The sequence below is a fragment of the Notolepis coatsorum genome (assembly GCF_963971535.1).
Source record: "Notolepis coatsorum genome assembly, chromosome: 10".
Lineage (NCBI taxonomy): Eukaryota > Metazoa > Chordata > Actinopteri > Aulopiformes > Paralepididae > Notolepis > Notolepis coatsorum.
Genome location: NC_140174.1, coordinates 110,075,821 through 110,340,009, shown reverse-complemented (window position 1 = coordinate 110,340,009; position 264,189 = coordinate 110,075,821). Strand labels below are relative to the sequence as shown.

At 45.4% G+C, this 264,189-nt stretch overlaps 2 protein-coding genes across 5 annotated transcripts; one reads left to right on the top strand and one right to left on the bottom strand.

Annotated features, from left to right (window-relative positions):
* Positions 1 to 68,887: 68,887 nt before the first annotated feature.
* cnot6l (CCR4-NOT transcription complex, subunit 6-like) lies at positions 68,888 to 146,624 on the bottom strand (the record flags this gene model as incomplete). Of its 4 annotated transcripts, none has more annotated exons than XM_084322349.1 (12): positions 146,499 to 146,624; positions 124,790 to 124,911; positions 112,115 to 112,301; positions 109,182 to 109,267; positions 108,560 to 108,649; positions 105,293 to 105,361; positions 92,410 to 92,567; positions 90,607 to 90,761; positions 88,790 to 88,941; positions 81,468 to 81,665; positions 72,140 to 72,342; positions 68,888 to 69,109 (listed from the first exon to the last, which is right to left on the bottom strand). In XM_084322349.1, exons 2-12 carry the CDS (start codon positions 124,899 to 124,901, stop codon positions 68,888 to 68,890), a joined length of 1,632 nt encoding a protein of 543 aa, XP_084178475.1. In that variant the 5' UTR covers positions 124,902 to 124,911; positions 146,499 to 146,624. The 4 variants fall into 4 exon arrangements, with proteins under 4 accessions (XP_084178475.1, XP_084178477.1, XP_084178476.1 ...); XM_084322351.1 differs by lacking the exon at positions 146,499 to 146,624 and adding an exon at positions 139,191 to 139,284; XM_084322350.1 differs by lacking the exon at positions 146,499 to 146,624 and adding an exon at positions 139,097 to 139,275.
* A 3,940-nt stretch (positions 146,625 to 150,564) lies between these two features.
* On the top strand, positions 150,565 to 196,089 carry mrpl1 (mitochondrial ribosomal protein L1). The gene is made up of 9 exons (XM_084323351.1): positions 150,565 to 150,681; positions 157,211 to 157,322; positions 162,053 to 162,314; positions 178,356 to 178,439; positions 181,524 to 181,595; positions 182,500 to 182,611; positions 188,007 to 188,107; positions 192,091 to 192,178; positions 195,923 to 196,089. The coding sequence occupies exons 1-9, from the start codon at positions 150,651 to 150,653 to the stop codon at positions 196,033 to 196,035; spliced, it is 975 nt and encodes a 324-aa protein (XP_084179477.1). The 5' UTR covers positions 150,565 to 150,650; the 3' UTR covers positions 196,036 to 196,089.
* Positions 196,090 to 264,189: the final 68,100 nt, after the last annotated feature.

Here is a 264,189-nt window from a genome sequence, read left to right as displayed (position 1 = left end):
TGCTGGCTAGCTAACTTAGCTACTAACGTGATATACAAAATATGTACAACGACACAATGATTTACATTATTACAAATAGGGTAACGTGGTTGTGGCTTTTACAAATAGTGGTTAGCTTTAGAGATAAATGGCTATGATCACGGAGCACTAGTGTTAGGTGAAATAGATACTAGATCCTCGGCTAGTAGTAACAAGAAGGCTTTGCTTCTGCCACTACCTGCCTGTGATTCTCAGAGCCCCTGCTGCCCTGTACATGCTGTGACGTCATCATTAAGATGACACGCGCACGTTATGAACCATGGATTAAAATATCCACGTGCGTGGTGGTTGTGGTTGTGCGGACAAAATGTTTGATAAAAACGCTAAAACTGGGTCAATTTCGATACTTTTTTTCCCCTCTTCATGAAAGTCACCGTTGGCCTAGTCACATTGTTTATTGAACAAAAATACAACATGCAAGTGGGCCTTTAAAACAGGCAGTCCAAAAAAATTTGAAGTCCTCCTTTAAGGAAAGTCCTAACGTCCCCCTTTAACTCAATCAGCACCAGAGGGCGCTGTGTACTGTGTGGTAAGAAGGCCAGCGCTTTAAAGTATAGGAATAGGTGGCCGTGTTTGCAGGGCTCAAACTATATTATATATCATAGCTATGGATATAATACTATTGCCCATTTGACATCGAGTATCTATCGTTCAATTTATGAAAAAATATATAGTTTTAGAGTAATCCTGTCTAATCCCAGAAAACGACGCTATGCAGAAATACGTGCATTTCACTAAAAACGTGCCGTTTCTCACCTGTATACGCTACTATTTCGAAATCAACACTATATTATCGGTATTATGTTTCATCATGAATGCATGAAAGGGTGGGGGGGGGGGGGTTGTTTTTCTATGCTTTGATCGTCACCACCAGCGGGATACGTTACACACACACATTACACACATACGCTCGGATCACAGTGAAGGAATTCTTGGATCAACGCAAGATTGATACCATATAGCCCTTACCTTGACTAGGATGTACTACAAAAATAATATTCCAATTACCTGATCGCCATTCCAAGTATTGATGTAGATCGTGTTGCCAACATAATCCACCAAAGAACATGAACCGGGAGTGCTTGATTTTCCTCAATCCATGCGTTATAAACGCTTGTCCTGCCCCACAAGGAAAACTCCGCCCAGACACTTTAGATCGACGCACAGCCCGAGACAGAGAGTTTTAAAGGATGTGCAATACCGGACGCAAGGCGGCGGTATTGGATGTTTGCGATCTCAGACTCATTCCCAATGATAACACAGGCTCCCTCGATGGATTATGAATGGTAATATCGAACAAAAGAAATAACGATAGAAAACCCGACTTTTCTCGGGTTTGGCGCTCAAGGTGTCCAATGAGTTAAGGTCCAACGAAAAACAAAACAGAGTCCAGTAAATACTTAATGTTCTGGTAGTCCAATAACTCTAATCAGTCAGGCTTCAGGACTGGTCACAGAAACGGCCCTCATTGCGGTCACAGAAGCACTTCACTTAAACTAAACCTAAGCAAAACAGAATTGCTTCACCTGCCGGCCAAATCTCCCCCCCTGACGACCTTACCATCACAGTCGAGAATGTAGCTGTGGCCGCGTCCCCGACCACCAAGAACCTTGGTGTTGTCCTCGACGACCAGTTGAACTTCTCCGCTCACATCGCAGCGACAACCAGAACCTGCAGATTCCTCCTGATCAACGTCAGAAGGATCCGACCCTTCCTGACAAAAGAAGCCACCCAACTCCTCGTCATCTCCCGCCTCGACTACTGCAATGCACTGCTTGCTGGCCTCCCGGCCACTGCCACCAAGCCTCTTCAACTCATTCAGAACGCAGCGGCCCGCCTGATCTCAAACCTACCGAAGTCAGCCCATGTCACCCCACTTCTTAGGGACCTGCACTGGCTCCCCATTGCCACACGAATCCGCTTCAAGGCCCTCGTCCTGGCATATCGTGCGGCGAAGGGAACGGCTCCTGCCTACCTGCGGTCAATGGTCTCTAACTACACACCCTCAAGACCCCTACGCCTACGCTCTGCATCTTCTGGCCGCCTCAGAGCTACTCCTATCCAAGCTCCAGGGGGGTCATCAAAGAGAAGACGCCTATTCTCGGTCCTTTCCCCACAATGGTGGAACGAACTTCCCACCACAGCTAGGACAGCCGAAACCTGTGCAATCTTTCGCCGTCGACTAAAGACACACTTCTTCAATCAATATCTGAAATGAAAAAATAAGAAAATAATAATAATCTAACCCTAACCCTAACTAATCTTACTGTCATGCACTTGTCCTAATATACTAACCTACACTGTAGCACTCAACACTTTGATGAACATTGTTACTCAGCTGATAGAGTTGTACCCCTCCTGTCTATTGAAGACATCTGTAAGGTTTTTTTTCAAAAAGATTTATTGTTTTATATTTCTAATCAAGTACTCAAAACCATCATTTTCCAGCTTCAAGATTTCAGGCTGTTATGGCCTGGCTCCGCCCATAAGCACTTTGAGTGACAGTCAGTCCACACAGTCTGCGACTGGTAGACAGAGAGAGAGAGAGAGAGAGAGAGAGAGAGAGAGAGAGAGAGAGAGAGAGAGAGAGAGAGAGGGTGGGAGAGAGAGAGAGCGAGGGGGTGGGAGAGAGAGAGAGAGAGAGAGAGAGAGAGAGAGAGAGAGAGAGAGAGAGAGAGAGAGAGAGAGAGAGAGAGAGAGAAAAAGACAGGCCGTTATTGACAAGGCCCCCTCTCTCCCTCCCTCCCTCTCTCTTCCTTTCTCTCCCTCTCGGTGATGAGAGTCTGCGCGGCAGCTTGTGGGGGAGGGGGGGCCTCCCTTCCTCCCTCCCTATTCCCTTTTTTCTTTCTTTCAATCTCCCGTTTGCGGGTGTGTGGCGCGCGGCAGGTCCCCCCCCCCCCCCCAAGTGCTCTCTATCTCTCTCTCTCTCTCTCTCTCCCCATGCAGAGTATGAGGAAGTGGCTGGTTTCCACTCGCTGTGTGTAGTCAGTCTAGGTAGAATGTGGGCGGCATTAGCTACACAGGAAAATTCGCAGAGTCAAATTTACTCAAATTGAGTAAAATTTTACTCCCAAAAAGACAGTATTGGCTCCGACTCCAGATAGAGTGAAAATGACTCTTGTCACAGAGTTAAATCTTCAGAGTTATTTCTACTCCATTTAGTGTTAACATTTAACTCTACAAAATACCAACTTACTCCATTTAGCATAAAGTAAAAACAACTCTAACATCTATAGAGTTATTTTTCACTCAATATAGAGATATTTTAAGTTATATTTCACTCAATATAGAGTGGTATTTTAATCAATATAGAGTTATATTTTCACTCAATAGAGTTATATTTCACTCAATATAGAGATATTTTAAGTTATATTTCACTCAATATAGAGATACTTAAAGTTATATTTCACTCAATATAGAGTGGTATTTTAATCAATATAGAGTTGTAATTCCCTCAATATGGAGTTGTAGTTCACTCAATATAGAATAGATTTCACTCGATATAGAATATCATATTTCACTCAATATAGAGTGGTATTTTAATCAATATAGAGTTGTAATTCCCTCAATATGGAGTTGTAGTTCACTCAATATAGAATAGATTTCACTCGATATAGAATATCATATTTCACTCAATATAGAGTGGTATTTTAATCAATATAGAGTTGTAATTCCCTCAATATGGAGTTGTAGTTCACTCAATATAGAATAGATTTCACTCAATATAGAATATCATATTTCACTCAATATAGAATTAAATAATAATTTACTCTGGAATAATACATTTAAAATAAACGGGGGCAAAGCAGGCATATCCTTTGGGATGCAAACAGTTTTACAACAGCGTGTGAGAATCATGACTTCAAGGGGCAATCGATAGAAAAAAAAATTAATAAAATAAGATTCATCAATATAAGCTTGTGCAATCTTTGTTTTCAGTTGCCAAGAAATTTGAAATTCCTAGTACCTTGGACTTAAAGGTCTATGATGACTTAAAAGACTGAAGTCGACAAGGAGGCGTTTCAGTTGGGATGCAAACAGTTTTACAACAGCGTGTGAGAATCATGACTTCAAGGGGCGATCGATAGAAAGAAAAAAAGGTCATTAATAAAATAAGATTCATCAATAAGCTTGTGCAATCTTTGTTTTCAGTTGCCAAGAAATTTGAAATTCCTAGTACCTTGGACTTAAAGGTCTATGATGACTTAAAACACTGAAGTCGACAAGGAGGCGTTTCAGTTAAAGAAACCAGACATGGGTGTGTTGGAGATTTGTTCACCCCAAGTTGCTTATTAACATGGAGCCTAGCCTCATCCAAAATGTCACACAGGTACTGTATATGTTTGTACTTTGAAATGATCTTTGTTTCTATACGCCCAATGTAATGTAACATAGTAAAAAAAAAAAAAAAACACGTCTGAGGAAGAACTTGCTTGGTGTGGATCCTTCCTAATCTTTTTACATTACACTTGTCACAAACATTCCTCTCTTGCTAATCACACTTGGTATATGTCTACGTGATTGTTAGATTCAGTGAGCCCCTCTGCAAACAACTCCATTATATACAAAAATCACCATGACTTCAAGGCTTCATGGGGAGAGTAATCGATAGAAAAAAGGTCATAAATAAAAGACAATTACATTTTGGCCTCTGTAAAGTGACAGCAGCATCTGCACCCTTTTAAAAAGGGATAGCTCACCCAAAAAAAGAAATCTACCAATTACACACCCCATGAATCCTTGAATTCATGGAGATTTGTTTGTTTGTCGCATTCCTGAGCCAATAATTCAAGCCAGTCATCAAATTATTGGCTCAGGAATGCAACAAAAAGAAATCACCATGACTTCAATTAAGGCTTCATGGGGAGAGTAATCGATCAATTACATTTTGGCCTCTGTAAAGTGACAGCAGCATCTGTACACCCTTTTAAAAAGGGATAGCTCACCCAAAAAAAGAAATCTACCAATTACACACCCCATGAATCCTTGAATTCATGGAGATTTGTTTGTTTGTCGCATTCCTGAGCCAATAATTCAAGCCAGTCATCAAATTATTGGCTCAGGAATGCAACAAAAAGAAATCACCATGACTTCAATTAAGGCTTCATGGGGAGAGTAATCGATCAATTACATTTTGGCCTCTATATAAAGTGACAGCAGCATCTGTTCACCCCAAAGAAATAAAAGAAAACTAATAGTGTTCATCCCCAGTGCAATAGTTCAAGAGCTTAGTGATTTTCTCTTTTCCTTTTTTAAATCACAGGAAACAGTATGGAACAATAAATGAGCTTGAATCGTCATCACTGTATGACATCTGTATATCGAATGCTTTGTAAAACAAAAGCTCTTTGACATCAACTACATGATGTCCATCTGTAGTACACACAACTTTACTAGAGACACGGTTTGTAGTGCAAATGTAAACAACAGTAACCTCTCATCTTTAAGAACAACACGGTGGATTTTGTGAAAAACTGGAACCTCACTAAGAACTTTAAGGCAAACAACTAAACCTGGACGATACATATTTCCATGGTGTTTGGCCCATCTAACATTTAACACCTTAGTGTCACTTGGTACCTGAAGAGTCTCCGCTATCTCACAGCCTCTGTCCATCACATTTAATGCTACCATTTTACTTGGACCAAGCACCAGTCTGTTGGGATCAAATGTCTGCCAATTGTATGCTACTTGACTTTGGTGTTTCTTTGCCAACATTTTAGTTATATTTTTGAAGCTTTTTAGTTGTTTTTTAAAGAAATTATGCTTCGCTTCATAGCGCATGCACCAGACATGCAAAAGTGGTCCAATTTTACGAATACATGTAGGATAGTGCACCATAAAATGATGCTTTGGTAGTAGCCTCCTGTTGGGAAACAAATGCTTGAATAACCTGTGGTGCTCTGCAATCAAGTGTTTTAAATAAATAGTAATGCCAGTTGATAACCTGGGAGAAAATACAATATCTGCTATTTGAAGCAACAGCAGAAGCAAATACCAGTGTTGATCATTTGGACAAACCAAGTCTCCAAAGATAAGTGGTAGATTGCGAAGTAAACACCAAGATTGGATTGCATTTAACCCCAAGTCATTTGAGGTCTCTACTAACTTCAATGCAGGTGGCTTGTTGTTTTGTTCCAGGTAACCATAGTTAAAGCTCTTAATTCTCAAGTCTATTTCCTTTGATGTTGTGTAGTTTTTAATCAAGTGTAGTATTAGCAGTTTCATTTCATATTGTGCCACGCCCTCCAAGATATCATGCATAATATCGACAGAGAAATTGTCACATGTATTGAAGTACTGCAAGGAATTTAGAATGCAAGAACGTTTAACTCCCATCACATAGGGAAGACCAATAGTAGTCTCCATTGTGTGGCAGTGTTCTGCATGAAGTGCTCGAGTTCGCATAACTATCTTGGGTGAATCTTCTTTGAATTCCGTCTGAAAGTCCTCTTTCTCAGCAAGACAAAAGCGGCAACAATATCTGGCACTGAATGATTCTACGAAACCAAACAAACCGTGAATACCAAGGTTGTCACCTGTAACTTGGACAATAGTTCCATACACTGGCTGATCATACAATGGGACCTTAATTCCATCCTTCTCCAGTATTTTAATATCTTCCACAAGTGGAGCAAGTATTTTAGAAAAGCCATGTGTTTTAATGTCTTGGGCATGGAATAAAGCGACCAAATGAATATTAAGCAGAATTGAGTTGTACTTTGGAGAAAAATTACGCAAGGTGAAATAGATTGCTCCTAATTTATGTATTCCCTTTTTACTCCCCAACGGATTCGCGCATTCAAAATCATCATAGAAAAGCTGCACCTGAATTGCATGCTTCTGTTTTGAAAATAGAGGATGACTCTTGAAATACTCTCCATCACACAAGTCATTAAGAAGATCTTCTCTTAAACTGGAATCACTCTGCATCATCTCTTTTATATTAGGGTGTTTGTAAATAAAGTCTAATGTTTTCAAAATTGGGATATAAACACATTTATCAGTAACAACAGCCTGATCATAAGTTCCAGTAGTCCGATTGCGCAGGGTATCAAATCTTGTACCAAGGACATATTCAACTGGGTCTACCCTTCCCCACTTCTCTGTAAAATATTGCCTTCTCTTAGTTTCAGAATTTAAGATACAAAAGGGATTTTCAATTTCTTCATAACACTGATCAATTTTACACTCAACCTCACTTTTGATAGGTTCCTGTAAAGATAGACACTGCTTCACATATTGTTTTGCTTGATTATGGATATCATCAACAATCACTTCCATTGAAGTTACCAAAGAGTTGATTATTGTTTCACCTACACCTGCCACTTTAAGTTCAGCTACTGTTGCAGCACAGCTGTCTACAAGACTATTATTAAGAAGGACTGGAAGGACTGGGTCAGAAGGGGCACTGCCTGATGGAAAGTCATCAACATAACTTTCAGCTAAATGTTCAGCTGTAGAGCGGCCTTCACCAGGATCATCACATGGTTGATGACGTGCTTTAAGATGCTTTCGAAACCCAGAAAAAGTGCAAAAGACATGTAAACAACTAGGCTGACCACATTTAAGACGAAGTGTCCTTCCTGAACAAAGTCCGTGGATCAACCTTAAGTGCCTCATCAGTGAATTGGCATTTGCCTGAGAGTTTTTGCAAATGAAACACAACATCTTATCAAAAACACTGGAGCATCAGAGGCCTCAAGATAAAATATCTTCTCAGTATCAAAAGTCTGTGCAGCATCAGAGGCCTCAAGATAAAATATCTTCTCAGTATCAAAAGTCTGTGCAGCATCAGAGGCCCGAGATAAAAATCCTCTCAGTATAAAAATAAATCAGTGCAGCATCCGAGCCCTCATCTCTTTAACCCTGGGGTTGACATTAGTGGTAGCAGCATCGATCTTGTAAATGGCGGTTTGCAAGAAGTTGTACATATTGGCCAGATCCCGGTTGTATGAGGTACCAAAGACAAAATGAGCTTTGAAAAGCTCATCAAAAGAAGACAGCAGATCCAATGGCGCCTGCTCAAGAGGCTCAAACGGGGCCTCCGACAACCGGCCCAGGACCAGTTGGAGGTCCCACTCGGAGACGGAGAACATTCCACAGGCTTGAGACGGCGAGCACCAAGCAGGAATGTTCCAGGAGAGGGTGGCTAAACAATGTTCTGCCCCCACACTCGACCATACGCTACTCCCCAGCGTAAGCCGCGGTAGAGGACGGAGCGCGCGTACCGGATAGCGTTAACCACAGAATAGTCAAGACGCATCCCCACCAGATTCACACTGTCAGCAGCCAAGCCTAGAGGCTGCCCTAGAACAGGAGGCAGAACAGAGTTTGCGTGCCTGAGAGAGGGCCCGCGGTGACCACGGAACAGGCCACGGCGGGGCCACCAAGAGCTGAATCAGGGCCGGGGACCACACAGCTGAGCCCCGGCCCGGCACGACCAGGACCAAGTCTTGCGCTCCCGACGTACCCGCCCCAACAGCTGAGCTATCAGGTGTAAGGGGGGAATGCGTACAGAATCCTGGACGGCCACGGAATCGGTCCCAGACCTGCCAGACTATGTCTGGACGTAGTCCCCACTCGTCAGGGTGAGGACCACCCGCGACATCACACCTGCACCCACATTCTCCCTGCCGGGGATGTGGAGAGCCCTCAGGCAGCGCAGATGGAGAACACCCATAGCCAGAGCCCGACCGCCACCCGGTGCAGACGGGGGAGCGCACTCCTCCCTGTCTGACAATATACGACGCTGACGTCGTGTTGTCCGTCCTGACCAAAACATGCTTGCCCACCACGAGGTGGCCGAGCCATTTGAGGACCAGAAGGACAGCCTTCAATTCCAACACATTGAATGGAGCGCAGACCGGGCAGCATGGTCTTGCCAGCTGCCCCCTACTGCGTTGGCCCGACACGTTCCCCCCCCATCACATGAGGGAGGCGTCGGTGAAGACCGTGACGTGTGACAGCCTGCTTCCCACGGGGACCCCGCTGGTGAGGGCACCAGGCCCTCCCCAGAGGACGAGGTCCCCCAGTACTGACATTTACATTTACATTTAGTCATTTAGCTGACGCTTTTATCCAAAGCAACTTACAAGTTCTGTATGACAAGTCATCAGGAAGGGTACAACTCTATCAGCTGAGTAACAATGTTCATCAAAGTGTTGCGTGTTACAGTGTAGGTTAGTTTATTAGGACAAGTGCATAACAGTAAGGTTAGTTAGGGTTAGATTTCTTTATTTCTTTATTTAATTTTTTATTTTTTATTATTATTTCAGATAATGGTTGAAGAAGTGCGTCTTTAGTCGACGGCGAAAGATTGGACGGGATTCGGCTGTCCTAACTGGGGTGGGTAGTTCATTCCACCATTGTGGGGCAAGGACTGAGAATAGGCGGCTTCTCTTTGATGACCCTCCCGGAGCTTGGATAGGAGTAGGTCTGAGGCGGCCAGAAGATGCAGAGCGTAGGGGTCTTGAGGGTGTGTAGTTAGAGACCATTGACCGGAGGTAGGCGGGAGCGGTTCCCTTTGCCGCACGGTATGCTTTTGTCAGGAAGGGGCGGATCCTTCTGACGTTGCTTAGGAGGAATCTGCAGGTTCTGGTTGTCGCTGCGATGTGAGCAGAGAAGTTCAACTGGTCGTCGAGGACAACACCAAGGTTCTTGGCGGTCGGGGACGCGGTCACAGCTGCATTCTCGACTGTGATGGAGAGGTCGGTCAGGGGGGAGAATTTGGCCGGCAGGTGGAGCAATTCTGTTTTTCTTAGGTTCAGTTTGAGGTGGTTGGTCGTAGGGCTGGGCGATATGACGATATTATACGATACACTTTTTAAACGTATCGTGGATATCGTGATGTTTTGCCCTCGCGTTAGAGGCCGCCGCGGCTGAGATGAGACTTACAAGCGCAGTGCTAAATGCTTTCCTCTCCCTCTCGCCTCTCCCTCTCGCAGAAAAAAAAAGTCAGTCACACACACACACTTGCCCAAATTACGTCATCTACACGCACATACACGCACGCAAGCGCACACACCTAGCCAGAGACAGAGAGGCGGTGGTTCGGTGCTAGGGATGCCCCCTGAAACCCAGGAGTAAGCTCCGACGTTAACGGTACTGCTATCGGTAAGTTAGTCTATGAGCGGATTAGCTATGGAGCTAACAGAGTGTACCATCCATCTGCGACGCAACAGTGGCAGCAACAGTGGACACGGAGTAATGTTAACGTTATGTCGAGTTCATACTACACTACACATATGAACTCGACATAACGTTAACGTTACTCCGTTTCCATGAAGTGTTTAATTAGCAGCAATCTGTTGTTGAAAATGTAACGTTAACCGGAAAACCGGAAATGGAATGAGAGGACAGGAAGCCATCATGAAGTCGGCTTCTGGCCCTTGTAGTCATATATATTGTAGTCTTTTAGTCTTATTAACTAAAAGATTTTAACAAAATAAAAAGCAGCAGCACTATTGGATAACTGAGTCATGTTTGCTATGTATTTCTTTCTTTAGGGGAGTAGGACATTTGTTTCAGTTTTAGCATGATGTTTTATAGATGGCTAGGTTAAACACAGGTTTTTGTTTTTAAGAGGGGGGGTTTGATTTGATTGAAGTTTATTTCAAGTATGCAACACAACAAACAAACATCAAGTACAGATATAGCCTTAAGCCGTTCAAATAATAAATGTATACATACATGTAAATAAATAAATAGTTACAATATGTAATCTAATCATCTAAATCTAATCTAATATATAATATAAAAAAACGAAAGGCTAAAATGCTAAATATATAATCTAAGAATCCAATAATCTAAATCTAATATATAATATAAAAATGCTAAATGCATGAGTCTTTTGTCTTTAATGTTCGCTTGCAAACTCAAATACTGTCTTGATAAGCCTCATAATGAATTGTTTGGGGAAAAAAGGAAAAACATCGTGATGTGTATCGTGTATCGCCGAAAGGTCAGAAAATATCATGATATCATATTTAGGCCATATCGCCCAGCCCTAGTTGGTCGTCATCCAGGCGGAGATGTCGGACAGACAGGCCGAGATCCGCTCAGAGACGTGGATATCTGAGGGAGGGAAGGAGAGGAAGAGTTGAGTATCATCGGCATAACAATGATGTGAGAAGCCATGAGATGTGATAATGTTACCCAGTGATTTAGTGTAGAGGGAGAAGAGAAGGGGTCCTAGGACCAAGCCCTGGGGGACCCCCGTCCGCAGGGGGCGGGTGGCCGACAGAGTCCCTCTCCATGACACTTGGTAGGAGCGGTCATTGAGGTATGATGTCAGCCATGTCAGCGCAGATCCAGCCACTCCCATTCCTGCGAGGGCCGCGAGGAGGATCTGATGGTTGACTGTGTCGAAGGCTGCAGATAGATCTAGGACAGGGGTCGGGAACCTATGGCTCGCGAGCCATATATGGCTCTTCTGGTGACAGCATATGGCTCCCAGAAATGTTTGAGTAAAAAAAAAAAAAAAAAAAAAAATTGTAATACTTGTGATATTTCTTAATAATACTGTGTCATTTTAAAGTAAACAGAAATTAGTTTTGAAGATACAGCTAATAGTATCTGTAGCTGAAGATATAGCGAGCAGAGCTGGCGAGCGAACACAAGTGGACAGAAATTAAAAATCTTCAACCTGAAGACCAGCTGATTCTTAAAACTTGGAACGAGCTTCCTGTGACATACCACACAATGCAGCGTGAGTATTGCCGTATTGACCATGTTTGGCTCTACATATGCATGTGGGCAGTCATTCTCGCATATGAGGAACATTAAGACCAACCTACGCTCACGTTTAACTGATGGAAGCCTCAACATGAAGCTCAATCTCACCATGTATGAACCAGATTACAAGGCCATCAGCAAAACCATGCAGCACCAGAAGTCGCATTAAAAGTAAGACATATTTAATTTATTATATGTTAAAAATACTATATGGCTCTCAATGAAATATATTTAGAAATATTTGGCTTTTATGGCTCTCCCAGTCAAAAAGGTTCCTGACCCCTGATCTAGGAGAATCAGGACAGAGGAGAGGCCTTTCGCTTTTGCTAAGTGAAGTGCCTCTGTGACCGCAATGAGGGCCGTTTCTGTGGAGTGGCCAGTCCGGAAGCCAGACTGATTAGGGTCTAGGAGGTCATTCTGTAAGAGATAAGCAGTAAGTTGGTTGGATACAGCACGTTCAAGTGTTTTAGAAAGGAAGGAGAGAAGAGAGACGGGACGATAGTTGCCTATGACGGTGGGGTTCAGGGTTTTTTATTTTTATGAGGGGCGTGACTCTGGCTTGTTTTAGGGAGGTGGGGACCACCCCCGAGTTGAGTGAGGAGTTGATGGTTGCAGTTAGGAATGGGAGGATGTCGCTGGATTTGCCTGTTCGAATCCAGCTCACAGCTCCGGCTTTGTCACCAGCTTGGCTGGCCGTTCACACTAATACAATTGGCAGTATTAGAGGGTGGGAAAAGCTGGCGGGGGGGGTCCGGGTCGTTGTAAACAGCGACTCCTACAGTTCGGTCGGGGCGCCTGCTCAGCGCGGATAGGATCTAAGGGGGGTAGTGTGATCCTTCCACACGTTACACCCTCTCAGTGAGAGTCCGCGCTGCCAGGTGAAAAGAAGCGGTTGATTGGCTAGACGTGTGTCGGAGGAAGCACGTGATAGCCTCCACTCTCCCAGACCGACTGTAGGGGGTAAGTGCGCAGCGACCAGGAAGGGGATTGGGAATTGGCATAACGAAAATCGGAGGAAAAAGGAGGGGGAAAAAGATCAATAAAAAAAAGGGGGAATGGGAGGATATCCGGTGCTATGGTCTGGAGGAATAGGGAGGGTAGCTGGTCTAGCTGGCATGTAGTCGGACGGTTCGACGTTACCAGTGTCAGGGTCTCGGCTTCTGTAATGGGAGAGAAAGATGACAGAGTGAAGGATGAGGTTCTCGATTCAGTGTTTGGAATGGGTGGGGGTTGGGAGAAGGAGCTGCGGATGTTCTCCACTTTTTCCTCAAAGAAGATCTCAAAGTCTTCGGCAGAAAAAGATGAGGGAGGAGGGGGTAGGGGGGGGAGTGAGGAGGGAGGACATGGTAGCATGCAGTTTGGAAGATTCTTGGCAGAGGCCTCGATCCTATGGTGAAAGAAAGAAGCTTTGGCATTAGTAATGGTTTTGGAGAATGTTAACAAGAGGTTGTGATATGTGTCGATGTCAGCAGTGAGGCGTGACTTTCTATACTTCCTCTCAGCCGCTCTCAGGACCTGTCTTTGTTCTCTCACTTCATCCGTCAGCCATGGACTGGGTGGGGAACGGCGGGCAGGTTTCTCAACGAGGGGACAGAGCTTGTCGAAGGAGGTTGCAAGGGCTGAGAGGAGGGTGGAGGTTGCCATCTCTGTGGGGAGAAGGTGTCACTCAAAGGTAGAGTGGATATTATGTCAGAGGAGAGGGTGGAGGGGGATAGGGAGGGCAGGTTGCGTCTGAGTGAGATGGTTTGAGTTGGGGTGAAGACCTTTCGGTTAAGCATGAGAGTTAGTGAGAAGGATATGAAGGAATGGTCAGATACATGTAGGGGAGTTACCGTGGTGTTAATGATGCTGGAGTTACGGGAAAATATGAGATCCAAGGAGTTGTCTGCTTTGTGGGTGGGAGGCATGGCAGTGGGAGTCAGGTCAAATTGTTGTAGGAGGGAGACCACTGGGACCGACTGAGATGAGTCAGGCAGGTTGAAGTCGCCCAATAGAAGGAGAGGGGTACCATCTTCCGGTAAGGAGCTTAGAAGCATGTCCAGCTCATCTGTGAAGTGATCGAGCGGACCTGGAGGGCGATAGAGTGTAACAATGGTGAGATTGAAAGGATTAGAGACAGATGATGCATGATATTCGAGGGAGGAGAGTGACAGTTCTGGGAGTGGTGTTAAGTTTGTAGCCCATGATGTCATGAGGCCAGTGCCCCCACCCCGTCTGGAGGGTCGAGGTGTGTGAGTGAAGTTATAGTTTGTAGATAATGCTGCAGGTGTTGATGAGTTATTGGGGGTTATCCAGGTCTCAGTTAGAGCCAGGAGCTGCAGATTTTGACTATGGGCGTAGGCAGTAATGAAGTCAGCTTTCTTGACTGCTGATTGACAATTCCATAAGCCTCCCCGTACTGTGACAGGTGTATTAGTGGCTGTAGGAGGGTAGGAGAGATTAGCCGGGTTGCTAGCAAACTACCGTGGATGGGTTGAATCTGTTCTGGAGGAGCAGATTGTGGATATAGGTATGAGGCACATTGTGATTCCAGGAGGGCTGAGGTTCTGCTTTTAAGCAGGGACAGGGCTCTGATATCACACTCAGTACACAAGTGCTGTTTTTAAGCAGGAATCAGCCTTTAATGGGGCACTTAACAACAAAAACAAAATGGCCGCTTTAAACACACCCCTTAACACATTCCCTGCCACTGGTTATATCCATCAATATAACCAGTCTGCCACCACTCTAAGCCTATGGAGATGTTCACCTTCTTTGCAGGGCTATAACTTTTTAAATTGTATTGCTAAATTGACATTACTATGGCCCATTCAACATCGATTATCTATCGTTCAGGATGTAGGAACGCTATACTTTTTCATTCATAGATTCATACAAAAATACCTTCTAGAAGTATGTTTTTATCGTTTTCTGCAGTAATTCATAGAACGTGAGTTATAGGCATAAACGCATATATAGATTATCAATTGCCGTTTATTCCCGATACACGCTATATTAAAAACGGTATGATCCTATACGTTATGCGTCATCATGCACGGATGAAAGGGGGGGGGGTCGTTTTATAATTCCGTGATCGTCAGTAAATGCTTTATGTAGTATGGGTGATATATTGATCAGATCGGTTTGCAGTGAAATGCATAAACAATTGGGCTGAAAATAGCGTCAGTGTCCTCTTACCGTGCGTCAATGAGACTGGCGGTGATAGATCCCAGGTATAGGACGTCGATCGCCTAGGTCCATTTCCGGTTTGTATGTCGCAATAAACGCAGAAATCATATAGATTATTAAGTTTATAAAGTGATCGATATGTACTATAGTGTCTGTCGGGAGCCTTGCAACAATATCTGACGGCTGGATGAATTTAATCGACGCACAGCAGCCATATCCTGTTTACCAGTGTAACTCACCCGACCATCCACCAGGCGGCAGTATTGAGCCGTCGTTGTATTGAGCCGTAGGGTCCAGCTGCAGCGCCGGAGGTGTATATATGAATTATGAATGCCATGGCGAAATCTTTTTATATTGATCTCAATATCAGCGTGGTCTAGCGGTCAAAGCATGGCGGGCAATAACGTTTTAAAGCGTTTCCGGCTGTGGATGTGTTAATCAAGTCAGCTGGTCAGTCAGCAGTCAAGTCTCAGTTTTAAAGATTTTACTAAATTACTTAAAATGTCTTACCCTGATGTAGTATAATGTCTCTCAGTGAATGTGCTGTCCTTCCACAACAGCTTGTCCACATGTCTCTCACCGGGTCCATTTCAATACTGGGGAAAAAAACCCACCTCTGTATCCTCCTCATGAAGAGGAGGCCAAGAGGGACCACAGCAGCAGGCGCATCCCAGACAGCGCCATAACCGTCCTTCCAGTCTACAGCAAAACCCAGGCTGGTGAGACACCACCTGCCTGGTATGAGACCTGGCGATCTACCCTGACCGGCCAAGGACCAGAACGTTATCCAGGGTAGAATACAATTCGTAACCCCCGACGACGCAGAGGCCCCAGCGCGGTCTCCACGCACTTGGTTAAGATGCGGGGAGCCAGAGAGTAGCCGAACGGCAGCCTCTGGTACCCGTATGCTAAGCCCTGCAAAGGAAGTGTAGGTAAGCCCTAGGATGGAAGATCGGGATGCGAATACGCATCCTACAGGTCTATGGAGGTGAACCAGTCCCCCACCTGACAGCGTCTAACAGGTGGGAGACGGTCAACATTCTGAACCTTCCATGGGACAGGTCCAGTATGGGTCTTCTGGCCGTGGGAGGCACTAACGTGATACCCGGCCTGGCGAGGGCGGGGCTGGGGGAACTCGCGCTGCGACCCCCTGGGCCTCGAGTTCCCCCGCTGACAACCTTCGTCGTTGACAGACACAACACCAGGCTCACCAAACACAGACGCAGAACGTGTGGCGTGGGAGCCGCTTGACAGCACAGCATTCTCACGGACAGACCCAGGCCTAGCCAGCAACTGGGTGTCAGCCCCTGTCCCCATGAGAAGCGAAACGTGGGGCCGCTTGTGCTTCACTGAAGGCACGTGGCCCGCAGCCAAAGGGAACAAATCAGAGCCCGTATCCCGCTGGTGTTGGGGGGGGGAGTGACCGGAGAGCGAGCTAGACACAGCTAGACGGCGACGGTTTTTTAGGGCGTGCTCATCTAATGTAGCCGATCCCTCGGCCGCCAAGGCTGTCGGCCTTGTGATCACCTGTTGTCTTTGTGTCCAGGGTACCTCAGGCGGGGGAAACATGGCCGCTGGTCAGGGACCTCGCCACAGCCGCTGGCGAGGCCGCGCCCCCTCACCTCTGGCTGCGCGGTGTGAGGCGGCGTGGGGCCTAGGGCTGGCCCTAAGGCCCCACCACCCGACATCATTTTTGACAGACAAAACAGCAATCTGAACAATGTTGCCAGTCGCTGCTAATTCTATACCGCGGCGGTATAGGCTTTAACAGCCCACCAGCCACCTGCCGGGCCGACTCGCCTCATGGCGTCGGCCGGGCGGAACACCGTTCCACCATGTCAGAGGCAAAGGACTGATGCCACCTGCTTCACAAGCACGGAACACCAGTGGTGGCTGCAGACCAAAGTCTACTACTAGTGAAGCACTGCCTCATTAGTAGGCATGCAGCAACCTCCACTGTGGTGTGCACCCATGAAGGGGTAAAAGAATAAATGAACGAAAACTCCACTAACACACTGCAGAATGGGCTAGCCCATACACACAATTGTTAACACTTTCCGTGCCCAAGCTCGGTGCCCCGGAACCTCCTTGAATGCCGCCACCCACTTCAATGTTAGCGTTAAAAACACCTAATCTATGTTTTAAATGATGGCTATGTGTCTAATCTCCCCGTCGCTTATCAATGACTTGTTTGTCGAAACGGATAGTTTTTTTATCGGTTCATTTTCCTTTTATAGCATTTACTAGAATATTCTAGAATACACAAAAACGTTGACATTTTTTGGCCTATTTATGAATCGTTTTCAAATAAACGCTAGATTATCGATAGTATATGTGTACGTATGCACGCTATAGAGGCGATCTGAAAAATCGATTATCTTATTTCCTCATCAGCGATCACAGCCAAACAGCCACATCACACATAGGGCAAACGCTGAAATCTCTGTGAAAACAGGTCTGATTATCCTAAGACTGGTAAAATAGATTCCTTACCTGAGATCAGATGTTATCCAAAAAGATTATTCCAATTCCTGATCGCCATTCCAAATATCGATCACGCGTATTGATTGATTATTGGCTGCTGTAAATATATATTCCAGGCTGATTTCCGTCCCGCGATCAGATCCCTCTTGAGCAGACTGCTCGCCAGCACAAGGAGCCAGTTGGCTCCACCTCTACAGATCTACAGATCCCAGGTCAGTCTAAGCGACTGACCTGCAGTTACACAGGGATAGACGATAGGGGCCGCTTTTTTCCAATCTGAGCTCCTGTAGGGGCTGGTGTACCAACGGGAGACTCGGTTGATGAAATATGAATTCAGATCGCTAATAAAAACTGAAAGGGGGATGCAGACCAGAGAAAAACACCAGTCCTGTCCAAACAATTCATAGATTCACAAAAAACACACCAGCCCTGAGCCTCAGCCCATCCACCCATGTAAATGGTAAACAAGCCCCTGTTAAACCCCCAACATTAGACACCGATTGACCGTCAGCATGAATGGTTAAGAGGAGGGAAGACCTTTTAGTAAAGACATCCCTCAGCGGGGAACAAGGAACGGCGTCCTAGCATTGTAGCATTAGCATTGGCCGCGCGCTCTAGGATAGCTGGGAAAACACCCAAAACAGAGTCATGACGACCATGTTTTCCCAAATATCCTGCCCCTCGCACCAACACATCACTCAGCTGTCTCACGAGACAACGAGCAGTATCACTCATGCTTGTATCAATGTCTGTTAGCGCAGGCCCTACCCGTGCGCGACGTAGCTCGACTGCTAACCGTCCCGCGATGTCTCTCGATCCGCTGTCACGAGATGAGGAACCCCAGGACAGGCCCGATGCGCTGTTAGGATGTGCCGAGAAGATTCCAGGGGCTGGTGAACCTCCGGCGAAAACCCAACATTGTGTAATTTAATTGTGCGTTTCATAACAACTAGTTCACGGAGTGCACTGCAACGTCCGTGTTGGAAACAAAAAAGAGGAAGGTAGAGTGTGACCATGTCCGGCGTCATATAGAAGGACGCGGGCGTGGCCTGGTCATGTGCATGTGAGTGCAATTGTTTGTTCGTGAGCACAGTAGGTGCTAGGAGATAAGAGATATCTCATAATGGCAAAGAGCGAGACACGATTGGCCAGTATGATAATATAACCTCACATATTAAATATTATCATGAATAGAGCCATAAACATGTAGATGTAACCTCAGTGAATCTCAAATATTAAATATTATCACGAAGAGAGCCATAAACATGTAGGAGTAACCTCAAATATAAAATATTATCATAAAGAGAGCCATAAACATGTACTGTAGGTGTAACCTCAGTGAATCTCAAATATTAAAGATTATCACGAAGAGAGCCATAAACATGTAGGAGTAACCTCAGTGAATCTCAAATATAAAATATTATCATGAATAGAGCCATAAACATGTAGATGTAACCTCAGTGAATCTTAAATATTAAATATTATCACGAAGAGAGCCATAAACATGTAGGAGTAACCTCAAATATTAAAGATTATTACGAAGAGAGCCATAAACATGTAGGAGTAACCTCAAATATTATCATAAAGAGAGCCATAAACATGTAGGTGTAACCTCAGTGAATCTCAAATATTAAAGATTATTACGAAGAGAGCCATAAACATGTACTGTAGGTGTAACCTCAGTGAATCTCAAATATTAAAGATTATCACGAAGAGAGCCATAAACATGTAGGAGTAACCTCAGTGAATCTCAAATATAAAATATTATCATGAATAGAGCCATAAACATGTAGATGTAACCTCAGTGAATCTTAAATATTAAATATTATCACGAAGAGAGCCATAAACATGTAGGAGTAACCTCAAATATTAAAGATTATTACGAAGAGAGCCATAAACATGTAGGAGTAACCTCAAATATTATCATAAAGAGAGCCATAAACATGTAGGTGTAACCTCAGTGAATCTCAAATATTAAAGATTATCACGAAGAGAGCCATAAACATGTAGGTGTTGTTTCAGTAGGTTACTTTATTGTAAACTTCGGTAATACATCTTCTGTTGTCCTTGTCTAGGTCCAGACGGGGAAGTGAGAGCTCACACATCTCCTACCCCCAATACAGGTAAGTCACGAACACGATGAAGCGCTGAACTATGGAGGTAGAGTTCTATCAAAAATAATCAAACGCAAAAGTATAATCCACAATCGTAAAAACTATCAACACACACACGCCTCTCAATTTGTGTTTCGTAAATAATAAGGAATTAGAAAAGGTAACCACTGCGCTCAGACAGGTGCGTAGTCCAAAAATAGTAAGTCACAAAAAATGGGTAGGGACCTCACTCAAGGAATATCGTTTATTTTATTTTAATACACACAATTTAATATGCACAAAACGTTTTTGACCGTCCGGCCTTCATCAGTGTGTAATGAATAGTTGCAACAAACAAGCCTTAACTAGGTGGAAACAATCAATAATTAGCAACAGGCTAGCTTGACATCATGACAGGTGGAAATAATCAGTAATTAGTACAGGCTAGATTGACAGGTAGATTTTTCATCACAGTGACCATGAATGCGTAATGGCTATACGCATGAAAAAATATACACATATATTACAATATAACATTTAAAAGTCTGTATGGAAATCAATTGTAGCACATTGGGGGTATCAGGTTGTTTAGACCGTTCATAAATCAGTGCACTAGTCATTGAGTGTTTATACAGTAGACAGGTTAGTATAGGCTAAGACTCCACCTACAGGAATGGAGCCAAATTAAACTCTTCGTTCATACCAGATGGAAACATCGATTGGAGCCGATGAATCCATACACATTCCCGCTGCAACAGGAGTTGTTCATGGTTGCCACCCCTTCTATTATAAGATATACCATCTCTAAATACACTTGAGGTCACTGATTTTATGATCCATTTCGTTAAAATGTCATGCCACGGGAGAATTAATGTCGGCCCGCTTTATATTGCTTCCGTGTTCGTTCAATCTGATTTTTTATTTGCGGGATGTCTGTCCGATATAGTATTTAAAATGTTTTACACTGGCAGAATAATAAATACACTGTGTGGAATTACGTTATTAGAGATCTGATCTTGTAATTCTTCCCAGAGTCGTGGAATGTGTTTGTTTTGACCATGTGGCTACAAGATATGCATGCTCTACATGGGAAGCTTACATAAATAAAAGGCGCTGGCCTTGAATACGAGTCCGCTCTAATGAGGCGGTCCTTCAGGTTAGTAGCCCTTTTATGCATGAAGCGGTATTGGAAGCGGTCATTTAAGGTTCTATCTGATGATAATGTAGGTAATTATCACTTCATATATAGGTTCACGTTCAATTCATGATACTTACAAAAGATGACACGGAGCTGAGTTCAATTCACAAGAAGGTCTGCGCAGGAGTGTTTTATTTATCACATGGATCAAGCCATTTGACAATACTCTGATTTCATTCGTCACAAGACAACCTTTTTATACATACACTTGTGTGTGTGTCTGCCTGTGTGTGTGTGTGTGTGTGTGTGTGTGTGTGTGTGTGTGTGTGTGTGTGTGTGTGTGTGTGTGTATCCAATATGAGTGTGTGCGTGTGTGTGTGCGTTTATCTTCTAATGGCCTTGTTTTCGCCAACTAGGTACATTCCTTTTTTTTTGATCCACTTTTTCTCCCATTTTTCCATATTTTCTCCCATCCCAATTTCGTATCATCCAATTTCAACCCTCCCCTGTCACGAACGCTGTTTCTTGCCTCCCACAAGCCGGCTGCAATGTGGACTAAGTCATACATAGCACAAGTCCCCTCCGGTACTTGAGGTAACAGCAGTCGCATCTTTTCACCTGCGCAGCTCGATCTCTCAGTGTCGAGGAGTAACGCGTGGGAGGCTCACGCTGCCCCCGACACTTCCTGATTCCACTGCGCAGGCGCACCAACCGACCTGTAGGAGTCGCTTGTTCACAACGTTCGATCCCCACCCTTCAGTTTTCCCTCCCCGTAATACGGCCAATGTGTATTACTGCGGACGACCAGCCAAACTGAAAAACAATGTGGAGAGCTGGATTCGAACACGCGAATCCTAGCGTCTCCACACTGGTGGCGAGTGCCTTGCCCACTACACCACCTAGCCGCCCATCCCAACTAGGTACATTCCTATCTGTTTTTCCCAATTTCTCAATCTGGCTATATTTCGTACTGCGTATGCTGTTTCACCATTCTGGTGGTCAGCACTCAGCAGGGACACTAGGCAGAGTTCACAGACGTTTTATTTCCCAATCTCTGATGTTATTCAGTTGACAAATGTGTTGCAATGTCTTAACCCTGTATGGCAATAACCTGACATGGCACGACACTTAAGATACAGACCAACTTTCTCCTACAATAGAATGAGCCAGTGTTTCAAGACTGTGGACTTAATAACGGAACTAAATGGATCATAAGTAAGGACATAATTGATGGTGCCTGGTGTCTCTGAACTAGGGCTGACCCCTATTAATCGATTAGTCGACTAATCAGTCAAAAGGAGCCGTAGTCGACTGGCCAACCTCTTAGTCGAATATAATAAAAAAAAGAAATATATATATATATATATATATATATATATATATATATATTAATATTTTTATTTTATTTTTATTTTTATATCATTCTTTCCAAAAGAAAAGAGGCCTAGAAGCGTGGCTAACGCTAATGGCACGCATACCAGAGGCTAACTGCCTACGAAAACAGGCACAGAGGCACTGAAAGAGGATTTCACCCATCTAATGAACACACTAGACTAGACAAATATCAAGATGTATCCATCAGTGGACCAATTGCATGCTTTTGCAGAGCACAAGAAGCCTTCAGTCGACTCCTTCAGACATTAAGCACCCCCCACAGCCCAAATGGAATGATAAAAAAGTTTAAAAATAAAAAATAAATATATATATTATACTTAAAAAAAAATTAAGTCGACCAATAGTCGACTAACGGCAAATTTAGACTAATCCTAGTCGACCATCCAAATCCTTAGTCGGGGACAGCCCTACTCTGAACGCAGCCCTGTGGGGAGCCAGTACTGATGGACTTGGGATCGGAGATGTTGATTCCCAACTTCACCCGCTGTGACCCGTTAGTCAGGAAGTCCGTAATCCACCTGCAGGTAGAGTCCGGCACCTGCAGCAGGGACATCTGATGCTCCAGGATGTGCTTGAAGGCCGAGCTGAAGTCCACCAACAGAATCCTGGCGTAGGTCCCTGCAGTGTCCATAGGGTTGAAGGTGCTTTTGGGTCTGAACACTGAGATCTGGTATGACATTGGATTCAGAATTAGCAAAAAAGCCTTTCAGTTTAACATTTCTGAAAAAACTGAACATTTCTTTTTTTGATTGTAAACGAATCAATTAAGGGTGTTGGAACAAACGGCAGTCCCTTGGTCAGTACCTGTTTCTCAGTGTCAGTGAGAACGTGAGCAGAGAGGTTGTCAGGTGATGGTGTCACCACCTGCGTTGGCCCCAATTCCTCCCTCTCCCTCTTCCTACCCCTCTTGGCGCGCCGGGTGTGGCCCACAGGTCGTTTGGGTCTTCCTGTTCTCTGTCACAGTCTGACCAGTCACTGGGTGGATGGTTTTTGGTGGGGGCGGAGGGCGTGGTCCGCGCGTAAAGCCACGGGTAGACGCGGTCTTCTGAATTTGGAGAGTTTAATCTCCAGCAGTATATGATATCCTGCTTGTATTTGGTGATCTGGGCCCCGATGTCTTGGATAAGGGCTTTGTAGTCAGCTGTGCTGCAGGCGACCTTGGTCTCCTCAAGCTGCGTATTAAAATTGTGCGCCCCAGAACTTCTGGGCCAGAAGAGAGAGGGGATTAACAGGACGCACAAAATGATGATTTATATTTGAGATATTACACGTTATTGTGCATTTTAAACACACACATACTTAGAATTAATAATTATTATTTATTTTTAAAATGTTTATTATATTTTTTGCGGTCGAAATCTACTATCATAGAAAAATCCAAACCACTTCTTCTTTCTTCTTCTTTCCACCAGCTGGGACAGCGATTACATTGAGGAAAGCAAGGACAACACTACATGGCTGACGGAGTTTCTCCAGAGGTAGGTTCAAATGCAAAAAGACATCCTTTATGCAGGAAAACAGTGTTTGCGATGTAGTGTCTGGCGCATTGTAAAACCCCCAAAACTGGCTCTTCTGGGCGAGATTCTTGTCAGTGTAGTACAAATGGCAGGAAAACTGCTCCTTGGCTGTGATGTCGGTTGTTCCGTCGGCTGTTCACCCATAGTATGAAGCGCTTGCTTGAAGCCCCTGCCGCTATTTTGCGCTGGACAGCGTGAGCGAACCGTTCCAAAATTTCATTTTGGATTCCGTCTGTCATCCTGTTATCTCGTCTCAGCAGCCATTGACGGGCAGCAGGCAAGACATATGTGCGTTCCAGCATCAGCTGCCACAACACACCCCGTCCGTCACGGTGCTCCAGGCCTCGCATTGATTGATTGATTGATTGCAGAATGGGTACAATACAGTACAGCTCAATACACACAATATTGTTAAGGGGATGCAGACCAGAGAAAGACTTTCGTCTTGTTTACATCAGGGTCCCCCATTTTCAATTCATCATAACATCAAGTCAAGTCAGTTTTATTTATATAGCACATTTACAAATGACTAACAGCCAAACCAAAGTGCTTTACAACATGATAAAAAAAAACACATACAATGAATGCAATAAAATACACTAAAATTACAAAAAGGTAGAGTACAGTACATATAAGAAAGCAAGGGCAAAGTGCAATAAAAAAGAGACAGGAAAATTGGATAAAAAAGTGCAGAGTGACAGCGGACGTCATGTATAAATGCTGGGCTAGCTCTGGTCAAAGGCCAGGGAGAAGAGGTGTGTTTTGAGCAAGGATTTAAAAGCCTCTAGGCCAGACCTGGGCCAGACCTGGGCATTGTACGGCATTGCCAGGATGATTCTGACCGGCCCGCGAAAGTTATTTTTATTTTTTTACTTTTTTATTTTCATGTCAACGTTCACACGTACAATATACGCTTACCTAGGATTTGACTTGATTCAACAACAAAGCAGTCGGGGCAAGCCGAAAACGGTCGAAAGTGTGGTTATTTGAAGTTTGGACTTCTTTTTTCACAACTGAGGTAGGTAGATTACATTTTTAGAGACTAAAGTACAGAAAAAAGGTACCGTTGGGTACCGGTATCGATTCACAGGTACCGGTACCGTATCGGTTCAAATGTGAACGGTACCCATCCCTACTGAACACACAACTGCAGGGCAAGGGCATTTTTGCTCATGAAATGCATAGCCATGTGAAAGCCTTCATGACAAAGTTGCAATTAATTTCAAGGCAACTAGGCAGCAACAATCTCAAACACATGAAAACACTGAAAGAAGTCAAACCATCAGCTGATCACCGGCACAGGTACTCATCCATGTTGGGAGCACTGCATGATGAATTTTCAAGGCGTTCAAGATTTCAAAAAGGTTGAGGATGAAATGCAGCTGGTTTCCTCTCCCTTTACCTGCAGTGTTGATAGTGCACCCACTGATGTTCAGCTTGAACTCATTGACCTGCAGTCTGATTCACTACTGAAAGAGCACTTTAAGTCAGCATCACTGCTAGAGTTCTACTCTGCTCTCAAGGAGGAGAACTTTCCAAACATGGGGAGACATGCTCAGAAGATGTTGGTTCTCTTTGGATCCACCTACATATGTGAACAGACATTCTCAGTCATGACGTTTACCAAGTCCAGGTACAGATCCTCTCTCACTGATGAACATCTGGCAGCTGTGCTTCGCATCTCCACCTCAGACATGCAACCTGACTTTGATGAACTTGTTAAAGCTCAACAGAGACTGGATTTATCACACTGAATGAAAAAAAAAATAGCTGAAGAACACTAAAATGTGGAAATATAACAAGTGAAATGGGACACTTGATATTTTTTTTTCTTTTTTTTGCACAATTCTGAAAAATATAGGCATGTAGAGTAAAAAAAGGCTACTGGGACACTTTTCATGTCTTGTTTATTTTGGCTATAAGATGATGTGATGTCTTTAGAAAGCTAAGAAAATCCTTGTTTCAATAGTATATGAAACTCAAAATAATAACTTTATTTGTATAGCACTTTTTCATACATGCCCTTTGTTATTAACACTTTGAGTGCCACTCACGAGATTTCTCTGGTTTTTTTATAGGTGGTTGCTAGCCACTCACGAGATTTCTCTGATTTTTTTTTTTTTTTTTTTTTTGCGATCTGAAAAATTATTGCATCACCCGAGCCTACCCGAGTATAGCCGAGGGGCGCCGGCGATCACTGTGGAAAAAAGCGCCCCCTGTCGTCTCCCAGATGACATAAGTGATTTTGGAATGGACTCAATGAAAATGAATGGGGAAAAAAATCTGGTACTCCACATTTTCCAGTTCACTGATCCAGCCGGGGTTACCAGAGTTCATTCTGGAGCCTCAGAGCCCCGCGGATCATGGAGTTCTACTGTATCGCGTTGGATCCATACACGTATCGATTTTTTCGAATGGTGATCAGGAATTGGAATATACCAGTTGGATACCATCTGATGTCAGGTAAGGACTCTATGTTATCAGTGGTAGGATAATCAGAGTAAGTTTGATGAAGTTATAAGCTGTTTTGTGAAATGTCTTCTTTCGGTTTCACTGTAAAACTCCGTGAGGAAATCAACGGAACGATTATCAGTGCGCGGCCGTAATGTGCTTGCGTGCACGTATAATATTGATCATCTAGCGTTTATTTGAAAACGATTCATAAAAAGGCAGATGAATATCAACGTTGTGGAATATTCCACTAAAAGACGATTTTCATAAAATGCTCCAGAATGAGCTGTTTTTTATATCAAAACGGGGGCTTTTCTAACTGCTCTGAAATGGAAACGACGCGATAAAAAAACAATCTGCCTTCACAGCACTGACTGGAAAATAGTATTTGATAATGCGATGGGCAGATTAGACACATAGCCATAATTTAAAACATAGATTAGGCGATATTAACGTTAACATTGGCGCCGATGGTGGCATTCAAGCGGTAAAACGGAAAACCAGGCGTGGCGCTGAAAGTGTTAATGTTTCACATTTTGTTTATCATTTTGGAAATAAATTCTATTTGAATAAATGATATTTTTGAAAGCTAACCTCACCTTTTAATTGCCAAATAATAACATACACTCTTACCAGGGGTCAAAACAATGCCATTTACTGCTTTTTATATAGAAATAAAATGTATATTATGCATAATTGAGTTTGGAATTTTGGCCCGGCCCTCCAACATATTTTCAGTTGCTCATTCGGCCCCCCGGGAAAAATAATTGCCCACCCCTGCTCTAGGCTCTGGGCAGATCTTATGTGGGGGAGGCTGTTCCAGAGCCGGGGGGCAGCAGCAGCTCTATCTCCCCTGGTTTTAAGCCTGGTCCTGGGCTCCTCCAGCAGCAGCTGGTCAGCAGACCTTAGGGCTCTGGATGGGGTGAGGTGATGTAGGAGCTCAGCTAAGTACAGTGGAACCAGCCCGTGTAGTGCTTTAAAAACAGTCAGTAAAAGTTTCAAATCAATACGGAAACAGACGGGGAGCCAGTGGAGAGAAGCCAGAACTGGTGTGATGTGGTCACGTTTCCTGGTACCGAAAAGCAGACGGGCAGCCGCATTTTGTACCAGTTGCAGGCGACGGAGCAGCAACTGGTCAATGCCGACATACAACGCATTGCAGTAATCCAGCCGGGTCGAGATAAAGGCATGGATCACCCTCTCCAGATCCTTCTGGGAGAGGTATGGTTTGGTCTTGGCCAGGAGTCTGAGGTGGAAAAAGCTAGTTTTAACCACCGAACTAACCTGCTTATCAAATAAAAAATTTAGTAATTAAAGATTACTCCAAGGTTTCTGACAGGAGCGGATGTTTGAGCCCAGAGGGCCTAGGGCATTGGCAGTAGGGTCAGGCGAATCATTACTAAATAAAATTATCTCTGTTTTGCGCTCATTTAAGTTGAGAAAGTTTGCACTCATCCATAGTTTAATGTCAGCCAGGCAATCTAACAGTGGTTGTAATGTAACCTTGCCTTTTGCTTGTAGGGGTAAATAGATCTGCACATCGTCGGCAAAGCAATGGAAGGACATGTTGTGCTTTGCAATGATTGAGCCTAAGGGCAACATATATAATAAAAAAAGGATGGGGCCCAGTATCGACCCCTGGGGCACCCCACAGGTAAGAGGGGCAGCTGAAGAGAAGAATTCTCCAAGCTGGACTGAGAAGCTCCGGCCAGTCAGGTAGGACTTAAACCAGCTTAGGACGACGCCTGTGATGCCAACATATTTTTCCAGGCGCGACAGTAGGACAGTGTGGTCTATAGTGTCGAAGGCGGCTGTGAGGTCTAAAAGCACGAGAATGGCAGGATTTCCAGAATTGGCAGCTAAAATGAGATCATTTTGAACTCTCAGGAGGGCTGTTTCAGTGCTATGGCGCGGTTTAAAGCCAGACTGAAACTTTTCATGGATTTTATATACATCTAAAAACAGTTGTAACTGGAGGTAAACTGCTCGCTCCAGGGCCCTCATTTATCAACAATTCTTAGAAAGTATTCTATTTGCGTACTTAAGCACAGAATTTAGAATGTGTGTACGCACAGAAATATTGGGATTTATCAACCGTGCGTACACGGGTCCTACGCTCCTCCGTGTTGATAAATGCCATTAAGTTCTACGCTCCACGCTCGTGCACGATTTTAAGTATTTGCATATAGCACCGCCCGTAATTAACCATATACGGTAATGGAACACCCCCATGAAATGTGGAAAAATGGACTAAGCCGAGCGAAGCGCGTTATGGAGAAATACGTGACAGGCTAACAGACATGTACACGTACGGTGATGTCGGATATGATATCTATTAACTTAAAGACCATATTAACTAATAAAGACCGTGCTGGAATATGACTGCCTTTTTCCGTTTTGTTCGATTAATACCCAGGGATTAAAGTTCTCCTCAATTTTATTCCAAATCGCGACAGATTTTCCGTAAATTTTCTACCTGCTGTATATGATTTGTAGAGGCATACAATCTATTTTGATGTCGGTATTGGGTAGCCTATATAAACAATAATACGAGAGCATATACAAGAACAATGAATCTCACTGCCATGTATGATGTAGCCTATACGCCATGTATAGCCTGCCTATATGTGATCAATAACTTGAACTTGAATTCCATCATGTCTGTGTGCGGGTCTGCGGGAGCAATGTAAATAAGAACGTGCACTGAAAAGTTACAGTATGTAGTTGGTTGATTATTTGTATGACAGTCAGTAAACCCTTGCAAAAAGTATCCGTTTTATTTAATGAATTGAAAACATGCAGCATGCCTTTCCTCCCGGCAGCAACGACATGAATCAGGCAAATGCGCATCACTGAGTGGAATCCCTTTCTATTCACATAACTGCATTTGTGATGGAGCTTTGACAGCTACATGGGTGGTACAGTAACAGTCTATTGCTCGATCCATCTACAATATCACGATGGACCGTGCCATGCAGCCTATGTATAGCCTGCCTATGTGATCAATAAAAACGCGAACTTGAATCCCATCATCATATTTATATGTTGTGTCTGTCCACTATGTTTGTTACTTTGTTATTTCCCCCCCCTATCTATGTAAAGCGACCTTGGGTCTCTTGAAAGGCGCTATATAAAATTAAGCTATTATTGTTATTATTATTATTATTATTATTATTATTATTATTATTATTATTATTATTATTATTATTATTATTATTATTATTATTATTATTATTATTATTATTATTATTATCACGTCTGTGCGTGGAGCTCAAAAATCAAAAAAATACTGTCTTTTAGTCTCAGTGACGTTTCAACGGAGGTAATCTATTCTAACCAACAAATTGAAGTAGAAAGCATTTCGTTGTGGCCAATCTTATTTGGAAACATGACACACAAAATAATAGTATTTAGCTTTTTATTTGAAACAGGTGGAGGTGGGTGTTCGTCTGCCCCCCCCGTGCCAAACAAGCAGGCCAACCTCTTGTTCGCGTGTGAGCCTGTTATAATTACACTATTGTCGCTATTTTACAATGAACTATAATGAATTACGGGTCATACAGAAGTTGAACACGCCAGTGTTGAAACTAATGCACGGAAGCTTATTTCCGCGTTGCAGACTGCAATAATAATATTCTACCACCGGGCGCCAGGTACGCACGGTCGGAGCTGTGCGTAGATATACGCACAAAGTCAAGCACACGTTCAAATTGAAAAGAAACTATCGTACGCACGGGTTACGCACATATCTGTGCGTACGCAACGTTGATAAATGAGGGCCCACAGGAAGGGTACATAGGAGTAACTGTACATAGGAGGTGGTGGGGTTGGGTACATTTACATTTAGCTGACGCTTTTATCCAAAGCGACTTACAAGTTCTGTACGACAAGTCATCAGGAAGGGCACAACTCTGAGTAACAATGTTCATCAAAGTGTTGAGTGCTACAGTGTAGGGTAGGCAGGGTGGGGGGGGGGTGGGTAACTGTACATTAACTGTAACTGTACATTGGATTATCGACGAAACCTTACTTGGCCCAAGAAGAGGGTCTCGTGTATTATTGGGTTTAAGAGGACATTTATTGTACATTGGAGGGGGTTGCATCGGTAGCCCCTCACGGGCTAAGAACTTCACAGACAGAAAGGCCAGCTCCAAAACAGTCTCTGCAGTCTTTTGGTCTTTGGCAACAGCTTGTGTCCATCGGCAGGGACTCCGAGTGGACTATATTTTGTTGTTGCTTGGCTTTGGGGTCAAAGAAAGAAATTATATATAATTTTTTGAGAATTCTTTTTTAATTTCTTAATTCTTTTTAGACACAAGTAGTACCCATTACTGTGAGGGCTGTGGGTGTGTGTGTGGGTCATGAGCAGATAATAGGGACTCTTAAAGTTATACGTCAAACGAATAACCACAAAACTGCTTACACAGCCGTTTTAGGAGAAGGGGGAAAATAAACAACACAAAACAACCTTTACAGGTGAAAGCCTCAAAGTGAGTATTTAAGAAAATAAGTAAAGTCCAAAAAAAACAGGACGACACTCATTAAAGGGGTATTGTAGAAAGAATAAATAAGCCACAAAGGCAACTCATAAAACCAGAGTTTATATTGAAAACATAAAACAATAAACCTCCACCAAGGGAGTTTATGTGCAACGGACAGTTCCAAAAGAACAAAAGAAAACACTACCATAAAGGACTCAGCCTCTATAAAGTAAAGTGTAAACTAAGCCAGTAGCCGAAAACAAGATGGCTACAAAAGAAGGCTAAATGCTGAATAGGGCAGCACTACACTTAAACATAATGAGCCTGACCAAACGTGTAGCCAGCACAAGGAAATGAAAAAGCAGTTGACACTGCGATCTCCTAACTTAAATAGACTCCACATGGCCATAGGCACAGCTGCACTGCATCAGGTGCAATCAAGCCCACACACCTGCCGACCCATGAGGCAATTAACCACAGGGAACAGGGATTGACAGCTATCCCTCACAGAGAGGTGAAATAAAGCAAAAATAGACAGCTGTCCCTCACAGAAAGGTGAAATAAGGCAAAAACCATGACAGGACCCCCCCCTCTAGGGGGCGGCTCCAGACGAACCCTCTGAGACACGTCTCCGAAACTCCCGAACAAGCTCAGGGTCCAAGATGTCCCTGGCCGGAACCCACGTGCGCTCCTCTGGCCCATAACCCTGCCAGTCCACCAGGTACTGTATACCCCTACCAACCCGCCTACTGGACAGGATACGCCGTACAGTATACACAGGTTGGCCATCAACGAATCGAGGGGGAGGTGGAGGTCTCTCTGCAGGAACCAACCTGCTCCTCCGAACCGGCTTAAGGCGGGATACGTGAAATGTAGGGTGTACCCTCATCGACGAGGGTAACCGAAGATGCATCGTGACTGGGTTTATCTTGCGAACAATAGTGAAAGGGCCCACAAAACGGGGAGCGAGTTTGCGCGACTCCCCCCGTAATGGAATGTCGCGTGTGGAAAGACACACCTGTTGGCCCACACGGTAGGAAGGCGCAGGGCGATGGTGTACATCCGCCGACCGCTTGTGCCGGGCCGCAGCACGCACAAGAGCCGAACGCACCCTCTTCCATGTTGTCCGAGACCGACGGATAAACGCCTCGCCAGATGGCACTCCCCCGTCCCTCTCCTGTTCAGGAAACAGTGGAGGCTGATACCCAAACTGAACCTCAAATGGGGAGAGACCAGTGGATGCATTGCACAATGAAGTATGTGCATATTCTGCCCATGCCAGTTGGTGACTCCAAGTGGTCGGATTGGAGGAGGCCAAGCAACGAAGCGTACTCTCCATAGATTGGTTGGTGCGCTCTGTTTGCCCATTGCTCTCTGGGTGGAACCCTGATGACAGGCTAACCGTCGCACCCAGTATAGCACAGAATGCCTTCCAAAACCGAGCAGTAAACTGGAGTCCACGGTCCGACACCACGTCCTGGCAGATGCCATGAATTCGGAAGACATGGTCAACCACCAGTTGAGCAGTCTCCTAAGCAGATGGCAGCTTGACCAGCGGAATGAAGTGAGCTGCTTTGGAGAACCTATCCACCACCACCATGATGACGCTGTGACCATCAGAAGGAGGCAGACCAGTCACAAAATCCATGGCGATGTGGCTCCACGGACGACTAGGAATGGGCAAAGGATGAAGCAGCCCTGGTGGTGACTGTTTAGAAACTTTGTTCCGTGCACAAACGGGGCAGGCTGCCACAAATTCCCGAATGTCCTTCATCATACCAGGCCACCAGAACCTTCTGGCCAAGAAGTCACGAGTTCTGTGCACTCCGGGATGTCCTGTCAGCCGAGAGGAGTGGCCCCACTTCAACATCCGAGAACGAATGCTGTTTGGTACAAATAACGAGTTTCTCCTCTGAGCACCCTGGATATATTCCAAATTTGTATGGTCTGTCCAGACTGTGAATGGGTGTTCAGCTCCCTCTAGCCAATGGCGCCACTCCTCCAATGCCAACTTGACCGCCAACAGCTCTCTGTCCCCAACATCATAGTTTCTTTCAGCCGGCGAGAGCCCACGTGAATAGTACGCACATGGGTGTACCTTACCATCGGACTATGAGCGTTGAGACAGAATAGCTCCGACTCCAAGCTCAGAAGCATCCACCTCGACGATAAATGGCAGGGATGTGTTAGGAGTAATGAGGATAGGCTCAAAACTGAACCTTCTCCTAAGCTCAATGAACGCTGCCTCAGCCTTGGGAGTCCACTGGAAATGGGAAGGTGCTGTCTTCCTGGTGAGTGCAGTGATAGGTGCTACCACTGAACTGAAATTACGAATAAAACGACGGTAGAAGTTTGCAAATCCTAGGAATCGTTACACCTGCTTGACCGAGACGGGTGTAGGCCAGTCTGTCACTGCTGACACCTTCTTGGGGTCCATTTGAATCCTCCCCTCAGATACAATGAATCCCAGAAAGGACACAGAGCGGACATGGAAGGCACACTTCTCAGCCTTCACAAACAACCGTGCATCCGAAAGGCACCTCAAGACCTGCCTGACATGTTTGACATGGTCAGAAATGGACTTGGAGAATATCAGAATGTCATCTTAGTAGACGAAAACAAACTTTTCCACGCCTGAAAAACTGAAGGGGCATTAGTAAGACCAAATGGCATCACCAGGTATTCGTAGTGACCATTATGAGTGGTGAATGCGGTCTTCCACTCATCCCCTTGGCGTATGTGCACCAGATTGTAGGCATTGCAGAGATCAAGTTTGGTAAAAATGGATGCCCCCTGGAGGCGTTCGAACGCCGAGTTCATCAGGGGAAGGGGATACCGTTTTTTTTACTGTAATGCTATTCAGACCTCTGTAGTCGATGCAGGGTCTCAGTCCTCCATCCTTTTTTCCCACAAAAAATAATCCAGCACCCGCAGGTGAAGTGGCAGGTCTAATAAAACCGGTAGCCACAGCCTCCTTGATGTAGGTGTTCATAGCTGCGCTTTCGGGATTCACGACGTGAGCGACTGGAGGTAGGCCAAGATATGTGCACAGCTATAGCTTCTAATGATTATGTTATTTGTTGTTTGATATCAGAGTTGAGGACCACTCATTGATATAGGTATTTGAGTGGCTAAATCAGACCATTATTAATAAAAGAAAAGGGTGATATTCCCACATCTCTATCAAAATAACACAGACTTTAGTCCAGTTAACCATGTCATGAATCACGTATGTAAATATTTCTATTTTAAACTGTTATGCCAACCACGGATTTGAATTGATTTTCATTCATTAATCCGGTAAACCAACAAATCACAGTGGCCAAAATTGTCATTATTTTAATTGTTTTCTATTCATTCATTATCTGATAACCGATGGATTACAGCGATCCCATTCTTTTACCATGTCTATTCACTTTTCAATATTTTACTTGTTCCAAATAATCCTGGTATATTATATATTTATCTCACCCACATTATGAAGAGAAAAACGGACTAACTGTGGAATAATATATTGATTCCCCAACTCTCATGTAAAGACACCCCCCTGCCCTCCCCTTTGTCCCCTATCCTGTGTCCCCCCCCCACCATTTGACCTATCAAATGGGACCACCTCCCCCCCCTTTTAACTATATAGGGCTCCTCCCGACAGCATTCCTGATCTCTGCCTGGGTGATTTCAGCTGACCACCTGAGGCGAGAGCCTCAGCCATTCTCTCTAACTACTATGTATATTTCTATCTGTCTGGTTAATAAACCTTGTTATTAACTGAACCTCGGTTGACTGAGAACATTCTTCAGGATATCCACAATATCCCACACTATCATCATCATCATCATCACCACCCACGCTATGCATAAAATATATAGGTCCGCAGAGAGGCACGCTGAGGAGGCCGTGCAAACTGCAATGGAATATGGGCATCTCTCTCTCTTTACCTAATATTTTGATTCTATCCTGACTTTTTTTCAGTTGGAAGGGCAGTCTATATGCGTAAAAAAAAAAAAAAAATCTTCAAAAGGGCACTTTTTTTACGAGGCTCAAAAAGGCAGGTGCTCAAGCACCCCTTGGGCTCTATGTGTGCACGTGCCTGCTCTGCTACTACAGTAGCTAACCTAAACGGAGCCTTCTGGATAGGAGGAAGTGCGCAACAATGTATAATGTCCGTGTGGAACCAATGTGCCAACAACCTTTCCGTGGGTGAAGCATAGTTGAGCATAGAACTTTTAATGATACTAATACTAATCTATACAATCACCTGTTGTTGAATAAATACCATTACTTTCTAGTTATTACTAAAAAAAACAGTATATATAAAACAGTAGCTGTAAAAAATAAAAACTTTTTTTTTATAATTTATATAATATTTTTATTAACTAAAAATAGACAAAAATGTCATCCGTTTTCGTCGACAAAATCTAGACTAAAACAAAAAAGACAAAATTTAGACAAAAACTGACTAAGACTAAAATGCTCAGACATTTAGTTGAATAAAACTGACTAAACGAAAAATAAATGAAGATGACTAAATATGATGAAAACGAAAAAGGAGCACTTGACACATGACTAAGACTAAAACTAAGATGAAAATAGCTGCCAAAATTAACACTGGTCAGCAGTGCCTCCGGCTTGGCCGGTCGTCGTACTGACTCAATTGGCAGAGTCAGCGGGAGGGAAGCCAGTGGGTGGTAATCTGGTCGTTGTAAACAGCGACTCCTACAGGTCGGTCAGGGTGCCTGCACAGCGAGGGAGGGAAATGGTGAAAGGTAGTGTGACCTCCCACACGTTACACTTCACCAATGAGAGTCCTCGCTGCCAGGTGAAAAGAGGCTGCTGGCTGTCTCCTATGTATCGGAGGAAGCATGTGATAGACTTCAGGGCTCCCTAGACCGACCAGTGGGGGGCACATGCGCGCAACGACCAGGAAGGGGAGGAGAATTGGCATAACGACAAAAATTGGGATGGGAGGAAAATACAGAAAATAGGAGGAGAAAAAAGTGGATAAAAAAGATTTATAATAATTACTAATTTTAAGTATGTTTGTGTTTAAAATGCACAATAACGTTAATATATCAAATATAAATCATTGTTTTGTGCGTGATTCACGTCACTCTCTCCTGATAGACATCTACCTCCAAACCTGAGCGCTAGACTTAAAGCTCGCTGAGTGGGCGTCACTACAGCCAATGTATCGTCGCAGCCAATGTAAATGGATCAAGCAAATAAATTTAGGGTCTTCAAATATGATGTCTTGGGCGCGGTTTCTCTAGCGCTCAAAGCAAGCTCAGTGCGCCACTGTGTCACTCGTCAGTCGTCAGACAGAAAATAATTGCCGCTTGGTGGAGGAGCCAGGAGTATTTTCATTTCAGATTCAGTGAGTTAGCTTACTCTCGTTTAGCTGGTTCGGTAATAAGAAGTGTATTCTCAGGAGTCGGAGAGATCATCACGAGATACTGTACATTCAGACAGTGTTGGATCTAACAAATGGATTTATATGGACACTTTTTATCATGGAAAGCCCGGACGACAAAACAAGTGAGTCTAACTGTACTGTTATATTATTGTATAGCTTACGCTCTGCTCGTAGTGGAACCTTATCCCTTTCAATCTAATTCTGAAAAAAGATTCTCCACATGTACACACCCATCCGCCTGGCCACACCCACATCCGCTCCTCTACATAAGTGGGGACGTGGCCATACTAACAGCTCCTTCCCTATTTTCACCACCGACAAGTGTCTGTATACACCACTTGAGTTTAGTGCCGAAATAGTTGTTGGAAAGGAGCTACGTGGACATTTTATCTTATTTTTCTCTCTCTCGCCAATTTACGAGAAAAGCTAAGACATAATGTTTGCACCTTCGGAGGGTTTGGACGCTCATAACGTCACCCTTCACCAGCGCTTCTCCATTGCCGCGTCCTCCGTGCGTCGTGGGGTGTCTCTGACTCCGCAGTCATGGCAGTCGGATACGCCCGGGCAGCGCCCGGTGGTGAATTTGCCTCTCCGAGGGGCCGTTGAGCCTCCATCTCCCGTGAGATGGCCTGGTTCCGTCCCTGGTTCCCCCGCCAGTGGACAGTCGGCCGAGGCCGACAGCTCCTCTGGTGGCTGGGGATTTGCGACAGACTCTTCGCCTCTGCTCGCTCTCGTCGTAGGGCGGCGAGCTGCAGGGGCGAACGGCCAGGCTTTGAGGTTGTGCTGGAGCCGGACGAGAGTTCTCTTGCCTCGTCTCCATTTCCGATGGAGACTGAGGATCATATGGAGGGGGCGAGAGCTCTCTTGTTCGATGCCCCAGTGGAGACGTATCATTCTCCCCCTCGGGGTGTGGCAGGGAGTGTTGTGTCTCCTTGGGATCCCTTGTTCTCCGGTGTTGGGTTAGAACCTCCGACCCTGAGACAAGATGCCCAGCTATCTGTCGCGTCGGATGGTGGCGCCCGACATGGCAGCCTCCCGTACATGAGGGACGCGAGTGACATGGAGGGAGGTACGCAAGGGGAGTTGCTTGCCTTGTTCCCCGAGCTCATGGCGGCCGCCGCAGCCGCTAATGGCGTGGCGTTGCCGCAGCCTCTGCCTGCACCTGTTCCTGATGACATGATAGGTCATCTCTGGCAACGTCGTCCTGTGAGAGAGGCGGGCGTTGTCTGCCCATTCTTCCCATCAATGGAGGCCTACAATGGAGTTCCCTGGTCCCACGCCATATTTGGGCAGGTGGGTCACGGAATTCCCCCCGCCATAGAATACGTCACTGGACGCGTTTCTATTGGTCGTGTGGACCGCTGTGGCTCCATGTTGTGGACCGCTGTTATTGTCAAGATTGAGTTATGCAGTGCGTGGAAACTTTGTTTTCTGCTCTGCGCTCTGTTGCATATGTGTTGAGCTTTTGGTCACATAGCTCAATGTTACATATATCTTTTCAATTATTACTCACGTGGGAGGTCTCTCTGGGGGTTCCCTGTCTCCTATCTTTTATACAGAGCAGGGTTGACAGGGGTGTTTTCCCTCAGACGCGTCATGTGGGACCCATCTGTGTCTTGGCCAGCTTCCTGCCGCTCGTCCCAGGCGGCTTGGAGGGAACGTTATCTGGGTTCTTGTTAGAATTACCATTGATGTGTTTTGGGTCTCGACGTGTACATAGTGCTGGCCCTGGGTGCTTCTGTGTGGAACCACGCATGGGCTGGCGCGCCTTGGTTGCTCATCATGGAAACAACGTTTTTTATGGAGCAACTAGGATGGAGATTTATCTCTTCCAAGCGCCAGTGTACTAGGTTAGTCTCGACGAATTCTCGTTCATCTCTGGGGGGAGATGACGGAATAGATCAAAGCATTGGCGGAGGGGTCTCACGCCCATGGGGTGGGCCACTGGGAGCGGTGCATTCATGTTCTGACCGTCTTGGTAGCGCCCTCTGTGATGTTTTAGATCGACACACGTACCTACCCCCCTCTTAGGACTGGTTCTGGTCGCGCCGGACCAGGTCAGTTAACCCGTTGTCCGCCGGGGCGCAGATCTGCTGTTCTGGTACCCTGAAGGACTTTGTGCTTTTTCGGGGGGGAAATGCCGGGTTGGCCCGGGCGTCGCAGGGTTTGATGTTATGGAGGTGTGTTCGTGGTTGTGTCACTGCGTGTTATCCTTCACTGTTGCTTGGTCCATGTTGTGTTGTACCTTGCACTGTGCTAAGGAGCCTGGTCCTTCTCCATTCTTTTTCGCCCCTCTCTTCCCCTGCTTGGCGGGGCTGGGAGGGGGCTGTCGAGGTGGTTCTATTGTACCTCTCTGGCATCCCTGTGTACGTCCCGGTCCCGGTCTGGATTCGTTCTCGTCGACCTGTTGGCCTGGGTTAACCCCTTCTTGAAAACTGAAACACTTGTACTGCTGTATAGCCGGTGTATACGCGCAGTTGTGTTTCGGAGTTTTTTCTTGGGGGGGTTAAGGGAACAACCGCCTCCTGTTAAACTAAACATATGGAGGTGGTTGGTTCCCCGGTGTGTTGATAGAGTCAACTCTCGGGTTAGGCCGGGCTGCGTGAATATTAAAGGCAACCAACTTGTGTTCAGCTTTTCGTTCAGCGTTTCTCTGATTGGCCACGTGACCGCCCTAGCACACGCCCTTATCCGCTGAGAGACGCGGCAGACAGTGAGCTGGGATCATTTGGTGGTCGAACCAGTTCAGACAGAGGTGTTTATTTATATCAATAAACATATCTACTAGAAACACTGGTGTTCTGTTGTGTGACTGTACTAAACTCTTCCACCACATGACCGACATTTGACATACAGTACACCTCCTATCTATGTTGGGATTATGTTTGGTCATGACAAAACAATAAAAATCGCTACTGTTAGTAACGCTGCCACCACCCACTTCAATGACAGAGCTCTCATATTTGCGAATGCATAAACTATATCTTAAATTATGGCGATGTGTCTAATATGGCTGTCGCGAAGTCATTGATAAGCGACAGCCATATTAGACACATAGCCATAATTTAAGATATAGTTTATGCATTCGCAAAATATGAGAGCGCTGTCATTGAAGGACTTCTACAACGGAGCACGGCCGCTGCTGCTGCTGGAGCTGGACCGAGTCAAGCCGCGGGCGGCGCACGGAAGCCGAGGACAAACCACCGCGTCGCCCCGCAGGCGCTTCAGCAGCCTCCACGGGCGAAATAACATATAACGTTACAGCGTACAGTTCCACACTGATGTACAGTGACACCCAGCAGAGTTTCTAGTTACAGTAGTGACGCGTGAATCGATAGTCCTAACAGTGTTTATTATTAAGAGTCAGATAGTCCGCACAGTGTTTATAGTCCTATAACAGTGTTTATTAGTAAGAGTCAGATAGTCCTAACAGTGTTTATTATTAAGAGTCAGATAGTCCTAACAGTGTTTATTATTAAGAGTCCTAACAGTGTTTATTATTAATTAACGTCATAAACCAACTACCAGATTTATTTTGCACCAGGGAACTTGAAGGTTCCTGCGCTTGTGCTCGCGGCAAAAGGGGGCGGGCTAGCGGTGTTCTGTTGTGTGACTGTACTAAACTCTTCCACCACATGACCGACATTTGACATACAGTACACCTCCTATCTATGTTGGGATTATGTTTGGTCATGACAAAACAATAAAAATCGCTACTGTTAGTAACGCTGCCACCACCCACTTCAATGACAGAGCTCTCATATTTGCGAATGCATAAACTATATCTTAAATTATGGCGATGTGTCTAATATGGCTGTCGCGAAGTCATTGATAAGCGACAGCCATATTAGACACATAGCCATAATTTAAGATATAGTTTATGCATTCGCAAAATATGAGAGCGCTGTCATTGAAGGACTTCTACAACGGAGCACGGCCGCTGCTGCTGCTGGAGCTGGACCGAGTCAAGCCGCGGGCGGCGCACGGAAGCCGGGGACAAACCACTGCGTCGCCCCGCTGGCGCTTCAGCAGCCTCCACGGGCGAAATAACATATAACGTTACAGCGTACAGTTCCACACTGATGTACAGTGACACCCAGCAGAGTTTCTAGTTACAGTAGTGACGCGTGAATCGATAGTCCTAACAGTGTTTATTATTAAGAGTCAGATAGTCCGCACAGTGTTTATAGTCCTATAACAGTGTTTATTAGTAAGAGTCAGATAGTCCTAACAGTGTTTATTATTAAGAGTCAGATAGTCCTAACAGTGTTTATTATTAAGAGTCCTAACAGTGTTTATTATTAATTAACGTCATAAACCAACTACCAGATTTATTTTGCACCAGGGAACTTGAAGGTTCCTGCGCTTGTGCTCGCGGCAAAAGGGGGCGGGCTAGCGGCGTGGGGTCGTGGCCAATCAGAGAAAAGCTGAACACAAGTTGGTTGCCTTTAATATTCACGCGGCCGGGCTTGACCCCGTCTGCCTGCGAGTGTGCCCCCGCACTTTTTATGACGTCTGCCAATCATGTCAGCCTTCTCTGCCTCGGCCTCTCTAGGGGGTCGGGTTTTTTTGTGGAGGCTGCGACATGGTGCACAGCATACCGAACGCCCCTACTGCTGTTCTCAGTAGACCCCTTAGGCGCCTGTCTAGTCCGCAGTGCTCCGGGCACAGGTCGAGTTATGCTTTTGACCTGTTGCCAGGATTGAGGGATCAACCTCTTTGGGGGTTGTCTCCCCGGTGTGCTGCCTGTCCCCACAGTGTTGTGGGGGTGTAGCCTCTGTGAAGTGCTTCGGGCGGCGTGCTGTAGGGGGGAAGGGCCTGCTCTTGGATTGGGCCCTGTCCGATACGCTGGCGATGTGGGGGGTGGTGTCACTAGTGACCATCTGGTGGGGTCTCGATGTTGCGGCATCGTTGGCCTCACCAGGCCCCCTTTTCCGGGGGGTCCTGACCCTCAGGCTGTTCCTGGGGCTGGGTCCTCCTTCGCGCTCCATTGCTACGGCCTTGCCACAGGGTTGGGTTCTTGACCTTGACCCGTGATGTTAGGGACTATAACAGGTTTTTTTCCCCTTCCCGTTCGTTCCCTAGTGGTATGTGGGATGCGCGCCTGTGTAGTCGCGGGTTCTTCTGTGTGAAGGTAAGTCCCACGATCTGCTCACCCTGTGCGTTTGAGTTGCTAAACCCTCTTCGCACAGTCGGATCCGATTCCCTCCCGTCCCCCTCTAGGGGGGTCCGGGGGCTCGGGTCCTCCCCGGCTCTGATGGTTGTGGGGGGCCTCAGCGGGTACATTTGTCGAGCTTACGCTCTGCTCAGCTCCTGTGTTCCACTACGAGCAGAGCGTAAGCTATATGATAATATAACATACGGTTATCCTATAACCATAGTTATACGAGTATAGCGAGCGCTCTGCTCGGACTCACTGAGGACCCCGTGGTCTTCGCCTTTGGTGGTGAAAGACTTCGGAAGGAGCTGTTAGTATGGCCACGTCCCCACTTATGTAGAGGAGTGGATGGGTGTGTACTAGTGGTCTGCAAGGGCCTTGAAATAAAGCCTGAGCCCTGCCCGAGCCCGTGAACTTCAGGCCCTGCCCGAAAATAAGCCCGACTGTAAATAATATTTTAAGCCCTAGCCCGCGTGAAAACCCGAAAAAATTATTATTATTATTAAAATAAAAAATAAAATTGTATTTGTTTTAAATATTCGAAACACTGTTTTATATGAACGTAATAAATAAACAAAACTAAGAAGCATTTACATAGCCTGTTTCGGTCTTATTAGAATGCCGTCTCTCCCAGTGCTCGCTTATAGACTGACTCACACATCAGCCTCGTAAAATGTATTGAAGGCTATAGAATCTTCTTTGACACACACACACACACGACACACAATAGCCTACTCAGAAATCAGATTTCGAGCAGAGCAACATTATGAAAAGCACAACAAAACAGGTAGCGCGACCCAGCAAATAATAAACATCACTCACCACGACGTCAGCAACGAGTTGAACACCGTTAACAAAACTTTGCCAACCAGCTACATACATCCCAAGAACAAATTAAAACGTTCGCCAACTGGCTATATTCCAACACAACCAATCGAGTTGAACTTATCCCCTGAGTTCTCCCTGCGCGCTGCAAATTACATCCAAATGTTTCTCTGGCGCAAAAGAGAAAACGAATCTTAAAAACGAAGGTTATCCTATATAACCCTAGTTATATGAAAAAAAAGAAAAAAAAAAAAAAAAAAAAACGGCGGTGCCCGGGCCCGGCCGAGCCCGAATTATTTATTTAAAAAAAAAAACTACCCAGCCCGAACCCGCCGGGCCGGGCCCCGTCGGGCCTGGGCAAGGTTGCAGTGCACTAGTGTGTACATGTGGAGAAATTTTATTCAGAATTAGATTGAAAGGGATAAGGTTCCACTACGAGCAGAGCGCTCGCTATACTCATATAACTATGGTTATAGGATAACCGTATGTTCTGTAGTTACTGAAACTGATTGAATATGGCAAGATTCAAGAGGTTTATTTGTCACATACATACACAAGGCATACAGACAGTGAAATGAGGGTGGGCTGGCTGCGATCCATCTCTCTCTCTCTCACACACACACAACGCAGTACACACGTTCCGAGACTCGCGCCAGGTTATGACTTGTCATAAGTGAATTGTATAGAAAAAAAACTCACCAAAATGTACTATTGCTTAACTGATTTAAGAAAAAAATCTACGAAGCACCGGCCGCCACTGACCCTTATGTAAACAAGACAAAAGTATTTGTCTGGTCTTCATCCTCTTAGCAGTTGTTTGTATTGAGCTGTACTGTATTGGACCCATTCTGCATTCTGTTAATAAAGTTTTCAATCAATCAATGTACAGATCAGACCATGAGATACTGTGTTGTAGGTCTGCGTTTACTTACTCTGCACCTATTTAAACCTGGCGCAGATGTCGTCATGCTGCCAGATCGTAGCTTAGTATTATCCAGTCAGTCATAGTTCTTTGCTCTTTTCTAGTTAGTCGTATTTCCGTATTCCTTGTCTCGTGTCTTACCTGTTCTGTCTCTCCTTTTCCCAGTCTCTCGTCTGGCTCCCCGTGCTGTCGCTACTCGTGGATCCCTTGCCTGACTTCTGCCTGCCTGACGACTCTCCTTGCCTACACCCCGGACCGTATGAGGAACTCGCTACCGTGTATAATAATAATAATAATAATAACTTTATTTGTGTAGCACTTTTCCTACAGAAATTGCAGTTCAAAGTGCTTCACAGCAGTAAAAAATACAGGCATAAGCGAGCATAAAAAAGATACGAGAGGTAGCAAGGTAAGGTAAATCACAGTTTTTCACATTAGGATCTAGCATCCCAATAGGCCTCTCGGTTTACGGTTTCATTCAGTAATACAAATAATAAAATAGAATAGACAGAGTAAAAAAGTGCGGTTTGATTCAGTTTAAGAATAGGATAAAAATTATAAAATAGAACGGACAGTAAAAAGTGTGATAAAATAGTTCAATAAAAATATAACAACAGAGCAATGCATCGCTCTTAATACTTTGAGAGTCTTTACAAAGTTCTAACATACAACAGAGCAGTGCATAAAGACTGTTTTAAAGGCATCTGGGAAAATACCAGTTCTAAGTGAAGTGTAGATGATATCTAGCACAGGGCTTGAAACACTATTAATTAACACTTTGAGTGCCAGCGACGTGTATTGTCGTCTTATCATGCTGTTGAGTGCAGACGACGCAATTTTATTTATTTTTTTATTATTGCACTTTTATTAGGCTTTGCTGAAAAATTATTGCTGCATTGAGTGCATCTTGCATTGCAAGATGGTGGCGCGGCATAGGCGCCTGCCTTATTGACATTTTCTTTGCTGGAGCTTCCACCAGGAAGTGTATTGGCACATTCGTTCTGATTGGTTGAAATTGCCTTCATGTTTGCCACCTACTGCCACCTACTGCTTTGGCAGTGTACTACATCAGTGTGCTCGGCTGACAAAAACGGAAAAAAAACGAAAGTGTGACTCGAGGCGCATGACGTCGCGGCGATACGTATAAGAAAACAATACGAAATGATACGAAAGGTGTAACCTCAGCCTAAGGTAAGGAGTCTATGTTACCAGTTTTAGGATAATCAGAGCTGTATTCACTGAGATATCAGCATGTGCTGTGTGTGTGTGTGTGTGATGTTGAGGAAATGAGAGAATAGATTTTTCAGCCCGCTTCTATAGCGTGCATAAGTACACATATACTATCGATAATCTAGCGTTTATTTGAAAACTATTCATAAATAGGCCGACAAATGACAACGTGTCTAGTGTATTCGAGAATATTCCAATAAATGCCGTTTATGGGGGAATCTTTCTATTTTCCGGAAATTTTCGAGAGAACGATAGCTTTTCGAAATGCTATAAAAAGGATATGAACCGATTAAAAAAACAATCCGTTTCGACAATGTTGACTGCAAACAAGTCATTGATAAGCGACGGGCAGATTAGACACATAATTTAAAACATAGATTATGCGTTTTTAACGCTATCATTGAAGTGGATGCTGGCACTCAACAGGGTTTTCAATGTTAAATGGCCGGCACTGATCTAGTTGCTGTAGGTACAGGATCAATGTCTGAGGTGAGGAGTTATATTCTGAGACAGTTTTGCAGAGCTCATCTTATGTGATGCATGTGAATCTTCTCATAGTTACATTGCACGGTTTGCTGTAATCAGCTTTATTTCCATCATGAGTAATGCTGGCCCTGATCAAGGTTATTTTGTTGTTAAAGAATAGTGCAAGTTCTTCACATTTAACCGTTGATGACTGAGGAGGTGTAGGGGCAGTGTTGAGTAGTAGATTAAGGCTGCGGTTACACTAGGCCCGGTTTTCATTTCAGTTTTCATTTTCAGTTTCGCTTTTCAGAACGCTACGTAATGGCAGGCAAGTTCTATATCATACTAGCTTTCGCTCAGCGTCATCTGCACTAACCTCACTTTGTGCATTGCACTGAATAAAAATTCACAATGTACCTTTACATACCAACATTCGTCTGGCCACACCCCTATCCGCTACCTTCATAAGCAGGTGTGTGGCCACACATTCGCCTCCTTCCTCACTTTCACCACAAGGAAGTGCCTGTTATATACATCACTTGACGAGGTTGTTTAAGCTGAAGAAAGTTGAGTTACGTGTTTACATTTTTTCTTGCTTTTTTCTTTCTCTCATACTTTTACAAAGAAAAAAGCTAAGTCATAATGTTTACCTCGGAGGGTCGCGCTAGCAACGTTACCCTTCACCAGCGGTTCTCCATTTCCTCCTCTGTCGTGCGTCTTGGAGCGGGGTTGAGGCCACTTTCGTGGTCGGCATCCGCGCCCGGTAGGCGTCCGATAGGTAGTTTGCCTCTCCAAGGAGCTGGTGCACCAGCGCCGTCTCCTGTGAGATGGCCTGGTTCCGGCTCTGGTTCCTTTGCCGCCGGAGAGTCGTCCGCTGTTGGGCGGCCGGCTCCTCTGGTGGCGGAGGATTTGAGAGCCAAACTTTTTGCGTCTGCTCGCTCCCATCGTAAGATGGTGGCTTGTAGACGCGAACGGCCTGGTTTTGGTGAGTTGCTGGAGCCGGATGAGGATGCGTCTGATTCTCCATGGCCGATGGAAACAGAGGACTACATGGTAGAGGCAGACGGGTTCTTATTTGACGCCCCGGTGGAGACATGTCCGCCGCCCTGTCCAGTTTACACTGGAGGGGGGTGATAGGTCTCCTTGGGGTCCCTCGTACGCGGATGTTGGGTTAGAACCTCCGACTCGGCGGCGGGATGCCCTGCTATCAGCCACATCAGAATGTGGCTCTGTAACCAGTAGTCTGCTGCATGTGAGGGACGCAAGCTCGGTGGGGGAAAGTATGCAGGGGGAACTGCATGCTTTGTTCCCCGAGCTCATGGCGGCGGCGGCAGTCGCAAACGGCGTGCCGCTGCCGCAGCCACTGCCTGTTCCTGTCCCTGATGATCTCATAGGTCATCTATGGCAACGTCGTCCTGTGAGAGAGACGGGCGTTGTCTGCCCATTTATCCCCTCGATGGAGGCCTACGTCCGTCAGGGACAGGTGGTCTCCCACATCACGGGCCTCACCCCCGCCTAAGTGCGAGTCACGAGGGTGGTGGGTTTGGTAGATGGTATGAAGGAGGGGGTGCCTCGGCTTGATAGGCCGATGGCAGATCTCCTTTGTCCTTAGGTGGTGTGGGAGCCGTTACGGAAGCCGGTTCCCCAAGGGAAATCGGCGAGGCGGTTGGCTTACTGGAGTGACCAGTCATTCATCTCCGCGACTCAATCTCTGGCTGCCACATCTAACATCGCGCAGCTGGCGAGATTCATGTCCGGGATAATGACGTGCGGTGCGGAGCTGACCGAGTTGCAACGTGATCAGCTCGACCAGTCGGCAGGAGCCATCCTGCATCTGATCCAGCTGCAGGCCGTCGCCGCTGGGAAAGTATGCGCCCTGGCCACTCTAGCCCAGCGCCACCTTTGGTTGGAGCAGGCGCGTGTGCCGGAAAGGAAGAGGACTCCACTTCTGACGGCACCCCTCTCCGATGCTGGGCTCTTCGGGTCGGCGTTGCAGCTGATGACCTCAACCTGCAGGGAAATGCAGGAGGAGCGTTCCGTGCTCCAGCCTCATTTCCCCCCGCCCGATGTCGCCGGTGGAGTCAGACGGAAGGCTCGTCGTCGAGGTTCCGCCGCCGTAGCCGCCGCTGCTACCACCGCCACTGCTGGACCTTCAGCGAAGAAGGCCAGGAGGAGAGAGGGCGCCTCGGCCACTGCAGCCGGCCCATCCACGCTCGGAGGTGACGGTAGGGATCGTCGTGACCAGCCTCCAGTCCTTTACCGTCCCTCCGGGGCTCCCCGGGGTGGCAAGTCTCGAGCGGCTCGTGGCAGGCGTCGCTAAAATGACTTTTTCCCTCTGTGGTCCCCCATGTTCCCTTCCCGGACCATCATATGATTTTGTTAAAAATAAAGGGTCCCTCCTGGGAGGGAATATTTTTTGTTACAAACTGTGTGTTTATTCACTACATATGATTGGGATACGATGTGTGAACCTTTCTCTAGTGTGGGTTTGATAGAAGGACTAGACTTTTAGTCTTGTTGGTCGCTACATTTCATGTTAGAGCTTAAGCAAGGCCTGCAGCTTACACTCGGTTGAAAAGGGTTTTTTCTGCCTCGACCTGAAGATTAGGTTCTTCACATAAAGGTAGAGGTTAGTTGTGTGCTCTATTGCTTAAACAGTGATATTGAGCCGCAACACTGTTGTGTTGGTCTGCAGTAATGCTCGTGTGTGTAAAGGTACCGCGGTTCAGGCCGCTCTCTCTCTCTATCAGATTTTCTGTGTCTTGCAACATAAACACGGGTGTCGGGTTCACACATATATAACTTTGGCCTTGTTATAAACCCTGTTCACAGACTTGTCTGTGGCTAGCACGCATTGAATTAGCTTTGCGCTGTTCATTAGCATACTGGCTACTTAAGGTATCATATGGCTATTGTTGTTGTCGTATTCAAGGGTTGGGCTTGCGAGGGGGTACCGGATAAACAAACCCCTCCTTCCCTCTTCTGAAGGTAGTTTTTTTTTTACTCTCTTTTTCATTCGGTCCGGCAAGCTGTTAGGCAGCTTGGCACGGGGGGGGGGAAGGGTTTCCCTGACTCTGCACCTATCACGGGCAGTTGAGTCATGGGTTTCCCCCCGTCATAGAATACGTCACTGGGCACGTTTCTATTGGACGACGGCTTCCGTGAGTTTTTTCAGACCTGTGTGTGGGTCTGTCATTGTCAAGTTGTCGGGGCAGAGCGTAGGAACTTAGTGTTCTGCTACACTCGATATGTGTAACTTGAGTCTGTTGGTCACATGGCTCAATGTTACCGTGACTTTTCAATTCATGGCTCACGTGGGAAGTCTCTCTGAGGATTCCCGTCTCCTCTCTGTGGTGAGGGTGGCGGGATGTAAAAATGAAAAAGAATTTAACCTCAGCCGCGTCACGTGGGATTCATGTCAGTCTGTGTTTCTTTCTTTTTTAATAAAAAGAGGAAAGAACATGAAGCACGACGGCTCCTTGTCGTTCTCCCAGGCGACTTGGAGGACCAATGTCTGGTGTCTTGTTAGACTATCCATTGATGTGTTTGGGTCTCGACGCATACATAGTGCTGGCTCTGGGTGTTTCTGATAAGAATCACGCATAAGGCTGGTACGCCTTGGTTGCTCATTATTAAAGGGGAACTATTTTACTATTTCTTTCACTATTTGGGCACTTTTACACAATTCCTGTGAGTCTATGGAACACCTCTGTAATATATATATTTTTTTTTATTCATTGTTTTGTATTTCTAATCAAGTCCTCAAAAACAGCATTTTTCTACCTCAAGATCTCGAGCCGTTTTGAGCCTGGGCTTCTAAACCACTGCGCCACGGCCCCGCCGCCTGAACATTAACATGCAGCGGTGTCTTTCTGACATCACATATCGCGCACATTTTCAAATGACTCAGTTCAGTGAGGGTGAATATTGTGAGAGGAGAATTGGAAGAATGCGCCAATATGAGAATTTTGAGACATAGATCATATTAATATAAGTTCACATAGCTAGGAAACAATGCTAAACACTCAAAAAGGCCATTTATAAGATAGTTCCCCTTTAAAACAGCGTTTTTATAGGGCAACTGTGATGGAGGTTTTCTCTTCCGAGCGCCTGTTACTAGGTCTCGACGAATTCTCGTTCATATCTGGGGGATGTTAACGGAATAGATCAAAACATAGGTAGAGGGGTCTCACGCCCTTGGGGTGGGCCACTGAGCGCGGTACGAATGGGACCGTCTGGGTGGCGCCCTCTTTTCATGTTTTAGATCGACACGCGTACCTACCCCCTCTCTTGGAGTGGGGATGTCGGCGTGATTAGGGCACGGGACTGGTTCTGGTCACGCCGGTCCAGGTCAGTTAACCCGTTGTCCGCCGGGGACGCAGATCTGCTGTTCTGGTACCCTGAGGGACTTGTGCTTTTTTCGGGGGGGAAAATGCCGGGTCGGCCCGGGTGTCACAGGGTTGGGCGTTATGGAGACCCTTTGTTGAGTACATGTTGTACCCTGCGTTATCATAAAGGGGCTGGTTTTCCATTCTTTTCTCTCCTCTCTTACGCATGGCGAAGAGGGGGCTGTTGGGGTGGTCTTATGGACCTCCTCTGGCATCTCTGTGTGCTTCCTGGGCCGCCGGGCCCGGTCCGAAGTTGTGTTTCGTCGACCCGTAGGCCTGGGATAACCCCGTTTTGAAAACTGAAACACTTGTACTGCGGTATAGCCAGTGTATGCCCGCAGGTGTGTTTTGGAGTTTTTTCTTGAGGGGTTATAGGAACAACCACCACATGTGGTACCAAGAGGGTGGTTGATTCCCTGGTGTGTTGGAGCGGAGTCAACTCCCGGGTTACCTGGTTGAGTGTGCCCCTGCACGTTCATGACGTCTGCCAATCGTGTCGGCCTTCTCTGCCTCGGCCCCTCTGGAGAGTCAGGGTTTTTTGGTGGAGGCTTTGTCATGGTGTACAACAATGCCAGCATACACCCCTTCCGCCGGGGGTGCTGTTTTCAGTTGACCCCTTTGGCGACTGTCTCGTCCGCAGTGCTCCAGGCTCGGGTCAAATGCCTGCTGCCTGGATTGAGGGATCGACCCCTTCTGGTGGTCGTCTCCCCGGTGCGCTGCCTGCTCCCGCTGTGGTGTAGCCTCTTGAGTGCTTCGAGTTACAGCCATGCTGACTGCCTGAGTGTGCCAGGGTCAGTGTGCCAGGCGGCGTGCTAGTGGGGGGAAGGGCCCGCTCTTGGAGGGGCCCTGTCCGAATACGCTGGCGATGTGGGGGGCGGTGTCACTAGTGACCGCCTGGTGAGGTCTTGATGCTGTGGCGTCGTTGACCTCTCCGGGCCCCCTTTTTCCGGGGGATCCAGTCCCCTCAGTGGGTCTGGGTCTTCCTTCGCGCTCCGCTGCTACGGCCTTGCCACGGGGTTGAGTTTGCTCTCGACCCCGTGATTTTGGGGGCGGTAACGAGGTTTGTTCCTTCCGTTCGTTCCCTGGTGGCATGCGGGTTGTGCGTGTGCGTAGTCGTGGGTCAAGCCACGGTCTGCTCACCCTGTGCGTTGAGTTGCTCGAGTTTCTCTTCGCACGGTCGGATCCGTCTCCCTCCCGTCCTCCAATAGGAAGGGTATCCTCCATTAGGGAGGGTCGGGGGGGCTCGGTCCTCCCCGGTTCTGATGGTTGTGGGGGGCCTCAGTGGGGTTCATTTGTCGAGCTTCAAGCTCCCGCTCAGCTCCCGTAGTGCAGATGACGCTGAGCGGAAGCTAGTATGATATAGAACGTTAGGTTATGAATATAACCGTAGTTCTATGAATACTAGTGACGCTCAGCGTCTGGACGCCACTGCGCCTTTGATCTCGCCTTGTGGTGAAAGATTGGGAAGGAGGCGAGTGTGTGGCCACCCACCTGCTTATGAAGGTAGCGGATGGGGTGTGGCCAGACGAATGTTGGTATGTAAAGGTACATTGTGAATTTTTATTCAGTGCAATGCACAAAGTGAGGTTAGTGCAGATGACGCTGAGCATCACTAGTATTCATAGAACTACGGTTATATTCATAACCTAACGTTAGACATCGTTTTGCCACCTGAGCACAGTGATGTATATACATGTAGTACAATGCCAAAGCAGTAGGTGGCGATGTAGTTCAAACATGAAGGCCATTTTCAACCAATCAGAAAAGTTGAATGTGCCAATACACTTCCTGCTAAAAATCAACAAACAACAAAGTATTATACAAAGACCCATCGGCCATGATTACAACAGGTACATTCATCTCCAAAATCTTTCCGGTATCACGCTCAGCCAGACAGGGTTGCCCTCTTAGTCCCGGACTATTCGATCTATCATTAGAGCCTTTAGCACAATATATAAGACAATCCCAATCCATAGAACCAATCGTAATCAAGGGCACACAACATAAAATTAGTCTATATGCGGACGACGTAATATTGTTCATGCAAAGCCCCAACACCACATTGCCTCATCTACTCAAGTTGATAGAGAACTTTGGTGATTTATCGGGATTTAAAATAAATTGGCCGAAGTCGGCTTTCCTTCCACTTAACACCCATGCAAAAAAAGATACAACCCTCCCAGGTGAGATACCTATGGTAAAACATTTTAGATGCTTGTGTGGAAATATTTCCCACCATAAGACAAACGGTGAAGCACAATTACACAAAAATACAGAACAAAATCAAAGACGACCTGGACAGGTGGGCAAAACTTAAAAACTCAGTACAGGCAAGGGTATCAATAGTTAAGATGGATGTACTACCTAGAATCAACTTCATCAGTTCAATGCTACCGTTACCCCCTCCAGAGGGTTACTGGAAAAGATTACACTCCTCCACATACAAATTTATTTGGAATAACAAACCACCTCGCATAAAAAGATCCACCGCACAGAGAAATAAAGCAGACGCTGGCATGGCAGTTCCAGATTTTTTACAATATTTTAAGGCATACACATTAAGACCATTGACAATATGGTTTGATCCCCAGGCATTGGTATCCTGGAGAAAATTGGAAGAAAACATAGTAGCCCCACATAGACTGAAGGACTTAGCACACACTAAACTACCAATCAAGCACTGTGAGCGGAAATTTGGCCCCATAATTACCCATGCAATCCGGATATGGCGAGAAACACAAAAAAAATATCCTAACCCTCAAAAATGGCATAATCACACTCCCTTATTCAATAACAATGCACTCTTAATTGAAAAACGTCCTATAAGATTCCCTATATGGGAAGAGCAAGGCATACACTCATTAGGGGATATTTTTAATAACCAAGGTTTTTGTAGTTATGGAGAAATATGCACAAAGTTTAACCTCACCGAGTCCACATGGCTTTTTTACATACAGTTACGCCTATGTTTGAAGACTCACAGTGTTCCATTACACATACCAGTTGAACACCACAGATACCACAAATTCTTCTATGAAAGAGAAACATCGAGAGGTTTTGTATCAGGTTTTTATTATCAATTACTAACGTCCTCGTATGAAACCCTCCAACTAGACTCTGTCTGGAGGAGGGATATACCAGACCTGGAAAGTGACTTTGATTGGCAAGAAGCATGGGCAAATGTCCGTCTTACATCAAGGAACCCGGACCATCAACAAATCAATCTTAACTATATTCACAGGACATACTTGACTCCTATAAGACTGAACAGAATGGGTCTTAAACAAGACTCAAAATGCTCCCAATGTACAAATGGAGACGAAGGGACATTTATGCACATGTATTGGGACTGCCCACCAGTTAAGGCATTCTGGAAAGATGTGACCCATCAATTATCAAAACTCGTATCTTGGAATATACCAGTACACCCCTCTGTATTACTATTGAATGATGTTTTTGAGTTTGCAGTAAATCCACAGCTAAAGAGATTGGTTTTATCGGGTATCACAGTAGCTAAAAAACTGATCGCATCACGCTGGTTTCAACCAGAAAAAATTTGCCGGAAGGTTTGGTTTCTTACATATCTCGATGTGATTTATCAAGAAATATCTACAGCAAGAATTCTGGGTCTCAACTAATCCAAAATGTCAATGTGGTTAGAAGTGGTGGAGAGAATAAAAGCTAGCTTATAATGGTAGTGTCTGGTTAGGAGTGAGGGATAATGGAGGTACTATCCAAGGAGGGGTCCGGGAGGGGGGGGTTCGAGCTGGAGCATATGTGTGTAGGGTTTTAGAAAATAGGTATTAGGGGTATATCCTGTATAAGGCATTGGTATAATTGGTAATTTCGTTGGATATATACTGTATACGGTAAAATATTATTATAGACTTTTGTTTGTTTTCTGTTTCTGTACTTGCATGTCATTTTAGCCACCTTGATTGTTAGTTTCATTATGCATTGTGTGTTGAGTACTGACTTTTAATAATTTTTGTTTTGCAATAATAAAAAAAAAAAAAAAAAAAAAATCAACAATCCACCATCTTTAAATGCCTCGCGTGAGCCATTTAGCCAATGTAGCATTTATTTTTCAGCAAAGAAAGTGCAATAAAAGTGCAATAAACAAAACGGATACATTCACTGTGTGTTCTGCCTCCTTTTGTTGATGAAACAAAACCAACTTCAACACAATTTACCACCAAGAGCGGATAGTTTAGTCTCACAAAAAGATCTCTGATGTTGTTAGCTACATGCTAATGTGAATGGCATTCTCCATACATATAGTTAGCATCGAGGCTATTAACGTAGTAACTTTAACGCTGTTAGAAATGGATGAAAACTTTATTTAACAGATTGCAGAATGGGTACAATACAATACGGCTCAATACACACAATTGTTAAGGGTATGCAGACTGTTGTAGTTTTGGACTGGGCTCCTTATAACAATAACTTGACAACACATGGTAGCCGCAGCTACTTGGGACAGCTCTGCTGTAAACACTGGAAATAACCGTGCGGGTCTCTACTGCGCATGGGCATTGGGCAGAACAGCTCCGTATCCGGCTTGCGCAGATTACATGGCACCATTGTCGGCGAGTGTCGGCGACTTTCCAAAACGAAAACACCTTTTCAGCGTTCCAGCTAGGGGAACACGTTTTCCTGCCAAAACTGTGTTTCTTTTTAACTTGGACATGCAAACGTAATCATTCAGCAACAAAAACAAAAACAAAAACCCCAGTGTAACCATGGCCTAATAGTGGAAAAAAGTATTCTGAAGTTTCCAGCGTTTTCTGTAATGATTTTTAGAGAAGTAGTATTTCCTTGCTAAGCGGATGGTTTTGTTATAGGCAGTTTGTAACTGAGGGGTTACAAAACCCTGACTGTATTAAAGATTGTGATAGATTAAACCACTGCTAGTTATGTACTTTATTTACTGGCCAGACAGTACATCAAATATAGATGGTGAACACCCACAAGAACACGGCATTGACAAAGAAATAGTATTTGAGGGTAATTTATTATTATTAGGCAACATTAGGTTACAGAATGAGAATTAGGGTTGCGCTTGTATGGCGAAGAATATACGTAAAGTCAGTCAATAGCATGAGTCACTAAGAATAGCAGGAATCCTACGATGGGTCTAAGTTGACACCACCTGTCGTATAGTAGCAACTATATAGGGCAACACTGGTACCACCTGGAGACAATGGGTTCCCTCCGGGGGTGTAAGGCCTGGAGGGTAGAGGAATGTTCGGGTACTCCGTCTGATTCAATGAGGAATAAAGAGACTCCAGGTACAGGAGTCGGTCCTTGTAAACTCCCTTGATCAGCAGCAAAGCAATAATTGTAATCCAAATGCTCGATAGCATTGATGACAGCTAGCCAGCCTCCGTCCACGAGGCCAGCCCGAGTTGTAATCCTCACGAGGTTGAATCCCAAACGATAGTGGAAATCAACGATGCTCTTCTCCGGGTACCACGTTCCAAATCAATATAATCCAACCAGTAATGGTTCTGCAATCGCCGACGCCGATTCTCCTGTATACATGTCCAACGGTTCTCCGCCTAGGACTCCTCGGGTGTGGGCGACGTATTTAGGCCACACACCCTGGCTAAGTACACTAGCTAAAGACACAACGAACCGCTGGGTAATGCTACACACGAACGAACTGTGGCCGCACGATATACAATAAATGAACGACTATTTACTTCACATTAGATTAGGTCGAACTCGACGTTACTGCATTAAACTCTGACACTTTACTATTCTATTCGCACGTGGTTCTCAATGCTCTGTTAGACGCAAGGTTGCTCACTTCACTGCACGTTGACTCGTGGTGAAGGTGGGGTAAGGTACTGAACGAGGCTGAACTACTGGTGTGCGCACCTTGCGCTGTATTTATACTTAAGTGAATATCTAGTCCCAAACCGCAGTCTTTGTCTGGTATCAATACGCTGACTCCGGGCATGTCCTGACATGCCTGAACTTGTCTTTGAACCTGCCGTTGGGGGCCTGCGCGCTGGCGCCTGGGGGCGCTGTCCAATAAGGAGAGCGAATATTACTCTGGTTTGAACGCAGGTAAAGGGATATTCCGTGTATATATATAAATAATATACAAAGTATATCAAACAATAAAGGTAGATTCTCAGTTTAATCTGGCCCTTCACAACACAGTTAAAGCATCTTTGTATATCACAGCAGATAGTGGTTTTTGTTTTCCTCCATTTTCGTTCAGCTGCACGACATTTCCTTTTTTCTTTGTTGACCGCATTATAGTTCAACCAGGGGGAGGCTCTGGTTGAGAAGAAAGTGTAGTAGCTATATTTTTTATGTTGAAAAGTAGGGATGTCCCGGTCGCATTTTTTTGCTCCCGATCCGATCCCGATCATGTGATTTTGAGTATCTGCCGATACCGCTTTTTCCCAATCCGATCTTTCAGCAATGCAAAAAGAAATGAAAGAAATGCAATCAAGTTGACCCTTAAGTTTTTTTTTTTTATTTAACAGTATCCAACTATCCATTATATCCAACATGGATATGGCTTTTTTAATAACGTTTTCAATCAATCAATCAATACACACGAAACTAGACTGATTCAATTACCATGTTAAAGTTGGGGCGAAGTTCCTCCTTTTGTTAAGAAGACCAAGAACACTTAAAAACTTGATTATCAAAAGGAGCTATTGTCATTATTCTAGGTGGATTAGCCGATTCCTCTACTAGGTCCGGGGGTTGAGAAAATGTTTAAATACCGAACTGTCCCGACATTAAGACACACACTACGGGACCGAGCTGTGTGCCAGAGATTTTCATATCCTGTGAAACTGCTGTATTTTGCCGCTGATGCTCTGCTGAAATAAATCAACTGAGAACATGAAGCCATTGACTTTCAACCCGTATTCAAGTGTCTACTTTCTTGCCTGTGAATCAGTCATCTGCCTTCATCGTTTACAAAGTCACAGACATTCTGTGACGACAATATCAATCTGCATAAAAAACATTGTTAAAAAAGCTAGATACAATTCAATATCAGGCTGTGGTGCGATCAGAACAACCCCAGTGTCTGCATTGCAAGTGGAAGTAAATTAAGCACCTTTGGAGATCAGAAGAAGTCAAATAGCGTTAACGTACTGGGCAAACCTAAAGGGCCATAAGGGGAGTCACCCCACTCAAAAAGTATTACTCACGGGCGGCCGGGTAGCCCAGCAGACTAAGCGTCTGTCTACCACCACAGAGACAGTGGGATCGAATCCAGCTGTGGTGCTTCCGGGTTGGCCGACCGTCCATACGAACACAATTGGCAGTGTTAGCGGGTGGGAAACCCGGCGAGGGTGGGTCCTGGTCGTTGTAAACAGCGACTCCTATAGTTCGGTCGGGGCGCCTGCACAGCGATTGATTGATTGATTGATTTAAAACTTTATTAACAGATTGCAGAATGGGTACAATACAGTACAGCTCAATACACACAATTGTTAAGGGGATGCAGACCAGAGAAAGACTTTCGTCTTGTTTACATCAGGGTCCCCCATTTTCAATTCATCAGGATATGAGGGATCTCGAGGGAAGGATCTCGGAGAGGTAGTGTGACCTTCCACACGTTACACTCTCCCAGTGAGAGTCCGCGCTGCCAGGTGAAAAGAAGCGGTGGGCTGGGTACACATGTGTCGGAGGAAGCATGCGATAGTCTCTGCCCTCCCAGACCGACGGTAGGGGGTAGAGTGCGCAACAACCAGGAAGGGGATTGGGAATTGGCATAACGACTAACATTGGGAGGGGAGAAAAACGGAAAAAGAAGGGGGGAAAAGATAATAATAAAAAAGAAAAGAAAAAGAAAAATAAAGTATTACTCACATGTCAAGAAAAAGAAGAAACAGTTCAAGAGCATCGGGTGGACAATAGGAAATGCAAGTAGTGAGATAGGGATAGGGGAGATGGTGATAAGCCTGACGGTACCATTGTCTGTTGTTCCACCATGGTTGTTTCAGGAGGTAGAGGTGGATTTACATTTACTGGAAAGAAGGAGGAAGAGAGGTGAGGAAATGTTAGATAAATACGAAGTCAATAGTTATATAGAAGGAAAGTATGGAGAACATCTTAAAGTATACACAGACACCTCAAAAACAACCAGTAACAGAGTGGGGGTTGCATTTATAAGCCCAGAAATTAATATCATCATCATCAATTGGGTGGAAACAATCAAGCCAAACAAGGTGTTAATAGCGGCAGATTCATTCATTAGTATAAAACATACACAGTCAGAAACAAGACAGGACATTACTTTGGAAATAGCACAGGCGATTTTTAGGGCGAGGAGAGTAGGAAGAGATGTGGGGTTCATTTGGGTGCCAGCAGATAATAGGGGTGGAGGGGAACGAACTGGCGCATAAGTTCGCAAAGGAAGCAGCAAATAAAACAGAAATAAATATAGATGTGAGTTACACATCAGAGGACAGTAGGGAAAATGAGAGATGTGGGCAGAGGTAAGAGGGAAGAAGGTAAATTTAAATGTAAGGTATATCAAGATTGAGATTTGGACACACTGGGCTAAATAGCACACTTACGATCATGGGCAAACATGAGACTGGTATGTGCGAGTACTGTAACAGGCAGGAAACAGTGGAGCATGTACTGATGGATTGATGGATACCAACAGGAGAGACAGATCCTCAAAGACAGGTTGGAGAGAGACCACATCAAGCTGGAGGTGAGAGAATTATTAAGACTGAGCTCAGGGAATGTGGGATACGGGGCAATATATATATACAGTATATATATATTTTTAATAGGACAGGTTTGAGTGGAAGGATATAGAGTAGTCACTAGTCTTTAGTATGTTCATAACCCATCTAGATCCACTCCATTTCAGAAGGTGGCGGTAATGCACCAAAACGTTTGTGCCAACCGCCAATAAAAATTAGAAGAAGAAGACTATCCTGCCCTCAGTGTGTACACAAATCAACAGGTAGTGAACAAGAGTAAAGGAGATCCAGAAGCTGGAGCAAAGTTGATTGTCTTTACTGTTGTCTGTTCTCCAAGTACTATTTTGTAAAACTGAAATACACAAAAAATAATATGCATCACACAATTGTTGTCAATGACAATTGACAGTCTCCTGATCATTCTAACTTTGAATTGAACACCCGTATTGAAAGTCACGTGTGATTTGTGTCGCACTGATGGAAATAAAGACCACATTGACAAACGACAATTTTATTGCCTTCAGTGAAGGGGCAGTGAGGGGGGGGGGGGGGGGGGGGGTTGTAGCCGGGGATGCTGATGATCATGAATGGTTTTAACGGATGCACATCATTTATATCACAAAACGTTTCTCTTCAGGATCACAACAAAGACAGCAGCGCCACCTCCGCCCAGTGTGACGCCATCAGGGAGGTCAAACTGTTTTCTGCCGTCATCAATTTTTTATTTATTTTTTTAAATATATTGAATATTCCACCTCTGTGAGATGGTCTACAATATAAAAAAATATAAACGTCCGTTTTTAGTGGCAAAATAAATAAACAATAATTTTGTTACCGCAACTTTCTTTAATCACTTGACCCGCTATGATCCATTATTTATAATCGATCATGGACGGCGCACCCATCACCTTTTGGTCAAAAACTCAAAAAGTCCCAAATGGAAAGAATAATCCGATTACACACAGTTGTAGTCGAGACTAGGGGAAACATTTGGATGCAAAAACCTTGTTGTTGGCTCCTATTTAAGGAAAACACATATGCCATTTTGACAGGCATTTCTCCAACCGACAAAACGCCATTGTGTGGCACAGGGGTCGGCTACAGTTTGAGTGGTTGTTTGTTCTACCAGTTGAACGTAGCGTCTGGGACTTTGGCTTTTTGTGAGGGAAGTGGCCCCAAAACGGAATGGTGTTCTGAATAACATTGTGGGCGGAGCTCCCTTTTGATGACATTAAACTGTGTTCTGAATAACATTGTGGGCGGAGCTCCCTTTTGATGACATTAAACTGTGTTCTGAATAACATTGTGGGCGGAGCTCCCTTTTGATGACATTAAACTGTGTTCTGAATAACATTGTGGGCGGAGCTCCCTTTTGATGACATTAAACTGTGTTCTGAATAACATTGTGGGCGGAGCTTCCATCTAATTACATTCAACTGTGTTCTGAATAACATTGTGGGCGGAGCTTCCATTAAACTGTGTTCTGAATAACATTGTGGGCGGAGCTTCCATCTAATTACATTCAACTGTGTTCTGAATAACATTGTGGGCGGAGCTTCCATTAAACTGTGTTCTGAATAACATTGTGGGCGTGGCTTCCATCTGATTACATTAAACTGTGTTCTGAATAACATTGTGGGCGGAGCTTCCATCTGATTACATTAAACTGTGTTCTGAATATCATTGTGGGCGGAGCTCCCATCTGATTACATTAAACTGTGTTCTGAATATCATTGTGGGCGGAGCTCCCGTCTGATGACATTACAGCAGAACTTTGACCTCCCTGAGTTCTGTGTCCATGACGATGAACGTGGCACGTTCTATCACCTCCAGTCAGAGTGGTCAATTTGAATGACTTTCTCATCAAAATGTTGATTTTGGGACTGGTTTAGGTTCTTGTCCTATTTTACTAAAACAGTATCTTGTCTCATTGATATAGTCAGAATATACATATTGCACTCTATAATATCCATATTCCAGTGTGTTTACCTGTGTCATTTTGATGAGAGCATGGCTAGCATAGTTTGGTGAAGCTAGCTGGCTAGAGAAACACCAGACGCCGTTAGAGAGCGGTTACTCTCCTCTTTCCAACAGCGTCTTCAGGGTCAATGTGACTGAAAGCGATAGAACAAGCCACAAAGGTACAAGTATTCATACTAAGGCTGTCCCCGAAGCCTGTTTTTGGGATTCGAACTTCGTCGGGGTTTTTCCGAACGGACGTTCGAACCTTCGTTTTTAATTCTAAAAAAAACAATGTCTAAAAAGAAAATTCTAAATAATTCATTTTTTTTTATAAATATCCTCAAACAAAATCCTCAATTTGAATAAAGTGATTAATCTGATTAAATTAGTCTTAATTTTTTTTATTAAATCAACTTTATTTAATGAATATAACTCAAGTTTTTTTAATACTATAATATTAGTGTTGTGGTGACTCACTTATCACGCACAATTGGTGCAGACATTCACTGGACTTGAGGAGCGGAGTGAGTGCTCCTTTAAGCCTGGGGATTCTGGGAACGGGGTGTGTATTTGGTAACCTATATTATGTCACTATTATGGCTGCTGTCACTTTCGAGTAGTAACGTTAACGTCTCTGCACTCTGTTGGATGTATGTAATTTATGTTGGGAAGTAAAAGGAAAGACTCGACTACCGTCTCCCGTTTCATCCTTTCTTGCGTTCCCACAGTGTAGCCTAATCTTTATCTGCAACTGTGAAGAAAAACCCCATTGGTTTAAACAGAATGAATAGACACAAAAAAAAAATTTTTAATTCGAATGCCAACGTAGCGAACGAAGGTTCGAACGTTCGGGCTCAGCCCTAATTCATACATGTCCCTTGGCTTCCGTAAGCCTGCCCTGTTAGTCGAGGTGTCTGTCAACCCGTCGGGCTCCTTACAGAGACAGGTGCCCTCATTTAAAAATCTCTCGAGAAATAATAAAGGGTTACCACTCATTTGGGGGAAAAAAATCATTTTCCAGGACTTTTTTTTTTACAATCCAGGACAACACTTGCTCACAGTCATATAATTTACAGGTAGACCTAGTATTGACACATTTAACCCCATTATTCCTCCTTTTTTAATGATTCAGGGTTCATGGTGAAGTGTCTCAGGTCCATTACAGTTGACTGCTACACCATCACTGCTACCTGTACAACAAGGTCCTCTCGTCATTAGCAACGAGCCCTCGTAAATGACGTATGTAGTTCAATAGGAAAGTAGCACTGTGCTGTATGTTACCTTAAAGGAAAACTCCAACATTTTGGGAAATTAGCTTATTTAACATCTTCCCTGGAGTTAGACAAGAAGATACATACCTTTTTTGTCTCTGTGCGTGCATTTAGCTTAGGGAACAGTCGCTCCGTTAGCATAGCTTAGCTTCATCACTGGAAGTGAGGCGGGCCGGAGCCTGACGTTCCCTTACAGTGTAGTTTGATTGATTGATTGAAAAGTTTATTAACAGATTGCAGAATACACTCCAAATACAACTCCAAAACGTTCATGTAAACATGTTGTGACCTGTGTATTCACCACGTGGAGAAATAAAAAATAATTTAATTAGACAATTACGTTTTATAAGCAAATATACTCTGAACTATTTTTTGCCCAACCACTCCTCTCTGAGCGCAGCCAGTGATTTCAACGTGTCGTCGTGATTGTTGACATTCTCATTCATTCAAAGGATCCGAACCGATTGAAGTTTATGGATACCATGACTTGAAATCCTCTTACCTTGACGATTAAAAGCCTCCCCAATTTATAAAACAGTAATCCAATGGCTGGTATTGTTATACCGGACTCCAGGATGAGGGGAACCCTGTAATAGTCTGAATGTCCAGGTTCTCCAGGACGAGGAGAACCCTGTTGGGGCTGCTGGTGGTTGTGGGCCTGTGCCCAGTTTAACTGAAAACTACTAGAGTTTGATCACCTCTCTCTGAAACAGTAGAGACTGGAGAGAAGTCAACACAGGGAAACAGTCCAGTAGAAACAGTAGAGACAGGAGAGAAGTCAACACAGGGAAACAGTCCAGTAGAAACAGTAGAGACAGGAGAGAAGTCAACACAGGGAAACAGTAGAGAATTCAACACAGGGAAACAGTCCAGTAGAAACAGTAGAGACTGGAGAGAAGTCAACACAGGGAAACAGTAGAGACAGTAGAGAAGTCAACACAGGGAAACAGTCCAGTAGAGACAGTAGAGAATTCAACACAGGGAAACAGTCCAGTAGAAACAGTAGAGACTGGAGAGAAGTCAACACAGGGAAACAGTCCAGTAGAGACAGGAGAGAAGTCAACACAGGGAAACAGTCCAGTAGAAACAGTAGAGACTGGAGAGAAGACAACACAGGGAAACAGTCCAGTAGAGACAGGAGAGAAGTCAACACAGGGAAACAGTCCAGTAGAAACAGTAGAGACAGGAGAGAAGTCAACACAGGGAAACAGTCCAGTAGAAACAGTAGAGACAGGAGAGAAGACAACACAGGGAAACAGTCCAGTAGACAGGAGAGAAGTCAACACAGGGAAACAGTCCAGTAGAGACAGGAGAGAAGACAACACAGGGAAACAGTCCAGTAGAGACAGGAGAGAAGACAACACAGGGAAACAGTCCAGTAGAGACAGGAGAGAAGACAACACAGGGAAACAGTCCAGTAGAGACAGGAGAGAAGACAACACAGGGAAACAGTCCAGTAGAGACAGGAGAGAAGACAACACAGGGAAACAGTCCAGTAGAGACAGGAGAGAAGACAACACAGGGAAACAGTCCAGTAGAGACAGGAGAGAAGACAACACAGGGAAACAGTCCAGTAGAGACAGGAGAGAAGACAACACAGGGACAGTCCAGTAGAGACAGGAGAGAAGACAACACAGGGAAACAGTCCAGTAGAGACAGGAGAGAAGACAACACAGGGAAACAGTCCAGTAGAGACAGGAGAGAAGACAACACAGGGAAACAGTCCAGTAGAGACAGGAGAGAAGACAACACAGGGAAACAGTCCAGTAGAGACAGGAGAGAAGACAACACAGGGAAACAGTCCAGTAGAGACAGGAGAGAAGACAACACAGGGAAACAGTCCAGTAGAGACAGTAGAGACGTTGTTGCTATTGATGTGGATTTGAACGACTCTTTGATAGAAAAACATGGCATAATTGCAACAGAGGAACATTTGAGTGAGGAAGAGAGAGAGAGAGAGAGAGAGAGAGAGAGAGAGAGAGAGAGAGAGAGAGAGAGAGAGAGAGAGAGAGAGAGAGAGAGAGAGAGAGGAGGGGAGAGAGAGAGAGAGAGAGAGAGCGAGAGAGAGAGAGAGAGAGAGAGAGAGAGAGAGAGAGAGAGAGAGAGAGAAGAGGGGAGAGGATGGATGGATGGATGAGGCCGCTGGGTTAACTCTTTCAGTCCTGGTCTCGTGGGCAGTGCTGCTGTTGGAGAAATTGTACAAACTAGGCACGTTGTCCATAGAAAGGTATGCGAGGTGTGTGTTCTCTACAAAAACTAAGTATGCGAGGTGTGTGTTCTCTACAAAAACAAAGGTCAAAAGACTCCAGAGATCACGAGTGGATGTGTCTCTTGAAGGAATCGTCTGGGACGTTCGATGTGATGGGGATGCACTGACTGACTGACTGACTGATTTACTGGGGAGGCCTGAAGGGGGAGGGGCTTTGAGGGTTGTAAATCCCTTAGCGGGAAAAGATCAAAGAGGGTGAGACGGTCAGGAGGAAGGGACAGAGCGGGGAAAGATCAAAGAGGGTGAGATGGTCAGGAGGAAGGGACAGAGGGGGGGGGGGGGGGAGGAAGAAGAAAGATCGTCTCAGCGCCGCATAGAACTTTGAGAGAAATAAAAGCCATAAACACGGTTTCCTTTTAAATCGAGAACATTTATCACTTTTCTTCTTCAAAAGCTGTAATACTGTAGTGTACAATATGTCAACTGCATTTCAGTTTAAGAGACAGAAAAATGCCCATTGTGTAAAAACAAAGTGCGATGGAGCCGCTGGTTTCTCATCGATGACGGGGGGTTCAGAGGGCGGTGTGGCAGTGACCAAACACAAACAACGCACAACTTTGAACCAGAGCCACCCCCGTCTCGTAGGAGAATGATACACCCCCCCCCCCCCCCACCCGAGACAATTAAAGTTTCCCTCTATGTACAATTGACCCACAAATACCCCCCTTTTGACGTGGATGCTGCGGAGTGAAGTATGGGCCTTCAGATGCTCACGAAAGGCTTTAGGTTGTTAGCGCCGCCCGTTAGCAGTGGTGGAAAGTAACTATTAAATATTTTTTACTCAAGTACTTAAGTATAATTTTTAGGTACTTTACGCGAGTATTTAAATTTTAGGGAACTTTATACTTTTAACTCCACTAGATTTCAAAGGAAATATTGTACTTTTTACTCCACTACATTCATCTGAACCCATCAGCTACTAGTTACTTTGAAGATTTTTTATTTATTTTTTTGGCGTTTTTTTTTCGCTTTATTGCTACTGGGCAGTCCAGTAGAGAGAGACAGAGGAGGAATGGGAGACAGAGTGGGGGGAAGACATTCGGCAAATAACGACGGGTTCGGGAGTCGAACCCGGGTCGGCCGTGTCGCGGCTGAGCGAGCTATGTGGTTCGCCACTGGGGCGCCCAGCTACTAGTTACTTTGAAGAAAAAGACGCTGCATAGAAAACACGGCAAGAATTGATGAAGATCCAGTTGAAGCCTGCAAACTCCAGAGTTGTTGAGTGTAAATCAGAGCAGCAGAACTGGACCACACACCACTTTAACCTTTAGAGGTCAATGGATCAAGGCTTGAACGATCCCAAGCACCGGAATACACAACAGTCATGTAGTATGCATACTTTTACTTTGGGTACTTAAGTAAATTTTTTTTTTTTTTTTATCCACTTTTTCTCCCATTTTCTATATTTTCTCCCATCCCAATTTCGTATCGTCCAATTCAACCCTCCCCTGTCACGGACACTGTTTCTTGCCTCCCACAAGCCGGCTGCAATGTGGACTAAGTCATACATAGCACAAGTCCCCTCCGGTACTTGAGGTAACAGCAGTCGCATCTTTTCACCTGCGCAGCTCGATCTCTCAGTGGCGAGGAGTAACGCGTGGGAGGCTCACGCTGCCCCCGACACTTCCTGATTCTACTGCGCAGGCGCACCAACCGACCTGTAGGAGTCGCTGTCCACAACGCCCGATCCCCACCCATCAGTTTCCCACCCCCTAATACGGCCAATGTGTATTAGTACGGACGACCAGCTAAACTGAAAGCAAATGTGGAGCGCTGGGCTCGAACTGACGAGCCCAGCGTCTCCAGCATTTCGTGGCGAGCGCCTTGCCCACTACGCCACGTAGCCGCCTGGTACTTAAGTACATTCAATAGCAAATACTTCTGTACTTTTACTTAATTAAGTAGAATTTGAATGGAGGACTTTTTCATTTATCTGGGTATTTCTACTTTTACTTAAGTAAAGGAACTGTGTACTTCCTCCACCACTGCCCGTTAGCATCGAAATGTGCAAATGAGCCAAGCCAGTTAACAAGTGACAACAGTGTTAACTGCAGCTTTAAAGCTAAGTGATTATTATTAACTGCAGCTTTAAAGTTAAGTGAGAAGTGTTAACGGCAGCGTTAAAGTCAAGTGAAAATTGTTAACTGCAGCTTTAAAGTTAAGTGACAACAGTGTTAAATGCAGCTTTAAAGCTAAGTGACAATTGTTAATTGCAGCTTTAAAGCTAATTGACAAGTGTTAACTGCAGCTTTAAAAGCTAATTGACAACAGTGTTAACTGCAGATTTAAAGCTAAGTGATAATTGTTAACTGCAGCTTTAAAGCTAAGTAACAAGTGTTAACTGCAGCTTTAAAGCCAAGTGATAATTGTGAACTGCAGCTTTAAAGCTAAGTGTACGGCAGCCCTATGTAGCACAAAGTATGGCTTTGTTTTCACATACTCAACATAGCAACGCTAAGTTAGACCTCTCTCAGGGAGACTGGGTTAACTCCACTACCCCAGTACCCACGAGGCACTGCAGCAGAAAGTAACTTTGTGCCAGATATGTTCAACATTACGACTATATGTGTGACATACGTACAAATATGTTCAACACTACGACTGTATGTGTGACATACGTACAGATATGTTCAACACTACGACTGTATGTGTAACATACGTACAGATATGTTCAACACTACGACTGTATGTGTAACATACGTACAGATATGTTCAACACTACGACTGTATGTGTGACATACGTACAGATATGTTCAACACTACGACTGTATGTGTAACATACGTACAGATATGTTCAACACTACGACTGTATGTGTGACATACGTACAGATATGTTCAACACTACGACTGTATGTGTGACATACGTACATAATAGACAAGTCGTGTCGACTGAGCTGTGCTTACAAAGGGTTTCCAAAGCAACAGCTTCCCGATTTGGTATTTTGCTCTTTAGGAAGTGGTCGTTCGGAGAGAGGTGCTTCCGAATGCATAGAACAGCCCTGAATCACAACTATACATTAACACTTTGGTTGCCAACAACGAGATTTCTCATCCTAACTGGCCATGCGTTGTGTGCCAATAACGAGTTTTCTCGTTATTTAATCGTTATATCTTTTATTAGCGATATCCATTCATTTTTCATCCATCCATCCAGCCTGACGTTATCATTGGGAATGGCTTTGAGCTTGAAAAGGGCAAATAACGCCCCCTATCGTCTCCCGGATGGTATTGCACATCATTGGATTGGAGTCGATGGGACTTGCATCAGGAAAAATAACTCCGGTCCACATTTTACTTCTGGGGCATGCAACCTGATACTATTGCATTCATTGAGGGGACTGGAAGCAGCGTGGATTATGTGTTTCGGAGTATAACGTTGGATCAATAAACACGATCGATATTTGGAATGGCGATCAGGAATTGGATTCATCTTTTTGCAGAACATCTGATCTGAGGTAAGGACTGTATGTTACCAGTTTTGGGTTAATCAGAGTTTTTTTTCACAGCATTCACAACGTGTGTGTGTGTGGCGTTAGGCGCGGCACGAATAAATGATTTTCAGCCCGCTTTTGTATCGTGCATAAGAACACAAATACTCTCGATAATCTAGCGTTTATTTGAAAACGATTCATAAATCAGCCGGAAAATGACAACGTGTTTTGTGTATTCCAGTAAATGGCTATTACTGCGGACTCTTTTTTTCTTTCTAGAAATCTCCAAAACTATACTCGTATTCAAAACGGTATAAAACGGAAATGTACTGATGAAAAAACGATCCGTTTTGTACATGTTGACTGCAAGCAAGTCATTGATAAGCGACGGGTGTATTAGACCCATAGCCATAATTTAAGATATAGTTTAATCGCTCGCAAATGTGCTCGTCCTCCCATTGATTAAAGTGCTGGCATACAAGCAATAATTCGTCATATCCGGCCGGCACACAATGTGTTAAGGGCCATCGCATTTTAGTCAGGACTAAACTCTTTAGTCACATAGAACACATAAATATATACTAGAGGTCTGACCAGAAGCCACTCTATGGCGAGCCTTTGGGAATTACATTCGGCTCCGGGATCAGGAATCACCTGCATGATTCTCCTCAGATAGAACGCTCTCTCTCTCTCGTCTTATCGACTGAAATCAATAAATATTACATCACATTCACGGGCATAATGTGATTCTGTCATTTTGGGAAGACTCTTTGGCCAATCAGGCGCTGGGAGGGACCGTTACATTTCTTTTAGAACGGTAAAGGGGTTAAAAAGCGCTGCTTTAAAAGCTACAGACCAAAGCGTACAATTAGTGTTAGCCCGGGTTTTGGCAAAAAGAAATTATGAAAATAAAAGTATCTTAAAAGGTGCTATAGATGACATTCAGCCACTAGATGGTGCTATAGATACCATTCAGCCACTAGATGTCGCACTAGAGCACCAGCATGTCATGTATCCAATCAGGTGCATTCCACATGGGAAAATGGGAAGTAGGGAGGGGATACATGCACGCAACATGTAAACAGCAACATTCATTTTGGACCCGCAAATTTTTTTTAAATGATAAATGAATTGAATAATAATTATTTGGGGGGAAAAACAATACCTTTATTCCACACCTTTCTAAAATCTCTGTGGATGTATTTTCCCCCCCATTAGTCTACATAACAATTTGATCTATAGCACCTTTAATTTTTTTTTTAAATCAACTCATTGATTAGGGGGAGTAACAACTGATTGATTAACAACTCATTGATTAGGGGGAGTAACAACTGATTGATTAGGGGGAGTAACGTGGTAAGAGTAATATTTTGGAGTCTAAGCTCAAGAGTGTGCACTCTAATTACTAATGTAATAAAATGTAATAACTAATTACTCTTGAGGGTGATATTAGACAATGCAGCCGCTCACTGGTTTGATAACGCTGCAGTGTAGACAATTCATTAGTCGCATTCCTTCAAAACAAAAACATGAATATTGATCGTCGGCCAGGACGTTAAAAAGAGACACCTTGACATTTTTTTTATTGTAGCGTCATCAACGACCGAGGCGTTGTCATAGCAACACGGCGTCAACGCCAGCAGGTTTGGGACCGGACCGGTCGAATAATAGGCAACCTCCGTTGAGAGCGTTGCATATTTGACAATCCCGTCCCGTCCTGTATATTTTAGTGTTAAACATTATGTTAGCATGTCTCCCTCACATGAGAACATAATGCCAATTCCACCCCCCACCCCTCTCTTCTTCTTTCTTTTTAATAAATATAAAATAAAAAATAAAAAGTGTAGGTCTAGTGTTATGGATCAAAATGTGACGGAGGTCTAGCTGTCTAGAAGAAGATGTCCCGATTGTCTCTAAGGCAGAAAGAAACACTTAAACCAAATTAATCCCAACCCTTAACCCTTTCACTGCCACACGACAGAAGGTTAACCCTTTATTACTAATGATGGAGCATCGCCGTCGGTTGTGTGATAGTAAAGGGCTAACCTTCTGTATTGTCACAGTGAAAGGGTTAACCGGCTGTCGTGTGGCAGTGAAAGGGTTAACACTTTGGTATGAAGCCTCTCAAGTGAAGAGAACAGAAACACAACAACAGCTGCACGGAAAACAGAGATCAAAGGAGCAAACAAGAGCAGATACTTCACTCCTTCCGGGGGGGTCGGGGGTTAAAATGTGATCTTCGTCGACTGTACAGGGTCCACAGGACAGTCGGGGGGGGGGGGGGGGGAGGGGATAGGGGCGTGTCTTGGGACAGAGTATTTAGAGGTGGGGGGGGGGGGGGGGGGAGGGGCTGCACTACCTGTGGACTGACAGGTGCAGCCCGTTGAGGGGGGCGAGGGAGGGGGGAGGGGGGGGGTGCAGCTCCAGCTGGGCGAGCAGGGAGAAGTGGTCGGAGGGGATGTGGGGGTGGGGGCAGCCCCTGACGCTGTGGTCCCTCAGCCACTCGCTCTCCAGGGGTCCCAAGAGACCCAGCACGCTCATGTGGGTCTTAGAGAAGAAGATGTAGTCTATCACGCCCTGAGAGAGAGGGAGGGGGGAGACAGAGAGAGGAGGGGGGGAGAGAGAGAGGGGGAGGGGGGGGAGAGAGGGGGGGGGGAGAGAGGGGGGGGAGAGAGAGAGGGAGAGGGGGGAAGAGAGAGGGAGAGGGGGGGAGAGAGAGGAGGGGAGGAGAGAGGGGGGGGAGACAGAGAGTGGGGGGGGGGAGAGAGAGGGAGAGGGGGGGAGAGAGAGAGAGGGGGGGAGAGAGGGGGGGAGAGAGAGAGGGAGAGGGGGGGGAGACAGAGAGTGGGGGGGGAAGAGAGAGGGAGAGGGGGGGAGAGAGAGAGGGGGGGAGAGAGGGGGGGAGAGAGAGAGGGGGGGGAGACAGAGAGGGGGGAGAGACGGGGGGAGACAGAGAGAGGGGGGGGAAGAGAGAGGGAGGGGGGGGAGAGAGAGAGGGGGGGGGAGAGAGAGAGGGGGGGAGACAGAGAGTGGGGGGGGAGAGAGAGAGGGGCGGAGAGAGAGGGGGGAGAGACAGAGAGTGGGGGGGGAAGAGAGAGGGAGAGGGGGGGAGATAGGGGGGGGGGAGAGAGGGGGGGGAGAGAGAGAGGGGGGGGAGACAGAGAGTGGGGGGGAGAGAGAGAGGGGCGGAGAGAGAGGGGGGAGAGACAGAGAGTGGGGGGGGAGAGAGAGGGAGAGGGGGGGAGAGACAGAGAGAGAGGGGGAGAGAGAGACAGAGAGAGAGTGAGAGACAGAGAGGGGGAGAGAGAGACAGAGAGGGAGAGAGACAGAAAGAGAGAAGGGGGGAACAAAGAGAGAGTGAGAGACAGGGGGAGGGAGAGAGACAGAGAGAGAGAGGGGGGGAGACAGAGAGAGGGGGGAGTCAGAGAGAGAGAGGGAGAGAGACGGAGAGGGGGGAGAGACAGAGGGGGAGGGGGGTAGAGAGAGAGCGGGAGAGAGACAGAGACGGGGGGAGAGAGAGACCGAGAGAGAGATGGGGGGAACGAGGAGAGAGTGAGAGACAGGGGGAGGGAGAGAGACAGACATACAGAGGGAGAGAGAGTGAGGGAGAGAGGGAGAGAGGAGGGGTGGATAGTGGTTAGGTTCCTCCTAGTCAGGTTTATCTTATCGTTGTAAATCAGAGGCATTTACTCTACATGTGGCGACAGAATACTAGAACCAGACTAGAACCAGAGTAGAACCAGACTAGAACCAGACTAGAACCAGAGTAGAACCTGACCCATACTGGGATTTCAGGACCAGTGCTGATATCAATATATTGGCCCATTTAACAGATTTAGCAAGATTTAACAAATACTGGAGGCAGGATGTATTATAGGTTATTATATATATTACTTATAAAGAACCTTTATTATAGGTTATTGTATATATTACTTATAAACAACTTTTATTATAGGTTACATATATATTACTTATAAACAACCTTTATTATAAGTTATAATATATAACTTATAAACAACCTTTATTAGGGCGGCTAGGTGGTGTAATGGGCAAGGCGCTCGCCACCAATGCAAGAGACGCTGGGTTCGAGCCCAACTCTCCACATTGCTATCAGCTTGGCTGGTCGTTCATACTAACACAATTGGCAGTGTTAGGGGCGGGAAAGCTGATGGGTGGGTCCTGGTCGTTGTAAACAGCGACTCCTACAGTTCGGTCGGGGTGCCTGCTCAGCGAGGATAGGATCTAAGGGGGGTAGTGTGATCCTTCCACACGTTACACCCTCTCAGTGAGAGTCCGCGCTGCCAGGTGAAAAGAAGCGGTTGATTGGCTAGACGTGTGTCGGAGGAAGCACGTGATAGCCTCCACTCTCCCAGACCGACTGTGGGGGGTAAGTGCGCAGCGACCAGGAAGGGGATTGGGAATTGGCATAACGACTAACATTGGGATGGGAGAAAAACGGAGGAAAAAGGAGGGGGGAAAAATATCAATAAAAAAAAAAAATTATAATAATAAACCACCTTTATTATAGGTTATAATATATATTACTTATAGACAACCTTTATTATAAATTACATATTATATATATTACTTATAAACAACCTTTATTATAGGTTAGGTTATAATATATATGACTTATAAACACAGGGATTAAAGCAAAAAAATATCTCCTGACTGAACTTTTTTCAGGCCAAGTCTATTCTTATTTTAACCTCCACTGTATTTTTGTAATAGCGTTAGCGTTTTAAGGGAGCCTACTTGTAGAGCCTACCGTCCTGACTGTGACTATAGACCCTACTGTTGTGGTTGTTGTGCCAGGCAGGGAGGCTGTGTGCTGGAGAGCGTGAATGCAAGTCTTGTGGCTAGCTTCTGATTGATGGCGAGCTAGCACCCTTTTCCCATTACGTTGAACCATGAACTAAAAGGCTTGTTGTTATCATACAAACAAGGGACTAAACACGTTTAGCAATTATGCCACAACAATGTGGAACGCCCTACCCACAGCCGTAAACATTTTTGAATCCTCAGTGTTTCCCACAGGATTTAGTGAGACTGTGGTGGTGGGTGAACCTCTGCCCCTCCAGAGGGGTCCGGGGGCACGCCCCCTCGGATTCTTTTTACGTTTTAAAGTTAAATGCATCAATCTGGTGCACTTTGAGAGCAAAATTAAGAGGCTAGATCTATGATGATCTTTGTGCTCAAAACACTAAATCGACTAGACACTAGAGCAGACATTTTAGCCATCAAAGAAATTAAGCAAAAGTGGTTGCCTGTGTTGAACTAGTTTATTTTTTAGAAGAAAAAAAAATAGACTGGATTACTATTACGACTACTACCAGTGCCAATACTACTGAAACATCCCTATTGGCAAACTTTATATATATAAAAAAAAATTAAAAAGTAATAATAAAAAAAAACTAAAAAATTAAATCGCGGCAGTGGCCAATCAGATTCGCAAAACGCGAATGCGGAAGCATGAACCGGTTGGTATTCGAATAGACGCAACCTGGCTAAACTGGCATATTTACAGTCAAATTTAATATGCACCGTCTCTGTATTTTAAACCAATAAATACAAATACAAAAGACACCGGGCTCTGAGGGGACGTACTTTGAAGTCGTAGGTGTAGTTGGTGTAAGGCATCAGGTTGTTCTCGTAGGCGCTCCTCAGCTGGAAGTTGTGTGTGATGCTGCCTCCAGACGGACCGTTCTTGCCGTTGCAGCTGAAGTTGGACAGACATTCGTTGTAGCGAAGCTCCTTGAAGTCCTTGTGGTTTTCAGCCACGCCACCGCTGCTCAGGTACTCCACCACACCTGGAGAGAAGACCAGACCAGATAAGGTACTCCACCACAAGACCAGATCAGATAAGGTACTCCACCACAAGACCAGACCAGACCAGATAAGGTACTCCACCACAAGACCAGATCAGATAAGGTACTCCACCACAAGACCAGACCAGATCAGATAAGGTACTCCACCACAAGACCAGATCAGACCAGATAAGGTACTCCACCACAAGACCAGACCAGATCAGATAAGGTACTCCACCATAAGACCAGACCAGATCAGATAAGGTACTCCACCATAAGACCAGACCAGACCAGATAAGGTACTCCACCACAAGACCAGACCAGACCAGATAAGGTACTCCACCATAAGACCAGACCAGACCAGATAAGGTACTTCATCACAAGACCAGACCAGATCAGATAGGGTACTCCACCATAAGACCAGACCAGATCAGATAAGGTACTCCACCATAAGACCAGACCAGACCAGATAAGGTACTCCACCATAAGACCAGACCAGACAAGATAAGGTACTCCACCACAAGACCAGACCAGACCAGATAAGGTACTCCACCACAAGACCAGACCAGACCAGATAAGGTACTCCACCACAAGACCAGACCAGACAAGATAAGGTACTCCACCACAAGACCAGACCAGACCAGATAAGGTACTCCACCACAAGACCAGACCAGACCAGATAAGGTACTCCACCACAAGACCAGACCGGACCAGATAAGGTACTCCACCACAAGACCAGACCAGACCAGATAAGGTACTCCACCACAAGACCAGACCAGACCAGATAAGGTACTCCACCACAAGACCAGACCAGACCAGATAAGGTATTCCACCACAAGACCAGACCGGACCAGATAAGGTACTCCACCACAAGACCAGACCAGACGAGATAAGGTACTCCACCACAAGACCAGACCAGATAAGGTACTCCACCACAAGACCAGACCAGACGAGATAAGGTACTCCAACACAAGACCAGACCAGACCAGATAAGGTACTCCACCACAAGACCAGACCGGACCAGATAAGGTACTCCACCACAAGACCAGACCGGACCAGATAAGGTACTCCACCACAAGACCAGACCAGACCAGGTACTCCACCATAAGACCAGACCAGACCAGATAAGGTACTCCACCACAAGACCAGACCAGACCAGATAAGGTACACAAGACCAGATAAGGTACTCCACCACAAGACCAGACCAGACCAGATAAGGTACTCCACCACAAGACCAGACCGGACCAGATAAGGTACTCCACCACAAGACCAGACCAGATAAGGTACTCCACCACAAGACCAGACCAGATAAGGTACTCCACCACAAGACCAGACCAGATAAGGTACTCCACCACAAGACCGGACCAGATAAGGTACTCCACCACAAGACCAGACCAGATAAGGTACTCCACCACAGATCAGATAATGTTCAGATAAGGTACTCCACCACAAGACCAGACCAGATAAGGTACTCCACCACAGATCAGATAATGTTCAGATAAGGTACTCCACCACAAGACCAGACCAGATAAGGTACTCCACCACAAGACCAGACCAGATAAGGTACTCCACCACAAGACCAGACCAGATAAGGTACTCCACCACAAGACCAGACCAGATAAGGTACTCCACCACAAGACCGGACCAGATAAGGTACTCCACCACAAGACCAGACCAGATAAGGTACTCCACCACAGATCAGATAATGTTCAGATAAGGTACTCCACCACAAGACCAGACCAGACCAGATAAGGTACTCCACCACAAGACCACACTGTATATGCTCACACACTAACAGACACTTTAGCATGAACACACACACACACATGCTGCACATGCTCACACTCAACGGTCACTTTACACAATGAAAAGGTCACTTAAAAAAATTTATAAAAAAGAACAGGAGTGGTTCTTGTATAGTAAACAGATGGATATAGCAAGTTAGCATAAGGACACATAGTATAATTGTAGATTGTATAGTATAGCATTGTATAGTAGTGTACATAAGACCCAGTGCCTCATCCATAGCTAACATTGTATTGCACTATCGCAGGACCTTAGCATGTCTTACCATGCTTTTTGTAAATCTTATGTACATTATACCTGTTATGTCTTATTCTTATTACTTGTATTATTGCACAAATGTCTTATTCTCATTCCTATTCTTATTACTTGTATTATTGCACAATCGCTGCGGGCATGACCCCCCGCATTTCACTGTATGCCGTGACAAATAAAAAAGTCTCGACTCTCTCTCGACTCTCTCTTGACCAGACCAGATCAGATAAGGTACTCCACCACAGATCAGATAATGTTCAGATTTTATGTTTTTAAATGTGAAACGTTTGAAGCTAAATTATCTTTGTCTAAGAAGGAGGCCTACAGAGAGGTTCTACAGAGAGGTCCTACAGAGAGGTCCTACAGAGAGGTCCTACAGAGAGGTCCTACAGAGAGGTCCTACAGAGAGGTCCTAGAGAGAGGTCCTACAGAGAGGTCCTACGGAGAGGTCCTGCTGAGAGGTCCTACAGAGAGGTCCTACAGAGAGGTCCTAGAGAGAGGTCCTACAGAGAGGTCCTACGGAGGTCCTACAGAGAGGTTCTACAGAGAGGTCCTACAGAGAGGTCCTACAGAGAGGTCCTACAGAGAGGTCCTACAGAGAGGTCCTACAGAGAGGTCTTACAGAGAGGTCCTAGAGAGAGGTCCTACAGAGAGGTCCTACAGAGAGGTCCTACAGAGAGGTCCTACAGAGAGGTCCTACTGAGAGGTCCTACAGAGAGGTCCTACAGAGAGGTCCTACAGAGAGGTCCTACAGAGAGGTCCTACGGAGAGGTCCTACAGAGAGGTTCTACAGAGAGGTCCTACAGAGAGGTCCTACAGAGAGGTCCTAGAGAGAGGTCCTACAGAGAGGTCCTACAGAGAGGTCCTAGAGAGGTCCTACAGAGAGGTCCTACAGAGAGGTCCTACAGAGAGGTCCTACAGAGAGGTCCTACAGAGAGGTCCTAGAGAGAGGTCCTACAGAGAGGTCCTAGAGAGAGGTCCTACAGAGAGGTCCTACAGAGAGGTCCTACAGAGAGGTCCTAGAGAGAGGTCCTACAGAGAGGTCCTACAGAGAGGTCCTAGAGAGAGGTCCTACAGAGAGGTCCTAGAGAGAGGTCCTAGAGAGAGGTCCTAGAGAGAGGTCCTACAGAGAGGTTCTACAGAGAGGTCCTACAGAGAGGTCCTACAGAGAGGTCCTAGAGAGAGGTCCTACAGAGAGGTCCTACTGAGAGGTCCTACAGAGAGGTCCTACAGAGAGGTCCTACAGAGAGGTCCTACTGAGAGGTCCTACAGAGAGGTCCTACAGAGAGGTCCTACTGAGAGGTCCTACAGAGAGGTCCTACAGAGAGGTCCTACAGAGAGGTCCTACAGAGAGGTCCTACGGAGAGGTCCTACAGAGAGGTCCTATGGAGAGGTCCTACTGAGAGGTCCTACAGAGAGGTCCTACAGAGAGGTCCTACGGAGAGGTCCTACAGAGAGGTCCTATGGAGAGGTCCTACTGAGAGGTCCTACAGAGAGGTCCTACAGAGAGGTCCTACAGAGAGGTCCTACAGAGAGGTCCTACTGAGAGGTCCTACAGAGAGGTCCTAGAGAGAGGTCCTACAGAGAGGTCCTACAGAGAGGTCCTAGAGAGAGGTCCTACAGAGAGGTCCTAGAGAGAGGTCCTACAGAGAGGTCCTACAGAGAGGTCCTAGAGAGAGGTCCTACAGAGAGGTCCTACAGAGAGGTTCTACAGAGAGGTCCTACAGAGAGGTCCTACAGAGAGGTCCTACAGAGAGGTCCTAGAGAGAGGTCCTACAGAGAGGTCCTAGAGAGAGGTCCTACAGAGAGGTCCTACAGAGAGGTCCTACAGAGAGGTCCTAGAGAGAGGTCCTAGAGAGAGGTCCTACAGAGAGGTCCTACAGAGAGGTCCTAGAGAGAGGTCCTAGAGAGAGGTCCTAGAGAGGTCCTACAGAGAGGTCCTAGAGAGAGGTCCTAGAGAGAGGTCCTACAGAGAGGTCCTACAGAGAGGTCCTACAGAGAGGTCCTACAGAGAGGTCCTACTGAGAGGTCCTACAGAGAGGTCCTACAGAGAGGTCCTACTGAGAGGTCCTACAGAGAGGTCCTACAGAGAGGTCCTACAGAGAGGTCCTACAGAGAGGTCCTACAGAGAGGTCCTACAGAGAGGTCCTACAGAGAGGTCCTACAGAGAGGTCCTACAGAGAGGTCCTAGAGAGAGGTCCTAGAGAGAGGTCCTACAGAGAGGTCCTACAGAGAGGTCCTACAGAGAGGTCCTACAGAGAGGTCCTAGAGAGAGGTCCTACAGAGAGGTCCTACAGAGAGGTCCTAGAGAGGTCCTACAGAGAGGTCCTACAGAGAGGTCCTAGAGAGAGGTCCTAGAGAGAGGTCCTACAGAGAGGTCCTACAGAGAGGTCCTACAGAGAGGTCCTACAGAGAGGTCCTACAGAGAGGTCCTACAGAGGTCCTAGAGAGAGGTCCTACAGAGAGGTCCTAGAGAGAGGTCCTACAGAGAGGTCCTAGAGAGAGGTCCTACAGAGAGGTTCTACAGAGAGGTCCTACAGAGAGGTCCTACTGAGAGGTCCTACAGAGAGGTCCTACAGAGAGGTCCTACTGAGAGGTCCTACAGAGAGGTCCTACAGAGAGGTCCTAGAGAGAGGTCCTACAGAGAGGTCCTACAGAGAGGTCCTACAGAGAGGTCCTACAGAGAGGTCCTAGAGAGAGGTCCTACAGAGAGGTCCTACTGAGAGGTCCTACAGAGAGGTCCTACAGAGAGGTCCTAGAGAGAGGTCCTACAGAGAGGTCCTACAGAGAGGTCCTAGAGAGAGGTCCTAGAGAGAGGTCCTACAGAGAGGTCCTACTGAGAGGTCCTACTGAGAGGTCCTACAGAGAGGTCCTACAGAGAGGTCCTACAGAGAGGTCCTAGAGAGGTCCTACAGAGAGGTCCTAGAGAGAGGTCCTAGAGAGAGGTCCTACAGAGAGGTCCTACAGAGAGGTCCTACAGAGAGGTCCTACAGAGAGGTCCTACAGAGAGGTCCTACAGAGAGGTCCTAGAGAGAGGTCCTACAGAGAGGTCCTAGAGAGAGGTCCTAGAGAGAGGTCCTAGAGAGGTCCTACAGAGAGGTCCTACAGAGAGGTCCTACAGAGAGGTCCTAGAGAGAGGTCCTACAGAGAGGTCCTACAGAGGTCCTACAGAGAGGTCCTACAGAGAGGTCCTACAGAGAGGTCCTACAGAGAGGTCCTAGAGAGAGGTCCTACAGAGAGGTCCTAGAGAGAGGTCCTAGAGAGGTCCTACAGAGAGGTCCTAGAGAGAGGTCCTAGAGAGGTCCTACAGAGAGGTCCTACAGAGAGGTCCTACAGAGAGGTCCTACAGAGAGGTCCTACGGAGAGGTCCTAGAGAGAGGTCCTACAGAGAGGTCCTACGGAGAGGTCCTAGAGAGAGGTCCTACAGAGAGGTCCTAGAGAGAGGTCCTACAGAGAGGTCCTACAGGGAGGGAGGTCCTACAGAGAGGTCCTACAGAGAGGTCCTACAGAGAGGTCGTACAGAGAGGTCCTACAGAGAGGTCCTACAGAGAGGTCCTAGAGAGAGGTCCTACAGAGAGGTCCTACAGAGAGGTCCTACTGAGAGGTCCTACAGAGAGGTCCTACTGAGAGGTCCTACAGAGAGGTCCTACAGAGAGGTCCTACAGAGAGGTCCTACAGAGAGGTCCTACAGAGAGGTCCTACAGAGAGGTCCTACTGAGAGGTCCTACAGAGAGGTCCTACAGAGAGGTCCTACAGAGAGGTCCTACAGAGGTCCTAGAGAGAGGTCCTAGAGAGAGGTCCTACAGAGAGGTCCTAGAGAGAGGTCCTACAGAGAGGTCCTACTGAGAGGTCCTACAGAGAGGTCCTACAGAGAGGTCCTAGAGAGAGGTCCTACAGAGAGGTCCTACAGAGAGGTCCTACAGAGAGGTCCTACAGAGGTCCTACAGAGGTCCTACAGAGAGGTTCTACAGAGAGGTTCTACAGAGAGGTCCTACAGAGAGGTCCTACAGAGAGGTTCTACAGAGAGGTCCTACAGAGAGGTCCTACAGAGAGGTCCTACAGAGAGGTTCTACAGAGAGGTCCTACAGAGAGGTCCTACTGAGAGGTCCTACAGAGAGGTCCTAGAGAGAGGTCCTACAGAGAGGTCCTACAGAGAGGTCCTACAGAGAGGTCCTACAGAGAGGTCCTACAGAGAGGTCCTACGGAGAGGTCCTACGGAGAGGTCCTACGGAGAGGTCCTACAGAGAGGTCCTAGAGAGAGGTCCTACAGAGAGGTCCTACAGAGAGGTCCTACAGAGAGGTCCTACAGAGAGGTCCTACGGAGAGGTCCTACAGAGAGGTCCTACAGAGAGGTCCTACGGAGAGGTCCTACGGAGAGGTCCTACAGAGAGGTCCTACAGAGAGGTCCTACAGAGAGGTCCTACAGAGAGGTCCTACAGAGAGGTCCTACAGAGAGGTCCTACAGAGAGGTCCTACAGAGAGGTCCTACAGAGAGGTCCTACAGAGAGGTCCTACAGAGAGGTCCTACAGAGAGGTCCTACAGAGAGGTCCTAGAGAGAGGTCCTACAGAGAGGTCCTAGAGAGAGGTCCTACAGAGAGGTCCTAGAGAGAGGTCCTACAGAGAGGTCCTAGAGAGAGGTCCTACAGAGAGGTCCTACAGAGAGGTCCTACAGAGAGGTCCTACAGAGAGGTCCTACAGAGAGGTCCTACAGAGAGGTTCTACAGAGAGGTCCTACAGAGAGGTCCTACGGAGAGGTCCTACAGAGAGGTCCTACAGAGAGGTCCTACAGAGAGGTCCTACAGAGAGGTCCTACAGAGAGGTCCTAGAGAGAGGTCCTACAGAGAGGTCCTACAGAGAGGTCCTACAGAGAGGTCCTACAGAGAGGTCCTACAGAGAGGTCCTAGAGAGAGGTCCTAGAGAGAGGTCCTACAGAGAGGTCCTACAGAGAGGTCCTAGAGAGAGGTCCTAGAGAGAGGTCCTACAGAGAGGTCCTACAGAGAGGTCCTAGAGAGAGGTCCTACAGAGAGGTCCTACAGAGAGGTCCTACAGAGAGGTCCTACAGAGAGGTCCTACAGAGAGGTCCTAGAGAGAGGTCCTACAGAGAGGTCCTACAGAGAGGTCCTACAGAGAGGTCCTAGAGAGAGGTCCTAGAGAGAGGTCCTACAGAGAGGTCCTACAGAGAGGTCCTAGAGAGAGGTCCTAGAGAGAGGTCCTACAGAGAGGTCCTACAGAGAGGTCCTAGAGAGAGGTCCTACAGAGAGGTCCTACAGAGAGGTCCTACAGAGAGGTCCTAGAGAGAGGTCCTACAGAGAGGTCCTACAGAGAGGTCCTACAGAGAGGTCCTACAGAGAGGTCCTACAGAGAGGTCCTAGAGAGAGGTCCTAGAGAGAGGTCCTACAGAGAGGTCCTACAAAGAGGTCCTAGAGAGAGGTCCTACAGAGAGGTCCTACAGAGAGGTCCTACAAAGAGGTCCTAGAGAGAGGTCCTACAGAGAGGTCCTACAGAGAGGTCCTACAGAGAGGTCCTACAGAGAGGTCCTAGAGAGAGGTCCTACAGAGAGGTCCTACAGAGAGGTCCTACAGAGAGGTCCTACAAAGAGGTCCTACAGAGAGGTCCTACAGAGAGGTCCTAGAGAGAGGTCCTACAGAGAGGTCCTACAGAGAGGTCCTAGAGAGAGGTCCTAGAGAGAGGTCCTACAGAGAGGTCCTACAGAGAGGTCCTACAGAGAGGTCCTAGAGAGAGGTCCTACAGAGAGGTCCTACAGAGAGGTCCTACAGAGAGGTCCTAGAGAGAGGTCCTAGAGAGAGGTCCTACAGAGAGGTCCTAGAGAGAGGTCCTAGAGAGAGGTCCTACAGAGAGGTCCTACAGAGAGGTCCTAGAGAGAGGTCCTACAGAGAGGTCCTACAGAGAGGTCCTAGAGAGAGGTCCTACAGAGAGGTCCTACAAAGAGGTCCTAGAGAGAGGTCCTACAGAGAGGTCCTACAGAGAGGTCCTACAGAGAGGTCCTAGAGAGGTCCTACAGAGAGGTCCTACAGAGAGGTCCTAGAGAGAGGTCCTAGAGAGAGGTCCTACAGAGAGGTCCTACAGAGAGGTCCTAGAGAGAGGTCCTAGAGAGAGGTCCTACAGAGAGGTCCTACAGAGAGGTCCTACAGAGAGGTCCTACAGAGAGGTCCTACAGAGAGGTCCTACAGAGAGGTCCTACAGAGAGGTCCTACAGAGAGGTCCTACAGAGAGGTCCTACGGAGAGGTCCTACGGAGAGGTCCTATGGAGAGGTCCTACGGAGAGGTCCTACAGAGAGGTCCTACAGAGAGGTCCTACAGAGAGGTCCTAGAGAGAGGTCCTACAGAGAGGTCCTACAGAGAGGTCCTACAGAGAGGTCCTAGAGAGAGGTCCTAGAGAGAGGTCCTACAGAGAGGTCCTACAGAGAGGTCCTACAGAGAGGTCCTACAGAGAGGTCCTACAAAGAGGTCCTACAGAGAGGTCCTACAGAGAGGTCCTACAGAGAGGTCCTACAGAGAGGTCCTACAGAGAGGTCCTACAGAGAGGTCCTAGAGAGAGGTCCTACAGAGAGGTCCTATGGAGAGGTCCTACAGAGAGGTCCTAGAGAGAGGTCCTATGGAGAGGTCCTACAGAGAGGTCCTACAGAGAGGTCCTACAGAGAGGTCCTACGGAGAGGTCCTACAGAGAGGTCCTACAGAGAGGTCCTACAGAGAGGTCCTACAGAGAGGTCCTACAGAGAGGTCCTATGGAGAGGTCCTATGGAGAGGTCCTATGGAGAGGTCCTATGGAGAGGTCCTAGAGAGAGGTCCTACAGAGAGGTCCTACAGAGAGGTCCTACAGAGAGGTCCTACAGAGAGGTCCTACGGAGAGGTCCTACAGAGAGGTCCTATGGAGAGGTCCTAGAGAGGTCCTACAGAGAGGTCCTAGAGAGGTCCTATGGAGAGGTCCTACAGAGAGGTCCTATGGAGAGGTCCTACAGAGAGGTCCTACAGAGAGGTCCTACAGAGAGGTCCTACAGAGAGGTCCTATGGAGAGGTCCTATGGAGAGGTCCTACAGAGAGGTCCTACCGGAGTCAGGCAGTGAGTTGAGGTCGGCACACAGGACGATGGGGATGGTCGCGGAGCCTGAAGCCCTCTCAGCGATGCTCTTCAGCTCCGACAGGAACATCATGGTCTGGATGAGCTTGACGTCAGAGTACTCAGGGTCCCAGTGCATGTGGGCGTTGGCCACCAGGAGGAGCTGTCTGTCCGGAAGAGGCTTGATGCCTGAGGAGAAGAAGACCAGGTTAGGGTACCTAGTGTATACTGTACCTAGTGCAGGGGTTCTCAAACTTTTTCATACCGTGACCCCATTTTATTTAGGAATTTTTTTGGGGACCCCACATCGCGTAATTTCAATGCGGAATTAAGGAATATCAAAATAAAAGCACACGTTGTTGAACTTGATCATGCATATTTATTAGAAAATGTAATTACAGCACTATGTTATCAATACACATTTATAAAATTAGGCATATTTAGCCAGGATATGTTGCCAGAACATAAAAAAAAATATATTTTTATTTTTTACTTGCCAATACTGTCACCTACCCACGACCCCAATTTGGGTCGCGACCCGTAGTTTGAGAACCACTGACCTAGTGTATACTGTACCTGGTGTATACTGTACCTGGTGTATACTGCACCTTGTGTATACTGTACCTAGTGTATACTGCACCTAGTGTATACTGCACCTAGTGTATACTGCACCTAGTGTATACTGCACCTTGTGTATACTGCACCTAGTGTATACTGCACCTGGTGTATACTGCACCTAGTGTATACTGTACCTAGTGTATACTGTACCTTGTGTATACTGCACCTAGTGTATACTGCACCTTGTGTATACTGCACCCAGGCACGTTGGAAGGGGGGGTGCGACAGTATTTATATATTTGTATATTATATACTGTAACTGTATAACTGTAACACTGTATATTATAAGTTTATCCTGCTCAAAGCACTTCACCATTTTAATATTGTGTGTATTGAGCCGTACTGTATTGTAGCCATTCTCCAATCTGTTAAATAAAGTTTTCATTCATTCATTACACTACTGTACGTACACAATCATACGTGTAAAACCGACAAGATTGCAGCAGAGTAGATTTTCGAGTGATGACAGACTGTCACAGACTGATTGAATGACAGGTGAAACAACTAATTGTATTCACCTCCCGTCTCCCACCCTTCCCACGCGCCACGAACCACTGAGCTACTGTGATACAGTGCTTGCGCAGTCAGTAGATTTTAGCTAGTAGTCAGACTTTGCTAGCGCAGAATGTCTCACTCGCAGAAAAGAAAAATATCAATTTCTTTTCGAAACGTCCTGCCGGTCCCAGTGACGGTCCCACTAAATCTGATAAACGTCAGAGAGAGACAGAGACGTCAGGTATTGAAGAGTTAACTGAGTCTGTTCCCCTATACCCCCCCTCAGGCGCCAGAGGCTTCCACTGAGGGGTGATGCAAATAGGGATGGGGTGTTATGGCAGCTGATGATGGAAAGAGTGCGCACAGAGTCTGATCCCGAGTTGAAGAATTGGCTCCAAAAGAGAGACAACTGGATGTCCAACAACATCCAAAACGAAATCTTACAGCTGTTTGCCCATGATATTCAGCGACAAATTAGAGGCAAAGCATCCAAAAGCCCATTCTTTGGCTTGAGCGCTGACGGAACCACTGATGTCACTGGAAAAGAACAATTCTCGTGTAATATACAGTTCGCCGATGACAACTTGGAAGCTCAGAACTTCTTTTGGGGTTTTTACAATGCCCGGCCCAGACACAACAGCCGAGACGCTGTTTTTGTGTATAAAAGACATTCTTTTACGCCTCGACCTGCCCATGGAGAGGCTGATAGGATACTGTTTTGACGGGGCCAGCAACATGTCTGGGGGGTACAGGCTAGACTAAAGGAAATGTGTCCCGACTGTTTTTCTCCACTGCGCAAAAAAAAATCTCAAAGGTTCCAACGTGCCTGACTGCACCTAGTGTATACTGCACCTGGTGTATACTGCACCTTGTGTATACTGCACCTAGTGTATACTGCACCTAGTGTATACTGCACCTTGTGTATACTGCACCTTGTGTATACTGCACCTAGTGTATACTGCACCTTGTGTATACTGTACCTAGTGTATACTGCACCTAGTGTATACTGCACCTTGTGTATACTGCACCTTGTGTATACTGCACCTAGTGTATACTGCACCTAGTGTATACTGCACCTTGTGTATACTGCACCTTGTGTATACTGCACCTTGTGTATACTGCACCTAGTGTATACTGCACCTTGTGTATACTGCACCTAGTGTATACTGCACCTTGTGTATACTGCACCTAGTGTATACTGCACCTTGTGTATACTGCACCTTGTATATACTGCACCTAGTGTATACTGCACCTTGTGTATACTGCACCTAGTGTATACTGCACATAGTGTATACTGCACCTTGTATATACTGCACCTTGTGTATACTGCACCTTGTGTATACTGCACCTAGTGTATACTGCACCTTGTGTATACTGCACCTAGTGTATACTGCACCTAGTGTATACTGCACCTGGTGTATACTGCACCTTGTGTATACTGCACCTTGTGTATACTGCACCTTGTGTATACTGCACCTAGTGTATACTGCACCTAGTGTATACTGCACCTGGTGTATACTGCACCTTGTGTATACTGCACCTTGTGTATACTGCACCTGGTGTATACTGCACCTAGTGTATACTGCACCTGGTGTATACTGCACCTTGTGTATACTGCACCTTGTGTATACTGCACCTGGTGTATACTGCACCTAGTGTATACTGCACCTGGTGTATACTGCACCTTGTATATACTGCACCTTGTGTATACTGCACCTAGTGTATACTGCACCTTGTGTATACTGCACCTGGTGTATACTGCACCTAGTGTATACTGCACCTAGTGTATACTGCACATAGTGTATACTGCACCTTGTATATACTGCACCTTGTGTATACTGCACCTTGTGTATACTGCACCTAGTGTATACTGCACCTTGTGTATACTGTACCTAGTGTATATTGCACCTTCTGTATACTGCCCCTTGTGTATACTGCACCTGGTGTATACTGCACCTAGTGTATACTGCACATAGTGTATACTGCACCTTGTATATACTGCACCTTGTGTATACTGCACCTTGTGTATACTGCACCTGGTGTATACTGCACCTAGTGTATACTGCACCTGGTGTATACTGCACCTAGTGTATACTGCACCTGGTGTATACTGCACCTAGTGTATACTGCACCTAGTGTATACTGCACCTGGTGTATACTGCACCTAGTGTATACTGCACCTGGTGTATACTGCACCTGGTGTATACTGCACCTGGTGTATACTGCACCTGGTGTATACTGCACCTAGTGTATACTGCACCTTGTGTATAATGTACCTAGTGTATACCGTTTACTTTTACTCATAGTATATATATATTCAGATTATTTAACGCCTATATAATATAACAGATGAGGAATTTGTTTACCTTTGTTTACACTAGTTTATTTTTCTCATATTTCTATATTCAGAGTTAATGATATTGTTTACACCATTTATTTTTCTCATATTTCTATATTCAGAGTTAATGATATTGTTTACACCATTTATTTTTCTCATATTTCTATATTCAGAGTTAATGATACTGTTTACACCATTTATTTTTCTCATATTTCTATATTCAGAGTTAATGATACTGTTTACACCATTTATTTTTCTCATATTTCTATATTCAGAGTTAATGATATTGTTTACACTGTTACTCGGCAGCATCTTGTTGGAAATCACTGCAATAACGTGAGAATCCTTCAAACGGGTGGGGTTCCCTTTACTCTGTAGGCCAGTGGTGCCCAACCAGTCGACCTCGATCGACAGGTAGATCGCGCACTGGTTTCAAGTAGACCGTGAGATTATTTAGGTAGGTGACAGACAGCGCATTGGCAAAGAAATTTGAATAAAAAAGATCAGCGAAAATCCGCGAGCCCCACTCAGATGGAGTTTTCCACCTGGTGGCCGCTGTGTGTATTTGCCACGTCTCGCCCCGTCATCAACGGAGGCACAGTATTCCAACACACATCATACATCCTGCGCAGGTATAATCACTGAGGCCACGTCTGGTCTTTTGTGAGTCAGAGGAGCGCAAAGTGCCGTGACAGCCGTGCGCAGGTATATCGTCTGGTCTCTTGAGTCAATGTGTACTCAGATATTTGTGATCGACACCGTCTCGTAACTAAAGCACTTCCAGGGGGGGGGGGGGCGGGGGGGCTTTCCAGGCCAAGCATATAAAGCTGATGATAAAGTTGATTCATTTAACCTGGACACTCGCCATGGATAGGTCTGTTGTCAGAAGCGGCGCGTCACATGCGTGTGTTCCAAAGGCAGGCAAGAGAAAGGCAGAATTTAGTAGTAGCGATACCAGAACTACTATGAAACGGAGTAAAAGAAGTTATGATCCTAAATACTTGGCATATAGATTTACTTGGACTGGCCAAGAAGATGACCCGAGACCACAGTGCGTTTTGTGTTACGAGATCCTTTCTAACGAGAGCTTTAAACCAAGTAAATGACAGCGGCACTTGGAAACTAAGCATCCTGAATTTAAAACTGTGATTTGAAGCCCATCATCTGTAGCCACATAGAAGGGCTCATTGATCAATTTTGGAATTATTTCCCCAAATGAAAGAGCACGGACAATTTGAACAACTGGATCCAAGATCCGTTCATTGCACATGGCGCTCGCAACAGGCCTCCCTCTGTCTGAGCAGGAGGCGTTGATCGATCTTTCGTGTGACGAGCTACTGAAAGTCAAGTTCACTGGACAGGCCCTCGCAAAGTACTGGATATCAGTCCGGAACGACTACCCAGTGCTGTGTAATGCTGCGCTGAGAAAGCTTGTCCCGTTTGCATCAACATACCTCTGTGAAGCGGGATTCTCGGCTCTGACATTTATAAAAAAATAAATGCAGATCTCGCCTCAGAGTAGAAGCGGATCTGCGCCTCTTTCTCAGCCCAACGCAGCCACATATCATGGAACTATGTTCAAATGTACAAGCACACCCTTCCCATTAAGTCTCGTTTTTGTTTATTCTTGAAAAGCGCATGTGAACGCATAAAAAATGGCTAAATATGCCTTGATCGTTTTATAAATGTGTATACAGAAACAATTCCGTTTGATAATATTCATTCATTTCATTAATAACATTCTTGTCATTCCATATGCCATATAATATTTTCTGTCATGTGCATATTGAATGGGTATTATTAATCTACTATTACTACTAATACTAGCCGAGAGTAGGTCAAATTTGGGCTGGTAGCTCTCGGCTAGGTGGCAAATTAAAAAGTAGATCTTGGTTCAAAAAAGGTTGGGCACCCCTGCGTAGGCTAATGGCCTAAGGAGGAGGAGGATGATGAGCGGGACCTGCTGCCACCTACTGGCAGGAACTGGTACAGATGAAGACCTTCTTTTAAAAGCCTCAGGGCTCTCTGATCAATACGCTGTCGGTTCAATCAATCAAAATGAAAACGTCAACACAAATATCAAATTACATCTTTTGACAACAGAGGTGGGAGGTTGGCCCCTTCAGACCAAGCTGGGCCCCGGAAACCATTTTACACTAACAGAGTGCCCCTCACCTAGTGGTGGGGGAAAATATCGATACAGTATAGCAGCGTTTCCCAAACATAGGGTCGCAACCTAAAATGGGTCGCGGACCCGTTTTTATTGGGTCGCCAATTAAAAATAAATAAATACAAATTTGAAAAAAAAAGAAAAATTGTATAAAAAACCTGTAGATGTGTTGATTCAGTTTGGCACCACATACTTATGTGAATCTGGGTTTTCTACTCTAGCATACATGAAAAAAAAATACAGAAACAGACTAAATGCTCAGCATGACCTCAGAATACAACTTTCAAAAACCAAGCCCAGAATACAAAACTTCAACCAGCCACATATCTCTCATTAGATTTCATTGTGCCATAGATGAAATATTATACCCCTTTTAGCATGATGTCAGGTCAGTAGAATTTTTAAATAAGTCAGTACAAATTAATCAGAATGTTGCTCAATGTTGGGGTTTAAGGTTGAGGGATGGAGGGAGGGGGTAAGAAATGGAGAGTTGAAAAAGGGGTGAGAAATAGAAAGGAGAGTAGAACATGTTTGTTCATTTAAAAGTGTTACAAAATTGTATGTACATGTTATGAGGTGGTGAGCAATGTAACATTACACTCTGATTATTGCTGTGATGTACATTTATTATTAAATAAATACATTTCATATACATTTGAAATTCATGATTTGTTGTGTTCTATCAGTAGTTTATAAATGTATGTTATGGCAATTCATGATGTATTTTTGTAAGTTTGGGTCCCGGGGAAACACCAAATTTCTCTTTTGGGTCTCAAGCTGAAAAAGTTTGGGAACCCCTGCAGTATAGTATCGCGATACTTTGCGTGATGATACTGTATCGATACAAGGACGCCAAGTATTGATATTTTATTATTAATATTAGGGATGCTCGATATTGGCTTTTTTACCGATACCGATATTGTCAAACTCTTAATTTCCGATACCGATATCAACCGATACCAATATATGCAGGGTTCCCCCCCCCCAAAATGGAATAATTTCAGGTAATTAACATTACATATCTCTTGTTGTGGAATTAACACAACATTATGCATACTTTTGACAATAAATAAAATCAGAATTAGTTCTTACTTGCTTGCCTGGGCAAATAAAGGTTATATAAATGTAAAAAAAAAAATAATAATAATAATTTTTTTGAAAACGGATACCGATATTTTCCGATATCACATTTTAATGCCGATATCGGCCGATAATATCGGTAGGCCGATAATATCGGACATCCCTAATTAATATATATATATTTTTTTTTTGTATAAGGAAGTTGCATTGTTCATTTCAATACCTGTAATAGTACAGTAGTCCACCCACACACACACGTGTGCATTCAGTTAAGTTGGAATATGACTGTAATACAAACAGTTCAGTTTGTCAGGTACATGCAACACAGATTACAGTGTTGACATCTGTCTGCTTGAGAAAATCCCACTTGCTGCAATAAAAATGATTGAAGTGAGATGAACACTTTATTTTATTAGATAAAACACGTTGACAACGTTTTACTTTGCAGTTGAAAAAATGTAATAAATCGCAATATTAATATCGCAATACTCAGCATGTCACAATATATTTTGAATCGCAATACTATCGTATTGTGACTTAAGTATTGTGATAATATCGTATGGTGAGGCCTCTGGTGATTCCCACCCCTACCCTCACCCCTGTTGACCTCACCCCCAGAGAACAGCTCCCTGTTGACCTCCAGCAGAACGGCCACCCCGATGTTGTCTTTGGTCATCACCCTGTTCAGCATGACCTCGGACCCCTCAGAGTTAGCCATGGCCACCTGGTTGAACTCCACTGTGTGTTTCTGGACAAGAGTAAACCTGGAGGAGGGGGGTATATATATATATAGAGAGAGAGAGAGAGAGCGAGAGAGAGAGAGAGAGAGAGAGAGAGAGAGAGAGAGAGAGAGAGAGAGAGAGAGATTTTTAAACACAACTTTATTTTCTCACTCAGCAATCAACAATACATCAGAATGTATACTTCAAAACACAGAACAGCAAATCAAATCAAGAAAAATAAGACAAACTTCACATCAGAACAAAGCCAAAAACCAACTCCAACTCCTCCACAACTGTACACAACACCCACTTGTAACACCATATCATCTCAAACTCTGCTACATTGCTGGTCAACTTGTAAAAATGAAAATCCGTTCGTAACCTTGCCTTTACCATACCTCTAAACAAAATAGTGGTATCTACCAGCACTGAATCCTCAATCTTTTTCCTCCTACTTAGATAAATGGCCATTTTTGCCTGACCCAGCAGGAAGTTGAAGAGCGGAGTGAGTGAGAGAGAGAGAGAGAGAGAGAAAGTGGTGTGAAGCAGGCGTGAAGCAGGTGTGAAGCAGGTGTGAAGCAGGCGTGTGACATGTGTGAAGCAGGCATGAAACAGGTGTGAAGCAGGCGTGTGACATGTGTGAAGCAGGCGTGTGACATGTGTGAAGCAGGTGTGAAGCAGGCATGAAACAGGTGTGAAGCAGGCGTGTGACATGTGTGAAGCAGGCGTGAAGCAGGTGTGAAGCAGGCGTGTGACATGTGTGAAGCAGGCGTGAAGCAGGTGTGAAGCAGGCGTGTGACATGTGTGAAGCAGGTGTGAAGCAGGCGTGTGACAGGTGTGAAGCAGGTGTGAAGCAGGCGTGAAGCAGGTGTGTGACAGGTGTGAAGCAGGCGTGTGACATGTGTGAAGCAGGCGTGTGACATGTGTGAAGCAGGCGTGTGACATGTGTGAAGCAGGCGTGTGACATGTGTGAAGCAGGCGTGAAGCAGGTGTGAAGCAGGTGTGAAGCAGGCGTGAAGCAGGCGTGTGACAGGTGTGAAGCAGGTGTGAAGCAGGCGTGAAGCAGGCGTGTGACAGGTGTGAAGCAGGTGTGAAGCAGGCGTGAAGCAGGCGTGTGTCAGGTGTGAAGCAGGTGTGAAGCAGGCGTGAAGCAGGTGTGAAGCAGGTGTGAAGCAGGCGTGAAGCAGGTGTGAAGCAGGCGTGTGACAGGTGTGAAGCAGGTGTGAAGCAGGCGTGAAGCAGGCGTGAAGCAGGTGTGTGGCAGGCGTGAAGCAGGCGTGAAGCAGGCGTGAAGCAGGTGTGAAGCAGGCGTGAAGCAGGTGTGAAGCAGGCGTGAAGCAGGTGTGAAGCAGGTGTGAAGCAGGCGTGTGACAGGTGTGAAGCAGGCGTGTGACAGGTGTGAAGCAGGCGTGTGGCAGGCGTGTGGCAGGTGTGAAGCAGGCGTGTGGCAGGCGTGCGACAGGTGTGAAGCAGGCGTGAAGCAGGCGTGTGGCAGGCGTGCGACAGGTGTGAAGCAGGCGTGAGGCAGGTGTGAAGCAGGCGTGCGACAGGTGTGAAGCAGGCGTGTGGCAGGCGTGTGGCAGGCGTGCGACACGTGTGAAGCAGGCGTGTGACAGGTGTGAAGCAGGCGTGCGACAGGTGTGAAGCAGGCGTGCGACAGGTGTGAAGCAGGCGTGTGGTGTAAACGTAGTCTTTGAACAGACTCACTTGTCCGTCTTGAAGAACACGGCGCAGCCGTCCACGTGTCTCCTCTCCGGCTCAGACACCAGTTTGGCTCGAGACTTTGGACAGAAGTAGCCGTCGTACCCTCTGTCCTTCAGCGTGTCCAGGAAGAGGGCGTAGTACTGCTCCGTCTCCACCTCCTGAACAACAACAACAGTTCAACACACTGCTCCGTCTCCACCTCCTGAACAACAACAACAACAACAACAGTTCAACACACTGCTCCGTCTCCACCTCCTGAACAACAACAACAGTTCAACACACTGCTCCGTCTCCACCTCCTGAACAACAACAACAACAACAACAACAGTTCAACACACTGCTCCGTCTCCACCTCCTGAACAACAACAACAACAACAACAACAGTTCAACACACTGCTCCGTCTCCACCTCCTGAACAACAACAACAACAACAGTTCAACACACTGCTCCGTCTCCACCTCCTGAACAACAACAACAACAACAACAACAGTTCAACACACTGCTCCGTCTCCACCTCCTGAACAACAACAACAGTTCAACACACTGCTCTGTCTCCACCTCCTGAACAACAACAACAACAACAACAACAACAACAACAGTTCAACACACTGCTCCGTCTCCACCTCCTGAACAACAACAACAACAACAACAGTTCAACACACTGCTCTGTCTCCACCTCCTGAACAACAACAACAACAACAACAACAACAACAACAGTTCAACACACTGCTCCGTCTCCACCTCCTGAACAACAACAACAACAACAACAGTTCAACACACTGCTCCGTCTCCACCTCCTGAACAACAACAACAACAACAACAGTTCAACACACTGCTCCGTCTCCACCTCCTGAACAACAACAACAACAACAACAACAACAGTTCAACACACTGCTCCGTCTCCACCTCCTGAACAACAACAACAACAACAACAACAACAACAACAACAGTTCAACACACTGCTCCGTCTCCACCTCCTGAACAACAACAACAACAACAGTTCAACACACTGCTCCGTCTCCACCTCCTGAACAACAACAACAACAACAACAACAGTTCAACACACTGCTCCGTCTACACCTCCTGAACAACAACAACAACAACAACAACAACAACAACAGTTCAACACACTGCTCCGTCTCCACCTCCTGAACAACAACAACAACAACAACAACAGTTCAACACACTGCTCCGTCTCCACCTCCTGAACAACAACAACAACAACAAAAACAACAGTTCAACACACTGCTCCGTCTCCACCTCCTGAACAACAACAACAACAACAACAACAACAACAACAACAACAACAGTTCAACACACTGCTCCGTCTCCACCTCCTGAACAACAACAACAACAACAACTACAACTCCCTGCAGTCTGATGATGACACACAGACTGATGATGTCACACAGACAGGTCTACCTGCAGACTGATGATGATGTCACACAGACTGATGATGTCACACAGACTGATGATGTCACACAGACAGGTCTACCTGCAGACTGATGATGATGTCACACAGACTGATGATGTCACACAGACAGGTCTACCTGCAGACTGATGATGATGTCACACAGTCTGATGATGTCACACAGACAGGTCTACCTGCAGACTGATGATGATGTCACACAGACTGATGATGTCACACAGACTGATGATGTCACACAGACAGGTCTACCTGCAGACTGATGATGATGTCACACAGACTGATGATGTCACACAGACTGATGATGTCACACAGACAGGTCTACCTGCAGACTGATGATGATGTCACACAGACTGATGATGTCACACAGACAGGTCTACCTGTAGACTGATGATGTCAGCGTCACAGCTGGTGATCTCCTCCATGATGCCCTTCTTCCTGTACTCCCAGTTGAGCGCCCAGGACGGGCAGTAGCCGTACAGCTGCCGCGTGGCGTACTTATCACAAAGCACGTTGTAGCACATGACCGTGAACACAGCTGGAGAGAGGAGGAGAGGAGGTGGAGAGAGGATAGGAGGGGGGAGGAGGAGAGGAGGGGGAGAGGAGAGAGGAGGAGAGGGGAGGGGGAGAGGGGAGGAGAGGGGAGGAGGAGAGAGGAGGGCGAGGAGGAGAGGAGGAGAGGAGGAGAGGAGAGGGGGAGGAGAGAGGAGGAGAAAAGGGGAGAGGAGAGGGGGGGAGGAGGAGAGGGGGGAGGAGAGGAGAGGAGGAGAGGGGAGAGAGGAGGGAGAGGAGAGGAGAGGGGGGAGGAGGAGAGGGGGGAGGAGAGGGGAGAGAGGGGGGGGAGGAGGAGAGAGGAGAGGAGGGGGAGGAGAGGAGAGGAGGAGAGGGGAGAAAGGAGGGCAAGGAGAGAGGAGAGGAGGAGGGATGAGGAGAAGATGAGAGGAGGAGAGGATGAGAGGGGAGGAGAGGGGAGGAGAGGAGGGGGAGGAGGGAGGAGAGGAGAGAGAAGGAGAGGGGAGAGGAGTAGTATATTAACAGCTGGGAGAACAGAAAAGAAAGACTGGAGATGTTACATTTGCCATGTTGTTTCACTAAGTTCGATTTTCGATTAGTATTGGAATAGTTCCCACAGTGACTATCGAATAGTAATTTTGTGAGTTTTGCCCGCCTCTAGTAAATATGTCATCTTCACTAAGCCAACAAGTAATAATAATAATAATAATAATAATAATAATAATAATAATAATAATAATAATAATAATAAACGTTATTTGTATAGCACCTTTCATACAAGAATTAAGAATTGCAGCCCAAATTGCTTCACAGCAGTAATGTAGACACAAAATAGACATAGGAATAGAATGAGCAGAGAATTTATATTAATTAAAAAAAAAATGGAATAGATTTCTGTCATTAAAATACTGGTATATGAGGGGAAAAAAGACAACATCATCGATTATGATGGATTTCTGACATTAAAATCTATAAAGCACTATTAGCAGGTTTGACACAGTTCTCCTACAGTACCAGAGTTCTCCTACCTACAGTACCTGAGTTATCCTACAGTAACTGCGTTCTCCTACAGTACCTCCTACAGTACCTGAGTTCTCCTACAGTACCCGAGTTCTCCTACAGTACCAGAGTCCTCCTACAGTACCCGAGTTCTTCTACAGTACCCGAGTTATCCTACAGTACCTGAGTTATCCTACAGTACCTGAGTTCTCCTACAGTACCTGAGTTCTCCTACAGTACCCGAGTTCTCCTACAGTAACGGAGTTCTCCTACAGTACCCGAGTTCTCCTACAGTACCTCCTACAGTACCTGAGTTCTCCTACAGTACCTGAGTTATTCTACAGTACCCGAGTTCTCCTACAGTACCTGAGTTCTCCTACAGTACCTGAGTTCTCCTACAGTACCAGAGTCCTCCTACAGTACCTTAGTTCTCCTACAGTACCCGAGTTCTCCTACAGTACCTGAGTTCTCCTACAGTACCTGAGTTCTCCTACAGTACCCGAGTTCTCCTACAGTACCCGAGTTCTCCTACAGTACCTCCTACAGTACCCGAGTTCTCCTACAGTACCCGAGTTCTCCTACAGTACCGAGTTCTCCTACAGTACCCGAGTTCTCCTACAGTACCTGAGTTCTCCTACAGTACCAGAGTTCTCCTACAGTACCAGAGTTCTCCTACAGTACCTGAGTTCTCCTACAGTACCTGAGTTATTCTACAGTACCAGAGTTCTCCTACCTACAGTAACGGAGTTCTCCTACAGTACCTGAGTTCTCCTACAGTACCCGAGTTCTCCTACAGTACTCGAGTTCTCCTACAGTACCTGAGTTCTCCTACAGTACCTGAGTTCTCCTACAGTACAGGGCTCTACGCTAACCTTTTTCCCAAGGAGCACATGTGCTCCTAAATGAAAAAATTTAGGAGCACAAAGAAATTTAGGAGCACCCGAAAATATTTAGGAGCACAGTGAAAATATTTCAAGTAACAGAGTTTTTGTTTTTTTCAAAAATAAATGTATATTTGTACTGTGCGTGCATGTGTGTAAATTAGCTCTTGCTACAACCCTGCATGTTTACATTTTGTATTTTGTACTTGATGTTCATTAACACTGTAATCGGCGGAAACGCCGAAACTCGTCATTGCCCGCCATGCTCATTCTGCCGAAGACGCCGTAACACGTCTTTGATATCAATATTTCAAAAATCTGTGATCGAAATCATATTTCTCCTCCGGGGACCTGAGATATACTGCTGAGCTCCACTCAACTCTCTAACGGTTCAAGAGCGCCATCTGCTGGCCGATCGGCAGATCGCCCAACAGGAAGTCATGTGGATGAAGTGGTGCTCATCCATATTTCGTCCGGGCACTCGCTATCATTAGCAGGACTCCATCTTGACACAGTGAACACCGATCGGTGCAAATAACTCGACAAACAACATGATTTGGACGTATATACTATTATACAACCTGGAGATGGATCGGGTATTTCGACATCCCATAATAGGAATATCTCTGCTCCACGCTCATCGCCCAACGGCGCGAGGAAGATACGGTAAGATCCAGCGTTATTTTCCAACGTGTTCTTTACTAACTGCTCTGATGATCATATCACCCACACTAGATGAATGATATAACGTTGCCCACGGAATTATAAATGACCCCCCGCCCATCCGGTCAACATCAGATGATACGTAGTAACTTCTAGAACCACGTCCAGTTGAAATTTTTTATCTCGCGCCGATTGCTATCAAACTGTATTTCATCATCAATATAATGCATTTGGAGCTATAAATCACGTTCTGGAGAAAGCTGCAGAAAACGATAAAAACATACTTTAGACCGTATTTTAGTATGAATATGTGAATGAAAAAGTATAACGTTGCTACACCCTGAACAATAGATATAGGACATTGAATGGGCCATAATAATGTCAATTTAGCAATACAATTTAAAAAGTTATAGCCCTGCAAAGAAGGGGAACTTCTCCATAGACAAATAGAGATGGCGAGGGATGGTAAATTATGAATTTAACCATGGCGATCAAAGTGTTAACATGTGCTGTCCCTATCAAATAAACTATCAAATCAAACTACTGCTACAAAAGGTTCAGTCACTTAACTTTAGCTTTTGCCCCTTTTATGCATACAATGCTTATGTTTTGGCTGTGTTGGTCTTCTAGAAAAATAATCCTTTCAGGGTTGCCTATTGAAATACTGTACACCTCCAGTACAGAAACATTGTTTGAGTTTGCGTGTCAGGTAGACCATTGATTGACAGTCGAGTCTGCCAATTACATCACACCGCTTGCACTCCGGCGCTGCAGCTGGACCCATAGCCCACCTCTGCTGTTGATAACGCTAGCCAAGTTATTATACAAACAGATACACAGTGGGCCAGTGACTTTGGTGTAGGGGTGTAACAATGCATCGATCCTAAGGGGGAAATTCAACTGCATCGATTTGAAAATGTTAGAATAGATTATCGCAATTGTAATGTGTACACGTTATGTTATTGTCATGTCCGTTACAGCCAACACACAGACATACGCTACTGCATCAACGTTATGATTAACAAAGCAAGGCATTTGTTTTGTTGCATTAACGTTATATTACTATTGCTATCGATAAATCTAGGTGTTCTAAAATCTATTGCTATTGGTAAGAGAGAGACTATAATAAGTTAGTGTCTCGGAAAACGAGAGCCCTGATCGCAATGGCGGAGTTTCAGGAAGTAAACAAGCAAAATGAGAGCTTCCGATTGGTCATTTGCTTTATTTCCCATGAAACCAGTCACTTCACTCTACTGTGATTGGACCGTTGGCTTGAGTGCAATGTGGGACTTGTAGTTTTTTAACGATTCTCAGTGGAGAAATAAAAAGTACGACTTAGGCTGTCATCAGCAGTTCGCACATCGTGCGCGTAATTGGTTTTTGAGGTTCGCACACAGATATTTTTAGTGGCATATGCGAGCAATATGGTCGCACTGTAGAGCACTGCAGTACCCGAGTTCTCCTACAGTAACCGAGTTCTTCTACAGTACCGAGTTCTTCTACAGTACCTGAGTTCTCCTACAGTACCCGAGTTCTCCTACAGTACCTGAGTTCTCCTGCAGTACCCGAGTTCTTCTACAGTACCGAGTTCTTCTACAGTACCTGAGTTCTCCTACAGTACCTGAGTTCTTCTACAGTACCTGAGTTCTCCTACAGTACCCGAGTTCTCCTACAGTACCCGAGTTCTCCTACAGTACCTGAGTTCTCCTACAGTACCAGAGTTATCCTACAGTACCAGAGTTCTCCTACAGTACCAGAGTTCTCCTACAGTACCTGAGTTATCCTACAGTACCCGAGTTATCCTACAGTACCCGAGTTCTCCTACAGTACCAGAGTTCTCCTGCAGTACCAGAGTTCTCCTACAGTACCAGAGTTCTCCTACAGTACCCGAGTTCTCCTACAGTACCTGAGTTCTTCTACAGTACCCGAGTTCTCCTACAGTACCTGAGTTATCCTACAGTACCCGAGTTCTCCTACAGTACCTGAGTTCTTCTACAGTACCCGAGTTCTCCTACAGTACCTGAGTTATTCTACAGTACCTGAGTTCTCCTACAGTACCTGAGTTCTTCTACAGTACCCGAGTTCTCCTACAGTACCTGAGTTCTCCTACAGTACCTGAGTTCTTCTACAGTACCTGAGTTCTTCTACAGTACCCGAGTTCTCCTACAGTACCTGAGTTCTCCTACAGTACCTGAGTTCTTCTACAGTACCTGAGTTCTTCTACAGTACCTGAGTTCTCCTACAGTACCTGAGTTCTTCTACAGTACCTGAGTTCTTCTACAGTACCTGAGTTCTCCTACAGTACCCGAGTTCTCCTACAGTACCCGAGTTCTCCTACAGTACCCGAGTTCTCCTACAGTACCTGAGTTCTTCTACAGTACCTGAGTTCTTCTACAGTACCCGAGTTCTCCTACAGTACCTGAGTTCTTCTACAGTACCCGAGTTCTCCTACAGTACCTGAGTTCTCCTACAGTACCTGAGTTCTTCTACAGTACCTGAGTTCTTCTACAGTACCTGAGTTCTCCTACAGTACCTGAGTTATTCTACAGTACCTGAGTTCTTCTACAGTACCTGAGTTCTCCTACAGTACCTGAGTTCTCCTACAGTACCTGAGTTATTCTACAGTACCCGAGTTCTCCTACAGTACCAGAGTTCTCCTACCTACAGTACCTGAGTTCTCCTACAGTACCTGAGTTCTTCTACAGTACCCGAGTTCTCCTACAGTACCTGAGTTCTTCTACAGTACCCGAATTCTCCTACAGTACCGGAGTTTCGATTAGTATTGGAAAAGTTCCCACAGTGACTATCGAATAGTAATTTTTTTTGTTTTGCCCGCCTCTAGTAAATAAAAAGAAATTGTAATAGATTTCTGTCATTAAAATACTGGTATATGAGGGGAAAAAGACAACATCATCGATTATGATGGATTTCTGACATTAAAATCTATAAAGCACTATTAGCAGGTTTGACACAGTTCTCCTACAGTACCTGAGTTATCCTACAGTAACTGCGTTCTCCTACAGTACCTCCTAGAGTACCCGAGTTCTCCTACAGTACCCGAGTCCTCCTACAGTACCTGAGTTCTCCTACAGTACCTGAGTTCTCCTACAGTACCAGAGTCCTCCTACAGTACCTGAGTTCTCCTACAGTACCAGAGTTCTCCTACAGTACCCGAGTTCTCCTACAGTACCCGAGTCCTCCTACAGTACCCGAGTTCTCCTACAGTACCCGAGTTCTCCTACAGTACCCGAGTTCTCCTACAGTACCCGAGTCCTCCTACAGTACCCGAGTTATCCTACAGTACCTGAGTTCTCCTACAGTACCCGACTACTCCTACAGTACCTGAGTTCTTCTACAGTACCCGAGTTCTCCTACAGTACCTGAGTTCTCCTACAGTACCTGAGTTCTCCTACAGTACCCGAGTTCTCCTACAGTACCTGAGTTCTCCTACAGTACCTGAGTTCTCCTACAGTACCTGAGTTCTCCTACAGTACCCGAGTTATCCTACAGTACCTGAGTTCTCCTACAGTACCCGAGTTCTCCTACAGTACCTGAGTTCTCCTACAGTACCTGAGTTCTCCTACAGTACCTGAGTTCTCCTACAGTACCTGAGTTCTCCTACAGTAACTGAGTTCTCCTACAGTACCCAAGTTCTCCTACAGTACCCAAGTTCTCCTACAGTACCCGAGTTCTCCTACAGTACCCCGGTTCTCCTACAGTACCTGAGTTCTCCTACAGTACCTGAGTTCTCCTACAGTACCTGAGTTCTCCTACAGTACCCGAGTTCTCCTACAGTACCCCGGTTCTCCTACAGTACCTGAGTTCTCCTACAGTACCCGAGTTCTCCTACAGTACCCCGGTTCTCCTACAGTACCTGAGTTCTCCTACAGTACCTGAGTTCTCCTACAGTACCCGAGTTCTCCTACAGTACCCGAGTTCTCCTACAGTACCTGAGTTCTCCTACAGTACCTGAGTTCTCCTACAGTACCTGAGTTCTCCTACAGTACCTGAGTTCTCCTACAGTACCTGAGTTCTTCTACAGTACCCGAGTTCTCCTACAGTACCCGAGTTCTCCTACAGTACCTGAGTTCTCCTACAGTACCCGAGTTCTCCTACAGTACCTGAGTTCTTCTACAGTACCTGAGTTCTCCTACAGTACCTGAGTTCTCCTACAGTACCTGAGTTCTTCTACAGTAACTGAGTTCTCCTACAGTACCCGAGTTCTCCTACAGTACCTGAGTTCTTCTACAGTACCTGAGTTATCCTACAGTACCTGAGTTCTCCTACAGTACCTGAGTTATTCTACAGTACCTGAGTTCTCCTACAGTACCCGAGTTCTCCTACAGTACCCGAGTTCTTCTACAGTACCTGAGTTCTCCTACAGTACCTGAGTTCTCCTACAGTACCTGAGTTCTCCTACAGTACCCGAGTTATCCTACAGTACCCGAGTTCTCCTACAGTACCTGAGTTCTCCTACAGTACCTGAGTTCTCCTACAGTACCCGAGTTCTCCTACAGTACCCGAGTTATCCTACAGTACCTGAGTTCTCCTACAGTACCCGAGTCCTCCTACAGTACCCGAGTTATCCTACAGTACCTGAGTTCTCCTACAGTACCTGAGTTATCCTACAGTACCTGAGTTCTCCTACAGTACCCGAGTTCTCCTACCTACAGTAACGGAGTTCTCCTACAGTACTCGAGTTCTCCTACAGTACCTCCTACAGTACCTGAGTTCTCCTACAGTACCCGAGTTATCCTACAGTACCTGAGTTCTCCTACAGTACCTGAGTTCTTCTACAGTACCCGAATTCTCCTACAGTACCTGAGTTCTTCTACAGTACCCGAGTTCTCCTACAGTACCCGAGTTCTCCTACAGTACCTGAGTTATTCTACAGTACCTGAGTTCTCCTACAGTACCTGAGTTCTTCTACAGTACCTGAGTTCTCCTACAGTACCTGAGTTCTTCTACAGTACCCGAGTCCTCCTAGAGTACCTGAGTTATTCTACAGTACCCGAGTTCTCCTACAGTACCTGAGTTCTCCTACAGTACCTGAGTTCTTCTACAGTACCTGAGTTCTTCTACAGTACCCGAGTTCTCCTACAGTACCCGAGTTCTCCTACAGTACCTGAGTTCTTCTACAGTACCTGAGTTCTCCTACAGTACCTGAGTTCTCCTACAGTACCCGAGTTCTCCTACAGTACCAGAGTTCTCCTACCTACAGTACCTGAGTTCTCCTACAGTACCTGAGTTCTTCTACAGTACCCGAGTTCTCCTACAGTACCTGAGTTCTTCTACAGTACCCGAATTCTCCTACAGTACCGGAGTTTCGATTAGTATTGGAAAAGTTCCCACAGTGACTATCGAATAGTAATTTTTTTTGTTTTGCCCGCCTCTAGTAAATAAAAAGAAATTGTAATAGATTTCTGTCATTAAAATACTGGTATATGAGGGGAAAAAGACAACATCATCGATTATGATGGATTTCTGACATTAAAATCTATAAAGCACTATTAGCAGGTTTGACACAGTTCTCCTACAGTACCTGAGTTATCCTACAGTAACTGCGTTCTCCTACAGTACCTCCTAGAGTACCCGAGTTCTCCTACAGTACCTGAGTTATTCTACAGTACCTGAGTTCTCCTACAGTACCTGAGTTCTTCTACAGTACCCGAGTCCTCCTAGAGTACCTGAGTTATTCTACAGTACCCGAGTTCTCCTACAGTACCTGAGTTCTCCTACAGTACCTGAGTTCTTCTACAGTACCTGAGTTCTTCTACAGTACCCGAGTTCTCCTACAGTACCCGAGTTCTCCTACAGTACCTGAGTTCTTCTACAGTACCTGAGTTCTCCTACAGTACCTGAGTTCTCCTACAGTACCCGAGTTCTCCTACAGTACCAGAGTTCTCCTACCTACAGTACCTGAGTTCTCCTACAGTACCTGAGTTCTTCTACAGTACCCGAGTTCTCCTACAGTACCTGAGTTCTTCTACAGTACCCGAATTCTCCTACAGTACCGGAGTTTCGATTAGTATTGGAAAAGTTCCCACAGTGACTATCGAATAGTAATTTTTTTTGTTTTGCCCGCCTCTAGTAAATAAAAAGAAATTGTAATAGATTTCTGTCATTAAAATACTGGTATATGAGGGGAAAAAGACAACATCATCGATTATGATGGATTTCTGACATTAAAATCTATAAAGCACTATTAGCAGGTTTGACACAGTTCTCCTACAGTACCTGAGTTATCCTACAGTAACTGCGTTCTCCTACAGTACCTCCTAGAGTACCCGAGTTCTCCTACAGTACCCGAGTCCTCCTACAGTACCTGAGTTCTCCTACAGTACCTGAGTTCTCCTACAGTACCAGAGTCCTCCTACAGTACCTGAGTTCTCCTACAGTACCAGAGTTCTCCTACAGTACCAGAGTTCTCCTACAGTACCCGAGTTCTCCTACAGTACCCGAGTCCTCCTACAGTACCCGAGTTCTCCTACAGTACCCGAGTTCTCCTACAGTACCCGAGTTCTCCTACAGTACCCGAGTCCTCCTACAGTACCCGAGTTATCCTACAGTACCTGAGTTCTCCTACAGTACCCGACTACTCCTACAGTACCTGAGTTCTTCTACAGTACCCGAGTTCTCCTACAGTACCTGAGTTCTTCTACAGTACCTGAGTTCTCCTACAGTACCCGAGTTCTCCTACAGTACCTGAGTTCTCCTACAGTACCCGAGTTATCCTACAGTACCTGAGTTCTCCTACAGTACCCGAGTTCTCCTACAGTACCTGAGTTCTCCTACAGTACCTGAGTTCTCCTACAGTAACTGAGTTCTCCTACAGTACCCAAGTTCTCCTACAGTACCCAAGTTCTCCTACAGTACCCGAGTTCTCCTACAGTACCCCGGTTCTCCTACAGTACCTGAGTTCTCCTACAGTACCTGAGTTCTCCTACAGTACCTGAGTTCTCCTACAGTACCCGAGTTCTCCTACAGTACCCCGGTTCTCCTACAGTACCTGAGTTCTCCTACAGTACCCGAGTTCTCCTACAGTACCCCGGTTCTCCTACAGTACCTGAGTTCTCCTACAGTACCTGAGTTCTCCTACAGTACCCGAGTTCTCCTACAGTACCCGAGTTCTCCTACAGTACCTGAGTTCTCCTACAGTACCTGAGTTCTCCTACAGTACCTGAGTTCTCCTACAGTACCTGAGTTCTCCTACAGTACCTGAGTTCTTCTACAGTACCCGAGTTCTCCTACAGTACCCGAGTTCTCCTACAGTACCTGAGTTCTCCTACAGTACCCGAGTTCTCCTACAGTACCCGAGTTCTTCTACAGTACCTGAGTTCTCCTACAGTACCTGAGTTCTCCTACAGTACCTGAGTTCTTCTACAGTAACTGAGTTCTCCTACAGTACCCGAGTTCTCCTACAGTACCTGAGTTCTTCTACAGTACCTGAGTTATCCTACAGTACCTGAGTTCTCCTACAGTACCTGAGTTATTCTACAGTACCTGAGTTCTCCTACAGTACCCGAGTTCTCCTACAGTACCCGAGTTCTTCTACAGTACCTGAGTTCTCCTACAGTACCTGAGTTCTCCTACAGTACCTGAGTTCTCCTACAGTACCCGAGTTATCCTACAGTACCCGAGTTCTCCTACAGTACCTGAGTTCTCCTACAGTACCTGAGTTCTCCTACAGTACCCGAGTTCTCCTACAGTACCTGAGTTATCCTACAGTACCTGAGTTCTCCTACAGTACCCGAGTCCTCCTACAGTACCCGAGTTATCCTACAGTACCTGAGTTCTCCTACAGTACCTGAGTTATCCTACAGTACCTGAGTTCTCCTACAGTACCCGAGTTCTCCTACAGTACCCGAGTTCTCCTACAGTACCCGAGTTCTCCTACCTACAGTAACGGAGTTCTCCTACAGTACTCGAGTTCTCCTACAGTACCTCCTACAGTACCTGAGTTCTCCTACAGTAACCGAGTTATCCTACAGTACCTGAGTTCTCCTACAGTACCTGAGTTCTTCTACAGTACCTGAGTTCTCCTACAGTACCTGAGTTCTTCTACAGTACCGGAGTTCTCCTACAGTACCCGAGTTCTCCTACAGTACCTGAGTTCTTCTACAGTACCTGAGTTCTCCTACAGTACCTGAGTTCTCCTACAGTACCTGAGTTCTTCTACAGTACCGGAGTTCTCCTACAGTACCCGAGTTCTCCTACAGTACCTGAGTTCTTCTACAGTACCTGAGTTCTCCTACAGTACCTGAGTTCTCCTACAGTACCTGAGTTCTTCTACAGTACCCGAGTCCTCCTAGAGTACCTGAGTTATTCTACAGTACCCGAGTTCTCCTACAGTACCCGAGTTCTCCTACAGTACCTGAGTTCTTCTACAGTACCTGAGTTCTTCTACAGTACCCGAGTTCTCCTACAGTACCCGAGTTCTCCTACAGTACCTGAGTTCTTCTACAGTACCTGAGTTCTCCTACAGTACCTGAGTTCTCCTACAGTACCTGAGTTCTCCTACAGTACCTGAGTTCTTCTACAGTACCTGAGTTCTCCTACAGTACCCGAGTTCTCCTACAGTACCCGAGTTCTCCTACAGTACCCGAGTTCTCCTACAGTACCTGAGTTCTTCTACAGTACCCGAGTTCTCCTACAGTACCCAAGTTCTTCTACAGTACCTGAGTTCTTCTACAGTACCCGAGTTCTCCTACAGTACCCAAGTTCTTCTACAGTACCTGAGTTCTCCTACAGTACCTGAGTTCTCCTACAGTACCTGAGTTCTCCTACAGTACCCAAGTTCTCCTACAGTACCTGAGTTCTTCTACAGTACCTGAGTTCTTCTACAGTACCTGAGTTCTCCTACAGTACCTGAGTTATTCTACAGTACCTGAGTTCTTCTACAGTACCTGAGTTCTCCTACAGTACCTGAGTTCTCCTACAGTACCTGAGTTATTCTACAGTACCTGAGTTCTCCTACAGTAACTGAGTTCTCCTACAGTAACTGAGTTCTCCTACAGTACCCAAGTTCTCCTACAGTACCTGAGTTCTTCTACAGTACCTGAGTTCTCCTACAGTACCTGAGTTCTCCTACAGTACCTGAGTTCTCCTACAGTACCTGAGTTCTTCTACAGTACCTGAGTTCTCCTACAGTACCCGAGTTCTCCTACAGTACCTGAGTTCTTCTACAGTACCTTGAGTTCTCCTACAGTACCTGAGTTCTCCTACAGTACCTGAGTTCTCCTACAGTACCTGAGTTCTCCTACAGTACCCGAGTTCTCCTACAGTACCCGAGTTCTCCTACAGTACCTGAGTTCTCCTACAGTACCCGAGTTCTCCTACAGTACCCGAGTTCTTCTACAGTACCTGAGTTCTCCTACAGTACCTGAGTTCTCCTACAGTACCTGAGTTATCCTACAGTACCCGAGTTATCCTACAGTACCTGAGTTCTCCTACAGTACCCGAGTCCTCCTACAGTACCTGAGTTCTCCTACAGTACCTGAGTTCTCCTACAGTACCCGAGTTCTCCTACAGTACCAGATTTCTCCTACCTACAGTAACGGAGTTCTCCTACAGTACCAGAGTTCTCCTACAGTACCTGAGTTCTCCTACAGTACCTGAGTTCTCCTACAGTACCCGAGTTCTCCTACAGTACCTGAGTTCTTCTACAGTACCCGAGTTCTCCTACAGTACCTGAGTTCTCCTACAGTAACAGAGTTCTCCTACAGTACCTGAGTTCTCCTACAGTACCTGAGTTCTTCTACAGTACCTGAGTTCTTCTACAGTACCCGAGTTCTCCTACAGTACCTGAGTTCTCCTACAGTACCTGAGTTATCCTACAGTACCTGAGTTATCCTACAGTACCCGGGTTCTCCTACAGTACCTCCTACAGTACCCGAGTTCTCCTACAGTACCTGAGTTCTCCTACAGTACCCGGGTTCTCCTACAGTTCTCCTACAATACCCAAGTTCTCCTACAGTACCCGAGTTCTCCTACAGTACCCGAGTTCTCCTACAGTACCTGAGTTCTCCTACAGTACCTGAGTTCTCCTACAGTACCTGAGTTCTCCGACAGTAACTGAGTTCTCCTACAGTAACTGAGTTCTCCTACAGTAACTGAGTTCTCCTACAGTACCTGAGTTCTCCGACAGTAACTGAGTTCTCCTACAGTACCTGAGTTCTCCTACAGTAACTGAGTTCTCCTACAGTACCTGAGGGGATCATTGGGTCTCGTTCCTTCAAGGTGACCCAGGGTCGCTGGGGTAGCTGTTCTGGGTGCACTAAACACAGAGGAGAGGGAGGACAGAACCACTTTAGTGTCAGCCTTTTGTTCTGGGGCAAAGACACCGTGGGACAATAATAGCCCTACATATACATACATATATAATATAATAATAAACTGTATTTGTAGAGCAGCTTTCATACAAGAATTGAAGCTCAAAGTGCTTCACAGCAGTAACAAAAGACGGGCATAAAGAATGAGCACAACATTGGCAGATCAAGAGCTGCATAAAGTGCAGACAGAATAAGTATAAAAAAACGAGCATAAAATAGACAGCAGCTAAATAGACACGGTCAAGGTAAGGCATAGAACATTAAATCACATCGTTTTTCATATTAGGATCTAACATCTTAACACTTTGGATGCCACTGGTGAACATGGTAAAACATGGTTGAATGCCAGCACCCACTTCAATGATAGCGTTGTGAACGCATAATATATGTCTTAAATTATGGCTGTGTGTCTAATCTGGCCGTCGCTTATCAATGACTTGTTTGCAGTCAACATTTTCTAAGCGGATTTTTATTTTTTATTTAATCGGTTAATTTCCGTTTTATAGCATTTTGAAAAGCCCTCGTTTTCTTGAATGTTTCAGGAAAATATAAAGATTCCGTGATAAACGGCATTTACTGGAATATTCTGGAATACACAAAAAACGGTTGTAATTTTTCAGCCTATTTATGAATAGTTTTCAAATAAACGCTAGATTATCGATAGTATGTGTGTACTTATGCACGCTAGAGAAGCGAGCTGAAAAATCTATTCTCTCATTTCCTGATCAGTGTGTACACACACAGGGCAAACTGATATCTCTGTGAAAACGGATCAGATTATCCTAAGACTGGTAAAATAGATTCCTTACCGCAGATCAGATGTTCTCCAAAAAGATTATTCCAATTCCTGATCGCCATTCTAAATATCGATCGCGTTTATTGATTCAGCGCTGGGTACTGTAAATATGTATTCCACGCTGTTTTCCGGCTCGGCAATCACTTCGATGGCTTGCCGGAAAAGTAAAATGAGGAAACTGGATTTACCCCCCCATCAGTCTAATCCAATGGGGTGCAGTTACACAGGGAGAGACGATAGGGGGCGGTATTTTCCCAATAGAGCTCAGAGAGAGGTTGCTGCACTAGCGTGAGGCTAGATTGATGAAATATGAATTCAAATCGCTAATTAAAAAAAAGACAAACAAACGCTATATAGCGTTGCTGGCATTCAACGGTCGGCATGAACTAACGACATATAGCGTCGCTGGCACTCAGTGTTAATAGGCCTCTTTGTTTGGTTTGATTCTATGGCAATTTTAAAATAGACTGTAATAAAAGAGTAAAATGGTGCATTGGTTCTAGGCAGAGGTAGGGTAAAGCGACTACTTGAAGCATGTCTGGTATTATGGTCATGTCTATCATTAATACTACAATGCTGTACATACATCTGATTAGCACTATTACTCAGTAGTACTAATTTATATATTTTATACCCAGTTTAATCACATGTACATTGTATATTGCTGTTGCACTTTACTGTTACATTTGCACTCTGGTTGGATGCCAAACTTCTTTTGGTTGTACTGTACATGTGCTGTATGATGACAATACATTTTAATTAGGGATGTCCGATATTATCAGCCTACCGATATTGGCATTAAAATGTAATATCGGAAATTATTGGTATCGGTTTTCAAAAATAAATTTATATATATATATATATATTTCTTTACATTTCTTTAACCTTTATTTACCCAGGCAAGCAAGTAAGAACAAATTCTTATTTTATTTATTGTCAAAAGTATGCATAATGTTGTGTTAATTCCATGACAAGAGATATGTAATGTTAATTACCTGAAATTATTCCGTTTTTGGGGGGGGGGGGGGGACCCCGCATATATCGGTATCGGTTGATATCGGTATCGGAAATTAAGAGTTGGACAATAGCGGTACATCGGATATCGGTAAGAAAGCCAATATCGAACATCTCTAATTTTAATCTAATCTAAGCGGTGGTTAATACGAGCACCACAGAGCAGGCCCTGTGGCGAGGCACCATTGACCCGCTGGTGACCCTAAGCGGTGGTTAATACGAGCACCACAGAGCAGGCCCTGTGGCGAGGCACCATTGACTAGGGCTGGGCGATAAAACGATAATTATCGCAATATATTTTAATAATCGATATCGATTGATAATAAAAAAGAAATAAAATAAATGTCTGTGTGTGACCTGCAACAGGGCAGTTTTAAAACCGAGACAGTGGACAGACTTGTCTTTCTTGCCTGCAACTTAAAGTAATGGCTTTGCTTGTCCAAATGACAATACTGACCAAATTGAGATTTATTTTTCTCTTGTCCATTTATTGTTTGCTTTCTAATTTAAAATATTTTAAATACAGTTTGAAACCATCTGTACACAGTAGGCTATGTGTGCTAGCAGAGCTAGTCTCCAGTCGCGAGTCACGGTGCACATGTGCAGTGGTTTGTCCACCAAAAAAGTGCCAAAAGATAGAAAAGAAACTAGCAGAGCCAGAACTATTCAACTCCTCTGGAGCCACAGCCAGCAGAGAAGCTTGTTTACTTTCGTTTTCAAACCAGCTGAAGCCTGAGAACTGGAGTGTGAGGGGCTGTAACACTAAAGATGGCGGCAACGACAAAGAATTGCTGCAAAATAAACATACATCTGTTGTTTAAAAAAATTATAATAAAAAATGTAATACTTATAACAATATCGATAATTATAGATATCGAGTGATATGGTATCGTTATCGATATCGTGATATCATTTTTGGCCATATCGCCCAGCCCTACCATTGACCCGCTGGTGACCCTAAGCGGTGGTTAATACGAGCACCACAGAGCAGGCCCTGTGGCGAGGCACCATTGACCCGCTGGTGACCCTAAGCGGTGGTTAATACGAGCACCACAGAGCAGGCCCTGTGGCGAGGCACCATTGACCTGCTGGTGACCCTAAGCGGTGGTTAATACGAGCACCACAGAGCAGGCCCTGTGGCGAGGCACCATTGACCCGCTGGTGACCCTAAGCGGTGGTTAATACGAGCACCACAGAGCAGGCCCTGTGGCGAGGCACCATTGACCCACTGGTGACCCTAAGCGGTGGTTAATACGAGCACCACAGAGCAGGCCCTGTGGCGAGGCACCATTGACCTGCTGGTGACCCTAAGCGAGGCAGCGGCACCATTGACCTGCTAGATTGTCGAGCATGTAGTTCAGAAGCTTCCTGGTTCCGTCCGGCTCCTGGTACAGGTTGAGAATGTCCTGCGACAGAGGGTTGCCTGCCACACAAGAAACAAACAGTCAATATATACCTCAATATATACCTCTGCAACACATATCATAAAACTTATTTTTTTATTAAAGTTTTATTTTAATTTATATAATTTGTTCGTGCTTCACATAAATGAAACAACGAGTCTAGACATTTACATTTAAAGTCCATTTTAAGAAGCCATTAGGGGTGTAACTATGCGACCTCAACGATTAAATTCGATTACGATTCTTCAGGCAACGATTCAATGCATCATGAAATCTCTTCATTTGACCACGATTCGATTCGATTTGATTCATTTTCTATCAGTTAATTCCCCAAAAAGTTTTGAATACACAAATGTGGCTGGGGGAACTGATTCACTCAGCATGAATGGGTGAATTTTATTTTAATTATAATCGATTCTAACATTTTCAAATCGATGCAGTTGAATAGTCACATTGATGCATCATTACACCCCTAGAAGCCATATTAAAGAGCATGCTGGTAACAACAGGGGCCGTACTGTACAACACCAAGGAGAGGGAAGCCACACCCACCTTTGAGCCCAAGGGTTTGTAACTGAAACAGTCTTCCAAGTTCATAAGGCAGAACTCGTAAAAGATTGTTGTTTAAAAGCAGTTCCCTGGGGGGAAAGAGTTGAGTGTTAGTAGCTGAACCAGCATTTATACAGTAGAGTTCTACAATCTAATACCTCAGCTAGGTTCTTCAGACGGGATACAGTGTTTATATGTACAGTAGAGTTCTACAATCTAATAGTTATGGTGGTGGTGGTAGTCAGTAGTCATGGTGGTGGTAGTAGTCAGTAGTCATGGTGGTGGTAGTAGTCATGGTGGTGGTGGTAGTCATGGTGGTGTCACTAGTCATGGTGGTGGTAGTAGTCATGGTGGTGGTACTAGTCATGGTGGTGGTACTAGTCATGGTGGTGTCACTAGTCATGGTGGTGGTAGTAGTCATGGTGGTGGTACTAGTCATGGTGGTGTCACTAGTCATGGTGGTGGTAGTAGTCATGGTGGTGGTGGTAGTCATGGTGGTGGTAGTCATGGTGGTGGTAGTAGTCATGGTGGTGGTAGTAGTCATGGTGGTGGTAGTAGTCATGGTGGTGGTACTAGTCATGGTGGTGGTACTAGTCATGGTGGTGTCACTAGTCATGGTGGTGGTAGTAGTCATGGTGGTGGTACTAGTCATGGTGGTGGTACTAGTCATGGTGGTGGTGGTAGTCATGGTGGTGGTAGTAGTCATGGTGGTGGTAGTAGTCATGGTGGTGGTAGTAGTCATGGTGGTGGTAGTAGTCATGGTGGTGGTAGTAGTCATGGTGGTGGTAGTAGTCATGGTGGTGGTAGTAGTCATGGTGGTGGTAGTAGTCATGGTGGTGGTGGTAGTCATGGTGGTGGTAGTAGTCATGGTGGTGGTAGTAGTCATGGTGGTGGTACTAGTCATGGTGGTGGTAGTAGTCATGGTGGTGGTGGTAGTCATGGTGGTGGTAGTAGTCATGGTGGTGGTAGTAGTCAGTAGTCATGGTGGTGGTAGTAGTCATGGTGGTGGTGGTAGTCATGGTGGTGTTAAATTAACTTCTACTGCAGCCTTTACGGTAATCTGTGAAGAGGAGAATGGGCGCGGTTGTTGTGCGTCACTTGTTTTGGAATGCACTGAGGTTGTGGCCACTACACTGTGGAGAGCGTGAAATAAACTTGAGTGTAAAGAAAACTGTCGTCTTATTTGCAAGCTAACAGTAGTTATGGTGGTGGTAGTCATGGTGGTGGTAGTAGTCATGGTGGTGGTAGTAGTCATGGTGGTGGTGATAGTCATGGTGGTGGTAGTAGTCATGGTGGTGGTAGTAGTCATGGTGGTGGTAGTAGTCATGGTGGTGGTAGTAGTCATGGTGGTGGTAGTAGTCATGGTGGTGGTGGTAGTAGTCATGGTGGTGGTGGTAGTAGTCATGGTGGTGGTGATAGTCATGGTGGTGGTAGTAGTCACGGTGGTGGTAGTAGTCATGGTGGTGGCACTAGTCATGGTGGTGGTAGTAGTCATGGTGGTAGTAGTAGTCATGGTGGTGGTGGTAGTAGTCATGGTGGTGGTGGTAGTAGTCATGGTGGTGGTAGTAGTCATGGTGGTGGTGGTGGTAGTAGTCATGGTGGTGGTAGTAGTCATGGTGGTGGTGATAGTCATGGTGGTGGTAGTAGTCATGGTGGTGGTAGTAGTCATGGTGGTGGTGATAGTCATGGTGGTGGTAGTAGTCATGGTGGTGGTAGTAGTCACGGTGGTGGTAGTAGTCATGGTGGTGGCACTAGTCATGGTGGTGGTAGTAGTCATGGTGGTAGTAGTAGTCATGGTGGTGGTGGTAGTAGTCATGGTGGTGGTGGTAGTAGTCATGGTGGTGGTACTAGTCATGGTGGTGGTAGTAGTCATGGTGGTGTCACTAGTCATGGTGGTGGTAGTAGTCATGGTGGTGGTGATAGTCATGGTGGTGGTAGTAGTCATGGTGGTGGTAGTAGTCATGATGGTGGTAGTAGTCATGGTGGTGGTAGTAGTCATGGTGGTGGTAGTAGTCATGGTGGTGGTGGTAGTAGTCATGGTGGTGGTGGTAGTAGTCATGGTGGTGGTGATAGTCATGGTGGTGGTAGTAGTCATGGTGGTGGTAGTAGTCACGGTGGTGGTAGTAGTCATGGTGGTGGTAGTAGTCATGGTGGTGGTAGTAGTCACAGTGGTGGTAGTAGTCATGGTGGTGGCACTAGTCATGGTGGTGGTAGTAGTCATGGTGGTAGTAGTAGTCATGGTGGTGGTGGTAGTAGTCATGGTGGTGGTAGTAGTCATGGTGGTGGTGGTAGTCATGGTGGTGGTGGTAGTAGTCATGGTGGTAGTAGTAGTCATGGTGGTGGTGGTGGTAGTAGTCATGGTGGTGGTGGTAGTAGTAGTCATGGTGGTGGTAGTAGTCATGGTGGTGGTAGTAGTCATGGTGGTGGTGATAGTCATGGTGGTGGTAGTAGTCATGGTGGTGGTAGTAGTCACGGTGGTGGTAGTAGTCATGGTGGTGGCACTAGTCATGGTGGTGGTAGTAGTCATGGTGGTGGTAGTAGTCATGGTGGTGGCACTAGTCATGGTGGTGGCACTAGTCATGGTGGTGATAGTAGTCATGGTGGTGGTAGTCATGGTGGTGATAGTAGTCATGGTGGTAGTAGTCATGGTGGTGATAGTAGTCATGGTGGTAGTAGTCATGGTGGTGGTAGTAGTCATGGTGGTGGTACTAGTCACGGTGGTGGTAGTAGTCATGGTGGTGGTACTAGTCATGGTGGTGGTAGTAGTCATGGTGGTGGTAGCCATGGTGGTGGTAGTAGTCATGGTGGTGGCACTAGTCATGGTGGTGGTAGTAGTCATGGTGGTGGCACTAGTCATGGTGGTGGTACTAGTCACGGTGGTGGTAGTAGTCATGGTGGTGGTACTAGTCACGGTGGCAGCAGGCAGCGTGGTGTACCTGAGAGAGACCATGTTGCCCAGCTCGGCAGGCAGGCTGCGCAGCTTGTTGGAGGACAGGTTCAGGTAGACCAGGTGGGGCAGCCTGGAGATGTCTGGGGGGATGCGGCTCAGGTTGTTGTCGTTGATGTGCAGAGCCGTCAGGTGGCTGAGTGTCCACAACGCACTGCTTAGACTCCTGACACGACCTGGAGTGAAAAAACACACCAGTTGTTTTCTTCTGAATGTATACTTCATATACTTTAGTATACTTTTTATCTATTCAGAAAGTATAAGTATACTTAAGTGTGGTTAAATATATAAAAATTATACTTTTGATGTATTTTGGTACCAAAATAGTACACTTTTAATAATTGGTAAACATCTTTATATATATATATATATACTTTTTTTAAGTATACTTAGATTACACTTACAGCATATTAATCACTATCACACTAAACACCTGATTTGAATTAGTACATGCAAGCACATTATAAGTGCCAAAAATACATTGAAAGTACACTTTCAGAAAAGTACATATAAATATGCTATTAACACACTTAATATACAGAAAATATACTTTTAGTTATGAGAGTCTATGATTGCTTGCTGAAAATAGTGTTACATAAATACTAGGGCTGTCTTAAATACTTCGAAGCTTCGTTCGATGGGTATGGGATTCGAATATGAAAATAAAATTTGATTATTAACACTTTGAATGCCCAAAACGACATAACACGTGTTATCAGCCCGCCCCCTGAATGCCCACTACGACAATTAACGTGTTATTTTTTTATTAGCGATCTGAATTCATATTTCATCAACGGAGTCTCCCGTTGGTAAACCAGCCCCATCAGGAGCTCAGATGTGAAAAAACCGCCCCTATCGTCTCCCAGATGGTAATGCACCCTTTTGGAATGGACTCAATGAAAATGGATGAGAAAAGAAAAATCCGGAATCCACATTTTACTTCTCAGTCATGTAACCCGAGTCGATTGCAGTCATTCTGGTCCCTCAGAACAGCGTGGAATATGTGTTTCGAGCACCCAGCTTTGGATCAATAAAAACGATAGATTTTTGGAATGGCGATCAGGAATTGGAATGATCTTTTTGGAGAACATCTGATCTGAGGTAAGGAATCTATTTTACAAGTATTGGGATAATCAGAGTTGTATTCGCTGAGCTCTCAGCATTCGCCCTATGTGTGATGTGGCTGTTTGTGCGCGATGGCTTTGAGGAAATCAGAATAGATTTTTCAGATCGCCTATATTGATTGATTGAAAACTTTATTAACAGATTGCAGAATGGGTACAATACAGTACAGCTCAATACACACAATTGTTAAGGGTATGCAGACCAGAGAAAGACTTTCGTCTTGTTTACATCAGGGTCCCCCATTTTCAATTCATCAGGACATATATGACATACATGACATACAGATAGACAGTACTGCTACATCTATACATTTATGACATACCAGATTTGCAAATACAGTACTGTTTGTGATACAAAAAGAGTCCAGAAAAGGGAGTATATACATTTGACGTAAAAACTGTACATTGGAGGAGGTTGGGGTTGGGTGGGGGAGGTTGGGTAGGAGGGGTTGGGGGGGGGAAACACTGTACAACTGTACAAGCAAAACTGTACATTGGAATATTGACAACCATACTAGGTAATTTACTGTACATTGGAGGGGGTTGGGGGGGGGGGGGGGAAACACTGTACAAACAAGCAAAACTGTACATTGGAATATTGACAAAACCATACTAGGTAATTTACTGTACATTGGAGGGGGTTGGGTTAGGACATTTACAGGGGCCAGTTTCGAATTGCAGTCTCCCGTAGGTGTTCTTTGAGAGTGGTTTTGAAAGTGGGTAGTGATTTACATTCCTTTACAGCTGTGGGTAGGGCGTTCCACATTGATGTGGCATAATTGCGAAACGTGTTTAGTCCCTTGTTTGAGCCGAATCTGGGTTTAACATGATTTGTGGAGCTCCCTCTGGTGTTGTGATCGTGGTATTCACTGACCTTTGGGAAGTATTTTGACATGTACATGGGTACCTTGGTCGTGTAGTGTATCTTGTAGACTAGGCCCATTGCAAGTTGCTGTACTCTGTCGTAGGGATGCCCCGATCACGTTTTTTGCCACCGATACCGATCACCGATCGTCGTGAGCCATATCGGCCGATACCGATCCGATACCGATCGTTTTTGATTAAAAGAATTTTTTTTTTTTTTTATAAAATATATATATTATATAATTAGACTTGTACTTGTATTATCTGCGAGACATCGCCACCACGCAACAAGCTCCACTGTCTGTGTGTACTCTAGTAGCCTCCAGCTACAGCCAGGATTCTCCGGAGCTGCAGCTGGACCTATACTCGAGTAGCCTCGAGCTACGGCCAGGATTCTCCGGCGCTGCACCTGGACCCTATTGGTATAACGTTACTTAACTGTGCTCAGCAAGCCCTCAGCTCGAATACGCATCGAATCAGTGTTATAAGACATTGATATCAGGAGCTATCTGTAGCTACTGCTAGCCGGATATATAAGGTTAATACAACGCCTCAGTGAATTATTTAGTTCAATGGGACATTTCGTTTTAACTAACTTGCGCTAACGTGAGCTAACAGCTAACAGCTAACAGGTATCATACCTACCTACTATACTTGCTGGAGCGTTTGTTGATGTCAGGAGCTATCGGTAGCTGGCCGGCTAGATACCGTTCGGTTAGACAATGCCTCATCATGTATTAAACTAAAAGTAATAGTTGACTGGGTCATTTTGTAATGGTAGCTAAGCTAACGTTATCTCAGGGAGACGCCGACACGCCGTCCTCCCGTGTCTCACTAGACTAGACCCGTGTTTACATGCGTACGGGAGGGGCTGGACTAGAGAGCAGACGCCGCACCACCCGGTGTCTGAGACAGAACTCAGCGACAGCGAGTGAGATCGGGTTTGACGATCTGTGAAAATAAAACATTATCACCGATCACCGATCGCATATTTATACTGATTATCGGCCGATAGCGATCGGTGGCCGATCGATCGGGGCATCCCTACTCTGTCGTCTACTCTAAGCCATCCTAGGTTGTCAAAGTGGGCAGGGGTGAGGTGGGTTCTAGGAGTAAGGTCAAGCAGTAGTCTGACCAGTTTGTTTTGAGATGTTTGTAATTTTGTTTTTAGTGCCTTTGAGGTGCTTTGGTACCATGAGGTGCAAGCATAGTCGTAGTACCCTTGAATGAGTGCTCCTGCCAGAGTCTTCAGGGTATTCTTGTTTACCAGAGAGGAGATCCGGTACAAGAATCGAGTTCGTTGGTTGACTTTTTTTATTACATTGGATGCCATTTTGTCACAGGAAATATTAGTCTCTAGGATGGAACCCAGGTAGGTAATTTCATCTTTCCTTGTGACAATATTGTCACCCACTGTAACTGAGAAGCCGTCGGTCTTGCTGAGTTTGTTATTTGAACCGAAGAGAATGGACTCTGTTTTGCCCATGTGTAATGATAGTTTGTTATCAGCGAGCCATATGCAGATTTTGCCTAGTTCCGAGCTGAGGTTTTTTTCAACCTGTAACTTGTTCTTGTCCGAGACCAGCAGGGCTGAGTCGTCCGCAAACAGGAACAAGTTGCAGTCACAAGCTGACGACATGTCATTTGCATAAATTAGGAACAGTAGCGGTCCTAGTATGCTTCCTTGTGGAACACCACAGCTCACTGTGAGGGTGGGGGATAGGGTGCATACGTGCATAGCGTGCATACGTACACATATACTATCGATAATCTAGCGTTTATTTGAAAACGATTCATAAATAGGCCGAAAAATTACAACGTTTTTGTGTATTCTAGAATATTCCAGTACAGGGCGTTTATTATGGAATCTTTTTATTTTCCTTGAAAACAAGGGCTTTTCAAAATGCTATAAAATGGAAATGAACCGATAAAAAAACAATCCGCTTCGACAATGTTGACTGGAAAATGAGTCATTGATAAAAGTTGAACAAAGTGCTGTACAAGTCCCACAACATAAAAAAATATATATATAAAAAAAAAGTATTAATTCTTTTTAATATTTTTTTTATTTTTCGAAGCTTCGAATTAAAATCGAATCTCGGCCCCGAAGCTTTGAATTCCAAAAGAAAATCGAAGGTCAGCCCTAATAAATACTCTCCCCCTCTCTATAAATGCAGTGTGGATGTGCATGCGTGTACATAATGTGCACGTGTGTAACTCGGTTCATCTTACAATTGACCTACTTCACTGCATGCTTGGAAGGTCGAGCAGGATATCACCTCTTGTTGTGGCTTCTGTCATGAATGTGTTTAAAGAACACTCCCCTCGTATGTATATATTATTTACTGTTAAGATCTGTTCAACAGTACTGTATATTTGCATATCTTGTATGTCACAAATGTAACAGTACTGTATATCTGTATGTCATAAATGTCATGATTAGATTAGATTAGATGATTAGATTAGATTCTTATATCTGTATATCTGTATGTTGTGTATGTCATAAATGTCATTATGAATTGAAAATGGGGGACCCTGATGTAAACAAGACGAAAATCTTTCTCTGGTCTGCATCCCCTTAACTCTTTCAGTGCCACGCCTGGTTTTCCGTTTTACCGCTTGAATGCCACCATCGGCGCCAATGTTAACGTTAATATCGCCTAATCTATTTTTTAAATTATGGCTATGTGTCTAATCTGCCCATCGCATTATCAAAGACTATTTTCCAGTCAATGCTGTGAAGGCAGATTGTTTTTTTATCGCATCGTTTCCGTTTCAGAGCAGTTAGAAAAGCCCCCGTTTTGATATAAAAAACAGCTCATTCTGGAGCATTCTATGAAAATCGTCTTTTAGTGGAATATTCCACAACGTTGATATTCGTCGGCCTTTTTATGAATCGTTTTCAAATAAACGCTAGATGATCAATATTATACGTGCACGCAAGCACATTACGGCCGCGCACTGATAATCGCTCCGTTGATTTCCTCACAGACTTTTACAGTGAAACCGAAAGAAGACATTTCACAAAACAGCTTATAACTTCATCAAACTTACTCCGATTATCCTACCACTGATAACATAGAGTCCTTACCTGACATCAGATGGTATCCAACTGGTATATTCCAATTCCTGATCACCATTCGAAAAAATCGATACGTGTATGGATCCAACGCGACACTGTAGATCTCCATGATCCGCGGGGTTCTGAGGCTCCAGAATGAACTGTGGTAACCCCGGCTGGATCAGTGAACTGGAAAATGTGGAGTACCGGATTTTTTTCCCCATTCATTTTCATTGAGTCCATTCGAAAATCACTTATGTCATCTGGGAGACGACAGGGGCCGCTTTTTTCCACAGTGATCACCGGCGCAGCTCGGCTATACTCGGGTAGGCTCGGGTGATGCAATAATTTTTCAGATCGCAAAAAAATAATAATAATAATAATTCCGAGAAATCTCGTGAGTGGCACGCAACCACCTATAAAAAAACCAGAGAAATCTCGTGAGTGGCACTGAAAGAGTTAACCTATGCCGTCTGTCCACGTATATATACGTGTTACGAAAAAGAGCGATGTGGACCAGAGCCACGAGTATATACGTGACGAGTTGTTATTGTTTTATTCCATATTTATAGCGCTTCTTAGGTACCCGATCCACTACCAGCATCTTTTCAGATATTTGATTTTCGAAACATGCAGTACCGGCCAAACCCTCTTAGGGGCGCCATCGCTCCACTGCAGTATCAATGTGAATTTAAAAAAAACAAAAAAGTACAATTCTGTGGGCGGATCATAGTTCCTTGATCCCAGCCGAACATCCTCCATCTTGGATCAGTTTGGCGAGCGTTTTTTTCAGCGTGGAATAATGGGATTTATGATTAGCCAATGTGCATATCGATCTACCAGAATCCGATGAGTGGTGAGGAAATGCTGCCGGCGATCACATGGCCTGACGGTAGGATAATATTACCCCAAATTACAGCTGGATTGGACATTGTTTTATAACGTAACGTGATTGGTCGATGAAAATGCTATATTGAACGCACACTGTATTGCGGATCAATAATAGTAATCGGCGTTCCCCGCCGCCCCCATTTCATCCATAGATGCTCTGTAATAGTCCGGATGCTACGCAGTTTGTTTTATTTCATTCGTATATATACAGCAGAAATGGCGTTTGATATAACGGCGCCAACGTTTAGCCTATTATCTAGCTCCCGGGAAAAAAGACGAGACGAAAAGTGGGATAAACCTTATATTCACGACGCTATAAAATGACAAACAACCGATGGATTTTTATTTTCTTTAAACCATTATGAAGGCACGGTTTATGCACTCAAGTGACAATGAGAATGGACAGTTCTGTATCGTTAGTGGCTTAGCTTGGCATCGCCTTCTGCACTATCTCGCGTACGTGCACGCGTACTGAATAAACCACAAATGTACCTCTAATACCAGTATTAGTCTGACCACACCCCTCATCAGCTTACCTTCATAAGCAGGTGTGTGGTCACCTGCTCTCCTCCTTCTCGCTTTCACCACAAGGAAGAGGTGCCTCGGTAGATCCCCACACTTGACACCATGATGGAAGAAATTGGATTAGGAACAGCTTGGGAAACAAGGATACGTTGACATCATATCTTTATTTTCTCTCTCACTATTTTCGAGAAAATACGGTGATATTGTCTTCGTACTGGAGTGTCTAGAAGATGATGATCATTCTACAAACCCTCCACCGGTTTTCGTATTGGGAGCACGCTGCTGCATGCTTCTCAACTGCAGTTCCTTGCTGTGTTTGTTGGGGTGAAACCTGTCAGGCCACAGCTGAACTGTCGGACATGCCGCTGTTGTGAGGAGCGGTGCGTTCCAGGTTGGGTGAGTAGTGTTTGCTGGCGGGCTCCACTTGTCTGTTAGTGCTATGGGGGCTACTAGACAAAGTTTATGGAAACCGGCCCCAGGCTAGGGTCCTTTGTTTAGCCGTCTAGGCGACAGAAGGCCTTGGTCTGGCGACCATTATAGTTTTAACTAGTGGGCCGCGACCATTGACACTGGTGATCCCTGTGTGTTCTGGACGAGTGGATTCTCTCTGTCACCGTGTTAAGACCCCATCTTTCATATCCAAATGAGAGTATTCCTTCACGAGGGGATATGTGCATGTAATGTGCGATAGCGGCAGATTCATGTTCAAAGTCAGCTATACAGGCCAGTTGGTACTGTGCTGATTCCGCCGGACGTGTTAATGTCACCGTTGTGAAGCGGTGTTGACGTCTTGTTTTCTCTTTTCTCTTAAAAAGTGAGGAGGGTTCAGAACGGCGGCCTGTCTGGGTGAGTGTTATGTCATTGTTTACATGTTCATAGCTTACGGTTAGCCGGTCGGTGGCCTGGCGCGGGGTAGCTTGGCTTCTCGCGCGCCGCCGGGAGCTCGCTCCTGATCGCGTGCGTCGTAGATCGGCGTCTCGCGAGCGGAAGCGATAGCACCCGAACGGTTGGAGCAGCCGTTAGCTTGATGCTATTCTGTTGAACGTGCTTTGATTTTTAACATGTTTTACACTCTTGACCACGACGTCATCCTTGACAGGGGATGTTCGTCAACCCTGCCTGAGCCTAGACGGGGATTGCGTCAACAAAGAGGGCTGTGTTCTACGGAGGCTTGTGACTGCACTTCGCTGATCTGCGTTCCGGGCAGGTACGGGGTTGGCCAGACCCTCATAACACGTCTTCTGGTTTTACCTTGCTAAATGTATTGTGAATGACGGTGTTTTTTCCCAAAACGTGTGTTGTTGCAATGCATTTGAGATACGTTGCGGGTTGTGTGTGAGCTGTTTTTGTCACTGGCAGTAGCTTCTCCGTGCAGGTCGTGATGTATTGATCTGGTTGTTGTGTGAGAAACATCATGGTGTTTATGTGTACCGTGTACTCACTACTAAGGCAACTAACCTATGAAGCTATGCTTGGTGACGAGTGAGTAAAAGAATGTTCTTTCTCAGACTGTAATGACAATGGACAGTGAGTTCACACATTAACAGGTTTTCCTGTTTTAACTGGCCGTATTGAGGGTAAAATAGGAGGATTGTGTTTTCCCCCCCCCGGTTCCCTGGGGACTTTATCACCTCCTATCAGACATGTTGTGCATTAATTGTGTCTTTTGTGTGGTAGGGATACGATGTAACTCTCAGCTTGATTGCTGAGGTTGTGCTAAATCTGCTGGAGAAACTTATTTCCTAAAGGGAAATTGGTTTGGTTGCTGTCATGTGTGCTTTGCAAGGCCTGTGGTCGATACTAATCAAGAATGATGTATTCTCTCATTGTGATGATGATGGGTTGTGTGTGTCATGTGACCTACAACTGGGTTGTACTGGCCACAGAAGCACATGTGTATGTTGGACCGGGGTTCTTAGAGCCCTCTCTATTCTGTGTTTTTCCTTAGTAAAAATCAGATAGCAGGTTAGCTCGTGCGCTGTGTGGAGCTGTGAAACGCTTCATAGAGCTGACTATGACTGTGTCATATTCTCTTTTTGTCGTTACGTCGTATCATGGGTGTGGGGTCGTAAAGGGGTGAACTGGTAACCTTTCCTCTCCCCATTGTTCTGTCGGTCAGGGGTACACCCCCTGTCCTTCAAGGTTCCCGTCACGTGGCGGTTCGGCACGTTACGGGGGGGGGGGGGGGGGGGGGAGGGAGTTCCTGGTCCCACGGCCTGGTATATTGGGCGTGTGCACCGCAGGAATTCCCCCGCCATAGAGTACGTCACCGTGCGCGTCTCTGTTGGTAGGACTTCCGTGTGCTGTTCAGGTCCATGTGATGGATCTGTTTTCAGGGGGGGTGGTCAGGGCTCCTCCTCACCAAACGCCTACTCAGGCCTTCTGTGAGTTCGGACTCCTTCTTCCATGTGATCCATGTGAGGAAGCCTCCATCAGAGTACAGAGCCTTCCTCCTCAGATTGTCAAAGTGAGTGGACCCTCTAGAAGGGTCCTTTTCTATTGTATGTATATTCGATTCAATTCGTTTATTGAGTGTGTATGGGTTCGGTGCCTCTTCCCCGGAGGCCCTAAAACCAGTTTTTTACATGGCTCAAGGTGCAATATATTCTTTTCAATCTGTACAGCTCGCGTGGGAAGTCTCTCTGGGGATCCCCGTCTCTTTCCTATGGGAGGGTGGTGGGATGTAAAAATGTGAACATTTTTTACCCCGGCTGTGTAGACTGGGATACATACTGTTGATGCTTCCTTCTTTCTATTCCAGAAGTGTTGGAGTTAGGGAGTGTCACACCCCTCTTGTCGTTCCCCTGGGCGCCTTGGGGATTCAATGACAGGTCTAAATAGCCTGTTCATTGATGGGGGTGTGTCCCGACGCACGTATAGTGCTAGCTCGCTGTAAACAGGCGATTGACTGGCACGCCTTAGTTGCTTGTGGTTGAAACAGCGTTTTTATAAAGCAACTGAGATGGGGGTTTTTCCTCTTCCGGCGACCACATCCCATGACCTGGGTGGGTTGTCGACGGATCCTCGTTCATGTCTGGGGGATGATGACGGGATGGATCTGAACATATGTAGTGGGGTCTCACGCCCTTGGGGTGGGCCACCAGGCGCGGTTCGTCCCGACGTCTGGGTGGCGCCTTCTTTTCATGTTAAGATCAACACGCATATCTGCCCTTCTCCTGGAGTAGGCATGTCGGCGTGGTTAGGGCACGGGACTGGTTCTGGTCACGCTGGTCCAGATCAGTTGAACCCGTTGTCCGCCGGGGATGCAGATCTGCTGTTCTGGTACCCTGAGGGACTTGGGCTTTTTTCAGGGGGAAAAATGCCAGGTCGGTCTGGGTGTCACAGGGTTAAGCGCTATGGAGACCCTGGTTGGGTATGTTTTTACTCAGCACTGTCGTCATGGCTTACAGCCATGCCATTCTGTACGCGCTCGATCTCGTCGGATCTCGGCCGCTACACAGGTTGGTCCTGGTTAGTACTTGGTTGGGAGACCGCCGGGGAATACCAGGTACGGTGTGCTTAGGGGCTGGTTCTCCATTGTTTTTCGCTCCTCTCTCACGCATGGCGAAGAGGGGCCTGTGGGGGTGGTTTTTTGACCTCCTCTGGTGACCCTGTGCTTCCCGTACCGCCAGGCCCGGTCCGAAGTGATGTTTGCGACCCGTAGGCCTGGGTTAACCCTTTTTGGAAACTGAAACGCTTGTACTGCGGTATAGCCGGTGTATACCCGCAGGTGTGTTTTGGAGTTTTTTCTTGAGGGGTTATAGGAACAACCACCGCATTGGGTAACACCGAGGTGGTTGATTCCCTGGTGTGTTGGAGCAGTGTCAACTCCCGGGTTCACCGGTTGAGGGTGCCCCTGCATGTTCATGACGTCTGCCAATCGTGTCAGCCTTCTCTGCCTCGACCCCTCTGGGTGGGGGTTGTTAAATGGAGGCTTGGTCATGCAACACCGCCAGCTTACGCTCCTTCCGCCGGGGCGGCTGTGTTCAGCTGTCCCCTCTGGCGCCTGTCTCGTCCGCAGTCTCCAGGCTAGGGTTAACAGCCTGTTGCCTGGTTTTTCCCCGGTGCGCTGCCTGCTTCCGTTGGTTAACCTTTTTTGTGTGCTTACGGCCATGCTGACTGCCTATTCTGCAGGGTCAGTGTGCCAGGCGGTGTACTATTGGGGGGACGGGGCCCGCTCGGCTTACTGGCCTGGTTGGTTCCGCCTGGGAATACCAGGTGCAGTAACTGAGGGGCCTTTGTCCGAATACGCTGGCGATGTGGGGGGCGGGGCACTACGTGCCCACCTGGTGGGGTCTTGATGCTGGCATCATGGACTTCTCCGGGCCCCCATTCCAGGGAGTCCAGTCCTTTTGGTGGGTCTGGGTCTTCCTTCGTGCTCCGCTGCTACGGCCTTGCCACGGGGTTGGGTTTGCCCTTGACCCCGTGATTCTGGGGGCAGTAACGAGGTTGTTCCTCCGTTCGTTCCCGGGTGGCATGCGGGTTGTGCGTGTGTGTAGTCGTGGGTCAAGCCACGGTCTGCTCACCCTGTGCGTTGAGTTGCTTGAGTGCCTCTTCGCACGGTCGGGTCCGTCGCCCTCCCGTGACGTCCCTAATAGGGGGGCTACCCTCCATTAGGGGGGGTCGGGGGGGCTCGGCCCTCCCTGTTCTGATGGTTTTGGGGGGCTGTCAGCGGGGTGTATTTGTCAGCCAAGTGGCTCCGCTTGGCCTCCCTTGTGCAGAAGGCGATGCCAAGCTAAGCCACTAACGATACAGAACGTTAGGTTATGACTATAACCAAGTTCTGTTAGTTAGGGGCGATGCTTGGCATCGGACGCCGCTGCAGCCCTTGTCCTCACCTTGTGGTGAAAGCTTGGGAAGGAGGAGAGCAGGTGACCACACACCTGCTTATGAAGGTAAGCTGATGAGGGGTGTGGTCAGACTAATACTGGTATTAGAGGTACATTTGTGGTTTATTCAGTACGCGTGCACGTACGCGAGATAGTGCAGAAGGCGATGCCAAGCATCGCCCCTAACTAACAGAACTTGGTTATAGTCATAACCTAACGATAGCAATACTATAAATGATATATAAAGCTCTTTGAAAGTACATCGGTTTGTTTACTTTCTGCTGTCCTCCGAGGCTTAAATCCGCGGGCCGCGCCGGTCGTCATAGTGTTAACAATTGTGTGTATTGAGCCGTACTGTATTGTACCCATTCTGCAACCTGTTAATAACATTTTTCAATCAATCAATCAATTGTTGTGGCTTATGTCATGAATGGGTTTAAAGAACCTCCGTTCTATTGGTTGGTTTTAATAAATCCAGACATTTAAACAAAAGACAAAGATCCCTATGTCCACAGATACGGTCAGGGACATTTTAATGCCACCCCAGAAGAGGACAGACATCACCACTAGCCCTAGAGACTGGCAGGTCTAATGCCACCTAGAGGAGGACAGACATCACCACTAGTCCTAGAGACCAGCAGGTCTAATGCCACCTAGAGGAGGACAGACATCACCACAAGCCCTAGAGACTGGCAGGTCTAATGCCACCTAGAGGAGGACAGACATCACCACTAGCCCTAGAGACCAGCAGGTCTAATGCCACCTAGAGGAGGACAGACATCACCACTAGCCCTAGAGACTGGCAGGTCTAATGCCACCTAGAGGAGGACAGACATCACCACTAGCCCTAGAGACTGGCAGGTCTAATGCCACCTAGAGGAGGACAGACATCACCACTAGCCCTAGAGACTGGCAGGTCTAATGCCACCTAGAGGAGGACAGACATCACCACTAGTCCTAGAGACCAGCAGGTTTAATGCCACCTAGAGGACAGACATCACCACTAGTCCTAGAGACAGGCAGGTTTAATGAGGACAGACATCACCACTAGCCCTAGAGACCAGCAGGTTTAATGCCACCTAGAGGACAGACATCACCACTAGTCCTAGAGACCAGCAGGTTTAATGAGGAGGACAGACATCACCACTAGCCCTAGAGACAGGCAGGGTTGGATGTGAGCGGCAGGGTTAAGTGTGAGGCAGGGTTGGATGTAATAAATATATTTGTAAAACTTTTTTCCCCTGCACTACCTTGTCCCAGAATGCCGTGGGGGAACCCCGTTTGGGCTAAACTGACCAACTGACCCGATATCTCTAGCTCTGCCCAGTGAGACTCCTTCCCATTGGCTGCCTCCTAACTGACCAACTGACCTGATATCTCCAGCTCTGCCCAGTAAGACTTCTTCCCATTGGCTGCCTCCTCGGCTGACATGATGGTATACAATCTGCGGGGATCTGGAGGATCATATTTTTCCTTTGGCATACCTGGTAATCTGGAAAAGAGAGAGAGAGAGTGAGAGTGAGAGTGAGAGTGAGAGAGAGAGAGTTAGTTTGGAGAGTCAAAGGAGATGACCTTTAATGGCCATTAAATCATTGATCATCATCCATAGAAACACTACTATCACCGACATCCAAGAAGGGGTATTCCCCCTTGAACAACCCTTCTAAGGTTTCTCTCCTCCACATTGCCTGTGGTGCTTCCCCCCACCCCACCCCCTATTGCTAGGTTTTTTGTGAGTTTTTCCTTACCTTCGCTGGGAGTGTTACATTTATTTATTTTACATTTATTTATTTTACATGTATTTTGGATTTCATGGTGGGTTTTTTGTTCTTGATTTATTGTGATGTTTCTTCTCGACTTGTTTAAAGAAGACTTGTCTGGCGCATGGGGACATTAACGACGGGTTATGTATATAACCCAGTTCTATGAGTTATGGTGCGCTCAGCACCTGTCTGCATATATCTCGCTTCAGCGTATATACACTGAATAAAAAATTCCACCATGTACCTTTACATGCCAGCATTCATCTGGCCACACCCCCATCCGCTTACCTACATAAGCAGGGGTGGGGCCACACACTCATCTCCTTCCCAACAAATTTCACCACAATGGAAAATCAAGGGCCGCAGCGGCGTCCAGGTGCTGAGCGCACCATAACTCATAGAACTGGGTTATATACATAACCCTTCGTTCTATGTCGTTATGGCTTGCTCAGCACCTGTCTGCATTACAGGGGCTGAGCGGGAGCCATAGCCCGACAAATGTACCCCGCTGAGGCCCCCCACAACCATCAGACCGGGGAGGACCGAGCCCCCCCGACCCTCCCTAATGGAGGATACCCCCCCTATTGGAGGTTCACGGGAGGGCGACGGATCCGACCGTGCGAAGAGGCACTCAAGCAACTCAACGCACAGGGTGAGCAGACCGTGGCTTGACCCCACGACTACACACACGCACAACCCGCATGCCACCCGGGAACGAACGGAAGGAACAACCTCGTTACTGCCCCCAAAAATCACGGGGTCAAGAGCAAACCCAACCCCGTGGCAAGGCCGTAGCAGCGGAGCGCGAAGGAAGACCCAGACCCACTGAAGGGACTGGATCCCCTGAAAAAGGGGGCCCGGAGAGGTCAATGACGCCAGGCATCAAGACCCAATTTACATTTACTCATTTAGCTGACGCTTTTATCCAAAGCGACTTACAAGTTCTGTACGACAAGACAGCAAGAAGGGTACAACTCTATCAGCTGAGTAACAATGTTCATCAAGTGTTGCGTGTTACAGTGTAGGTTAGTTTATTAGGACAAGTGCATGACAGTAAGGTTAGTCAGGGTTAGATTTTTTTTTTCTTTTTTTTATCATTTCAGATAATGGTTGAAGAAGTGAGTCTTTAGTCGACGGCGAAAGATTGGACGGGATTCGGCTGTCCTAACTGGGATGGGTAGTTCATTCCACCATTGTGGGGCAAGGACTGAGAATAGGCGGCTTCTCTTTGATGACCCTCCGGGAGCTTGGATAGGAGTAGGTCTGAGGCGGCCAGAAGATGCAGAGCGTAGGGGTCTTGAGGGTGTGTAGTTAGAGACCATTGACCGGAGGTAGGCGGGAGCGGTTCCCTTTGCCGCACGGTATCCTAGGTCGAGGGCCTTGAAGCGGATACGTGCAGCAATGGGGAGCCAGTGCAGGTCCCTAAGAAGTGGGGTGACATGGGCCGACTTCGGTAGGTTTGAGATCAGGCGGGCCGCTGCGTTTTGAATGAGTTGAAGAGGCTTGGTGGCAGTGGCCGGGAGGCCAGCTAGCAGTGCGTTGCAGTAGTCGAGGCGGGAGATGACTGTTGATTGGACGAGGAGTTGGGTGGCTTCTTTTGTCAGGAAGGGACGTATCCTTCTGACGTTGCTCAGGAGGAATCTGCAGGTTCTGGTTGTCGCTGCGATGTGAGCAGAGAAGTTCAACTGGTCGTCGAGGACAACACCAAGGTTCTTGGCGGTCGGGGACGCGGTCACAGCTGCATTCTCGACTGTGATGGAGAGGTCGGCCAGGGGGGAGGATTTGGCCGGCAGGTGGAGCAATTCTGTTTTGCTTAGGTTCAGTTTGAGGTGGTTGGTCGTCATCCAGACGGAGATGTCGGACAGACAGGCCGAGATCCGCTCAGAGGTGGCCACTTAGTGACACCGCCCCCCACATCGCCAGCGTATTCGGATAAGGCCCCTCCAAGAGCGGGCCCTTTCCCCCCAATAGCACACCGCCTGGCACACTGACCCTGCAGAACAGGCAGTCAGCATGGCCGTAAGCACTCAAAAAGGTTAACCAACGGAAGCAGGCAGCACACCGGGGAAACCAGGCAACAGGCTGTAACCTGAGCCTGGAGCACTGCGGACGAGACAGGCGCCAAAGGAGTCAGCTGAAAACAGCCCCCCCGGCGGAAGGGGCGTATGCTGGCGTTGTTGCATGACAAAGCCTCCATTAAAAAAAAATCACCCAGAGGGGTCGAGGCAGAGAAGGCTGACATGATTGGCAGACGTCATGAACGTGCAGGGGCACACTCAACCGGGTAACCCGGGAGTTGACTCTGCTCCAACATACCAGGGAATCAACTACCCTCTCTGTACAGACGGTGGTTGTTCCTATAACCCCTCAAGAAAAAACTCCAAAACACACCTGCGGGCATACACTGGCTATACCGCAGTACAAGTGTTTCAGTTTTCAAAAAAGGGTTATCCCAGGCCTACGGTATCAACGAAACTTTACTTCGGACTGGGCCCGGCGGCACGGGAAGCACAGGGTTACCAGAGGAGGTCCAAGACCACCCCAACAGCCCCCTCTTCGCCACGCGTGAGAGAGGAGCGAAAAGAATGGAGAACCAGCCCTAAGCACACCGCACTTGGTATTCTCAGGCGGTCTCCCAACCAAGTACTAACCAGGACCGAACCTGCGTAGCGTCCGAGATCGGACAAGATCGGGCGTGTACAGGTTGGCATGGCCGTAAGCCATTACGATAGTGCAGAGTACAATATGTACCCAACAAAGGATCTCCATAGCGCCTAACCCTGTGACACCCGGACCGACCCGGCATTTTTCCCCCCGAAAAAAGCACAGGTCCCTCAGGGTACCAGAACAGCAGATCTGCATCCCCGGTGGACAACGGGTTAACTGACCTGGACCAGCGCGACCAGACCAGTCCTGTGTCCTAACCACGCCGACATGCCCACTCCAAAAGAGGGGGTAGGTATGCGTGTCGATCTAAAACATGAAAAGAGGGCGCCACCCAGACGGTCCCATTTGGACCGTGCTCAGTGGCCCACCCCAAGGGCGTGAGACCCCTCTACCTATGTTCAGATCTATTCCGTTAACATCCCCCAGATATGAACGAGAATTCATCGAGACAACCTAGTAAACTGGCGCTCGGAAGAGACAAAGCTCCATCCCAGTTGCCCTATAAAAACGCTGTTTTAACAAGCAACCAAGGCGCACTTAGCCCCTGTGTGATTCTTTAACAGAAACACACCGAGCCAGCACTATGTATGCGTCGAGACCCAAATGCGTCACTACCCTCCCACCTCTTGCAGAGACAAGTCGCATTTCTTTCCTCTCTCCCAAGGCCTTCAAGGCCGTTCCTACCGCCGCCTCTACTGCTCCATGGAGCCCGACGCTGCTATGCCCTGCTTCGTGCCGGTGGCCGGACTATACTCAAATCAACTCTGAATGGATCTAATCAGTGGATTGCATATTTTATTATATTATATTTATATTATAAGAAGCAGAATAAGGCTAACCCTCTCTGCCTATTGGGACATCATAATCGGGTTACCATTGAATTGAATTGAAATACTTTATTTTGACACAAATCGTATGACAAAAAAACATTTTAAAAGACAAGACAATAACAGTGTCAATAACGCAGGTCAAAAATGGATAAAACACAATAAAGCCAAGGCTTGTTTCCATTGTGGTCCATACATGGAACATAAAAAGGCACAGAAACACAAATGGACATGTACACTGACAGGACACATTCTATTTTTTTTTTTATAAAAACACCTAACCTGACAACTCATACAGTTAACTAATGTTAAAAGAAAATCCGCAAACCCTTAAAAGCAACTCATGATAAAAGAAATAAAAGCCAAGTTATTATAAAAGAGATAAAAAAAACATTTTAAGACCAATTTGAGTTGCTGCTGAGCCATGTTTTTAGGGCGGATTTAAATCCGAGAGGGGAGTTCAGGAGTTTTATAAATGTTGGCAGTGCATTCCACATTACCGTAGCAGAGTAAAAAAATGCATCTTTCCCCATGCATGTCCTGACTCTCGGCGGGACCAGGTCCGTGGGGCTTCCTCTTGTGGCGTGTTTGTGGACATCTCCTACTAGGGCTGGGCAATATGGAAAAAAATCATATCGCGATAACGATATGATAATTTTATTTTTCGATATCGATAATTATCGAATTGTTATAAGTATAAAAAAAATTAATTTTTTTTTTCTTTTTAACAACAGATGTATGTTTATTTTGCAGCAATTCTTTGTCATTGCCGCCATCTTTAGTGTTACATCCCCTCACACTCCAGTTCTCAGGCTGCAGCTGGTTTAAAAGCTAAAGTAAACCGGCTTCTCTGCTGGCTGTGGCTCCAGGGGAGTTGAACAGTTCTGGCTCTGCTAGTTTATTTTCGATCTTTTGGCGCTTTTTTGGTGGACAAACCACCGCACATGTGCACCGTGACTCGTGACTGGAGTCTAGTTCTGCTAGCACACATAGCCTACTGTGTACAGACGGTTTCAAAATGTATTTTAAATTAGAAAGCAAACAAAATAAATGGACAAGAGAAAAAGAAATCTGAATTTGGTCAGTATTGTCATTTGGACAAGCAAAGCCATTACTTTAAGTTGCAGGCAAGAAAGACAAGTCTGTCCACTGTCTCTGGTTTTAAAACTGCCCTGTTGCAGGTCAAAAAAAAAAAAAAAAAAAAAAAAAAAATCGATATTTTTTTTATTTCGATATTCGATATCGATTATTAAAATATATCGCGATATTTATCGTTATCGTTATATCGCCCAGCCCTATCTCCTACTTTATTAAAATAATTTACTAGGTACTTGAAGACGTGGTCATTTTTGGATTATCGAAGCTTTTGGACTGCAATAAGAAGATTTTGGATCTGTTTACCGCGCACAGGATCTACCAAAATGAACTGATAAGACACTTGGACACTTGGACTAATAATGCATTCAGTCATTTGGACGGAGTTGTTAAAACTCACTCCACTCAAATCAATAGAGTTATATTCCACTCTATTCAAATCAAATTTAAAGGGATGTGGCTGGGATAAATTGTGCCAGTCAGTCAGCCAAAACAAATTCCTGGACCAAGGTCGAACCGAGAGCATTGAGAACATTGTTCCTCCAAGTCGCCTGGGAGAACGACACGGAGCCGTCGTGCTTCATGTACCTTCCTCTTTTTATTCAAAAAAGAAAGAAACACAGACTGACATGAATCCCACGTGATGCAGCTGAGGGTAAAAACTGTTTACATTTTTACATCCCACCATCCTCGCCATAGGGAGGAGACGGAAATCCCCAGAGAGACTTCCCACGCGAGCTGTATAGATTGAAAAGAATATATTGCAACATTGAGCTATGTAAAATTTGGGTTAGGGCTCTCCGAGGAGGAGGCACTGAACCAATACACACTCAATAATCGAATTGAATCGAATACACACACAATAGAGCAGGACTCCTTTTTGAAGTTCTACTCACCTTGACAATCTGAGGAGGAGGCTCTGAACTCTGAGGAGGCTCCCTCACAGGGAAGGAGAGTCCTAACTCACAGAAGGCCCGAGGAGGAGCTTCGTGAGGAGGAGCTCTGACAACTCCCTGAAACAGATCCATCACATGGACCTGAACAACTCACGGAAGTCTTACCAACAGAGACGCGCACAGTGACGTACTCTATGGCGGGGGAATTTCTGCGGTGCACACGCCCAATCTTCCAGGGCGTGGGACCAGGAAACTCCCTCCCCCCCCCCTCTTACCCTGTAACGTGCCGAACAGCAACATGACAGGAACCCCTGCCCATCAAAAAAGGGGAGGAAAGGATTACCAGTTCACCCCTTTACGACCCCACACCCATGATACGATGTAATGACAAAAAAGAGCATGACACACTTGACACAGTCATAGTCAGCTACATGAAGTGTCTAACAGCTTCACACAGCTCATGTGCTAACCTGCTATCTGATTTTTACTAAGGAAAAAACACAGAATAGAGAGGGCCCCTTTAAGAGCCCCGGTACCAGACTTACACATGTGCTTCTGTGGCCAACCTAACCCAGTTGTAGATCACAAGACACACACAACCCTTTATCACAACAAAAAAATGGCAAATACACTCTTGCTACAGAGGAACGCCGTTTTTCATAACGAGAGAATACAGAATCCTCGATTATGTATCGGCCACAGGCCTTGCTAAGCACACAAGATAAGCGACCAAACAATCTTTTCTTTAGGAAAATATAGTTTCTCAAGCGGTTAGCACAACCCCAGCAATTAAGCTAAGGGTTACATCGTATCCCCACAAACACAGTGACACAATATATTGTAAACAACATGTCTGAAAGGAGGGTGGGGAAGCCCCAGGGAAACCGGGGGGGGGATCACCCCTCCTACCTTACCCTTGATATGGCCAAATTGAACAGGTAACCCTGTTAATATGTGAACACACTGTTCATTGTCATTACAGGCTGAGAAAAGAATTCATTCTTCACTCATATGTCACTAAGCATAGCTTTATAGGTTAATTAACCCCCTTAGTTGTGAGTTCACAGTACATGAACACACATATGTTCTCAACATAACTAACCAGATAATTTTTACACATGTAAAACAACAACCCGATTTATATGGAGAGAGAAGCTATACCAGTGACAAGACAATTCACACACAACACGCGTCGTATCCTCAATGTATTGCAGCAACACCCGTTTTGGAAAACATCGTTATTACAAAACATTTAGAAGGGAAGGAAGAAAAAGTGTTTAAGGTCCGGTCGGGACCTCCCTACCCTGAGCGCAGGCCAAGCGAACTGCAATCTGGCTAACGGGGCACCGACGTTGAACACAGCATCCCTGTGTTGACGACGAGGGCAGCGTCGCTGCGCCACCCAGCCGCTACGGTTCTCCATGTTGACGCAGTCCTCGCTGGCCGGGCTCCCGGTAGGTTCGACTAACATCCTCTGTCAAAGATGACGTCGTAGTCAGAGTGTTTAAGGCATGTTATAGTCACAGAAAACGTTCAACAGTGTAGCATTAAGCTAACAGCCGTCCGGCTGATAGCAACAAGCTAACGTATACCAGCCTGGTAAACACAGCGAGCTAACGCCACAGCTAACAGCTGCGCAGCTAACAGCTGACTGGCTAACACAGTAGTCTACAAACTAGCACGCAAGCTAAGCAGCTATCACTTGAACTGTATACAATGACATAACAAGCCACACTTCAGACAGGCCGCTGTCCCAATCCCTCCCCTAACAGGGAAAAGAAAAAGAAATGTCAGAACACAGTTGTCAACGGTGATCCAGACATACAGCGTGGCCCTTTGAGCATGGAACTTCCGATAAAGAAGATCCTATGCCCACATTTCCTCGTTAGGGTATACTTTCATTTGTATATGAAAGATGGGGCCTGCACGGAACAGAGAAGCATCCGCTCTAGAATCCTGGGATCACCAGGACCTAGCTCTGCCCACTAGATTAGCCATCATGGGCGTCAGACCAAGATCCTCCGACCGCCGTTTAAGCCGAGCAGAGGACCCTAGCCTGGAGTCGGCGTTTCGTAAATTGTTAGCTAACCCCCACAGCATCAACAACAACCAGAGCTTGCAAGCAAAACAGTACGTACCCAACCTGGAAACAACCGCTTCTCACAACAGTCGTGCGTCCTACAGTCCAGCTGTGTTGCTGGAGGGTAAACCCATCCAGCCGCATCAAGGAGGATTGTAGTTGGGAAGCATGTCAGCGGCGTGAGCTCCTAATACGAAAAAACCGCTGAAGGTCGGAATGATCCAGACACTCCAGTAACGAAGACAATATCGCCGTATTTTCTCGAAAATAGTGAGAGAGAAAATAAAGATATGATGTCAACGTATCTCCTTGTTCTTCTGTTTTCCTTTCCTCAGACTAAATATTTTTCTTCACGTCAAGTGGGCATGTGAGCAGCACTTAGCTTGTGATGAAATTTAAGAAGGAGATGAGTGTGTGGCCCCAACCCTGCTTATGTAGGTAAGCAGATGGGGGTGTGGCCAGATGAATGCTGGCATGTAAAGGTACATGGTGGAATTTTTTTATTCAGTGTATACGCTGAAGCGAGATATATGCAGACAGGTGCTGAGCAAGCCATAACGACATAGAACTTGTGATTGCGGGCTTTACAAATAAATTTGATTTGATTAATGATCTATGCTTGAACTCATTCTACTTGCATGAGTACCACGAGCGTACCACCCGAGCGTACCACGGGTATTGCACTACCCCCCCTGCAGGTTCTATACAACAAGAGGTGCAAATCCAGAGCCTGCAGGATAATGAAAGACCCTCACCACCCCAATAACAGCCTGTTTCAGCTGCTGAGGTCAGGCAGACGCCTGCGAACCCCAGCTACTAGGACAGAGCGGCTTAGGCTCAGCTTCTTCCCCCAGGCCATCAGAGCCATGAACAATGAACATTGAGTGCTCAGAACATTGAACTGTCCACACACAGCACACATGAACACACACACGACACGCACACTGTGCACACTCACACACGAGCAGCCACTTAACACTTTAACATGAGCGGGCACACACTCATGTCGCACACACGCACACTTATGGCCAAAGGAAAGGACACTTTAAATTAGAATAACAGAAACAGTGTATTGCACTACCAAAGCTAACTAGCATGTCCCACATGCTCTGTAAATAACTATGTACAGATACCGAGATGTCACTCCATGTTACCTGCTACCTGTTACTGCACAATGTTGTTTCCTTCTTTTGATTCTATTATATGTACCACTGTATTGCACATCGTTGCGGGCAAGACCACCCGCATTTCATTGTATACCTGTATGCCGTGACAATTAAAACTCTTGACTTGACTTGAACTTGCCAGATTATTAAAGATTAATTATAGATTTTTATACTATAGTATACTTTACTGTATTTGTATAGTTGTATAGTTGTGTATAATCATGTAACACCTTTTTGTAGCTCTCATCTCTTGTATGGGTCTGCTAGCTGCTGTCATGGGACAACTGGTTTCTCTTTGGGGATCAATGAGGTATCCAACCTGCCAGCTTCTAACAAGAGTTGAGGATCTTCAGTCTAGCAGCTTCTAACAAGAGTTGAGGATCTTCAGTCTAGCAGCTTCTAACCAGAGTTGAGGCACTTCAGTCAAGCAGCTTCTAACCAGAGCTGAGGCACTTCAGTCTAGCAGCTTCTAACCAGAGTTGAGGCACTTCAGTCTAGCAGCTTCTAACCAAAGTTGAGGAACTTCAGTCTAGCAGCTTCTAACCAGAGCTGAGGAACTTCAGTCAAGCAGCTTCTAACCAGAGCTGAGGAACTTCAGTCTAGCAGCTTCTAACCAGAGTTGAGGAACTTCAGTCTAGCAGCTTCTAACCAGAGCTGAGGAACTTCAGTCTAGCAATGTCTAGCAATGTATTAAAGAAATCTCAAGATTGTTCCACCAAGGTTATGTTTATACATATGTTAGGGTTATGTTTATACTAAGGCTGTCAACTTTATCGCGTTATTAACGCAAAATTATTTTAACGGCACAATATTTTTTGACGCAAGATTAACGGGCAGTTTTTGTTTTTTTAAACATTTATTTACCTATGGTAGGTACGATACTCTCATTGATACTATGTTTGTTTCTGACTCAAAATGTGTGTGTGTTAGAGAGAGAGAGAGAGAGAGAGAGAGAGAGAGAGAGAGAGAGAGAACGAGAGAACGAGAGAGAGAGAGAGAGGTGTGCCCTTCCTGATGACTTGTCGTCAGGGAACTAAATTAACTTTTTCTACCAGCCAGGCAGATTTTTTACCAGCCAAAAATTTGAAATAGCTTTTTAGTATATCGCCATGTGTTATTATTATTACTATATACAGGGCTCTACGCTAACCTTTTCCCCAGGGAGCACATGTGCTCCTAAATAAAATAAAAATTAGGAGCACACAAAGAAATTTAGGAGCACAGCACAGTGAACATTTTTCAAGTAACAGAGTTTATTAACAAACTATTTATTACATGCATATTATACTGTGCGTGTGCATACTAAGGGTCAACATCTGTGCAATAGCACATATCACCAAAATCACACATTGGCCCATGCTTACTAGACACAAAGGATATCGGTTGTCAAGCTGCTTTTGTATGTTGTACTGTTGTCACAATACCAACATTTTGACTTTGATACAGATCGGAAAGGTAATGGAATATATTATTAGATGACAGAACATGGAAAATTCTTTATACAATTATTTAATTCATTATAATTTAAACGCTATTGAATAATAGTTAATCAATACAATTATTATTTTACAGCTACTGAGCTATATACTATAGCTACTGTCCATCAATATCTTCCTTTTTAATGAAATGGGTTCAGGAGAGAGATGGAGAGAGGGAGAGGGAGAGAGAGAGAGACACACACACAGAGAGAGATAGACGGAGAGAGACAGATTCTCAGCCCTCCCTTCCCTCACTATGCCTCTGAGCGTCCCCAGTGATTAGCGTTAGCAGTAGTTAGTGTTAGCACTGGCAGGTTAGCTTAGTTGGAGTACTCAGTTAGCAGATAATATTACGGTAGTTATTGTTTTTTAGCGTGACGTGGGTATAACTGGCGAGGATGCAAAGCATGTTAGACAATTGGAACTGCTGCTTGCGGAGTTTTCGTTGCACATAGAAGCAGCGTGGCTCGAGATGAGAATAAATTTGGAAAAACTTCGAGTGCGTGCCTGGACATTGTTTCCCTATTTTTATGTATGATATTAGAGGTTACAGCACCCAGTGTCAAGTCTAGTGAGGTGAGCGCGTTCTACTACTTTTTTCATCCGTCTCTATTATGAAATGACAATTGCGCAGTTGTTGACACGCCCACTACGCAAGACTATTACTCGCACACTGTGCTCCTAAATGATTTTTCCGGTTCGCACAAATCTATTTTTAGAGGCAAATGCGAGTGAAATGCTCACACTGTATAGCCCTGATATAATACTCTAATATGTCTCCCAATTATTTTACATGACAGAGTGGCTGAGTAGCGTAGTAGTGTAATTTACCAGCCAAAGAGGAAATCTACATGCCATTGGCATTTGGCGGGTGCTTATTTTGTTCCCTGCTTGTCGTACAGAACTTGTAAGTCGCTTTGGATAAAAGCGTCAGCTAAAATGACTAAATGTAAATGTAGCAGCTTCTAACCAAAGCAGAGGAACTTCAGTCTAGCAGCTTCTAACCAGAGTTGAGGAACTTCAGTCAAGCAGCTTCTAACCAAAGCTGAGGAACTTCAGTCTAGCAGCTTCTAACCAAAGCTGAGGAACTTCAGTCTAGCAGCTTCTAACCAGAGCTGAGGCACTTCAGTCTAGCAGCTTCTAACCAGAGCTGAGGCACTTCAGTCTAGCAGCTTCTAACCAGAGCTGAGGAACTTCAGTCTAGCAGCTTCTAACCAAAGCTGAGGAACTTCAGTCTAGCAGCTTCTAACCAGAGCTGAGGAACTTCAGTCTAGCAGCTTCTAACCAGAGCTGAGGAACTTCAGTCTAGCAGCTTCTAACCAAAGCTGAGGAACTTCAGTCTAGCAGCTTCTAACCAGAGCTGAGGCACTTCAGTCTAGCAGCTTCTAACCAGAGCTGAGGCACTTCAGTCTAGCAGCTTCTAACCAGAGCTGAGGAACTTCAGTCTAGCAGCTTCTAACCAAAGCTGAGGAACTTCAGTCTAGCAGCTTCTAACCAGAGCTGAGGAACTTCAGTCAAGCAGCTTCTAACCAAAGCTGAGGAACTTCAGTCTAGCAGCTTCTAACCAGAGCTGAGGCACTTCAGTCTAGCAGCTTCTAACCAGAGCTGAGGCACTTCAGTCTAGCAGCTTCTAACCAGAGCTGAGGAACTTCAGTCTAGCAGCTTCTAACCAGAGCTGAGGCACTTCAGTCTAGCAGCTTCTAACCAAAGCTGAGGAACTTCAGTCTAGAAGCTTCTAACCAGAGCTGAGGCACTTCAGTCTAGCAGCTTCTAACCAGAGCTGAGGAACTTCAGTCTAGCAGCTTCTAACCAGAGCTGAGGCACTTCAGTCTAGCAGCTTCTAACCAGAGCTGAGGAACTTCAGTCTAGCAGCTTCTAACCAGAGCTGAGGCACTTCAGTCTAGCAGCTTCTAACCAAAGCTGAGGAACTTCTGACATTATGAAAAATGTGCTCACCGCCTTCTCCAAAGTCAAGACAAGAATATAGATACTAATCTCCTCTCTGTGCGTTCATGGGAAATGGCTGCCTTTATATATAGCGCTTTTATCCAAAGCGATTTACAATTTGTTACTCACATTTTACCCATTCACTCACACTCACACACAGACGGCGGAGGCAACCATGCAAGATGCCAACCTGCTCATCGGGAGCAATTAGGGGTTAAGTATATCTTGCTCAAGGACACATCGACACTCTGCCCAGGAGGAGCGGGAATCGAACCGGGAACCTGTGGATTGCCAGACGACTGCTCTACCTCTCGAAGCCACTGTCGCCCCCAAGTTCAGTAGAAAGCTCAGTAGAAAGCTAATCCGGCTGCAAGCTAGCCTAGCTTTGCACAAATGAATGGAAGTGGATACGGACCAGCTAGCCTAGCTGTTGGCCCAAAACACCTCTCCCAGATTCTCGAGTTAGGCTAGTGGTCCGTATCTGCAAAACAGTGTTGCAGAGAGCGGAAGGGGAGGAGAATTCTGACTTTAATAGTCGAACCAATGGCCAAATTCTGAATTAGCCTTTAAATAAGAGGGCTTACAGGGTTAATACATGGGCTTACAGGGTATATATATAATGACAAGAGGAATTCAGCTCTGCTCTTTCCTATTCAGACCAGACCTGGCTGGACTCTTGACAGAACAGCAGGTCTTGTGACAACTCCATCAGCGCTCACAGCAGCACTGGAGTAAACAGTGCCTCACGTGATCCCACCTCGAAAACTGATCTAAGCAGAAAGATTATTTCAAATTCTAGAAAACAGCTAGGCTCTTCAAGGTGCCAATATTATCGCCTGCCTGTCCCAGAGAGAGCAAAAGAACGGTTTGAGAAAAGCCGATATGACACACACCAATAAAAGAGTCAAATATATCAACTGTACAATAAAGTCTTCATTAAGAAGAACATGTTCAGCACTCGTTCACATGCAGAGCTCATTCATTACGAAGAGCTTATGGGCTAAGCCTACAACAAGAGCACGTTACCCAGCTGTCAAGGAGCCTCGTGCAGGAGCTATATGCTGTAGGACTGTGAAGAAATATGCATGCAAAAATATGCCCCCCCCCCTAGCTTTCATGTTACTGGCTTATGCAATGCATATTTGAATGACGTGCAGGACATTTTATTATTATTTTTAATAAATAATGACAGTATTCGTCATGCCGTCTGTCCGGTGGGGTAGTAAGGTTAGCAGGGGGTAAATTTGGAGCAGCACTTCAGTTACATAACGTGTTTATCTAACACCAAGCGATCACAAGGAGGTGGAACTGACAGAACTATAAGGTTAGAAACGAGGCTAGTAACTAACTTATCTGTTCTCACTTTCAACTGGGAATTGGGTGTAAAGTAAACTGCACGCTTTTTATTTGATATGCAAATGTACACACACACAAATGGGGGACCCTGATGTAAACAAGACGAACGTCTTTCTCTGGTCTGCATCCCCTTAACAATTGTGTGTATTGAGCCGTACTGTACTGTACCCATTCTGCAATCTGTTAAATAAAGTTTTCAATCAATCAATCAAACAAACAACAAAACATGGTTGCTAACCCATTTCTAAACGTTAGTGTTTTTGAACACTGACTATTTCGTGTTACAATGTTATTATTACCTAAAGAAAAATCCAATCCAAAGACATTATGCTGTCAAACGTGACAACAACCACGTGTTGGGCCTTTTTATTAGATATTTTATTTAAAGTCGTGTCGGCCCACCTCCTCCTCCTCCTCGCCAGCTGTCACAGCTTCTCAACGAGAGGTGAACTACTCATGTCCATAGAAACACAACGCGACGACGACATGCAATCACCGTGTCTATAGGTTGCCTTGAATGCTGCTGGAAAAGAAACGACAAATAAAAAGCATTATTGTCGTCAAAGTGTTCGCGGTGTGGCCGATTGTTCAGCCGGTCAGTGGAGCAGAGAGAAGCAGAGAGAAGCATGGGACTCGAGTGATCTGCAGCCCGGCGGCGGCTCTGACGTCCGAGCGCCGCCCTCTCTCTCCAGTTCCACGCATGCTACGTTCCGTGTCTGGTCGGGAGTGTGGGAAGTTGCAGGGGGGGGGGCGTCATCTTACATTTTAAACATCAGTTTGCACGTAGTCCAATTTTTGGAATGCAGCGAATCCTATGCTGAGGAAATCTCCATCTCTGCTTATTTTTAAAGCAAACTACAAAAAATATGCTCATATCCAAAAGTAGTAGATAGATAGGTATGCATTTGGTTATGTGGGTGGGTAGGTTTGTAGGCAGGTGGGTGGGTGGTTATTAGGGATGCTCGATATTGGCTTTTTTACAGATACCGATATTGTCCAACTCTTAATTTCCGATACCGATATCAACCGATACCGATATATGCAGGGCCCCCCCCCCCAAAAAAACGGAATAATTTCAGGTAATTAACATTACATATCTCTTGTTGTGGAATTAACACAACATTAAGCATACTTTTGACAATAAATAAAATCTGAATTTGTTCTTACTTGCTTGCCTGGGTAAATAAAGGTTATAGAAATAAAAGACCGATACCGATATTTTCCGATATCACATTTGAATGCCAATATCGGCCGATAATATTGGTAGGTCGATAATATCGGACATCCCTAGTGGTTATGTATTATTATTATGTACGCAGTAGGGCTGCAACGATTAGTCGACATAATCGATGATGTTGATCATAACTTTTTTTTTTTTTTTATATATATATATATATATATATTTTTTTTTTTTGCACTACCTATCTTTGTGAAAGTGGCTTCTCAGCTCTGGTCCAGCTGAAGACAAAGCAGAGGAACAGATTGGACATTGAGCATGACCTCAGAGTTGCTTTGTCTACCATCACCCCAGACTTTGAGACTCTTGTCAGGACCAAACAACATCCCCAGGTATCCCATTAGTTCCCTGGGATGTTAAGAAGTCTGCTAAGAAGGATATATTATTTATTATTATTATTATTTTATTTCATTGTGTTTTTAGCCCTAGTTGCACTTTTGTTGCAACCCCAGTTATCCCATTAGTTCCCCCAAACTTACTGTCGGTCTGTTATGTTAAGCTAAGAAGTCTGCTAAGAGCCCGGAAAAGGAGACAGGAAGCACAGATGGAGGGTGTGACAGAAATAATCGTTAGATTAGTCGACTAATCGAAAAAATAAGACAGATTAGTCGACTACCAAAATAATCGTTAGTTGCAGCCCTAGTACGCAGTATACAGTATATGCATGCAGGGCACGAAATTAGAGCCTGTCCTTCAGTTATTGGTGTAAAGTTGTGGAATTCTCCCCATAGCGAGCTTAAAGGAAGTTAGTTTAGGTTCGTGTTAACGTTAGATAATGTACAAAATAAACGTTTTCCGCTGCTATAAACGTTGCACTTTTATTTTGACAACCCCAGAAAGGAAGTCATTATATATGCTTTACCATCCTGATCTGTGTTAGCTCCGGTTAGCTCAGAGCATCCGGTATAACAATACCAGCCATTGGATTACTGTTTTCTAAATTGGGGAGGCTTTTAATCGTCAAGGTAAGAGGATTTCAAGTCATGGTATCCATAAACTTCAATCGGTTCGGATCCTTTGAATGAATGAGAATGTCAACAATCACGACGACACGTTGAAATCACTGGCTGTGCTCAGAGAGGAGTGGTTAGGCAAAAAATAGTTCTGAGTATATTTGCTTATAAAACGTAATTGTCTAATTCAATTATTTTTTATTTCTCCACATGGTGAATACACAGGTCACAACATGTTTACATGAACGTTTTGGAGTTGTATTTGGAGTGTATTCTGCAATCTGTTAATAAACTTTTCAATCAATCAATCAAACTATACACTGTTATGCTAACGGAGCGACTGTTCCCTAAGCCTAATGCATGCACAGAGACAAAAAAGGTATGTATCTTCTTGTCTAACTCCAGGGAAGATGTTAAATAAGCTAATTTTCCAAAATGTTGGAGTTTTCCTTTAAGGGATGTAATAGTGTTTGTCAATTCAAAAAGAATTATAAAAAAAAATATTTAGTGTGGGCGGCTAGGTGGTGTAGTGGGCAAGGCACTCGCCACCAGTGTGGAGACGCTAGGATTCGCGTGTTCGAATCCAGCTCTCCACATTGTTTTCAGTTTAGCTGGTCGTCCGCAGTAATACACATTGGCCGTATTACGGGGAGGGAAAACTGAAGGGTGGGGATCGGGCGTTGTGAACAAGCGACTCCTACAAGTCGGTTGGTGCGCCTGCGCAGTAGAATCAGGAAGTGTCGGGGGCAGCGTGAGCCTCCCACGCGTTACTCCTCGACACTGAGAGATCGAGCTGCGCAGGTGAAAAGATGCGACTGCTGTTACCTCAAGTACCGGAGGGGACTTGTGCTATGTATGACTTAGTCCACATTGCAGCCGGCTTGTGGGAGGCAAGAAACAGCGTTCGTGACAGGGGAGGGTTGAATTGGATGATACGAAAATTGGGATGGGAGAAAATATAGAAAAATGGGAGAAAAAGTGGATCAAAAATAAATAAATAAATATTTAGTCAGTATGAAAGTCAAATGTGATCTGAATAGTGAGATCTTTTTTATTTTTATTATTATTATTATTATTTAATTTGTTCTTGTTTTATCTGTGGATTGTTTGTTTCTTTGTATATGGTATAAATTATTATTTTGTGTAAATTAGGTTGTACACCGACCATCAAGTAATACTTGTTTAGTTTAGGAATAAGGGGCAGGTAACTATAAGAATTATTCTTCTTCCTGCTCCTTTTGCCCATAGTATGGTATTTATGATTTTGTATGAAAACTCTACGATTGTATTGCTTCCATGTGGCAAATAAAACTCTGAATCTTTCGACCTACAACGGCGGGGTAAATAATGGATTATCTCGCAAAACTTTTTTTTTTCTTATAATTTGTCTCTCGCGTGAACTACAACCCCCAAAGACTGTTTACAACGACATATATAACTTAAAATGTATATCAAGTTCAAGTTTGTTTATTAGTTGTCATACAGAAGTACAGAATACTTTTATATAAAATGCTTCTTTCTGTTTTGCTCCAGAGATTGTGTTAGATAAAAATAGATAAGTATAAAAAGTATAGTAAGTATAAAATAGAAGTCAAGTACGTAGACAAAAGTGTTCAATATATACATATATACAATGTACAATGCAGAGTAGAAAAGTAACTGAGTTACAATACAATATACTATAGTAACTATACAGTACAATGCAGAAATGGGATGAGGTACAATTTAGGTACAATTTACAGTAAGGTGTAATGAGGTATGGGGTTGTAGTGCAAATTCTTTGCCAATAAATATAAAGTGTGTTTAGGTGTTCTAAAGTGGGTAAAGTGGGTGCTGCAGTGAGTTGTTTGTTTAAAGTGAGTGTGTGCGTGTGGACAGGGAGCGAAATTAACTTTTTGACTCACCGGCCAGTGGCGGGTAGATGGGAAGAGTCTACCCGCCAAGCATATTTCTTACCTGCCAAAATGTTTTTGATTAAAAAAATATATATATTTTATATACATTTTTTTTTTAAATAAAATATATATTATATAATCATACTTGTAGTTGTATTATCTGCGAGACATCGCCACCACGCAATAAGTCAAAATGCTTGCTATCTGCAAACAGCTCCACTGTCTGTGTGTATACTTGAGTAGCCTCCAGCTCCAGCAAGGATTCTCCGGCCCTGCAGCTAGACCCTATATTCAGCTAGACCCTACATTCAGCATGCAAGGATTCTCCGGCGATGCAGCTGGACCCTATTTATAACGTTACGGTTATTTTGTCAAATCACATTCAACATGCCCTCAGCTAGAATACGCATTCAATCAATGTTATAAGACATTGATTTACTTCTAATTTTACTATGTTATTTTATTTCATACTTATCTTGTCTTGCACAGTCTCTGGAGCGCAACAGTAAGAAGCATTTTGTATAAAAGTATTCTGTACTTCTGTATGACAACTATTAAAGAAACTTGAAACTTGAACTTGGAGCTATCTGTAGCTACTGCTAGCCCGGTAGATAACGTTAAGACAATTTAGTTTACTGGGACAGATCGATCTAACGTGAGCTAGCTAACGCGAGCTAACGGGGGAACGGAGGTATTATGCACTCGAGTCGACTATTGCTGGAGCATTTGTTGATATCAGCAGCTATCAGTAGCTAGCCAGCTAGATACCGTTAGACAATGCCTCGTCATGTATTAAACTAAAAGTGAATAGTTGACGGTAGCTCATGGAGGTCCGCTCTTCTAGAGCAGACTGCCTGTGTTGACATGAGCACTGCGAGCAGAAGCCCTTAGCCAATAGTATCCCGCTGCAGGGCTGGGCGGATATGACTCGTTGCCACGTTTTTTTCAAAATAAGAGTATCATACGAACCTAATTCTTGCTAACTGCCGGAGCCATCGATATTATGACTGGAGATGCGCTTGGGGCGGAAATGAGACCCGCACAGATTTTCAAAATAAGAGTATCGTTATGAACTTGATTGATTACACGCCACACGGCGGGCAGCCCTCTAAGTGTCAAGCGCCAAAGGTAAAAACTGACCACCCCTGGCGGGCGGCGGGCTTTAGTTTCGGTCCCTGCGTGTGGATGTGTGTGCTGTGAGTGCATTTGATGGTTGTTTACGATTGTTCATTGTTCAATCATTGATCATTGAGCAATGAATATATGTACTCTTGGAAGACAGCGAATAACGCTAACGTTTATTATATGATGTGGAAATGACGATGAGGCTTGAAGAATTGGCGGGTTGTGGAATAGAATCATAACCCGAGTTCGCGACTTAGGAAAAACCCGAGTTTGCGCCATTTAATTTACATTTAGTAAATCTAGTTAGTACATCTAGATTTAGTAAAAAAAAATTAACCTTTATTTACCTGAGGGTAGGTTCTCTGAGCACGGATGCTCTTTTTCAGCAACGCCCTGCTTCACATTCACACAGTTCCATTCACACCTAGGAGCTGCCCAGTACAACCACAGTCTGACACCTGGGAGCTGCCCAGTACAACCACTGTCTGACACCTACAACCACAGTCCGACACCTGGGAGCTGCCCAGCACAGTCTGCCACCGTTGGCCACTGAGCAACTCCACTGGAGCAGTTGGGGGTTAAGTGCCTTGCTCAAGGGCACTTCAGCGGTTGGTGTTCCTGGCGGTCCCGGGCATCGAACCGGCGACCTTCTGGTCACAAACCCGCGACCTTCCGGTCACAAACCCGCTTCTCTAACCTTTAGGCCACCGCTGCCCTGTACATCTAGTAGGAGGAAGTCAGAATTTCCGAGCTCCTGGTTCTAAACGAACGTAACATCACTCTGCGTCTGGGACGCGTCTATACTTTTACCAACCCAGTTCCGCATTCTGCGATCTGATTGGCCACTGACGTTTCTGGTCATGTGACATGTGCGCCAATCGTGTGACGCCTGTTTCTGCACCTATTTCCGCGTCGAACAGCCTGCAAACTACCTAACGCCTAGTTTATCACTGGTTAAGCTTAGGCGACTCTTTCGAAGTTGGTTAAGGTTAGAGTTTGGAATCAGGGCTGGTGTTCTATCGCCCTGCTCTAAGACAAACTCTAACCTTAACCAACTTCGAAAGAGTGCCTAAGCTTAACCGGTGATAGAAACAGGCGTCACACGATTGGCGCAGATGTCACATGACCAGAAACGTCAGTGCCCAATCAGATCGCAGAACGCAACTGGGTTGGTAAAAGTAATGACGCGTCTGGGACCTTGGGGGGGGGGCCGGGGGGGGAGACCATAGGTTGAAGAAGCAGGTGGGCTTAATGAACACGGCGCGAGACACTCCCGCTCTTAACCCTTTCACTGCCACACTACAGCAGGTTAGAGCGGGAGTGTCTCACGCACAGGTCGGGTAACCGTCGGTAAGTAGTGTGATAGAAGACCACCGCAACACTACCGGTATTTTGAGCTCACGGGAGTGGGGGGGGGGAATGGAGTTAATGTTGATTAGTTGTGTTGATTAAAGTAGTTGTTGTAGCTACGGCTCTAATTCTCGAAGACACTCTGATGTCACGAGACCGCCGCCATCTTGGTATAGGGGGGCCATACGGATTTCTAGTATCAAATGCATGTGTTGAGGTCCGTTTTTATTACATGTTTTATCACATTCTTGTTCATTTCATAACATTTTCATACGATTTGTTGTGAAAATATTGAGGCCAACATGGCATTTCACTATTTCTAAAGCCTTTCTGGTGATTCTAAGGAGAGATATGATTCAAAGCTCCCCCTGATTGACTTGACATAATGTCCATACAAAACACATACAGATTACAGACATGGCCATCTCTCAAATACCCAAATTGAAGCTGCTATGTTACGATTTGTACTAATAACAAAACAAACACAGAAATCCAAATCGCAAGTTTTATACCATCACGAGGAAAAAGTGGCTGGCGGCTAACATTCGGCTAACTAGCTCTGGTGTTGTGGTCGTGGTAGCTACATGCTAAGCTAACGTTAATCACATCATATTGAACCGATAGGAGTTTATCTTATCTAATCTTACGTGGTGGTACCACGTGTGCCACTACCCGATCAAACATCCACGTAAGATTAGATAAGATAAGCTCCTATCGGTTCGATATGATGTAATTAACGTTAGCTTAGCATGTAGCTACCATGACCACAACAGCAGAGCGAGTTAGCCGAAAGTTAGCCACAGCCACTTTTCCCTCCGTGATGGTATAAAACTTGCGATTTGGATTTCTGTTTTTGTCATTAGTACAACACGTAACACAGAAGCTCTTTGGCATTGTGAAGGACTGAAGAAAATTCCGCTTGATTGTCTTTAATTTGCCGCTTTAACCATCCGTTTCTGCACTAAATGAACCGTACACAATGTACCAGGCGGAGCAGTTTCCCCCCACGCTGCAGTTGCCTAGCAACAACAGGCAGGAAGTTGACTTCGAGAATCAACATTAATTCATTCATTGACCCCCCCCCCCCCTTCACGAGCTCCATGTAACGCGGAAGTGCAGTGCTCTAGTAAAGGGTTAACCGGCTGTCGTGTGTGTGCCAGTGAAAGCCAGGGTTAACACTAGGAGGCTGACGTGCCGTGACAACAATACAACAACATCGACATGATGACGGTTATTATTATTACCTGCATCATCCGGGGAGAGGAGAGAGGAGTCAACAACGGCGACATTAATAAGAGAGACATACAGACAGACAGAGGAGGAGCTCTGTGTCTGGGCAGCAGCGTCCACCAGACCAGAGTAGGGTATATCTGCAGAGCCACCGAGCCCAACGTCTGGGCGGGGCTTCGTGGCGTGGACGGGCTTGAGGCGGGGCTTCGTGGCATGGACAAGTCTTTGTTGGAGTGCGCATGTGTGTCTGGCTGTCTAACTGCGTGTCTGTCTGCATGCCGAATAAAGACTTCTCAAAGTCCAGTTATTATACTGATATCGAATAATTAATTCTGCCCCCTCCCTCCCTCAGGCGTGTTGCACAGGGCATAGATCCTAGACCCTGGACTGAGACGATGATTTGCAGGTGAAAAGCTAATACAGTCATTACTATTATCCCCCATGATTTCTGCCATCATTGTTATGTTGTAAGATAACATATGTATAAAGCCCCCATTTATTTTCTTCATGGGCATTAATAACTTTTATTTCATTTCTAGCACATGTTCATTCTATGACAAACAAATGGAATTGACTGTGGGATTTTTATGCTTATGGTAAGATTGTTTCATATTGGTATACATTGGTTTTACCCTTGAATATATATATATTAAGTCTTCTATTGAAGACGCAGAACATTACATATAACTGCATGCTGGATGCACCACGTTTTAGTGGAGTTAGGAAATTAAAAGCTCTCTTCCCCCACCCCTTTTTTCAGTACACCCTTTGCATTGTCGCCAACACCCGGTTCCAGTTCACAGAGGTCTGTGTTTCCAACCAAAGTAAAGGGCCTATGTAACACATATTGCACAACTTGCAAGCAGAGATACTTGTGATTGCAATTACTTAAAATACCAGTTCATATCATTCTCATGACATCATGCCATTGCCTACCAATATAGCTCAATTGTACAACTCATTGGCCATTAATGATAATCCCATGTTATTGTTTGACATGTCTGTGACCAGACGCCTCCCTGCTGCTGAGCCGTTTAGGAGAAACACCACCAGACAGGAGGAAGAACAACAAACATGGCTTCCGCTCATGCTGCTGCCGGGCTATGCCGCGTTCACGTTACGTGGGAAGAAGCGGAAGAACCAGCTTCCGACTGGAAAAAACCATTCACGTCAGCCTGAATGAATGAATGAATGAATGAAAACTTTATTTAACAGATTGCAGAATGGGTACAATACAGTACGGCTCAATACATACAATTGTTAAGGGGATGCAGACCTGAGAAAGACGTTTGTCTTGTTTCCATCAGGGTCCCCCATTTTCAATTCATATAGACATTTATGACATACACAACATACATGACATTTATGGCATAGGGACATATAGGTATTTAGTACTGATACATTTGTGACATAGGCGGTATTCAAATATACAGTACTGTTACCCCTAGATCCTGACAGAGTATATACATATGATGGGGAGGGGACTGTACATTAGGAGGGGGTGGGTGGGTGGGAGGGAAATATACATACGGCGGGGAGGGAATATATACATGCGGTGGGGAGGAGACTGTCTATTAGGAGGTGGTGGGGGTTTTGGGCATTTACGGTGGCCAGTTTCGAATTGCAGCCTCCCGTAGGTGCTCTTTAAGAGCGGTTTTGAATGTGGGCAGGGATTCACATTCCTTTACAGCTTTGGGTAGGGCGTTCCACATTGTTGTGGCATAATTGCGAAACGTGTTTAGTCCCTTGTTTGAGCCGAATCTGGGTTTAACATGATTTGTGAGCTTCCTCTGGTGTAGTGGTTGTCCTAGTGGTAATTCCTACTAGGACATATGGTATTTTTTTATAGACCCCGATATCTCCCACTTCGCATCACGAATTGCGGAAGTATGGATGTGGGCGTTTCATCGAGTCAACGAGTGAAGGCTTCCTAGTTGTAGCCATAGATATCTGCAACCATATATATCTATGTCTGCAACGAGATGTCCTCTGGTTATTCCGCTTCTTCCCACGTAACGTGAATGCGGCATAAGCGTGACTAGTTCCATTGTGACTCAGTAGGTCGGAAATTCCGACTTCCTACTAGGAATTTTTTTTTCCAAGTTCAAGTTTCTTTATTAGTTGTCATACAGAAATACAGAATACTTTTGCATGAAATGCTTCTTTCTGTTTAGCTCCTGAGAGTGTGCTAGATAAAATAACAATATAGTATAAAATAGTATAATATAAGTATAAAATAGAAAGTCAAGTACGTAAACAAGTGTAAACAAAACAAAAAAATTCAATATACAGTATATGTACAGTCTATACTTCTGTACAGTCTATACAGTACAGTGTAGAATGGTGAGGTATAGCTTAGCTTGTGGTGCCACCAATTCGGGAGTTCCTAGTTCTGCAAACTCGGGTATGATTTCTCACCCCTCCCCAGTTCAAAGCCTTAGCGACTCACATGGCCACTCACAACATGAATGTTGTTATTGGGTGTTTTTAAGAGTACTTGTGTTATTAGTTTAACTTATTCAATCATTATAAATTGAAAATGGGGGACCCTGATGTAAACAAGACGAAAGTCTTTCTCTGGTCTGCATCCCCTTAACAATTGTGTGTATTGAGCTGTACTGTATTGTACCCATTCTACAATCTGTTAATAAAGTTTTCAATCAATCAATCAAGCTATATGTCGTTGTAAACTGTCTTTGTGAGTTGTAGTTAATGTGAGACAAATTGTAAGAAGAAACGGACTAAAATGTTTAGCATGAGTGTAACGGAGGTACCGCATGTCTATCCACAGTCACGAGGGACTTGTATATTAGTGAAGTGGCTGTGGACGTTAAGCGGTACTGCAAGTAAAGTCACTCCCAAGAGGCATCCAGACCCAGTACTTAGAAGTACCTCTTGGTACAGTGTTCTGTGATACCACCCGCGGCGCGGGAGACCGGGGTTCAACTCCCACTCAGGGCGATCCCTTAACAGGGGTCGAATCGAAACATCGCGAAACAGAGCGAGATCACACCGGTCACACGAGCATCCGTGTTTTGTTTCCCGACTCGAGCTCGAACGCACGTAGGTCTCAGGTGCCGCGTTTCCCCACTAAATGACAATAACACTATGTAACAACCATCAAATACACTCACAGCACACACATCCACACACACTCACTTTAAACAAACAACTGCAGCACCCACTTTAGACACTTTAGACACTTAACACACTTTATATTTATTGGTAAAGATTTTGCACTACAACTCGTCTCATACCCAGGGGTGCAGTCGTAATATGGGCGGAGGCCAAACGGTATCCTATTATTATGCAAAGTCTAGGCACTTATCACCTAGACTTTGCATAATAATAGTATGTGCGCACTTCGAAGCCCAAACACCGTTTGACCGCGGTTGCCCAGCACTGCACCACTGCTCATACCTCATCACACCTTACTGTAAATTGTACCTCATCCCATTTCTGTATTGTACTGTAACTCAGTTACTTTTCTACTCTGCATTGTATATTGTATGTATATATTGAACACTTTTGTCTATGTCCTTGACTTCTTAGCACTGAAGTGCAAGGCTCCAGCGCCAGAACCTGTACCCTCCACAAGCCAGTCTGCCTTCAACTTGCTGTTTCGTGCACAGCAACGTGATTTGCCTCCGCTGAGAACTGAACAAAATAAAAAAGACGAGTTACATGCTTACACCGTTTGACCGCGGTTGCCCAGCACTGCACCACTGCTCATACCTCATCACACCTTACTGTAAATTGTACCTCATCCCATTTCTGTATTGTACTGTAACTCAGTTACTTTTCTACTCTGCATTGTATATTGTATGTATATATTGAACACTTTTATCTATGTCCTTGACTTCTATTTTATACTTATTATACTTATTTTATACTTATCTATTTTTATCTAGCACAACCTCTGGAGCAAAACAGAAAGAATCATTTTATATAAAAGTATTCTGTACTTTTGTATGACAACTAATAAAGAAACTTGAAACCCTTCCAACTTCCCACTTCCGAGCATAAATGAACGTAGCATCCTACCGTCGCCACCTCACGCATAGATATATATATCTATGACCTCACGTGCACCTTACATGAGAGGGAACTAATACTCCCCCGTCCTTGTTTCCTCACGGACCTGCACAAGTGTCCGGTTTCCAAACATGGCATCCGGCACGAGGAGTGTTTTGAAAGGTCAGTCAGTTCCTAATGTTATTGTCAATTTAATAGTATTAAACAAACGGTGCGTTTATATGCGTGTCAGACACCGGCGTGTTGTTATGTCTCTCTGTAATGAAACACGGCGAACGCGAGAGGCTAACTGGCTAACTTTTATTTAGCCAGTTGTTTAGAACGAGCAGCATCTTGGTCTTACAAACATCAATGAATCAACAACACATTATTTCCCCAAGCACAGAAACAAGCCTGTCTAAAACATTTGAAGCTAAGTAGTTGGTACATGCTACTAGTGTCATATTTTGTCACAGATAATACAAGTGATACATAGTACATACTTGTAGTCTCTCTCAGCCTCTGTCTTTCTCTATATCTCACTGTCCTTTTCTCTCCCCCTCTTTCTCTCCACCCCCTCTCTCTGTCTGTCTCTCTTTCTCTCTCCGGCTGTCTGTCTCTCTTTCTCTGGCTGTCTGTCTCTTTCTCTCTCTGGCTGTCTGTCTGTCTCTCTCTCGATGTGTCTCTTTCTCTGTCTGTCTCTCTTTCTCTCTCTGGCTGTCTGTCTCTTTTTCTGGCTCTGGTTAGTCAGGTCTCTGGTTAGTCTGGTCTCTGGTTATCCCCTTTCGTGACTTTCGGTTTGCAAGCCTGGGGATTTTGTGACCGCAGTCACTTATTTTCGCATCCCGATCACCCAGGAAAAAAACAACCAAGCGTGATCGCGGGGCTCGGAGTGTGTCAAAAACATATCGGATCTGAATTTCAAAGATACCCAGCGTACAATATGGGTTTAACACAGCTTCACGATGGGGTCTGGAAGCTCGGAGTTGCTAATAAACATTTTAAATCATTTTCATAAAACGAGTGTACTCACAGAGCGAACCTTGGCAAAATGGCTGGTGCGTCCAGCGATCACTGCGCTCCCTATCGGTCCCTGTTGGTCATTACAACAATACACAGGAGACGCGCTCAGCAGATTCTACCCTGTAATGGCCTATAGGTAATGACCAACAGGGACCGATAGGGAGCGCAGTGATTGCTGGCGCACCAGGCATGCGACAAAAGAAGTTGCAGAAGGAGAAGACGCCATCTTGCTGCCAGAGTTAGCTGTGAGTACCACTTGTGTTTCCTAACAATGTTTTAAACTGTTTATTAGCAACTCCGAGCTTCCAGACCCCATCGTGAAGCTGTGTTAAACCCATATTGTACGCTGGGTATCTTTGAAATTCAGATCTGATATGTTTTTGACACACTCCGAGCCCCGCGATCACGCTTGGTTGTTTTTTTCCTGGGTGATCGGGATGCGAAAATAAGTGACTGCGGTCACAAAAGCCCCAGGCTTGCAAACCGAAAGTCACGAAAGGGGCTAGTCTCTGGTTAGTCTGGTCTCTGGTTAGTCTGGTCTCTACTTAGTCTGGTCTCTACTTAGTCTGATCTCTGGTTAGTCTGATCTCTGGTTTGTCAGGTCTCTGGTTAGTCAGGTCTCTGGTTAGTCAGGTCCCTGTTTAGTCGGGTCTCTAGTTAGTCAGGTCTCTGGTTAGTCAGGTCTCTGGTTAGTCTGGTGGGATCATCCCTATGTTCCCCGGGTCCTATGTTCCCCGCTTTGATTGATTAATAGATTGAACATTTTATAAATTTTTATTATTTTATTAATTATTAATGTCCGCCTTGTTTCGAACGGTTAAGCTCTAGGCCCTCGTTCGAACTGGTTACGGTTGAGTTTGGAATCAGGGCTGGTGGTCTAAAATTTTCTATCAATCAATCAAAGCGGGGAACATAGAACCTGGGGAACATAGGACCCGGGGAACATAGACATGCTCCCAGTCTGGTCTCTGGTTAGTCTGGTCTCTGGTTAGTACCCAGCGTTCCATTAGGCGGTTTCACACACACACGGCAGGGTTTGAAAGCTCGGCGTTGCTAATAAACATTTAAAATCATTTTTATGAACTGGTCAACCTAGGGCTTGGCGATTAATCGATATTATCGATTAATTCGAATTAATGATTTAGGACGATTAAAAAAAACGATTTTCCAAAAAAAAAAAAATTATGATGTCACCTTTTATTTTACAAAAAGTGATGTTTGGTGAAAGTTAGATTTGCACTTTATTAATCTTAATAGGGAAATTCATTCTTGTTTGATGATCAATAGGCACCTTTTATTTGTTAAGTGAAGTTTGGTGAAAAAGCAAGTTATTGCACTATTAATCCCAATAGGGACATTCATCTTTGTTTGATCAAGTGTAACCTTTTATATTATATATATATATATATTATTATATATATATTTTTTTAAGTGAATATTGGTGAAAGTTAGGTTTGCACTTCCAATCCCAATAGGGACATTCATCTTGGTTTGATAATTTTTGTGTCAAATAAAAACAAAGGTTATTTGAATGATTTCCTTGGCGTTTCTAGTAGGGATGCCCCGATCACGTTTTTTGCCACCGATCGTCTTGAGCCATATCGGCCGATATCGATCCGATATCGATCGTTTTTGGTTTTATAAAAAAATATATATATATAATTTTTTTTATATAAAATATATATATTATATAATCATACTTGTAGTAGTTGTATTATCTGCGAGACATCGCCACCACGCAACAAGTCAAAATGCTCGCTATCTGCAAACAGCTCCACTGTCTGTGTGTATACTTGAGTAGCCTCCAGCTCCAGCCAGGATTCTCCGGCGCTGCAGCTGGACCCTATACTCTGGTCAAATCATATTCAGCATGCCCTCATGCGATGGAAGCCAGGGGCTCGAATACGCATCGAATCAATGTTATAAGACATTGATATCAGGAGCTATCTGTAGCTACTGCTAGCCGGCTAGATAACGTTAAGACAACGCCTCAGTGAACTATTTAGTTTACTGGGATATTTCGTAGTGAGCTAACGTGAGCTAACGTGAGCTAACGGAGGTATCATACACTACTAGACTATTGCTGGAGCATTTGTTGATATCAGGAGCTATCAGTAGCTAGCCGGCTAGATAGCGTTTGACAATGCCTCATGTATTAAACTAAAAGTGAATAGTTGACTGGGTCATTTTGTAACGGTAGCTAACGTTAGCTCACAGAGGTCCCACTAGACTAGACTAGACCCGTGTTTACACGGGTGCGGGAGGGGCAGGAGGAGGCGGAGCAGTACGCTGCAGCTCTGTGCCTGAGAGAGTCAGCGAGTGAGATCTCCGCTAAGAATTGGATCATGTTTTTCGATCGGTTTTCACGATCGGCGAAAATAAAGCATTATCGGAATTCACCAATCTCATATTTATACTGAATATCGGCCGATACCGATCGCTGGCCGATCGATCGGGGCATCCCTAGTTTCTAGTTTTCAAGAGAAAAAAATCGATTAAAATCGAATTTAAAAAAAAATAATCAGGGATTTTATTTTTAGGCCATATCGCCCAGTCCTAGTCAACACTGCTCAAAACGGCTGTATTTCCGTATTTGGCTGCCTGGTGCGCCATCACAGCGCATGCGCATCATGCACCCAACGCCGGAAATACAGCCGTTTTGAGCAGTGTTGACCAGTTTATAAAAATGATTTAAAATGTTTATTAGTAACGCCGCGCTTTCAAACCCTGCTGTGTGTGTGTGAGAAACCCTAATGGAACGCTGGGTACCTTTGAAATTTATATTTTGGACCCACCGCTAGCTTTTAAACAGTGCTTGGTGGTGCAAATGAACCTGGCTACTACGGAGCCATAAGTGACTGCGTATTCGAGCCCCTGGCTTGCATCGCAGTCACGAAAGGGGCTAGTCTCTGGTTAGTCTGGTCTCTGGTTAGTCTGGTCTCTGGTTAGTCAGGTCTCTGGTTAGTCAGGTCTCTGGTTAGTCAGGTCTCTGGTTAGTCTGGTCTCTGGTTAGTCTGGTTAGTCAGGTCTCTGGTTAGTCTGGTCTCTGGTTAGTCTGGTCTCTGGTTAGTCAGGTCTCTAGTTAGGCCTAACAAAAATAATGGTTGGTTTCCGGTTGCCGACCGACCCTGCAGATTTATGTGCGACCCAATTTATTTTATGAGAGTTTCTATTGGCGGAAAAAAATATGCAGAATTTCGCAGAACACCGGCGCCGTGTTAAGCTTATTTCAATTCAAGTACTTAGCACTGAAGTGCAAGGCTCCAGCGCCAGAACCTGTACCCTCCACAAGCCAGTCTGCCTTCAACTTGCTGTTTCGTGCACAGCAACGTATACATTTGCCTCCGCTGAGAACTGAACAAAATAAAAAAGACGAGTTACATGCTTACATAGATATAGAACACTAGATAGCCCGCGCTGCCGGCCAATGGAGAGCGACGTCGTCGTAGGGCGGCCATCTTGCTCCAGGCAGCTCAGCTACTGATAACCCTCACTCAAGGCTGACTGGAGCAAGATGGCGGCGGTTCAGCGACGCTGGTGACTCCGCCTTAAGCTATCTAGTGTTCTATATATCTATGCATGCTTACACGTGTATTCCACGACAACAAACTAACTTCCGGTGCCACCCCCTATCTCTCCCGGGCGGAAACACACCCCCAGCTAACAGTGACACACACAACGGCAGAACATTATTACAGTACGTTTCATTTTCATGCAAGCACTGAATTTGAGATAATATTTTTTAAGTTTGTATTGGAGCTGGCAAGAAGCACGTTGTGGCCAGACCATATGGGAAGCAAAACTGAGCAGTTTCAATGACTGCATTTGGGCTTTCATGCCTGGCAGTGGGCACTGTTTAACATTGAAGACTTCACTTTAAATAAATGTTCTGTTTTAAAAGGAGTTGTCCATGTCTTCAATACTATAAAAGCAACAATATATGGATATTAAACATCCTGGCAGAGTACATGCACCTGTGGTGTAAAAAAATAAATAAAAAATCCTTAGGAAAGAATAAAAAAAAAAAAAAATCCCTACCTACCCATGGCCAAACTGACAACCAACAGGAAACCACCAATATTTTTTATTATGCCTTAGTCTGGTCTCTGGTTAGTCAGGTCTCTGGTTAGTCAGATCTCTAGTTAGTCAGATCTCTAGTTAGTCTGGTCTCTTGTTAGTCTGGTCTCTGGTTAGTCAGGTCTCTGGTTAGTCAGGTCTCTGGTTAGTCAGGTCTCTGGTTAGTCTGGTCTCTGGTTAGTCTGGTCTCTGGTTAGTCAGGTCTCTGGTTAGTCAGGTCTCTAGTTAGTCTGGTCTCTGGTTAGTCTGGTCTCTGGTTAGTCAGGTCTCTGGTTAGTCAGGTCTCTGGTTAGTCAGGTCTCTGGTTAGTCAGGTCTCTGGTTAGACAGGTCTCTGGTTAGTCTGGTCTCTGGTTAGTCAGGTCTCTGGTTAGTCAGGTCTCTAGTTAGTCTGGTCTCTGGTTAGTCTGGTCTCTGGTTAGTCAGGTCTCTGGTTAGTCAGGTCTCTGGTTAGTCTGGTCTCTGGTTAGTCTGGTCTCTGGTTAGTCTGGTCTCTGGTTAGTCTGGTCTCTGCCAGTAGTCAGGTCTCTGGTTAGTCTGGTCTCTGGTTAGTCTGGTCTCTGCCAGTAGTCAGGTCTCTGGTTAGTCTGGTCTCTGGTTAGTCTGGTCTCTGCCAGTAGTCAGGTCTCTGGTTAGTCTGGTCTCTGGTTAGTCAGGTCTCTGGTTAGTCAGGTCTCTGGTTAGTCAGGTCTCTAGTTAGTCTGGTCTCTGGTTAGTCTGGTCTCTGGTTAGTCAGGTCTCTGGTTAGTCAGGTCTCTGGTTAGTCTGGTCTCTGGTTAGTCTGGTCTCTGGTTAGTCTGGTCTCTGGTTAGTCTGGTCTCTGCCAGTAGTCAGGTCTCTGGTTAGTCTGGTCTCTGGTTAGTCTGGTCTCTGCCAGTAGTCAGGTCTCTGGTTAGTCAGGTCTCTGGTTAGTCTGGTCTCTGGTTAGTCTGGTCTCTGGTTAGTCTGGTCTCTGGTTAGTCTGGTCTCTGGTTAGTCTGGTCTCTGCCAGTAGTCAGGTCTCTGGTTAGTCTGGTCTCTGGTTAGTCTGGTCTCTGGTTAGTCTGGTCTCTGGTTAGTCTGGTCTCTGCCAGTAGTCAGGTCTCTGGTTAGTCTGGTCTCTGGTTAGTCTGGTCTCTGCCAGTAGTCAGGTCTCTGGTTAGTCTGGTCTCTGGTTAGTCTGGTCTCTGCCAGTAGTCAGGTCTCTGGTTAGTCTGGTCTCTGGTTAGTCTGGTCTCTGGTTAGTCAGGTCTCTGGTTAGTCAGGTCTCTGGTTAGTCAGGTCTCTAGTTAGTCTGGTCTCTGGTTAGTCTGGTCTCTGGTTAGTCTGGTCTCTGCCAGTAGTCAGGTCTCTGGTTAGTCTGGTCTCTGGTTAGTCTGGTCTCTGCCAGTAGTCAGGTCTCTGGTTAGTCTGGTCTCTGGTTAGTCTGGTCTCTGGTTAGTCAGGTCTCTGGTTAGTCAGGTCTCTGGTTAGTCAGGTCTCTAGTTAGTCTGGTCTCTGGTTAGTCTGGTCTCTGGTTAGTCAGGTCTCTGGTTAGTCTGGTCTCTACTAGCACAATAGCACACTAGACTATGTCCTAGCTGAAGATGTTATCTAGTCGCCTAACATGTTCTAATCACGTCTTTCCTCTCTAGTCCTGGCAGGATGCAGCAGGCAGCTGCTGAGTGCCGGAGAGACCAGCTACACGCGTGTCTCTCTGGTCGACCTGAGGCATCACCCCCCCGCCAGGACCTTCGCAGCAGTCAAGTGAGTTTAGCATCATGTACATACGCAATAGACAGTAGAGTCAGACTACATACATTTAGTACTATGTACATACGCAATATGTGACTACAGCCTCTTGCCTAGTCTCGCACGGCAGATATCGCGTTCACGTTACCACACACGCATACACACCTGTCCAGCTCATTATAATGCGAGGGCCGTGTGCAAAATTAGATTAAAATGTATGGTCAATCACACAGCACACTATATACCTGCTATAGTGGAATATACTGTATTCATATACCATATGTATACCATCTTGTTGCATGCTCCTGCCCACCGCAGCGCGCACGCACACACAACACACACACACACACTGCTGAATAATTCTGTTTTGCATCAATATATATATTAAGGCTGTCAAAGTTAACGCGGTATTAATGCATGTAAATTGAGTTATGTTTTGCTTTTGTTTAGTTATTATTTTGTTTGAGTTGTGTTTTGATTTAGTTTAGTTATTTATTTTGTTTGTATTCATTTACATGTTCGAAATAAAGATTTCAAATCAAATCAAGTGTGTGTGAGAGAGAGAGGGGGGGGGGTGATTACTCAGCCCTTGTGTGGGTGAATGTAACATGTTCCTAACGTTTTCTTTTCCCCTATTATTTCATGCACACTTTATTCATTGTTTTAAATTATTATTTTCTTTTAAGTTAATTTGTGCATCACTCTGTTTTGAATTTGATGCAAATTTGCAATGCATGAGGGTCATCCCTTTGTGTTAAATGGCTGCACAAAGCAAGCATTTGTTGACTCATGTTGATAAGAGTATTAAAACTTGGAACTTGAAAAAGATCCGTTTAAGGTAGATAAAAATTTATAAAAAATGCGATTAATTTGCGATTAATCGCGAGTTAACTATGGACAATCATGTGATTAATCGCGATTAAATATTTTAATCGATTGACAGCACTAATATATATATATATATACTGTATATTGAGGCAAAACAGAATTATTCAGCAGACGCTTTATCATGTAATATGTGTGCAACGAGATATAACCATATTATAATTTCGAGAACGCACTGATGATGTTTGACCAGCTAATTATCATTTGTATTTTATGTGGGGGGTATAATGAGAACAGATAGAAAATGAAATACTATAAGTCACTCACTCATTCACACAAATTGATGTGAATCAAGTCTTCATTTATTATTATTATCATCTGGAGTCGCAAATCGCTTTCACGCTGTAGCGCGCGACGCGTATGTGTGTGTGCAGGATACAGTATCAGCTCAGCTGCTGTATCGTTAATGAACTATAGATTTATATGGAATTTAAGAAACTTAGACGAAAATATAGTAGCACCACATAGACTGCAGGACATAGTATACACCATATTATCAATTAAGCAATGCGAATTGAAATTTGGCCCTCTTATTACACATGTGATTAGGATATGGCGTGAAACACACAAAAAAAAATCTAACCAACATAAATGGCATAGCCATACTCCCCTATTCAATAACAATGCACTCCTTATTGGAAAACGACCTATCAGATACCCCAAATGGGAAAAGCAGGGCATACATACATTGGGAGATGTTTTCAACAAACGGGGTTTTTGTAGCTATCAAGATATACGTAACAAATTTTACCTCACCAGTTCCACATATTATTTCTACGCACAGCTATTGGAATGTTTGAAGGCTCATGGAGTCCCATTAAAGATACCAATTGAGCACCACAGATATCACAAATTCTTCTATGAAAGAGAGACATCAAGAGGCTTCGTATCTGATTTTTATCATCACTTCCTAACGTCTTCGTATGGAATCCTTCCCCTAGACTCAGTCTGGAGGAGGGATATACCAGACTTGGAAATAGATTTTGATTGGCAAGAAGTCTGGGCAAACGTTCGAATTGCGTCACGCAACCCGGATCATCAACAAATTAATCTTAATTATATTTATAGGACATACCTGACTCCTATAAGATTAAACAGAATGGGACTTAAACAAGACTCCCTATGTTCCTTATGTACAAATGGGGATGAGGGTACATTTATGCACATGTATTGGGATTGCCCACCGGTTAAGATATTCTGGGAAGAAGTGACCCTGCAATTATCAGAATTTTTATTTCTGAACATACCTGTACACCCCTCTGTATTGCTGTTGAATGATGTTTCTCAGTTAGCAGCCCCTATACAGCTAAAGAGACTAGTTTTATCCGGTCTCACAGCTGCTAAAAAGCTGATAGCATCACGATGGATTCAACCGGATAAAATGTGCTGGAAGGTATGGGTTCTTACCTATCTCGATGTGATTTATCTAGAGATATCTACAGCAAGAATTTTAGGTGTCAGTGAAACCAACATTGCAATCTGGTTAGAAGTGGTGGAGAGAATAAAGGCTAGCATATGAATTGTAGTTCCTGGTTAGAAACTAATGAAAATGGATGGATTATCCAAGTGGGGGTCCTGGGGGGGAGAGCGAGCAAGAGCATATGTATGTATTGTATTGGATAGCAAGTATTAGATAGATATCTCGTAAACTACATTTATATTGATTAAAATGGAATGTATAGTCCTGTGATTTACTTTGGATATAACTGTTAGTGCTTGAGTGTCTAATTTTATGTTATGTTTAAAAAATAATAATAAAAAAAAAAAAACAAAAAAAAAATATTTATATGGAATTCGTTAATCTATCTAGTGATTGGGTTAACTGAGAGCCAGACGGCTTAGAGAAGTACTGTACATAGAGCGGTAATGCTCAGATTGCTCATTGAGTCATGACTAAATGCAAAACGTAATTGTCATATTTATTATCATTATAATTATTTAATTCCGATGATAGAAACAGTCCGTCTGTAGAATCGACTTGAAGAAGCAATCACCAGCTATTTGTTCAGGGGGGTTGATATATTGTTATTTTGATATAAACTCCATTGCAGAGATGGTTATTAAGACAGCATTCACGAGGAATGTGTAAAGTGTTCAATTGTGAATGTCAGTACTCTGATAAAAATAATTTGGTGTCTGTCTGACAGTTCATGAAGTTTATCATGATGATAACGTTATTTGAAGAAGCTCTTGGTACCCAAACTCCTGTATCCAATAATAATAATAATAAATCTATCTGATAGACGGGTAGACGGGACCCGTACTGTATTGTACCCATTCTGCAATCGGTTAATAAAGTTTTCAATCAATCAATCAAACGTCTCATAACTTCCTCTTGTGGGCGGTGACAACTTTTCTGAGCCAATGGGCGCTTTGCACAACGATAGAAAGTCGTTTCCCATCATGCATTTGCGTCGAGCAGTCACTGGAGAGGTACTGTGGCGCGTGGCTCGCTCCGCGGCTCGCCTAGTCAGATTTCCAGAGCAAGTCGGACAACATTCTAACCGTCATGCAACGCGCTTGGCAAGGCTGTAGTAAGAACTGCGCAGATCTGCGTCCGCCTCGCCAATCTCAAACACGCCTAGTGTCTCAGGAGGTAGAGCTGGTCATCTGGTAATCAGAAGGTTAGGGTTAGACAGTGGCTCAGGAGGTAGAGCAGGTCGTCTGGTAATCAGAAGGTTAGGGTTAGACAGTGTCTCAGGAGGTAGAGCTGGTCATCTGGTAATCAGAAGGTTAGGGTTAGACAGTGTCTCAGGAGGTAGAGCTGGTCATCTGGTAATCAGAAGGTTAGGGTTAGACAGTGGCTCAGGAGGTAGAGCAGGTCGTCTGGTAATCAGAAGGTTAGGGTTAGACAGTGTCTCAGGAGGTAAAGCGGTCATCTGGTAATCAGAAGGTTAGGGTTAGATAGTAGCTCAGGAGGTAGAGCAGGTCGTCTGGTAATCAGAAGGTTAGGGTTAGACAGTGTCTCAGGAGGTAGTCGGTAGAGCTGGTCGTCTGGTAATCAGAAGGCTCCTGGTAAGAGGCCTGTCTGTTGTATAACAATGATGTTGTTGTTGTTATTATTTATTATTGTTTATTTAAAAATACGTATGAGAAAAAATGAACAGTGTAAACAATATCATTAACTCTGAATATAAAAATATGAGAAAAGCAAACAAGACGTGGTCTCGGACTGGTGGGGGCCCCTGATTCGAGGTCTTGGTGAGTCGGAGTGTTAAAGAGGCATGATGCTCTGGCTCGCTGGGGCGCCGGATTTGGGATCCTCACGGGGTGGGGACCTTGGTTGTCGATACTGGAGATGACTGGTGCTCAGGTAATCTCGCCTTATGGTACATACATGTGGGTATGTATGTGTATATATATATGTATATATATGTATGTGTGTGTATATATATATATTATTAATTTATATATTTAATTTATACATGACTATTTTACTTTTCATTATTCTGATTTATGGTCTTGTCATTGTCGTTATTATTATTATTATTATTATTATTATTATTATTATTATTATTATTATTATTATTATTATTATTATTATTATTATTATTATTATTATTATTATTACTGTTATTGTCCTGTGATGTCTTGTTTATTAGTATTGTTATTGTGTTGTCTTGTTTCATGTTGAAAAGGGAACATAAAGAAACTGTATAAAAGAAAAAAAGGCTCCTGGTTGGAATCCGGCTCCTCAGTAGTACTCTTTAATATATTTTATACCCAGTTTAATCACCTGTACATATATTACTGTTGCCCAACCTCTTTTGGTTGTACTGTGCTTGTGCTGCATGGAGACAACACATTAGAATGTGACCTAAAAGAGGTGTTGAAGACCTGGCCTTCTCCTCTGGTGACAGGACGCAGAAGAAGCCGGGCAAGAAGAGCGAGAAGGAGAAGGTGGTGAAGGAGAAGAAGGTGGCGGTTGAGGGTCAGGGGTCGGGTCGGAGGCCGGCGCCGGCCCCGGTGGACGACGTCTACGTCCTCAAGCACTACCCGCGGCAGGTGCACGACGCCCCCGCGGCCGTGGCGCTGCTCAAGGGCTTCCAGCTGCTGGACTTCAGCCCCCGGGACCAGCCCGTCTACATCGACCTGAGGCTGGACATGAAACTGGAGAAGAAGGTGAGACAATCCTCAACACGGTTACATATACATGATGCATGAATAAATAAATAAATAAATAAAGATTGTAATTAAGAAATGCATGTTTATTCCAATACATGATATTTGGAACGGCATACCAAATAAGTAGGGGTGTAACGATTCGACCTCACAACGATTCGATTTCTTATCGATTACGATTCTTCAGGCAACGATTCAATGCATCATGAAATCTCTTCATTTGACCACGATTCGATTAGATACATTTTTGATACATTTTCGATACATTTTCTATCAGTTAATTCCCCAAAAAAAATTTAATACACAAATGTGGCTGGGGGAACTGATTCACTCAGCATGAATGGACTATAGGTCAATAAAAACAATACACAATAAAAAATTAAAAAAAATCGATTATAATCGATTCTAACATATTCAAATCGATGCATCGAATCGAACACATTAGAATCGATGCATTTCAATTAATCTATGCATCGTTTTACACCCCTACAAATAAGTATACTCGCATATACGGGCTGACCCCTATTAGTCGAATAGTCGACTAATCGATCGAAAGGAGCCGTAGTCGACTGCCAACCTCTTAGTCGAATGCAAAAAATATATATATATATATTATAATTTTGTATTATTATTATAATTTTTTCAATTGATCAGAAGCGTGGCTAACGCTAATGGCACGCATACCAGAGGCTAACTGCCTAAGAAAACAGGCACAGAGGCACTGAAAGAGGATTTCACCCGTCTAACGAACACACTAGACTAGACAAATATCAAGATGTATCCATCAGTGGACCAATTGCATGCTTTTGCAGAGAACAAGAAGCCTTCAGTCGACTCCTTCAGACATTAACACATTGTGCGCCATAAACGGCGTAAGTTATTGCCCGCCATGCGTTGAACGCCAACAACGGCGTAAATCGTTTTTGGGATCAATATTTCATTTTTTCGCCATGGCATTCATAATTCATCCAGCCTCCCTCTGGACTGCAGTGGCACCCTGTCTGAGATTGCAACGCCTCAATACCGCCGCCTGGTGGATGGTCGGGCGAGTTACACTCACGCCAAAACCGGAAGTGGCGATCGGTGCATCAAGGAAATCCCTCCGGCAGTCATATCTTGTTACGTGGGTCCAGACAAACACTCGAGTGCATTTGGATCGCTTTCGAAACGCAATAATCGATATGATTTCGGCGTTTATTGCGCCATACAAACCGGAAATGGATCTAGGAGATCGGCGTCAAATAATTGGGATATTTTTCCTCCAGTCTCATCGGCGAACGGTAAGAGGAATATAACGTTATTTTAAGCCCGATTGTTTATTCATTTCACTGCAAACCATCTGCTCAACATATCAACCCAGACTAAATAAAGCCGTTACTGACGATCAAGGAATTATACACGACATCCCCCCCCCCTTTCCTTCACGCATGATGAAGCATAATGTATACCGATCATATACATTAAACAATTTTAATATAGCGTGTATAGGAAAGAAACGCTAATCGATAATCTATCTTGCCGTCAGGGCCTATAACTAGCGTTTTTGGAATTACAGCAGAAAAGCTTAAAAACACCTACCGTAATTCCTCTAATAGTAACCGGGTCTCAATTACAAGCCGGGTCTCTATTAATGGCCGGGTGCGCTCTTGAGATAAGCAATTATAAGCCGGCAGTCCCTCAAACCAGGCTACACTAGCATAATCAAATCAAATCAAATTCCAAAGGCCAGGCGCTCCAGTGAGGGTACAGCTCGACTGGTGGATGCAATGGAGCACAAGCTGGATGCCACATTCCCGCTGTGGTCTCCAAATGCAGAGGAGCTGATCCGCGATCCAGAAGACATTGCTTTCCTGGCCAGCATGAAGTGCGACAGAGTGGCCACATTTGGAGCATTTGATGCCAAGCTGCAATCCAAGTTGAAGCGGCGACAGGATCGTGAAGCAACGCAGCAGGCATGCCTTACCAAGGAGCAGCAGGAGATGACTGCGAGGTCCAGCATGGCGGTGTTGGAAAGCGAAAGTGATGAAGACGGCAATGCAGATGAAACAGCTGCTCCACCCGCTGAGAACACACCCACACGTGAGCGTAAGAAGACTGGCACCACAGCCTTCATTCCATCAAACATTCTCAGCCGGCCGAGTCTTGTGTCACTGGCTACACGGTTGAAGATCACACCAATGCAGCAGGCTGCCTTCATGCGTGGCCTGATCAAGGAATCCGGTGGCAATTCTGCAAAGGTCTCCACATCCTATGCAACAGCAGACAGCGCGCCGCCACGTGCTGCAGGCCATCAGTGAGGACCAGCATGGACAGTGGACACCACCTCCCATGTGCACCTTGCACTGGGACAGCAAGTTGACGCCAATGCTCAACAATGTGCGCCAGTAGGAGCGTCTGACAGTGGTGATCGGAGACGCAGAGCGGCTCAAACTGCTCGGTGTGCCAGCATATATGAAGGGGACTGACGATGGCATGCGGAACGATCATTGCCCGGCTGACATGCAAGCTGCTGCAGGACTGGTGCTGCACCGATCAGGTTGTCAACATGACATTTGACACCACCGCGTCAAACACTGGCCATCTCACGGCAGCCTGCATTGCCATCCAGCTCTCACTGGGTCGACCACTGCTCTGGTCCAGGTGCCGGCACCACATCGTCAAGGTGCTCCTCAGCCACATCTTAACTGACCTCAAGGTGGAGACATCACGCTCGCCAGAGGTTACATTGTTTACACGTCTGCGGGACAACTGGAACCTGTTGCCACACAAGGACAGCGGCCCTACATTCCTGGCGATGCCGATCCACCGTTCCTGGGCAAGTTGCATGATGAACTAATTGTGTGCGCTGCAGGAGTGCTCCACTACAAGCGAGACGACGACTATCGCAAGTTCGTGCAGCTATGTCTTGTGTATCTGAGTGCAGACAGTGCAGAGCACACTCTAGTTAACTTCCAACGACCGGGAGCACTGCACAAGGCGCAGTGGATGGCCAAGCTGCTCTACACTCTCAAGCTGGCCTTGATGGAGCAGCACATTGCCTTGCTTTCTCAGGGGACCGTCACTACGCAGCAGCAGGTGCTGAAGATTCTGGCGTTTGCCAACTTCATCACGCACATCTACGCAACGTGGTGATTGACCTGGGACACGGCTGTAGATGCAGCATGGAATGACCTTACACTCTACCACCACCTGTACGCATAGAAGTCTGTTGACGAGGGCATCGCAGCATCAGCGATTAAGGCACTGGAGAGGCACCTATGGTACCTGTCACATGGGCGAGATGCTGCCCCTGGCACTCTTCAGCACCAAGGTGCCAGTTGGCGAGCGGCGCGCACTTGCAGATGCTATATTGGAGCACAAGCCGGCTGATATATCCATGCAAGCCCCACAGCTCCGCTTTGGCACTGGCTTCGGCAAGCCAAAGTTTCCAACCCTCTCGCTGACCACCCGCTTGGCTGACCTCGCCAACCCAGACTGGCATGCACCTGCTGCACATCGATCCCGCGTTTCTTTCACTGGATGTAGAGGATTGGCTACCAGTACAGCATTTCAGATGGGTGCAGTGAATGACTGTGCCGAGCGTGGCGTCAAACTGACGTCAGACTTTGTGGCACCAGCCAGGAGCGAGGAGCACCTGCAGAATGTGCTACAGGCAGTTGAGCATGACCGCTCAACACAGCCAAGGTCTAGGACTCTATGATGCTTGAGACATGTTTGAAAGACTATTTCAATGTTGTTACTTGTTATCAAACATTTTGTTCTTAAATGTTAATAAATGTTGTTCTCAAACAATTTCTTGCCGTTTTTGAAATTGCCTTGTCATGTTATCTAGTAAAAACGCCCAAAAAGGCCCATTTTCATATTTTTCACATGCTGTGTGCTACCTCTAAATCTCGAATCTTTCCCAAACTTTGCACAAATAATTTGTATGTGTCCGAACAAAATGCAACCCCAGACAGATTGATATGTTGAGATTACATTTTTGCATTGCAATTTGATGCACCCTACCCTGGGTTCACTAATATATACCTAACCCCTGGTTCTCACTAATATATACCTAACCCCTGGGTTCACTAATATACCTAACCCCTGGGTTCACTAATATATACCTAACCTAATATATACCTAACCCCTGGGTTCACTAATATATACCTAACCACTGACACTGTTATATGTGACTGTCCTGTATGTATTTATGTATTTATTTTGGGGATTGGGAGATGGGAGGGGGGGGGGGGGCATTTCATGTTGATGTCCCAGTGCTTTTAACAAACTGTACCGCAAACAATTACCACCAAACTTCATTGTGTGGCATTAAAGTATCTTGTTGTACTACTCTACTACAACTTTTCCTCTGGTCAACGTCTCTGAGCAGAATGAATCTATGAAACATGGTGTCCATCTCGAAGCAGAATGAATCAGGAGCTCTCTATGAAACATGGTGTCCATCTCTGAGCAGAATGAATCAGGAGCTCTCTATTAAACATGGTGTCCATCTCTGAGCAGAATGAATCAGGAGCTCTCTATGAAACATGGTGTCCATCTCTGAGCAGAATGAATCATGAGCTCTCTATGTGTGGTGGCCGCTTGTCGCTCCCCAGTGAATCGACAAGCGTCCACGATGCACCCGCAATTAATTATCTTACTCGGTCCCAAAGTTGTGATGTTGAATGAATTAAATGTCCAAAGTTGCTCCTCTTACGGTTTACAGGGTTTATTGTTGTCCAAAGGTAAATGATAGTGAATGAAGGGTTTAAACAGAACAGTTGTCAATTGCTCCCCAAGGTCAGATCCAACAGTGAAACGGGTAGAAAATTGTATCCTCATCACAGGTGCACAAAGATTGCAGTGATCACCTTGGCTATTTATAGGAGTGGGCTGTAATGGGTGGTGAGCCCTCTAGTGTCCAAACATAAATAAGACAGTCTAAACAGTGCATAGTTCTAATATATAATATAATATATAGATAATAATAATAATAATAATAATAATAATAATAATAATCTATAACAAGAACACTCATTTGGCCTTTACACCGGCCCCTAATTGTGCCTACACAATTACAAAACAAATAACATGGTCGGGTGAGTGTTCATTATAGCTTGCAATCCTCAATAATAATCAATTTCAAATCATAGTTCTAAACACGAAGAAGCTTGACTGGGGCTCTGGTTTTCGCTTGTTGTCCCTGTGCATGGGAAGAACAAATTAATTAGTAATTCAAATAACAGTCAAGGTAACTCAATGATAATATTCAAAGTGTTTTTTTTGTTTTTGTTTTAACAAACGGAGCCATATAGCTCTGATAGGCTTATAGCCAATGTCCACTGGTCGTGACTCTCCATCGGGGTCGTCAGGACTTTCTGCGGTAAGTCGGTCGGGAGGTTTCAGCCATTCTTCCCCAGGTTTCATTTACGCCGTCGTCTTTTGTAGTTTCTCCTCTTGGAAACTGGCATATTCAAAAGTGTTTGGCCATCACCGGCCCCGGTAACACCATGGGCTTCCATGGGCTTCACTTGATAAGCTTGTTTCTTCACAGCGTTGAACAGCTGCACCACCCCCTTGGTAGCAATTCTCTCTAGATTTCGTTCCATCCCTCTGTCTTTGACCAGGTCAGGTTTGTCTCTACACATCATCTCCCAGGTCCGCTTCTTGTCAACCTGTTTCTTTTTCTCCTTCAGCTTGTCCAGCTGTTTGTTCTTCAGTAGGATGGAGGGTTTACTCTCTGGGGTCTTCTTTCCCAGGATCTTAGCCATGGCTTCTGCCCATCCAGCGTTTTGGTTCCCCTCCTCTCCTCAGTCTTCATCCTCTGCCTCTGCCCCATCATCAGCTTCCTTGTCTTCTCCATCATCTGATGCTAGGTTGCTGCTTCCGCTTGTTTGGTGTAGATCAGTGTGAGACTGAGGGGCTTGAGTATGAGAGGTTGTTGGCAGCACATGCCGGCTTCGACCAGCAGGGGCAGCACATCTTGTTTTAGCAGTATGGCTTGGCCACTGGTCCACCTCTTCTACTCCATCGTCTTCCTTTTCTTTATCACTGTCCTCCTCGCTGTCTTCATCACTGTCCTCTTCCTCACTGTCCTTCTCCTCATCATGTTGCCTATGCAGTTTGTTTTCGTCTCTGCTGCGTCCTCCTCATCATTGACGTCATCGACGCCGTCCTCATCTTCCTCATCGACGTCATCGACGCCGTCCTCCTCACCACCATCATCATCGTCTAGTTCATTCTGAGGAACAATCCACTCCTTGGAGGGAACGTGAGGCGCGCCCGCTTTGTCGTCCTCTTCTTCCTCATCATCGACGTCATCATCGACGCCGTCTTCTTCCTCACTATTGTCATCTGGTTCATTCGGAGGAAGTCTCTGGGTAGGACTCAGCAGGTCACCCTCCACCGTCCACTCGCCGGAGGGGACATAAATGGGGGTCGACTCGTCCTCATCATCATCGCTGTCCTTTCCTCTGGACTCTGACCATGGCTTGCAAAGTTCAAGGGATGCTTTATGTATTTTGTGCTCGCACACCTTGGAGCTGAAATCAACACCGTGATTAGTAAAAACATCATCAGCACCATTGTTGTGATATTCATTGGCCGGTTCAATGACTCTTATCGACGATGCTTGCTTGGCTGCTTGCTTGGCTTGTCTGTTTTCCAATTCCAATGTTTCATATTTCAAATACCTTTGTTGTTTCTCAAGCTCTTGTTTTTTCTTTGAATTGGCAAGGGCAGTCTCATATTCCAAATGTCTTTGTTGTTTCTCAAGCTCTTGCTTTTTATTTAAATTGGCAAGGGCAGTCTCATATTCCAAATCTCTTTGTTGTTTCTCAAGCTCTTGCTCTTTATTGAAATTGGCAAGGCGTACCATTAAGCCTGCCTTAAGCCTGCCTTTTCAGCTTTAGCCTTTTTTTTTTTTTTTTTTTTTTTTGCACAAATCTCTCCAATATTCAAAACATCTCTTTCCACATCATCATATGCAATTTCCAGGATTTGCCTTTTTCTTTTTTGTAAGAACATACAAAACATGTAAAGGACTCATACAAATACATTAACAACTGACATGGAAAATAAAAAAATACTTACGAAAAAAGAAACATACTATACTATACATTATGCGTATGCATCCCTGATATATATACTTTGCATGTAGACCGAACTACCTTCGAGCAGGTATGTGCTGCATCCTCTATCGGGATGCCACCCTTCTCCATATTGCATGTGAGAGAAAGCGCCCCAGACATATGCAGTTGTGCATGATAACATCCATGCACGCATGTCTCCAACACATGTATGTGGGTACGTGTATCACGTAAGCATGTGTACATGCCTCATATGTGTGTGTGTGCATCTTCCTGGTATGTGACTGTACTCCTATCTCTTGTGTGTGTCTCGTATCCATGTGTGCCTCTGCCCCCTATGTGAGTGTATATCTCAAACGTGTATATATATGTGCGTCTCAGCTACGTATGTGTGTGTCTCCTATATACATGTGTATCCCCCATATGTGTCAGTGAAAGCCTATACTTCAACTATGTGTATATGTAGGTGTGTGTATGCCTATTTCCTATAAGTGAGTATGTGCATGTATGTGTGCCCCTGACGTGTATAACTTATCCTTGTGTATATGAGTGTGTGTAAACCTATTATGTACACATATGTGTATCCTAGATACTTGTATGCGGCTATACCTGCGCACATGTGAGTGTGATAGAGACAGTGACCGTTCCATAGATACACCATCCGGACATAAAATACATGTACATACATATACAATACATTATAAAGCACAAGTACCATCAGATCAGATCCCCTTTTTTTTCATATTCATCCTTGATAACATTGTAATCCCACCTTAATCATTTGTCCCCAGACCGTTCAGTCAGGTGTAGAAAACTGTCCCATACCTCAGCGAAAATATCCTCTCTCCCTGCGACTCTATACGTCACCCTTTCATATGATGCTGTCCGGAACATTAGTTCCATCCATTCTTTAAAAGTAATATCAACAGGTGATTTCCAATGTCGTAGTGCAATTCTACATCCTGATATCATGGCCATTCTATACCACATTCCCCGGTATTTAGGCAGTTTAATCCCTTTCGGTACTATACCCAAAACACATGCCATTGGGGCGTTATTTATCTTCACATTCAGAACCTTACTTAGGAATATCACAATTTGATCCCACATTTTCCGGACCTTCTCACATTCGTACAGCATGTGCAGTAAAGTGCCTGTCTCCTTCTCACATCTCCAGCAGATGTCACTGTCCCTTAATTTCAGTCTGGCCAGTTTACTAGGCGTCCAATAGCTTCTGTTCAACACTTTGTAAAAAATAAGTTGTGATTGCGCCTCCCTAGAGAATTTACCCCATTTGGACACCAGTTTCTCCCACATTTCCTCAGTAATATCCTCAGCTTTAGCCTTTCTAATCATAGAGGCTATTTTACTACCTCCATGACTGGTTGGCCTCATCTTGGCTTCAGACATGTTATTTATTCTTTTTATTTATCCTTTGTAGTTTGAATGTTGCATTCACTTGGTGTGACGTCAGAGCCTTCAAAAGTGAGTTTCCTTTCCTTTCTGCTTAGTATATTATGCAGTAATGTAGTATAGCTTTAGTTTTGCCACACATCTACAATGTCCAAGAGAACAATTTAGTTTCCACACGTTCAGTGACGACACTAATTACGATGGCTCCACTTCTAAACGATACGGCACACAGTCAGTTCCATATCCACAATATCGCAACTCAATTAGGTTGCCATTGTGCCGACGTTATTTCGTTTCCACACGTCAAGAGTGACTTTAATTGCAATACCTCAATGCTCCGTTCCGTAGTCCACTGCTGTATCGGAATTAAATCGGTCCATTGCGCCATTTAGTTTCCACACGTCCAGACATCATTAATTGCGATGGTTCTACTTAATTCTAATACGGCACATAGTCCGTTCCATAATCCATTCCACAGTATCTCAATTCAATTAGTCTGACGCTGTCTAGTTTTTCCACACGTCGAGAGTGACTGACAACATTAATTGCAATGGTTCCAAATAATACGGCGTCCAAATACGTTCCGTAATCCACAGCATCACAATTAATCAATTTGTCAGTCTACGTTATAATACTCAACAGCGTTCGCACGGAAGCACAACAAGTAGCAATGTGTCACGAGTCACGTTTCATTCATAAATACAGCAGCGTCCAAACAATTTTATCTTCACAGAAGGCTGGTTCAGCTCTTCACGCTACTATCAATTCCTTTATCCAGGTCTTCAACAACAGAGGTGTTATTCATAAATCTTCTTACCTCTGGAGTCTTTTTGGTGAGGGAGCTTGTCCTACTTTATACTCACACATGTCCTTCTTTCGTGAGGAGTTTTCCAGCTTTGTACTCACTCAGCACACGTCCTTCTTCCATGAGGCAATTTTCTACTTTGTGGTGGCCGCTTGTCGCTCCCCAGTGAATCGACAAGCGTCCACGATGCACCCGCAATTAATTATCTTACTCAGTCCCAAAGTTGTGATGTTGAATGAATTGAATGTCCAAAGTTGCTCCTCTTACGGTTTACAGGGTTTATTGTTGTCCAAAGGTAAATGATAGTGAATGAAGGGTTTAAACAGAACAGTTGTCAATTGCTCCCCAAGGTCAGATCCAACAGTGAAACAGGTAGAAAATTGTATCCTCATCACAGGTGCACAAAGATTGCAGTGATCACCTTGGCTATTTATAGGAGTGGGCTGTAATGGGTGGTGAGCCCTCTAGTGTCCAAACATAAATAAGACAGTCTAAACAGTGCATAGTTCTAATATATAATATAATATATAGATAATAATAATACTAATAATAATAATAATCTATAACAAGAACACTCATTTGGCCTTTACACTATGAAACATGGTGTCCATCTCTGAGCAGAATTAATCAGGAGCTCTCTATGAAACATGGTGTCCATCTCTGAGCAGAATGAATCTGGAGCTCTGTATGAAACATGGTGTCCATCTCTGAGCAGAATTAATCTGGAGCTCTCTATGAAACATGGTGTCCATGTTTGTCCATGTCCAGTCATCAAAGATGATGACTATCTATGGCAATAATGAGCCATGGTTTAATAAAGAGGTTAAAAGTCTCTGGGTTAAGAAGAATCAGGCTTTCAAAAGTGGAGATGCAGATCTCTATAAAATTGCCAGGTATGAATTTGAACGAAGTGTGAAAACAGCTAAGGCTAAGTACAGAGACAGTCTTGAGGACAAATTGAACGCTGGGGATGCAAAAGGGGTTTGGCAGGGTCTACATATGATTACTGGGTACAAGAATAAACAGTCAGCTCAGAATGGGGATCCCCTTCTCCCTGACAAGCTCAATGAATTTTATTGCAGATTTGATGTGCACTCAGGTGATCAACCCAGGGTAGCTGATAGAATGGGTCCTGTAACCCCCCCCCCCTTTGTAGTCGAGGAACACCAAGTCAGAGCCTTACTCCGCAAACAAAATGTTAGGAAGGCCGCAGGGCCAGACAATGTGTCTACTTTTACCCTGAAAAATGGTGCTGACCAACTCGCTACTGTTTTTACAGATCTTTTTAATTGGTTTCTCAGCACACTTAAAGTCCCGGCATGCTATAAATCTGCCATAGTCATACCTGTGCCCAAGAAATCTAGCGCTGCTTGTCTGAATGATTACAGGCCCGTCGCTCTGACCTCTGTCATTATGAAGGTGTTTGAGCGGCTTGTCTGTGATCATTTATCTAGTATTGTTAAATTAGACATGTATCAGTTTGCTTATCAGCCCAACAGGTCTGTAGGGGATGCTGTATCTATGTGTTTACACACCATCCTGCAGCACCTGGAGGCCTCTGCCATGTACGAATTTTGTTTATTGATTTTAGTTCAGCGTTTAACACGATTGTGCCTTTTAAATTATTTGAAAAACTTAAATTGCTCGGAATTGATGAGTCTCTGTGCTATTTTATTCTAGATTTTCTCTCAGACAGAGAACAAGTGGTTAAAGTAGGTAATTTGTTCTCTAGATCCAGGACCTTGAACACCGGGGCCCCCCAGGGCTGTGTTCTCTCTCTTCTGCTCTACTGTCTATACACTAATGACTGTGCCTCCCACTCTGATTCTGTCCGATTTTTTAAATATGCGGATGACACAACAGTAGTGGGACTAATTAAGAACGGGGATGAATCGGCCTATAGAGCTGAAGTCGATAGCTTTGCTGTATGGTGCAAGGAGAACGACCTGCTTTTGAACATCTCTAAGACAAAGGAAATTATAGTCGACTTCCGGCGCGGGGAGGCAGTCCACCCTCCTCTGTACCTGGATTGTGGACTATCTGACGGGAAGACCACAGTACGTGCGTCTACGGAGCTGTGTGTCAGACAGACTGGTCAGCAACACCGGGGCCCCGCAGGGGACAGTCCTCTCTCCCTTCCTCTTCACTGTCTACACCAACGACTTCCACTATCGGTCAGAGTCCTGCCACCTTCAGAAGTTTTCTGATGACTCTGCGATAGTGGGATGTATAAAGGACGGTGACGAGAGGGAATACCGGGAACTGGTAGTGGACTTTGTCACATGGTGCGATAAAAACCACCTGCAGCTAAATGTGGCGAAGACCAAGGAACTGGTTGTGGAGCTGGGGAGGAGGAGGAGTGCACCTGTGACCCCCGTTTCCATCAGGGGAGTTGATGTGGACATGGTGGAGGTGTACAAATACCTCGGTGTGCACATCGACAACAAACTGAACGGGTCAAAACATGCAGAAGCACTGTACAAGAAGGGCCAGAGCCGACTCTACTTCCTCAGAAGGCTGAGATCCTTCAATGTCTGTACAAGGATGTTGAGGATGTTCTATGAGTCGGTGGTGGCGGGCGCCTTCTTGTACGCTGTGACCTGCTGGGGCAGCGGACTGAGAGCAGTGGACACAACCAGGCTGGATAAGCTGGTCAGGAAGGCCAGCAGCGTGGTTGGGGTGGAGCTGGACTCTCTAGCGAGGGTGGCGGAGAGGAGGAGCCTTGCTAAGCTCCAGGCCATCAGGGAAAACCCCACCCACCCACTATACACAGACTTGGCTGACAGGAGGAGCATGTTCAGTGCTCACACTACCCAAATGCAGCACTGAACGGCACAGGAAGTCCTTCATTCCAACAGCCATCAGACTATATAATGCATCACTGTGCCTCACTGCATCACTGAGCACAGAGCGGCAGCTCATTAGTGGCAGGAGGACGCGACTAGCGGCCTCCAGGCTCCACAACAGAGGGCAGCGACGGCTGCCAGACATAGATCTAGGTCTTATTGAAACCCAAGGAGGACAATACACTACCTAAAGCATACTGCACCTTGTGACACTGTAAATACTGGAATATACTGGAATATATATTTCATTTAGTTAGATTTAAATTATAATTATATTGACCAAATTGTTTACCCCATGCTCAGTATGCTCAGTATATTCTTACTGTATTTATTTCTGTATATTTTATTTCATTTCATTTTATCCTATTTTATTTTACTCTACTCTTATCCTAGGCAACTTGATTTGATTTGTGTTATCATTCTAAATTGTGACCTGTCCTGTCTAAATGTTTAAATGTGAGCGATTTGCAGTGTCTAATTTCCCACGGGATAATAAAAGTATTTCTATTCTATTCTATTCTATTCTATTCTATACATAAACGGCCAGCAGGTGGAGAGGGTGAACCATTTCAAATTCCTCGGCATCACCATATGTGATAATTTAAAATGGGAAGTTAACACCAGCCTCATAATTAGCAAAGCCCACCAGAGGCTCCACTCCCTGCGCCAGCTTAAAAAGTTTGGTGTGTCCAGGGAGGCGATGCTCAGTTTTTATAGAGCCACTGTAGAGAGTGTCCTTACCTTCTCAATGACTGTGTGGTACGGAAACACCACCGTCCATGATAGGGGACATTTAGAACGAGCTGTACGCACAGCGTCAAAAATCATCGGCTGTGAGCTCCCCTCTGTGGCCTCCATTTATGCCACACAAATCAGGCGGAAAGGGGAAAAGGTGATCAGGGACCCTTCTCACCCTGCTTACGACCTCTTTAAACCCCCTTCCCTCTGGCAGAAGACTCAAGTCTCAGGTGCAGGACATCCCGTTTTAAAAACAGTACATATCCCGAGGCTGTCCGTCACCTGAACTCGAGTACAAATGTACAGGCACTTTGCACAACAAGGGCTAGCACCAGCCAACATGCACTTTAAGGCAATATGCACTTTAAACTGGAACACTGAGCAATTTATTTTAGGTACTGTAGCATTTTTTCTTTTTAATTGTTTGTGTAAAACTCTTTATTGTGGGGATTGTACTCTTGTGTTTTTATATTGTATTCTTGTGTTTTTATATTGTACTCTTGTGTTTTTATATTGTATTCTTGTGTTTTTATATTGTATGTTTTTAACATTGTCTGTACTGTACGTGGCACCAAGACAAATCCCAATCAACAGTGTTGAAATGGCAATAAAGTTTCTATCTATCATCTCTGAGCAGAATGAATCGGGAGCTCTCTATGAAACATGGTGTCCATCTCTGAGCAGAATGAATCGGGAGCTCTCTATGAAACATGGTGTCCATCTCTGAGCAGAATGAATCGGGAGCTCTCTATGAAACATGGTGTCCATCTCTGAGCAGAATGAATCGGGAGCTCTCTATGAAACATGGTGTCCATCTCTGAGCAGAATGAATCTTGAGCTCTCTATGAAACATGGTGTCCATCTCTGAGCAGAATGAATCTTGAGCTCTCTATGAAACATGGTGTCCATCTCTGAGCAGAATGAATCTTGAGCTCTCTATGAAACATGGTGTCCATCTCTGAGCAGAATGAATCGGGAGCTCTCTATGAAACATGGTGTCCATCTCTGAGCAGAATGAATCGGGAGCTCTCTATGAAACATGGTGTCCATCTCTGAGCAGAATGAATCGGGAGCTCTATGAAACATGGTGTCCATCTCTGAGCAGAATGAATCGGGAGCTCTCTATGAAACATGGTGTCCATCTCTGAGCAGAATGAATCGGGAGCTCTCTATGAAACATGGTGTCCATCTCTGAGCAGAATGAATCGGGAGCTCTATGAAACATGGTGTCCATCTCTGAGCAGAATGAATCGGGAGCTCTCTATGAAACATGGTGTCCATCTCTGAGCAGAATGAATCGGGAGCTCTATGAAACATGGTGTCCATCTCTGAGCAGAATGAATCGGGAGCTCTCTATGAAACATGGTGTCCATCTCTGAGCAGAATGAATCGGGAGCTCTATGAAACATGGTGTCCATCTCTGAGCAAAATGAATCGGGAGCTCTCTATGAAACATGGTGTCCATCTCTGAGCAGAATGAATCGGGAGCTCTCTATGAAACATCACCATATTTCATAGAATGAATCGGGACTCAGAAATCATTAGCCATGTGTGCAGATTCACACTCGACACACTCACCCACCTCCGCGCTCTTATCTGTGGGAGTGTCTTAAATGTAATAATCAGAATTCTAGGCCTAAAAAGGTCTTTAATATGGTCTTAAAAGAAAAGCGACTAACATTCATTAGTCTTTTACTATTATCAAATAAAATGTATTTGTACAACACACCTTAATGTCCCCATGGGCCGTACACGTCTTCTTTAAACAAGAAGTCAAGAAGAAACATCACAATAATTCAAGAACAAAACAAGGACACCATAAGGTCCAAAAGAAATTAAATGAATGCAAAATAAATAAATGCAAATAAATAAATAATTATGTACTTTGCTACTAAGTAATCGACCATGCCTAGTATATTTCTACCTACTATGCTAATATGTCTCTACTACTATGTACTCAAGGCTGTAGCACTCAAGTTCAACACTGTTTGAACAATCTTACTGACCCTTAGCTGCCAGAGTCGTACCCTTCCTGCTGACTTGTTGTACACAACTTGTAAGTCACTTTGGATAAAAGCATTCAGCTAAATGACTAAATGTATTGGATTAGGAAGTTACTTCTATGTTGCAGTAACTAAGATCTTATATCATATCTGGTTTAAATTAGGGGTGGGGGGAAATATCGATACGTAGTAGTATCGCGATACTTTGCGTATCGATAATTAATTATTTAAAAAGAAATTGTATAAGGAAGTTGCATTGTTCATTTCAATACCTGTAATAGTACAGTAGTCCACACACACGCATACATGTGCATTCAGTTAAGTTGGAATATGACTGTAATACAAACAGTTCAGTTTGTCAGGTACATGCAACACAGATTACAGTGTTTACATCTGTCTGCTTGAGAAAATACCATGTTCTGCAATAAAAATGATTGAAGTGAGATGAACAGACTGAAAACTTTATTTTATTAGATAAAACATGTTGACAAAGTTTTACTTTGCAGTTGAAAAAAGGTAATAAATCGCAATATTAATATCGCAATACTCAGCATATCACAATATATTTAGTATCACAATACTATCGTATCGTGACTCAAGTATCGTGATCCCTCTGGTGATTCCCACCCCTAGTTTAAATGTGTTTGTCGGGAATGTCTGGGCTGCAAAGTAAGCAGCATGGTAACAGCCCAAAAGTTATTTAAAAAATTTCTTAAGTAGGGATGCACAGATCCGACTTTCAGTCCCGATACCGATACCTGTGCTTTAGGTATCGGCCGATACCGAGTACCGATCCGATACCCATTGTTCAATTAATAAACTGTATGCCTCACTGTGTGGAAGAGACTTTGATCATTCTTTTGTGCAAGGCAACATCAGGCTTGACTTAAAACATTACTTTCCTAACTTAGTGAAACAAAATGTAACAAATGAACACGTAAATGTACTGAATTGTTATTTATTATTAAAATGAAATAACTTTAAAAAAAAAATATATATATATATATATAATTTAAAATTGTCTCCGATACCCGATCTAGCTATTTTAGTCATATCTGGGCCGATATCCGATATCAATATCGGATCGGTGCATCCCTAATCTTAAGGTCTTAAATGTAACTTGTTGAAACCGTGTTATTGATGAGTGGTCTCTGTTCCCTCAGAAAAAGGTTGATGCCTTCGTGTCCACGCTGGTCCTGCCCCACCCGCTGAGGAGGGAGCCCAACAGAGTCGTGGTTTTCACAGAGGTAACCGTCCCCGCCATCACACCCACCTCTGTGTTGTCATCGTCCCCGCCATCACACCCACCTCTGTGTTGTCATCGTCCCCGCCATCACACCCACCTCTGTGTTGTCACTGTCCCCTCCATCACCATAGGCACGCGGGGGCATTTTCATAGGCACAGGGGGCAGCATTAAAAAAAATAAAAATAATTTTTTTTTTTTTTTTTTTTTTTTATATAAATATTATAGTGAAATATTTTGCTCTGTTGTCGCATTTATTTTGTTGAAATCCTCCCACAGGTTCTTTTTACTACCACATTATTTAATTGAGACCCTTTATTTGTTTATTATTTCAATTTAGCTGGAAATACATTGCTACATCATTCAGTAACATTTGCAGAGCCTTATAACAAAAACATTATTCAAGTTCAAGTTCTTTAATAGTTGTCATACAGAAGTACAGAATACTTTCATACAAAATGCTTCTTACTGTTACGCTCCAGAGACTGTGCTAGACAAGATAGTATCAAATAACATAATATAGCATGTAATTTAGAAGAAGAAAAATGAGGTCACAGTGTTCGGTATTATTATGGTCACCATTGTGACCAGTGGGCTTAATCAACAAATTGTATTATTTATTTTTCTATTTCATTGAACATTGCACATGTTAAAAGCAATTTTTTTACTCAAAATGTGAGTATTACCAAGTCAACTTGTGTTCTTAAAACAATGACAATAAACATAGTTTTATTAGGTTGAAATAATGTGGTTGTGTACTTATTTTTCTGTTAACTTATTATGGATTGAAAACTGAAAACCTTAATACACAGTAACTGAACTCAATATTTTTAAGTTCTGGTAACTTATATTTACAGTGTAGTCTTGCGATCAATCAAAACTTATTTACACGATATACCTCACATTCACCCTCCATTCACATCCTGGTGTTCTCCATTAGGCATGTAGGTGGAGCTATGAAAGCACACGTACAGTACACACACCGATGGTGTGTGATGTGTCCAAAAATGAATGGGCAAATGTGAGTGAAATGGTCGCACTGTATGCAGCTGTTTGTCTGCATTGTTTCCCTCCCCCCCCCCAACTCAGATTTAGGGTTGACACAACCATCATAATAATATTGTTAATAATAACAATAACAATAAAGATCAAAGACCTGATTATGAGAAAAAAAATTACGATGCATGGAATATTGTTGAGGCACACTAGTTACAACTATATTTCAAACAGGCACTCCATGTCAAAAAGGTTGCTGACCCCTGAACTAGACTATTAAAAAAAAATTATTAAAAAAAATAATATATATATATATATATTTTTTTATCATTTAATTTGGGCTGTGGGGGTGCTTAATGTAAAAGACTGACCTGAGGAAAAGGCTGCAGGGAGAAAGCACTGCAGTCTAGTCGATTTTGTGTTTTGAGCACAAAGTTCATCATAGATCTAGCCTCTTTATTTTGCTCTCAAAGTGCACCAGATTGATGCATTTAACTTTAAAATGTATGCCCCCGGACCCCCCTAGAGGCACAGCACCGCTGCTGAATTTTTTTTCAGGGGAAACACTGCACACTCATTGGCTACAACCCTGTATAATAATTCTCAAGATTGCAGGCGGCTGGGTGGCGCAGTGGTCTAAGCGCTCGTCACCAACTCAAGAGACACCGGTATCGAATCCGGCTGTCAGCGTTGCCTCCGGCTTGGCCGGCCGTCATACTGGCTCAATTGGCAGAGTCAGCGGGAGGGAAGCCGGTGGGTGGTAATCTGGTGGTTGTAAACGGCGACTCCTACAGGAGGAGGAAGAGATGGTGAGGGTAGTGTGAGCCTCCCACACCAGGGTTTCCGTTAGAAAATATTGTTGCCGGTCTCCGTGTCCTGGAAGATTTCAATCTCCCGGACAAATGTGAGAAATTCCGGTCAGTTTATTGAGCTTAAAAACAATTGATAGGCAGGCTATATAATGACATCCTCAAGGCATGTAGATTTATAATATTTTAACTTAAAACTAGGCTACTTTTGCGTATACAGTCATTATATTCCAAATAAAATAAGTCCCTCGAGACTCCGTGCTGCTGCTGACTTGAAATCAAATAGGTGTCTGGGCAGTCGGCCCGACATTAAACAACAGTCTGTTATAATCACATTTTTATGAGCTAACGAATTCCGTTATATTGGACATTTGTATTAATTATATCAAGCGAAGAACTGAGAAATTTGGCAGAGAGAGACGGCAACATTATCGTGGGGTTCACTGAAACGTTCAACGAAGCGATAAACTAATCCCAATAGTATGCAACTGCAGAGCCAGCGGCGCTTTCAGGTCCGGTCTGGGGACCGCTCAGCAGCGCCACCCACCCAGTGGTTGAATTGCCAATGGCTGAATTGGAGTATTGCACTGTGCGGGCACAACTGTGAGCTCTGCAGTTGCATGCTTCTCGCTAATCCAGCATCAGCTCCTGCCCCGCCATTCTCATCAGCAAACCACAGGTCACGCTGCAAACTTGCTGTGCGCGTGATATGATATAGGAACACACATCGTTGTCATTATTAGACCTGCTTGGTGAAGCAACAATGAAACAAATGTAACTATTTTAATACAATTCAAATTGTGCTTAGAGGGAATTATTTTCACAGGACATTATGACCGGAGATATTTAAATATGTCGGACTTCAACAGATTTCCCCGGTAAAAAAAACGGTAATTACCGGACAACGGAAACCCTGTCCCACACGTTACACCTCACCAATGAGAGTCCGCACTGGCAGGTGAAAAGAAGTGGCTGGCTGACTCCGCATTTATCGGAGGGGACGGGACATGATAGTATCTATCAACCAGTGGGGGGGGGGGGGGGCACATGCGAGCAACGACCAGGAAGGGGAGGGGGGAATTGGCACGACTAAATTGGGATGGGAGAAAAACACATAAAAACAGGAGAGAGAAAAAGTGGATAAAAAAAAATATATATTCTCAAGATCGCCAAATGATTGACGGAGCTAGAGCCTCGGGAGTCGGGGGTGGGGGGGGGGGGGGGGGGTAGGTAATCTGACTCTGATCAAGGCCTGAATCTGTGATGTTGTGTCGGTCCTCAGAATCCTGATCAGGCTCAATTGGCCCAAGAGAACGGAGCAGCGCTCACTGGAGGAAGTGATCTGGTACAGAGGGTGAGAACACACACACATACACACGCACACACACACGCACACGCACACACACACACACACGCACACACATATAGAGACACATACACACACACACACACAGATAGGGGTGTAACGATGCATCGATTCTAATGTGACTATTCAACTGCATCGATTTGAAAATGTTAGAATCGATTATAATCGAAATGAATCAAAATTATTATTATTATTTTTTTTTAAATTGTATTCACCTATAGTCCATTCATGCTGAGTGAATCAGTTCCCCCACCCACATTTGTGTATTCAACATTCGAATCGAATCGAATCGTGGTCAAATGAAGAGATTTCATGATGCATTGAATCGTTGCCTGAAGAATCGTAATCGAATTGAATCATTGTGAGGTCGCATCGTTACACCCCTACACACTGATATAGAGACACACACACAGATATAGAGACACACATACACACACAGAGATGGACATAGACACATACAGTAGATGGACATAGACACACACACATATGGACATAGACGCACACACAGATGGACATAGACACACACACACAGATGGACATACACACACACACACACAGATGGACATAGACACACACACACACATTTTCATCTCTGTTTCACCATGTCATCTCTGTCTAAACTAGGAATGTCTGACCACTAAGTGTGTCTGACTCTTAACCACCAAAACCTGCACGGACTACAACGTATACCTTGTGTACTGTTTACTTTTACTCTTACCCGTAATATATATTCTAATTCTTTATTGTGTATTTATTGTAACGTCTAATATAACCGATGGGGCATACAGACCCTCATATGCACCTTTGATCACACTGTGTCCATGATTCATTGCAACGGCATTATGATGGCAAACCTGTTAATCCCGTCATGTCTTGTACACGTCTGCATCAGATCCTAGACGGTGAAATCGACGCAGACTTCTACATCGCCGACCCCGACATGCTTCCTAAGCTGCTGCCTCTGAAGAACAAACTGCGCAAGAAGTTTCCCAAGAGCAAGAGAGGTAACTGTCACATAGTTACATAAACCTGAAGGTTTCCCAAGAGAGGTAACTGTCACATAGTTACATAAACCTGAAGGTTTCCCAAGAGAGGTAACTGTCACATAGTTACATAAACCATACGGTTATCCTATAACCATAGTTATGAGTATAGCGAGCGCTCTGCTCTATTGGAACATATCCCATATCCAGTCTAATACTGAATACATTTCTTAACATGTACACACCCATCCGCCTGGCCACACCCCCATCTGCTCCTCTACATAAGCGGGGGTGTGGCCATACTAACAGCTCCTTCCCAAGTCTTTCACCACCGAAGGTGAAGACCACGGGGTCCTCAGTGAGTCAGAGCAGAGCGCTCGCTATACTCATATAACTATGGTTATAGGATAACCGTATGTTATATTATCATATAGCTTACGCTCTGCTCTATTGGAACACAGGAGTTGAGCAGAGCGGAAGCTCGACAAATGTACCCGCTGAGGACCCGAGCCCCCGGACCCCCCTAGAGGGGGACGGGAGGGAATCTGATCCGACTGTGAGAAGAGGGTTTAGTAACTCAACGCACAGGGTGAGCAGATCGTGGGACTTACCTTCACACAGAAGGACCCGCGACTACTCCAGGCGCGCATCCCACATGCCACTAGGGAACGAACAGGAAGGGGGAAAAAAACATTACAGCCCCTAACATCACAGGGTCAAAGGTCAAGAACCCAACCCTGTGGCAAGGCCGTAGCAGCGGAATGCGAAGGAGAACCCAGCCCCAGGAACAGCCTGAGGGTCAGGACCCCCCGGAAAAAAGGGGGCCTGGTGAGGCCAACGATGCCGCAGCATCGAGACCCCACCAGACGGTCACTAGTGACACCACCCCCCACATCGCCAGCGTATCGGACAGGGCCCAATCCAAGAGCAGGCCCTTCCCCCCTACAGCACGCCGCCCTGAAGCACTTCACAGAGGCTACACCCCCACAACACTGTGGGGCCAGTCGGCGCACAGCAGAGACAACCCCCAAAGAGGTTGATCCCTCAATCCTGGCAACAGGTCAAAAGCATAACTCGACCTGTGCCCGGAGCACTGCGGACTAGACAGGCGCCTAAGGGTCGACCTGTGCCCGGAGCACTGCGGACTAGACAGGCGCCTAAGGGGTCTACTGAGAACAGCAGTAGGGGCGTTCGGTATGCTGTGCACCATGTCGTAGCCTCCACAAAAACCGACCCCCTAGACAGGCCGAGGCAGAGAAGGCTGACATGATTGGCAGACGTCATGAAAGGTGCGGGGGCACACTCGCAGGCAGACGGGGTCAAGCCCAGCCTAACCCGAGAGTCGACTCCGCTATCAACACACCGGGGAACCAACCACCCCCCTATGTTTAGTTTAACAGGAGGCGGTTGTTCCCTTAACCCACCAAGAAAAACCTAGAAACAGAGTGTTTCAGTTTTCAAAAGGGTTAACCCAGGCCAACAGGTCGACGGAAATGAGTCCGGACCTGGGCCTGGCGGACCGGGACCTACACAGGGATGCCTAGAGGGGTTGACAGCAACCACCTCGACACCCCCCTCCCATACCTGCCCAGCAGGGGGAGGGAGGAGTGACACAATGGAGAAGGACCAGGCCCCCTAACACAGCGCAAGGTACAACACAGTATGAACCAAGCACGTCACGGTCATGGGCAAGCCGTAGTGGCATACACATGACACACATATCCACGACATCAACCCCTGCGAAGCCCGGACCGACCCGGCATTTTCCCCCCGGAAAAGCACAAAGTCCTTCGGGGTACCAGAACAGCAGATCTGCGCCCCGGCGGACAACAGGTTAACTGACTTGGTCCGGCGTGACCAGAACCAGTCCCGCGCCCTAGTCACGCCGCCATCCCCAGTCCTAAGAGGGGGGTAGGTACGCGTGTCGATCTAAAACATCACAGAGGGCGCCACCAAGATGGACAGAACGTGAATGCGCTGCTTCTGGCGGCCCACCTCATGGGTGTGAGACGTGTGTAATGATCTACTCCGTCATCTCCCCCCGGAGATGTACGCGAGTCATCGAGACTGGCGCTCGGTAGAGATAAAAAATCTCCTTCCTAGACGCCCGCATAAAAAAACGCTGTTTCTATGAATTGGGCAACCAGGGCGTGCCGGCCCAAAACAGTGGTTCCACATAGGAAGCACCCAGGGCCAGCGCTATATGCACGTCAAGAACCCGAAACACATCAATGGTGAATTCTAACAAGAAAACACCAGACGACGTCCCCTCCATGCTGTCTGGGACGAGCAGCAGGAAGCCGGTCAATAAGACACAGACACAGGCCTTATATGACGCGACTGAGGGCAACCCCGTCAATTCCGCTCCTCACATAAGAGGGGAAGACAGAAGTTCCCCCAGAGAGACCTCCACGTGAGTACAATTGAAAAAGATACATGTAATAATAATTGGGCCAAGTGACCAACAGCCCAATACACACTGTAATAGAGAGCAGAGCAGAAAGCTAACAGTTTTCGAATGCAACGCATCATCCAACTTTGACAAAGACAGCGGTCTGCAGCACAGAGCCTGTAACCTCACGGACGTCTCCTGGCCAATAGGAACGCACCCAGTGACGTATCCCATGGCCGGGGGGAAAAAACCTGTGACCCACCCATCCTAACAGGGAGTGGAACCAGGGAACCCCCCCCCCTTTCCCCTCCCTGTGACGCGCTGCCCCTCAGCCGACAGGGAAAAACTGACAGGCAGGAGGTCCCACCTCCCGGCCAATCAGTAAAGGGGGGGGGGGGGGGGATTTTATCAGCCCACCCCTCATGACCCCTCACCCCTGATACGATGCAATGACAAAGCAGAGCCATGACACCAGTCATAGCGTGCTACATGAAGCGCATTTATACCTGTTTAAGGTAACAGCCTCACATTCTGCACACCAGCCACAGACGATAACCTCGCCTGTGCAAAACTGGTTTTATATATGGCTTCAGGCTCATGTGCGAACCTGCCACCTGAATTATTACACCGTTACCCTAAAGGAAGGAAGAAAAAAAAACAGACCAAGAGAGGGGCCAAGGACCCTGGTACAAGAGCTTACACATGTAACTTCTGTAGGCCAACACCTAACCCAGTTGTGGATCTTAAACGTGAATACGATACACACAACCCTCCATCACAACAAAAAAGGGCAAAAGTACACTCTCACTACTGTAAGAGGAAACGCCGTTTTTCATGATGAGAGAAGACATAAGTCCTCGATTAAGTACTGGTCACAGGCCTTGCTAAGTCCACATGACAGCGACCAAACAATTTTCAGAAAAAATTGCCTCTCTCTAAGCAAGAGCACAACCCCAGCAGAAGCTGAGGGATTTACACTGTATCCCCAAAAATATAGTGAATCAACACACATTTTGTAAACAAAATCATATTGGAGGGGGGGGGGGGCCAGGGGCAAACCTTGGAATAATTTCACCCACCCCTCACCACCTTACCCCTGATACGACGCCAAATGTGTAGAGTAAGCTTTACATCATGCACGCCAGCACAGCCGAAGACCTTGTTTGAACAGGCACAGCCCTGCTTATGTGTGAAAAAAACTTGTTATTGCCACTTGTTATTGTCATCATTACCCTCAAGTAAGAATAACAAGCTGAGAGAGGGACTCATCCCTCGATCACATGCCACTATGCACAGTATTGTAGGGTAACCCAGCCAGTTGTGGGCTCAGCCACGTTGTCTAAATGTTACATGAACACACACAACTTCTCATCATACAACAAAAACCCAGTTCATTTTTACTCACGTAAATAAACAACGCTGTTCCTAGGTAGAGAGAAAGGCACAAGCCTTGGCCAACGCTACCCAAGCTATACAAAGCGACCAAGACAATTCACACACAGCACACGTCGTATCTCCAAATGTAGGGAAGTAACATATGTTTTGTAGACAAAGACATCGTTATTAACAAAACATTCGGGAGGGGAAGGAAGGAAGAGTGGGGTAATGTCCAATGGACATCTTACCTGCACCAAGGAACGCAGGGCGAAAGGCCGCAACACAGGTTGGTCTCCACGTTGACGAACGGCCTTTCGCTGGCGGAGCAAAAAGAAGCTATGGCGAGACGCACCCCTCCTGCAGCCGGTCATGGTGCAGGCCCGACTACATCTTCTGTCAAAGATGATGTCGTAGTCAGAGTGCCAGGGCCTGCTATTCTCACGGCTACACCAATGGTCGTAGCACAAGCTAACAGCTAACTCTAGGCTAACTGATAGCATCAAGTTAACGTTCCCAGCCGAGCGAAGCCGGTAACTAACGTCGTAGCTAACAGCTAACTGGCTATCGCTAGCCACTAGCTCACGCAGAAGCAAGCTAAGCGGCTACCACTGAAAACTGCACAACGTGAGAAAAGCAATACAGGCCAACACTTCAGACAGACGCTGTCTTTTCCTCTTCTCATCCGAAGAAAAGAAGGGAAAAAAGGCAACACACGTCCCACTTCAGAACGGTGTTTACCAGACACAGCGGTGCCGGCAACAAGTCCCTCGCGGACTATAGCCGACTTGAGCATGGAGATATTCTCATAATGAACACCAAGCTCACCTCCCTCGCACCGGGTGCTTTTCATCTTGAAAATCGGGGCCAGCACGGAGACAGTGGGTATCCGTTTGTCCAGAGACCCGGGGAATTGAACCGCAGATTCGGTCCCAGGAAAACAAAGCTCTTACTTGAGGAGGAGCTAATGTTAACGTGGGCATCAAACCAGAACCCCCTCCACGCCGCTAAGTGGCAGCGAAAAAGGATCCCAGCCTGGAGCTGGCCTTCGTAAGCTGTGTAGCCGTTCCCCCCACAACCGACACACCTGGCGCCCGCGTCGCAAAAACATCACCCGCCCCAGAGAGGCCGTCAGCCCTCACACGGCCGAGCGCCTCCCGAGCAAAGTGTCCAGCTGCAGAGCCGGAGGTAATGCCGGCGGGGACGCGACGCGAGCCCCTAATACGAAGTGCCGGTGGAAGTCAGAATGATCATCATCTTCTAGACACTCCGGTGGCGAAGACATTATCGCTGTATTTCCTCGAAAATAGTGAGAGAGAAAACAAAGATATAATGTCAACGCAGCTCCTTCTCTCCAACGTAGCTCCTTTCCAACTATTTCAACACAACAATATATACGTATTCCAAATAATTACTGGTCATGGTTATTTTTAGTCTTGCCATTTTAAAGACCTTTTTTGACATTGAAATTCGAATTCGAACTCGTCTACAATTCTGCAACGAATATCGAATTAAATTTTTTTGTTAAAGTGACAGCCCTAGTTCACACACACACACACAACCATGATGGTGACATCTCAGGTTTTATCTTGTTCACACACAACCAAGGCTTCAGGACTAATCACACTCTCTCCCCTTCCCTCGTCTCAGGGTCGGTCGGTAAAGATGTTCTTAAGATGCTGGAGCTGTTCAGGATGGGCCACGAGTACATGGTGGAGAGCGACTGTTACGTCCGGACACAGATAGGCACGGTAGGTTAGGGTTTTAAAGGCTGCAGACTAGATGTGCACAGTAGGTTAGGGTTTAGGCTGCAGACTAGATAGGCACAGTAGGTTAGGGTTTAAAGGCTGTAGACTAGATAGGCACAGTAGGTTAGGGTTTAAAGGCTGTAGACTAGATAGGCACGGTAGGTTATGGTTTAAAGGCTGTAGACTAGATAGACACAGTAGGTTAGGGTTTAAAGGCTGTAGACTAGATAGGCACAGTAGGTTAGGGTTTAAAGGTTGTAGACTAGATAGACACGGTAGGTTATGGTTTAAAGGTTGTAGACTAGATAGACACGGTAGGTTATGGTTTAAAGGTTGTAGACTAGATAGGCACAGTAGGTTAGGGTTTAAAGGTTGTATACTAGATAGGCACGGTAGGTTATGGTTTAAAGGTTGTAGACTAGATAGGCACGGTAGGTTATGGTTTAAAGGCTGTAGACTAGATAGGCACGGTAGGTTATGGTTTAAAGGTTGTAGACTAGATAGACACGGTAGGTTATGGTTTAAAGGTTGTAGACTAGATAGGCACAGTAGGTTAGGGTTTAAAGGTTGTATACTAGATAGGCACGGTAGGTTATGGTTTAAAGGTTGTAGACTAGATAGGCACGGTAGGTTATGGTTTAAAGGCTGTAGACTAGATAGGCACGGTAGGTTATGGTTTAAAGGTTGTAGACTAGATAGACACGGTAGGTTATGGTTTAAAGGTTGTAGACTAGATAGGCACAGTAGGTTATGGTTTAAAGGTTGTAGACTAGATAGACACGGTAGGTTAGGGTTTAAAGGCCGTAGACTAGATAGGCACGGTAGGTTATGGTTTAAAGGCTGTAGACTAGATAGGCACGGTAGGTTATGGTTTAAAGGTTGTAGACTAGATAGACACGGTAGGTTATGGTTTAAAGGTTGTAGACTAGATAGGCACAGTAGGTTATGGTTTAAAGGTTGTAGACTAGATAGACACGGTAGGTTAGGGTTTAAAGGTTGTAGACTAGATAGGCACGGTAGGTTAGGGTTTAAAGGCTGTATACTAGATAGGCACAGTAGGTTATGGTTTAAAGGTTGTAGACTAGATAGACACGGTAGGTTAGGGTTTAAAGGTTGTAGACTAGATAGGCACGGTAGGTTAGGGTTTAAAGGTTGTAGACTAGATAGGCACGGTAGGTTATGGTTTAAAGGCTGTAGACTAGATAGGCACGGTAGGTTATGGTTTAAAGGTTGTAGACTAGATAGACACGGTAGGTTATGGTTTAAAGGTTGTAGACTAGATAGACACAGTAGGTTATGGTTTAAAGGTTGTAGACTAGATAGGCACGGTAGGTTAGGGTTTAAAGGTTGTAGACTAGATAGACACGGTAGGTTATGGTTTAAAGGTTGTAGACTAGATAGGCACAGTAGGTTATGGTTTAAAGGTTGTAGACTAGATAGGCACAGTAGGTTATGGTTTAAAGGTTGTAGACTAGATAGACACGGTAGGTTAGGGTTTAAAGGCCGTAGACTAGATAGGCACGGTAGGTTATGGTTTAAAGGCTGTAGACTAGATAGGCACGGTAGGTTATGGTTTAAAGGTTGTAGACTAGATAGACACGGTAGGTTATGGTTTAAAGGTTGTAGACTAGATAGGCACAGTAGGTTATGGTTTAAAGGTTGTAGACTAGATAGACACAGTAGGTTATGGTTTAAAGGTTGTAGACTAGATACTAGGCACGGTAGGTTAGGGTTTAAAGGTTGTAGACTAGATAGACACGGTAGGTTAGGGTTTAAAGGTTGTAGACTAGATAGGCACGGTAGGTTAGGGTTTAAAGGTTGTAGACTAGATAGACACGGTAGGTTAGGGTTTAAAGGTTGTAGACTAGATAGGCACGGTAGGTTAGGGTTTAAAGGTTGTAGACTAGATAGACACGGTAGGTTAGGGTTTAAAGGTTGTAGACTAGATAGACACAGTAGGTTAGGGTTTAAAGGCTGTAGACTAGATAGACACGGTAGGTTAGGGTTTAAAGGTTGTAGACTAGATAGGCACGGTAGGTTATGGTTTAAAGGTTGTAGACTAGATAGACACGGTAGGTTAGGGTTTAAAGGCTGTAGACTAGATAGACACGGTAGGTTAGGGTTTAAAGGTTGTAGACTAGATAGGCACAGTAGGTTAGGGTTTAAAGTAGGGATGTCCGATATTATCGGCCGATATCGGCAGTAAAATGTGATATCGGAAAATATCGGTATCGGTTTAAAAAAACAAAAAAACAATAACAATATTTGTTATATATATATCCAGTGAAATTATTAGTTACCTGAATTTATTCAGTTTTTCGGACGGGGAAACCCTGCATATATCGGTATCGGTTGATATCGGTTGATATCGTTATCGGAAATTAAGAGTTGGACAATATCGGAATATCGGTATCGGTAAAAAAGCCAATATCGAGCATCCCTAGTTTAAAGGTTGTAGACTAGATAGGCACGGTAGGTTAAGGTTTCATCTCGGCGGCTACGTGGTGCAGTGGGCAAGGCGCTCACCACGAATACTGGAGGCTGGGCTCAAACAGATCATCTCCCTGTTCGAGCCCAGCGCTCCACATTGCTTTCAGTTTAGCTGGTCGTCCGCACTAATACACATTGGCAGTATTAGGGGGAGGGAAACTGATGGGTGGGGATCGGGCGTTGTGGACAGCGACTCCTACAGGTCGGTTGGTGCGCCTGCGCAGTAGAATCAGGAAGTGACGGGGCGGGGCTCCTCCAAAGCCCAGACCCCCGACACTGAAAGATCGAGCCACGCAGGTGGAAAGATGCGACTGCTGTTACCTCGAGTATCGGAGGGGACTCGTGCTATGTATGACTTAGTCCACATTGCAGCCGGCTTGTGGGAGGCAAGAAACGGCGTTCGAGACAGGGGAGGGTTGAATTGGACGATACGAAAATTGGGATGGGAGAAGAATAGAAAATGGGAGAAAAAGTGGATAAAAAAAATAGTCATCTCATCTCCACCCTCTATTTTACCACACCTCCCATTTATTCTTACCCTATATATATATATATATATATATATATATATATATATATATATATATATATATTTATATATATTTATTTATTCTTACTTTATATATATATCCACATCTTTCTGTACATACCTGCATATAATCCTTTTTACATACAATTTCCCTCTGGATCAATAAAATACTTCTATACTATATCTATATCTATCTGTAGATACTATATCTATATGTGTACATATGTAGATACTATATCTTATATCTCTACCTACATAGCTGTAGATACTATATCTATATTATCTACATATCCCTTACCTTCTCTTACTAGTTACGCTGCTGGTCAGTAAGACTTACTAACATAGTGTCTTCATACCTATATCACTGTACATATTAATACTACAACTCTGTACATATATCTGATTAGCACTATTACTCAGTAGTACTACTTCATATATTTTACACCCAGTTTAATCACCTGTACATTGTATATTACTGTTGCACTTTACTGTTACATGTGTACTCTGGTTAGATGCCAAACTTCTTTTTGTTGTACTGTACTTGTGCTGTTTAATGATGACAATGAATTTGAATGTAATCTAATGTATTTGTGTTGCAATTAGGGATGTTCGATATTATCGACCTACCGATATTATCGGCCGATATTGGCATTAAAATGTAATATCGGAAATTATCGGTTTCGTATTTTTTTTACATTTATTTAACCTGGCAAGCAAGTAAGAACAAATTCTTATTTTATTTATTGTCAAAAGTATGCATAATGTTGTGTTAATTCCACGACAAGAGATATGTAATGTTAATTACCTGAAATGATTCCGTTTTTGGGGGGGAAACCCCGCATATATCGGTATCTGAAATTAAGAGTTGGACAATATCGGTATATCGGTAAAAAGCCAATATCGAACATCCCTAGTTAAAATACACACAGAAGATGTGGTTTTTCTGAACACTGTTGTGTCTCCTCAGCTCGACATGCCCCAGGAGCACCTCCTGGCCAACCTGCAGGCCCTGGTGCTGGACACCTGCTCCCACCGGCCGGCCAGCTTCTCTGGAGGTACGGAGCTCAGGGCTGTCTGACTGTCCGTCTGTGTCCGTTTTGTGGTTAGTTGAACTAGGCCTGGGCAATTAATCGAAAGAAAATCGCGATCTCGATTCATAGACCTATGCAATCTCATTTCTAAATGATGACGATTTTCTTTTTATAAAAGAAATTAAATATATATATAAATTATTTTTCTTTTTTTAACTTTTTACTTTACTTTTTTAAATGACGATTCTGACTTGAGTTATTTTGTATGTTACAAGATACTTTTAAGTTTAATTCAAGCATTTTTATATGTTATGTTTAAGTTTAAGTCAAGCACTTTGATATGTTATGTTGTCTGTTTAACACATTGACAGCCACGGGTATTAGACGGCCCCACTCTATAAGGCCAGCATATCATAATAAGGTTTCATTGTGCGTGAGGCTGTTTGTAGAGCTAAATCTATACTTTATATTATTGCTATCTGTCCATTCTCTGTCAATTGACACTATAAACCGTCCCTTCAAAATGGCTTAAAGAAATAATTTTTTCATCAATACGTTCCCATTTTATAGCGTCTTGAATATAAGCGTTATATGGGATTGGTTTGGTATATTTCCTGCAAAACGAGATACAGGCTGCTAAGCTAATAACGTTAAATCGAATGGCGTTTCGGCCCTACAGAAGCTAGAGCTAAAAATCAAAATGCATATGATCGATATCATGTTCCACCATGAATGCATGAAAGGGGGGGGGGCGGGGGACGTCGTTTCTGATTATTGATTACCAATAACGCCGTTAGCCTCAGTAGCCATATTTGCTGATCGCCTGGTTGGGTATGATAACAACAAGGCCTGATCAGCGTGTAATTTACGTGAAAAAGATCTTACCTGTTTTGTTTTGTTTTATTGTGGACACCAAAGTGAGACTACTCTTCCTGGTGTACCTGTGGCCGGTTGGACTGCAAAAAGGATTTCCCAGTTATCGATCGCCATCTGGTAGATCCATATGTCCATTGGCTGATGCTATATTCCTTTACTGCACACTGAATTCAGCTCCCAAAACGTATTCCATGCTACATGTTGCACGCATAGATTCAGCCTAACAGGAAAGTCCATTCAAGATCCAAAAAAATAAAACACCGTTCTGCCACAGGGAACACTGCATTATCGAGACCGCGCCGCTACGAGGATCTATCTGGCCGGTAATGCACTTTTCCGAATTCCAAGAGTAGGGTAAATCTGCAGTGCCGCTCGGTGACATTGAGTAGGTTATTAAAATGGAATAAAAGCCAAAACAACCTTGCCACGGACATGTCCGTGGTTGGGCTGGTTGGCCCTCAACCGTTGGATCCGAAACACGGACATGTCCGTGGTTGGCCTGGAATGTGTTAAGAAAGAGTGCAATAAATGATTTTATTGAAAAAATAAGAATTGTGTGAGAGAATCGTGATCTCAATTCTTAGAGAGAAAAATCGTGATTCACGTTTGAGCAAGAATCGCCCAGCCCTAATTTGAACTATTCTCCACTTGCACAATGTGGGGCCGTCATATCCGGTTACATCTCTAGCCCCGCAGACTTCTTCCGGTCCCATCACAATACATTTGAGTTTTAATTTTTTTTATAGGGATTTACATCACAACTGCAAATACATGGGTTGACCAAAACATAAAAAATTTAGTTTTATGGTTCTTCAGTACAAGGGTTCAATTAGTGTTCTCTTGTATTCCATTTATTTGTTTATTTTTTCGCCTGCGTTCTATGCAATGTAGTTCTATGCAGTGTAGCAGCTGTTTTAAGTGCCAACATGTGTAATTGTGAGGGCACCCCCAGGTCTTCAGCCCCCTTTGACCCAGTGCCAGCGAACTCTATGTGGCCCACAGAATCCTCCTACAGGGCCCAGGAGTACCAGGGGCCTCAATTTAATTAAATCTCTGCAAAAAGTCTTTACTTTGAGTTGAGTTAATTATTTTGAGTATCTGGAATACTTGGTTCAAACTTTTAATTGGCTGTTTTAAACCCTGTCTAACCCTTCGTGTAACTGAGGGGTTACAAAACCCTGACTGTATTAAAGATTGTGATAGATTAAACCACTGCTAGTTATGTACTTTAATTACTGGCCAGACAGTACATCAAATATAGATGGTGAACACTCACAAGAACACGGCATTGACACAGAAATACTATTGGAGGGTAATTTATTATTATTAAGCAACGTTAGGTTACAGAATGAGAATTAGGGTCGCGCTTGTATGGCGAAGAATATACGTAAAGTCAGTCAAGAGCATAAGTCACTAAGAATAGCAGGAATCCTACGATGGGTCTAAGCTGACGCCACCTGTTGTATAGTAGCAATTATATAGGGCAACACTGGTACCAACTGGAGACAATGGGTTCCCTCCGGGGGTGTAAGGCCTGGAGGGTAGAGGAATGTTCGGGTACTCTGTCTGAGTCAACGAGGAATAAAGAGACTCCAGGTACAGGAGTCGGTGCTTGTAAACTCCCTTGATCAGCAGCAAAAGCAATAGTTGTAATCCAAAATGCTCGACAGCATTGATGACAGCTAGCCAGCCCCGTCCACGAGGCAGGCCCGAGTGGTAATCCTCACGAGGTTAAATCCCAAACGATAGTGGAAATCAACGATGCTCTTCTCCGGTAGTCACGTCCCAAATCAATATAATCCAACCAGGAATGGTTCTGCAATCGCCGGCGCCGATTCTCCTGTGTACATGTCCAACGGTTCCCCGCCTAGGACTCCTCGGGTGTGGGCGACGTATTTAGGCCACACAGCCTGGTTAAGTGCACTAGCTAAAGACACGACGAACCGATGGGTAATGCTACACACGGAAGAGCTGTGGCCGCACAATATACAATAAATGATCGACTATTGACTTCACATTAGATTAAGTCGAACTCAACGTTACTTCATTAAACTCTGACACTTTAACATTCTATTCGCACGCGGTTCTCAATGCTCTATTTAGACGCAAGGTTGCTCACTTCACTGCACGTTGACTCGTGGTGAAGGTGGGTAAGGTACTGAATGAACTACTGCTGTTTACACCTGCGCCAATATATATACTTAAGTGAATATCTAGTCCCAACCTCAGTCCTTGTCTCGTATTACTACGCTGACTCTGGGCATGTTCTGACATGCCTGCAGTTGTCTTTGAACTTGCCGTTGGGGGCTTGCGCGTTGGCGCCTGGGGGCGCTGTCCAATAGGAGAGCGAATATTACTCTGGTCTGAACGCAGGTAAAGGGATATTCCGTGTATATATATAAATAATATACAAAGTATATCAAACGATACATATATATATTCAGTTTAATCTGGCCCTTCACAACACTTCGGCTATTTTTTACATCTTGAAAGAGTTTTGCAGACATTAAGTGCCTTATTTTGACTGCTTTAGATTAGAATTACAGTGCCATTTCAACTACTCTCTTGAATGATGTGTAAACTCTCTGGAATGATGTGTAAACTCTGTAATAATGCGTAAACTCTGGAATGATGTGTAAGCTCTCTGTAATAATGTATACTCTCTGGAATGATGTGTACACTCTGTAATAATGTATACTCTCTCTGGAATGATGTGTAAACTCTGTAATAATGTGTAAGCTCTCTGGAATGATGTGTACTCTCTCTGGAATGATGTGTAAACTCTGTAATAATGTGTAAACTCTGGAATTATGTGTAAGCTCTCTGTAATAATGTGTACTCTCTGGAATGATGTGTAAACTCTGTAATAATGTGTGAACTCTCTCTGCTCAGGGCACTTCATTGAGAGGGCCATCATCGCCAGTCAGACAAGTGAAGCGCTGTGGTTCCACAGCGAAGACGTCTTACCCAAACCGCCAGAGGAGACAGAAGTTTTAACTTGTTAATATTTAATGTGTCCATGATGTTTATAATATCTGTACTCTCAATAAAGTGTTGTGAATTTGTATTGCTTGTCATTTAGACATTTAACTAGCTCTATTAAAACTCTATTAGGTCTAGGTGCCTGTGTGTCATTTACACTACAGACCTGTGATATGTTATTATTACATTCTAGTACAAGTGTTACTATTAGAGCTCTGCTGAAAATGGTGACGTTACACTTTTCTTACGCTAGAGGGCAGCATTGTTAAACAGTTCAGGGCTACTACAGACTACACCTGTGTGAGCTGCTGCCCAGTTGAAATCCATCCATTCAGGTGACACTTATAAAGACACTGGTAGTAAGTCATACTGACCAGCAGCGTAACTAGTAAGAGTAGGTAAGGGATATGTACAGATAGTATCTACTGATATGTAAAAGAGATATATGTAAGTATGTAGACAGGTGTGCATATAATATAAGAATAATAAGAATAAATATATATACGGTATATACAGCATTATTGTACATGCTATCATACACGTGTATAAGGTATATAGAAGGATTATATGCAGGTATATTCAGACCGATGTATAAACAGAGTTATATGGGTAGACTAGTATGAGGTAGTTATGATTACAGTAATAATAACGTTATTATTATTACACTAATCATTTATGATTACAGTGTAGGGCAGTTGTAGACAGTGAAAGCAGTAGGTATAAATTGAGTCTAGGCAACCGAGTTCAAAGTGTATTATTTAAAGATGGTAAGTTAGAGTGTTGTGTTCATTCAAGTTAAAGACAGTAGAGGTTGAGTACTTTATCTATAGATGGTAAGTTAAGAGTGTTGTGTTCATTGACTTCATACAATAGAGGTTGAGTACTTTATTATCTAAAGATGGTAAGTTAGTGTTGTGTTCATTCATAGAGTAGAGGTTGACTTATGTACAGTTAAAGCCGTATGTATTGATTGAAAATGTCATTAACAGATTGCAGAATGGGTACAATACAGTACAGCTCAATACACACAATTGTTAAGGGGATGCAGACCAGAGAAAGACTTTCGTCTTGTTTACATCAGGGTCCCCCATTTTCAATTCATGACATACAGGTAGACGGTTTGATTGATTGATTGATTGAAAAGTTTATTAACAGATTGCAGAATGGGTACAGTACAGTACAGCTCAATACATACAATTGTTAAGGGGATGCAGACCTGAGAAAGACTTTCGTCTTGTTTCCATCAGGGTCCCCCATTTTCAATTCATCATATTCATCTGTACTGTTGCATCTAGACATTTATGATGACATACCAGATCTACAAATATACAGTACTGTTTATGAGTACAAAAATAGTCTAAAAGGAGAGTATATACAGTGAGTATTGGCAACAGAGTTCAGTGTAATGTAACTTCATATTTACTAGGCAGTAAGGTCAACCTGATTAATTATGTCCCATAGGCAGCGAGCCTGTGTTAAAAACTAGGCTATAGTCTGAGTCCTATTGTCTCTCCAGCCATAAATAGGCCAGTGCGTTAGACCTGGTGGAGCTGAACGCGTGTTAAAGCCAAAAGGTCTGCGACTTTTCAAACCACCACCACCTCCTGCTCCCCTTCTCGACACAGAAGAAGACAAAAGCTCTGGCTTGAAGATCGGGTTGCTGAACACGTGACTCGAGAAGGAATCTCTACCCCCCGGGGACCGTGTCGTTCGCGGGACCAGACCGGCACGGGTTAAAAATAGCACATTGGAAACACACGGCGTTCCGTCAATAAACCCGCTCCTCCGTTTCAGAAAGCTTCCAAATGTCGGTATAGACCTCCTAAAAGATTTGCACTACATCTCTACCTCATTTTTGCATTTTGTACTTTAGTTTTGTATATTTTCTTGTATAGTGTTTGGTCTTTCTTGTTTTAACTTTTTCTTTTTTACTGTATGATGACCAGGCATGCGTTGTTCATGGCACGGGGTACCACTCAGTGGTACCTCACTGAGTATTAAAGATTTGAGCAGAAGCGCGTGCACGCACATGCACGCGCTCGCGAGAACGCGCTGCGCTCGGCTCGGATCGTTGTGTTTACCTGCGGCGCTACCTCGCATTATCATAACAATAGCCGCTATAGGCTGGTGTCTTCAACCAGTCTGGGACTCTTTGTGATGTAAATATGGAACGTCCCAAGTTGCCGCTGCCCACAGAGTGCACCGCCGTCCAAAGGTGAACGACGGCGAACGAAGGGCCAAATCAAAACAGCCGTCAATTCCGAATTGACAACTGTTTTGATTCAACCCCCCACCCACCACCACTCACCCCCGGACAACAACACACTCTGCAAACAGCAGCAACGCGGGACGCGTGTAACTGTTCCGCAACAGTAAGTGAACCGGTACACGCACCCGGGACATTCCATATCTACATCACAAACTTCGGGACTGAGTAGATAATTAATTAATCTTCTCTTTATTTTTATTATTTATATTAAAACTGAATCAAACCATAAACAAGGTTGCCTGTTGGGATGTTAGATCCTAATGTGAAAAACTGATTTTATATGTCTGCACTTTATGTGCTCATTTTATGCCTGTCTTAATTCTGTTGTGAAGCACTTTGAGCTGCAGTTTCTGTATGAAAGGCTATACAAACAAAGTGTATTATTGTGCGCGAGGGAACATATGCGCATGCGCGCGGGGCCGCGCGTGCGTGTGCACGCGCGCGTGCGCGCGGCGTCATTATCCTGCGTGGCGGCTCAGCCCATAATAACAACGCAACGCTGATGATGACTAAATACACATTCAATTTCATTATCTGAATACTAGGGGTGTAACGATGCGACCTCACAACGATTAAATTCGATTACCATTCTTCAGGCAACGATTCAATGCATCATGAAATCTCTTCATTTTACGGGTTCATCCCTATGTTCCCCGGGTCTTATGTTCCCCGCTTGATTGATTAATAGATTGAACATTTTATTATTTTTTATTATTTTATTAATTATTAATGTCCGCCTTGTTTCGAACTGGTTAAGCTTAGGCCCTCTTTCGAACTGGTTAAAGGTTAGAGTTTGGAATCAGGGCTGGTGGTCTAAAATTTTCAATCAATCAATCAAAGCGGGGAACATAGAACCCGGGGAACATAGACATGCTCCCCATTTTACCTCGATTCGATTCATTTTCTATCAGTTAATTCCCAAAACAATTTTGAATACACAAATGTGGCTGGGGGAACTGATTCACTCAGCATGAATGGGTCAATAAAAACAATACACACAACAACAACAAAAACATTAAAAAATATATATATATTTATTTATTTATTTAGACTATAATCGATTCTAATAGATTCTAACATTTTCAAATCGATGCAGTTGAATCGTCACATTAGGATTGATGCATATATCGATGCATCGTTACACCCACTGAATACGGATCACATAAATACATAATAATTACAGCTTGGTCTTAAATTAAACCAAGTATTCTGTCTCTTCTCTCTCCAAGCTTGACAAATAAAATCTGATACAAAAAAGTTCCCTTCCTGAAGCACGACTCAAGTTGTTCATATTTATGCAGATCAAGAAAATCTACATAAATGGACATTTTACTCAAAAGTACTCCGTGGTTAACACTGTCGCCTCACAGCAGGAAGGTCCAGGGTTCGATTCCCGCTTGGGGACCAGGCTCACGTTGACACGGCGCCCTATCTGCTCCCGGCTGCCCATGGGGGGAAGGACGACGGGATGGGTTAGGCGCAGAGAAAAAGACAATGCATGTGTGTGTGTGTGTGCCGCTCGAATTGCATGTCCAGTTTGTTGCATGCCGATTAAAGACCCCCTAAAGAGGTCCTGCATTATTATTATTATTATAGACAAGACATTAAAACACTAAATGAACTTCATTCTCAATTTCACCTAGAGTTGCTTTAAACCTGGGGTGGCATTAAACCTGCCCGTCTCTAGGGCTAGTGGTGATGTCTGTCCTTCTCATTAAACCTGCCCGTCTCTAGGACTAGTGGTGATGTCTGTCCTCCTCATTAAACCTGCTGGTCTCTAGGACTAGTGGTGATATCTGTCCTCCTCTAGGTGGCATTAAACCTGCTGGCTAGTAATAATGACCCTGACCGTATCTGTGCACATATAATAGGGATCTTTGTCTTTTGTTTAAATTATACTTCACATAAGGTTCTGCACTGTAGCTATTTTTTACGAGACAGTACATTTGTAATTTTTCTTTATACCATAAGTATATATCATGATAACACAAACCCTCTCCCCGACATGTGAAAGAAACGGTCATGTGGTTTGCACAATTTGCATGCAAAGACAACAACAACAACAACAACAACAACAACAACAACAACAACAACAACAACAACAGCAAATTGAGTACTACAAAATGGGGTTTTAATCCGAGGACTGTGGAGCATGAGGTCTGCTGCTGCATTGATTGATTGATTGAAATTTCTATTAACAGATTGCAGAATGGGTACAATACAGTACGGCTCAATACACACAATTGTTAAGGGGATGCAGACCAGAGAAAGACTTTCGTCTTGTTTACATCAGGGTCCCCATTTTCAATTCATCATAACATACATGGCATACAGATAGGCAGCACTGTTGCATCTAGACATTTATGACATACCAGATCTACAAATATACAGTACTGTTTATGATACAAGAATTGTCTAAAAAGAAAGTATATACATTTGAGGGGGAAGAAACTGTACATTGGAGGAGGTTGGGTAGGTGGGGTGCACTCCAGGTTCTCTCCACACTGTCTCACCCCAGGTTCACTCCACACCGTCTCACTCCAGGTTCTCTCCACACTGTCTCACCCCAGGTTCACTCCACACCGTCTCACTCCAGGTTCTCTCCACACTGTCTCACCCCAGGTTCACTCCACACCGTCTCACTCCAGGTTCACTCCACACTGTCTCACCCCAGGTTCACTCCACACTGTCTCACTCCAGGTTCACTCCACACTGTCTCACCCCAGGTTCACTCCACACTGTCTCACTCCAGGTTCACTCCACACTGTCTCACTCCAGGTTCACTCCACACTGTCTCACTCCAGGTTCACTCCACACTGTCTCACTCCAGGTTCACTCCTCCACACTGTCTCACTCCAGGTTCACTCCACACTGTCTCACTCCAGGTTCACTCCACACTGTCTCACCCCAGGTTCACTCCACACTGTCTCACCCCAGGTTCACTCCACACTGTCTCACTCCAGGTTCACTCCACACTGTCTCACTCCAGGTTCACTCCTCCACACTGTCTCACTCCAGGTTCACTCCACACTGTCTCACTCCAGGTTCACTCCTCCACACTGTCTCACCCCAGGTTCACTCCACACTGTCTCACTCCAGGTTCACTCCACACCGTCTCACTCCAGGTTCACTCCACTGTCTCACTCCAGGTTCACTCCACACTGTCTCACCCCAGGTTCACTCATCCACACTGTCTCACCCCAGGTTCACTCCACACTGTCTCACCCCAGGTTCACTCCACACTGTCTCACCCCAGGTTCACTCCACACTGTATCACTCCAGGTTCACTCCACACTGTCTCACCCCAGGTTCACTCCACACCGTCTCACTCCAGGTTCACTCCTCCACACTGTCTCACCCCAGGTTCACTCCACACTGTCTCACCCCAGGTTCACTCCACACTGTCTCACCACAGGTTCACTCCACACTGTCTCACCCCAGGTTCACTCCACACTGTCTCACTCCAGGTTCACTCCACACCGTCTCACTCCAGGTTCACTCCTCCACACTGTCTCACCCCAGGTTCACTCCACACTGTCTCACCCCAGGTTCACTCCACACTGTCTCACTCCAGGTTCACTCCACACTGTCTCACTCCAGGTTCACTCCACACTGTCTCACTCCAGGTTCACTCCTCAACACTGTATCACTCCAGGTTCACTCCACACTGTCTCACCCCAGGTTCACTCCACACTGTCTCACCCCAGGTTCACTCCACACTGTCTCACTCCCCAGGTTCACTCCACACTGTCTCACTCCAGGTTCACTCCTCCACACTGTCTCACTCCAGGTTCACTCCACACTGTCTCACTCCAGGTTCACTCCACACTGTCTCACTCCAGGTTCACTCCACACTGTCTCACCCCAGGTTCACTCCACACTGTCTCACTCCAGGTTCACTCCACACTGTCTCACCCCAGGTTCACTCCTCCACACTGTCTCACCCCAGGTTCACTCCACACTGTCTCACTCCAGGTTCACTCCACACTGTCTCACCCCAGGTTCACTCCTCCACACTGTCTCACTCCAGGTTCACTCCACACTGTCTCACCCCAGGTTCACTCCACACTGTCTCACTCCAGGTTCACTCCACACCGTCTCACTCCAGGTTCACTCCTCCACACTGTCTCACTCCAGGTTCACTCCACACTGTCTCACTCCAGGTTCACTCCACACTGTCTCACTCCAGGTTCACTCCACACTGTCTCACCCCAGGTTCACTCCTCCACACTGTCTCACTCCAGGTTCACTCCACACTGTCTCACCCCAGGTTCACTCCACACTGTCTCACCCCAGGTTCACTCCACACTGTCTCACTCCAGGTTCACTCCACACCGTATCACTCCAGGTTCACTCCACACTGTCTCACTCCAGGTTCACTCCACACTGTCTCACCCCAGGTTCACTCCTCCACACTGTCTCACTCCAGGTTCACTCCACACTGTCTCACCCCAGGTTCACTCCACACTGTCTCACTCCAGGTTCACTCCACACTGTCTCACTCCAGGTTCACTCCTCCACACTGTCTCACTCCAGGTTCACTCCACACTGTCTCACTCCAGGTTCACTCCTCCACACTGTCTCACTCCAGGTTCACTCCACACTGTCTCACTCCAGGTTCACTCCACACTGTCTCACTCCAGGTTCACTCCACACTGTCTCACTCCAGGTTCACTCCACACTGTCTCACCCCAGGTTCACTCCACACTGTCTCACTCCAGGTTCACTCCACACTGTCTCACCCCAGGTTCACTCCACACTGTCTCACCCCAGGTTCACTCCACACTGTCTCACTCCAGGTTCACTCCACACTGTCTCACCCCAGGTTCACTCCACACTGTCTCACTCCAGGTTCACTCCACACCGTCTCACTCCAGGTTCACTCCTCCACACTGTCTCACCCCAGGTTCACTCCACACTGTCTCACTCCAGGTTCACTCCTCCACACTGTCTCACTCCAGGTTCACTCCACACTGTCTCACTCCAGGTTCACTCCTCAACACTGTCTCACTCCAGGTTCACTCCACATCGTCTCACTCCAGGTTCACTCCTCCACACTGTATCACTCCAGGTTCACTCCACACTGTCTCACTCCAGGTTCACTCCTCCACACTGTCTCACTCCAGGTTCACTCCACACTGTCTCACTCCAGGTTCACTCCACACTGTCTCACTCCAGGTTCACTCCACACTGTCTCACCCCAGGTTCACTCCACACTGTCTCACTCCAGGTTCACTCCTCCACACTGTCTCACTCCAGGTTCACTCCACATCGTCTCACTCCAGGTTCACTCCTCCACACTGTATCACTCCAGGTTCACTCCACACTGTCTCACTCCAGGTTCACTCCTCCACACTGTCTCACTCCAGGTTCACTCCACACTGTCTCACTCCAGGTTCACTCCACACCGTCTCACTCCAGGTTCACTCCACACTGTCTCACCCCAGGTTCACTCCACACTGTCTCACCCCAGGTTCACTCCACACTGTCTCACTCCAGGTTCACTCCACACTGTCTCACTCCAGGTTCACTCCACACTGTCTCACTCCAGGTTCACTCCACACTGTCTCACTCCAGGTTCACTCCACACTGTCTCACCCCAGGTTCACTCCACACTGTCTCACCCCAGGTTCACTCCACACTGTCTCACCCCAGGTTCACTCCACACTGTCTCACCCCAGGTTCACTCCACACTGTCTCACCCCAGGTTCACTCCTCCACACTGTCTCACCCCAGGTTCACTCCACACTGTCTCACTCCAGGTTCACTCCACACTGTCTCACCCCAGGTTCACTCCACACTGTCTCACCCCAGGTTCACTCCTCCACACTGTCTCACCCCAGGTTCACTCCACACTGTCTCACCCCAGGTTCACTCCTCCACACTGTCTCACTCCAGGTTCACTCCACACCGTCTCACTCCAGGTTCACTCCACACTGTCTCACTCCAGGTTCACTCCACACCGTCTCACTCCAGGTTCACTCCACACTGTCTCACTCCAGGTTCACTCCTCCACACTGTCTCACTCCAGGTTCACTCCACACTGTCTCACCCCAGGTTCACTCCACACTGTCTCACTCCAGGTTCACTCCACACTGTCTCATCCCAGGTTCACTCCACACTGTCTCATCCCAGGTTCACTCCACACTGTCTCACTCCAGGTTCACTCCACACTGTCTCACTCCAGGTTCACTCCTCCACACCGTCTCACTCCAGGTTCACTCCACACTGTCTCACCCCAGGTTCACTCCACACTGTCTCACTCCAGGTTCACTCCACACTGTCTCACTCCAGGTTCACTCCACACTGTCTCACCCCAGGTTCTCTCCACACTGTCTCACTCCAGGTTCACTCCACACTGTCTCACCCCAGGTTCACTCCACACTGTCTCACTCCAGGTTCACTCCTCCACACTGTCTCACTCCACACTGTCTCACTCCAGGTTCACTCCACACTGTCTCACCCCAGGTTCACTCCACACTGTCTCACCCCAGGTTCACTCCACACTGTCTCACTCCAGGTTCACTCCTACTGTCTCACCCCAGGTTCACTCCACTGTCTCACTCCCCAGGTTCACTCCACACTGTCTCACTCCAGGTTCACTCCTCCACACTGTCTCACTCCAGGTTCACTCCTACTGTCTCACCCCAGGTTCACTCCACACTGTCTCACCCCAGGTTCACTCCACACTGTCTCACTCCAGGTTCACTCCACACTGTCTCACCCCAGGTTCACTCCTCCACACTGTCTCACTCCAGGTTCACTCCACACTGTCTCACTCCAGGTTCACTCCTCCACACTGTCTCACTCCAGGTTCACTCCACACTGTCTCACTCCAGGTTCACTCCTACTGTCTCACCCCAGGTTCACTCCACTGTCTCACTCCAGGTTCACTCCTCCACACTGTCTCACCCCAGGTTCACTCCACACTGTCTCACTCCAGGTTCACTCCTCCACACTGTCTCACTCCAGGTTCACTCCACACTGTCTCACCCCAGGTTCACTCCACACCGTCTCACTCCAGGTTCACTCCACACTGTCTCACTCCAGGTTCACTCCACACTGTCTCACTCCAGGTTCACTCCACACTGTCTCACTCCAGGTTCACTCCACACTGTCTCACCCCAGGTTCACTCCACACTGTCTCACCCCAGGTTCACTCCACACTGTCTCACCCCAGGTTCACTCCTCCACACTGTCTCACTCCAGGTTCACTCCACACTGTCTCACCCCAGGTTCACTCCACACTGTCTCACCCCAGGTTCACTCCTCCACACTGTCTCACTCCAGGTTCACTCCACACTGTCTCACTCCAGGTTCACTCCACACTGTCTCACTCCAGGTTCACTCCTCCACACCGTCTCACTCCAGGTTCACTCCACACTGTCTCACTCCAGGTTCACTCCACACTGTCTCACTCCAGGTTCACTCCACACTGTCTCACTCCAGGTTCACTCCACACTGTCTCACTCCAGGTTCACTCCACACTGTCTCACCCCAGGTTCTCTCCACACTGTCTCACTCCAGGTTCACTCCACACTGTCTCACCCCAGGTTCACTCCACACTGTATCACTCCAGGTTCACTCCTCCACACTGTCTCACTCCAGGTTCACTCCACACTGTATCACTCCAGGTTCACTCCTCCACACCGTCTCACTCCAGGTTCACTCCTCACACTGTCTCACCCCAGGTTCACTCCTCCACACTGTCTCACCCCAGGTTCTCTCCACACTGTCTCACTCCAGGTTCACTCCACACTGTCTCACCCCAGGTTCACTCCACACTGTATCACTCCAGGTTCACTCCACACCGTCTCACTCCAGGTTCACTCCTCACACTGTCTCACCCCAGGTTCACTCCTCCACACTGTCTCATCCCAGGTTCTCTCCACACTGTCTCACTCCAGGTTCACTCCACACCGTCTCACTCCAGGTTCACTCCACACTGTCTCACTCCAGGTTCACTCCACACCGTCTCACTCCAGGTTATCTCCACACTGTCTCACCCCAGGTTCACTCCACACTGTCTCACTCCAGGTTCACTCCACACCGTCTCACTCCAGGTTCACTCCACACTGTCTCACCCCAGGTTCACTCCACACTGTCTCACCCCAGGTTCACTCATCCACACTGTCTCACTCCAGGTTCACTCATCCACACTGTCTCACTCCAGGTTCACTCATCCACACTGTCTCACCCCAGGTTCACTCATCCACACTGTCTCACTCCAGGTTCACTCATCCACACTGTCTCACTCCAGGTTCACTCATCCACACTGTCTCACTCCAGGTTCACTCCACACTGTCTCACTCCAGGTTCACTCCACACCGTCTCACTCCAGGTTCACTCCACACCGTCTCACTCCAGGTTCACTCCACACTGTATCACTCCAGGTTCTCTCCACACTGTCTCACTCCTCCACACTGTCTCACCCCAGGTTCACTCCACACTGTCTCACTCCGCCACACTGTCTCACTCCAGGTTCACTCCACACTGTCTCACCCCAGGTTCACTCCACACTGTCTCACTCCAGGTTCACTCCACACTGTCTCACCCCAGGTTCACTCCACACTGTCTCACTCCAGGTTCACTCCTCCACACTGTCTCACTCCAGGTTCACTCCACACTGTCTCACCCCAGGTTCACTCCACACTGTCTCACTCCAGGTTCACTCCACACTGTCTCACTCCAGGTTCACTCCACACTGTCTCACCCCAGGTTCACTCCACACTGTCTCACCCCAGGTTCACTCCACACTGTCTCACTCCAGGTTCACTCCTCCACACTGTCTCATTCCAGGTTCACTCCACAGCTGTCAATTCAATTAAATTTCAATTCGAATGGGCTTTATTTTTATTTATTTTTTTGTAGATTTTTATTGTTTGTACTACCGGGCAGTCCGGTAGAGAGAGAGAGAGAGAGAGAGGAAGAACGGGAGACAGAACGGGGGGAGACATTCGGCAAAGGTCGCAGAGTCCGGAAATCGAACCCGGTCGGCCGCTTCGCGACGCAGCATGTTACATGGTTCGCCCCAAATGGGCTTTATTGACATGGGAAACATACGTTTACATTGCCAAAGCCAAACAAAACAATCAAACAGAGAAATCAAAAGAAATCAGTACATTACAGAAGGAATTTTTTGTGTGATTGACAGTCTTTATGGCGGTTGTATTCCGTTGGATGTCCTTTTCTTGTCACAGCAGGTCACAAATCTTGCTGCTGTGTTTGCACATTGTTGTATTTCTCCCAGTAGGTATGGGAGTTTTGAGTAATTTTTTCCATGTTTTCAAAGTTAGCTATTTGTGGGAAGTATTATGCATCTGATGTCTTGGTATACTGGGCAGGTTCAGCTGTCTCACCCCGGGTTCACTCCACATTAGAAGCGACGTGCTCTCCAGAGTCGCTGTTCTTATTGTGATGTGAATGGGCCGAAGTGATGACGTCAGGAGCAGGGACTCAAGTGGCTTCATTATTGAACGCAGGTGTTGCGGATTGTGTGCGGGGATGAGACGCTGAGACTGTTTGATAAGCCAGTGGGACTCAGAGATCGAGGTCGGAGCACGCAAGCAGTAACCAGACTCTGGTAGGGCCCGGGGGGTGGGGTCGATCGTGGAGAGTTATCCGCCGGCGATGAAGAGAAGTTAGCCAGCCGTCCATAGTTACCGGTAGCGCGAGAGGAGGGGAGGCTTACCCTCCTGGAGACAGGTAGGGACGGGACATAGAGGGTCTGAGTTACATCGCTCCCAAAAGACTTTATACTTGGCTCGTCCTCGCGGACACCGAGTACGTTACCAGGTTACAAATCCAACTGCAACCTGGAGGGCCACCGTGTGCCGGAACATTCGTCCGGAGAGTTGGACGGGGTCCAAGCTTCGATCCTCGGGGGGGGGGGGGGGGGGTCGCGCCGTGCGGCGAGTTAAGTCCACTGTTACCCACATTTGCACTTAGTATAGGATTTTGTATTACAGTCTATTTTTATAACTGTGTAGGCCTACTGTATATATATATATATTGTATATGGGATATTGTGTATTTTCTAGTTACCTTATCTGTATGATATCGTGCCCTTAATTAACCTGCATATTTGACTAGTCCTTTTATATGCCCTATTTATTATATAGCCCAGGCTGGTATATGTTGTATAGATATTGTGTGACCCATTGCAGGGGAACAGGGGAAGCAAGCGGGAGGGGTAATTCGGACCTGGGGAGTCTGCCATAAGTAGTGTGTACAATTGATCCATTATCTATCAATGCCTATTTGAGAGTGTGATTAGCGGGCCGGGTGTGTGATTGGCATCTCCTTTGTATAACGTGCCGTGCCTCTTGAGGAGGGTGTTTTGACGTGTGTTACTGTGCTAGGACATATATATGTTTCATAATTGCGTGCCTCATATAGAGGGTGACTGAGTTACGGTTGCAGACGACCTTTACGGGGTTCGATTAGTCCCCCCAATTAGGGACCCCTCGTCCCCTGTATGAATTACTTAGGTGTTGTAATAAAGTGTCCTATTGGACCTGAGGCCGTACCAAGAGAGAGAGGTGGCGGGAGGATTTACAGCGAGAGCGTGGGCTGATAGCGGACGGCGATGCCCTAGATATTCACATGGACCCACTAGTCGGATAAAGAGTGTGTGTGTGACTATTGTTGTGCATTCAGTCCCGGCGCCATGGGCGGGCATTAGGGGGCCGGGCCCGCCCACTGAGTCAGCTGTGCCCACCCTGGTAAAAAAAAAAAAAAAAAAAAAAAACGTTTATCTTTTCTTTTTTTTTTAATCAAAGTCAACTATCCAAATCCTTAGTCGGGGACAGCCCTAGTGGGCACTGATGTCAACAACAACACTACTGAAGCTAGCACGGCACTCTGTGAGAATTCGTTTTCTACCCTCAAGAACGTCTTTACAGAACATCGCCTTAGTATGCTTCATCGACGCAACTAAGGCCAATTTAATTCAGTTTTAGAAGGACTTAACAAAAAAGTTCAGGAATGAGTGGAGGGGCAGTGTTTTAAGAAGATTTCACTCTGTCCCCAAACGCCGCTTGCCGCTCTACTTATGATGGTGAGTAGCCTGTGGAGGAATTTTGTTTGCTTTTTTATGCACCTTATTTTTGTCAGTTCAGTTCAGTTTGTCAGTGAATTCAGAAGTGTTGAATAAATGGAGACTTTTCAAAGATATAGAATAGAATAGAATAGAAATGTATTATCCTGACACTGAAAATCACTCAACATTAAACATTTAGACAGAACAAGTCACAAATAAGAATAACAAAACAAATGGCCTAAGAATAGAATAAAATGAAATAGAATAAACATAGAATAAAAGATACAGTAAATAAATACAGTAAAAATATACTGAAGTCTACAGTAGGTGTAATATTGCACAGTGCTGTTTAAAAAGTAAGAGTCCAGGAAGATGGTAATTGTCACTCTGTGCTCAGTGATGCAGTGAGGCACAGTGATGCATTGTATAGTCTGATGGCTGTCGGAATGAAGGACTTCCTGTGCCGTTCAACGCTGCATTTAGGTAGTGTGAGCCTATAACATGCTCCTCCTGTCAGCCAAGTCTGTGGGAGGGGTTTTCCCTGATGGCCTGGAGCTTAGCAAGGCTCCTCCTCTCCGCCACCCTCGCTAGAGTCCAGCTCCACCCCAACCACGCTACTGGCCTTCTTGACCATCTTATCCAGCCTGTTTGTGTCCCCTGCTCTCAGTTCGCTGCCCCAGCAGGTCTGTTATATATATCCGTTCAGTCTGTTTTTGTATAAGTGAAAGTTCTTAAGATAGAGAGAAATTAGATTTTTCAATTGCCTCTCTGCTGTTTAGTTCAGCACCGTGGGCAACGCCAAGCAAGCCACAGCGCCGCTGTCCCAGCTGAAACGTATAAAAGGGAACCTGTGTTGAAAAACCATTGTGCCCCCCCCGAGAAAATGTTATGCCCCCCACTAATTTGTTTCTGCAGCCTGGTCTGTGTGCATTGTGTATGTACCGTACCTCATTTAAATTAAGGGTTGTTGCCCATATAAAAGTGTGCTGTGAGATGTACTCTACCTAAAGGTGAAGGGTTTACCTATATGTGATAGTGCTGTAATGTATAGAGTGATTAACGTAGAGGTGATATAATTTACCTAGGGGACGTCTGTCTTTACCTGCTGCATTCTCTTTTCTGTTAAACCCTGTCCTGTCGCAGAGGGGAAATGCGTATCGGCTTCATGGCTCATAGGTTTTAAATAATATATCTCATATTATTGTTAGCATAGGACCTTAAAGAAATAAAGTGGTATTCCTTGTAAATCGGTTGTACGGTTGGTTATTTCAGGCATTTGGACAAATAGCAGTTTCCCTGCTAAGTAGTCGTTTCTCCCGCTACTGGTATAACTCACGTATTTATTACATTATTACCGAGAAGAGCCGCTCCGACCGCGACTCCCTTCTTCGAGCGACTGGAGCAAAGTGATCGGCTATAGTTTGGAGACTTTATAATTATACGGCTCCCTCCCCCGTGGAAGTGATTTGCTCGTCGTCATGCTTTACGGCTTTTAAGTTTTTCGTCGTGCGGGTGGGGGGGGTGTTGAGTTGAGGGGGGCACCTGCATTTGGTGTTGGAAGTTTCTCTCCGACCTCAGACCAGCCGTGAGAGCCGCATTCCTCCGCACCGCGCACCGCCTCGTCTTGTGCGCTGGAGACAGAGACGCGCTACTCCTCCTGTGAAGCACAATCTTGGACCGACAGCCTTTCTGCGGACTTTTTATTATTTTTCGCTCCCTGTTTATTTCAGACCCATTAAGGGACGCGTCGATAATGTTCCCCGATCGATAACTGTTCTGATTTGAATTAGAAAGACACCGCATCCCCTCTCTCTCTATTGGATTTAATGCTTTTTATGCCGCTGCCATGGGTTTCTGCTGGTGGATCTCTGTAGCCGCTCTGGTTGGGCTCCTCGCCGTCCCCCAAGGACACGGTTGGTATTTTTGTTTTTATCTGTAACTAACTAAACCAATTGTTCAGAATGGAAACGATGTCGGATAGAGACGAGGCTAGTATTGCCCGGGTTTAAACTGCGGTCCAGAATAGAACACACGAGTCCGACGAAGTGGTGAAGTATAGAAATGAATTAGTGTGAGGAATGAATCTGAGCCCTGCAGGACAATGTTACATTATTACAAAGAAAACACAACTTTGAAGATAAGGGAATAATATATAAACGTATCTCCGCCTGAGCATTTAGTCTGTACAGGCATGCGGTGGGAGTGGGACTTGCGACTTGCTCAGATATTATCATATTCCCATATCTTCAAAGTTGTGTTTTTTTTTGTTTTTTGTTTATATGCCCAATCTGACAGCTATAGCTATTAATAACAGTCTCAGTTTGCCCCCGTGGGAGTAACGACGTCCCACATCAGAATGGGATGGTTCCCAGACAGCACGGGGTCCCTCCATGCATCTATAATGTGGTTTGACAGTTCTGCTCTGTCTAAAATAGGATTTCCCCACACACCTACCCACCCCCCCCCCCCCCCCCCACACACACACACACACATACAGTGTAAAGTGAAGTACCATCTATTGTGGCACATTTCACTTGAGCGGTATATTATAGGCTAGGCAAATTCAACACGCAGAGCTGGAAATAAACGTCATGTAACATCGAGGACCTGTTCTGAACCCGTACACCCTATATGTTTATGTATATATATATATCTGCTATTAACTCGGCGACGTGGGGATGAGAGTTCTGTCGGCCGGTGGAAGCACACAGACATTTATCCATAAATGTAGCAGTACTGTCTATCTGTATGTCATGTATGTCATATGTCCTGATGAATTGAAAATGGGGGACCCTGATGTAAACAAGACCAAAGTCTTTCTCTGGTCTGCATCCCCTTAACAATTGTGTGTATAGAGCCGTACTGTATTGTACCCATTCTGCAAAATTTTCAATCAATCAATCAATCTAATGATCCCCATCAAGATCTACCCTCAACTGTACAACCATTCTGCTACTGATAGATTTCACTTCATTCAAGATATACACGTAGGGTAAAATTTTGAAAAAAAAAAATTAAGTAATGTTTCAAATAGAGGGGTAAATAAAATAGATTTCGGGGACTACTTAAATACTTAGAAGGTGCACAGCAGCAACTCTACTCGTATACGTTGGGCTTTTGTGTTGATTGTGTTTGTGTGCCTCTGTCTCCAGAGCCATATCAGGTTCCCTCCAGTCTCCTCTTGTTACGAGCCTCAGACTCACCCAGGCATGTGGCCTTCCACCCTGCTTTGTTTTCTTAACATTAGCACCACAAATTGAGCAGAGATAATCGTTGGCACTCTGTTGTTTCAATTCAAAGTAGGATGTTTTTCTGACGGGCTTGAGAGGGAGACAGAGTAGAGGAGACACAGGAGAGAAGGTTCTTTATTGAGACAGTAGGAAGGCTGAGAGGGAGACAGAGAGGAGACACAGGAGAGAAGGTTCTTTATGGAGACAGTAGGAAGGCTGAGAGGGAGACAGAGTAGGGGAGACACAGGAGAGAAGGTTCTTTATTGAGACAGTAGGAAGGCTGAGAGGGAGACACAGTAGGAGAGACACAGGAGAGAAGGTTCTTTATTGAGACAGTAGGAAGGCTGAGAGGGAGACAGAGTAGGGGAGACACAGGAGAGAAGGTTCTTTATGGAGACAGTAGGAAGGCTGAGAGGGAGACAGAGTAGAGGAGACACAGGAGAGAAGGTTCTTTATTGAGACAGTAGGAAGGCTGAGAGGGAGACAGAGTAGAGGAGACACAGGAGAGAAGGTTCTTTATTGAGACAGTAGGAAGGCTGAGAGGGAGACAGAGTAGAGGAGACACAGGAGAGAAGGTTCTTTATGGAGACAGTAGGAAGGCTGAGAGGGAGACAGAGTAGAGGAGACACAGGAGAGAAGGTTCTTTATTGAGACAGTAGGAAGGCTGAGAGGGAGACAGAGTAGAGGAGACACAGGAGAGAAGGTTCTTTATGGAGACAGTAGGAAGGCTGAGAGGGAGACAGAGTAGAGGAGACACAGGAGAGAAGGTTCTTTATTGAGACAGTAGGAAGGCTGAGAGGGAGACAGAGTAGAGGAGACACAGGAGAGAAGGTTCTTTATTGAGACAATAGGAAGGCTGAGAGGGAGACAGAGTAGAGGAGACACAGGAGAGAAGGTTCTTTATTGAGACAGTAGGAAGGCTGAGAGGGAGACAGAGTAGAGGAGACACAGCAGAGAAGGTTCTTTATTGAGACAGTAGGAAGGCTGAGAGGGAGACAGAGTAGGGGAGACACAGGAGAGACTGTTCTTTATTGAGACAGTAGGAAGGCTGAGCGGGAGACAGAGTAGGGGAGACACAGGAGAGAAGGTTCTTTATTGAGACAGTAGGAAGGCTGAGAGGGAGACAGAGTAGGGGAGACACAGGAGAGAAGGTTCTTTATTGAGACAGTAGGAAGGCTGAGAGGGAGACAGAGTAGAGGAGACACAGGAGAGAAGGTTCTTTATTGAGACAGAAGGAAGGCTGAGAGGGAGACAGAGTAGAGGAGACACAGGAGAGAAGGTTCTTTATTGAGACAGTAGGAAGGCTGAGAGGGAGACAGAGTAGGGGAGACACAGGAGAGAAGGTTCTTTATTGAGACAGTAGGAAGGCTGAGAGGGAGACAGAGTAGGGGAGACACGGGAGAGAAGGTTCTTTATTGAGACTGTAGGAAGGCTGAGAGGGAGACAGAGTAGAGCAGACACAGGAGAGATGGTTCTTTATTGAGACAATAGGAAGGCTGAGAGGGAGACAGAGCAGAGGAGACACAGGAGAGAAGGTTCTTTATTGAGACCGTAGGAAGGCTGAGGCTATGGTTAGACTAGTGTATTCCTGGCGTTTTTTTATACGTTTTTGACGACGTTTGATGTCCTATCTACACAGAAATGCTTTTTTTGGCGTTTTTTTGTGGATACGGCTGAAACGCAAAATTGTGTTTGCGTTTGGAGATACGCAAAAAAAACGCTTCGACAACAGCGTGTAGTCAGCACGGAGCAGTTGTTGCGAAAACGCCCATGCGCAGTAGATACCATCTGCGTGCCCTTCCGGTGACAACAGTGTGTGTGTTTGGGACAGAGCTCCGTGTCCCAAATAGCTTCAGCTACCATGTGTTGTCAAGTTATTGTTATAAGGACCCCAGTCCAAGCTACAACAGTCTGCATTCCCTTAACAATTGTTTGTATTGAGCCGTATTGTATTGTACCCATATGCAATATGTTAAATAAAGTTTACATCCATTCATTCTGCTAGCATTACCGATTGCATGAGCAGCTGGCTAACGTGAGCTATCAGGATTCAGACCCTGTTAGCTCAGAGTTCCTCTTTCAACTTAACAAGCATTAAACAAAATGGCCCAGTCATTTATTCACCTTTGTTTAATACACACAGCATTGTCTCTAATGTTATCTAACTACTGATAGCTCGCGATATCATCAGTTTTGGTGCTGGTTAAGTAGCGTGAGCTAACGTTAGCTTCTAGCCACAATGCTATATTGTTATAATGGCATACTCCATTGACGTTAGCATGCAGCTAACAATGCTACCGATCGTTTTTTAGACTAAACTATCCGCTCTTGATGGTCACTTGTGTTGATGTTAGTTTTGTTTCATCAACAAATGACAGGCAGAACACACAGTGAATGTATCCGTTTTGTTTATTGCACTTTTATTAGGCTTTGCTGAAAAATTATTGCTGCATTGAGTAAAAAAGCAAGATGGTGGCGCGGCATAGGCGCCTGCCTTATTGACATTTTCTTTGCTGGAGCTTCCACCAGGAAGTGTATTGGCACATTCGTTCTGATTGGTTGAAATTGCCTTCATGTTTGCCACCTACTGCCACCTACTGCTTTGGCAGTGTACTACATCAGTGTGCTCGGCTGACAAAAACGGAAAAAAAAACGAAAGTGTGACTCGAGGCGCATGACGTCGCGGCGATACGTGGCGATACGTATAAGAAAACAATACGAAATGATACGAAAGGTGTAACCGCAGCCTGAGAGGGAGACAGAGTAGGGGAGACACAGGAGAGAAGGTTCTTTATTGAGACAGTAGGAAGGCTGAGAGGGAGACAGAGTAGAGTAGACACAGGAGAGAAGGTTCTTTATTGAGACAGTAGGAAGGCTGAGAGGGAGACAGAGTAGGGGAGACACAGGAGAGAAGGTTCTTTATTGAGACAGGAGGAAGGCTGAGAGGGAGACAGAGTAGAGGAGACACAGGAGAGAAGGTTATTTATTGAGACCGTAGGAAGGCTGAGAGGGAGACAGAGTAGGGGAGACACAGGAGAGAATGTTCTTTATTGAGACAGGAGGAAGGCTGAGAGGGAGACAGAGTAGAGGAGACACAGGAGAGAAGGTTATTTATTGAGACAGGAGGAAGGCTGAGAGGGAGACAGTGTAGAGGAGACACAGGAGAGAAGGTTCTTTATTGAGACAGTAGGAAGGCTGAGAGGGAGACAGAGTAGGGGAGACACAGGAGAGAAGGTTCTTTATTGAGACCGTAGGAAGGCTGAGAGGGAGACAGAGTAGGGGAGACACAGGAGAGAATGTTCTTTATTGAGACAGTAGGAAGGCTGAGAGGGAGACAGAGTAGAGGAGACACAGGAGAGAAGGTTCTTTATTGAGACAGTAGGAAGGCTGAGAGGGAGACAGAGTAGGGGAGACACAGGAGAGAAGGTTCTTTATTGAGACCGTAGGAAGGCTGAGAGGGAGACAGAGTAGGGGAGACACAGGAGAGAATGTTCTTTATTGAGACAGGAGGAAGGCTGAGAGGGAGACAGAGTAGAGGAGACACAGGAGAGAAGGTTATTTATTGAGACAGGAGGAAGGCTGAGAGGGAGACAGTGTAGGAGAGACAAAGAAGAGATGGTTCTTTATAGAGACAGTAGGAAGGCTGAGAGGGAGACACAGGAGAGAAGGTTCTTTATTGAGACAGTAGGAAGGCTGAGTGGGAGACAGAGTAGAGGAGACACAGGAGAGAATGTTCTTTATTATTATAAAAAAAAAAAAAAACTTTATTGTGTCAAAGAAAGTCATTTTACATTTAGGTATAGTATGTGTACTATGTATAATTCTTCTTTTTGTAGGTTTTTGGGGCGTGTTCCTAACAGTATATCATGTTTTTCTATACCCACTTTCTCGAACATCTGTTCCATTATGTCTAAAATATCTGACCAGTAGAATGTTCTTTATTGAGACAGTAGGAAGGCTGAGAGGGAGACAGAGTAGAGGAGACACAGGAGAGAGGGTTCTTTATTGAGACAGTAGGAAGGCTGAGAGGGAGACAGAGTAGAGGAGACACAGGAGAGAATGTTCTTTATTATTATAAAAAAAAAAAAATACTTTATTGTGTCAAAGAAAGTCATTTTACATTTAGGTATAGTATGTGTACGGTACCCACATACATAACTCTACATATCCCTACTTACATACGTACATACACACACAAATGTACATACGCATATTTTAAATCTTGACACTTTTTTTTTTCTTCTTTTAACCCATCACCCATACAAAAAACAAGAGACATAAACACAAACAAAGGGGTGAGCAGCAGTATAGATCCTGGACTGGTATACATCTAATATCCATCCCTACTCGTCCCCACATACATATACAAGAAAAATAACAACAACAGTTGTTAAAGACTGTGCTTTATTTTGTTAATTTTTATAGTATTAGGAGTTTTATTTGCACCAACTGTTGGTGCATTATATGTGTATGACCGTCAGTCAATCATTGACATTGGATTAAGAAAAACTTACCGTTTGGATTGCTCTCTGGATCGGATCGCTGAACAGCAGAAATGGCCCGCCGAGATCCTTTGTTATGCCGGCCATGGCCAAGACGCCAAGAAGCCGCCGCGAAGACGAGGAAAGAGAGCCGGGGTCCGGAACAGACTGAGGTCCAAACGACACAGAACCACATTGCCCAGCATATTGTTGGCCAATGTGCAATCGATAGGAAACAAATTGGACGACATCAGAGCAAGGATCCAATTCCAGAGGGACATTCGGGATTGTAACGTCCTCTGTTTCACAGAAACTTGGCTGAGTCCAGATGTCCCGAACCACGCAATAGAACCGGCAGACCATTTCTCCGTTCTCCGCAAAGACCGGACGGCAGAAGAGTCATTAAAGAAGAAAGGAGGCGGCATTGCCTTCATGATAAACAAGGAGTGGTGCGATGTAGGCAACACAAAGGAAATGTCTAACCACTGCTCCCCAGACCTGGAGTTTATCACGATAAAATGTCGACCCTTCTTCCTCCCAAGAGAGTTAACGTCCATCATCCTCATCGGAGTGTACATTCCACCACACGCGAACACTGAGGTCGCACTTTCAAAACTTCACGACGAGGTAAACAAACTCCAGGCAGCTAACGTTGACGCGGCCATTTTGGTCTTGGGGGATTTCAACAGCGCGCGTCTTAAAAAGGTGCTGCCGAATTTCTATCAGCATGTGACCTGTCCCACCAGAGGCGAGAACATATTAGACCATGTATACTCGCAATTTAAGAATGGGTACAAGTCACAGGCTCTTAGTCCATTCGGTAAAAGCGATCACGCTGCAATTTTTCTTTTGCCTAAGTACAAACAGAGTCTCAAGCGAACGCCGGTGGTCTCGCGAGAGGTTAAGCGTTGGGCCGTGACGTCAGTGGAGTCACTCCAAGCAGTGCTGGGAAGCACAGAATGGAGTGTATTCCGTGATAACACAGCCAATATTAACGAATACACCGAAACGGTGATTGACTATGTCTGTACTCAGGTAGAAGTAATAATCCCCACCACCAAAATTAATATCTACCCAAATCAAAAGCCCTGGGTAGACAAATCCGTCCGTGAGGCTCTGAAAGTGCGCACATCAGCATACAACACCGGGCTGGTGACAGGCAACATGGAAGAACACAAGATGGCAAGATACAACGTCAGGAGAGCAGTAATAGAGGCAAAACGGCGTTACAGGGATAAAGTTGAACTTCAGTTTGAACAGGCTGACTCTAGAGGCATGTGGCAGGGCCTCAGAACAATGACAGACTACAAAGGAACCCCCCTCAAACTGAACAGTGACATCTCCTTAGCAAATGATCTCAACTCCTTCTATGCGAGGTTTGAGGCTGTGAATAACAACACCAGCCTACAAACCACGGCAATGGGGGGGGGGGGGGTCTGCTGATGGAGACTCAGTGTTCAGGGTAACAGAGCATGAGGTGAGACGGATCTTTAAAAAAGTGGATATCAGGAAGGCAGCAGGACCGGACGGCATCCCCGGCCGCGTCCTAAAAGTCTGTGCCGACCAACTGGCCCCGGTATTCACTGACATCTTCAACCTGTCCTTGGAACAGGCCGTCATCCCCACCTGTCTGAAGAAGTCCACCATCATCCCTGTACCCAAAAAATCTACGCCCGCTTGCCTCAACGACTACCGCCCTGTAGCCCTCACCTCCATAGCCATGAAGTGCTTTGAGAAGCTAGTGAAGGGCTACATCTGTTCCTCCCTCCCCATCAACCTGGACCCTCTGCAATTTGCATATCGCCCCAACAGGTCCACGGAGGACGCCATAGCCCATGTGCTGCACACAGCAGCATCACATCTGGACAAGAGGAAGGGGAACTATGTGAGAATGCTGTTCATCGACTACAGCTCAGCATTCAATACCATAGTCCCCTCCAAACTCATAGCCAAGCTCAGGGACCTGGGCTTGAACTATGACCTGTGCCAGTGGGTCCTGGACTTCCTGACGGGCAGACCCCAGGTGGTAAGAGCCGGCAACTGCACCTCCTCATCCATCACGCTCAACATAGGGGCCCCCCAGGGCTGTGTTCTGAGCCCCCTCCTCTACTCCCTGTACACACATGACTGCGTAGCACAGCGGAACAACAACACCATCATCAAATTTGCTGATGACACAGTAGTGGTGGGCCTGATCTCTGCCAACGACGAAAGGGCCTACCTGGAAGAGGTAGAGAACCTGTCACAGTGGTGTCAGGAGAACTGCCTCTCCCTGAACGTCAGCAAAACAAAAGAGATGATTGTGGACTTCAGGAGGTCGGGGGTCAAGGACTACAGCCCCCTCAGCATCGACGGGGCACCAGTTGAGAGAGTGAACAGTTTCAAGTACCTCGGAGCCCACATATCCGAGGACTTGACATGGACCACACACATTGACAGTGTTGTGAAGAAGGCACGACAACGCCTCTACTTCCTCAGGCGCCTAAGGAAGTTCCAAGTCAGTCAGAAGATCCTTAGGAACTTCTACTCATGTACAATAGAGAGCATCCTGACCGGCAACATCACCTCCTGGTTTGGGAATAGCACTGCACAAGACCGTAGCAGACTACAAAGAGTGACACGTTCAGCCGAACGCACAATTAGAGGGGGGCTTCCCACCCTCCAGAACATTTACAACAAGCGGTGCAAGGGGAAGGCTAAGAGAATTATTAAGGACTCGAGCCACCCGAACAACTGCCTCTTTGAACTGCTGCCGTCAGGCAAGCGATACCGGAGTCTTATGGCGAGCACAGAAAGACTCAGAAGGAGCTTCTATCCCCAGGCCATCAGGCTGCTAAACGAACAATAATCGCTAAACGAACAATAATCACTATGCAACAACCATCAAATGCACACAGCACACACACCCACAAGCACACACTCACTCAAACAAACAACACACTGCAGCACCCACTCTCCACACTTTAGATCACACAAACACACTTACACTTTATATTTATTGATAAAGGATTTGCACTACAACTCGTACACCTACTGTGAATTGTACCTAAACTGCACCTCGTCCATTTATGCCTTGCACTATATAGTATTGTATATTAGTACACTGCACAGTATTGTATATTGTATGGTAACTACGTCTACGAACATTGTACATATGTCTAAACTGAACACTGTGACCTCTTTTTTTACTTCTAATTTTTACTATGTTTTTATTTCATACTTATCTTGTCATGCACAGTCTCTGGAGCGCAACAGTAAGAAGCATTTTGTACAAAAGTATTCTGTACTTCTGTATGACAACTATTAAAGAAACTTGAAACTTGAACTTGAAAGTGATAATAGCAAATAAATTAAAAATTAAATAATAGAAGAAAAAAATTAAAAATAATAATAATAAGTAAAAAGGCTTGAATTTTCATTGTAGGTGTAGCTGTAGGCCTAAGGGGTGCTCCCCAACAATTGAGCAGTAGATCGAGACTTCACTGTTTCATGTTACTTAAAATCTTCCTGAAAGACTGATCTGTCTGTCATCTAGTACCCCTCCATAGTTTAAAGAGAACCAATCTTTTTCCCAGCATATTTTCATTCTTATTGATTTTGTAGGTTACCTTTTCCATACTATATAATTATGTCCTCTACAGTTTCTAACCATTTGTTTACTTTCGGGGGTTCAAGTTCTTTCCAAGCTCTGGTTATTTGTCTAAGTGCTGCAGCTCTCAAAATAAAAAAAATTTATAATTCTTCTTTTTGTAGGTTTTTGGGGCGTGTTCCTAACAGTATATCATGTTTTTCTATACCCACTTTCTCGAACATCTGTTCCATTATGTCTAAAATATCTGACCAGTAGAATGTTCTTTATTGAGACAGTAGGAAGGCTGAGAGGGAGACAGAGTAGAGGAGACACAGGAGAGAGGGTTCTTTATTGAGACAGTAGGAAGGCTGAGAGGGAGACAGAGTAGCGGAGACACAGGAGAGAAGGTTCTTTATTGAGACAGTAGGAAGGCTGAGAGGGAGACAGCGTAGGAGAGACAAAGAAGAGATGGTTCTTTATAGAGACAGTAGGAAGGCTGAGAGGGAGACACAGGATAGAAGGTTCTTTATTGAGACAGTAGGGTTGCAGTGAGTCAGTCTAGCTGTCAGTCAGAATCCTGCAGACTCAAGCTGCCCTGATCAGCAGATTGACTGATCTCAGGTCAATCTGCTGTGTTTTAAAAACTAAATGGGTTTAATTATTAATAATAAGATGCATGAGTGACTATCTCCGGGGAACAAATGGACACGCGTATAAACAAAATTATATTTCAGAAATTAATGTATGAGGATCGTCATCAAACCTTTATTTATGCTCCTTAAAATCATTGAGGTTGCTCTCATTTCCAATGATGTGTAATCACTTGATCCTAATGACCCCTCCTCTCTCTTCTCACCCCCCCCTCTCCTCTCACCCCCTCTCCTCTCATCCCAGGAGCGTGTGTCTACCAAGGATCTCTGTACGCGGTAGGTCCCTTATGTCCTATTTACACAATGTCACTGGTTCAAGTTCCATTTGATAATCATCCACTTCCATGCGCCCCCATCACACACACACACTCGCGCGCACACACACACACACGCATGCACGCACGCACGCACACACACACACACACACACACACACACACACACACACACACACACACACACACACACACACACACACACACACACACACACACACACACACACACACACACCTGCCCAGGACATATGATGTTGGGGACCATTTGCAATGCCCGATGGGCATTTGCTCATGTATTATTCACAGGGGACATCATAAAGTATTTTCTGAAGCAGAGAGAAAGGAGGGTGGAGAGAGAGAGAGAGAGAGAGAGAGAGAGAGAGAGAGAGATGGTGGTCTGGTGGTATTAGCGAGGAGATCAATCATCAATAATGCATGACAGCGGCTGACTTTGTGAATGATAATGGGGGATGAGAGTATGTGATGATGATGATGATGATGATGATGATGATGATGATGATGATGATGATGATGATGATGATGATAATGGTGGTGGTGGTGGTGGGTTCTGGGGAGCGGTCCCTCCAGCAGAGGTACCACGCCTCCCTCTGCCCCTCTGTGTGTTGGAGCTGACCACAACACACACAACGGGTCCATCATGAAACCTGCTTCAGTTACTCTGCTCTCTGCTCCTGTTACTCTGCTCTCTGCTTTTCAGTTTCACCTCCAAGGGGACATATTTTTGTCATTTTCAACAAGTTAATATAGGTCTTTGATGTCCCTAAACATGTCTTTGAAGTTTTCTGCTGATACAAAACACTCTAGCAGCCTCTATACCTCTCTGTTTCAGTCCTGTTCTCAGTCTAGAAATTACTCAATAATCAACTAGGCTGCAGTAAAAAACATAAAACCAGGTTCTCAAACATAAACATAAAGACGGACAACACGCTCATCAAAGACAAGCTGGATGTAGCCAATTACTTAAACACTTTCTTCACAAACATAGCCACAACACTGGTAAACAAACTACCCTGCCACTCAGGGCATTATGGGGTAGAACCTAGGCGTCCACAAAGACGACTTCAAAATGGAAATGGTAACTACAGATGAGATACTCAAAAAACTGAGCGCCCTCCAACCTAACAAGGCCACTGGCCATGACAACATCCCCTCCAAATTCCTCAGAGACTCAGCAGCCGCCATCACCCCAGTCATCACACACATAATAAACCTCTCCATAAAACAGGGACACGTCCCCAAGGACTTCAAAATTGCGAGAGTAACACCCCTGCACAAAAAGGGCAGCAAATTAGACCCAGGCAACTACCGCCCTGTTTCTATCCTTACATCCATCTCGAAAGCCATGGAAAAAATAGTATACGAACAGGTCGAAAAGTACCTAGCGGAAAAAAATCTAATCTACGAATTCCAATCTGGCTTCAGAACATCCCACTCCACTGACACATGCCTTCTCTATTTGAACGACCACATCAAACAAGAGGTGGACGCGGGCAAATACTGAGGCATGGTCATGCTGGACCTACAAAAGGCCTTCGACACTGTCAATCACACCATTCTGATTGACAAGCTAAAAGAAATTGGTTTTGATAGTCTATCAGTGAGCTGGATACAATCCTACCTGGAGGGGAGAGAACAGATGGTGGAGGTAAACGGTACCCTATCCCCCCCCCTCCCAGTGAGCTGTGGTGTACCACAACAAGGAAGCATACTAGGACCGCTACTGTTCCTAATTTATGCAAATGACATGTCGTCAGCTTGTGACTGCAACTTGTTCCTGTTTGCGGACGACTCAGCCCTGCTGGTCTCTGACAAGAACAAGTTACAGGTTGAAAAAACCCTCAGCTCGGAACTAGGCAAAATCTGCATATGGCTCGCCGATAACAAACTATCATTACACATGGGCAAAACAGAGTCCATTTTCTTCGGTTCAAATAACAAACTCAGCAAGACCGACGGCTTCTCAGTTACAGTGGGTGACAATATTGTCACAAGGAAAGATGAAATTACCTACCTGGGTTCCATCCTAGAGGCTAATCTTTCCTGTGACAAAATGGCATCCAATGTAATAAAAAAAAGTCAACCAACAAACTCGATTCTTGTACCGGATCTCCTCTCTGGTAAACAAGAATACCCTGAAGACTCTGGCAGGAGCACTCATTCAAGGGTACTACGACTATGCTTGCACCTCATGGTACCAAAGCACCTCAAAGGCACTAAAAACCAAATTACAAACATCTCAAAACAAACTAGTCAGACTACTGCTTGACCTGACTCCTAGAACCCACCTCACCCCTACCCACTTTGACAACCTAGGATGGCTTAGAGTAGATGACAGAGTACAGCAACTTGCAATGGGCCTGGTCTACAAGATACACTACACGACCAAGGTACCCATGTACATGTCAAAATACTTCCCAAAGGTCAGTGAATACCACGATCACAACACCAGAGGGAGCTCCACAAATCATGTTAAACCCAGATTCGGCTCAAACAAGGGACTAAACACGTTTCTAGCAGCCTTTATACCTCTGTGTGTTGAGACAACCCCTCATTCTGTAAGAACAATTTACATTTCAACATGTTCTCAGTGTTCTGTAGAAACAATGCAACACAGGAAAATACCATTTTCACAATAGGTCCCCTTTAAGGTGTTCATTTGACAGAATCTGACCTGGGGTCTTCATATAAAATGTGCACTTAAGTTCCTTTACCTTCTATATTTATTTCAATCATACATAATTTTTTTAGCCATTGTTTTTCCACTTTTTCTCCCATTCTTTCTATATTTTTTCTCCCATCCCAATTTTCGTATCATCCAATTCAACCCTCCCCTGTCACGAACGCTGTTTCTTGCCTCCCACAAGCCGGCTGCAATGTGGACTAAGTCATACATAGCACAAGTCCCCTCCGGTACTTGAGGTAACAGCAGTCGCATCTTTTCACCTGCGCAGCTCGATCTCTCAGTGGCGAGGAGTAACGCGTGGGAGGCTCACGCTGCCCCCGACACTTCCTGATTCTACTGCGCAGGCGCACCAACCGACCTGTAGGAGTCGCTGTCCACAACGCCCGATCCCCACCCATCAGTTTCCCACCCCCTAATACGGCCAATGTGTATTAGTACGGACGACCAGCTAAACTGAAAGCTAATGTGGAGCGCTGGGCTCGAACAGGCGAGCCCAGCATCTCCAGATTTCGTGGCGAGCGCCTTGCCCACTACGCCACGTAGCCGCCCTAATTTTTTTAGCCGTTGTTTATACTGTATATATAGTCCTGTATAGTGTATGTACATCGTGTTCCATATGTTACTTATGTCTATAGTGTCCTATATTTGTCACTTTATGTTTATATTAGATCTTTTTTTACATACACCGTGGGAAGGGGGAAACGCAATTTCATTTCTCTGTATGTCTCTGTATTTCTCTGTATGTCTTTCTCTGTATGTCTTGCACATGTCCTTGCCCCACTTTGCCTTTTATGTCTCTGTCTGTGTTTGTGTATTGTATGTTTGTTTTTGTTTTGCAGCCATTTTGGCCAGGTCTTGCTAAAAAAAGAGATCATTGATCTCAAGTGACTACCTGGTAAAATAAAGGTTAAAATAAATAAATAAATTATGAGAAGCGACAATAACGCTGACTTTGACTTTGATATCCTAGCTTCGCTGCTCGTTTGACATGTATAGCTGTGTGGTTCTGGAACAGATCTCAGGTCTGCTGTGTGACGCGCCAGGCATATAGGGAGGTGTAGTCTGACGTCGCTTTGGACCGCCCGCGAGGTCCACCCGTATAGGGATTTATCATTGGGAAAATGGATTATTGGCTATTCTAACAATTCTGCCGCATGGAAATTGAAAGGCTTTCCATTTTTGCAGAAAACGAGTTCCCTTCTATCACTAACATTATTGTTTAAGCATTTTTGGTTGAAATAAAATTCTGCAATTTTTTCTTTTACGATTAATTGCGAATATTTTCATATTGAGCTATAGATTGTGGATGAATACGCACAGAAAGGTACACCATGCAAATGTGAATGCTTTATTTGTTTTAAACGAGACGATTTATAAATGGGAAATGGGGGAAATACATTGCATTGGACAGAGGGTGGAACATGGAAAAACGACAATGACGTAACCACTACACCTCCCTATAGACCAGGAAGTAACCACTACACCTCCCTATAGACCAGGAAGTAACCACTACACCTCCCTATAGACCAGGAAGTAACCACTACACCTCCCTATAGACCAGGAAGTAACCACTACACCTCCCTATAGACCAGGAAGTAACCACTACACCTCCCTATAGACCAGGAAGTAACCACTACACCTCCCTATAGACCAGGAAGTAACCGCTACACCTCCGTATAGCTGTGTGGTTCTGGAACAGATCTCAGGTCTGCTCCCTGACGCGCCAGGCGGCTTCTCCACGCACCTTGATTACCACTCTTTGCAGCCGACGCTTAAAGCAGCTGTTTTGTCTTTCAGCTAAACCCCAGGTTCTGTCTCTGGAAAACAACCGCTAATCTCGGCTAAAAGGTTTTAGAAGTGGCTTCTCGGCAGTCGAGGACCCACAGCTCACACGGTTCGCCTCGCACGGGCGCGTTTAACGGGCGAATAACGACAAATTCCTTCTGCTGTGTTATCAACATAATTACAGTGAAGCTCGGCGGCTAACAGCAGTCACCTGCATCCCCCTCCCCACCCCACCCCTCATATAAACACATGGGAACAACAGTCACCTGCACTCGCCCCCCCCCCCCCCCCCCCCCCCCCTCATATAAACACATGGGAACAGCGCTTGTGAAAGGAACCCATCCTTCTAATTCCACTTTACATCGCCACCAATTAGCTTTGAGGGCCGCAGAGTGGGAAGTACAGGAAGCAGAGGCTGGAAGAGGGGGGGGGGGCAGGGACAGGTGAGAGGCCCCAAGCATGTTTGAACAGAACTCAGGGAAGGAGCCCTTCTGGAGTTCAAAGTGGAGGAAACCCCCCCAACAGCTGGTGATCCATGCCCAGTGGGAGTCTGGTGGAAGAGCCAGGAGGACGGCCGATTATAAAGCAGCGCTGGGGCCTGAGAACTCACGCTGGATGGTTGTTTTAGGCTGAGGTTACACCTTTCGTATCATCTTCGTATTGTTTTCTTATACGCATCGCCGCGTATCGCCGCGACGTCATGCGCCTCGAGTCACACTTTCGTTTTTTTTTCGTTTTTGTCAGCCAAGCACACTGATGTAGTACACTGCCAAAGCAGTAGGTGGCAGTAGGTGGCAAACATGAAGGCAATTTCAACCAATCAGAACGAATGTGCCAATACACTTCCTGGAAGCTCCAGCAAAGAAAATGTCAACAAGGCAGGCGCCTATGCCGCGCCACCATCTTGCTCAATGCAGCAATTCTTTTTTCAGCAAAGCCTAATAAAAGTGCAATAAACAAAACGGATACATTCACTGTGTGTTCTGCCTGTCATTTGTTGATGAAACAAAACTAACATCAACACAAGTGACCACCAAGAGCGGATAGTTTAGGCTAAAAAACGATCGGTAGCATTGTAGCATTGTTAGCTCACGCTACTTAGCCAGCATCAAAACTGATGATATCGCGAGCTATCAGTAGTTAGATAACATTAGAGACAACGCTGTGTGTATTAAACAAAGGTGAATAGATGACTGGGCCATTTTGTTTAATGCTTCTTAAGTTGAAAGAGGAACTCTGAGCTAACAGGGTCTGAATCCTGATAGCTCACGTTAGCCAGCTGCTCCTGCCATCGGTAATGCTAGCAGAATGAATGGATGTAAACTTTATTTAACATATTGCATATGGGTACAATACAATACGGCTCAATACAAACAATTGTTAAGGGAATGCAGACTGTTGTAGCTTGGACTGGGGTCCTTATAACAATAACTTGACAACACATGATAGCTGAAGCTATTTGGGACACGGAGCTCCCACACACTGTACACAGGAAGGGCACGCAGATGGTATCTACTGCGCATGGGCGTTTTCGCAACAACTGCTCCGTGCTGACTACACGCTGTATTCCTGGCGTTTTTTTTGCGTATCTCCAAACGCAAACACAATTTTGCGTTTCAGCCGTATCCACAAAAAAACGCCAAAAAACGCGTTTCTGTGTAGATAGGACATGATACGTCGTCAAAAACGTATAAAAAAACGCCAGGAATACACTAGTCTAACCTCAGCCTTAGTGTCTCCGGTCAAAGGCTCCTGGTATGAAAATACTGAGTTTCTCATGTGGGTTCAGTGTGTGAGTTACAACCTCGCTCCTCTCTACTGTACCTTTATAGAATCACTCTTGTATTAATGAGAGTTACAGCCTCGCTCCTCTCTACTGTACCTTTATAGAATCACTCTGTTGTATTAATGAGAGTTACAGCCTCGCTCCTCTCTACTGTACCTTTATAGAATCACTCTGTTGTATTAATGAGAGTTACAGCCTCGCTCCTCTCTACTGTACCTTTATAGAATCACTCTGTTGTATTAATGAGAGTTACAGCCTCGCTCCTCTCTACTGTACCTTTATAGAATCACTCTGTTGTATTAATGAGAGTTACAGCCTCGCTCCTCTCTACTGTACCTTTATAGAATCACTCTGTTATATTTCATCTTCACAATCAGAATCAGAAACGTCTTTCGAATAAAATAAAAGGTAGAATAAGATAAAATGGAATATAAACTAAATTAAAATAGAAGCACAATAGAGTTGAATTATAAAATAAAATAGGCCAGGACTGTACAATTGTGCACGATGTGGTGGAGCATAAACACTAATTAGAATAGAATAGAATAGAAGTACTTTATTGATCCCGAGGGGAATTCAGCACCACAGATCACTCACAATAAACATTCAGGTAGTCAAAAATCACGAATCACAAATGAGAATAAAAATACAGTCAGAGGGATATACATTCTAAAATATGTATATACATTCTAAAATATGTATATACATTCTAAAATTGGTTGTGTAATTGAGCAGTAATGTACAAAAAGAAGGACGTTTTGGTAAACAAATCTATCCCAGTATAGTGTAATTCACGTGTAATGAATTACTTTGAGTAATGGATTACTTTGAGTAATGAGCCCTACGTTAGAGTGTCCCTGCTGGACTGAGGACAGACACTGCTGAGGGGACGACCGCGGGGGCGGGTCTTGAGAGACACTGGCGTTGGGCTGACCATAGATATCTATAGAACACTAGATAGCTTAAGGCGGAGTCACCAGCGTCACTGAACCGCCGCCATCTTGCTCCAGTTAGCCTTGAGTGAGAGTGAGTGAGCTGCACAGACAAAAATACTCATAACTCGCTGAAATATTGACGGATTTACAAACGGGTTGGTTTGCTATAAACATCAAAGATGTAGTTATGATACTGCATACTTATACTTTTTTACAAACCGCTTGAATCATAGCCACGTTAATAATGCTTGTAATAAACCAAACCGTTTGTAAATCCGTCAATATTTCAGCGAGTTATGAGTATTTTTGTCTGTGCAGCTCACTCACTCTCACTCAAGGCTAACTGGAGCAAGATGGCGGCGGTTCAGTGACGTCGCTCTCCATTGGCCGGCAGCGCGGGCAAGCTATCTAGTGTTCTATATATATCTATGGTTGGGCTGACACCGTGCGCCCTCTTCAAATCATCCATGACCCGTCCGTCTCACAGCCGCAGCCTATGGGATGAAGCTCGCCCCTCCCCCCACACGCCTCACAGCCGCAGCCTATGGGATGAAGCTCGCCCCTCCCCCCACACGCCTCACAGCCGCGGCCTATAGGATGAAGCTCGCCCCTCCCCCCACACGCCTCACAGCCTCGGCCTATAGGATGAAGCTCGCCCCTCCCCCCACACGCCTCACAGCCTCGGCCTATAGGATGAAGCTCGCCCCTCCCCCCACACGCCTCACAGCCGCGGCCTATAGGATGAATGAATGAATGAATGAAAACTTTATTTAACAGATTGCAGAATGGGTACAATACAGTACGGCTCAATACATACAATTGTTAAGGGGATGCAGACCTGAGAAAGACGTTTGTCTTGTTTCCATCAGGGTCCCCCATTTTCAATTCATATAGACATATATGACATACATGACATACAGATAGTCAGTACTGCTACATCTATACATTTATGACATACCAGATTTGCAGATACAGTACTGTTTGTGATACAGAAGGAGTCAAGAAAAGGGAGTATATACATTTGACGTAGAAAACTGTACATTGGAGGAGGTTGGGTACATTGGGATATTGACAACCATACTGGGTAATTTACATTGGAGGTGGTTGGGGGGGGGGGGGGGCCGGGGGGCACACTGTATCAACAAGTAACACTGTACATTGAGGGGGGGGGGGGTTGGGTTAGGATATTTACAGGGGCCAGTGTTGAATTGCAGTCTCCCGTAGGTGTCTCTTGAGAGAGGTTTTGAAAGTGGGTAGTGATCCACATTCCTTTACAGCTTTGGGTAGGGCGTTCCACATTGATGTGGCATAATTGCGAAACGTGTTTAGTCCCTTATTTGAGCCGAATCTGGGTTTAACATGATTTGTGGAGCTCCCTCTGGTGTTGTGATCGTGGTATTCACTGACCTTTGGGAAGTATTTTGCCATGTACATGGGTACCTTGGTCGTGTAGTGTATCTTGTAGACCAGGCCCATTGCAAGTTGCTGTACTCTGTCATCTACTCTAAGCCATCCTAGGTTGTCAAAGTGGGCAGGGGTGAGGTGGGTTCTAGGAGTAAGGTCAAGCAGTAGTCTGACCAGTTTGTTTTGAGATGTTTGTAATTTTGTTTTTAGCGCCTTTGAGGTGCTTTGGTACCATGAGGTGCAAGCATAGTCGTAGTACCCCTGAATGAGTGCTCCTGCCAGAGTCTTCAGGGTATTCTTGTTTACCAGAGAGGAGATCCGGTACAAGAATCGAGTTCGTTGGTTGACTTTTTTTATTACATTGGATGCCATTTTGTCACAGGAGAGATTAGCCTCTAGGATGGAACCCAGGTAGGTAATTTCATCTTTCCTTGTGACAATATTGTCACCCACTGTAACTGAGAAGCCGTCGGTCTTGCTGAGTTTGTTATTTGAACCGAAGAGAATGGACTCTGTTTTGCCCATGTGTAATGATAGTTTGTTATCAGCGAGCCATATGCAGATTCTGCCTAGTTCCGAGCTGAGGGTTTTTTCAACCTGTAACTTGTTCTTGTCAGAGACCAGCAGGGCTGAGTCGTCCGCAAACAGGAACAAGTTGCAGTCACAAGCTGACGACATGTCATTTGCATAAATTAGGAACAGTAGCGGTCCTAGTATGCTTCCTTGTGGAACACCACAGCTCACTGTGAGAGGGGAGAGATGAAGCTCGCCCCTCCCCCCACACGCCTCACAGCCGCGGCCTATAGGATGAAGCTCGCCCCTCCCCCCACACGCCTCACAGCCTCGGCCTATAGGATGAAGCTCGCCCCTCCCCCCACACGCCTCACAGCCGCGGCCTATAGGATGAAGCTCGCCCCTCCCCCCACACGCCTCACAGCCGCAGCCTATGGGATGAAGCTCGCCCCTCCCCCCACACGCCTCACAGCCTCGGCCTATAGGATGAAGCTCGCCCCTCCCCCCACACGCCTCACAGCCGCAGCCTATGGGATGAAGCTCGCCCCTCCCCCCACACGCCTCACAGCCGCAGCCTATGGGATGAAGCTCGCCCCTCCCCCCACACGCCTCACAGCCGCAGCCTATAGGATGAAGCTCGCCCCTCCCCCCACACGCCTCACAGCCTCGGCCTATAGGATGAAGCTCGCCCCTCCCCCCACACGCCTCACAGCCGCAGCCTATAGGATGAAGCTCGCCCCTCCCCCCACACGCCTCACAGCCTCGGCCTATAGGATGAAGCTCGCCCCTCCCCCCACACGCCTCACAGCCTCGGCCTATAGGATGAAGCTCGCCCCTCCCCCCACACGCCTCACAGCCGCAGCCTATAGGATGAAGCTCGCCCCTCCCCCCACACGCCTCACAGCCTCGGCCTATAGGATGAAGCTCGCCCCTCCCCCCACACGCCTCACAGCCGCAGCCTATAGGATGAAGCTCGCCCCTCCCCCCACACGCCTCACAGCCTCGGCCTATAGGATGAAGCTCGCCCCTCCCTCCACTAGGGCTGGGCGATAAAACGATAACAATAATTATCGCAATATATTTTAACACTTTGGGTGCCGGGACCCGTCTTTAGACGTCTTTGCTGGCCATGCTAAAGTTGCCGGGGGACGCTGTACGTCGTCTTCATATCAATATTTCAAAAATCTGCGATCGGATTCATAATGTCCCTCCGCTGGCCTGAGATCCACCAGCAGGACCCACTGAGCTCTCTGGCGGTTCAGGAGCGCCATCTGGTGGCCGATCGCGCAACCGCTTAACAGGAAGCGCAGTAGAGGTTGTGCTAGATGTCCGTATTGCTTCCGGCCACTCGGGATAGGTTCCGGCACTCTAGCTCGTCACACTACATAGCGATCGATTGCCAATAACTCGATAAACAACATGATTTGGACGTATATACCATTATACAAGCTGGAGATGGACCGGGTAATAATATATCCCATAATGATAAAATTTCTACTCGACGATGATCGCCCAATGGCGCGCGGAGACTGGGGTGAGTTTCAGCATGTAACGTTACCGTCTTCGATAATAACTGATATTATCAACATTTGACCCACATTAGATGATTGGTATAACGCTGCCCACGGAATTATAAACGCCCCCTCGCCCATCCGGTCAACATCAGATGACGTGTAGTAACTTCTAGAAGTACGTCTAGTTGGAATTTTTTATATCGCGCTGATTGCCATCAAACTGTATTTCATCATCAATATAATGCATTTGGGGCTATATATCACGTTCTGGAGAAAGCTGCAGAAAGAGATGAAAACATACTTATACATTAGACCATACTTTACTATGAATATGTGAATGAAAAAGTTTAACGTTGCTACACAATGAACAATACATATAGGACTTTGAATGGGCCCTAATAATGGCAATGTAGCAATAGAATTTAAAAAGTTATAGCCCTGCAAAGAAGGGGACTTTCTCCATAGACAAATAGAGCTGGCAATCTATGGTATATCATTAATTTAACCTTAGGCAACCAAAGTGTTAATAATCGATAATAATTGATAATAAAAATAATATATATATTTTTTTATTTGTATTGTGTGACCTGCAACAGGGTAGTTTTAAAACCAGATACAGTGGACAGACTCGTCTTTCTTGCCTGCAACTTGAAGTAATGGCTTTGCTTGTCCAAATGACAATACTGACCAAATTGAGATTTATTTTTCTCTTGTCCATTTATTTAGTTTGCTTTCTAATTTAAAATACAGTTTGAAACCTGTCTGTACACAGTAGGCTATGTGTGCTAGCAGAGCTAGACTCCAGTCGCAAGTCACGGTGCACATGTGTGTGGTGGTTTGTCCACCAAAAAAGTGACAAAAGATAGAAAAGAAACTAGCAGAGCCAGAACTGTTAAAAAAAACAGTTTGGCCATATGGCCCCCCAGCCCTACCCTCCACACGTCTTCTGAACAGGTCTCTTAAAGGGGGTTGTCCCCAACGCTGCTGAGACACAGACAACAATGTCTGTCTGATGATCTTCAGATTCAGATCTTCTAGTTTATTTTTTATTTATATTTACAGCCTACATAATATACCATCTGTTGCCTAGACTCAATTTATACCTACCTACTGCTTTCACTGTCTACAACTGTCTACAACTGTCTACAACTGTCCTACACTGTAATCATAACTACCTCATACTATAACTCTGTATGATATATTTATATATATATATACATATCTGTCTGAATATAACGATAGGTTATGACTATAACCAAGTTCTGTTAGTTAGGGGCGATGCTTGGCATCACTACTGCACTATCTCGCGTACGTGCACGCGTACTGAATAAACCACAAATGTACCTCTAATACCAGTATTAGTCTGACCACACCCCTCATCAGCTTACCTTCATAAGCAGGTGTGTGGTCACCTGCTCTCCTCCTTCCCAAGCTTTCACCACAAGGTGAGGACAAGGGCTGCAGCGGCCGTCTGATGCCAAGCATCGCCCCTAACTAACAGAACTTGGTTATAGTCATAACCTATCGTTCTGTATCGTTAGTGGCTTAGCTTGGCATCACTACTGCACAAGGGAGGCCAAGCGGAGCCACTTGGCTGACAAATACACCCCGCTGACAGCCCCCCAAAACCATCAGAACAGGGAGGGCCGAGCCCCCCCGACCCCCCCTAATGGAGGGTATCCCCCCTATTAGAGGCTTCACGGGAAGGCGACGGACCCGACCGTGCGAAGAGGCACTCAAGCAACTTAACGCACAGGGTGAGCAGACCGTGGCTTGACCCCACGACTACACACACGCACAACCCGCATGCCACCCGGGAACGAACGGAGGAACAACCTCGTTACTGCCCCCAGAATCACGGGGCCAAGGGCAAACCCAACCCCGTGGCAAGGCCGTAGCAGCGGAGCGCGAAGGAAGACCCAGACCCACCAAAAGGACTGGACTCCCTGGAATGGGGGCCCGGAGAAGTCCATGATGCCAGCATCAAGACCCCACCAGGTGGGCACGTAGTGCCCCGCCCCCCACATCGCCAGCGTATTCGGACAAAGGCCCCTCAGTTACTGCACCTGGTATTCCCAGGCGGAATCCCATCCAAGTACTAACCAGGCCAGAACCTGCTTAGCTTCCGAGATCGGACAAGATCGGGCGTGTTAAGGTTGGTATGGCCGTAAGCCGAGCGGGCCCCGTCCCCCCAATAGTACACCGCCTGGCACACTGACCCTGCAGAACAGGCAGTCAGCATGGCCGTAAGCACACAAAAAGGTTAACCAACGGAAGCAGGCAGCGCACCGGGGAAAAACCAGGCAACAGGCTGTTAACCCTAGCCTGGAGACTGCGGACGAGACAGGCGCCAGAGGGGACAGCTGAACACAGCCGCCCCGGCGGAAGGAGCGTAAGCTGGCGGTGTTGCATGACCAAGCCTCCATTTAAAAACCCCCACCCAGAGGGGTCGAGGCAGAGAAGGCTGACACGATTGGCAGACGTCATGAACGTGCAGGGGCACCCTCAAACGGTGAACCCGGGAGTTGACACTGCTCCAACACACCAGGGAATCAACCACCTCGGTGTTACCCAATGCGGCGGTTGTTCCTATAACCCCTCAAGAAAAAACTCAAACACACCTGCGGGCATACACCGGCTATACCGCAGTACAAGTGTTTCAGTGTCCAAAAAGGGTTAACCCAGGCCTACGGGTCGCAAACATCACTTCGGACCGGGCCTGGCGGTACGGGAAGCACAGGGTCACCAGAGGAGGTCAAAAAACCACCCCCACAGGCCCCTCTTCGCCATGCGTGAGAGAGGAGCGAAAAATAATGGAGAACCAGCCCCTAAGCACACCGTACCTGGTATTCCCCGGCGGTCTCCCAACCAAGTACTAACCAGGACCAACCTGTGTAGCGGCCGAGATCCGACGAGATCGAGCGCGTACAGAATGGCATGGCTGTAAGCCATGACGACAGTGCTGAGTAAAAACATACCCAACCAGGGTCTCCATAGCGCTTAACCCTGTGACACCCAGACCGACCTGGCATTTTTCCCCCTGAAAAAAGCCCAAGTCCCTCAGGGTACCAGAACAGCAGATCTGCATCCCCGGCGGACAACGGGTTCAACTGATCTGGACCAGCGTGACCAGAACCAGTCCCGTGCCCTAACCACGCCGACATGCCTACTCCAGGAGAAGGGCAGATATGCGTGTTGATCTTAACACGAAAAGAAGGCGCCACCCAGACGTTCGGACGAACCGCGCCTGGTGGCCCACCCCAAGGGCGTGAGACCCCACTACATATGTTCAGATCCATCCCGTCATCATCCCCCAGACATGAACGAGAATCCGTCGACAACCCACCCAGGTCATGGGATGTGGTCGTCGGAAGAGGAAAAACCCCCATCTCAGTTGCTTTATAAAAACGCTGTTTCAACCACAAGCAACCAAGGCGTGCCAGTCAATCGCCCGTTTACAGCGAGCTAGCACTATACGTGCGTCGGGACACACCCCCATCAATGAACAGGCTATTTAGACCTGTCATTGAATCCCCAAGGCGCCCAGGGGAACGACAAGAGGGGTGTGACACTCCCTAACTCCAACACTTCTGGAATAGAAAGAAGGAAGCATCAACAGTATGTATCCCAGTCTACACAGCCGGGGTAAAAAATGTTCACATTTTTACATCCCACCACCCTCCCATAGGAAAGAGACGGGGATCCCCAGAGAGACTTCCCACGCGAGCTGTACAGATTGAAAAGAATATATTGCACCTTGAGCCATGTAAAAAACTGGTTTTAGGGCCTCCGGGGAAGAGGCACTGAACCCATACACACTCAATAAACGAATTGAATCGAATATACATACAATAGAAAAGGACCCTTCTAGAGGGTCCACTCACTTTGACAATCTGAGGAGGAAGGCTCTGTACTCTGATGGAGGCTTCCTCACATGGAAGAAGGAGTCCGAACTCACAGAAGGCCTGAATAGGCGCTTGGTGAGGAGGAGCCCTGACCACCCCCCCTGAAAACAGATCCATCACATGGACCTGAACAGCACACGGAAGTCCTACCAACAGAGACGCGCACGGTGACGTACTCTATGGCGGGGGAATTCCTGCGGTGCACACGCCCAATATACCAGGCCGTGGGACCAGGAACTCCCTCCCCCCCCCCCCCCCCCCCGGTAACGTGCCGAACCGCCACGTGACGGGAACCTTGAAGGACAGGGGGTGTACCCCTGACCGACAGAACAATGGGGAGAGGAAAGGTTACCAGTTCACCCCTTTACGACCCCACACCCATGATACGACGTAACGACAAAAAGAGAATATGACACAGTCATAGTCAGCTCTATGAAGCGTTTCACAGCTCCACACAGCGCATGAGCTAACCTGCTATCTGATTTTTACTAAGGAAAAACACAGAATAGAGAGGGCTCTAAGAACCCCGGTCCAACATACACATGTGCTTCTGTGGCCAGTACAACCCAGTTGTAGGTCACATGACACACACAACCCATCATCACCTACAAAAAATGGCAAAAACACTCAACAGAGGAACGCCGTTTTTTTCACAATGAGAGAATACATCATTCTTGATTAGTATCGACCACAGGCCTTGTTAAGCACACATGACAGCAACCAAACCAATTTCCCTTTAGGAAATAAGTTTCTCCAGCAGATTTAGCACAACCTCAGCAATCAAGCTAAGAGTTACATCGTATCCCTACCACACAAAAGACACAATTAATGCACAACATGTCTGATAGGAGGTGATAAAGTCCCCAGGGAACCGGGGGGGAAAAACACAATCCTCCTATTTTACCCTCAATACGGCCAGTTAAAACAGGAAAACCTGTTAATGTGTGAACACACTGTTCATTGTCATTACAGTCTGAGAAAGAACATTCTTTTACTCACTTGTCACCAAGCATAGCTTCATAGGTTAGTTGCCTTAGTAGTGAGTACACGGTACACATAAACACCATGATGTTTCTCACACAACAACCAGATCAATACATCACGATCTGCACGGAGAAGCTAACTGCCAGTGACAAAAACAGCTCACACATAACCCGCAACGTATCCTAAATGCATTGCAACAACACACGTTTTGGGAAAAAACACCGTTATTCACAATACATTTAGCAAAGTAAAACCAGAAGACGTGTTATGAGGTCTGGTCAACCCCGTTCCTACCCGGAACGCAGATCAGCGAAGTGCAGTCACAAGACACCGTAGAACACAGCCGTCCTGTGTTGTTCGATCCGGGCAGCGTCGCCGCTCCAACCAGTCGCTACAGTCCTCTTTGTTGACGCAATCCCCGTCCAGGCTCAGGGCAGGGTCGACGAAACATCCCCTGTCAAGGATGACGTCGCGGTCAAGAGTGTAAAACATGTTAAAATCAAAGCACGTTCAACAGAATAGCATCAAGCTAACGGCGATCAGAAGCGAGCTCCCGGCGGCGCGCGAGAAGCTAAGCTACCCCGCGCCAGCCATGGCCATAGCAGCAAGCTAACGTTACCTAGCGACCACGACATGCTAGCCCCGCAGCTAACAGCTGACTGGCTAATAGTAGGCCTTAAGCAGGCCATGCAGCGATCCAGCAGGCTAACGCAGCAGTTAACAGCTGACTGGCTAACCGTAAGCTATGAACATGTAAACAATGACATAACACTCACCCAGACAGGCCGCCGTTCTGAACCTCTCCTCACTTTTTAAGAGAAAAGAGAAAACAAGACGTCAACACCGCTTCACAACGGTGACTTTACCACATCCGGCGGAATCAGCACAGTACCAACTGGCCTGTATAGCTGACTTTGAACATGAATCTGCCGCTATCGCACATTACATGCACATATCCCCTCGTGAAGGAATACTCTCATTTGGATATGAAAGATGGGGTCTTAACACGGTGACAGAGAGAATCCACTCGTCCAGAACACACAGGGATCACCAGTGTCAATGGTCGCGGCCCACTAGTTAAAACTATAATGGTCTCCAGACCAAGGCCTTCTGTCGCCTAGGCGGCTAAACAAAGGACCCTAGCCTGGGGCCGGTTTCCATAAACTTTGTCAAGTAGCCCCCATAGCACTAACAGACAAGTGGAGCCCGCCAGCAAACACTACTCACCCAACCTGGAACGCACCGCTCCTCACAACAGCGGCATGTCCGACAGTTCAGCTGTAGCCTGACAGGTTTCACCCCAACAAACACAGCAAGGAACTGCAGTTGAGAAGCATGCAGCGGCGTGCTCCCAATACGAAAACCGGTGGAGGGTTTTTAGAATGATCATCATCTTCTAGACACTCCAGTACGAAGACAATATCGCCGTATTTTCTCGAAAATAGTGAGAGAGAAAATAAAGATATGATGTCAACGTATCCTTGTTTCCCAAGCTGTTCCTAATCCAATTTCTTCCATCATGGTGTCAAGTGTGGGGATCTACCGAGGCACTTCTTCCTTGTGGTGAAAGCGAGAAGGAGGAGAGCAGGTGACCACACACCTGCTTATGAAGGTAAGCTGATGAGGGGTGTGGTCAGACTAATACTGGTATTAGAGGTACATTTGTGGTTTATTCAGTACGCGTGCACGTACGCGAGATAGTGCAGTAGTGATGCCAAGCTAAGCCACTAACGATACAGAACTGCATATAATCCTTCTATATACCTACTTATACACCTGCATATAACTCTGTATGATAGCATGTACAATAATGCTGTATATACCATATATATATTTATTCTTACCAGATATATATATATATTCTGTACATACCTACATATAGACCCTTTTACATATCAGTAGATTCTATATCTATTTCTGTACATATCTCTTACCTACTCTTACTAGTTACTCTGCTGGCCAGTACGACTTATACCTGTATCACTGTATTATTACTACAACTCTGTACATACATCTGATTAGCACTATTACTCAGTAGTACTAATGTATATATGTTATACCCAGTTTAATCACCTGTACATTGTATATTACTGTTGCCCTTCACTGTTACATTTGCACTCTGGTTGGACGCCAAACTTCCTTTCGTTGTACTGTACTTGTGCCGTTTAATGACAATACATCTGAATCTAATGTAATCATTGATGTATGATGACCACCTGCCCTTCAGTGTGAAGTAGGCTAGGAGTCCAGAAAAGCATATTTATTATTATTATTATTAGATTAGATTAAAATGTATTGTCATCATGCAGCAAAAAGTACAGTACAACGAAAATAAGTCTGGCATCCAACCCTGTGATTGTGCCTCAGTTGAAATACATGGTCCCGCCCCCGGCTGACGGACAGCGCTGCGCGGTAACACACAGCACTGCGTCCAAATATATCACCGGTGCCTCAAGACATGAATTCCTGGCATTGCGAGTCACACTGTCCCTGCAGCGATCATAATCTAGGCCACCCTCAGGAATAGAGCTCTTCAGGACAGTGGTGAGAAAATAACACACAGATTCTTAAGAATAAAGAAGAAGATTACTTTATTGTCAATGTACACGAGGAAATTTAAATTAGTCTTTTCACATATCCCCCCCTAGTTACACACAGTCTTCATATCCCTCCTAGTTACACACAGTCCTCATATCCCTCCTAGTTACACACAGTCCTCATATCCCCCCCTAGTTACACACAGTCCTCATATCCCTCCTAGTTACACACAGTCCTCATATCCCTCCTAGTTACACACAGTCCTCATATCCCTCCTAGTTACACACAGTCCTCATATCCCTCCTAGTTACACACAGTCCTCATATCCCTCCTAGTTACACACAGTCCTCATATCCCTCCTAGTTACACACAGTCCTCATATCCCTCCTAGTTACACACAGTCCTCATATCCCTCCTAGTTACACACAGTCCTCATATCCCTCCTAGTTACACACAGTCCTCATATCCCTCCTAGTTACACACAGTCCTCATATCCCCTCCTAGTTACACACAGTCCTCATATCCCCTCCTAGTTACACACAGTCCTCATATCCCTCCTAGTTACACACAGTCCTCATATCCCTCCTAGTTACACACAGTCCTCATATCCCTCCTAGTTACAGTCCTCATATCCCTCCTAGTTACACACCGTCTTCATATCCCTCCTAGTTACACACAGTCCTCATATCCCTCCTAGTTACACACACAGTCCTCATATCCCTCCTAGTTACACACAGTCCTCATATCCCTCCTAGTTACAGTCCTCATATCCCTCCTAGTTACACACCGTCTTCATATCCCTCCTAGTTACACACAGTCCTCATATCCTTCCTAGTTACACACAGTCCTCATATCCCTCCTAGTTACAGTCCTCATATCCCTCCTAGTTACACACAGTCCTCATATCCCTCCTAGTTACACACAGTCCTCATATCCCTCCTAGTTACACACAGTCCTCATATCCCTCCTAGTTACACACAGTCCTCATATCCCTCCTAGTTACACACCGTCTTCATATCCCTCCTAGTTACACACAGTCCTCATATCCCTCCTAGTTACACACAGTCCACATATCCCTCCTAGTTACACACAGTCCTCATATCCCTCCTAGTTACACACAGTCCTCATATCCCTCCTAGTTACACACAGTCCTCATATCCCTTCTAGTTACACACAGTCCTCATATCCCTCCTAGTTACACACAGTCCTCATATCCCTCCTAGTTACACACAGTCCTCATATCCCTCCTAGTTACACACAGTCCTCATATCCCTTCTAGTTACACACAGTCCTCATATCCCTCCTAGTTACACACAGTCCTCATATCCCTCCTAGTTACACACAGTCCTCATATCTCTCCTAGTTACACACAGTCCTCATATCCCTCCTAGTTACACACAGTCCTCATATCCCTCCTAGTTACACACAGTCCTCATATCCCTCCTAGTTACACACAGTCCTCATATCCCTCCTAGTTACACACAGTCCTCATATCTCTCCTAGTTACACACAGTCCTCATATCCCCCCCTAGTTACACACAGTCCTCATATCCCCCCTAGTTACACACAGTCCTCATATCCCTTCTAGTTACACACAGTCCTCATATCCCTCCTAGTTACACACAGTCCTCATATCCCCCCCTAGTTACACACAGTCCTCATATCCCCCCCTAGTTACACACAGTCCTCATATCCCTCCTAGTTACACACAGTCCTCATATCCCCCCCTAGTTACACACAGTCCTCATATCCCTCCTAGTTACACACAGTCCTCATATCCCTCCTAGTTACACACAGTCCTCATATCCCCCCCTAGTTACACACAGTCCTCATATCCCTCCTAGTTACACACAGTCCTCATATCCCTCCTAGTTACACACAGTCCTCATATCCCTCCTAGTTACACACAGTCCTCATATCCCTCCTAGTTACACACAGTCCTCATATCCCTCCTAGTTACACACAGTCCTCATATCCCTCCTAGTTACACACAGTCCTCATATCCCTCCTAGTTACACACAGTCCTCATATCCCTCCTAGTTACACACAGTCCTCATATCCCTCCTAGTTACACACAGTCCTCATATCCCTCCTAGTTACAAACAGTCCACATATCCCTCCTAGTTACACAAACAGTCCTCATATCCTTCCTAGTTACACACAGTCCTCATATCCTTCCTAGTTACACACCGTCTTCATATCCCTCCTAGTTACACACAGTCCTCATATCCCTCCTAGTTACACACAGTCCTCATATCTCTCCTAGTTACACACAGTCCTCATATCCTTCCTAGTTACACACAGTCCTCATATCCTTCCTAGTTACACACAGTCCACATATCCCTCCTAGTTACAAACAGTCCACATATCCCTCCTAGTTACACACAGTCCTCATATCCCTCCTAGTTACACAAACAGTCCTCATATCCCTCCTAGTTACACACAGTCCTCATATCCCTCCTAGTTACACACAGTCCTCATATCCCCCATAGTTACACACAGTCCTCATATCCCTCCTAGTTAGGGCTGGGCGATATGACGATATTATATAAATATCGGGTACAGTTCATTAACGATACACTTTTTCAACGTATCGTGGATATCGTGATGTTTTGCCCAAGAGGATTGTGTCGCGTCAATCTGTCCACACGTTACTCGTTCATATCTCAGCCCGTGTTGAGATATGCCCATTCCGCGGTCTGTTAATAAAGTTTTCAATCAGACAGATGTATGGAAAGGCTTTTATTATAACATTCGTTGTAGTAAAATCATTATGCCTCATTTAGTCATCCTGTGAAGCACTGGTCTCCTACTCGACGGCCGCGGGGAGCTAACGTTAGTAGCTTTGTTGATGTTCAGTGTTCACTTCAGCACACGGGACATTCAGGAAGTCATAACGCTTGCCGATTGGTGCTAAGAACAGCAGGGCGGGTGCAAGCGGTGTGACGTCATTGGCAGACTCGACTGTCAATCAAAATGATTATGTTTCCGTCAGAATGAATGAATGAAAACTGTATTAAAAGGTTGCAGAATGGGTACAATACAGTACAGGAGGATGAAGACCAGAAAAAGACTTTCGGCTTTTTTACATAAGGGTCCTCCATTTTCAATTCATCAAAACATTTAGAGACATACAGTAGTTTCATAAAAATGCTAAAATGCTATTTATTGATTGATTGATTTAAAACTTTAACATATTGCAGAATGGGTACAGTACAGCTCAATACATACAATTGTTAAGGGGATGCAGACCAGAGAAAGACTTTAGTCTTGTTTACATCAGGGTCCCCCATTTTCAATTCATCATATTTCATATCTAAATCATATAATATCTCATATGCAATATATAATCTAATAATCTAAATCTAATATAAAAATGCTAAATGCATGGGTATTTTATTTTGTCTTTAATGTTAGCTTGCAAACTCAAATACTGTCTTGGTAAGCCTCATAATGAATTGTTTGGGGTAAAAAAGAAAAACATCGTGATGTGTATCGTGTATCGCCGAAAGGTCAGAAAATATCGTGATATCATATTTAGGCCATATCGCCCAGCCCTACTCCTAGTTACACACCGTCTTCATATCCCTCCTAGTTACACACAGTCCTCATATCCTTCCTAGTTACACACCGTCTTCATATCCCTCCTAGTTACACACAGTCCTCATATCCTTCCTAGTTACACACCGTCTTCATATCCCTCCTAGTTACACACAGTCCTCATATCCCTCCTAGTTACACACAGTCCTCATATCCCTCCTAGTTACACACAGTCCTCATATCCCTCCTAGTTACACACAGTCCTCATATCCCTCCTAGTTACACACAGTCCTCATATCCCTCCTAGTTACACACAGTCCTCATATCCCTCCTAGTTACACACAGTCCTCATATCCCTCCTAGTTACACACAGTCCTCATATCCCTCCTAGTTACACACAGTCCTCATATCCCTCCTAGTTACACACAGTCCTCATATCCCTCCTAGTTACACACAGTCCTCATATCCCTCCTAGTTACACACAGTCCTCATATCCCTCCTAGTTACACACAGTCCTCATATCCCTCCTAGTTACAAACAGTCCACATATCCCTCCTAGTTACACAAACAGTCCTCATATCCTTCCTAGTTACACACCGTCTTCATATCCCTCCTAGTTACACACAGTCCTCATATCCCTCCTAGTTACACACAGTCCTCATATCTCTCCTAGTTACACACAGTCCTCATATCCTTCCTAGTTACACACAGTCCTCATATCCTTCCTAGTTACACACAGTCCACATATCCCTCCTAGTTACAAACAGTCCACATATCCCTCCTAGTTACACACAGTCCTCATATCCCTCCTAGTTACACAAACAGTCCTCATATCCCTCCTAGTTACACACAGTCCTCATATCCCTCCTAGTTACACACAGTCCTCATATCCCCCATAGTTACACACAGTCCTCATATCCCTCCTAGTTACACACCGTCTTCATATCCCTCCTAGTTACACACAGTCCTCATATCCTTCCTAGTTACACACCGTCTTCATATCCCTCCTAGTTACACACAGTCCTCATATCCTTCCTAGTTACACACCGTCTTCATATCCCTCCTAGTTACACACAGTCCTCATATCCCTCCTAGTTACACACAGTCCTCATATCCCTCCTAGTTACACACAGTCCTCATATCCCTCCTAGTTACACACAGTCCTCATCCCTCCTAGTTACACACAGTCCTCATGTCCCTCCTAGTTACACACCGTCTTCATATCCCTCCTAGTTACACACAGTCCTCATATCCCTCCTAGTTACACACAGTCCTCATATCCCTTCTAGTTACACACAGTCCTCATATCCCTCCTAGTTACACACAGTCCTCATATCCCTCCTAGTTACACACAGTCCTCATATCCCTCCTAGTTACACACAGTCCTCATATCCCTCCTAGTTACACACAGTCCTCATATCCCTCCTAGTTACACACAGTCCTCATATCCCTCCTAGTTACACACAGTCCTCATATCCCTCCTAGTTACACACAGTCCTCATATCCCTCCTAGTTACACACAGTCCTCCTATCCCTCCTAGTTACACACAGTCCTCATATCCCTCCTAGTTACACACAGTCCTCATATCCCTCCTAGTTACACACAGTCCTCATATCCCCTCCTAGTTACACACTGTCTTCATATCCCTCCTAGTTACACACAGTCCTCATATCCCTCCTAGTTACACACAGTCCTCATATCCCTCCTAGTTACACACAGTCCTCATATCCCTCCTAGTTACACACAGTCCTCATATCCCTCCTAGTTACACACAGTCCTCATATCTCTCCTAGTTACACACAGTCCTCATATCCCTCCTAGTTACACACAGTCCTCATATCCCTCCTAGTTACACACAGTCCTCATATCCCCTCCTAGTTACACACCGTCTTCATATCCCTCCTAGTTACACACAGTCCTCATATCCCCTCCTAGTTACACACAGTCCTCATGTCCCTCCTAGTTACACACAGTCCTCATATCCCTCCTAGTTACACACAGTCCTCATATCCCTCCTAGTTACACACAGTCCTCATATCCCTCCTAGTTACACACAGTCCTCATATCCCCCCCTAGTTACACACAGTCCTCATATCCCTCCTAGTTACACACAGTCCTCATATCCCTCCTAGTTACACATACACACTGTCCTCATATCCCCCATAGTTACACATACACACAGTCCTCATATCCCTCCTAGTTACACATACACACAGTCTACCACACATATGCATTTCATCAGAGGTCAGAGTGCAGTGCAGCACCCCTGGAGCACTTGTGGGGTTCAGTGCCTTGCTCAAGGGCACTTAGGCAGGATGGTGGGCACCATAGATGTAACCACCAACCACCCTTCAGTCACCAGCTCACAGCTGGAATACACCCCTCCTCCTGTCAGTGGCAGGGATCGAAACTGTGACCTTTCTGTTACTGGCCGGCCTCTTTACCTCTAGGCCATCCTGCCTCCTCTTTAACACACACTGCTGTGGCAAGGCGGGCATTTTACCTGAGGTGCACAGAAATGAACTTGAAGCAAAGTAGCAGAGTGTGTTTGTATCAGGGTGGGTGGGTGTCTTAGTCTAGTGGTGAGAGCTGTGTTTGTATCAGGGTGGGTGGGTGTCTTAGTCTAGTGGTGAGAGCTGTGTTTGTATCAGGGTGGGTGTCTTAGTCTAGTGGTGAGAGCTGTGTTTGTATCAGGGTGGGTGGATGTCTTAGTCTAGTGGTGAGAGCTGTGTTTGTATCAGGGTGGGTGGGTGTCTTAGTCTAGTGGTGAGAGCTGTGTTTGTATCAGGGTGGGTGGGTGTCTTAGTCTAGTGGTGAGAGCTGTGTTTGTATCAGGGTGGGTGGGTGTCTTAGTCTAGTGGTGAGAGCTGTGTTTGTATCAGGGTGGGTGTCTTAGTCTAGTGGTGAGAGCTGTGTTTGTATCATGGTGGGTGGGTGTCTTAGTCTAGTGGTGAGAGCTGTGTTTGTATCAGGGTGGGTGTCTTAGTCTAGTGGTGAGAGCTGTGTTTGTATCAGGGTGGGTGTCTTAGTCTAGTGGTGAGAGCTGTGTTTGTATCAGGGTGGGTGGGTGTCTTAGTCTAGTGGTGAGAGCTGTGTTTGTATCATGGTGGGTGGGTGTCTTAGTCTAGTGGTGAGAGCTGTGTTTGTATCAGGGTGGGTGTCTTAGTCTAGTGGTGAGAGCTGTGTTTGTATCAGGGTGGGTGTCTTAGTCTAGTGGTGAGAGCTGTGTTTGTATCAGGGTGGGTGTCTTAGTCTAGTGGTGAGAGCTGTGTTTGTATCAGGGTGGGTGGGTGTCTTAGTCTAGTGGTGAGAGCTGTGTTTGTATCAGGGTGGGTGTCTTAGTCTAGTGGTGAGAGCTGTGTTTGTATCAGGGTGGGTGGGTGTCTTAGTCTAGTGGTGAGAGCTGTTAGTATCAGGGTGGGTGTCTTAGTCTAGTGGTGAGAGCTGTGTTTGTATCAGGGTGGGTGTCTTAGTCTAGTAGTGAGAGCTGTGTTTGTATCAGGGTGGGTGTCTTAGTCTAGTGGTGAGCAGGGTTTCCGTTAGAAAAAATGGTTGCCGGCCTCAGTGTCCGGTAGATTTCAATCTACCGGTCAAATGAGAGAAATTCCGGTCAGAGTTTATTGAGCTTAAAAACAATTGATAGGCAAAAGAATGACAACAAAACAAAAGAATGACATCATCAAGGCATGTAGATTTATAATATTTTTACTTAAAACTAGGCAACTTTTGCGTATAGTCATTATATTCCAAATAAAATAAGTCCCGAGACTCCGTGCTGCTGCCGACTTTAAATCAAATAGGTGTCTGTGGGCAGTCGCCCGACATTAATAAACAGCAGTCTGTTATAATCACATTTTTATGAGCTAACGAATTCCGTTATATTGGACATTTGTATTAATTATATCAAGCGAAGAACTGAGAAATTTGGCAGAGAGAGACGGCAACATTATCGTGGGTTTGCGTGACGACTCTCTCTCTCTCCACCTCCCAATGACTTATTTGCGAGAGTATGTCGATGCAGAGCAGCAGATTCAGCTGTTTTCTGGCTCTTTTCTGGCTCTATCTGGGGACCGCTCAGCAGCGCCCCCCACCCAACAGCTGAATTGCCAATGGCTGAATTGGAGTACTGCACTGTGCCGCTGCTGCTCCGGCTCTGCAGCTGCACATGCACTCGCAGACCCAGCACTAAGCTCTCGCTGACAACGTCGTTGTCATTATTAGAAGCAACGATGAAACAAATGTAATGATTGTTTCGTTCATCGCATAGGCTATTTAATTTTAGCCTATTTTAATACAATTCAAATAATCAAATTGTGCTTAGAGGGAATTATTTTCACCGGACATTAAGACCGGAGAGATTAAATATGTCGGACTTCAACAGATTTTGCCGGTCAAATACCGGTAATTACCGGCTAACGGAAACGCTGGTGGTGAGAGCTGTGTTTGTATCAGGGTGGGTGTCTTAGTCTAGTGACGAGAGCTGTGTTTGTATCAGGGTGGGTGTCTTAATCTAGTGACGAGAGCTGTGTTTGTATCAGGGGCTGGGTGGGTGTCTTAGTCTAGTGACGAGAGCTGTGTTTGTATCAGGGTGGGTGTCTTAATCTAGTGACGAGAGCTGTGTTTGTATCAGGGTGGGTGTCTTAGTCTAGTGGTGAGACTGAGCTGTGTTTGTATCAGGGTGGGTGTCTTAGTCTAGTGGTGAGAGCTGTGTTTGTATCAGGGTGGGTGGGTGTCTTAGTCATAACATTACCCTGTGAGAGCGTTCATAACATTACCCTGAGAGAGCGTTCATAACATTACCCTGTGAGAGAGCATTCATAACATTACTCTGTGAGAGAGCGTTCATAACATTACCCTGTGAGAGACTGTTCATAACATTACCCTGCGAGAGAGCGTTCATAACATTATCCTGTGAGAGAGCGTTCATAACATTACCCTGTGTGAGAGCATTCATAACATTACCCTGTGAGAGAGCATTCATAACATTACCCTGTGAGAGAGTGTTCATAACATTACCCTGTGAGAGAGCATTCATAACATTACCCTGTGAGAGAGCGTTCATAACATTACCCTGCGAGAGAGCGTTCATAACATTACCCTGTGAGAGAGCGTTCATAACATTACCCTGCGAGAGAGCATTCATAACATTACCCTGTGAGACTGTTCATAACATTACCCTGTGAGAGAGCGTTCATAACATTACCCTGTGAGAGAGCATTCATAACATTACCCTGTGTGACTGTTCATAACATTACCCTGTGAGACTGTTCATAACATTACCCTGTGAGAGAGCGTTCATAACATTACCCTGTGAGACTGTTCATAACATTACCCTGTGAGAGAGCGTTCATAACATTACCCTGTGAGACTGTTCATAACATTACCCTGTGAGAGAGCATTCATAACATTACCCTGTGAGAGAGCATTCATAACATTACCCTGTGAGAGAGCATTCATAACATTACCCTGTGAGAGAGCGTTCATAACATTACCCTGCGAGAGAGCATTCATAACATTACCCTGTGAGAGAGCATTCATAACATTACCCTGTGAGAGAGCGTTCATAACATTACCCTGTGAGAGAGCGTTCATAACATTACCCTGTGAGTGTGTGAGTGTGTTCATAACATTCAAGTTAACTCTTAACACAGAGGAGGACACGGAAATAGATAATTTGAGGACTTGCCATTTCTCTCTCTCTCTCGCTCTCTCTCTTTCTCTCTATCTCTCTATCGCTGTCTCTCTCTCTCTCTCTCTCTCTCTCTCTCTCTCTCTCTCTCTCTCTCTCTCTCTCTCTCTCTCTCTCTCTCTCTCTCTCTCTCTCTCTCTCTCTCTCTCTCTCTCTCTCTCCCTCTCTCTCATCTGAATTATTAAGAGTCCAGAGGCTGTGAAGCAGCTTCAGCGACTGCTCTTTTCATGACTCTTAGAGCTAAACTGCCTCTCAATAGCTTTGGCTATGAGCGGCAGCTATGAGCGGCAGCTATGAGGGGCAGCTATGAGGGGCAGCTCTGAGGGGCAGCTATGAGGGGCAGCTATGAGGGGCAGCTATGAGCGGCAGCTATGAGCGGCAGCTATGAGGGGCAGCTATGAGGGGCAGCTCTGAGGGGCAGCTATGAGGGGCAGCTATGAGGGGCAGCTATGAGGGGCAGCTATGAGGGGCAGCTCTGAGGGGCAGCTATGAGGGGCAGCTATGAGGGGCAGCTATGAGGGGCAGCTCTGAGGGGCAGCTATGAGGGGCAGCTATGAGGGGCAGCTATGAGGGGCAGCTATGAGGGGCAGCTCTGAGGGGTAGTTCTGAGGGGGGCAGCTATGAGGGGCAGCTCTGAGGGGTAGTTCTGAGGGGGGCAGCTCTGATGGGCAGCTCTGAGGGGCAGCTATGGGGGGCAGCTCTGAGGGGCAGCTATGGGGGGCAGCTCTGAGGGGTAGTTCTTAGGGGCAGCTATGAGGGGCAGCTCTGAGGGGCAGCTCTGAGGGGTAGTTATTAGGGGCAGCTCTGAGGGGCAGCTATTAGGGGCAGCTATGAGGGGCAGTTATGAGGGGCAGCTATGAGGGGCAGCTATGAGGGGCAGCTATGAGGGGCAGCTCTGAGGGGCAGCTATGAGGGGCAGTTCTGAGGGGCAGCTATGAGGGGCAGCTCTGCTGTGCGGAGTGGGCTGTGCTTCCAGGAAGAACCTTATATAGTGCTGGGAGAGAAAGAGGGGGTCTTTGTTAAAATGGCTTGTTTAGTAAGCAGTGTGCAGTGTCCGATTAATCTTCTGAGCCCATAGAATGTTTGGTTTCAGTTTTATACCCAAATGTGCTTTATTCTGTAGTAGTGTTCTCCTAGGAACTCAGAACATACATAGGAGTCGCCTTTTGTCTGTGGTAGTTGTTTGTCAGATTAGTGTGTTCTGACCTTTAGACCACAGGAATATGTATGTGTGAATTCTGGAAATGGGTGTTATTCCCCCTTTTAAAGGAACACTCCCAACATTTTGGGAAATCCACTTATTTGCCAAGAGAGATTGATACCAGTGTCGCTAGCCTAGCTTAGCACAAGGACTGTAAGCAGTAGGGAGCAGCTAGCCTAGCTTAGCACAAGGACTGTAAGCAGTAGGGAGCAGCTAGCCTAGCTTAGCACAAGGACTGTAAGCAGTAGGGAGCAGCTAGCCTAGCTTAGCACAAGGACTGTAAGCAGTAGGGAGCAGCTAGCCTATCTGTCAAAAGTGAAGAAACACAACTTCTAACAAATGTGACGCACAGAGACGATATGTACATCAGCCCTCTGTAAGTCACCAGTAATAAATCTGAAGCCGCAGCATGTCTATAAATCACATCACCAAGTACAGGCCCAATGTGCAACAGACATGCATTGACGTGCAGGTCAATGTATTGTTTTCTTGCTTGGAAAAGATCAGTTTCTAGTTGTTTGTCCTTGCAGTAAACTGTAGTGAACTGCAGTAAACTGTAGTAAACTGTAGTGAACTCATACAAGGCTTGCTGCTTGGCCATTCGTTAGTTGCACACTGCCCTGGAAACAGAGGCCTCATAATCTGTCTTAGAAGCAACATAAAGCTTTCCTGTCTGCTTTTCCTCCACTCTGTCTTTACTTACTCATTAACCTTCAAAGAAATATGACCCCCGGCTCCCTCCAAGCACAGACTTCTCAGGCATAAGCTTGTTCAATCAGCGATCATTTTTTTTCTTTTTAAACCTCCGGGACAAAACTCTTCAACTGCATGAGGGGTTCTTGGTAAAATGGCTACTGAAACGGCTGACGCACACGGTTCCGTCAGAATACTCCTTTGCCTTTGAGAGCAGCCCACGCTTCAGTGGAGCTGGGGGCTATGTGAGTGCTTGCCATGCCTCTTCAACTGGAACTAAGCCCCCACCACCACCTCTCACCATCTCCACCCAGACATGCCAGCCAGGCTATAGAGTGGAGAGAGGAGTGGTTGCAACCTTTGGCAAACACCCAGTCGCTGGGCTAATGGGCAAACAAACAAGCTAGCTCTTCCTCATTCCCCCCCCCCCTCTTCCTTACCCCACTGCCTGGTGGGGCTTTGACAGTCTCGTCTTCGCAGACTCCAGGAGGTTGTGTGGTCTTTGAACTCTCGGTTCCGTTGCCATGTGTTCGATTTGCAGTCCCTCAGAATCCAACCTGTTTGCCTCACATTATGGGACGGACAAAATGATGTCCCTAAGGCCCCCTGGTCCTCTGCTTTGTCTCCCGTCTTCTAGACAGACCGGTGTTTAGACCAAGCCAGGCCTTTGTCCCTTGTGCGCCAACTCAGGCTGTCGTGTTCTGTTTGCACGTGCTGCGCACAGAACCCAGAGCAGAGGATCTACTGACAAAAGAGATGGGGAAGAAATCATTTCAGTCAAACTAAAGAAAGAACATCATCAATGAATTAAAACTTTAATTAAAACTGACCAGAATGATCTGATCTGTGACACACCCTCAAAATCCCTATGCTCTGCATCTTCTAACTACACACCCTCAAGACCCCTACGCTCTGCATCTTCTAACTACACACCCTCAAGACCCCTACGCTCTACATCTTCTAACTACACACCCTCAAGACCCCTACGCTCTCTGCATCTTCTAACTACACACCCTCAAGACCCCTATGCTCTGCATCTTCTAACTACACACCCTCAAGAACCCTATGCTCTGCATCTTCTAACTACATACCCTCAAGACCCCTATGCTCTGCATCTTCTAACTACATACCCTCAAGACCCCTACACTCTACATCTTCTAACTACACACCCTCAAGACCCCTACGCTCTCTGCATCTTCTAACTACACACCCTCAAGACCCCTACGCTCTCTGCATCTTCTAACTACACACCCTCAAGACCCCTATGCTCTGCATCTTCTAACTACATAACCTCATGACCCCTACGCTCTGCATCTTCTAACTACACACCCTCCAGACCCCTACGCTGCTATGCATGTTCTAACTACACACCCTCAAGACCCCTCCGCTCTACATCTTCTAACTATACCCCCTCAAGACCCCTACGCTCTACATCTTCTAACTACACACCCTCAAGACCCCTACATCTTCTAACTACACACCCTCAAGACCCCTCCGCTCTACATCTTCTAACTACATACCTTCAAGACCCCTACGCTCTGCATCCTCTAACTACACACCCTCAAGACCTCTACGCTCTGCATCTTCTAACTACACACGAACACACCCTCAAGACCCCTACGCTCTGCATCTTCTAACTACACACCCTCAAGACCCCTACACTCTGCATCTTCTAACTTCACACCCTCAAGACCCCTATGCTCTGCATCTTCTAACTACCCACCCTCAAGACCTCTACGCTCTGCATCTTCTGGCCGCCTCAGACCCACTCTTATCTTAGCTCCTGGGGGGTCATCAAAGAGAAGCAGGCTATTCTCAGTCCTCGCTCCACAATGGTGGAACAAACTTCCCACCACAGTCAGGACAGCTGAAATTATTATTATACATTTAAACGACTAACCTTCGTACTGTATTTTACTATCATCCACTTTGCTACTAAATAATATTCCTTGCCTATTACTACCTACTATGCTAATGTATCTATACTACTATGCACTCAAGACTGTAACACTCAGCTAAATGATTCAATGTGAACGTTAAAGGTGACGTCACACCGATGTGAATAGGAAAAGGTGGTAAAACTGTCTTCGGGAGCACAGTGGAATGTTCTGGGGATTTGTGTGAATGATCTGGTTTTGTGTGGCTGTCACCGCTGTGACCTGAAGCTCACATGATGATTGATGATGATATAAAAGATTAAACTCCCCGGTCAAGGCCACACTCTGTCTTATGTTGATCGTAATCGGAGCACGTAGGGGGAGTAGCGTGGTATTAAGTTATTACACGGACTGCCAGGATGCATACGATTTGCAATTTTAACAAAAGGGATATTGCGGTAATATGCTACTAAAACTGCTCTCTAAACATGTAAATGGTAAATGGCTGCATTTATATAGCGCTTTTATCCAAATCGCTTTTCAATTTTACCCATCCACTCACACATTCACACACCGATGGCAAAGGTGCCAACCTGCTCATCGGGAGCAGTTAAAGGGGAACTCCAACATTTTGGGAAATTAGCTTATTTAACATCTTCCCTGGAGTTAGACAAGAAGATACATACCTTTTTTGTCTCTGTGCGTGCATTTAGCTTTGGGAATAGATGCTCCGTTAGCATAGCTTAGCTTCATCACTGGAAGTGAGGCAGATCCGTAGCCTTACAGTGCCTTACAGTGTATAGTTTGATTGATTGATTGAAAAGTTTATTAACAGATTGCAGAATACACTCCAAATACAACTCCAAAACGTTCATGTAAACATGTTGTGACCTGTGTATTCACCATGTGGAGAAATAAAAAATAATTGAATTAGACAATTACGTTTTATAAGCAAATATACTCGGAACTATTTTTTTGACCAACCACTCCTCTCTGAGCGCAGCCAGTGATTTCAACGTGACGCCGTGTGTGTTTACATTCTCATTCATTCAAAAGATCCGAACCGATTGAAGTTTATGGATACCATGACTTGAAATCCTCTTACCTTGACGATTAAAAGCCTCCCCAATTTAGAAAACAGTAATCCAATGGCTGGTATTGTTATATACCGGACGCTCTGAGCTAACCGGAGCTAACACAGATCAGGATGGCAAAGCATAATATAATGATTTCCTTTCTGGGGTTGTCAAAATAAAAGTGCGACGTTTATAGCAGCGGAAAACGTTTATTTTGTACATTATCTAACGTTAACACGAACCTAAACTAACTTTAGGTTAGTTGTAACGTTAGTTTAGGTTCGTGATGCTTCGTGAACCGGGTTATGATGGTATTGGAGGCAGATTACTGATATCCATTCAAGAATCCATTGTGAAGCCATTATGTCATATTTTTAATACATCACTGGAGAAGGGAATCGTCCCACTGGAACTTCAAATAGCTAAGATCATCCCTATTTATAAAGATGATGACCCAGCCGTCTTCAACCACTACAGACCTATATCCATCCTTCCTACCTTGTCAAAAATACTTGAAAAGCTTGTCTATAAAAGATTAATTGAACATCTTAATAAGCACAATATTATTTACACTCACCAGTACGGGTTCAGAAAGAAACATGCAACATATATGGCAATAACACATCTAATTAATGAAATATACAAAGCTAAAGACAGAAAGGAAAACACTATAGGTATTTTTTTTAGACTTATCAAAGGCATTTGATACAGTCAATCACAATATCCTCCTGCAGAAGCTCTCACATCTTGGAATAAAAAACAATGCACTGCTATGGTTCACCAGTTACCTTAAAGATAGACATCAGTCTGTATCCTATAATGGGATAAATTCTCCTTTTCTTCCTTTACTTTGCGGTCTGCCCCAAGGTTCAATTATTGGGCCTTTGTTATTTTTGTTATATATCAATGACCTCCCTAACGTCTCAGACAGGCTGTCGAAAATTGTATTTGCAGATGACACGAGTGTATTCTATTCACATAAAGATCCTGATACCATCATTAGGGTCATAAATGAAGAACTTAACAAACTATCAATTTGGTTTAAATGCAACAAATTATCACTAAACATTAAAAAAACTAATTTAATTTTTTTTGGTCTCAAATCTGTGATTTTTAACTCCTCATCTAAAGTAGTGATCAATGCCATCCCCATAGCTAGGGTGTGTTCTACACGATTCCTTGGTGTTCTGCTTGATGAATCCCTATCATGGAAACCTCATATCACAGCCATAACTACAAAAATGGCCAAGAGTATTGGTATTCTTGGAAAAACACGTCACTTGCTGAGCACCGAGGTTGCCACAATGTTATATTACTCTATGGTTTACCCATTATATCAATTACTGTAATTTAGTTTGGGGTAGTACTTAGAGCTGCCGCGGTATTGATGTTTTCCTTACCGCACACATTTGCAAAATATTTCCTACCGCCGCGGTTATTATTTTTTAGTAGTAGTCTACTCTTTATAGCATATAGCCTGCCTCTAGTCTAAATGTCTATCTTTAGAGGATGACTTTGCAGCATGAATATTGTTTGGGATTCGGCAAGCACGCATTAGTTATTGAAAGTGAAACACGGATTCGAAGTTTCCCCTCTGGTCGTGCGCAGTTCACTCGGTGTCGCGGGCAGGGGTGGTTACCCCTAACCCCCCCGACCCTTTCTTATTATTATTACTATAAAGTTACTACTTTATAATAAAGGCATTCGTTTTGTGGCATTAACATTATGTAGTTATACGTTCAATAACATCAGCGTATTTACCGGACCATAGCAAGGCAAGCAATACTCTATTCATATCTCAGTTCCTTTCTTTGCTCAGAGCGTGCTGAGTTGTCCCATTCTGCGGTCTGTTAATAAAGTTTTCAATCAGACAAGTGTATAGAACGAAGGGCTTTTATTATAACATTCGTTGCAGACAGTAAAATCATTATGTCTCGTTTAGTACTCCTGAGGAGCAATGGTAGTCCACTCCGGCGGAGAGTTAAAGCTAACGTTATTAGCCGTGTTGTGATGAGCTGACATTCAGGACGTAAAAAACGAATACGCGCTTGCCGATTGGTGGTAACACACTGCATGACGCTACAACGTGTGACGCGTCTCTCTTCTGACCAATCAGTGGTCTGCAATGTTTCACGTGACTTTTCTGGTACCCAATAGGGTCGCTTGGAACCTCGATAGAGGAGTAGGGTATATCTGCAGAGCCGCAAGCCCAACGAGAGGAGGGTAATTTATTATTATTATTATAAAAAACAGCGGTGACGCGGTATTCAGCCTACTCTGCGGTGGCCGTGATGTAACAGCGATACCGCGGTAATGCGGTAATCGCGGCAGCTAGTACTCATCAGACCAAACTTGAGCCCATATACCGTCTGCAGAAACGAGCTCTAAAAATAATCAGCTGTGTTCAACGAAGTCATTCTTCTCAGCCTCTATTCCATAAGTTAGGTATACTCAGTGTTTATCAAGTGAATCATCTTCAGACTGGTTTATTTGTGCATAGTTCTTTAAACAGAGCCCTTCCCCCTTTTTTTCATGACATGTTTGCCCACAATCACCAAATTCATAATTACCCCACACGTAGTTCCTGTTTGCTTAGACCACCCTTTTCCCGCACTTCCCAATCTCAGTTTTGTTTGCTCTACCGAGGGTCAAAGTTGTGGAACTCTTTGCCTCCACATATTTTGGAATTTTCTTTTCTGAAATTGAAAAGAGCACTGAAATCTCATCTCCTAGATCACCAATACTTCCCATATGGACTTCCTTTACAAACTGTGGTCTGATGGCTTGTTGTATTTTGTTATTGCATTTTCATTTTATTATATATTCTTCCTGTCATTAATTGTTTTCTCTACCAGAAATCGTATGGCATGGGTGCCTGCTTCGGTGTCTATGTAGGCCTGCTTGTGTGTGTTTGTTTGTTTGGGGGGGGGGGGGGGTTATATTTGATCTTGATATAATGTAATTTTGCTTCCTGGTGAATGCCACATGCAAGCCCCTTGAGGGTTTTTAGGCAATTCTCCTACACATCCCTTGTGGATTATATTGTATTATATATGTAATTGTTTTTATATGTGTAAATAAACAAACAACATGTTTACATGAACGTTTTGGAGTTGTATTTGGAGTGTATTCTGCAATCTGTTAATAAACTTTTCAATCAATCAATCAAACTATACACTGTAAGGCACTGTAAGGCTACGGATCTGCCTCACTTCCAGTGATGAAGCTAAGCTATGCTAACGGAGCGTCTATTCCCAAAGCTAAATGCACGCACAGAGACAAAAAAGGTATGTATCTTCTTGTCTAACTCCAGGGAAGATGTTAAATAAGCTAATTTCCCAAAATGTTGGAGTTCCCCTTTAAGGGTTAAGTGTTTTGTTCAAGGACACTGCAACGGTGCGACGCGCTGCCCGGGAGGAGCGGGAATCGAACTGGGAACGTCCGGATCACCAGGCGACTGCTCTACCTCCCGAGCCACTGTCACCCCCATACAACAGAAGGTCCAACTGAACTAACGGCTGCAGAAGTCGAGAACTACTAGGAATGTCTAACCAACCACTATTTATAAAGCCCAGGGGCGGCTGATAACAGGACAGACTTTTCCAGAGGCCAGGGGAATCTGATAATTGGGCAGGCTCTTCCAGAGCCCAGGGTCAGCTGATAACAGGGCAGGCTCTTCCAGAGCCCAGGGTCAGCTGATAACAGGGCAGGCCCTTCCAGAGCCCAGGGTCAGCTGATAACAGGGCAGGCCCTTCCAGAGCCCAGGGTCAGCTGATAACAGGGCAGGCTCTTCCAGGGGCGGCTGATAATTGGGCAGGCTCTTCCAGAGCCCAGGGTCAGCTGATAACAGGGCAGGCTCTTCCAGAGCCCAGGGTCAGCTGATAACAGGGCAGGCCCTTCCAGAGCCCAGGGGCGGCTGATAACAGGGCAGATAACTGGGCCATAGAGTTTTACAAGTCCAGTGTTGTGATCTCTGCCGGCGCTCTCCTCGTCCTGCCATGTTAACCTTCACCATGAAGGAGGCCTCCTGAGATGAGGCTGGTGGCGGTGGTGCAGGGAGGAGGAGGTGTCGCCTGGAGGAGGGAGACGAGTCGAGACAGACCCAGACCTGTGCATGACTTCACCCCCCACCCCCCGCCCCCCCCCCCCACCCCACCTCCCCTAAGATGTTCCCCTCCTTTCATCAGCAGAAACAACCCTTTCCCACTGCGCTCGACCCCACAGGACGCCGGGACGATCTGTCTGCACACGTCTCTCGCTAACAAAAGAGCGACCGCGCCGAGCCGAGCCTGGCCCGCGTCCCGGCGCATAACAAGGGAGGGGGGGGGGGGGGGGTTCTCCCTCTCTGGTTTCCTGCAGGGGGGGGGGGGTTCTCCCTCCCCTCTCCTCTCTCTCTCTCTCTCTCTCTCTCTCTCTCTCTCTCTCTCTCTCTCTCTCTCTCTCTCTCTCTCTCTCTCTCTCTTTCTCTCTCTCTCTATATCTCTCTTTCTCTCTCTCTCTCCCTCTCTCCCTCTCTCCCTCCCTCCCTCTCTCTCTCTCTCTCTTTCTCTCTGGTTTCCTGCAGGGCCTCTCTCTCTCTAAAGGTACAGATTTGTGGCCTCACGCTAACTCTTGATTGACAAGTTAATACACTCGCACGTCGGGCCCGGGGTTGACTTGTTGTCTGCATGTCTCGCAGATGATTGCGTTGGGATTATGGAGTTGTTGTTTTCATCACCGTCAGAAGGATGGCTGCTTCAAGATGTGCCGTTTTTAGGAGGGGCCGTTTCAGGGCCGGCCGTTGTTTAAATTTTCAGAGCCTATAGTTATTTCATATTTGAAATAGAACATTTACGATACACCTGGAATGTCCTCCTACTGACCCTGAAGCTGAAGGTTCTTCCTTCTCTTGCTGCGTTTAAAAGTATGATCTCTGACCACTGTGTGTCGACTTGTAACTGTCTTAGCTGATTTTTGTATTGTTTATTCTTAGTTATTGTGTCTATATGTATGAATCTACTGATAACTGAATCTACTGAATCTACTACTACTGATAATAAAAAGTCCAGTTGTTATTATTATTATTATTATTATTATAACTGTTTGTAATCTTTGTTCTGTGAGCTCATCATCACTGTGAATGAAGGTAACAACACTAACTTTAAAAAGAACTATAGTGTTTCTCGTGGACGGATCTACCACCTGACAGTTTCTAATTCTACCGTCGCTCCGCTTCCAAAACTTTACCAAAATGATTATATTATATTATATTAGATTAGATTAGATTCAAATGTATTGTCATCATGCAGCACAAGTACAGTACAATATATATGGTAACAATAAATATATATATGGTATATACAGAATTATTGTACATGCTATCATACAGAGTTATATGGGTCATATGCAGGTGTATAAGTAGGTATATAGAAGATATTATATGCAGGTATATTCAGACAGATATGGATATATATATATATATATATATTTTTTTTTTTTATTTAACCTTTATTTGTCCAGGCAAGCAATTAAAAACAAATTCTTATATACAAAAGCAGCCTGTCCAAAAAGCAAAGGCCTGTTGTGGGAAGGGGGGTGGGAGGCTGTAACAAAAACAAGGTTATGTACATGCATACAACAAGTAAATGTGCTGTAAATATAAATGTACATGCTAGCATACAGAGTTATATGGGTGTAGATGACCCTGAAGCCTAGTGTACAGGTGGACCGTCACCTTGCTCTCTGGAGCTCTCTGGATGCTCTTTGCCCTATAGTTAGTGAGAACGTGCCTCAACCCATTTTATTACAGTCTGAGTTAGAGGCTACAGACCTTCTCACCCTTTGTTTGTTTTGTGTTTTTCTACACATGAGAGAGACCCACTGTGAGAGGAGAGCGTTTAACATAATGTGAGGCCAAGTGCTCCGTGACAGAAATCCAGCCTGTGTAGTTCCACCTGACCTTTCAGTTCAGGGGGGGTGTCTCACTATTCCACTATAGAGATTATAGGCAAGGTAGATTGATGACCCAGATACATACAGAGAGCTGTGATGAACCACAGATATACAGAGAGCTGTGATGAACCAGAGACATACAGAGAAATGTGATGAACCACAGATATACAGAGAGCTGTGATGAACCACAGATATACAGAGAGATGTGATGAACCAGAGACATACAGAGAGCTGTGATGAACCACAGATATACAGAGAGCTGTGATGAACCACAGATATACAGAGAGATGTGATGAACCAGAGACATACAGAGTGATGTGATGAACCACAGATATACAGAGAGATGTGATGAACCACAGACATACAGAGAGATGTGATGAACCACAAATATACAGAGAGATGTGATGAACCACAGACATACAGAGAGCTGTGATGAACCACAGATATACAGAGAGCTGTGATGAACCAGAGACATACGAGCTGTGATGAACCAGAGACATACAGAGAGCTGTGATGAACCACAGATATACAGAGAGATGTGATGAACCACAGACATACAGAGAGATGTGATGAACCAGAGACATACAGAGAGATGTGATGAACCACAGATATACAGAGAGATGTGATGAACCACAGATATACAGAGAGATGTGATGAACCACAGACATACAGAGAGATGTGATGAACCACAGATATACAGAGAGATGTGATGAACCACAGATATACAGAGAGATGTGATGAACCACAGATATACAGAGAGATGTGATGAACCACAGACATACAGAGAGATGTGATGAACCACAGATATACAGAGAGATGTGATGAACCACAGACATACAGAGAGCTGTGATGAACCACAGATATACAGAGAGCTGTGATGAACCAGAGACATACAGAGAGCTGTGATGAACCACAGATATACAGAGAGCTGTGATGAACCAGAGACATACAGAGAGCTGTGATGAACCAGAGATATACAGAGAGATGTGATGAACCACAGACATACAGAGAGCTGTGATGAACCAGAGACATACAGAGAACTACTACTGCAGGACTTAAAACGTTCTTACTGTCTTATTATGTATTTGCTACTAAATGATCTACATTGCCTATATTACTACCTACTATGCTAATTAAGTCTATACTACTACACTCAGGGGTGTAGCACTCAAGTTCAACACAGTTTGACGAACAATCTCACTGACTAGGGATGTCCCGATCCGATCACGTGATTTTCAGAAGATCGGAATCGGGGGGAGGGGAAATCTGGATTTTTTTTCTTCTTTTTTTTGCATCACTGATAAGCTTTATTTTTATTTAGTTTAGAATTTTGATCCAATGCTGCAATTAGTGAAAAAAATAAGTTATATATCCATGTTGGATATAATGGATATACTGTTAAAAAAAGCCATAATCTTGTTGGATATAATGGATAGTTGGATACTGTTAAATAAAAAAACTTGATTGAATTTTTTCGTTATTTTATTAAAAGAAAAATGTAAATATGTTTTTGTAGATTTTTATTGCGTTATTACTACCCGGCAGTCCGGTAGAGAGAGAGGGAGAGGAAGAAATGGGAGACAGAGCTGGGGAAGACATTCGGCAAAGAACGCCGGGTCCGGGAATCGAACCCGGGTCGGCCGTGCCGTCACGCAGCGCGTTACATGGTTCGCCACTTGGGCGCCCCTTTTCTTTTTTCTTAATGCATTGCCAAAAGATCGGATCGAGAAAAATCGGTATCGGCAGATACTCAAAATCACATGATCGGGATCAGATCGGGAGCAAAGAAATGCGAGATCCCGCCGGTATGATTCTCAATACCGTGACATCACAGACTGCTATTACACTGACACGGAGTTGATTGTAGTGCACAGCATGCGCCAGCAGAGGGTTACGTGGCTATCGTTCCGGGAGCTAACGTTGATACCTGGCTGGTGCTAACTAACTGGCTATCGTTCCGGGAGCTAACGTTGATACCTGGCTGGTGCTAACTAACTGGCTATCGTTCCGGGAGCTAACGTTGATACCTGGCTGGTGCTAACTAACTGGCTATCGTTCCGGGAGCTAACGTTGATACCTGGCTGGTGCTAACTAACTGGCTATCGTTCCGGGAGCTAACGTTGATACCTGGCTGTGCTAACTAACTGGCTATCGTTCCGGGAGCTAACGTTGATACCTGGCTGGTGCTAACTACTGGCTATCGTTCCGGGAGCTACGTTGATACCTGGCTGGTGCTAACTAACCTGGCTATCGTTCCGGAGCTAACGTTGATACCTGGCTGGTGCTAACTAACTGGCTATCGTTCCGTGATTTGTTTACTTGGTAACACGGGTGCTAAGGAATTTAGGTTTGAGGTTGAAGAAAGTGCACTTTTAGGTTGAAAGAACGGCCCTAATGTCAACATGTTGTTCAATATAAGCTTTATGTATGGTGATAACAAGTATATTGTTAGCCCCCCCCCCCCCCCCCGCTGATGAAAATGAAAGTCATACCGTCATAATACCCATACCGGGGTATTATGTCAGCAAGGTATGACGTATGAAAAAATTATACCGCCCAAGCCTAATCGGGACATCCCTATCACTGACCCTTAGCTGCCATAGTTGTACCTTCCTGCTGACTTGTGGTACACAACTTGTAAGCCGACAAAAGTGTTCGGCTAAATGACTAAATGTACAGATGTGTTCCTGCTTGTCAGAACAAGCGTATGATCTGTGATGCGGATTCATGGCGAACGGCTCCTGGAGTGAGAGGGAGTAAGAGAGGAAGAGAGTTGACGTTGTATTGACCCCCAATTGGTTGTTGAACATGGCTGTTTTGTCTGGGTGGTGAGGGGTGGGGGGGGGCTGGTCTGTGTTTAAACATGTTGTTTACTGTTTATCTACCGGTCAGTCTTTTGTACTGAGTTATGACTGGGTCTTTGTCTCTTGGGAGGGGACGGAGGGGGGGTGGGCAGGGCTGTGTGGGGATCAGGAAGGGGGGGGGGGCGTGGACAGGTCTATGTGTGGGATCAGGAGAGGGGGGGGGGGGCATGGACCTCAGACAGGGGAGAAATATCTAAATTCCTTTAGGGCCGTTCTAATGAGGACCTTCACACCAAGCTGAGATGTTTGTCTGTGCATCTGCCCCCCCCCCCCCCCCCTTTTCCTCAGAGTACGTAGGAAGCAGCTGGGAGATTCTGCCCCCCCCCCCTGTGTGTGTGTGTGTGTGTGTGTGTGTGTGCGTGTGTGTGTGTGTGTGTGTGTGTGTGTGTGTGTGTGTGTGTGTGTGTGTGTGTGTGTGTGTGTGTGTGTGTGTGTGTGTGTGTGTGTGTGTGTGTGTGTGTGTGTGTGTGTGTGTGAAGCGAGGACATAGTGATTGTTTCTCCTCCTCTCTGCTGCATGGCTGAAACATCAAATTATTCTGTTTCAATTAGGCCCCGGGATGTATGTGTGTGTGTGTGTGTGTGTGTGTGTGTGTGTGTGTGTGTGTGTGTGTGTGTGTGTGTGTGTGTGTGTGTGTGTGTGTGTGTGTGTGTGTGTATATATGTGTATGTGTGTGTGTGTATATATACGTGTGTGTGTGTATGTGTGTATATATGTGTGTATATGTGTGCGTGTGTGTGTGTGTTAGTTATGTAATGGAGTGAAATACATTCACATGTCAATTTTCCTGCTTCTTGTTGTACTGCCTCCCCCCCCCCCCCCCCCCCCCCCTTTGTGTTGTTGCCTCAGTCAGCTGACCTGAATGGCATTTATGATCTGTCTCCACTGGCTCCTTTTATTTACCCCCATTTAAACACTCAGTGGGGGAGAGAGAGAGAGAGAGAGAGAGAGAGAGAGAGAGAGAGAGAGAGAGAGAGAGAGAGAGAGAGAGAGACAGAGAGAGAGAGAGAGAGAGAGAGGACATCCAGCGGAAATAATGCAACCACCATATAGACTGTACAAGAAAATCCGTCTGTAATGTACTGATTTCTTTTTAGGGATGCCCCGATCGATCGGCCACCGATCGTTATCGGCCGATATTCAGTATAAATATGCGATCGGTGATAATGTTTTATTTTCACCGATCGTCAAACCCGATCGCTGTCGCTGAGTTCTGTCTCAGACCACCGGTGGTGCGGCGTCTGCTCTCGAGTCCAGCCCTCCCGCACGCATGTAAACACGGGTCTAGTCTAGTGAGACACGGGAGGACGCGTGTCGGTGTCTCCCTGAGCTAACTTTAGCTTAGCTACCGTTACAAAAGACCCAGTCAACTATTCACTTTTAGTTTAATACATGATGAGGCATTGTCTAACCGAACGGTATCTAGCCGGCCAGCTACCGATAGCTCCTGACATCAACAAACGCTCTAGCAAGTATAGTAGGTAGGTATGATACTGTAGCTGTTAGCTGTTAGCTCACGTTAGCGCAAGTTAGTTCACTGTTAAAAACGAAATGTCCCATTGAACTAAATAATTCACTGAGGCGTTGTATTAACGTATATATCCGGCTAGCAGTAGCTACAGATAGCTCCTGATATCAATGTCTTATAACACTGATTCGATGCGTATTCGAGCTGAGGGCTTGCTGAGCACAGTTAAGTAACGTTATACCAATAGGGTC

Coding starts and splice junctions, on each gene's coding strand:
- mrpl1 (XM_084323351.1), top strand. CDS start 150,651: ATGGCATCCGGCACGAGGAGTGTTTTGAAAG. Junction 157,323..162,052: donor AGGACCTTCGCAGCAGTCAA/GTGAGTTTAGCA, acceptor CTCTGGTGACAG/GACGCAGAAGAAGCCGGGCA. Junction 188,108..192,090: donor TCCGGACACAGATAGGCACG/GTAGGTTAGGGT, acceptor GTGTCTCCTCAG/CTCGACATGCCCCAGGAGCA.